Source organism: Cheilinus undulatus, linkage group 6, assembly GCF_018320785.1.
Source record: "Cheilinus undulatus linkage group 6, ASM1832078v1, whole genome shotgun sequence".
Classification (NCBI taxonomy): Eukaryota; Metazoa; Chordata; class Actinopteri; order Labriformes; family Labridae; genus Cheilinus; species Cheilinus undulatus.
The window spans coordinates 4048230-4336587 of NC_054870.1; the positions used below are offsets into that span (position 1 = coordinate 4048230).

Consider the following 288358-nt stretch of genomic DNA (forward strand, 5'->3'; position numbering starts at 1 on the left):
GTGTTGTCTCCTTGGAGCAAGCACATGCTCTTTCTTCCAGGATGCTGCTGTGCTTATGTTGGCATCACATCATCTGCCAAACTGGTTGTTCACAGACCTTTTATTGAGTTGTCTGCTATAAAATTAACAAGTACTTCTCTGTAACTGCAATGGTGTTAATGACTTTAAATAGAAGCGTGCTACACTACTAGTTAATATTTAAAGAAACAGAATTACTGTAACGCTTTACTTAGTAACACACTATTCCCAACACTGGTGATGAGCAATGTGACAACCATCCTGTGAGACAGCCATCCCCGGTCTCCCCTAATATTGGAATAAGACCTTTAAATACCAAGTGTTTCAGAGATTTGAGGAACAGTGATACTAATATGAAGTTCTGTCTGTTCCAGCATGACTGAGGTGAGCCATCAGCAGTGGGGAGAGGTGTCCGGCCTCCCCAGTGTGGACATCTGGGTCCTCCAGTCCCCCCAGCTGAAGGTGGAGGTTCTAACCCTGGGGGCCATCATTCGATCTGTTTGCAGCAAGGGAAAGGATGGTCAGATTAAAGATGTCGTCCTGGGCTTTGATGACCTGCAAGGTAGGAAGGCAAAGACCTTTTTTTCTTCCCAAATAGAACTTAACATCAGCATAAGGATAAAAACACTATAACTATGTTATTCTCATGAGTAGTAACTCTGTTTACTGGAGCACCTGAACAACTTCACCTGAGGAGACTCGTCTGTTAACATTATCAACATACAGTCATGGACGAAAGTATTGGCACCCATAGAATTTTTCCAGAAAATACACAATTCCTCCCAGAAATTGTTGCAATTACAAATGTTTTTGGTATACACATGTTTGTTTCCTTTATGTGCATTGGAACAACACAAAAAAGCAGAAGAAAAAAGCCAAAATTGACATAATTTTACACAAAACTCAAAAAATGGGCCGGACAAAATTATTTGCACCCTTTTAAAACTGTGAGTAAATCTTTTTTTTTTTTTTTTTTTTCAAGCATGTGATGCTCATTTAAACTCACCTGTGGCAGTAACAGGTGCTGGCAATCTAGAAATTACACCTGAAGCCATTTGGAATGTCTAAAAGTTGACTCAGCCTTTGTGTTGTATGCCTGTGTGTGTCACACCAAGCATGGAGAAGAGAAAGAAGAGCCCAGAATTGTCTGAGGACTGAAGAAGCAAAATTGTGGAAAAATATGAACAATCTCAAGTTTACAAGACCATCTCCAGAGATCTTGAAAGTCCTTTGTCCACTGTGTGTAATATAATCAAGAGGTTTATAACCTATGGAGCTGTGGCTAATCTCCTTGGACGTGGATGGAAGAGAAAAATTGACAAAAGAATGCAACGCAGGATAGTTTGAATGGTGGATAAACATCCTCAGTCAACTTCCACACAAATTCAGGCTGTCCTGCAGACTCAAGGACTCAAAGGGACATAAAAAAGCCAGACTGGAGTTTGCAAAAATGTACCTGAGTAAGCCTCAATCCTTCTGGGAGAACATTTTGTGGACAGATGAGACTAAGGTAGAGCTTTTTGGGAAAGCATGTCACTCTACTGTTTACAGTAAATGGAATGAGGCCTACAAAGAAAAGAACACAGTACCTACAGTCAAACATGGTGGAGGTTCAAGCATGTTTTGGGCTTGTTTTGCTGCCTCTGGCACTGGGTGCCTTGACTGTGTGCAAGGAATCATGAAATCTGGAGACTATCAAGAGATTTTGGGCCACAATGTAGGGCCTAGTGTCAGAAAGCTGAATCTGCATCAGAGGTCATGGGTGTTCCAGCAGGACAATGACCCCAAACATACCTCAAAAAGCACCAAGAAATGGTTGGAGACAAAGCTGGAGAGTTCTGAAGTGGCCAGCAATGAGTCTGGATCTAAATCCCATTGAACACCTATGGAGAGATCTTAAAACTGCTGTTGCAAGAAGGCACCCTTCAAATCTGAGAGACCTGGAGCAGTTTGCAAAAGAAGAGTGGTCCAGAATTCCAGTTGAAAGGTGCAAGAAGCTTGTTGATGGTTATAGGAAGCCATTGGTTTCAGTTAATTTTTCTTACGGGTCTGCAACAAAATATTAAGTTGAGGGTTGACGGTCAATTTTGGCTTTTTTCTTCTGTTTTTGTGTTGTTCCAGTGCACATAAAGAAAATAAACCAAAAATACCAAAAACATTTGTAATTGCAACAATTTCTGTGAAAATGGTGTATTTTCTGAGAAAAAAACCAGGGGCACCAATACTTTCGTCCATGACTGTAGCATCTTTACTGGTGATTTGTTCTTCTTCATCAACAAACAAATGCAAAACTTAAAATCAAAATGACCACTGTGGCACAGGGAGTGAGGATCAAATATGTCCTAGCAAAAATAAAGTTTCCATTCCGTCTGTTCAGCAGCTCTTTACACAAACAAACTGGATTTCTCATGTTTCTCTTGTGATGGGCTCCTGGCTTCATTAAAAACACATTCACCTCCCCCGATGCCCCCTCCTATTTTACCTGCCCGTCTATATGCCTTTAACCTGATGCCAGAACTGCCAGTTCTGTCAAAATAAAAGTATTAACTAGCACTCATATGATCCTGATAAAAAAACTAGTATACTTGGTGTATTTGGCTGGTATAGTAAAGGCTTTTAAAGTATTTCCTTCCTCTTTTTTTTTTTCATTTTTCAAGTTTAAGTTTCCAGTTTGGTCTTTTTATTGGTTTTAATGTTAAGTTGTTAAATGATTTAATGAATTAAAACTTTATCAAGAATTTCAACTCACTGTTTATGCCAGAGAGAGATAAAGGATGACAACCGTGAGATGAAGTGAGAGGGCTTCATTCAAAATGTTAAGGGCTCCTCTACGTTGTGGGCTATGTTATTTTTGTAGTGGTGCTCAGAATGGTCTAAAATTGTCCGTGAATAAGGGATACACCAAAAGGAATATGTAGGGGCATGTTGGTAATTTATTGAATGTACCAGGATAACAGTTGCTGCTGTGTTGTGTTGTCAGGTTACCTGTCAGATACCCGGTACCAAGGAGCTGTTGTAGGCCGAGTGGCGAACCGGATCGCACAGGGTCGCTTTGTAGTGGAGGGAAAAGAGTACAAACTTGATATCAACAATGGACCTAACGCTCTGCATGGAGGGCTGCGGGGCTTTAATAAGGTAAGACTGAGAGGAGTTAATTTCTGATCAACTAGAGCAGGGATTCCCAAACTTGTCTGCCTGTGACCCCCCCAAAATACAGCGTCACAGATCCGGGACTCTCATCTTCTCTTGAGGGGGATAAAACCCACAATATTAGACAAAGCATCAAGTACAAAATTTGCATTTTAGGTCTTTTTTTAAATTTTACTTGCATTTAAGCACGGATATTCATCAATAACTATGTTTTGATTTAATTTGAACTTATTTTTACAATTCTTTTTAAAGTAATAGATAAAATTTATGATTTTAATCCATATAAAATCTTACTATTTCATGGAAAGCATCCCAGGACCCCCCTTCACTGTAACATTTGTGATGCAATCACAAATGTTGTAGCTGAAACAAATGTAAAAGAGACTTTAAGTAATTTTTTTTGGTCTGCAGTCTTCTTATTAAACCAAAGAGCTTAAGTATTCACCTGGTTAGATACTCATTGATTTGAGTGAGCTGCTTCACCGACTACCTCACATGCATGAACACACAGTGAAAACATAAAAATACTGTACAGAATAAAAGGACACAGACTTCACACCAGGTTTACACCTGTGTGTGTTTTTGCCATGCATCTTGCTGTGTGGGTTTGTGTCAGATGTCCAGTGGCTTCAGTTTGTTGATTTAACTAAGATGAAGCTGTCTAAAGCAAAACTTCTGCTGCGTGTCTGCAGGACACCAAGAGGTGGAAAAAAATGTTTGAATCATGGTTACACCAATTTCTGGCATTTTCAGTGTTCCCTCCTCCCCTCGTCAGCCCTCTTGATTTTCCCTTCGCTTTGACTTTGTTGATTAAATGTTTAACCTGGGTGATCCCACAGTCCAAAGTCATGCACGTTAACTAGATTGGCCCCCTTGAATTTCAAGAACAAGCGGGGAGAGCTAACGGAACAAGAAGTTGTTAATCCCCTGTAACAAGGAATGCACTTATGCATCGGTTTAATAATACCAGCTAATATTAGCTCTGTTGACAAACATCAGCCATCTGCAAACAGATATCAGTAGCCAATGTTAACTCTCTTGTCGAATCAATTAAACACTGCCATCTGATACACCTAACTACTGATTTAAAAATTAGCTGTTAGACAGACTTGAATCTGTTTTCATGGTCAAATTCAAGAGAAAATGTTGGTGCAGTAGGAGTGTTGCACCAATAGGAGACATGAAAAACCATTGGCCATCATCTAAACTGTATCTGCCGTAATTTTCTCAATATTTGCATCTCTAACTATAACGCTGAATTCATTCTCTTTAGGCAGTCTGGCTTGCTACAGAAATTGACGGAGGTGTACAGCTGAGTCACACAAGTCCAGATGGAGATCAGGGTTATCCTGGTGAGGTTCAAGTCTCCGTCTCCTACACCTTACAGGTAAACAAATCTGCTTTATTACTTCACAGCTCTGCAGCTGATCATCGCCAAAGCAACAAAACATCGTCAAGATCCTCTGGAACCCACACAACTCAGAATCAGAATCAAGTTCTATAGTAGATTTTAACGTACAAGGAATATGACCTGGTGTTTGGTGCAGAAACATAAAACATAGAGGAGGAATAAAAATATAAATAGGCCAATAAAGATATTGAGTGGATAGACATTTGAATATATTGATTTATGATAAAACAGAAAAAATATACTAACAGAATAAACATCACAAATTTGTGTCCAAAGAAGGAGTAATACAGATGGAGTCTAATGCACACAGTGTGCTGTTGTAAACAGAAGAGAAAAGTCTGCTGTGTGCTAATATGATGCACAAAGTCTTGTCTGCTGGCCCTAAGGTTCAGTGAGAGTCTGTTATGTGGGGGGAGTGGGGAGGGCCGGAGTACTGTTCACAAGGCTGATAGCAGGGGGGAAGAAACCTGTGGTGGGATGTTTTGGTCCTGCAGCCTCCTGTCAGAGGGGAATGCCCTAGAAAAGTCAGTTTCTGGGGTTAGAGGGATCAGCTGCAACTTTATTGGCATGCCTCAGAATCAGTGGAGAGATGGTAAGCTGCAGCCAATCACCCTCTCTGCTGAACAGATGATAAATGCAGCCTATTCTTGTCCTTCTCTGCAGCATACCAGACTATGATGGAGGAAGTGAGGATGGCGATGTAGAAGTGCACCATCGTTTTCTTTGTTAGGTTTAATTTCTTCAGCTGCTGCAGGAAGTACATCTTCTGCTGCGCTTTCTTGACGAGGGAGCTGACTTTTATCTCCTGCTTGAGGTCCTGGTGATGAGGGCCCCCAGGAGGTGAAAAGAGTCCACAGTGGAAATTTAGGGGCACAGGGGGTAATGGGGCACATGAGTGTGGGCGGCAGTGTCCTTCCTGCAATCTACATCCATTTCTGCAACCATTTCAAGTGTCTGTAGAGCGTTAAGAGCATTAAGTTTTTCTGTCTGCACCAGGTAAACAGATGGTCCAACTCTCACCTGTAGAGATGAGTCTGATTAGGGTTGTGTCATCTGCAAACTCATGGATCTTGATAGACTGGTGACTGGAGATGCAGCTGTTGGTGTACAGGGAGAAGGGCAGAGGAGAAAGAACACAGCCTTGGGGGAGCCCATCATTCCATCCATCCATGCATGCCAGGTTGCAGTGGTAGCTGGCTAAGCAAGATATCCTCGGTCTTTCCCGAGGCCTCCTCCTAGCCGGATATCCCTGGAGGCGCCAAGGAGGTCTCCTAATCAGATGCCTGACCCACCTCAACTGGCTCCATTCAGTGCAAAAGAACAGCGGCTCTAATCCTTGTTCCTTTTAGACGTCTGAGCTCCTCACCCTACCTCTAAGGCTGAGCCCAGCCACCCTCTGGAGAAAACTCATTTCAGCGCCTTGTATCTGTGATCTCATCCTTTCACTCATGACCGTAGGTGAGGGTTGGGAGGGTAAATGGAGAACTTTGCCTTCTGGCTCAGCTCCCTCTTCACCACAACGGTCTGGCACAACATCTGCAGTACTTCTGACACTGCACCAATCTGCTTGTCAATCTCATGCTCCCTTTTACCCTCACTCATGAACGAGACCCCAAGATACTTGACCCCCTTCTCTTGGGACAGACTAACTCCCCACCTGGAGGGAGCATTCCATGTTTTCCAACAGTGAACCATGGCTTCAGATATGGAGGTGCTGACACTCTCCCAACTGCTTCCCACGCAGCAATCTGTCCCAATGCCTGCTGCTGGTCCCCAGCTGGGGAAGCGTGCACCCGAAGACTATTACTGTTTTTGCAAGATTCTTGCCAAAAAGTTGCACTTATAAGCACCTTGATTTTCCTCTTCAAAAATAGATAATCATTTAAAATCAAAGAAAGCAATGAGCTGTTGTTGCACCCTATCGTTTTTTTTTTTTGTATATTCGTTTTTATATTTATTCTACTTTTTCAGTCATCTGTCTTTTTTACATGTAAATGTGTGGCAGCTCTCTAAGAAATTACCTCCATGTCTAGGGGGGAACACTGACGGCTGAGTACCAAGCTCGATCTACCAAGACCACCCCTATCAACCTCACCAACCACGCCTACTTTAACCTGGCTGGACAGGTAAGGTGATATGATCAGCTGTTTGATTAACAAATGCTTCAGTGTTGTATATGTTTTAGAAAGCTGGAGCTAAGATAACAGGAAAAATAACTACAGGAGGGTCCAGTCTTGAATCATACAACAGATACACAATGAAAAAAAAAGGTGAAACAAAACATTGAGACTCTAATGAAAAGTGAAAAGCTTTCATTGCATTGGCAGTTTCATCGTGGAGCTGTTTAAAACAAAAACATCAGCGGGGTAGCAAACCACATGTAGAGGTGCCGAGAGTCTTCTTCAGGGTGTGGCCCTCAGCACATGATCAGCTTCTTCAACCCGTTTCAGACTGGGAGCGTGACACGCTCATCTCGACCGCGACGCGCCTGGATATTTAGTTTGATTGCATGTTAACAAGTCAGGACTTTCAGACTGCCTGCATGTGTGCATCTGATACGCACCGCTCAGGTGTGGAGAGTTTAGAGATTTGAAGTCTTGCCTATTTTTCCACGTGCAGCTGTGGACCATATTAGACAGGAAAATGATAAATGGAAAGCAATATTCACATTCTTTTCGCACATATGCACATAGAATATGTTTACCTTGTGTTTCTTAATAACCCTGAAGAAGGCTATAGCGTAAATGCGTCTATTTGATAAAGCTGTTCTCTAAAGATCTACTATTAGTGAGACTTTTTGTCTCCACACTACTAGAATATACCACAGGAACGTCAAACACAGTAAGTGCTTTCCTGGTTTGTGCTTTTCAAATTAAAAACCCGGTCTAGCATTTCTGTAGAGAAACTCCTTTCACTTGTACAGAATGCTTTTGTTTTGAATAGTTCCCAACACACTTCCTCTATACACTGAATCAAGATAACCTGACATGCCAGATGGATGTGTGTCACACATCCATCTGGAAAACCACTGATAGGCAGTGTTTGGGAAAGGGCTGAGTCTTTGAAAAAAAAAATCGGAGGGTGATTGGATGAACGTTCTGTCTCTCACATCTTTATGGGCCAATCAGAGCAACAAAACACGTGATGTAGCCGTGACTGAGGTGCGCTTGCACAATTACCGAGGAATAAACAGAACAGCATAAAGTGAACCATGGCAACTGGAGACAAGTCAGTACATGACTTTTGTCATTTTTTAATAGAAAACAATTCACTGCTGTTCTTTGTTCTTCTTTAACAAGGAAATATTGTCCAGTCCTGGTGAAACTGGCACTTAAGCAGCATCCATGTTAATGTCTTCCGTCATAACTGCACCGGCCTCTTGTTGCTGCTTGCTTACTTCACAACCCGAAAGTACTGCCCCTCGTCGCTGATTGGTTCTGTCACTTTCTAACCGGGCCCAAACAGTTCAGATGGGAGCTTTGCAAGATGGATTCGCCAGTGAGAAACACTGGGTATATCTATCTGCTTTGCAAGGTTAGAATCAGGTAGCTTGTAGGGGGGTTTATTCAGGTAAAACTTGTGAGGAAGCACAGGGCTTTGACAGCAGGGAGATGCAGCTGACACGCAGCAAACTCGCACCCTGTGTGAAAGCCGCACCGGCAGGAGCCGGAGCAGATACCACGGCACACGCAAGCAGCAAAACACGCTCCCAGTCTGAAACAGGCTTTTAAGAAATACCAGGTAATTAAAGAGCACCCGTGCAAGAGATGCACAGCAGTATCGGCCAATATTGACATTCAAAACAGAAAAATCAAGTCGGCGTACCAGAAGCTGCTCTGAATCTTGTTTATTATTATCACCATAAATGTGGCGTTTCGGGCCCTAGCCCTTCATCAGACATGAGCAGATACGGGGATACACCTCTATATATGCAAGGCTTGAATCACCTGACACTGACATGTGACACAATTCTGCCAACGCAAGAACAATGCATACAAAAAATATATCGGCTAAGCACCTAGCTTTTAACCCTTTGGGATGTGCATGCTTTTGAACAATTTTTTCAATACATATGCAACCAATACTGATGTTTACATCTGTTTGTCTCTGTGTTTTTAAACGATTGGCCTATTTCACCAACTTCTTATGCTTTTTTCTGAAATGTTCTTCATAAAGTTCCTCAGAAGAACCTGCACTGGATTAATAAGTCAGAGAATAACTGCCTCAGTCCAAAGAGTGTTCCGAACTTTAAAAAGTTTTTTTCTAAAAGCAGATCAAAAAAGATTTAAAGTTGACTCTTGATGTATGAGGTATTCAAGTGTGTCTCTGTGTGTGTGTTCAAACACGTGCAGGGAGCTGTTGATATCTATGACCATCAGGTGTCCATAGATGCTCAGTCCTACCTTCCTGTGGATGACACAACGATCCCCACAGGTAAAAGATCAGCATCCTGATGTTTGAAGCTTGGTTATGTGAAGTAGAGCTTACTATTTGGAATAATGCAATAACTTTGTACTGTAGCAGCAAAATTGTACGCTGAATTTTGAAAGAGGTCTTCTAAGTGTCCAACTGGAGACCCTGGGTTAGACCCAGGACTCGCTGGATGGATTTTATATCTCATCTGGCCTGGGAACGCCTCAGAATCCCCCAGGAAGAGCTGGAAAATGTTGCTGGGAGAGAGATGTCTGAGTGGACACAGATAAGCTGAAGAAAATGGATGGTTGGATGGAGAAACATTATACAGAATCAAGTTAAAGAATAACAGTGGAGTTCTTCAATTAGAACTTTGAACTCTGACAGGGACAGTCAGCTGGTTGTTCTGTATATTGAACAATAAAAACTTGGACACATTTTACAGCTCTGTATGCTTCCTTTGTAATATTTACAATATTTAAAATGCCAGATCAATATTACGGATGCTATTCCAAAATATTTCATGCACAGTATTAGAATACAGCAGTCAGAGCGATGATAACCATAAATAATTAACCCTTTTTATCCATAGGAGAGATCCGGGGGGTGGAGGGCACGCCTTTTGACCTCAGAAAGCCTGTTCTGATTGGCCCTCGGCTGAAGGAAGTTCCAGGCCCAGGGTTTGACCACAACTTCTGTCTGTTATCACCCAGAGACGCCTGGACAGAGCGACATGCTGCAAGGTTGGCACCAAAAACTTTTAACACACATTGAAATAGTATCACCAAACATTATCATACTCTGTCTTTATTATATTTTTTTATTTCTGCCTCTCAGAGTGTGCCACCCAGCCAGTGGGCGTGTCCTAGAGGTTTCTACCAACCAACCAGGGGTCCAGTTCTACACTGCCAACTATCTGGACGGCTCCATGGTAGGAAAAGGTGGATCTCGGTATGGGAAGCACAGCTCCTTCTGTCTTGAGGCTCAGAACTGGCCTGATGCTGTTAACCAGGTATGGTAATAATCAGTAGAAAGTCACTGATAAGGTCTGTCTTTTAATTGACCAATCATAGGGCACAGCACGATTCAGCATCATTTCACACACAACACTAGGAGCTCAGTCTGTAAGGACCGGAGGGTCACCAGTTCAAGTCCTGGTTGGACCAAGTCTGGAAACTGATCTGGTGCAAGTTGACTTCATGAGTAGACTATAGGGATGTACGGTATCAAAATATCATGGTAACAAGTCCACAGTACTGTGTTTTTCGCAGTATTAAGAAAACAGAAAAACAAATGAAGACTTAGGGAAAAAAAGCGACGTCTGCATTTATTAAACAACAGTTGCACTTTAAATATTACAATATGGCAAAAATAAAAATATAAATACTTTGAAACCAGTGTTTACTAACCTTCTTAAACCTTCGTCCACTGAAAATAGAAGTAGGTCTTAGCAGACATATTCACCAATGTACAATCTGTGGAGCCCTGGTGCTGTTATGGGGAAGTGGGATTGTGAACGCCTCCTTAAGAGTCTTCTGGCGTGACTGGATTCTGCTCCTCGATTCTTTGCACATCTTTACGGGTTAGCTCCTGATGTCACTCGTATGGGCTTTATGCATGACGGGGTGTGATGTTTTTCAGGTGAAAAAGTAGGCGGCCCGACCAAAAATACATGCTAAGCCAAAAAGGTACCTACTGTCATCATAAAACCGTCCTATACTTCGTTTATTTGTCCGTTTTTTAGTTTGTTTGTTTTTTATTGTCATTTGCGGTTACTCTTTATCATAATGGCATCCAAACGTGATAAAATTACATTTCAAAGACGGGTTAAAGCACTGCTGGACATCATTGCTCTGTGCTGCAATGTACTAACCCTGTAAAGCAGACGGATATGCCCATTTCCATGTTTCTCACTGGCAAATCCATCTAGCAAAGCTCCCGTCTGAACTGTTTGGGCCTGTTTAGAAAGTGACAGGACCAATCAGTGGCAGAGTCGTGACGTAAGCAAGTAGCAACAAGTTCCATTCCCTTATGGTGTAAGACATTAGCGTGGATGCTGCTAAAGTGTCAGTTTATGAGAACTTGATGACATTTCTTTGCTAAATGAAGAACAAAGAACAGCAGTGAGTTGTTTTCTTTCAAAAATGACAAAAGTCGTGTACTGACATGTCTATGTCGCCATGGTTCGCCTAATTCCTCAGTAGCTGCGCACACGCAGCTCGGTCGCAACTATGTCACGTGTTTTGTTGCTCTGATTGGCCCTTAAAGATGTGACAGATAGAACATTCATCCAATCACACTCCAAGTTTTTTCAAGTCCTCTGCCCTTTCCCAAACACTCAGTATTGTAGGTTTTCTGGATGGATGTGTGAAAAAAATCCATCTGGCGTGTCAGGTTAGCAATGTACATCTTCAGCTAAATTGAATTCTGTTCTCAGTTAACTCCTGCAAACCGCAGGTAAACTACAACGAATCTGCCGTCATACAACGTTGTCTTTTGTGTTCAATCTTCTGACCCGAAGTTTGTGTGCGGCCTAATGTCAAAATGCAGAAGTGATGCATGCATAGAGTCTATTCCTTTTGGGTCTGTCTCCACGGTCTGTCTGCATGTTTTTGTTTGTCTGTCATCTTTTCTCCTTTCTCGACACAGGGAAACCAAAAATGCTTCTGCATGTCAGATTTAAAATTCTCTGGAGCCTCCATAATCTCTGAGTCTAGAACATATGAAAGTATAACTTCTTGTATTAAAACACAGGGGAAAAAATAACTTTTTCACGATATTCTGATTTTGTAGGTGCACCTTTGCAAAACAGATAACTTTATTCAAGTTGAAGGATTAAAAGCTTTTTCTAACCTTTTTCTACAGCCCATCTGTTTTCACTGCTATCTGTCTGTACTGATGTCTGTCCTGCTTGTTTGCTCGTCTGTAGGCCTCATTTCCTGATTGTCTCCTGCGTCCTGGTGAGGTCTACCGACACATCACCCGTTACACTTTCACCACTGCCTGACTGGAGCTCTCAACATCAGCAAAGGAGAAATCTTGGTGCTTTTAAATGGAAAATCAAGTGCATCATGTATTTTACTAAAATGTTTGCCATAATCATTGACCAATCAGTACAGCAGGAGTGCCTGGTAGTGTTGGTTTTTTTCCTGGCTGTGTGCCTCTTTTATTTGAGTATGATGATGATTATTAGGGCTTAGGTTGATTAGAAAATCTTGGTTAAATCACTGTGTTGTGTGTCCTTGTGCAATTTTAAAATCAGGTGCAATATTTCACTGACCTCAAATGTGTGTCAAAATACCATTTTAATAAGAAATTAGCAGGAGTTATGCTCTACACATGCAAACATTTAAGTGTCATTCTTTGTAGAATAGTTTACGGCTTTTGAAAATCCAGTTTCCTTGTTTTTGTCTGTTTTTCTTACTCAAAATGAGAATAATATAAAATGATCATTCCCTTTATACAATTCATCTCCAATCTACAATATGTGTCAAAATAATTGTAATTAGGTATTTTTCATAATGAAGAATGATTTATTGCTTGTGTTGGTTTAAAATTATAAAAGATAAGAAACTTGTTTGACTGATCCTGTGGTGCCGTCCTTAACGCTTCCTTCCATGCTCTTTAACCTCAAACTTTGTGGGATGAGTACAAAAAACAGGCAATACTTGTGCAATACTCAGGAGCTGGTTCTGACCCAGAATAGCATCTCAGCACATCGAACTGTCTACCCCACATCTGTCAGAGTACCACATTCAGTTTACTGTGCCCTCACCAGAACTCCCTCTGGCTCTGCCACAATAGGCTCCTATCACCAAAACATCTGGCTTCTTACACCGACCCAGCTCTCTAATGAGGTCCTGGCTTCTGTGCCTCCTCAGAGGAATTCTACCAAACCTTCTGCAAGTGAGATGCTGTTCTTCACTAACGTGAACAAACTCTGCCCTCTAGTGTCCAAACCTTGTCATAACACCCTCCCTCCAGTCCCTGGCTCTCTGAAATCATCAGAGGGTTAAGGGGCAGGGATCAGGGCAGGGGAGAGAGATGGACATGAATCCAAACAGTTCACTGAAATTAGAAACTATAAGCGACTTCTACTCAAGTTTAAAAACAGCTAAAACCACTCTTAAGTAAGATTTGTGATGCCATAGATGCACGGTAAGCAGATGCACTGAGTTGTCTGTGAGTTTTTAAAGTAAAATGAGACGTTAAGGAGCAGTGAACTCATTTTACATCATTGTGGCTGCAGGGAGATGCTGGATTAACCAAGGTGTGTTCAAAGGGATAATAATCTTCTAATTTTGACTTTATATCTTAGAATTAGGACAAACTGTCCTAATTTTGACTTTTTTCCATAACATGACTAACTTGCTCATAATTTCGAAGATATTTTTAAAGTAATTACCTTTTTTTTTTCTTTACTTTATGAGGCAGGAATTGGACGTCCATAGATTTCCCTCCACTGCCTTTCTATTACACCTCAAATCAAATTCCAAACCTCTCTGCTTACAATAGAGCGACAGAAATGGTTGCTCATCCAGGTTTATACCCACTCCAGCCCGTCTCTCACCTGGCTCTTCCTTCACAACAAGGACCAGAGAAATGAGCTGCACCAGGGTTGGGCAACTGGTTGTCCGAGGGCCACATATGCGGCCCTTTGTTTTTATTTTTGATGTATTTTTAAATTTGTTTTGAGTAAACTTTATTTTCAGTTTTTTATTCAATATATATATTTTTAATCTTCTGACTTCTTTCTTTTGTTTTTATTTCATTGTCTTGGTTGTTATTTTTTAAACTTTATTTTCTTAATTACTTTTTTATTCGTGTATAATTTCTTTGTATTTGTGTTCAGTACTATTAATATTTCTAGTTTTTTTTATTTCACTGAAATTAGAATTTTTTTCATAAAATTCTCAGGTTTATTTATTTTTATTTCTGTTTTATTCAATTCAAAAAATGTGTCACCGAAAAAAGTACAACCCAAGTATAATGTTTATTGTATTGAAAAAGCAGCTTGAAATGGAAATTTTATTCTGTGTGTATCTCATTGATTAAACTATTTCTATTTTCACTTGAGTTAAAAAAAATATAAATGTTGCCATGATAAATTATGAGGAAAGTACCAAATTCTTCCTATAATTTAGCTATTTGTTATCACATGGATTAAAATGAGAATATCCAACAGTCTGTAATATTCGGCCTTTGGCATTGACAATGAAACTAATACGGCCCTCTTGGTAACCAAAGCTGCCCATCCATGAGATAGACTCTTATCGTCTCTAGTCCCCTGGTGGAAGAATAAATTCCCAAACTCAATTTTTATCTGCATACTTCTTACTGTATTTAAAAAATACCATTAGATTTTCTGTGTAGCTTATTAATGGTGAAATAGTCCTTTAACCATAAACAGGCCAATTTTAGCTATATTGAACCTGATCATTCGCAGATCGCTTTGTGTAGAAGCTTCAGTTTTTTTTTTAAACTAAACAATAAAAAGAAAAATGAAGAAGGATTTAGCCCATCTTTTTTCCCTGTTATTTGTTTCAGTTGTTTTTAAGCATCAGAGAGTCCCTGTTCCCTGATTGGTTGTCGCATATCTGCCTTATCTATGGAATAAAAGAACCAGAGAGCTGTCGAGCTGTGCTCATTCTTTATGTAACGCCATCCACATGCCTCTTCAAAATCTCTACATAGGTTTAGTTATTCCTAGAACGTTAGGTGAGGAGGCAAGTTTGGGTGAAAGGGCATCCTACTACTCTGCCAAGAGACATGTGTTGCCACGGCAACCTCTCATCTGCACTCAGAGAGGCTTTACAAAATCTAAGATTTCATAGAACGCAGTAGAAGTCGTGTGCTTTATTGGCCAAGAGCTGCAGAAAAGAGCAGAAAACAAGGCGCTGTGAGAAACTTGCTGTGCAGCTTTCTCACATTTTTGTTGAATTGTGAGACAGAATTTATTTACAGCAGCATGAAGCAGCAGCTGAATTTCACACACTGAACAGTTTCACAGACCCAGACAAAGAGACAAACAGGGATGTGGTGCAGGGTTCATGCATATGCCCACGTACTGCTCAGCCTTCATGGAGCAAAGGTACGTAGTCTCCTCTGAGTCACATCATTCACTAGAGTCCTGCCAGGACTCTAAAGGCATGACCTGCCCTACCCTGCCTACATGGCTAGTATTGTTGTTGTCTTCACTGATTGGGTAGGAATGTCAGGTTCAGCCAATGAAGGGCAGAGCAGGGTGGGTCATACTTTACCTTTGCCATCTCACTCTCAGCCTCGAGTCTGTTCACCTGCACTTTAGAGACAATGTGTTAATAGCAGACTCATTTTAAGGTGAACTAAATCTGCAAGAGCAGTCTGGGGGTGGAAAAATTAAAGTGCTCGTATGTCTGCAGGCAGCATGCATGAACAGCATGTAGCTCAGTTCCTACTGTTAAATCTCCAAACATCAGGTGTTTTATGTACAACGTGAAGACATAGAAGTGCTGTAGACGGCCTGACATGAATCCTAACAGCCTGTAGTGCCCCATCTATCCATGATTGTCTAATGTCTCACTGCTTCCTAGAGAGAGACAGATCAGTTAAAGCCGTCCACATCACTCTAAATGAGGCACTGAATGTATTTTTGGCACCAGTCTTATGAAGCTCATTAGCATCCTCAGTTTCACAACATAACTGATTTTTATTCAAACTTATTTCTCCCTGCCCTAAACCAGTGGTTCTCAACATAGGGGTAGGAACCCCTGTAGAGGTCATGAGACACTAAGAGGGGGTCGCCAGATGCCTTAAAAAACCAAAATAATTTCTTATCTATATCTTAACTCATTTTTATGAAAATGCATGCATTTAATCAGTCAAATGCAAAAAATAAATACCTGGTCATTTGATGAGATTTATGCTGAAATAAAAAAAAAAAGTCTGTAAAAACTGATTCTGCACACAGGCCTGCCTATAGATTTAGCTAGGAGCCTGAAAAACCCACAGAACAGGCTCTCCCTAGTTGTGATTTATTGATGATATCTGCACATGAAGGTTTACCAGTAGCATTCATTTCTTTTCCCACATTCCTGACTTCTTATCTAAATATTTTTACTCCTTACTTTTTCAGATTTCATGACTTAACAAGGATATCTTAAATCATCAAGGATAGTTTCACATTTTATACTTGAGGAAATCTGCAGACCTCAGACTGACGGGCCAGTTAGAACAGAAATATGAGATCATCTTGAAGGCCAGATTTGGCCCCTGGGCTTTACGCAAATTTGGTCACATTTTAATCTATTTTCATCACTTTTTCCACCAATTTTTCCTAATTTTGACACCTTTTTGCTACTTTAAACCCATTTCTGCCACTTTTGATCCCATTTCACCTCCTTTTTTTTTGCCCGTCTTCCACTTATAAGCCTGTTTTTGCCACTTCTAAACCACATCTTGTCACTTTCCATCCCCCTTTTTCACCACTTTTATGCCCATTTACACCAAGTTTCACCATTTTTATGCCCATTTTGCCAGTTTAACCCATTCCTCATTTTAACAAGGCTACGACTGTGGTTCTCAACTGGTGGGTCGGGACCCAAAGTGAGTCACAAAGCTCTTTCAAATGGTTTGCCAATGTGTAGAAGTTGAAGTATCATCTCAAGATTTTTACTCAAGTAAAAGTATAGAGGTACTGGTTTCAAAACTTCTTAAAGTATAAAAGTAAATAAGGTCAGCACTTAAAGCACATGGGGTGCCACTTGGGGCTAGGCCTCCCACACATCCTCTGATAGACTGGATAAACTCTCTTCCCTCCAGTGGCTTTGTATCAAAAGTCTACTACAAGTTATCTGGACAACGAGAAGCTCTATTGATGCTCAGAGCATGGCAGAGAGACTTTGAGGCTGCCGGGGGGGGGGGGCGGTATGCTTATAAAAGTTGTATGGATATCAACAGATGTTGCATCCGCAATGGTTCAATAAAAAAGTTGTTCACAAAAAAAAAAGTATAAAAGTAAAAGAAATGTAAAGTGGAAAAAAATGCCATTAAGGACTAAAGCTTAGGCCACGCCACAGGGGCTAACTCCATTCTACCATTCCCTACCATCTAGCATTCAAATCCATTATACTTTTCCATTCTATTCTACCATTCCATTCAAATCCATTCTCTTCTACCATTCCATTCTACCATTCCATTCCATTCTACCATTCCATTCTCTTCTACCATTCCATTCCATTATACTTTTCATTCCATTCTACCATTCCATTCCATTCTACCATTCCATTATACTTTCATTCTATTCTACCATTCCATTCCATTCTACCATTCCATTCAATTCTACCATTCTATTCCATTCTTCCATTCCATTCCATTCTACCATTTCATTCCATTCCACCATTCCATTCTCTTCTACCATTCCATTCCACCATTCCATTCTGTTCTAACATTCCATTCCATTATACTTTTCATTCCATTCTACCATTCCATTCTGTTCTACCATTCCATTCCATTCTACTTTTCATTCCATTCTACCATTCCATTCCATTCTACCATTCCATTCTATTCTATCATTCTATTCCATTCCATTCCATTTTTCCATTCCATTTTTCCATTCCATTCAATTTTATTCTACCATTCCATTCCATTTTACTTTCATTCTGTTCTACTATTCCATTCCATTCTACCATTCTATTCCATTCTTCCATTCCATTCCATTCCATTATATTCTACCATTTTATGCCATTCTACTATTCCATTCCATTCTACCATTCCATTCTTTTCTACCATTCCATTCCATTCTACCATTCCATTCTATTTCACCATTCCATTCTATTCCATTCTGCCATGTCATTCCATTCTACCATTCCATTCTCTTCTACCATTTCATTCCATTCCACCATTCCATTCTACTATTCCATTCCATTCCATTATACTTTTCATTCCATTCTACATTCCATTCCATTCTACCATTCCAGTCCCTTCTATCATTCCATTTCATTCTACCATTTCATTCCATTCCATTATCCCGATGCATTCTACCATTCCATTCCATTTCATTATACTTTCATTCCATTCTACCATTCTATTCCATTCTACCATTCCATTCCATTCTACCATTCTATTCCATTCTACCATTCCATTCTCTTCTACCATTCCATTCCATTCTACCATCCCATTCTATTCTACCATTCCAATCTATTCCATTCTACCATGTCATTCCATTCTACCATTCCATTCCATTCCATTCTCTTCTACCATTCTGTTCTATTCTACCATTCCATTCCATTCTACCATTCCATTCTCTTCTACTATTCCATTCTTTTCTAACATTCCATTCCATTCTACCATTCCATTCTCTTCTACTATTCCATTCTTTTCTAACATTCCATTCCATATAACCATTCCATAATACTTTCCATTTCATTCTACCATTCTGTTCTATTCTACCATTCCATTCTCTTCTACCATTCCATTCTACCATTCCATTCTCTTCTACCATTCCATTCCATTCTACCATTCCATTCTCTTCTACTATTCCATTCTATTCTAACATTCCATTCCATATAACCATTCCATAATACTTTCCATTCCATTCTACCATTCTATTCCATTCTACCATTCCATTCTATTCTACCATTCCATTCATTCTACCATTCCATTCTTTTCTACAATTCCATTCCATTCTACCATTCCATTCCATTATACTTTTCATTCCATTCTACCATTCCATTCCATTCTACCATTCCATTCCATTATCCCGATGCATTCTACCATTCCATCCCATTCCATTATACTTTCATTCTATTCTACAATTCTATTCCATTCTACCATTCCAATATATTCTACCATTCTATTCCATTTCATTCTACCATTCCATTTCATTCCATTCCATTATATTCTACCATTCTATTCCATTCTACCATTCCATTCCATTACATTATACTTTCCATTCTATTCTACAATTCCATTCCATTCTACCATTACATTATATTCAATTCTACCATTCCATTCTTTTCTACCATTCCATTCTGTTCTACCATTCCATTATATATTACCATTCCATTATACTTTTCATTCCATTCTTCCATTCCATTCCATTCTATTCTACCATTCCATTCCATTCTACCATTCCATGCTCTTCCATTCTATTCTAACATTTCATTCCATATAACCATTCCATAATACTTTCCATTCCATTCTACCATTCTATTCCATTCTACCATTCCATTCTATTCTACCATTCCATTCCATTCTACCATTCCATTCTCTTCTACCTTTCCATTCCATTCAACCATTCCATTCTATTCTACCGTTCCAATCTATTCCATTCTACCATGTCATTCCATTCTACCATTCCATTCTCTTCTACCATTCCATTCTCTTCTACAATTCCATTCCATTCTACCATTCCATTCCATTATACTTTTCATTCCATTCTACATTCCATTCCATTCTACCATTCCATTCCATTCTACCATTCCATTCCATTCTCCCGATCCATTCTACTATTCCATCCCATTCCATTATACTTTCATTATTTACTTTTTCATTATACTTTCATTTCTATTCTACAATTCTATTCCATTCTACAATTCCATTCTCTTCTACCATTCTATTCCATTTCATTCTACCATTCCATTTCATTCCATTCCATTCCATTATATTCTACCATTCTATTCCATTCTACCTTTCCATTCCATTCCATTATACTTTCCATTCTATTCTACAATTCCATTCCATTCTACCATTACATTACATTCAATTCTACCATTCCATTCTTTTCTACCATTCCATTCTATTCTACCATTCCATTCCATATTACCATTCCATTATACTTTTCATTCCATTCTTCCATTCCATTCCATTCTATTCTACCATTTTATTTCATTCTACCATTTCATTCTTTTCTACCGTTCCATTCCATTCTACTATTCCATTCTCTTCTACCATTCCATTCAAATCCATTCTCTTCTACCATTCCATTCCATTCTACCATTCCATCCATTCTACCATTCCATTCTCTTCTACCATTCCATTCCATTATACTTTTCATTCCATTCTACAATTCCATTCCATTCTACCATTCCATTCTCTTCTATCATTCCATTCCATTCTACGATTCCATCCCATTCTACTATTCCATTACATTCTCCCGATCCATTCTAACATTCCATTCCATTCTACCATTCCATTCCATTCCATTATACTCTTATTCTATTCTACCATTCCATTCCATTCTACCATTCCATTGTATTCTACCATTCTATTCCATTCCATTCTTCCCTTCCATTTCATTCTATTCTATGATTCCATTCTCTTCAACCATTCCATTTCATTCTACTATTCCATTCCTTCTCTTCTACCATTCCATTCTCTTCTTCCATTCCATTCTACGATTCCATCCCATTCTACTATTCCATTACATTCTCCCAATCCATTCTAACATTCCATTCCATTCTACCATTCCATTCAATTCCATCATACTTTTCATTCCATTCTACCATTCCCTTCCATTCTACCATTCCATTCTATTCTACCATTCTATTCCATTCCATTCTACCATTCCATTCTTTTCTACAATTCCATTCCATTCTACTGTTCCATTGTCTTTTACCATTCCATTAAATTCCATTCTACCATTCCATTCTCTTTTACCATTCCTTCTCTTCTACCATTCCATTCTATTCTACATTCCTTCTCTTCTACCATTCCATTCCATTCTACTATTCTATTCCATTCTTCCATTCCATTCTATATTACCATTCCATTCTATTCTACCATTCCATTCCATTCTACCATTCCATTCCATTCTACCATTCCATTCCATTCTACCATTCCATTCTATTCTACCATTCCATTCCATTCTACCATTCCATTCCATTCTACCATATTTCACTACCCCACCTCCCCAAAAAACATTTTTCTAAAGACCATAATGACTTTAATGTTGTATTAAAATGTTAATGTTGAAAAATTTGGGATGCACCTGTTTCAGCCGTATTTTTCCCCTTTGAAAATGAATGCATTTTAGTACAATGCAAATACATTCAAGAACCATATACAGTATGTGTACTACCAACCCTCTCGCTGGTGCTTGGTTGGGACATTTAGCTCGAGTTCTATTGAGTCTCTGCCACAGACATCTTCATACCAGGCTTCATACATCTGCTATTTCCTAGCTGGAGTGTGATGTGATTTGTGTCTTGCGCAGGTGCGATGGATCTGGTACAAACCAATAGGGTGTCAGAATGGTATTATGTTTATACTTCTCATCCAACCACAATCATATTCACTCTATCCGGATGCCAGATTTATCTGGATTGGGTTTTTGTTTTTTTATTTGTGTGTTTTTGAATGATGCCAAGCCGGAATGAAAACAAGCTGCAATAAAAAAGGAGTCACAAGGCTATTTTTAAAATGTAAGGAGTAGAAAGTACAGATAATTGTGTAAAGAGTAGAAGTAAACGGTAGGCTGAAAAATAATTGCTACAGTAAAGTAAAGATACCCAAAATTTCTACTTAAGTAAGGTATAGATGTATTTGTACTTAGTTACTTGACACCTCTGGCAAAAAGTCTATTGTATGGAAGCCCTAAGGGCACATACACGCATGAACTCTCTAGGTTTTCCTATGATGATGAGTACATTTCAGTGTTTGTCTCAAGATTTCAACTTATCTCCTGTTTTTTTTTTTGATAACAAGCAGGTTTCATCAAGATACAGATAGAATTCTTTATGAAATTACCAAATTTCAGTGCTGTCTTTGGAAAATGGAGTAAAATTAACTCATGCATGCATTTCCTTCTGTAATGATGTTCTTTAAAAAAAAGTTGATTTTGGCCTGGCTCTTTGATTATGCTTTGTTCCATTTAGGGTCCAAACTGCCGAATACTTTAATAGATAAATTTGAGTGGTTGAAATTTTGGGTCAGGAATTCTCTTAAGGAGGTGGGGGGTCCTGAAGTCCGACTAGTTGAGAACAACTGTACTACAGCACAAATTAATTTTAAAAAGATATTTTTTGCTTTGATAAGAATGGTTATTATTCAGGTAAAAAATAGAATATGGTTATCACATCTTAACTCTTCAATGGACCATGATTTTGCTGACCTCCATGGTCGTCTAGCTTGGCTGGGCCCTAGAAAGCTCTCCCATTAATCCCCACTTATACACATGACTATTCTGGAATATGGATGGCTGTGCTCAACACCTTCAGGTAGAGTGGGGGGACTTGCACCTCTTTTTTGGGGGCCCTGGTCTCCAGTTAGAGAACCCCTGCCCTAAAGCAGGGGGTCTCAACCTTTTTAGCCCGCGACCCCCAAAATAAAGGTACCAGAGACCAACGACAACCACTGTACCTGAAGGTGGTTGAACAACCATGCACAATTCAGAATAGTCACCTGCAGCGAGGCCGTCCATAAGGGGGATAAATGGGAGGGTTTTCTGGCGCCCAGCCAAACTGGGGGACCATGGAGGTCAGCAAAACCATGGTCCATTGTAAAGTTAAGCTGTGATAACCATTTTTTATATTTAACCTGAATAATAACCACTCTTATCAAAGAAAGAAATATCTTTATTTATTCATGTGTGTAGTAAAAAGCCTTCTTAAAAATGTAAATCCTTTTTGTCAAAAAAGAATAAAAATTGTTTAAAAATTGCTTAAATTGGTTAATCATGGAAAAAATGGAATAGGTGGTGAAATTGGATCGTAAAAGTAGCAGAAATGGGCATAAATAGTGGTAAAGAGGAGTTGAAATACAGCTGAGATGGTTGTGAATGGGCAAAAATGGGTGTAAATTTGGTGAAACTGGATGGAAAATTGATATAAACTGGCAAAAAAAAAAGGGTTAAATGGTGGCAGTAATGTGTCAACAAAGGCAACGTCAAGCTTAATCGGCAAGAATTGGTTTAGAAGTGGCAAAAACAGGCAGAAACAAGTGGTGGAAAGAGTTTAAAACTGACAAAAATAGGTGTTAAATGGCAAAAGTGTGTTAAAATTGGTGGGAAAAATGAAAAAGGAGTAAAATAAAAGTGACAAAATTGGTGTAAAGTGGCAACAGTGTAACTGAAAAAATAGTCTCATTTTTTTAGGGCATCTGGAGACACCCTCTCAGTGTCTCGTGACCCCAAAGGGGATCCTAATCCCAAGGCTGAGAACCACTGCCCTAAAGTACTCTTCACACAGGACTAGTATAACCTGTGGACCTCTGATCAGTGATGAATTACTCTCTGCATTCATGAACTCACAGATATTTTCAGGAAAAGATAAGAGTGATGCACGTCTGAATCAATGAAAATGTACACAGAATTTTTATTTTATTCAAACCTTTACAGAAAATGCAATGTTGTGCATATTGCATTCTGCAGATGATGTTTCCTGCAGATTATTTTTTTAGATCAGTAACAGCTGTCCATAACCAACAAACTAGTGAAATATCTCCTCAAACTCCCATTACACATTGGTGCACGCATGCATTTTTGGACAGTAGAGTTTAAATGAGTATGGTAAGTGAAATAAAGCCTTTTTTCCAATCCAATCCAATCCACTTCATTTTTATAGCACATTTTACAAAACATTACATTTACCAAAGTGCTGCACAGTGAGTAAAACTAGTAAAAAACCACAGTGAACATAAAAAACATCATAAAATACATAAAAACTTCACAGGGACAAAAAAACAAGCTTAAAAAGAAACACACACACAGTAGGGCAAATAAAAACACATAAAAGACACACAGTAGATCACACAACTGTCATGCTGAGTTAAAAGCCAAGGAATAAAAATAAGTTTTAAGACATGATTTAAAAGTAGATAAGGTGGGGGACTTTCTGATTTCAAGAGGTAGCTCATTCTACAGTTTAGGTGTGACAACAGAGAAAGCTTGATCACCACAGATTTTTCATCTAGACTTTGGGACAACAAGACGAAGTTGATGGGCTAATTGCAGAGATCTAGATGGGGTATAAACCTCTTTTTTACACATAAGCTGAAATTAACTAAAAGAGAAGCAGTTTTATTAACCTATATGTTACAAAACCTTGTCAACAATCTCCTATGCAAACTCTATTATACAGTATTTCCCTCAGAAAAAGCTGCAGGAAAAAAAAAAAAGACTATAAAAAACATAATTACCATCTAAATTACAGAGATGTCCATTCGCATGGGATTAGTATTACCTGTGCACTTCTGTGTGTGCTGAAATATGATCTGTAATTTTACTCGGATATTTTAATCCTCAATCACATGGTATTGTTGATTCACAGTGGATTTAAAACACAGAGGTCCTGTGCAATTATTACAGATTACCCAAGGCCCTGAGGTAATTCTAGTCCTGTGCGAATACGGCATAAGATCTGTTCCAAATCTGTTTTTTTCTTTTGAGTTTTAAAAAAGGACATACTGGAAGATTGAACATGGTGTCTGCAAAGAAAGGTCAACTCTGTTCCCTCTTTCTCTTCCCTGTAACACACTCGCCTCCTGAATATTTCATGTCCCTTTTGTCTGTTAATGACTGAAACATATTTTAATCTTTATAACTAAGTAAATGTTACAAGGATGCTGTGCACAGAGCGTTTACTTCTACGTGTGATCAGAGTTTCATTCTGAGTCAAACGTGAATCAAACTCATCAGAGGAATTAAATCTGGGTTGTAAAGTTTCATTTGAAAGTCGACATCGATGCATCTACACAGAAAATGTGTCAAGCTTTGGCATAAAAACAAACACACACAGTTTCAGTTTAATTTAAGGACAAACAAATTCGTCACATAAAGCAGACGAGAGTTTCTGTTCTTCATCTCTCCTGTAATAAATGTCCTGTACTGAAGTCCAGCTCTCACCCCGTCTGTTTGTGTCTAATAACGTCCTTCTACTCTCTTCTCTTGACGCAGCTATCCCTCCATCTGTCCTGTATGCTCATACATGATGTGAATAATACATGATTATTGATGTTGAGGTCTGCTATCTTTAAAGCCACCTTAGACTTTCACATGTCCATACAAACCTAACAGAATATTTAGATGATGCCAGAGAACAGCATGTGCCTTTAAACAGGACGTTGAACAGAAGAAACAATGTGTGGAGAGAGCGATGCTGCAGCAGGAACAGAAAAGTGATGAGGTGGTGAGTGGGAGGGAGAACCTGGCTCTTAGCTTCACTCTGGAACAATAAGAGAAAGACATCGGAGCTGAATCATGGCACTGCTCTGGGAACAAACTGCGTTGGAAGTGAGATTTTAGGACATTAAAAAAAAGTGTTATAGATCTACCAATGATCTCACTGGACTGAAGCTTATTCCACCAGCTAAAAAATATTACTAAACAACTATAGCTGTAGTTTGGACTGTAGTGATTGTTAAGGTTCTGATTAAAAGATCAACTGATTTGTTTTTAGATTCATTTGGTTCAAGTTATCCCACATTGGAAGTATTTTTAAAGATTTATTATTTTGGTTAAATAGTACACTGACTGGAGCTTGTATAACCCTTTTTGAGTTGTCTGACTACTGAAAGTGCTTTTTGAACCGCAGGGTCCAACAACCCATTCACACCCTGATGGTGAGGGTTGCTATTTGGCCATGAGTATTAGCTAATCCCGTTCATACACATTCACACTCCACTGAAGGCAACAGTGAGAGCAAATTAGTATCAAATGTCTCAATAATACCCGACTGCAGCCGCAGGTACCATACAAAACACGCTCCCTACAAAACACGCCCACTTATGCTATTCGATTAGTTTAAGGTTAACTTCGATCAGTTTAGATAGGCTTTAAGGAGCTTTGGTTAGGTTTAGCATTGTAATTTCCACTGATTAGGGTTAGAATTCATTTATTGTTTGGATCGATGGGGCGTGTTTTGTACTGAGCGTGGTTTATAGCAGCTGCGGCTGCAGCTAGACCCTTAAGAAATGTCTTGCTTAGGGCCCTCCCACTCATGTAAGAAACGCTAAGGCCCCCCCAGTTGCCCGATTGGAAAGACTAAACATCAATGTTTTTTGTTTTCATGGAAAAATCCCAACATATTAGGCCTACAGACACTTGTTCTTGACAAAAGATCTATGTAGGAGCTGTCCATTATTATGTTGATGTATTAGGGCCAAAAAAAAGAAAAAAGAAAATACAGAGGATCTATAACCTTGCAAAACAGATGGATCCGCCCGTTTCCGTGTTTCTCACTGGTGAATCCATCTTGCAAAGCTCACATCTGAACTGTTTGGGCCCGGTTAGAAAGTGACAGGACCAATCAGCATTGAGGGGCAGTACTTTCAGGTTGTGATGTAGGCATGCAGCAACAAGAGTCCGTTGCAGTTATGGCAGAAGAGATTAGCGTGGATGCTGCTAAAGGAGAGGGACCCAACTGCAGTCAAGATGGCCGACATGGGCGTTGCTATACATCCAATCCATGCCAGAAGTCGCAAGTGGAAGTTTCTTCTTCGTGTTGGACTCCGTGCTGGACTTCGTGTTTGTCAGTCTTTTCACGCTTAAGTCTAACCCTTCGTGCTGGATCTCAAATATATCACCGTCCCCACTGTACGGACTTCCGGTTGAGACTTCCAGTATGGATTGAATGTATGTTGGCCATCTTGTCTGCATCAAGGTACTCTTTTGCCAAAGTGCCAGTTTTATCAGAACTTGACGACATTTCTTCATTAGAAGAAGAACAAAGAACAGCAGTGACCAGTCACCTACAGTCACCATAGTTCATGTCATGCAGCTCTCTTGGTCGCGGCTGTGCTCTGATTGGCCCGTAAAGATGTGACAGACAGAACGTTCATCCATTCAAAGGTTCTGCCTTTTCTCAAACATCCTCTTTAGAAGATTTAACAGATGGATGAGTGGCGTGTCAGGTTAGAGGATCTATTGATTCTCAAGAAAAAAATCTAAATTCTAAAGTTTTTAAAATGGTTAATATACAAGAAAAAAAAAGTTTTTCTTTTTTTTTATTTAAAAGTTGCAAATGTACATGAAACAAAGCTTAGAATTTTTGAGACTATAAACTCAAAATAATCAACCACTGTTTTCAGTTTGTTTTCTTGTAATTTTTTTTTTTACTTTACATCATAAAAATGAACGATTTAAAAAATGTGGCATTTTTGAAAATTTTTGTTTCAAAATGTAAGACTATTTAATCTTGGAAGTTTAAGTTTTTTCTTGTTTATTTCCAACTTTTTGGAAACTCTGAGTTTGACTTTATTAATTACAAAATATTTGGTTTTTCGACCCAAATTTTCAACATCTTTTGCACAAAAATTCGCAGATTTTTTAAACCTTGGAGGTTAGCCCAAGTATGCTTTGTTTCCAATCACAGTTATAAAAAATAAATGTTTACATTTAATTTGGTCCGGCACCCCCCTGAGATCTTTGCTGCCCTCTAGGGGGTACCAGGACCCCAGGCTGGGAACCACTGGTCTAGTGGTCAGGCTGCACCTCATGTTCAGCTGCCTTAAATCCTCCAGGGGGGCGTCTGGATTCAAGTCTGATCTGCAGCTCCTTCTCCTCATGTCATGTCCCACTCTTCGGTGCTGATTCCTACCATCCTCTCTAAATAAAGGCTTTAAGGCACAGAAATCAGTCTCCATTAGAAGAAGGTTATTGTCTATGGAATCTGTGGAGAAGCACTGGCAGGGCAGAGGCTGGTAATCCTCTCTGGTGATAAAATATGAGCGTACACAAGCACAGCTCTGTAGATATGTTTAATTTTCACCCTTTAGAGCTCATTCTATTTCTACTATGAGCTGCCTACCCAGCATCTCTCCAGTAACAGCAGACTGATATTAGAATCAGGCAGATGGTGACTATAAAAGGAGCATCTAGCAGCCAAGCCTGGTAGGGGACAGGAAATCCATGCTATATTGTTTTCTTAGACTGTACCATGGATGTAGCTGCTGTGCTGGATCTCACTGGTTTTATGACTGCTGTTTCAGAGCTGCTGTGTCAACATCTGAGCGGTTATGATGACTCTGATTCACAGTATATGTTCTGCAAAAATGAATCACACTGGGTGTGTTGAATGAAAAATGTCAGCTTGTTTTTTTAGATTTACATTTCTTAAATCCTCCCTGCCTGCTGTCCCAGTAAACCACGCTTTAAGTACCAATTTAGTCTGGGAATTTAGGTTCAGGACCCAGCTGATCATCATGGTCTTCCAAGTTCACTTAAGTCTGGGGACTGAGGTTGCTCCATATTAGATTTTTGCAGATATGCCCTTTTTCCAGTTTAGCTGATTCTGATAGATACACACCAGGCGTCTTCAGTGCAGAGAGGAACAGTCAGGTGAAGCTGAGGGAGGAGTGGGGATGTAGACAACCTGGTTGTTGTTTTATGCTTGGGACTTCATCGAAAATGCTCAGGACTCAAGGTGTTTGTATGGTTCCCTATGCAAATACCTTTCCAAGGTGATACAGGTTTCCAATATTTAAGGCTAACGTGATTTATAGCTGACATGTACGGCCAATAAATCGGCTGAATAATCAGGTCTGATTACAGACTAGACTAATCAGCATCAATGAAAGAGGATGAGGCTGTATATGGATGGAGTTTAGTAGCCAATAGCAACGGCTGCTGCTGGTGTAGTGAATAGCTCAGATGTAGCAAGAGATTAGCAGCGGTTTTTAACAGAACTGGAAGACATTTCTTTATTAAAAAGGATTGTGAGTAGAGTAACTGTGCATCTCTGATATTTACTACTGAATGTTGTGTATTTAATACTTTGTAAACCAGTTTGAGAGGAGAATTGGAAATAAACAATTGCGATGACCCATGGGTTGTCAACTATGTGTACCTGGATGGACGCTTTACAGGCCAGCCTGTTGGATAACCTTAAAATAAAGGGATGCAGACGGTCTACTTGGTAGGTCACGTCTCATGTATGCAGGTAGCCCAGGCTCAAATCGGGCCTGTGGCTCTTTCTCCACTCTCTCACCCCTGTTTCCAGCTCCATCCACTGTCCTATCTCTCTCTACATATATAAATGAACATTTTGGTCTGATAAACATGTTCTTAAAATGTAATATTCATTTATCTTATTCCAAATGTATGCCATTTTAAGCCTTTAAAAGTCAGATTAGTCTCTATACACAGCCACAAGGGGTGGATGAGTTCTTTTATCTGAATATTTCTGTTCTCCATCACTGGGTTAGATGCTATTATACTGTGTCCTGATTGGTGGAAAAAAAAACCATGCAAGAAACAGGTCTGTAATTTGATTCACAGGCAGGAAAACACGAACCTGATCTCATATTTTGACCCTTTAGACTCTTGATTTCGACTTTTATCTCATATTTTGACCTTTTAGACTCTTGATTTCAACTTTTATCTCATATTTTGACCTTTCAGAGCCTTGATTTTGACTTTTATCTCATATTTTGACCTTTCAGACTTGTGATTTTGACTTTTATCTCATATTTTGACCTTTTAGACTCTTGATTTCGACTTTTATCTTATATTTTGACCTTTTAGACTCTTGATTTCGACTTTTATCTCATATTTTGACCTTTTAGACTTGTGATTTTGACTTTTATCTCATATTTTGACCTTTTAGACTCTTGATTTTGACTTTTATCTTATATTTTGACCTTTTAGACTCTTGATTTCGACTTTTATCTCATATTTTGACCTTTTAGACTCTTAATTTCAACTTTTATCTCATATTTTGACCTTTCAGACTTGTGATTTTGACTTTTATCTCATATTTTGACCTTTCAGGCTCTTGATTTTGACTTTTATCTCATATTTTGATCTTTCAGGCTTGTGATTTTGACTTTTATCTCATATTTTGACCTTTTAGACTCTTGATTTGGACTTTTATCTCATATTTTGACCTTTTAGACTCTTGATTTTGACTTTTATCTTATATTTTGACCTTTTAGAGCCTTGATTTTTGACTTTTATCTCATATTTTGACCTTTCAGGCTCTTGATTTAGACTTTTATCTCATATTTTGACCTTTCAGAGCCTTGATTTTTGACTTTTATCTCATATTTTGACCTTTCAGACTTGTGATTTTGACTTTTATCTCATATTTTGACCTTTTAGACTCTTGATTTTGACTTTTATCTTATATTTTGACCTTTTAGACTCTTGATTTTGACTTTTATCTCATATTTTGACCTTTTAGACTCTTGATTTTCACTTTTATCTCATATTTTGACCTTTCAGACTTGTGATTTTGACTTTTATCTCATATTTTGACCTTTTAGACTCTTGATTTTGACTTTTATCTTATATTTTGACCTTTTAGACTCTTGATTTCGACTTTTATCTCATATTTTGACCTTTCAGACTTGTGATTTGGACTTTTATCTCATATTTTGACCTTTTAGACTCTTGATTTTGACTTTTATCTTATATTTTGACCTTAAAGACTCTTGATTTGGACTTTTATCTCATATTTTGACCTTTCAGAGCCTTGATTTTTGACTTTTATCTCATATTTTGACCTTTCAGACTTGTGATTTTGACTTTTATCTCATATTTTGACCTTTCAGGCTCTTGATTTTGACTTTTATCTCATATTTTGATCTTTCAGGCTTGTGATTTTGACTTTTATCTCATATTTTGACCTTTTAGACTCTTGATTTTGACTTTTATCTCATATTTTGACCTTTTAGACTCTTGATTTTGACTTTTATCTCATATTTTGACCTTTTAGACTCTTGATTTCGACTTTTATCTTATATTTTGACCTTTTAGACTCTTGATTTTGACTTTTATCTCATATTTTGACCTTAAAGACTCTTGATTTTGATTTTTATCTTATATTTTGACCTTTCAGACTCTTGATTTTGACTTTTATCTCATATTTTGACTGGGCATAAAACCAGTCTGGATAGAATTGTTCATTCTCAGTTGTTTTGTGGTTATATGGAAGAGGATTAAAGGCACTGGAAAAAAAGTCAGAATTCTGAGTTTATAATTCCGAATTTTAAAAAAAATTGTCTCAATTTTTTTTCAGTGGCCGTAATCCACTTCTGTGTTGTTTTAATAGCTGTAGGGGTTGAAAAAGGATAGCAGATATCCCACAACATTTTTTTCCTCTGCATCTTTTAAAATAATATTCTGGGGGCCAGATGGGAAGACACAGGCGGCCTGATGTGGCCCACGGGCCACCAATTAATAATCACTGCCATAAACACAAATGCCTGTTCCCTGCTGGAAGGAAAAACTCTAGAAAAAAAAACCCTTAACCCTGTCATGCCCTCAACATTGGCCCTCAAAGGTCAACCATTTAGACTGATGGACTGATGACTTGGCCAGGGTTTGTTCGGTTAGTCCCCTGACACCTCCAGAGGCCTGAACAGTAAGCATCTACCAGAGTTAGCCTCATCCATGCCATGTCTCACCTCCCGCCATGTTAACAGCCCCATGTTCTGTATTTTACCTGCCAAACATCACCATCTTTAACAGACCTCTGTAAATGAAAGCTCCTGGTAGTGACAACGCTGATACTACCTACCCTGGCCCATGGCCAGTCACTGCCACAACAAACCATACTGGTCCCAGTGCCAGCATTACGCATGAAAACGAAGGAGGAGCAGAGACAAGACTCCATGTGCAGCACATTCCCTTCATGCTCTGTAATGTTAAACTGCATTTTCCTCATTAAATAATTTATTAACTTTTATTCAAATGCATTTTTGGACATGGTCCCTAGAAGTTCTATGAGCCCCCTGACCCAACACAGCATGCACCAATGCCCCATGGTCATTCCCAGCATGCATTTAGAGAGGCAGTAATAGCATTTACATGCATTTATATTTATGTGCTGTGAATGCCTGATATGAGGCATGTAAACAAACGCACAGACTGGCATCACTTCCCTCTCTGCTCCTCACCCATTACTAATGTGTGTCTGTGTGACTGTGTGTGTGTTTCACACACTTTTTGAAGAAATAAGAAGGGATTACTTTAATAGTCTCATCTTTCAGGTGCAGTCTTGTCCAACAGGCCGAGCTGCCTCAAAGTTGATCTAAATCACAGCGTCCTTGTGAAAACATGCAGCGTGGGAACGGCAGATACAGAGACGAGATTAAGTGTGTCTGAGGGGTTAGACGAGGAGGAACAGGAAATGACTGGGATATTGTATTATTCTGTTAGTGACCTCCCTCTCCGACTGCAAAAGTGTAGCCACAAAAGCACAAACAAACACAAGGAAGTACTCATGCATGTTAAACCATGTACATGCATTTCCCTAGGAACAGGCTTCTTCTTGGTCTGCATGCTTGTCACACTCGGATCAGTGCTGACTCATCGGCTCAGTTTTAAACATGCAAGATTTCAGCAAGGGTTGTGTCAAAGCACTTCTGTAATTCTACACAGCAGTTCACACACACCAGGAGAAATGTTACCCAGCATGCTTTAATATTCAGTCAGAAATGAAATCTACATTTTAAGTTTCACTCAGTAAAGCCTGGCATTGTTCAAGATAGATTTCACTGTTATCAAATCCCAGAAAGAGACGCAATCCACCGGTCCAACTATAAAATTTCCTCACATATGTACTACAGTATACCATACTGATCAACCACCATTTCTCTATGTGAGCTTTTTTGTTTAAAGATTTATTTTTGGCCTTCTTGCCTTTATTAGATAGGACAGTGGACAGAGTCGGAAACAGGGGAGAGACATGCAGGAAATGGTGCCATGGGCCGGATTCGAGCCCGGGTCGCCCGCGCACATGGCATGCGCCCCAACCGCTTGACCGCCGGCGCGCCCTATATGTGAGTTTTAAAGGAATAAAATACTTCAAACAGACTAGACTGTTATTTTTTCATGCCAGTGTTTTTCACAATTTTACCCCAGAAATACTCTTCTTTTAATCTACACTCGTTGGGCAGCCATAGTTCCAACTTCATTTTCTTCCTTTTTCTGTACAATATATTTACCATCAAACTATCAAAACATATATAGAGCTGTGTGCTACATCTCAATACAGCAAGAAACTAGAAAAGCACTCAGAGGTCGTAGACCTCCGCCATCAGCCCTATCTCCCAATAGTGACGAATCCTTTAAAAAATTCCTGGATCTATCCCCATGTGCCCCCCACCACAGCATTCATTGAGTCCACCAACAGTTTCACCCATGGTCTCACTGGACGACTGGAAGTCATGGCAGAGGGTGAATATTCCTCTATTCCACCCAGCATTGTGAGTATTCTTGCTACAGTTCGCTGTCTTTCTCTCTGTTACGCTCCGACTCGTCTCCTTGACCGGGCATGCGTCTTTCAAACTCTATAAACTCCAAAACTTTGAATAGAAACCCACCCAAAATGCTGCTGGGATTGCAGTTACTCATGTCCGCCATCTCCTGGTGTAAAGTGGTAACAGCTCAGACCTCCGCTATTAGCCCTATCTCCCAATAGTACAGAATCCTTAAAGAAATTCCTGAATCCAGACAGTGATCCGGATCACTCCCAAAATCTAATCAGTTCTTACTCATGCCATTTCTGACATTTCCTGAAAATTTCATCAAAATCTGTCCACAACTTTTTGAGTTATGTTGCTAACAAACGAACAAACGAAAAAACGAACAAACAGACCCAATCACATAACCTCCTTGGCGGAGGTAATAAACAACCATGTATAACCCAGTTCCAAAAAAGTTGGGGTGCTGTGTAAAATGTAAATAAAAACAGAACGCAGTGATTTGCAAATCTCATAAGCCCATGTTTTATTCCCAATAGAACATTTAAAATATATAATAGATATTGAAACTGAGACATTTCACCATGTTGTGAAAAACTATTAACTCATTTTTAATTTGATGGCAGCAAAAAATCGGAGACAGGGTCCAGAAAGGATAACACAGCGGCCTTCTCTGGGCCTATGTTCCTTTTGAATGGACTGAGGCAAAATGGAAAACTGCTCTGTGGTCAGATGAATCAACATAACAGTTTTTCTTTCACTGTCTCTGTAGGTTCTTCCTGGACCTATGCCGCTTAGATTCATCTGGATCTTTAGGACAACCTGCAGCTGTGGATCTGCCTGACTCAAACTACTACAAGTCTTCTTCCTCCTCTTCCTCTTATTACTGTCATTACCATAATTATTATCATTATAACGACTATATCTCGTATCTCAAAGTGAATTTTAAAACTGTTCAAATTGCATTTCTATTATCATATTAATATATTTTATACATGGTTCTCTTCACTGCTATTATTTTTTGCTAATGCTAGCATAATGCTAGCATTAAACTGATTATTGCGTCATATTTTAACATCATTCTGACTTCTATAATCATTACTAGAACAGTTTCACTGAATCTAAGAACAATACTACTTCACTGCTATGATAAATTAACACTGGTATTTATCATAATTGGGCATAGTCTTTATGAAAGCATTAATGAGTAATGCAGGTCTTTTTTAACAGTCCACAATGGAGGGTGTGGTCTGGACCTGCCCTCTTTGTAAAGTGTCTTGAGATAACTTTGGTTATGAATTAGTGCTATACATTAGACTTGAATGATTGATTAAAAATTCTTTCTGGAAACCATGGAGCCGTGTCCTGTGCACTTCAAAGGAGAGGGACCGTCTAGTTTATCAGCACAGAGTTCTGAAGCCTGCGTCTCTGATGTATGGGGTTGCATCAGTGCCTGTGGCGTGGGCAGCTTACACCTTTGGAAAGACACTACCAAGGAGAAAAGTACACTGCACACATAAAATCCTTGTCAGAGTTTGTAAAAAAACTCCACATAAAAACCAAGAAGACTGTGATTTGTTTTGCAGTGAGGAAAGGCTTCCATCTATCCACTCTGACATAAAGCCTAGGTCAGTGGAGGGTCGCAGCGATGGTTGTCCTTCTAGAACTTTGTTCCACTTCCACACAGGGTCTCTGGAGCTCAGTCAGAGTGAGCATTAGGTTCTTGCTCAGTTTTCCTGGCGACCAGCTCTGGGAAGAGTCCTGCTTGGTCCAAACTTCTTCTATTTGAGAATTCTGGAGGCTCCCCCGATCTGTGCCTATAAACCTTTTTATTTTGAGTGTAAAAAACACCTTTTTAGCAGGTGTTGTGTACAGGACTTCTGGTGTTCCTGCAGCCTGCCTCAAGAGGACACTCGCGGTATATTGCAGTGTTTTGCACTTCCACATTGGCTTCATTTTTGAGGACCGGAGGTTGCTGCTTAAGTCTAATGCTTAGTGACAATTTGACAAGATTCCACCACAGCTTCTACCTGATTATTTAATAAGACCTCCTCTTAACCTGTCAAAGCAGATGGATACACCCGTTTCCGTGTGTCTCACTGGTGAATCCATCTTGCAAAGTTCCCGTCTGAATCATTTGGGCCCAGTTAGAAAATGACAGGACCAATTAGCGTTGAGGGGCAGTACTTTCTAGCATGGTGGAGTCACGACATAAACAAGCAGCAACAAGAGGCCGGTGCAATTATGGCAGAAGAGCTTAGTGTGGACGCTGCCAACGTGCCAGTTTTATCAGAACTTTTGTTGCCCGTTTTGTTGCTCTGATTGGCCCGTAAAGATGTGACAGACAAAACATTCATCCAATCATCCACCAACTTTTTTTTCAAAGGCTCTGCCCTTTCCCTAACGCTCTGTATGAGGGGTTTTCACACATCCATCTGGTGTGCCAGGTAAACTTCCTCTACCATGATAAGCTGTCTATAGTTCTTGCTGGGAATATCCATGTGAACATTTGCTTATGAGCTGTTTTCACTACATTTAGCGATGACTTTCATTTTGCAAGTATTTAATTATGGGCCAAATATTGGACAAATATCTTGCCCACATAATCTGCCTCTTTAATTGAACATATTCTAGAAAAGGTCTTGTCAGAATTCGTGGCCCTTTCCCTTTGCAGGTCATGTTTTACCCATAGAGCCATCCTGCAGCCATGCTTCTCATTTGGTCTGATGCCAGTGTTGATGCATCCATAAATTTCTTCCCAGCCATACACGCAAAGAACATCATGACTTTTCTGTTTTAGAAATGTATTGCAGTAACAGTCCCATTACTGATAAAATATGACGACTGCTGGTAGATTAAAACTTAGACTTTGCTCTGAAAGTTGTTGAAAAGCTTGAGCACATGCAGGAATATGAACTTTTAAACTGAGGTGGGTCATTTGGGATACTGAAATCTGCATAGATGGTGTATGGATGCATAGAAATTAATATACAATAGCCTCTTTAATTCATTACTTTGCAAGGATTTTCCATCTGTGTGTACTTTTTAAAACTAAAAATGACAAACAGAGGTTAAAATTTTAAATCTTTGTCACAAAATTCTTTAAGGAATCAAAAAAAGTTGCATAAAGGTTTTTTTTTTTTTTTTTTTTTTGCAATAAAACATCACGAAAACATCTAACACGCTGATGCAAAAACGGCCAGAAGAGTTGATATGACTGTAACTCCTGCATTCACTTCTCATTTAGCTCATCACAGCACATTATGCTGCAGAATTATGCTCATTACAGTGTAAGTGCTGCTGCATGACTGCAGAGGAAATATGATACTAACTGCCTGCTGTTGATCTGATACGTATCAGCTTCAGTTTCTGCATCTCACTTGTAACTAACAAACCATCATCATGTTGGTAAAGTTTCATATTTTCTTAATTAAAGCATTTGTCTTCGTTTCTGGTGAAACAAGTGAGTTCATGTGCCTGCTATCCCTGCCCCAATGACACTGGGAACACCCAACCTCCAGGTGCCACCACTTTCCTGATCCCAGTTAAACCAGTTAGAAAGATTATTCAACACCAAAACAAGACACACCAAAGACAGCCTGTCATGAACCTGATTTTTTGATTGTGGGTGTTTCAGAGTTTAATTCATTTCCTGTTTCGTCGTCATCTCCAGTGTCCCCCCTCTCGTGTTTCCTGTTGGTTTCTACGTTATCTTCCTTTTAGTCTAGTGTTTTGGTTTGTTGTCATTTGATCCTCGAGTGTTTCTTTATAATATTTCCTTTGTTTTTTCTCAGTGTTAAACTTGCTCTTTTGACTTCCTTCAGTCCCTGTGTTTTCTTTTCTTTTTAATTAGTATCTTGTGAAGTTTTCCATGTTTCTGTCATGAAATTAAAAACTGAGACCAAATGCAGAAACCAAACTCAAGGAGGATCGAGGTAAAGACTAGGGCAGGAGCACGGAGATGAATACACACAGGGATAACTGGACTCAGGTGAGACTCAAGTAATAATGGAGCACAGGTGAGACGAATGGAGCAATCACAGTGGAGGGAAAACACCAGGAAGTTAAACTTGATATTAAACACAGGGATAACAAAATTAAACAGGAAAGTAGGAGAACTTAACTACAGAACAACAAGGAAACATGTGCACACACAGGGCAGGACAGGGATTAGCAAATAAACTATTCTATACATTTTATTTTCAAACTGTAGGGGGGTCATCGAAACTTAGTAAAGTATTTAAGTCATTTCAATTTTTCTGTAAGTGTACTTTAAGAGGGGAATCGTACTTCACTACAATGTAAAAAGTTTTACATTCAATAGATCTCAGAAAATTAGAATATTCCCCAAAAAAACATAAAAAATATATTTTTAACACAGGAATGTTGGACTACTGAAAAGGATGAACATGTACAGCAACCAATACTTGGTCTGGACTCCTTTTGCATGAATTACTGCAGCGATGCATCTCCATAAAGCTGGTCGGCAGAGGGAGGCAGGGAGTGCTCTAAAACCTCCTGGTAGACGGCTGCGCTGACCTTTGACCTGTTAAGCACAGTGGACCAACACCAGCAGATAACATGGCTCCCCAAACCATCACTGACTGTGGAAACTTTATACTGGACATCTGCTCCTCTCCACTCTTCCTCCAGACTCTTGGACCTCGATTTCCAAATAAAATGCAAAATGTACTTTCCTCTAAAAAGAGGATTTTGGACCACTGAGCAGCAGCCCAGGTAAGGCGCCTCTGATATTGTCTCTGGTTTAAGACTGTCTTAAAGCAAGGAATGGGACAGTTGTAGTCCATGTCCTGGACCCGTCTGTGTGTAGTGGCTCTAAAAGCACTGACTCCAGCTGCAGTCCACTCCTTGTGAAGCGCCTCCAAATTCTTGAAAGGGCTTCGTTTCACGATCCTCTCAAGGCTGCGGTTATCCCTGCTGCTTGTGCACCTCTTTTACTTACATTTTTTCCTCCCATTCAACTTTCCATGAATGTGCTTGGATCCAGCACTCTGTGAACAGCCAGCTTCTTTAGCAATGACCTTCTGTGTCTTACCTTCCTTCCCATCCAGTCTGCAGTCTTCCCCATGATTGTGTGATCCAGACTGAGAGACCGTTTAAAGGCTCAGGAAACATTTGCAGGTGTTTGGAGTTTATCAGCTGATTAGAGTGTGACACCCTGTGTCTCCAACATTGAACTTTTTCACACTATTCTAATTTTCTGAGACTCTGAATTTTGGGTTTTAATCAGCTGTAAGCAATAATCATCAACATTAAAAGAAAAAAAAAACACTTGAAATACATCAGTCTGTGTGTAAAAAATCTATATAAAATATCACTTTCACTTGTTGAACTGAATTACTGAAATAAATCAACTTTTTGCTAATATTCTAGCTGATTGAGATGCACCTGTATGTGGGGGTCCCTGGTATGGTAAACCTCTGGTGTAAGCCAACTCATGAAGACAGAGCTTCAGCCAGGAACTTTCTTGGTTTTCTACAGTTTTAAGACAAAAATAACATGAGACAGAAACCCATACTATTGATGTAGGCATTCAGTGATGCAGCACATCACAACGCTAGCAGACAGGCTCCTCTTTTCCTTAGGTCTGCAGTTTTAAACCTGACTCCCTCTGTTTTAGCTAGCCCACCAATCCCCTCTATTCCCCCTCTCTGCGCACTCCTCTGCAGCGTGTGGAGAGCTGCTTGTTGACGCACCGACAACAACCAATCATACGCCGCCTCTCCAAGCTGCAGGAACATATTGACCAATGAGAGAAGAGTACGGGCGGGATGTGTCCAGGCCAAGCACACTTCCACAAAAAAATCACTGGTATTGAAGAGCGATAAAGAGACAGAGACGGAGTGTGACAAGGACAGGCGAAGAAGAAGACACAGGTACAGGGCTGCGGTTTAACGGGGGGGCTCTCCAGGATAACTTCCGGACATGGACGGGTCCGTTTGACCGGCGCCAGACAACCACTCTCGCGTTCTCCAACAGGTTCACCGCAGCCGCGAGCATGTCGACGGTAGAAGGAGCCAGGCAGCGGGAGGAAGGGGACTACGGAAGGGCGGCAAAGCGGCTGAAAACAGAGGAAAGGGAGACGGAGGAGAGAGAGGAGGGGGAGGAGGAGCTGGAGGAGGGGGAGGACTCGGACACGGGCTCGCTGACCGGTAACGGAGAGTCAGCTGTAGACAACCGGGCCCGGTGGAGTGCCAACCAGTACGGAGCAGGACGGAGGGTAAGGAGCGCAAAAATATTATCTAACGTTACCCTGCAGCAGAGCATCACTGACGGCCGCGTGCGTGTGCGCGCGACCGTGTCATTGTGTCAGTGAGCAAGCATCCCCTCTCTGTCACAGCTACAGGTTCCTTAATGTCAGCAGTAGTCAGCACAGACTGGAGACCAGAGACGAGACCAGAGTGTCTCCAGACAAAACTACATTTTAGATTATAACTAAGATGGCCTCCAGACGTTTAATAATTTATACTCTTGATTTTTAATGCCTTAAAGGAAATGTTGCAACATAATGATGCAATATACTTGTGTTTTTTTCCTTCTGTTTTATTGTTATAGAGGCTTTCTGCATGTGTCACAATATTTCAGCAATACCAAGAGAGGTCTGGACTCAGTTTATGGGGTTAAAGTTGTTCTTGCTCAAAGCAGTAGTAAACAATTTATTAAATTGTTTTGTTTTTCAATCATGAAATCAGGAAATGAAATTAAAAAAGAAGAAATTGTTTTTTCAACATGCACAGCTGGGATGTTGTCCTTAGAAATTGGACGGATGATCCAACGTAGCAGCGTTATGTTTGAGGAAACAGAACCAACAGACCTACCTAGTTTTTTCTTTCATATCCTCATACCTTAGCACTAATGACAATTGACTTAGAGATTTAACACGGTAAAGTGGTAAGTTTAAAGGCTCAAAATCGGAGATAAAAATTCAATCTTATTAGCTCAAAAGGCATTTAAAGTCAAAGTCATGTTTTTAAAAGGCAAATATACAAGAAAGAAAGTTTAAATCATGGTTTTTAATGGTCAAAATGTGAAATAAAAATCTGAAATCATGAGTTTTTAAGGTCTAAAAAAAAATTGTGAGTTTTACAGGTCAAAATACTACATCAAATTTAAAATTGAGGATAAAAAAGGCCAAATTATGAGATAAAAGTCAAAGTAAGGAGCTATAAAGGTCAAAGGTGAGAGAAATAAATAAAAATCATGAGTTTAAAGATCAAAATATTATTTAAAAATTCAAAATTGAGGATCTGAAAAGGTTAAAAACAAAATAAAAAGTCAAAAGTGTGAATTTAAAAGGTGAAAATATGAAATAAAACCCCAAAACCATAACGTTGCATGATAACTGTGAGATGCAAAATCAAAAATATTAAATGAAAACAGAAATTTATTCTCCCATATTCCTGACTCGTTTACTTATTCTTCTTTTTTTTCTCTTTCTTATTTTTGTGACAGAACAAGGACATTTTAAATCATTAGGGTTCAGTTTACATTTTTAAACCGGAGGAAATCTGCAGACCTCAAACCAGTGGGCCAGATGTAATAAAAAAATAAGATGGCGGTCCAGGAATAACTGTACCATGGGCCGGATTTGGCCCCCAGGCCTTGAGTTTGACACCTTTGATCTAACTGAATTTTTGAAGTGTGTTAACTCTGAAGTTTTACGTCTTAACTACAGCTTGTTTAATTATTTTCACTCCATAAGAATTAGGGCTGAACGATTTGCAAAAATTATCTTATTGCAATTCTTTTCCCCCAAATATTGCGATTTAATATGCGATTATTCTTGGGTTAATCTTGTGTATTTTTCGACAAATTCAAGCAATAAATAACTCCATAAATAAGACCATGTGTATTGAAAACAGTGAAGATATTTCTGAAGCAATTAATCCATAGAAGCATGAATCTAGATATGTAGGTGCAACAAGATTTAAGCTATAAAGGAGGCGGCTGGGGTGGAGGAGGTGAGGCTGGCTACCAGCTGATCACAGCTGGGGGTTAAAGGCATTATCTTTTCTATGTCACTCATTTTGATTAAGAAAAATATAAAACACAAAGGAGGATTTCTGTAAACTATTATAAAGAAAATGACACTTGAATGTTTATGTGCATAAAATCTGCTGCTGCATTAAACTGGTATTTTGACACATTTCAAGTTAAAGAAAAATATTGCAGCTTCTGTGATTTGAAAATTGCAGCAGGCCATATTGTGATTTAATCTAATTTGTGATTAATTGCCCTGCCCTAATAAGAATGTATGTCTACAGTGCTTAACAAATAGACCACCTGTCATAAAAACGAGAAAACATAATATTTTAGAAATCTTTCAAAAACTTGTTTGAAACTAAAAATGTTATTGTTGTTTATTTGGCAAATAACAAACTGAAACAACTAAATAGTCCTTTTTCACACATAATAACCAAAAAACTTCATGTTTTGTATGGCCTCCTTTGGCCTTGATAACAGCTATGAACCCACGACCAATCAGCTTCAGTCCAGAAGGGATTCCACACTCACAAAATATTTAGCCTTAATCTTAAGATTTATGTATTTCAATTGCAAATAAAATTTCCATCCATTTGAATTACTTAGGTTTAACATAAACGGGTCAATAGACTTTATGTGCTGCATATTTGTCGCTAAATGTAAATGAAACAACAAAGAATGAAATTTATGTAAAAATACCAATAAACCCAATGTTTTTTTAATAGATAATGACAGATTTATGTATTCATTATTGAGAAATCCAGTTTGTTTCAAATACTTTAGAATGAGTGTATGTATTTAATATGCAGCACATAAAGTTTATTGGCCTGTTTATGTTAAATCTAAGTCATCAACAGTCCAGTGTTTGTGCTCCCTGGTAAATCTGATGTGCTTGTGGATGTTTGCAGGCCTCAATAATGGCTTCTTAGCAGCTGTTCTTCTCTTTAAGCCTTGTTCCCTCAGTCGTCTGCTTGTGGTCATTCTGGAGACTTTCTCAGACTCTGATCTAGAAGCATTCATCTCTGCCTAAAGATCAGCAGTGCTCTTCCTTCTGTCTCTAGTACTTCAAATCTTGAGGTGTCTGACATCTGCTTCAGTTAACTTTGGTTTCCTGCCTCTTCCTTGGCGCATTTTCTAAGTACCAGTCTGGGCAATTGACTCCAAAGCAGACTTGACCACACTGTGAGAACACTTTATGTCTTTCCCTGTTTGTCTCAGAGACCATCCAGCATCATGAAGTGCTTTAATGCGGACTCTTTCATTTTCAGTGATCTCTCCACGTTTTACCATTTTGAACAGGAATGAGGAATTTCAAACTGAATTCACTTTTTTATACCCAAATTTGAGCCGGCTCACGGGGCTTCTCTGAGAAGTCAGAAATGAATCAAGAATAACATTCAACCACTAAAACTCATTTTTCTGTTCAGGAATGCAAGTAAATAACTATAATTTGACATATTAATCAAGAAATATTAATGTGATTTACAATTTTTTCATTTTTTTTAAATCAATATATTTGAAAATTCATGGATAACAATTAGTGTCATTAGTGTCCCAGAGGGCAAATTGGGTTGCAGCGAGAAGCACAAAAAACACATAAGACATGGAGTTACAGTACAAACATACAACATGCTCACAGATAGATGTTACTGAACAATATGCTAGTACACTCAAGTCATCGCTAAAACAATGCTAAAATAGTACTAAAATGAAGTTTTTGTTGTGTGTTTCTTTAAATGCAAATGAGGTCCTTCTTATCCCGCCCTTTTCTACCCGAGGGCGCATTGACACAAGCACAGCTGCACACCTACATGGCTGTGGGTGGTGGCGTTTTGGTCTGTGGAAGAGATGACAACAATGACAGAATACATTTTGGACTTTCTTGTTCATTCTAATAATAATTATGTTTATTTATATAGCACTTATCAAAACCAAGTTACAAAGTGCTTTACAAAAACATCAAAGTTCATCAGTGAAAAACACAATAAATAGAAAAATAATCATTGATTAAAAATAAAAGAATACACCAGATAGAAGACCGCCACTAGATAGAAGAATAAAAAGAAAAGAAAAATTGCATGTAATATTAAAAACCTTGACCAATGGAAAAACAATGACATAAACAAGGGACCATAAGTAAAACACAGTTCACAAGAAAGCTTTCTGATAAAGATGTGTTTTTTTTAAAAGTGATTTAAAAGAAGACACTGATTTAGCTAGTCTGAGATCCTCAGGCAGGTCGTTCCATAGCTGAGGTGCCCTACTAGCAAATGCTCTGTCGCCTTTTGTTTGAAAGTGTGAGGTGGGAACAACACATTCTGCCATGATATGCTCATTTAAGGGGTCATGGGAGTACTGGAGTGGCTGTAAAATCCCATCTCTACTAGCTACTGTATTTAAGGGCAACCAGAAGGTTGTTGGCTCAGTCCCTGGCTGACAGTCACATGTCAGTTTGTCCTTCCATGGGAGCCTTACCCCAGTTTTCTCCAAATGCTGCATCTGTGGAGTTTAAATGTGCTTGCTTGCATTTGACTGGGATGATTAGTGAATGTGGAGTGAATTGGTATGAATAGGTAGGCCTGCAGTGTAAAATGGCTTTGACTACTCAGACAACTGGAAAAGCACTACAAGCTCAAGTCCACTGGACTGGTATCTGAAACAGGGTTTGGACTGGTGCATCCCTGATACTCACCCCTCTAAATGCATTCTGCACACATGAGTCTTTCTCAGGCTGGTTGCACAAGAATGCCAGAAGTTGTCAGATAAAATAACTGCAGAGCTCATTGGCTCTGCTCTTCTCCCAGATGTTCAGTGAGGAGGAGGCAGTGTAATTGTAAGGTTGGATAATCACAAAACTTGGCGTGCTGTCTCTGTTTTTTTGGAAGTTTACTCTTTGATAAAAAAGCATCCTCAGCTGGAGCTGCTAACAATTCTTGTGACTCACATTTATTTATTTTGACTTTAGAACACAGAAGTGTTACAGGACCAGCCCAATGACAAAAGCACAGCAGGTCAAACCACAGGCTCTCTTTGAGGGAACTTTATCTGGGTCATTTTTAATCTCTGATCAGAGGTCGGGGTTTGAATAGGGTAGATAGATTAGACCAGGGAATGGGGAGGGGCTGTAAGTAAAGGGATTCTATTCAGAGGTAGGAATTTACAGTAATTTCAGTACCAAAGTGCTCACTAATATATATTCTACAGGAACGATAAGTCTGACACAGACTGACCCTAAAACTTACCCAGAAATACAGTTATTTAATAAACATCAGTACAGTTTAGCTCAGCATCTCCAAATGGAGAGTTTAAAGAACTTAAAGTATTTTTTAGTTGGTACATGATGGATAAACACATTTAAAAATCTCAAAATGAAACCTGAACTGTAACTTTCTGTTCCACATTACATTTTTGATAAAGGCAAATTGTTTATAGACTGCCTGATAACAGGACCTTACTCAGACCTTCAGCTGCTCAAAACGTCCTTTAGCACAGGGGTTCTCAACCCTTTCAGCCTGCGACCCCCAAAATAAAGGTGCCAGTGACCGAGGACCCCCACTGGACCTGAAGGTGGCTGAACACAGCCATGTACATTCAAGGATAGTCATGTGGAGACAAGGCTGCCCATTAGGGGGGAAAAATGGGTGAGCTTTCTGGAGCCCAGAGAAACTGGGGACCAGCAAAATCCTGGTCCATTGTAAAGTTTGTATATTTAACCTGAATAATAACCACTCTTATCAAAGAAACACATTTTAATTCATTTGTGTAGTAAGTAGCCCTCCTCAGAAAAGTAAATCTTTTACTTAAAAACAGAATTAAAATACATTAAGAATAGCTAAAATGGGTTAATAATGGCAAAAAATGGTGGGAAAGGTGGTGAAATTAGATTTTAAAAGTAGCAGAAATGGGTTAGAAATGCCAAAAATTAGATTAAAGTGACAAAAAATAACCAACAGATGGCAAAAATGTGTTAAAGTGGCAAAATGGGCAAATTCAGTGGTACAAGGGGATTCAAAAGTGGCTGAAATGGTGTTAAAGTGGCAAAAATAGGTGGAAATTTGGTGAAATGGGATGAAAATTGATATAAACTGACAAAAAGGGTTAACTCAGACAGAAATAGTCATAAAACTGGCAAACGTGGGTTTTTCAAGTTGTGAAATGTGGCTTAAAAAGTGGTGAAAGAGGTTAAGAGTGGCAATAATGTGTCAACAGAGCCAACAATAGGCAGAGATGCAAGCTTTGGTTAAGAAGTGGCAAAAACAGGCAAAAAAAGTGGTGGAAAGTGTTAAAAATTGACAAAAAATGGGTTTTAAGTTGCAAAAATATGTCAACATTGGCAACATTGGTGGGAAAAGTGATAAAAATGGGTTAAAATTTGGCAAAATAGGTGTAAAGTGGAAAAAGTGTGAATCATAAACGTTATTCTTTTTTTAAGGCATCTGGACCCCCTCTCAGTGTCTCGCAACCCCATGTGGGGTCCAGACCCCAACGTTGAGAACCCTGCTTTAGCAAGACACTGCACTTACAATATCTCTCACAGACAGAGCATTATGAATGAAAATATGCAAACTAGATAGATACCTTCATAATTCATTTATCCTGAGGGAAATAGAGTGGTGCAGGAATTAGTCTTAAAAACGCTGAAGTGAGTTAGCATTTTAGCACTTCCGGTTCCCTCATCTGAAATACCTGAAATAAAGTCTGTGGTGAACACAAGCTCAAGGGATTTTAATGGTTTTCTACAATATAGAGTTCATGTGAAAGTGCCTCACGTCTTAATAAAGGCGGTTGCTGAAGGTTAGCTAGCTAGGACTACAGCGTTTGTCGGGACCACTGTACATCATCCCCCCGAGCGCGGCAGCTGACCCCGAATTTCTATATACAGCATGCGTGCTGCATACTAAAGCGCCGTGGGTTTGCTCCGACTGAGAGGCGAGCGACCTTGCTCACTGGAAGCGAGTCTAGAGCGCTGCGCCGCGGCGCACAGCCCTGATCAACAGGAAGAGATCAGAGAAGAACTGCGAGTTCACGCAGGAATAGCATGTCAACAACGGACTATTTTACATTAAAGGGTTAATTTATCATCCTTTCCAGTATAAGTCCATGATATTGTTGCTTCCACCATTGGGTGAGTGCATTAGGAAGTTAAAAGGTTAGTATTTGCTGAAAGGATCTGTGGTTTTATGCAAAATTCTTTGGCTAAATGTCCCCAAAAGTTAACTTTTCCTCGTCAATGGCGCCATTGTAGCTCTGTGACCCACTGACCTCTCGGTGCAGGATGAGACATAATGTTGATATAGAGATGATTTACAATCGGGAGTCTGTGCATTGTGTTTTATTTTGAAAGAACCTGATGTTCTACGTTTGTGACTTCCATGGTTGGTGCTTTCTGAACAACAGTGAATTTACAAGCTTTGGCGGTGGCCGGCGCTGAAATAGACCTGCAGCGTATCGGAAACGAAGCAGAGTGGAGTGCAGGCATGCGCCGCTGCCAGTCTGGAGCGCCGGCTATGGAAATGCTCTGATAGACTAGAGAGGGAGCGAAGTGCTCCGCAGTTCGATTCGCTGGCGTTCCACGGCGCGCACGCTGTATATGGAAATTCAGGGTGAGCGTGCCGCTCACTCGTATCTGTGGGTGATGACGTAAATTTAGTCGACTGTGTCGTAGTTTAGTTTGGCATGACAGTATCTTTTTGCTTTAAGTTATATTTACGGACCAACTATGATGCTCATATTTTTAATCTATGACGATTATCTATAGGAACAAAATGTGCTCGATTCATAAACTTTTATTAGACACAGATTTTATTGTCAGCAATGATCTAAAAACTCACTGAACAGTCCTGTAGGCTCGTCGCTGAAGTCACCCATGTGATGCTGAATTCTGGGTTTTGCCTACTATATCCTGACTGCACCCCTCTGTTTAAGACTGTATTTCAAGGAGACCACAGAGCTGGGCGATATGTGAAAAAAATTTAATCTCTGATTTATTTCCCACCAAACTTGATTTACGATTTTAAATGATTCTTTTTGTTTTCAGATGAAAAAAAAATACAGTCATGTTTCTTTTATTTTTAATCAACAACATGTAACCTAATAGAACTGAATTTTTCTTTATACGTTAAAGTGTGAGCTTTAAACTTGTCTTTAAAAGTGAACTGTGCAGGGTTGTTTACATGAACACTCAGGCTCTGAAAGTTATCTGCTTAGGAAACAGACTGAATGTAACGCTGATGTATCTCCATGATCTGTGCAAGTAAACCAGACCACCAGAATAGTGTTGATTATTTCTGTAGTTGTGTTTGATTACTTGTCATCTCTGCCACAGTGTTGGATAAAAATGTTGGCAAGAAGACTAAAAGTATGTTGAATTTCAATTTCTACGAAAAGGATTTAGAGTGAATATGATCATTAAAACTGAACAGGACGTTTTTCTTTGTTTGAGGGGATTTTTTCCTTGAGTTTGAGAACACTGGTTACGAAAGGAAAAAAGTATAATTTTTCTACAGGGTTTCCAGAACTATAAGAATTTAAGCTTTTACTTCAGAATAATTGCGGTTAGTTTTGAGAGAAAATCTAGATTTTCAATTGTTGAAATCTCAGTTTTCCCAAAACCCAATTTATAGATTTAATGAATTTATTGCCCAGCCCTAGGAGACAGGTGTAAAGCTGTCAACAAATTCATCGTTGGATTCTGTTGCATTTATCCTTTTCCCTGTAATGACCATTTCACCTTTTTGTCACTACCTACCGTAATGACATTCAGCTGATTTTACTAACACTCTTAGGTCTCAGTTAGGGCTGACAATTAGCGAAAATAACCAGATTGTGATTTTTTTCCCCCAGTAATGCGATTACAATTTAATATGCCATTATTTGTAGGTTTTTCATCTTATTTGTTGTTCAACAATATAAGCAAGAACTGCTTCTATATTATAAAAAGCACGGTATTAGGTAAGTTAAACTAGGAATAAAATATTTACAAAAATATACAGTGATTAACAAACTCAAACGACTAAATAGTCCTTTTTCACACATAATAACCAAAAAACTTCATATTTTGTGTGGCCTCCTTTGGCCTTGATAACAGCTTGCATTCTTGCTGCCATCGTTTTTATGGACTTTTCCACAGTCTCTTTTGTTATTGAGGTCCAAATAGTTTCTAGCTGTTCTCACAGACTTGCTTTAGATGAAACTTTTGTGCCATCAATCTTTGAATCTACTAAATCCCAAATTTGATCAATAGGATTCAAATCCGGACTTTGACTTGGCCAGTCCATCGGTTCCAGTACTCCGGATTCCTTTTTCTTGGTCAAATAGTCTCTGCACAGCTTTGAAGTATGCTTAGGGTCATTGTCTTGTTGGTATTTGAACCCACGACCAATTAGATTCAGTCCGGAAGGGATTCCATGATGCACCAGATGTTGTGGTAGACGTTCTTGTTCATGATAGCGTGGATTTTCACTCATTTGCCCCCGCCGTATCCACAAATGGAGCCCCATACCATAATGGAATCTCCACCGTGTTTCACTGTGGGTGCAATGCATCTGGCATCAAAACGTTCTCCAGCTTTTCTGTGGACATAAACACGACCATGCTGACCCAAGGGTTCAAACTTGGACTCGTCTGTCCAGAGTACCTTCTTCCAGTCATCAACAGTCCAGTGTTTGTGCTCCCTGGTAAATCTGAGGCATTTCTGGATGTTTGCAGGCCTCAATAATGGCTTCTTAGCAGCTGTTCTTCCCTTTAAGCCTTGTTCCCTCAGTCGTCTGCTTATGGTCACTCTGGAGACTTTCTCAGACTCTGATCTAGAAGCATTCATCTCTGCCTGAAGATCAGCAGTGCTCTTCCTTCTGTCTTGAGTACTTCAAATCTTGAGGTGTCTGACATCTTCTTCAGTTAACTTTGGTTTCCTGCCTCTTCCTTGGCGCATTTTCTAAGTACCAGTCTGGGCAATTGACTCCAAAGCAGACTTGACCACACTGTGAGAACACTTTATGTCTTTCCCTGTTTGTCTCAGAGACCATCCAGCATCATGAAGTGCTTTAATGCGGACTCTTTCATTTTCAGTGATCTCCCCACGTTTTACCATTTTGAACAGGAATGAGGAATAATAATAATAATAATAATAATATCTTGAATTTATATAGCGCCTTTGAAGAAACCCAAGGATGCTTTACAGGAACACATATACATGGACAAACTATGTGAGGGGTAGGATGAGTGTAAGGGGTGGTTTAGTGAAGACTGTAGGCTGTGGTGAACAGGTGGTGCTTGAGACGTTTTTTGAAAATGTCCAGAGATGGAGCGCTACGAATGTCTGCAGGAAGAGTGTTCCAGAGGGTGGGAACTGCAGCACTGAAGGCTCTGTCTCCATAGAATTTCAAACTGAATTCACCTTTTTATACCCAAATTTGAGCCGGCTCACTGGGCTTCTCTGAGCAGTCAGAAATGAATCAAGAATAACATTCAACCACTAAAACTCATTTTTCTGTTCAGGAATGCAAGTAAATAACTATAATTTGACATATTAATCAAGAAATATTTATGTGCTTTACTATTTTTTCAGTTTTCTTGTAAATCAGTAAATTTGAAATTCATGGATAACAATAATGATTATATTTTAGCATTGAAAATATCATTTGGGTTAAAGAGCTTCTACATATTGGTGTATTAACCATTGCAGAAACATAAAAAATGATTTTGGTAATTACCAGTGCTGTTAATTTAGGGCAGCTGTGGCATAAAACTCACTTTGGGTGGTGATGGATGGAAAATGTATTACATTATTGCATAATGCGGCGCTACAGGCTGGAATAGCAAATTTTACATCAATCGCTATATTGAAGGAGATGATCTTTTTTATATTATTTTAATTTTGATGAAGAAAAACAAATACATGAACAAGAAAAGTGTACATTTGCATAGCCTTTAGAGCATAAAATCTATAAAATATTGTATAAAAATGGTATTTTGACACATCTCAGGTTAAAGAAATATTGCACTGTCTGTGATCTGAAAATTGCAGCATGCTAAATTGTGATTTAATCTAATTTGTGATTAATTGCCCAGCCCTAAAACTTCACGTAGTTCTTCAGAATCACTGCTTTTAATGACATTTTCTCTCCTTCTGTGCTTCAACATCTCTCAAGTGGACAAAAAATATTCATCCAGTCTATCTTGTCAATTTGATTCACACCCAGACACACAAACTGGATGTTTGCTGCATGTTGGCTGCGTCTCCCTGCTGTCACAGCTCTGTCTTTCTTCATCAGATCTACCTCAGTAAACCCCCCTTCAAGTGGCTTGATTCATTACATAAATGAGGCGGAAAAAAATTCAGATTGAAACAAATGAGTTGAGTTTCTTCACGGAAATGCTGTATAGCGCTTTTACCTTGAAAAGCACAGACTAGTAGTATAAGTGTCTGCTGATGTGCTCTGCTAAAACAAGGTAAATCTGGCTCTCTGTTGATCATTTTTCCTGCCTTTTTTGGCTGAGAGATGTGTGCTGCAGAAGAAAAAGGTAAGCCCCTTCTGTTCTCAAGATAGTTGGCAGAGTAGGTGTGTATCAGCCGTGGGAGACGCAGCACGTAATCAGGCAGTCAAAATCAAGTGGTGACAGTCGTTATCTGCCAGCAGAGATCCATCCTAAAAGGTGACCTCCTTAGCTGTGAGTTCTACCTGGATATGCACCGACTGAGAAAATTAGGGCTGAGACTGACGCCAGTTTTTGAAATAATCCAGCCAATGCTAAAACCAATACCAGTGCTTTTCCTCTATCACATTTTTAAGACTCAGACTCTGCCGGCATCTTCTCTTGTGTTTGACTATGACAACAAATCAGAGTCTGTCCAAGGGGGAAATTCTTCTGTGCAGTAAAACATCTCTTATTTGACTCAGTAGTAATAGATGAGTATTTCCCAAATGCTGTTCGACACAGCAAGGAATTTTTAACACAGCTTTCACAAACGTCCAAGTTTTGTTTTAGATGCTTACATTAATTTAAACTACCAGGGTCTAAATTATTAGCCCCCATGATGCCAATAGTCAATAGTGTCTCCTTGCTGGATAACAGCCTGCAGTCGTTTGTTGTAATTTTAATCTCAGACTCGTCCTGAGAAATCCAGCCCATTCTTCTTTGGCAAATCTCTCCAGCTCCTCCAGCTTTGATGATCTTCTGGCATGGACCTTAGTCTTCGGTTCACCCCACAGATTTCCAATCTGATTCAAGTCAAGACTTTGGTCAGGCCAGTCAGTAAGGTTTACTTTAGTCCTCTGAAGGTAGTTCTTCACCAGGAGCCACAGATGTTTTGGGTCGTTGTCATGTTTGAAGAGAAAGCGATGACCCAGGCCCAGTTTAGCTGCTGACTGCTTGAGGTTTTCTCTCAAAATCTCCACATATCCTTCTTTCTTCAGGTTTCCTTCCACTTTTACCAGATTTTCAGTTCCAAACACACTGAAGCATCTCCACAGCATAATCCTCCCACCACCATGTTTCACTGTGTGTGTTCTTTGGATGATACGCCTCTCCCTTCTTTCTCCAAACATAAGCAGGCCAAAGAGCTGTAGTTTGGTCTCATTTGATTAAAGGACATGCTTCCAGTATCAGAGACTTTCTCCAAGTTGTCTGGCATACTTCAGTCTGGCTTGAAGGTGTTTTCCTTGGTCTGCAACCTAGCAGTCCGTTCTTGTGCAGGGCTCTTCTTTGAGATCACAATTGCACATCTCTCACTAGTTTTCTTTCCAGAGTCTTTGTTCTCTTCCTCTGCCAGGCTTGTTCTGGACTGTGTGGATGCAGGATCTTCCAGAGGCTCGCTGGTGGGTAAAGCTGTATTTCAGCCATTATTAACCAATGCCCACAAGGAGAAAGGATTGCAGCGGGATCAGAAATATATTTAGAATAAATTTAAACAGTTGGTGGATGGCCACCATGTCCTAACAAAGCTGTAACATCAGCAAGTAGGTGGTGGAGTCATGCTGTGGGCTGCATAACAGGAAATGAGTTGGTAGGCCCCTTAAAGGTGCATAAAGGTGTCAAAATTACCTCAACAAAATGTGCAGAATTCATGACCCCCCATCTCCTGCCATGGTTAAAAAAAAATAACCGTGCCTTCTAGAGCAAAATCTTTTTCATGCAAAACAATGCACCATCCTATGCTGCAAAAAAATGCATTTTTAGTTGTTTTGCACAAAAATGCCATTGTCATTGTTGGTAATTTTGTTGAATAGAACCTATCACAACATGTGGTTGTGGAATTAAAAATCCTATTGACTGCCAATGATATACTAGACTAGAAAAAAATGAACAAAAACAGTATATGCAGAGTAATTTTGAACACAGTGTAATGATGTTCATGCATGTTTTGACAGTGTGAATTTATACTGCACATGTATGTGTAATCTGCAGATTTTATTACCTAACTGAACAAACTGAAGGGCAAGAAGATTTGAAGCTGAAGGATGTAACAACCATGTGGTTATCGCTGACAACTGCAGTGTTATTTCCTTTTTTCTGGGTCTCCACATTACAGAGAGGACTAGATTGCAACATCCACAGCAACACACACTCTGTTACACAAACAGAGAGAGTCACACATGCAAACCTCTAAAAGACACACTTGTTTCACTATAAGTCTGAGGACTAGGGATGCCCCAATCTCTGATAACCGGATTCAGATGGGCTGGTACTGATGTGGATCATATTTAGTGTGTTGTAGGCTGGTAGATAACTTGGATGACTGAAATCACAATCATGCATCGACTAATCATTTGGTCACTGGGGTATGAAAAAATGAAAAATAAACCCTGCACACTCCTCATCCATTTTCTACACTTGTTATCTATTTAGTAGGGGGGAACTGATCGCCGGTCAATCACAGAGCAGACATAGGTACACTCACATTAACACCTACAGCCAATTTAGAGTCACTGATTAGCCTAACTATGAGGAGAAACCCAGGTCCATAAGGACCCAGTTCTGTGTTTTTGGAATACCCGAAAATCAATAACGTTTCAGCTTATCGATACTGCTATCGAGTCTCCCAGGCTCTGTGACGTAACGTCATTTTAAGATATAACTGTTGTAAAAACATACATCGGTTCTTTCAAGGGGAACATAAACTTCATGCACATCAATATTGTGCATCACCAGAATGTACCTTTAACTGTTGGCGTGAGGAAAATAGATGCTGCCTGCGAGACACATGCAATCATATCTGCCTGTGCTCTCATATTCCTCTTTTTAGCAGCTTCAGGACAGTTTTCTTCTTCAGCTGCTCAGATAAATGCTGAAACTGCTCCAAAACTTTGTAGCAATTCCTTCGAGCAAACTTTGTTTGACAGGCTGAAAGACGGAAAATATGATGCGTTCAGGTAACCTTAGTAAATCAGATGACTGTACACTTAATGTTATTATGTGTTCAAGTGTCACATAAAAATTGGAAAATTTAGTTTTTGATGAGAAACCTTAATAAATACAGTTGTGAATATAAAGAATGTGTGCCTATTTGAGGGATATAACATATATGTGATAGACTGAATCATAACTTTTTAATTCAAGCACTACTCAGCTAAGACCACTTCAAGTTTAAATATTTGTCTCCATTTTGTTTTTTCCACCAAACTATAGAAAAGTATCAATGGTGATATCAATAGAGTTAGATCAATAAGCAGTACTGATAAGGGTATAAATATCAATAAAAATTGACGATCCTCATCTCTAATCTTTAGTGGATGAAGCGGGAGTACCTGGCACTGGGTGAACATGCAAACTGCACAGAAGCAAACCGGGAGCCTTCTTACTGTGAGGTAACAGTGCTAACCCCTAGACTGGCGTAGCCCACCTGCACACTTTCAAGATCTATTTAATCATTTTACCCCCCCAGGTAGTCTAAGTTAAGTCAAAAAAGAAACACATAAAGCTTTTTGCAGTATTGGTAAATATTTTGAACTTCAGTATGTTGTACTGCAGTAACAGCTGTCTCAGAGAAGACCAGCATGCACCTGCCTTTATTCATATGATGTCTATGATCACAGAAACATCAATTATTTGGAATTACAAGGCCTCCAAACAAACTTCAGATAATTGTTTTAGTCTTTATTTAACATGATATATATATATATATATATATATATATATATATATATATATATATATATATATGTATATATATATATATATATATATATATATATATATATTTCTTTTTTTAAAGATTTCTTTTAGGGCTTTTTCGTGCCTTTATTAGAGATAGGACAGTGGATAGAGTCGGAAACAGGGAAGAGAGCGGGGAGAGACATGCAGGAAATGGTGCCACGGACAGGATTCGAACCCAGGCCGCCTGTGTACATGGTGCGCGCCTTAACCACTTGACTACCGGCGCGCCTTAACATGATAATTTTTAGGGGTTGGAATCACTAGTTGAGCCACGATACGAAATTATCACAACACTTATGTCACAATGCGATATTATTGTGATTTTAAACATTTTGCAATACACAGAGAATTGCGATGCCGTATATTGCAATATATTGCTTTCAGTACCATTCAACTGTTTAGCTGATTTAGCGTTAACCTTGCCTTCATTTTTATCGTATTACCAGGTATTTTAGTTCGTGTGATGTCCATGTTGTTCGTGCCCTGCTTGCATTCCTAATGTCCTCTCTCTGCCATATTGGTTGTACTAACTTTCTCCTGCTGTATGACCGTCACCTCTGTTGACCTCAGGACAAAGGGCGCAACAGCGAGTGGATGAAAAAGCAACTGATGCTATTTATCCAGTATCATAGACTAAGTTCATGTAAGGGCTGGGCAATTAATTGCAAATGAGATTAAATCACAATATGGTTTGCAGCAATTCTCAAATCACAGAAGGTGCAATACTCCCTGCACCTGATATTTGTGTCAAAACACCAGTTTGGAACTTTTTTCTTTGCAGCAGAGATGTCATGCATTACATATCATGCACTCATTCTACTGCCATATTTTCAAAATAGTGTACAAAAAATCACATTTTCTTCATTACCCATGCCGATGAAATCGGCAGGGGGGTTATGTAAAGGGCTCCGTATCTTTGTTCGTTTGTTCATTTGATTGTTTGTATGTGTACAAGATAACTCAAGAACGGAAAGTCTATCTTCACCAAACTTTCAGGGAATATTGGGATTGTGACAGGGAAGAATCAATTAGATTTTGGTGATGATCCACGCACCTGTTCGGTTTTTCTTGGACTTCAAAATTTTGAACACCATAGTAATCAATGGGAGTGTGAGTTCCTCAGTGGCGCTGCTTAGGCGTGGCCGCCTCAGGCAGCCATTCTAGTTTTTCATGTTTTTCTTTTTAATTTAGAGAATTATATAAAAATATAGTTCCCTTAAATACAACAGTTCATATCAAATTTGCCAAAATGAATTAAAAAAATCATCACTTAGATATTTTAACAAGAAATAGTACAGCCCTAGTGTAATCTAATATTGTGTCAGTTATAGTATAGAAGAATTATTGCTTGTTTTTGTTGTAAAATCTAGAACATGAGGTACTTGAAAAATAATCGCACATTAAATTACAATCGCAATTTTAAAAAAAATCACAATTGGATTATTTTCTCAAACCGTTCAGCACTAGCTCATATTAGCAATTAATTTGAAAAACAATTGATACTTGGCAGAATTTCCAATACTGCGCAAAATATCCAATACTATGCTGTATCGATTTTTTCCCTCACCCTTAATAACAATTAACCTGATCCAGCAAAAATGGTTTAATTGAATAGCATACCAGGTAGCATGCAGCATTTATTTACCACAGACTGGGATTTTTAATAAAGAATATCACTCTCTCTCCTCTGCTCTCTGTTAAAGATACTGATGTAAAGTTTTTTTCAACTAAAATGATAAAGAGACTTAATACAAAGTATTTACCGACCAGTGAATGAAACGGACATCTGGAGGCATGGCAGTTACACTCTTAGTGCCACTTCAGTACAAACATAGTAGGAGATGTGTTTTTTATTAGGAGTCTAACTGCTGTGATACAATAAGAAGAATATAAAATCTCCATCACTGCTGTGTTTGTGTCCTCTCTCTCCATGCAGCAGGCTCCCCTCTCTCTCCCTTCTCTGCACATTTTCCTCTCATTCAATCCACACATCGACCAACCGACTGGAAAGTCTCAGCCCTGGGTTTTTTTGTGTGTTTTGACACAGCAGCTGGTCTAGTGGTTGGTCAGTTTTAGTTTTTGCTCTGAGATATCATATTGGTGGCACCTCAACCTGATAAAAGGAGCAAGGAAAGGTCATCCTTATCCAACCAACATGCTTTTCTTACTCTGTTACACTAAGCAGAAAAAACCCTCCTAAGGAGCGATGCAACAAGAATCATCCTGCAGCTGAATTACACAAATGTGGTAATTTATTTATTTATTACATTTTAATTTATGTGAATTAATCAACACAATTATGAACACACTGAATGAAAATGATTAATTCTATCAGAATGCTAAACAATTTACCAATAAAAGGCGTTTAGTCTCAGGAGATTAACTCAGTCACATTATGTAACCGATGCAAATATTTTATTGTGCATGATTTTAATGACTGGGTTTTAAATAATCATAATCCAACATTATTTCAGCTAACAGACCAACAGCCAGTGGCTAATGTAAGTTAGTTTACTGGCTTTAATCTGCTAATTTCAATACAGATTTCAACATTGGATTCATAACTTTGACCTAAAGGGACTTAAAACAAAATTTGGGGTGTTTTAGCACAGCTAAAGTGGAGTATGGCGTGGCAGCAGGCCAGCAGGAGGCTGTTTTTATGTGGTGCTGCATGTCAGTTTGATTTGATTCAAAAGTCTGATGTATTCAATGCTTTTTCGTTGCTCAAACAGTGGGTTTCTCAGCCACAGAAGAGTTTTCATGGTGATTAGATGAGAGATTCTAAGCTTTATTTTTCAATCACACTTTTTAATAAATATTAGCTGATCTGTTAAAATCAGTCTGGGTAAGAACCCTACTGACATGATGTGTCCCTTCACAACATCCTTTCATAGAAATCTAAGTCTTCTAGATCAGAGACGTGAACAGTTGGTCCTGAGTTTTGATGTTTTGCTCTGAAGCTTAAAATGAATCCATGGTTCTTGTTCTAGTTGTAAATAAAGACTTAAAACCATCTGTAACAGTGCAGAGATGAATCATGCACCTCCTTTAAAGCTTCTGCTGCTTCTCATAAAGTTTTGTGTTCATGTCCAAACCCTTTATTTCCCCACGGGCCACAAACAAGCGTCAAACCCTGTGGTTTAAAAATAAGGCCAATGCAGAAGTGCAAACAGCTGCAGTTCCGATAGTGTCCACTTAAGGCAGGGGAGTCAAATATGGACTCCATATAAAATGTTTTTATTTTAAGCTTACATGTTTACAACCTTGTTCAGAAGATAGTTTTGGTTAGAATAGTTTGTCTTTATGAGTACACACTGTACAAGGGGTGCTTTTTTTTGTTTTAGTTTGTAGTGGGGATGCAACGATTATAAATTTTCGTGTCACGATTATAGTCTAAGAAATAATCTAGGTTTCATTATTGTCCCGATTATTTTGCAATAATTCACAAAACTTTATAGATGGAATCACATGAACATTGTTTACAAATTTAAAGTTTTTTTGTTGCTCCCTTTTATAAATGGAAATAACGATGTTTTTTTGAGATTTATGCTGAAATCAAAATAATGTTTAAAAAATCCTTAAAATGTAAGTCTGCACATGACTGATCTGTGCAGAAATGTGCACGGCTGTGTTCAATTACACTTCAACTACCTTAACTTCTGATATATAGGCTCCTCCACTGTGTTTCGGACAGACCCTCATTCCTTAAACTTTTCTTTGTTCATTCTCAAGCTTTAAAGTTTGTTTAAGGACTGAGGTTTTATGTCTAAATTTATACTGTATATTTCCCTTTTGGTACAGATATTGGTATTGGCAAAAATGAGTATTGAAATATCAGCATATCAGATTTCAGCTGAATCCAGTCTTAGTTGAACCGGCTCTTCTAGCCTTCACTGAGCTGTGGCTGAGAGAGTGTTTAGTGTGTCTGCTTACAGGGCTGCTTGCTGATGCTAGCAGTCCTACAACAAGTTTCCCTCTGCTGTCTCACCAGGTGAGATTTGTCCCGCTGATGTACAGCTTTCATGAAAAAACATAGACAGTCAGATGCTAGAGACATTTTCTGGCCTTCATGTCATAATCCTGTTAATCTCTTTCACATTTAGCCATTGCCTTGTTCATGCTACATTCTTGCAGGTCCAGTGTGCTCCTGTCTTCAATGTTGAAATCAGGAAAGGATCAGTAAATCTTTACAACGCCTCTTAAATCCTCCTGTCCCCCTGATGGAAGCAGCTTCAGAGGAAAAACAATCCCTCAGTTCATTTAGCTGTAGTCTTGAGTGAAGGTGGTATCACCTTGCCGTATGATCAGCATTACATGCATGTAGTCTAGTTTCCACCAACACTCAGGTATGCATGCAAGGACACAGTTACACGCCACCCACACGGCATCTGGTCATTATAGGGTGATTAAGAAGATGGATGGGCGATTTACTGATGTTAATTCTTCCAACCACTTTTAAAAAACATGGAGGCCGTGTAGTCCTGGTTTACAAGTGTGTACATTAAAACGCAAACTCACTGGAGGACAGAAGTCATCCTCTAGGAGTAGGATGATAATACAAGTATTTGAAAAGATATCAAAGATCTTTTACCACTACTTTGAGGACTCACAGAGACCAGATTCCCATTGCAGAGGACTTTTTAGCCTAGTGGAGCCTTGTTGTGTCAGCCATAATTTGATTCAAATGCAGATCTGGTTCAGCTTAAAACAGACTCAAGAAACCTGCTGCTTACTGTTAGCATTTTAACCCCTTAAAGCCTGTTGTATCATACTTGATACATACTTTTATGATACCTCCATCTAATCAGAATGATCATGACTAAAACAAAACCTCCTGAATACAATATAGTATATGATAAAGATGCCCTCAAGTGGATTATCAGCTACCAAAAACAACTTATGTATCAAATTATATATATATATATATATATATATATATATATATATATATGTGTGTGTGTGTGTGTGTTAAATTTTATAGAAATTTAGATTTGTTTTTGGATTTCATTAGAAAAGTTCCAAAAAAGTTAGAATTTTCTGGCTATAATCTGTGTTTTCAGGCTTTCAAGGGTTAAAGTTAACTGATTTCCTAAATGTCATATAGAAAAGGGTATAGATTACACAAACGTGATGGACTAAAGAAGAGATCTGCTTTGGAAAACTATTTGGAGAAGTTCAGCTTTCAGCACCGTCTCTAACCTCTGTCTCCTTAGGAGAAAGTCCTCTGTGGCTCCAGAGTAAGATCAGGGATTTAGGATTAATTCTGATCATAACCTACTGCCTGTTCAGGCAGCTAGTTTTACTCCTTGAACAGACATGTTTGATTGTATTAATCTTAGATTTGTTCTGAATGACATTGCACACTTGTTGAGAAATCAAGGCAGCAAAGGTAAAAGAGCTTAGACCCGTTTGCCTTTGCTGGTTGCTCCAATAGTTAATTTGTACCTGTGAGTTGATGTCATACCACTACAACTACATGACAAGTTGGTCTGCAGCTTCAAGGAATGCATTCCAGTTATATTTGAAAACTGAATCAGGCCAGCTTAAAAATTCTTGGTCCCCATCCAGTCTGCTGTAGGTCTGCTCTTTGCCCCACCCTGCCCATTTTTGTGACAAGGGTTACCTTCACAAGTCAACAGAAGTCGGTTTGTGTTGGAGAAGTAAGCTGAGTTGACGTAGATGGAGAATTGTAGTGATAGCATGAACTGAAGGAAGGCACAGTCTCACCATACACATAAAGGCATACAGGCCTCATAGGTGCTGTAATATAAAGCACTTACTTTCTTTTTGGCTGACCGCTGAGCTCAGCCCTACACATGGGTCTGTATGTGCCTGACTGAGTGAATGACATTACTTTCAGAGCCATACAAACAGAGCATAGTGTAGCATAGCTTTAGCAAAGTGTCAGTTTTACTAGAACTGGACCATGCTTCTACCCTTGCAAAGCAGATGGATACGCCTGTTTCTGTGTTTCTCACAAGCAAATCCATCTTGCAAAGCTCCCATCTGAACCGTTTGGGCCCAGTTAGAAAGTGACAGGACCAGTCAGCGACGAGGGGCAGTACTTTCAGGCTCGGTGGAGTTGTGACGTGAGCAAGCAGCAGCAAGAGGCTGGTGCAATTATGGCGGAAGACATTAGCATGGATGCTTCTAAAGCGCCAGTTTTATCAGAACTTGATGACATTTCTTGGTTAAAAGAAGAACAAAGAACAGCCGTGAGTTGTTTTCTTTTCAGAAACGAGAAAAGTCGTGTACGTACATATCTACATTCGCCATGGTTCGTGTTAGGTAGTTTTAAATGGAGTTGCACACGCACACCTCGGTAGCAGCGACGACGTCACGTGTTTTGTTGCTCTGATTGGCCTTTAAAGATGTGACAGACAGAACATTTATCCAATCACCCTCCAAGTTTTTTTCAAATCCTTTGCCTTTCCCAAACACTGTATATTGAAGGTTTTCCAGATGGATGTGTGAAACAAATCCGTTTGGCGTGTCTGGTTACCATGCTTCTGTATGACATAAAGGATAAAAACAACACTCAAAGCTTTCATGATGTGAAAAGTTTTTCGGCCTGCTTCAGCATGAGTATGTGACAGAGGAGAAAGTGTTACTTGTTGTGTGGGTTTTTGTACAGCTTGAACTTAGCCATGGCAGCAGTTTTGTCAGAGCTGGACCACATTACTTTATTTAAAACAAGGGCAGAGAGCAACACTGAAAGCTTTTCATGATGGAAAAGATGTTTTGGCTCTCCTCCTGGTCTGCCTCTAACCTGGCACGCCAGATGGATTTGTTTCACACATCCATCTGGTTAACCTCTCATAGACAGTGTTTGGGAAAGGGCAGAGCCTTTTAAAGAAAAGGGTGATTGGATGAACTTTCTGTTTGTAACATCTTTACAGTCAATCAGAGCAACAAAACGTGACGACGTAGCCACTACCAAGGTGCGCCACTACTGAGGAGTAAACTCCATGACTGCCAAACACGAACCATGGCGACTGTAGGCATGTAGACGAGTATTTCCACGCTCTCCATTCATTTGTGATCCATGAGATTTGAAACCTCGGTAACCACATTCAAGTAGTGAAATTACACGCACACCTAACTATAATTACAGGCAATGTAGACAAAAGACACTGATCATGCATAAACAAGGGTCTTTATCTTTTTCCCCAAACACATCATTCACCATATACCCTGGTCAAAGATGAGAAAAATAAAGCCTCCCCACTCCCCCTTTTGAAGACCGCTCAAGAAAATCTAAAGGCCAGAATATAAGGCTGACTCAGCATTTGAGAAAGTTTGATTCTTTCTCTCATTTCTGGTCAGGGTAAAAACAAACAGTACCAAATATTGCACAACTAGTAAGCTAATTGAACTATTAATGGGAACCCAGACCTTCAAGTCTAATGATCTGTCCTCATTCTCTTCTGAATCTAAATCATTAACACTTCCTGTTCCAGGGGGATTAAAGTGTGAGCTATTTGTGCTAATGTGAGAGCTGATGACTAAGAGCAAGACTTAAAGTTAGGGTAAGAGCAGTGAGAAGATGGCGCCTATCCAGTCAGTTTTTCTGCAGGCTGCTGCACAACACACACAAACGCACACACACACACACACACACACACACCCACACACACATAGACAGTGTATATTTTCAGACTGCTGACTTAGAACCTAGAGACTCCGAGGGATTTTAGTGGAAAAATATGGAAGAAGATGATTCCATGTGACACAAAACTGCAAATGTAAGGTAAAACCCAAAGCCTCCAAAACAACAAGATCCTCCACAGTACTTCTAGACTCTGAGTGGAAAAGTAGTAGATCCTGGTCTTATCCTTGCTTTATTAAATTAAATTAAACTGCTTTGTTCAGTGAAATTTAATGGAAGTTACTATTAACACTCATAATTCACCTTCATGGATCAGTGTGACAAGTGTGTTGCTATTTTACTTTTATCCTAGAGCTGCACAATTGATCCTATCAAAATCTCAATGCCAGGCCAAGGAATTTCATAACTGCATAAAAGGCTGCAGTTATTTTTGTATTAAGAGGAACTTCAAAGGTTTACAAAAATTCCTGAAAGGCCCTTTAATTTACAGTGGTGCAGTAAGTAAAACACCTTAATTTTGGAAATATAAAGCTGTTTTTACAGCATTGCTGTAAAAGCTTCAGGTTTTGTAATTATTTCATAATTGCAATGGCAGTATTGTCAAACACATTGTTAACACATGCAGCACGACTTGTATCCTACAAGTTGGCTTATAACATTTCTTTACACTTCCTGGACACTGGGTTTGGTAACCTGAGAAACCAGAATGCATGGATATATTTCACATTTATGAGGGAAAGCTCCCATAGAAAGAAGCGTTCTGTCTGTCACATTCATGACGACCCAATCAGAGCTACGCTAAAGTAATGTATGCATTTGCAACTCTGCCGCCGTCGTAGATGGTGGAGTGGTGGTGGAGTTTCTTGTTGAATGAAATTGATTCCAAGCCAGGTCAGGAGATGTGTAAAAACATCTTCTCTGCAGACTCAAGCTTTCAGTGTGGCTCTTTGCTCTTGTTTTAAAAATAAATATGGCCCAGGTCTGATTAAACTGACGCTTTCCTACAAGTATATCCGAGCTAATGGCTACTGCAGCAGCAGCCATCGGATACACCGGTAAACCCCACCTGTAACGATTGCAAACTCATGCAAAAACAGGCCAGGAAAAGGGCAAAGAATCTTTTCTATCATGAAAAGCTTTCAGTGTTTCTCTCTGCCCTTGTTTTAATAAAGAATTGTTGTCCAGTTCTGACAAAACTGCCACTGTGGCCAAGTCAGAGCAAATCACTCCTCTAGCAACCACTCACACAGAAAGTAATTCTTTCCCCCGTAACTCTCATAAACTCACGCTGAAGCAGGTCAGCAGACGAGTGTCAACATCTTTACATCATGAACAGCTTTTAGTGCTGTTTTTATTCTTTATATCAAACAGAAACGTGGTGCAGTTCTAGTAAAACTGACGCTATGCAAAGTTACATCCGAGGTCATCACTGCATTGTAGGCAGCCACTAAAAACAGCTTTGAGTACGGCTAAACCCCGCCCATAGCTACCATTGACCTCCTCCACCAACAATGATCGGTCCGAACGGTGCTCATTGCAGCACAAATGTGTGGATTGGAAGTTTTTCAGGATTTGCCTGATGACAGTGATTGAGTCTGGCAAACTCATCTGCTTTGCAAGGTTAGTGGTTAGAAAAAGGGTGAGGAAGTAAACCACTGGGAGTCTTTAAAAAAGGTCCTCTGTTGGTGGAACACAGGCAGGTTTAAATGCAACATTTGTTCATCGGTGCTTCGTCCTTCATCTCTGCTGTGAATCAGCAGTGTTTTCGATGAGTTTTAATGCCAGGCTTTCCTTTGAAACCTGCACAATGGACATGCTGTGTACCCTGAAATAAATCCAACATATATGAAAGAGAGACGGCAGCAGCCAGAACAAGTGAGGGAAAAGTTAGTGCTGAGCCTTTTTTCCCCTCCAAATACTCAGATGAGCCATGGGTCTCTATAAATAGACGAAAGGAATGTCAATGTGAAAGAGAAGGACAAAAAGAGGGAAGAGGGGGAAGAGGTTGTAGATGGAGGAAGGATTGAAGTTTTAAAGAGAGTGGGATAAACAATACACTGAGAGATTAGAGAGTAGTGTTTGGATTTGACAAGGATGTCCCTTCTCACTCACTCACTCACTCACTCACTCACTCACTCACTCACTCATGTATTCAGCCCGTGTCCTGGTTCTGAGTTCCACATTTATAACTAAGTCAGAAAAAGCCTTATTGTGTTGCAAATTGGCTGGAGCTTTAGAGTGGCCGCTGATCCCTGGCCTTTCATCAGTGACCCACATTTTTAAAAGTAGAAGCATTTTTGAGCCAAATTAAGTTTCTGCTGGTTCATATTCTTGTTTTTTTCTGAAGAAGATTCTTAGCAGTTCTCTACTTAAAAAAATCACATCCACCTCAAACAAGACTGAAGGATTTTCTTTTAAAGTCCCCTGCAAATGTCTTTTTTATGGACAGATATATAGGCCCTTTTTTTCTAAATCAAAGGTTGATGGGGTCAGCACAGTAAGATGAATAAACATTTGCTTCACTTCCTGTTAACAGTAGGGGGCATTTTGATGAAATGTTTAAATGTTGGCATGTTCACTCTGATACTGTTGTTTTACCAGAAAACTTTGAAGAACACGGATTAATCAATCCAAAAGTTATTGCAGTTTAAAGTCATGTAACACCATAAAAAAAGCATTATTTTAAAATTGAGGTGAAACTGGTGGACCTCCTGTTGGGGCTAGGATACAGGTCCAAGAGGCTTTCTTGCAGGTCTAGTTGATTTTTTTTAGCTGATTTTTTTATGTTTAGCCCTGATATTAGCAGTTGATTTGATGGAAGAAAAACAATATTCCCTACAGTTTTAACAGGATCTTTGCTCTGGATCCTAAGAACCAGGATCTCTACAAGACATGCAGTTCAGATCCCCCTGAGTGAGGTTGGATAAAGCCTCTTGTTTAGTTGTTTACTTGCAGAATACAGTAGATCAGGTCAATTGATGGGGCAGTCTTTTCTGCATGCCATTGTGGATTGTTTCTGCACAATCAATCCAATCCAGATGAAGGCATCTCAGGCAACGTCCGTATGCCGTCCCAGTGTTGGAATTTCAGAACGCTTTGAGGTTTGTCCACACAAACTATGAAGGATAACCTCAATGTATTTAAATTTCTAAACTGGATATGATGCTCTGTCTTTGCAGTGTGTAACAGGGGATTAAGGGGAGCACTGAAGTGCTAGATTTGCATAAATAATTGTCATGTTGCTTTTTTAACTGGTTGTAGGATGTAACCATGCTCTGCTGTTAGTTATAATAAAGCTTGAGAGCTCCCACGGTGACGTCTGATTGGTGCAGCCCAGCTAGGAATGTGTGTATTCATACTATTTAATTGGCAATGCAGTGCTCTCACATATGGAATTAGAATTCAAGGGGTTGATAAGTGTCATCGTTTTTGCTCCATTAGCTCTGAAAGCTTGCCAATGCTTGATGCAAACATCTTGGTTGGAACTCTGTCATTAATGCTGACTGTTGTTGACTGTGTGTGCTGCAGGATAACGGTGAGGACTCCCATCGCATCTCTCCAAGTCCCGTAGTCCACGTCAGGGGTCTGTGTGAGGCCGTGGTAGAAGCTGATCTGATAGATGCCCTGGAGAAGTTTGGACCCATATGGTGAGACCAAAGAAACTGTGTCTGTGAGAGCTCTTGAACGTGTGTGTGATTGAGTGAGACAGACGCGAACAGGAAGAGGGGGAGGAAACCGCTTGATTGCTTATCTACCGGTCCACTCTCAACTGTTTCTCTAGTTATGCAGTCAAAGGCCCTGAACCTGAATGTCAGCATGCATTACATATGAGGAGAGGTTATGTATAACATTTGTAGTGCAGAAAGACAGAACAAATTCACACAGGGATGATTCCGTTTTTATTCATGCATTTATCTAAATCCTTCTAACATCTTGAACTAGATCCCTCATTAACAGTGATGCCAAGGTACAGACAATGGAGCAAATGCAAATAAAACAGGCAAATAACAGAATAAAATGAGAGAATTCTTCATATGAAGAGGTGATTTTTACACTCTAGTCATCATTGTCAACATGACTCGTTTCATACAGTATATTCATACATGGAGATATTTCACATTTATCTTGGAAACCTCCTATACAAAGTGTTTGGCAGCCTGTCAACCTATGGCAGGCTGTTCTGTTGTTACACCATGCTGTGTCAGCTGTGCATCCTTAAGCACACGGATCATTCTGGAGATGGCCTGAGTAGAGCATAATGTAGAGAAACAGAGACAGAGCGGCTGCGATGTGGCCCTCTCTGTCTTTGTTATTTTAATATTTAGCAGTAAAACTCACAATAAGTAGCAGGAAAATCAACGTTGAACTGTCACAGAAAGGCTGCACATTAGGAATGGGCATTATATGGTAATACTGTATCCTAAGGTATCTAAAATTTGCCACGTTATTGCTTTAAACCAGTGTTACTCAACGCACATACCACATTTTGTGTCTTAATGTGAAATATTATTACTCCAGAAAACCTTTAAGAAAAGGAAACCTGAACCCGAAATTGTCCATTTCAAGTCACAAGTCAGTTTTTTCCCCACACTTCTACAGTAGGTTTTAAATTGTCAACCATTAATTTCTGTCCATATATTTCCTTTGCCTTTATTTGCATTTTCTGCCACTATTCACCCATTTTGCCAGTTTTTGCTGCTTTTTGCCTGCCTTTTTGCTATTTGCCATTTTTCCCCTATTTGCAATTGTCAGCCAATTTTAAACCCAATGAAGCTGTCTTTTGCCAATTAATGTCACTTTTTGCTGATTACCTCACCTTTTTGCCCATTTTAGTCACCTTTGACTATTTTTTTTGCCACGTTTTTGCAATTTTTGCCACCTGTCACTCATTTTTTTTGTCACTTCTTACCCATTTTTGCCACTTTTTGCCCCATTTTGCCACTTCTCACCAATTTTTACCACATTCTGTGCTTTTTTGCCACTTTTCGCCCCATTTTTGCCACATTTCACCCACTTTTAGCCATTTCATGCCTATTTTGCCCCTTTTCGCCATTTTTTGCCACTTTTTGGCAATGTTTGTAAGCTTTTACTTATTTTTAATGCCACTTTAACAATTTTGCCACTTTTCACCACTTTGATTGTAGCTCTTGCAAAGGTAATTTCCAACAAATTGGCTATTTATTTGAGCGGGGTTAAGTAACACTGCTTTAAACCACCATGAAGACCATGCCATGTAATGAGTGCATGGTAATAACAAAACCTTTTAAATATGTGTCTGTCTCAGCCAGCAGTTCCACTGCCAGTGTGTGAAGATGCTTAGTTTAAACATGTTCGGTTAAATTCTTCTAATGATTTCATGACAATTTGGCAAAGCAATCAGAGCTAACCGGCACATAGAAACTGGCTGGCCCAGTGTGGGGCCTTCTCTAAAGTCAAACTGTTAAACATGCACCACTGGCTGTAATGTGATGCATAGTAATGTGAGTTAAAAACACGATAATTGTTCTTACTGGTTGAAGATCAATGATGAGAAATGTTAACGTTTAGGCTATTAATTAGAGGGGTGAACAATTTGGGAAAACAATCTAATTGCAATTTTTCCCCCAACATTGTGATTCATTTAAAATACAATTATTTTTGAAGTTCCTCGTATTAGTGTTTTTTTGGCAAACACAAGCAATGAATCATTCTATATTATAACCAACGCAATGTTGGATTAATCTAGGGCTTGACAATTCACACCAACTAACTGTCATTATTTTGTGTCCTATTGCAAATTTACTAGGAGTTGACTTATTGGTTGATACCCACTGATCTAGTTTTGGAATCGGAACAAATTACACACACAGAAAGGGTAGGAAATACAGATGGCCAATGTTTCTGCAATGGCTTTGATTGATTTTCCATCTTCTCTCAGCTTCAAAGATCTGAAACTGAGCTTAGACATGCGGTGCTATGTATTGTTTGAATAATTAATGTAATAGGACACACCTGGGTGATAAAACAGACCTGTTAGTCTCATGTTCCAGTAATTTAGCTCACATAAAAAATCTGGTGTTCGTTGCACATGGTGCTATCTTAAGTATCAGATCCAGATGTAAACACCTGGAAATGAAAGCTGAAATGTTGATCTCTTGTCTTATATTCAGAAGAGTCTTTTTCAGGGGAAAAGATGAAACAGCAGCTCTTGTATTTGTGTGTTTTCTCAGTTATGTGATGATGATGCCGTTCAAGCGTCAGGCTTTAGTAGAGTTCTCTGCAGTGGAAAGTGCTGACCGCTGTGTGTCCTGTGGAGCCAAGGAGCCCGTATACATTGCAGGTTGGTTTCATGAATTTTTGATTACAAAGACTTGCTGATGAGAATAACTTGTTACCCAAGCTTGTATTGGGTTAATTAAATGTCCCTCTGTGTGAATGCTCTGTTCATCTGTTCACCAGGCCAACAGGCATACTTCAATTACTCCACATCCAAAAGAATCACCAGGCCGACCAACGCTGATAACCCCAACAGTGGAAACAAAGTCCTTCTGCTGTCCATACAGAATCCACTGTACCCTATAACCACGGTAAGTCCAGACTCAGAGACACTCAGGGTTTCAATAACGACTCATTAATGGTGGAAAGACTAAAACTTAATAATCTTTACCATCCCTAATAAACCAAATAGAACTCATCCAGCTGGCTCTCTTTGTGATGTTTGGTCTGTTTACTTAATACTGGGCAATCATCAAGTTTCAGCTTCAATTATGATTTTGGCTTTTTATGATAATGAAAACAAGATAATCAAGATTAAATGACTGCTGTGCTGCACATGCTTTGGCTGCAGCTTTTGTCATATGTGGAAAATGGAGTACACTCTGCTATGAAAACAGCTCTCACTTAATTTAAGTGAGGAGCAGAGAGAGCCGTGGCATGTATTCTAGTTAGTTTGAGGATATAGAGGATAAGAGAAATGCAGCTGTTTGTCTATAAACATGACTAGGTTAAAACATAGTATATGGCTGACTACAACATTCTGGGATGCCCGTTGTAATACCAGACAGCGGAGAGGTGTAGCTCTGCCTACTCCCTCAAACAAGGTATCCACAGCGCAGAGCATTAACCTGACACACCAGAGAGACTGTTTCATATATCCACTGCATGAATATATTTCACATTCATCTGGGAAGGCTCTCATAGAATTCTCAGAACGTGATTGGAGGAACATTCTGTCTGCTACAGTCATGACAGGCCAATCAGAGGGACAAGACCGTTGACGTTCTGCACATGCGCAGATCTTGAGCTAACAAGCCACCGCTGCTGTAGATTGTTGGTGGCGGATCTTCTCGGTGAAGAAGCTGATGCCAGTCGGGAGATATGCATCAACATGTTCTCTGCCAAGACAACCTTTCGGTGTAGCTCTTGGCTCTTTTTAAAAAAAGAAATGTGGTCCAGTTCCGATTAAACAGCCATTTTCCGACAGCTACATCTGAGCTAACAGCTACTATGAGAGCAGCCATTGGATAACCAGCAAACCCCACCCATAACAATAGCAAACCGGGCTGAGACAGACCAGGAGAAGAGCAAAAACATTTTTCTGTCATGAAAAGCTTTCAGTGTCAGGAGTCTTTGCCATGTGTTTTAATAAAGACATGTGGTCCAGTTCTTACAAAACTGACGCCATGGCTAAGTCTGAGCTAATCACTCCACCAGCAGCCATTTTATACAACCACTCACACAGCAGGTGACCCTTTTCCACTGTAACTATCACATACCTATGCTAAAGCAGGTCGGTGCAAGAGTGGAAGCATCTTTCAAATAACTTGTAGTTTTACTTGTGGTAAAACTGGCGGTATGATAAAGCTACATCTGAGCTAATCACCGCAGTAGAGGCAGACGTTATTGTCGGCTTTGAGTACAACTAAACCCCGCCCATAGTGCGACTCTGTATGTATGCTCTGAAAGTACAGTCAGTCAGTCAGTCAGTCACGTACAGACCCATGTGTAGGGCTGACCTCGGCCTTTTATGAAGGGAAAATTACTTCAGTCATGTTAAACCACTTTAGTTTGAAGAGTTGGACATGGACCCACACCAAATAATCATCAGAATTTGTTCCATGGTCAAAGCTGCCCCTTAAAGCAACATAACAAATTAATGTAATTATCTGAAATTCACATATGAAGTACAGTATTGTCATTTATGAATTTTTAATCTTGGAGAGAAACACCATATTCTCAAACAAATGATCTGATCATGTTTGATTAAAGGAGATTTAGCTAAAGAAGCATTATCTTTACTTAAATGTATATTTTCTATTTTTGTCCAGGATGTTTTGTACACAGTGTGTAACCCTATCGGCAGTGTGCTGAGGATCGTCATCTTTAAACGAAATGGAATCCAGGCCATGGTGGAGTATCCTTTCTGAGTGTGTCACCATGTTTTTCTGCACGCTGTGTGTGTTTTAATGTTCAGTGTCTGCTCCTTGACCTTACTCGTTCAGATTTGAGTCCATTCAGTGTGCTCAGAAGGCCAAAGCTGCTCTGAACGGAGCTGACATCTACGCTGGCTGCTGTACACTCAAGATTGAATATGCAAGGGTAAGAGGCACAAAACACATCCGCTCTCATCAGCGTGGAATCATGCTGCATCCTTTATCACTGACGAAACTGGGATTTTCTCCTAGAAAACACTGTCATAAATTAAAATATGATTTTAAAGGACTCCTAAGAATTCTAAAATAGTGAATATGCAAGAAAAATGCAATGAAATGATTGGAAATTCATCTATTGATCTCCACTAACTAGGGTCTAGGTGGCTTAGCTGGTTAGCCTAGATGTTTCTCTCATCAGCAATGTTTTGCAGCTTTTCTGCAAAGAGCTCCGCAGAGGAAACCTTTATTTTGGCTGCTTGTTTCCTCAATGCCATCCTTTTGGCCACTACTCAAAGCTTAAGGCCGCACGTGACGGTTGGTATCTGTCACACTGACTTAAGTATTCAGATCCTTTTGCAACAACACTGTAAATTTATCTCAGGTTTCTGCTAATTCACATGATCTCTGAGATGTTTCTACACCTTGATTGGACATGATTTGGAAAGGCACACACCTCTCCGTAGAAGGCCTCCTAGCTGATGGTGATTGCAGAGCAAAAGCCAAGCCATGAGGTCAAAGGAGCTGCAGAGCTGCAGAGCTCAGAGACAGGATTGTTGAAGAGGATCTGGCCACAGACCTCTATGGTGGGGCATTTTGGGCTCATCTGTTGCAGATCGCTGCAATGGGGCAACCTCGGTGGTGGGGTGGGAATTGAGGTTCACCTCACCACTAAATAAGGAAAACCCAAAGAGGGTTAGGGTTAGGCACCCCAACCCTTAAGGTTAAGGTTATGGTAAGAGTAAAGGGGAGGGGGATAAGATTAAAAATAAGACAACACAAAATAAGGAAAACCCAATAAGGGTTATACATATAACTTCTCACAGTCCAGGTCACTTCACTGTAGAGGTTTGCGACAGATGAGCCCAAACGCCCCACCATAGAGGTCCCCAGCCAATCCAATTGTGATCGTTGACAGGTGCAGATCTGGAGAAGGCTACAAAAACATTTCTGCTGCACTGAAGGTTCCCAAGAGAACAGTGGCCTCCAGAATTCTCTAATGGAAAAAGTTTGGTGCAGCCAGGACTCTTGTAAGAGATGATCGCCCACGCTGAGGAGTTGGGGACAAAGTCCTGGAAGGACAACCATCGCTGCAGCCCTCCACCGATATGGGCTTATGGCAGAGTGGCTAGACAGAGGCTTCTCCTCAGTGATAAACACATGAAAGCCTTTTTACTCCACGTGAAAGCGAAGCAGGCTTTCATGCAACATAACAAAATTGACTGAAAAAGTGAAGGGAGTCCGAATACTTTTTAATGCTCTGTATTAGGGCTGAGCAATAAATCGATTAAATCGATAAATCGGGTTTTTGGAAAATCAAGATTTTGAAAATTGAATCACACAGTAACCACACAGTGTGGTATAACACAGTAGCTTTTACTGTGTTATACCACAGTAAAAGCTACTGTAAGAAGTTCTGGCAACCCTGCAAACAAAATGATCAATTTTTTCTTACATATTGTTAATGTGTAACCACAGTGTTCTCAAATAGAGAAAAACATCCTGCTCAGTTTTAATAATCACATTCATTCTGAAAACTTTCAGTAAAAATTGAAATTAAAAGTAGTTTTGGTCTGCTTGCTAACATATTTCTTCTTTAATGACACTGGTTCTGTAGCAGAGATGACAAGAAATCAAATACAGAAATAATCAGTATTCCACTGATGCTCTTGTTTACTCGCATACATCAAGGAGAGACTTAAAGAGGACATGAAACAATGAAATGAACCACCCCATAGCGATGTGGGGATTATTATTATTTCTTCCTGTCTGCTTCTTAAGCAGGTAAAAACTTTCACAGTCTTTCACAAATAAACTTATTAAAACATTATTATTATTATTATTATTGTTGTTGCTGATAAAAGTGAAAGAAATCCGTTCGAGTGTTTTTATTTTTCATTTGAAAAGAAAACAAAAAGGAAAAGATTAAAATTGTAAATCGAGTTTGGTGTTAAAAAATCGTAGATTCAATATTTTAACCATATCACCCAGCCCTACTCTGTATAATATTACTGTATGCATCTGAATAAAACTGTAGGATAATCCAAATCTCTGTTGCCAGTCTGTGGAGTCTTAGAGCCAAGTGTCCTAGTGCACTGGTTCCCAACCTGGGATCCAGGACCCAAAGATCTTGAGGGGTATGATAAAAAAAAGCATGCGCGTGCCTTTTTTAGGGTTTTATAAGTAAAATAAGTAAAATCTGTGTAGCAGCATTGTGTCACTTTGTCTTCTCTCTTGGGTCCTGGGGGGGTTCTGCTTTTCTTAAGTACATGTAAGCGGGGGCTCCAAGGAAAAATGGTTGGGAAACACTGTCTTAGTGCATTGTGTAGCTGCAAAAAATATGACTGGGGCTGAGTAGGGCTCAGCGGTGCATGGACTCACTCAACTCCCACTAGTAATTGAGACCTGAAGATTGTAGAAGCTCTTTGCTGCAGTGACTCAGTCCCCAGAATCCAATATTTTGACTAGAGAACTCAGCTTAATGGCACTGACTTGCACACTGACTGCTGTACTCAGCTTCAAGCTGCAACAGTCCCCACTGGGGTTTGGACTCCAATGTTGCCCCAGAAGGTCATTTTTGAAGTTTTTCCTTTGAGAGTACAGTAAAACTTGGGTAACACCTTCTTTAGATATTGGTGGGGGTTTCTATGGATCCATGTAATGAAGGGTGCTGATTTTTTTAGTGCAGTCTTAAAGCAGATCACTCACTTGTCCTTGGTTTTGTTTGATTTTTGGCAGGTAGAAATGTGTGCTTCCTTCCCTACATGCTGCCAAGACATAATGGTCGCCTAAAAGCGACTTTACAGGGAATTTTGAGCGTAATTTTCATAAGCTCACCGACCAGTTGATATACAGAAATGTTGATACTATGGAAGGAGAACTAATGTAAGTTAGAGGAATGGTAGACAGGAACAGGAAATTAAAATCTATATTTTGAACTTTTATCAAATACATTTTGGGATCACTTGCCATAAACCTGGATGAACTAACTTCCCTTTATGCCTGCAGGATGTACATTATGTACTGCTTAATTCTGGCATATCTGAGTATCTGCTTGAATCTTAGCGGTACAGATGCACAGCTGAAAGCCGTGCAGGATGGGAGGATGAAGTGTTGTTGTATCTGTAAACTCTTATGTTGTTTAAACATGTAGGTGTTAGAGAGAAAAAATGCATTTCCACTCCTGATATTAAACTAACAGCAGCTGTTTGATTCAGCAGACAGTATTAAAGTTGAACAACAGTTCCTGATTGATTCCCCTCAGATAACAGCAGTTTGACTCAGGAGAGGATCTCTCACCTCCTCCCTAGTAGTAGTCTGGATTCTTTTAAGTCTACACATCTTAGAGAAGTAGTTGAGTCATCGTTTCATTTGTGACACCCATGGAGAATATCTGCAAGCTTTTTCTGTTTTCACACTTTGTTTTTAGCATTGCATGCTTTTCCCGACTAGTCCTCAGCTGCTTCTAGTCCAAATTGTTGGACTTGCTGAGTGGAATCTTTGGCTTTGCTTTTTTCACAAATGAGTACTCTGGTTAAGTGTAAAACCTTGCCTTTGTGCAGAAAAAAATGCTTTTCTTTGTTTTGTGGGAATGAATTGTTGCTTTCGTCAGTGGTTGACAAATCTCATAACCTCAGGGATGCATTTTATGTAATAATTCCTGCTGGAGGGACTTCAATGTGCTTGAACAGCTTTCCCACTTCAATGCTAAATTCTGCACTGTAGCATAATGACACACAATTGTTCTGTTCATTTTAGCAACAGGAATACAGTCTACAATGCTCCACTGTGTATCAACAGTTTAGTGCAATGTCAATTTTTACAAATCACCATGTGAAAGTGCAAGGACATTTATTTAGTTTACTTCTAGGTCCCACTTCCCACAGTCAGGAAAGTCAAGACTGAATGATTTCTTTCTTTCGTGCCATCTTGTGCTCAAAGGTTTTGTCAGATGTGGTAAATAGAGTCCAGTTTGCCTTTCTTTACAACGCATTGCCCAAAACAGCTCTTCCTTTAATTTAAGTGAGGAGCAGAGAGAGCCACAGAACATTCGCAGGTTAGTTTGCAAAGAAAGAGAGCAAAAGGAGTCAGTGGATTGGTCATTAAGAAAGGTTAAATGACTTCAGTCATACGGGACCACTCTGGTTTTGAGGAGTCAGACCTGGAACATTTAAAACAACATGTAGAATTTGTTACATGGTTGTAGCTGCCCCTCAGGTCAACACAACAAATTAATCATTTGAAATTCATGTATAAAGAGGCAAGTAAAATAATCATGTTCTTAACATCTATTGAAATAATAGTGATTAGGATTTTTGCCCTGATCACACAGCACTACTACAAGTTATTCAGGACTTGGGTGTGGCTACACTTTCAGTCTGTGGGGGTAAACAAAAAGGTAAAAATTCCAAACTGACTAGGGTGAGGTATATAAACACAGGGCAGCAATAACAGAACTAACATATGATTGTAGAGGCTCACTGTTTCCCACAGCCTCACAATACGTGGGGCTACAACATGTATCACAATACAGAGGCAAAAATGCAATAGGTATCACCATACAGAAGCCATGATGCAATACAAATCATAATACAGAAGCCATGATATGATACATATCACCATACAGCAGCACCATGATACTGCCTTGCATCTTTCATGCATGCCCTGTTGTGCTCTTTTTACCCAAAGATTTTGTCAGATGCGGTAAATAGAGTCAACTTTGCCTTTCTTTAAGGCACGGTACCCAAAACAGCTATTCTAATTTAAGTGAGCAGCAGAGGGCCACAGAACATTTGAGCCGGCACCGATATTCCTGCATTTTGTTGAGTTAAGCTCGCCTTCTCCAGTCAAATGTTCATCCACAGAACATTTCCCTCAGCCTCAGGATATGTGAGGCTACGGTACGTATCATTATACAGAAGCCATGAGGCGATACCTATCATGATGCAGAAGCCATGATACGATACGTATTATGATCAAGAGCAAGTGTGCTCTCTGTTATGCAGCATCTGCTGTTGCTTGTTGACTTTATTATGAACTTGACTTTTTTTGACTGCTGACTACTTCCAGGTTTGGTTGCCCTGTCTTGATTGACGCTTTGTTCAATTTCACAGTCCCAAGGGCCCATTTTGGATTTTGATAGCTTCCTTAATCCATCAGTTGTGCTTGGTGCTCTCTAAATAAATAACCCAGGTGTTTTCCCTGTCCATGATGTGGTTCTCCCCTTCGCAGTGGTCTGATATGGCTGATTTTAGGTTTTACTGTTCTGCTTTTTCCGTAATAGGTTGTATGAGCCTCCCGATGTTTTCATCACAGCTTTTGAGGCCATATGAATTCTGTAACATCTGTATTGATGTATGCATTGATACAAATGGTAATTTATTTTAGTGCAGGCTTTATATAATTGTGCAGTAAAAGGAACAATGATCAGGAATACAAGTCCAGTGAGCATATTCTACATTTGACATGATCTTGAATGGTTTCTTATCTTTGTATCGACAGCCTACACGCCTGAATGTGATTAAGAATGACAACGAGAGCTGGGACTACACTAAACCATACCTGGTCAGACGAGGTAAGTCTTACTTTTTTTTATTTTGTTTTATGCACCATTAAAGGTTACTGCAGAGATCCTTTGATGTGGAAGCTAGATTTCTGTTTTTCTGACACAGTTCTCTGTAGTGACCCATTTCCATCCGTCATTTCCATCATTAGATGATATCGTTTTTGTTTTGAAGTCCTTTTGAGAACTTGTGTCTAGATCTTCAGTCGTTATAGGCTAGTCTCTGACTGTGGACTAAGAGTGTAGGCATAAACAGTTTGGACCATAGACCACCATCACACCAAGACTCCTCTGCCTACCGTCTCTTCATCTCCAATCAAAACACTCTCATCTTCGGCCTCTCACAAACCTGCACCTCCGCATACCATGAGGAGAGAGAGAGAGAGAGAGAAACGTTGAGGGACAGAAAGAGAGAGATGGACGTCAGGCTGACCATGCACAGCAGCTTTCTTCCATCTTCACCTCCTGCAACCCAGCAGAAAGAGAGGGAGAAAAAGGGATGGATCTCACTCCTGCTGACCACCATGCAGCTGCTGCTTCAACATGCCCAGGAGGCTTCAGCCCCACCACTTCTGCAGGACTTCCGTTACTCTATCTAGCTACTCCACTCTGTGATGTTGATCTTTTCTTCTTTTGGAGAAGTAGTTGATGTCTGGTCCACACAGGGTATCAAAATTTCATTTCATAGACCCATTTCCATGGGTCTACTTTGTAATCTTTAACATTTTCTTACAAACCAATGAAATATACTACAGTTAATATACTTACATTTTTTTTCCAGCAAATTCTGGTTTAAGGGTATTTTTCATATTTGAATTTCAATGTTGTGGACCAGACATAATAGGTTGACTTGCAAGTGTTACAGTGAAAGTGATACAGTTTTACAGTATATCAGTCTTGCTAAATGTCTAGCCTCCATCCGACAAAGGCTGTCACAATATAGAGTTTTCACGAGATTTATCTTTATGCACAGGACTTTCAAGTAATAAAGATCAAAGTGATCAAACCCCCATCCAAAAAAGTTTGATCACTGTTTTAAAAGTGAATAACAACTGAAGTCAACGATTTGCAAATCTCATAAACCCAGATTTTATTCACAATAGAACATAAACAATATGTCAGATGTTGAAACTGAGACATTTTTATAATTTCACGAAAAATATTTGCATGTTTTGAATATGATGGAAGCAACACATCTTAAAAAGTAGGGACGGGGCAAAAAAAGGCTGGAAAAGTAAGTGGTAAAAGTAAGTGGAATTTTTGCAGCTATTAAGATTAACTGGCAACAGGTCAGTAACATGACTTTGTCTAAAAGGAGCATTTTAGAGAGGCAGAGTCTAACAGAAGAAAAGCCTGGTAGAAGTTTACCGTTGTTCGTGATAAACTGCGTCCAAAAAATGTTCCACAGGGAAAGAATTGGAAGACTTGGAAGATGATTTAGAGAATCTGTATTTTTGGATGCTTGTGATCTTTGGTCCCTCAGGGAACTGAACACAGTTGGTTATGCTATCCACAAATGACGGTTAAAGTTTAATCATGCACAGAAGAATCCATGTGTGAACATGATCCTTAAATGCTGCCGTCTTCTCAGCGCCAAAGCTCATTTAAAGTGAACTAAGGCAAAATGCAAAACTGTTCTGTTGTCAGATTAGTCAAAATTCGAAATTATTTTTGGAAATCACTGACACCATACCCTGCAGACCAAAGAGGAGAGGGACCACCCAGCTTGTTATGCCGTTCTAAAGCCTGCATCTCTGATGATATGGGGTTGCATTAGCGCCTATGGCACGGGCAGCTTACATCTGGAAAGGAACTATCAATGCTGAAAAGTAGAGAGAGGCTTTAGAGCAACATATGCTCCCATCCAGACAACATCTCTTACAGAGAAGGCCTTGTCTACTTCATCAAGACATTGCTAAACCACAACCACATCCATCACAACAGCATGGCTTCACAGTAGAAGAGTACCGGTGCTGATCTGGTCTGTCTGCAGTCCAGACCAACAGAAAACATTTGGAGCATCACATAAGGAACAATCTGGCAAAGAAGACCCAGGAATGTTGAGCAGCTAGAATCCTACATCAGACAAGAATGTGACAACATTCCTCTCCTAAAATACCAGCAACTGGTCCCAGACATTTACAGACTGCTGTTAAAAGAGAAGGGGATGCTACACAATGGTAAACATGACCCTGTCCCTACTTTTTTGAGATGTGTTGCTTCCATCAGATCAAAATGAGCTAATATTTTTCATGAAATGGTAAAATGTCTCAGATTCAACATATAATATGCTGTTTATGTTTTATTATGAATAGCAGTGGTTTATGAGATTTGATATCATTCCCTTTTTCTAATTTACATTGTACACTGTGCCCCAACTTTTTTGGAAATGGGGTTCTATTAAGAACCATAAAGAGACTTTATTGATTATACTTTAACAGGTGAAGTTCCCATCTTCAGTAAAGCAGATCTTAAATCATTTTACCCTGTTATCTTACCAAAATATAGAACTAAACCATTATAGAGAATTTTGTACAGCATTTTGTTGCAATCAGAGCTAAATGAAAAATTTGAAGAAAAATAGAGATCCAGGTGGAGTCAAGTAAAAAAAGGATCTAAAATGCCCCTTATGGTCACTTATTTAAAGATATTTTGGGGTATTTTTGCCTTTATTTGGAGAGTAGGATAGTGGATAGAGTAAGAAACAGGGATAAGAGAGTAGGGGAGAGGCATGTGGGACAAAGGCCGCCCCCGTACATGGGCCACTAGGGCATCTGTGCCCCCGTTTTGGTCACTTTGATAAAGAACAGAATGCTGCAGTGACTAAAGACAAGCTAGAATGATAAAATGTTTATTTCAAGTTAAGCCAGCAGAGTTATGGCTTATGGAAGGCATGACAAGTTTGATTATATAAGCAAGATCTGTTCTCTTTATAAAGTTAGAACTACTCCCATAATGTTGTTTTACTGTTATTCAACTGGCCAGCAGGTTTTTGGCAGTAGAGCCCTGCTACACCCCTGCGCTGCACCCACACCTGATCTGTGGGTAAGGGCAATGTTTAGTTTCTGGAGAACTTTATATTTGAGAAAGTGAAACTGAAATTCAGGAAGTTTTGAAAGCATGTTTACTTTACATTTCTGACAATAATCCATGGTACTATTGTCCCTTTTAAGTGGTAATGACAGAAACACATGTATTGTGACAGCCCTTATCTACTGTAAATCCCCTCAAAGCCCCAGCTGTACCTTCAGACATTTGCATGGATGTGTCTTCACATAACAGCACTACCAATGTGGACATGTATACTATTGATATTAAGAGTTACAGGAGTGTTTCTTTGCCTGGTTTTAGGCACAGCTTAGCAGCATTTTACTGCAACATGATGACATGCTATCTACTGAACGTTATCTTTGCACGGTTGACAACTGTAAATGCACATTCTTTGTCATGTTGGTTTGTATGTGGTTGAGGTTCTCTCAGAAATATTCTGAAGTTGTGATAAAAGATTGGTGTTGGGGTCAGTTCATTCTCAATTCACTCAATGAAGCTATATATATATGCATATATATATATATATATACAGTGCTTAACAAATTTATTAGACCACCTGTCATATTTGTCTCAAAGACCATCCAGCATCATGAAGTGCTTTAATGTGGACTCTTTCATTTCCAGTCAGCTCTCCACATTTTACCATTTTGAACAGGAATGAGGAATTTCAAACTGAATTCAACCAAATTTGAGCCGGCTCACTGGGCTTCTCTGAGAAGTCAGAAATGAATCAAGCATAACATTCAACCACTAAAAGTCATTTTTCTGTTCAGGAATGCAAGTAGATAACTATAATTTGACATATTAATCAAGAAATAATAATGTGCTTTACTATTTCTTCAGTTTTTTGTAAATCAGTATATTTGAAATTTATGGATAACAATAATAATTATATTTTAGCATTAAAAATATCATTTGGGTTAAAGAGCTTCTACATATTGGTGTATTAACCATTGCAGAAACCTAAAAAATGATTTGGTAATTACCAATGCTGTTAATTTAGGGCAGCTGTGGCATAAACCTTTCTTTGGTTAGGGTTAGGATGGTCTAATAAATTTGTTAAGCACTGTACATAAATATAAATATATATATATATATATATAAAACTTATTAGCTTCCTCTAATCCTGTTCCACTGATTTTAATTCCTGCTATTATTGTGGTACTCTAATATTTACCTTAGTACCACGTTCCAGCCAGAGTGTTCATTGTACTTATTGTACACCAGTAATTCATAAGTCATCAGATTTATGGTTTTTACATTTTTACACCTTTTTAGTTCTGCACTCTTTAATTGCTATCTTCAGAAAAAAAACACACCCTGTGGACTTTCCTTGTAAACAAACCAGTAATGTAAAATTCATGAGAACACTGATGAGTGGTGTCCTGGAGGTCTGACGTGTTAAGTGCATGTCTTTCTTTAAAAAAGAGGAGCAGTGACAGGAACACTGTTTGCATCCATGTTTACTAGGTTGCTGTCTTCTTTGTCTCCTTGGCACATTGCTGAATATCACTGCATGTTAACACCAGGTATTTATAATTAAAATAGTTTGGCCCTGTTGATGGGACTGTGTACTGTATTACCTAAAACACAAAAACGTCTCCTTAGCACTACTAGAGGTCTAAAACTCCACAGGGTGCCATGGTTGGGCTGTTGAGGGGTACAATGAACACTGAGACTGAAAGAGCACACAAATGCAGCGACAGGCTGTCATTTTTATCAGAGTTGTTGGATTAGATAAAGAGCATTATGAACTGATCCTAGCACTGTTTTTGTGAAATATTTATGAAGTATTTGTAATTTTGTTTTATTATTTCAAAGGAGGCACACTGAAAAGGCACAGGCATTGATAAATTATGACTGAACGTTCTCTTGTAACACTAAGAATCACACATCAGAAACATTTAATAAGCTTGACTATTTAATATTTATTTTCTATGAAAATAAAACACAGGGTAGTGAAATGAATGTTTCTGAATGCTGCACACAGAACAAAGCAATCAATATATTTAACAACTGTCCTTTTCCTCAGTATCCAAGCACAGGGAGATAATTTATTAATGGAAGTTCATCAAATTCAGCTACGCTGATATGCTCCCTTTTAGTTAGTTACTAATAGACCTTTTTCCATTTGTCCTTTCTAACAATTCAGTGAGCAGCATGAATGGAGAAAACAACAAACTTCAGTGTTGTGCTGTTTTTACATACAGTTGAAACCAGAAGTTTACATACACGGTATAAAAAGACAAAACCATTTTTCTCTCACTGTCTGACATCAAATCAGACTAAAGTTTTCCTGTTTTAGGACAGTTACCATTACCAAAATTATTTTTATTTGTTAAATGCCAGAATAATAAGGGAGAAAATTTTTTCTTTAGTCAGAAGTTTACATATTCTAAGGTTACTATGCCTTTAAATAATTTGGGAAAGCCCACATGATGATGTCATGGCTTTGGAAGCTTCTGATAGGTTAACTGGCAACATCTGAGTTTATTGGAGGCACACCGGTGGGTGTATTTAAAAGGCACACCTAAAAAAAATCTGCCTCTGAGATATCAGGAAGAGAATTGTGGACCTCCACAGGTCTGGTTCATCCTTGGGTACTATTTCCAGATGCCTGAAGGAGCCTTGTTCATCAGTTCAAACAATTATACACCAGTATAAAAACCATGGGAATGTCCAGCCATCATAGCGCTCAGGAAGGAGACAGAGCTGTGTCCCAGAGATGAACGTGCTTTGGTGCCAAATGTGCGTATCAACCCTAGAACAAAGCTAGACCTTGTGAAGATGCTGCTGAAGCTGGTCAGAGAGCGCCATTATCCACAGTGAAACCGGATCTGGACCCACATGGGCTGAAAGGACACTCAGCGAGGAAGAAGCCATTACTCCTAAAGCAACATCACAAAGCCAGATTACAGTTTGCAAATGCACACAGGGACTAAGAGCTTAATGTTTGCAGACATGTCCTGTGGTCTGATGAGAGTAAAACCGAACTGTTGGCCATAATGACCATCGCTACATTTGGAGGCAAAAGGAGGAAGTTTGCAAGCCTGACAAAACCATCCCATCTGTGAAGTAGAGAGGGGTGGCAGCATCATGTTGTGGGTGTGTATGCTGCAGGAGGGACTGGTCCACTTCACTAAATAGATGGCATCATGAGGAAAGAAGATAATGTAGAAATATTGAAGCAGCATCTCAAGACATCATCCAGGAAGTTAAAGCTTGGGCGCAAATGGTTCTTTAAGTAGACAATGACCTAAGCATACCACAACATTAGTTACAAAGTGACTTAAGGACAGCAAAGTCAATGTTCTGGAGTGGCCATCACAAAGCCCTAATCTCAATTCTTGAGAAAATGTGAGGGCAGAGCTGAAGAGGCATTTGCAAGCAAGGTGTCCTTCAAAACTGACTCAGTTTCACCAGTTCTGTCAGGAGGAATGGGCTAAAATTCCAGAAAACTCTGAGAGAAGCTTGTGGAAGGATAGTCAAAATGTTTGACCAAGTCATACAGTTTAAAAGCAATGCTACCAAATACTGAGGAAATGTATGTAAACTTTGGACTTCAAAGGAAGCAAAAAAATTCTCTCTTATTATTCTGGCATTTAGCAAATAAAATTAATAATTTTGGTTATCCTAACTGACCTTAAACAGGAAAAGTTTAGTCTGATGTGATGTCAGACAGTGAGAGAAAAGTTATGTGCCTTTTTATACAGTGTATGCAAACGTCTGGTTTTATCTGTATTTTCTTCTTTTGGTAGCTCCAGCTTATGCAGATGACAGTGGGACTTCTACTTTGCATAGCATTTATGTGGTTGGACTGCAAAGTCAAAGTCAACTGCAAAAACTCTGGAGCATGTGCAGAATGCATACAAGTTTGGGTCCGTTTTAAGTGTAAACATGGAAACATCGTAATGCTATACCCAGTTTACAAGAGGAGTAAAAGACTGTGTGGCTCTTTCAAGTTGTTTTGTCAGATATCGCCCTCAACACTGTGCAGTCATTGAAAATTCTAATGACAGGAACAGTTGAATCTTTTGTACTTCATGTCTTTGGTAGCTGCATCGTACCAAAGCTCACCTCCTCCATTCATGCCAGGGCAAAGGAAGTAAACCCTGCTTGAGCATGGTACAGAGCACTCCCACTATTGTAAAAATGGCCTTTAGAGGTCAAACATGCTCAGCCATGGTACGGATTGCCTAGTGCGAGTGTGCTTTTACTTTGGCTTTGAAAACTCGTCTTTTCTATCATTTTAGTCATGTTAACATGCATTTTAAAGTCCAGTTTTAGTTGATTTAACAGTTTCTAACAGCATGTAAACACACTGAGAGTGTTGAGGAGACATCTGGGAGTGTCAGCAGCAGGGTGAGCCAACCGTTTCTATGGTAGTCATTTTCTCTTAGTATCTTTTGAAGTTTGCCCAGGAACCTCATCTAAGAGGCTTCACTGATGTGCTGTGTTTTTTTTCAGTGCCTGTTTAATCTCCTCATGCACAGCCCACCTGTCCATGCACATCTCATGCCAGTTTGTAATGTTTCCAGCCTCTGAGTTCTTTGTAAAAACTAAGTCTTTGGTCACAGCCTTCATATGACACGTGACTCTTCTCCAATTAGTCTTCAGCTCATCCCCTGTTCCCTCCACTTCCCCTGCTGTTTACCGTCTCATGCTCCTGTAGCTCCTTACATCCTCTTCATTTCTTCACTTTCATCTTGTTTCCACTAATCCTCCAACTTCTCTCTCCCTGTCATTTCATTCTCATCTTTCTTCCCTCTCGCTCCTCCTCTCTCCTTCTCCTTAGCAGTCTGTTTATCCTCTTTGCTCCGTTCACATCCCCTCTCCTGTGTAATTCTTTGTTCTTACACTTCCTCTTCCTGTTTTTGTGCCTTTTTTCTTTTTTGTGCTTATGTCCACCGGTCGTCATGGTTTCTTTCCAAAATTCCGCCCTGTCATTTTCAGTTTTTCGTTTTTTGATCACCCTCTCCTCTACTTAGCATGCTTGTCATGGTTAGTTTTCTGTGGGTTTAAACATCTACAGATGTTCATAATAATAATGGAATATACAGTGGAGTTTACTTTGTTATATTCTGTCTGGAATTGTTTCTGTATAATACGGTTGATGCAGGACTAGCACAAAAGGGCAATAGTCTAATTTCACTATGTAGCCTTCTGACATTGCTTAATTACTCTACTCTTCTTGGTCTGCTGATGCTGCAGGGTTACATGTACGTTTCTGTAGACTTTTTGTCTGTTTCTTTGATACTCAAAGCTCTACAGCAGGTGGAGAATTCAGTTGGTACATAATCGAATCTCCAGGTGAGATGGGTGGGAAAAGGATTTCTTTAATTTTTTCATAGAAAATGTCATTTGATTTTTTTCAACATGCATACAAAACTGAAATAAAAAACGCATTCATGTAAAACAGTGTTAATTATGACAGGAATGTCAAAAAAGATTAGATGTTTCAAAAGCAGATAATTGAGAGTTAAATGTTGTTTCTTAGAGGACGTGTCAGTCGTCTTTTTCTGCTGATCCATCCATACATCTGTCCTTATGTAGATGAGGCTTTTATAGCGCTAGTCATCTGATGACTCAGAGCCCTTTTAACACCTTTTTAACACCTAAACATCCACAGCAATCACACACTGATGGCTGATGCTGCTACATCAGGTGGCTATGAGAGTTAAATAATCCCGTTTATACAAACTCACACATCACTGATGCAGCAGTGGGAGCAGTTTAGGGTTAAGTGTCTTGCCCAAGGAGAAGCTGCTGGAGCGTTTAACCCTTGACCCTCTGGTTAAGAGATGACTGGCTCTATCACTGATCAACAGCCTCCCCTACATTCACCAGTTTGTCAATCAATCAATCTTTGTTTGTAAAATTATCTCAAGGTACTTTACAAAGAGAGTGGATCTAGACTGTATTCACTGATGTGGCCTATAATGGACCACTGTTAATCACTGATATTATAATAAAGATTATACTCTGTTATAATAGACCAGTATTAATCACTGATATTATAATAAAGATTATACACTGTTATAATAGACCAGTGTTAATCACTGATATTATTATAAAGATTATACTCTGTTATAATAGACCAGTGTTAATCACTGATATTATAATAAAGATTATACTCTGTTATAATAGACCAGTATTAATCACTGATATTATAATAAAGATTATACTCTGTTATAATAGACCAGTGTTAATCACTGATAATATAATATAGATTATACTCTATTATAATAGACCAGTGTTAATCACTGATATTATAACATAGATTATACCCTGTTATAATAGACCAGTGTTAATCACTGATATTATAATAAAGATTATACCCTGTTATAATAGACCAGTGTTAATCACTGATATTATAATAAAGATTATACCCTGTTATAATAGACCAGTGTTAATCACTGATATTATGATAAAGATTATACCCTATTATAATAGTCCAGTGTTAATCACCATGCACTAGCACAGTAGCATATGCACTAGCAGTATTTAGCCCATTACAGTGGTGACATAAACCTTTCCTTACTACAGAGTAGGACTGTGGAGCAGACCAGACTCATGTTGAACAGCTCTCGAAGCTGCACTGATGTTGGAAAGGGCCAGAAGGAGGGGAAGGATGGAGAAAAGCCGGAAGAGGAGAGGGACAAGAGAAACAGCGAAACACCAAATGAAAGACAAATTCATGGCATTGTGACCATGATCTTATCTCCCTTTATTGTAGTAAATAGCTACACATTTATGGTAGAAATATGGGAAAAATTAGTATTAAGGGCTATGACTGGTAGAAAACAGATGTGAGACTAGAGAACAGAAAGAGGAAGAATGCAGTACAAGCATTAGCATCAAGGATGGTAATAAAATTGAGAGGACTACTATTAATAGATATAGCAGTACAGTAGTGTGGCTCTTAGATTTGATGAGACTGTTCTAGTAATGATTATAAAAGTAAGAGTGATGTAAACAGAGGAAGTATTGAGCACTATAATACTAGCATTAGGAAAAATAATGTATAAAATATATCAAGGTGATAATAGCAATGCAAGCCAAACAGTTCTTATATATATATATATATATATATATATATATATATATATATATATATATATATATATATATATATATATACACACATATATATATACATATATATATACATACATACATATATATATATATACATATAGGGGCCAGAAAGAACCCAAGGAGACAGCGCTGACAGAACTAGAACATAGAGACTCATAGCATGTAACATGAAGTAATATGATCTGAATGCATACAGAGATAAAGAGAGAAAGGAGGAGAGAGTAAAGCTCAGTGTGCCATGACCCCCGGCAGTCTAAGCCTATAGCAGCATAACTAAAAACTGATCCAGGCCTGAGCCAACCCTAACTATAAGCTTCATCAAATAGGAAAGTTTTAAGCCTACTCTTAAAGGTAGAGAGAGTGTTTGCCTCTTGGACCCTGAGAGGTAGATGAGGGGCCTGATGAAGGACCTACCTCCCATACTACTTTTAGAGACTGAAGCTACCATGAGCAGGCCAGTCCCGTGAATGTGATTTCTGAAGAATGCTGGGGGGATTTTCTTCAAACTTTGCACAAATGTCCACTCTGACTCAAAGAGGGCATGAGTAGATTTTACAGGTCAAAGGTCAAAGGTGTTTGGCCTTACGTTCATCACTGAATGTGATACCTCAAAAACCCTTTGAGGATTTTTTTCCATACTTTGAAAGAATGTCCACTCTGAATTGAGAGTGAACTAATGCAATTTTTTAATTACAAGTTCAAGGTTTACCTCCTCCGCCTGCTCTTTTTCTCAATGGAAAACCGCACACCTGTGGTAGTTTTACATATAGTTTTAGAATAAACATCATAAAGATATGAGTCTTAACCTTGTTAACCCTTATTCTGCCATTCACAGCTCATCCACAGTCCATTTAAATCCTTAATATGTATTTTTTTTTTCTATTATTAAAGAAGGGAAACCTTAAATGACAGCCTGTTCTTGACTGTCAGTTTCACACATCTTCAGATAAAGCTGATATTGGTGGTTGATTGTAAATTAGTTGAGTTCATCTGCTTCTGCAACCATCCGGCCTCTCCTAGCATACCGGAGAAACATGCGGTGTGTGTGCACTGTGTGTGCTGCTAATCTGCGCTGTGAAGGTCAGTGTGGATGCCCCCGCTGTCTGGATTATCCTCAGGCCTTCTCACTTTTCACCGCTGTAGCATCTCTCCTCTAAATGGCTGTGTGTGTGTTTTAAAGTGTGTGTGTTGAATGTGTGTGTCTTTGGGACACAAGACAGCGAGGCATCAGCAATCTGCCACAGAAGTGCTGACGTGATGATGAGCTTGTGGGGGGTGGGGGGGTGTACTCTTTCATCCAATCAGCTGACTTGGGCTCTCAGAAGAAATGTCAGTGTCATTTCAGTGTGCCTCCAATGCAGTGAAGAGATTGTACACGGTGTTCTGCAGCATGTGGAGCTAATGTACTAATGAGAGACGTGTTCAAATGTACCATAGTGATGATGGTGATGTTTTTGTTGTTATGATGATGCTGTAATACAGGTTGATGTTCTTTCGTGCTGAGGGAGAAAAAAGAGAAAGCTTGATGCCTCACAGGTACTGTCTCTTTTTTATCTCTGGTCACATGACCCCTTCTGTATCATCAAACCTTCCTCTCTCTCTCATGTAAAAGTGTTTCTGAATAAAACCAACTTAAAGCTTTTTATTTCTTACTACTCATCTTCATTTTTACTGTATGGGTGTTTTGTTTTCCAAGGACATAAAATCATATCTCATCTCTGTTATTAAATTCTTCAGCATACAAAAAAGACCTGCATTATCCACGGTTCAGGAAAGGCTAGGGAGGGATTGTAAATAAAGAAGTTTGTACTTTTAAAAAATTTAATCTGTGTGTAAAAGAACAGAGCACACAGACAAAACCATCACATGCTCTGTATGACAGTATTTAAGCTCTCAGGATTTATCCTTTGTATTTCTAGTTTTCATGGGTGTGTTTTTTTGAAACCATGTTAAATTTGTTAAAAGTGTATGGTTATAGCCTCGTTTAAGATAAAAAACTTTTAGAAATGGATAGAAATGTATTTATTTGAACATGTAAAAGAAGTGAGTGTAAAGTGCAAAGTGGTCATAAAAAGAAATAAAAAATGCTCTTTAAAAAAAATGCAGTGCAATACAAATGGCACATGCAGCAATTTGATTTACATATCCAAAAAGGAGTGGAAGGAAGTACACACATGTTTCTCCATAATTCACTAATGTGCTATTATCAAAAACAGAAGTTCATTACAGGTTGTATTTCCTTTATCAAATATGCATTTATATAAATTTATACACATACCTATACAAACTGATTTTCATTTTTCTAACTATTAAGTCTATAACAATACTATCATCACAAACTTTACATTTAAATGAAAACATTCAAAATAAATAATAATTATATATATATATGACAGTGCTTAACAAATTTATTAGACCACCCTAACCCTAACCAAAGTAAGGTTTATGCCACAGCTGCCCTAAATGAACAGCATTGGTAATTACCAAAATCATTTTTATGTTTCTGCAATGGTTAATACAATGCTCTTTATCGAAATAATAATATTAATGCTAAAATATAATTATTATTGTTATCCATGAATTTTCAAATTTACTGATTTACAAAAAAAATTTCAAAATAGTAAAGCACATCAATATTTCTTGATTAATATGTCAAATTATAGTTATTTACTTGCATTCCTGAACAGGAAAATGAGTTTTAGTGGTCGAATGTTATGCTTGATTCATTTCTGACTTCTCAGAGAAGCCCAGTGAGCTGGCTCAAATTTGGTTGAATTCAGTTTGAAATTCCTCATTCCTGTTCAAAATGGTAAAATGTGGAGAGCTGACTGGAAATGAAAGAGTCCGTATTAAAGCACTTCATGATGCTGGGTGGTCTCTGAGACAAATATGATGGTCTAATAAATTTGTTAAGCACTGTATAACCCATATTAAAGCAAAATTGCAATGTTGGGGAAAAAAAGTTGCAATCGGAATCGGACAAGTACTTACTGGGCAGCTGGAAACATTTGGACTCAGTGCCTCCAATTGTAGCATAATTCTCACACATCTACTGGCTTTATGAGTTCTTTTTGTGTTTATTTGCAATTAATTTAAGTTTGTGATCATTTGTTCATGCTTTTCAAACATTTTTGCCCACAGCATACAGAAGATAAAGCCAAAATCTCAGGGAACACCATATTTCTGTATGCTAAATAGCTTCTTAAACAGGTGTTGCAGGACCTGTTGTTGTAGTGATAAGGCATAATTAAACAAACAACAAACCTAGACTTGCCTCAAGGCAGACCAGTGTGCCGCAGCAAACATTTGTTAAACACTGCTCTATACTGAGCAGGAAAAGGGAAATTCTCTGATGCTGAGCAATGCATTTGAAGCTTTGTTCACAATAGGGGGCTAGATGGAACACAAGTTCAAAAGGATGGATTAGTGCAGCAGTAATGTGGGCATTAAACTCGACAGCCGTATTAACTTGGGGGCTGAGACTGAAGACAAAGTTTAATTTAGCAGTCAATCTCCATGGCAACCCTCAATTATAGTCTTAATTTGGTCTTAAATTTAGGCTAAGTGACCAAATAAATGGCAGTGTTACCACCAGAGAAGAGAACCTTTCCTCAGCTCTAAGCCCTATTAAAGTTAAACACTGTTCCACTGAAGGGTGCACCCTTCCCCTCTACATCAGGCTGCAACATCAAGGTCCTTTAAAGGTACAGAGTTTCATATTTAGCCTTGTAGCATTTAGCAGAATGAACTTGGTAAAAAATGAAGCATAATATTTATAAGAAGGTCTCTTTAAAGTAGTTTCTCAACACCTTTATGTACAAAACGGTTTTACTTTCATCCACTTAGAATAAGCCTTTTATTCATACAAAGAGAGGGTTCCCTTCAACGACTCCGCCATCTTGGATTTTTGCATCTTCCATGTTTCTTGCACATTACAGAAAGAAACAAATAACAGAAAGGCATTTTTTAAGTTCCACTTGTTGCAACATGGTGAGATGGGACTTTTTGAATGCCAATTATAGCCTAAGTCCTCTGATGTTTTTTTAACATTCATAAAAGAGGAAATTCTATCAAAAAGTAAATTGGTAAGATCTGAGAAAACACACTCACAACATCAAAACTATCAAGCATTTGTGAACAAACTCAGCTGTTTACTTAGCTTAGCTAAAATATTCAATAATATAAAGAACTCTATTTATGAGCTAACAGACACAGATTTATGTTTTAGTGTGGCTTTGAATAATACAATTTACTATTTAGTATTACACTGTGGAGTTTTCAGAAATAGTAAATGCAAAGACTGAGCCTATGAAAGAGGCCTTTTGTTTCTAAGTAAGTTAATTTAGGCTGTGCAGATAATCTGATCATGTGTGTGTTTGTGCTTTTTTGTTTGTGTGTGTTTCAGATCGAGGAAAGGGCAGGCAGAGACAGGCCATTTTAGGAGAACACCCGTCATCCTACAGTGATAACGGCTATGGTAAGACTCTCACAGACACGTACACGAGAGTGACTCTGGTAACTGAATCTGCTGCCTTACACGAGGATTCTTCTTCATCTACAGCCTCATTCAAGTCCTCAGAGGTGAAACCTGACTCCTCTGCAGACACACACTCTCACACAAACACACACACTCACTGAGTTTAGATAACGAGTCATGTGTGACAGCCAGGCGGGCAGGGAAGGTGTGTCTTCACCTACAATCAGAAACTAATCCCTGTTAATTACACACCAGTCTTTGATTTAAACCAGACAGCAAACAAGCTCAGACACACTATAAGGATGAAGACAATCATTATACTAACGTGTGCTGGACCATGACACTTGAGATTAGAGATGCACTGATACCAGTTTATCAGAAAGTAGCCACAATTTGAGATGAGCTCTAAAAAGACAATTCCTAGACAAAATTAGTCTAAAGCATGGTACATGACAATATAGTGGTGCCAATTTTGGGCTCCTCCAACTAAAGTCAGCGGTAACCTGATTATCTGATGGCTCTAAAGAGTATCATGCCAGATTTTCTTGTGTGAAGTAATGTGACATGCCAGATAGACTGTTTCTTATATCTATTGCATGGAAATTTTGCATTCATCTGGGAAAGGTTGCTATTAAGACGTTTGGGATGGACAGGGCTTTAAAAGGATTCTCAGAAGCTGATTGGACAACCTTTCTGTCCTTCACATTCATCACAGGCCAATCACTGGAACCCTACCGGCTTCCGTGTTGAAATTACTGTCTCAACCTAACAGCCCACCCACTAACTTGACTTCCTGTCAGCTAGCTAGCTAGCAAAGACAGAAACGTAGCTTCTGCCTGTTAAGATATCTGTCAGTCAAATGAGTTGCACCAATCAGTGTGCAGTGAGGTTTTTCCTAAATATAATCGAAATGACTGTGCTAAAAAAATCCCCTCCCCCCACCCCCAGTCCAGTGTGAGGACATAAAGATATGAGCTAATGAGACATGTTTGTTTTTCTGAACCAGGCTGTAAACCAGTTTATTTCAAGTTGACATTTGCGATATTGCAATTTTTTTCACTTCTGCATTGGCTTCATTTTTCAGGACTGGTTGCCACTTGATTATGATGTGGATTAAATGCTGTGGCTGGTCAGGAGAAGAGTGAACACAAATACATTACAATACTTTGGTTAGATTGGATGTAGAACTCTACAAGTTAAGATCGACCTTAGGTCTCTCTGGAGAAACCAAACAATGACACGTTACAATTTGACTAGTTTCATCGTAGACTTTAGTTTGGACTTAACACCATAACTTATGACAAAGCTGTTGCAACCATAGACTTATTGACTGTGTTTGCCCGCTGCCGCTATACGTCAACGTGTCTGCCATATTGCCAGAGGCAAGACCGTTCCATAAACAAATGCAAGTATAGGAGGGATGAAGGGTTTTCTGATTAAAAAACACACTTGTTTACATTTAAGTGATGATAATGAGTCGTTTGTATATGAAGTGGTTTACAGGTATATTTTTTTGTTAATTAAATGATTCAAAATGACTATCACAGAGCCAAAATATGTAGATTGTAGCACACAGCAGTGATGTCCAGAAGTGCTATTAACCCGTTTTTCAAACATCATTTTGGCATGTTTAGTACCATTATGATAAAGAGTAAACACAAACAACAATCAAAGCAAACAAACAAAAAAAGATGAATAAATGCAGTATAGGACGGTTTAGATTCTGTTTTGGCTTGGGCGGAAGCTGTAAAGCAGACTTATTTTCCTCCAGAAATATATCACTCCCCTGCCGCGCTCAGTTTCACATCCCTGATGTAGTATATGAACAATATTTCACCCTTGGTGTTTTTTTCCCATTACAGAAAACACGGTTTTACGCACTTTTATGCAATTTTCATCTGATTCAGGAACAAAGTTTGAGTCACAAGTTGCTGATTTCAGTCGGATCGCTGATTGTACTGAACAGCGTCTGGTACACCACAAACATTGTAGACAAGAGCTTTTCAGGATGGATTTAACTGGCAAAATCCAGTGGCTTTGCAAGATTGTGTGTAAAGTGCTTTAAGAGTGGTCCTTCCCTTTCCGATCTGTTTGCAGACCATTGCACTGCCCTGATTAGAAATCACATAACTAATTAAACCAAGGCTGTCAAGCTTGTATTTATCATGCATAATCAAAGTCCACTGGTTTGCTATTTTATTTTTTATGATTAATTACATTTTTATCCCTTTCAGCACTCTTTGGTTAATCCACTGTAGCATCTCTATGCAGCCACGATGCGCCTTAATGTTTCATTTCACTTTAAAACTAATTTCTCTCACTTTCTTTTAATCAACCACAAGTTCCTTTTCACGTGGTTAGCAATCTGTGAGTATCTTGAATGACTTGTAAAGCAGGACTGTGCCAAACAGGAAGCTAGTTACCCTTTGTTTAAGGCAGTAGAAAATCCAGAATGAGACAGAAACTGTTTTAAATGCAAAGTAAAGAAATGTTGGAATGTTATTGAAAAGGATGTGATATATCCTGATTGTAATCAAAATTGTTATCCTTTGATAGCCCTAAATTAAACATGTTCATTAGTTACCATCAGAAATCCTGTTGTGTTGAAGGAACACCAAAGAGAGCGGAGCAGAAGAACAGGATTGTTATGTGAAACCAGATAAAATAAATGTTATTAGATAAAAACTTTGTTCAGTCCACAAAACAGGCACAGTCACATCTAACATCAACAAATAACTCAGACAGGGGTAAGCAGTAAACTTCATGAACTAAAATGAGGTGAAGCTCAGCTCCTTTTCTCTCTGCCTCCTCAGGTCCACCCTGCCCTCTACTGCCTCTGCCCGGCAACAGCAGGTACAAGCTCACCTCAGTGGATGTTCCAGACATGGTGTCCTACCCTCTGCCCCAGTCATCCTCCTCCTACTCTGGCCATGCCCCCAGTTCTGTTGCCATGGTGAGCGGCCTGCATCCGTCCAAGATGAACTGCACGCGTATCTTCAACCTCTTCTGTCTTTACGGCAACATTGAGAAGGTGGGTGTGTGTATTCAGAAAATAAATCTGTCCTTTAGTAATATGTAGTCATTACACTGAAATAACTCCAAGCTGCAAAATCCACTCACACTTGTGGATGGATGGATGGAAAATATTGATACATACATACAATTTTACAGTTAGAGGCTCAAAGGGAAGAACAGCAGTAAGGCTGGCCACACATTAGATGATTTTAAAACCATGGAAGACCACAGACATGAAGACAATTTCAAACAATTTTTCATCTTTAATCCTCTGAATGCACACACTAGACAGCTCAGCCAGACTGTCAGATCACTGGAGACCACACACCTGCTGACCTGACCTCACAAGATCACGTGACTTCATAAAAAACAAACAAACATAGATGTCTCTCCCTCCACACCAGGCAGTCCTGGCAGTGTTACAGGTGCAGCGAAAATCATAAAACAAGGAAAAGACTCAGGATGAAATCTGGCTGGAAAGAAGCTACAGTTGTTTACAGTTGTGAGTGGTGAAAGTACTTATGATCAGGCTGGTGTCGCTACCTCGTCTGCTCTGTCTAATTGGTTGTTGTGGGTACTCCATCAGAGGCACTACAACCTAGAATCACATCAACCATGTTTGATAGTTACGATTCAGGGTCTTGGAGGCTATGACACGATTTTGAGCAGTAAAACAATCAAGTTGATTCCACACACTTGAAGATTATTCAGACAAATTATTGTTTGCGACAAAGCTCCGCTCAGGATACGCCCCCAAGATCGTCGGGGGAGGCAAATCAAGCCTCAAATCGATGACTGGAAGAAGGTACTCAGGATGGATGAGTCCAAGTTTGAACTCTTCAGTCAACACTGTTGTGTCAATGTCAGCAGAAGAGCTGGAAAACATTTTGATACCAGATGCATCCACAGTAAAACATAGAGGAGCTTCCATTATGGTAGGGGGTTCCATATGTGGAAATGATGTGGGCTAATTAGTGAAAATCGATGGTATCATGAAGAAGAAGGTCTGCCACAACACCTTAGTGCATCATGGAATCCCTTCTGGACTGAATCTGATTGTTTGTAGGTTCAAATACCAACAAGACAATGACCCCAAGCATTGTCTTGTTGAAAGCAGAGACTACTGGACCAAGAAAAAGGAATCTGGAAGACTGGAACTGATGGACTGGCCAAGTCAAAGTCTGGATTTAAATCATGTTGAACAAATTTGGGATTTAGTAGATTCAAAGATTGATCGCACAAATGTTTAATCTAAAACAAGTCTGTAGGAACAGCTAGAAACTATTTAGAACTCAAAAGAGACTATGGAAAAATCCTGAAAAATAATGGCAGCGAGAATGACAGTTATCGAGGCAATAGGCAACATAAATATAATGTTTTTTGGTTATTATATGTTAAAAAGGGCCTATTAAGTTGTTTCAGTTTATTATTTGCAAAGTAAATAACAATTTTTTTCATTTTTGAATGATTCTAAAATAATCATTTTTTCTCATTTTTATGATAGGTGGTCTAATAAGTTTAAGCACTGTACATACAGAGGTAAATACTTAATTAACCCAGAGGCCAGAGAAGTGTGCTGTGCCCAAGCGTGGAATAGCGCACTCACACTGTTCAAACAAGCTGGACTTTATGCTCAAACATACCTAGGCATGGTACAGATAGTGCACTCACATAGTGTGAGTGCACCCTTAGTTTAAGATTGACAAAATTGATTGATTAAGACAAAAATGTATTGGTTTGTGATGTTTTAATGGGGATTAAACATTTTGATTATCTGGTGTGTTTCTAGGTTAAGTTCATGAAGAGTGTTCCTGGTACTGCACTGGTTGAGATGGGAGATGAGTATGCTGTAGATAGAGCCATCACACACCTCAACAGCATTAAAGTGTTCGGAAAGAGACTCAATGTTTGGTAAGAAAAACCAGCTGGTACATTAGTTTAACATTCCTTAGTTTCAGATCTTTAACCTCCATAGTCATTTAGACCTGTTCATAGGTTTTTGCTGTTGATTTAAAGTAGATATGACATGCATGACTTTGTTGTGTGCAGTGTATCAAAGCAGCATGCAGTGATCCCCAGTCAGGTGTTTGAGTTGGAGGATGGCAGCAGCAGCTATAAAGACTTCGCCATGACTAGGAACAACCGCTTCAGCAGTGCTGGACAGGCTTCCAAAAACATCATCCAGCCTCCCTCTGCAGTGTTACATTACTACAACGTCCCTCCGTGTGTATCACAGGACCATTTACTGAGGGTGAGATGTCTCTGTCTGTTCATTCTAATGTGTTTTATAAGGTATTAGAAAAAGACAGGAAATACTTAAGAACATTTACATTTCACTTTTATTAAAGGACAAAAAATGTGGATAGAATAACGCCTATACTCTATCCTAGTCCATCCAGTGGACTGGGAGGGTCTTCTTTCTTGTGACATCATGTAAAATATTATGTGATTGTTGATATTTTTCAGCTATATTACAGCATAAAACAGCATAGGTTAATATGCCTTGTTTTTTTTGTTTTTTTTTCAGTGTTAAAAACACAGTTCAGCATTTATCAGAATCCACGTTATATTACATTTTAGATCTGTAATAGTTGGCTAGCTTGGAACTTAAAAGGAATACTTTCTAGGTTTTAGACTCTAGTAGGTGTAAGGTAAGAGAGCAAGTTTAATTTGGCCTAAAGTACTGCAAAGTTCAAGGCGAGGTTGATATTAAGATGAGTCAGTGTTATCCAAACTGGACTGGCTTTGTTTCCTTTAGCCTTTTGTCTTATTCACTAAGCAGTCCATTTTTGAACTCATCAGCTATCAGAGAGTTAAAGTCAGTGTATAATTTAGGGGCAACAGGCAGTTTTTCAAAGTTCCAGTGTCATCACAGGTAAATCCAAGTTGTCTGACTAGTGAGAAGGAGCCAAATCCTCCACAAAGGCATTGTTTGCTGAACTTTGCAGATTGGTACATCATGATTTTTCTTTTTACATATATGTTAGTGTATTGTTTTGCCTTAATAGCCTAAACCTTAAATGGCTGTGTTTGTTTTTATCAGCTGTGTACAGAGAATGATGTGCCTGGCTTTGTCAAATTCAAGATGTTTGATGCCAAACGTAAGTATCACCACACGATGTGACTTTATTCATTTCTTGTGTAAGTTTACAAAACGTGCGTTCTTGTTTTTTACATGTTTGCTCTGGCTGTTATGGCTGGGATGGCAAAATTGTGGACGGTTTTGCATCCATGTAGAATCAGCGCTAATTCTTAAGTGGATTAGTTGCAAAAGAGGAGCTATTTGGGGGCTTAATTCTCGCACTAAGGCAGTGTTAATTTCATGGACTAAAACTGTGACTGAAATTATTTGTCGGCAGCCTTTTTCCATGACAGAAAGTAGACTTAGACTAACAAAAATAGATCTGTGATAACTAAAACTGACAAAAAGTAAGTTTAGTTTTTCGTCAAGATGACGATGAAAAATAGACTAAAATGTAAAAATTAAATCAAAATTAAATCAAAATTCTTGATGTTTCTCTACTGTGAGTAAATCTGTCAAAAAACAATGCATCTGCAGCTATTCCGCCTCTCAGCTGTAGACAGCAGGGACCACAAGTTTGGCAGGGTGCAGAGAACACACTACCATGATTTGGTACCAGATTAAGCAAGAAAATAAATGATTGGACTAAAAGTAAAGACTAAAATGTGAGGACTTTTTATGGACTAAAACTGGACTAAAACTAAAAAGGGTAGAAGTGACTAAAATGTGACTAAAACTAAAAGACATTTCATCTGAAGACCAAGACTAAAATTAAAAATAGCTGCCAAAATTAACAATGCACTAAAGTCCTTGCTATTAGAACAGAGCAAAAAAATCTTAGTGGATCTCCTCCTAAGGGTGTGACATGATTGAAGCAACCAGTGTAAGCCTCCGTTCCCTTTAAGCTTGTAAACAAACAGACAGCATCTTCTTGCTGTCCTGTTTTAAACTCTGTTTAATTTTTAAATGCACTGATATTAAAGTGTGAAGAAGGTAGCTGTTGTGCATCCTGTCTGAGGAACAAGCTCAGAGAAGAGTGTTGCTAACTCATGTCCATCTTTCTAATGCTTCCTCTAAACATCAGGAACACATTGCAGCTCACACTGTAGACCAGGTTTTAGGCTCAGTCATTTTCTGTAGCATGCTAGTTTTAGACCTCACCACTCCTGACTTGAAGGCAAGCCTATCCCGAACGCTAACAGGAGCATCATCAAGAAGACAGACACCTGCACTGAGCTCAGAGATGATTTTTTTCTAGACGTGATTGGGCCTAAACTTTTTTACTTCTTTGTGTGGAATGGGCTGTGTGCACGAACTGCTTCCGCATTTGGCATTAGACTGCTCCCACACTTCCAGTCAGGAGAAGAGAAAGGCGTATGATGGCAAACTCATTGCGGTTTACTCGCTGTTTGCATGAGTTACCTGAGCTGACTGTCAATGACGAGTTAAATTTAGCTGAAGATGTACATTGCAGCACGCAGCAACAATGTCCAGAAGTACATTTAATCTGTTTTTGAAACATCATTTTAGCATGTTTGGATGCCAAGGGATGATGATAGAGTAAACACAAACAACAATTGAAACAAAAAAAAACAAACAAACAACAAAACAGACAAATTAAGGCAGTATAGGAGGGCTCAGATTCCGTTTTGGCTTAGCATGTATCGTTGTGCGGAAGTTGTGAAGCGGCCTTATTTCCCACCGGAAATACGCCACCCCCTGCCGTGCATAGAGCCCTTTATTTTTGAACTTAAGAGTTTATTGTTGTTGTTTTTTTAACTTCTCTTCCTCTCTTTTAACCTCCTATTCTGTCTCTCCTGCAGCCTCTTCTAAGACCATTTCTGGCCTGTTGGAGTTTGATAGTAAGACGGAGGCTGTGGAGGTTCTTACTGTTCTTAATCATTACCAGATCAGGATACCAAGTAAGATTGTCCTTAAGGCACTTCCTGTATTAAAGCATTCCTCTACACCAGTGGTTCTCAACTGGTGGGTCAGACCCAAAAATGGGTCACGCCGCTGTTTCCAGTGGGTCACGAATGTGTGCCAGGAAAAAAATATGCAGCCAAATTGTTTATGATGTTTAAGAGTCCTAAGAGTCCAAACCTATACATTTTTTAGATTTTCTTGTGCTGACAAGAAAATTTTAGTCTTTTTCTCAAGTTTAAACTTATTGATTTCCCTGTCCTGGATAACAAAGTTGTTCTTTTCCAAAACGATTAGGAATTCCCCTGAGAAACTGACAAATTTCTACGCTGTCCTACGGGAAAAATCGCTAACTATAATATGTGCATACTTGTCCTTATGTTGTGCTTTTTGAAGCATGTTTCTTTTGCTCTGTCTTTTTGTTCCATTTATGTGTGGAACTATAACATTTTGGATTAAATTTAAGCAATTGAACATTTTGAATGATTTGGGTTGTGATTTGCCACAAGGAGGTGGTAGTGGGTCCTTATGCCTGGCCAGTTGAGAACCACTACTCTACCCAACATCTGTTCTGCTTCATTATAGGTACCTTCAAATTGAATGTCTATAGCAGCATTATTCAGCCCTGCTCAACCAAAGAGCCAAATTGTAGAAAAATACCTTTGCAAGAGCCACAGTCTAAGTGGTGAAAAGTGGCAAAAATGGGTTAAAGTGGCAATGAAAATAAGTTAAAGGGGGCAAAATAATCAAAAAGGGTGAAAAGGGGGCAAAGTAGGCATAAAAGTTGAAAGGTGGAAAGTGACAAAAATGTGGAGAAAAAGTGGCAGAAAAGGGCAAAAAGTGGTCAAATTTGGGTGAGAAGTAACACAAAAATGAGTTTCAGGTGGCAAAATGATCAAAAAGTGGCAAAAACATGACAAAAAAGTGAGTGAAAGTGATTGAAATGGGGAAAAGGTGGGAGAATGGGCAAAGAAGCAGCAAAGAGTTGCAAAAAAATTGAAAAAAAAGTGGCAAAATGCAGCTAAAATGGGTGAAAAGTGGCAAAAAAGAGCAAAAAACAGGATGAAAGAGTCAAAAACTAGGGGGAAAGTGGCAAAAAAAATGCAAATATTGTCTACAGACAAAAAATAAAGCTTGATAATTAAAGCCTACTGTTCAAGTGTCGGAAACACACTGATTAAAGTGCTTTGCAATGGATAATTTCTGAGGTCATAGTTTCCCCTTTTTTAACGTTTTCTGGGGCCAAAATATTTTAAATCAAGACATAAAAGAGCCACAAATCATCACAATAGAGCCACATGTGGCTCAAGAGCCATACGTTGAGTATCTCTTGTCTATAGTGGCTATATGCAGTTAGTTCCTGTTCTATTATGCATCTTTACTTTCAGTGTTTTTGATCCCATATATTAGCATTTTTTGTAAGTTTTTGCTCAAGTTTATTGATTAAATTAGTTTAGCTTCTCTCTCCCTTTGGTCAAAAATGAAGGACATTTCAAGCATTTTTTTATTCAACTGATATTTTGCTGTTATGGGAATAATTGCAGAAGATAAAATCTTCCTTACAGCCTCCTCCTGAAGTCAATGGCCTCATTCTGTAAAATATTCCTATGGTTTTTCTTAAATTTGTTTTTAAGAAACTTGATAAGAGAAACATATTTGGATCTTTAGCTGCTGATTTTTTTGGATCTGTTTTCTTAAGCTGATAAATGTCCGATGCTAAAAGGCTGAAAGCATGTGCAGATTTCTCCTCATGAGACTGCAGGGCAGTGTGCAAATACAGAAGGAACACAGTAGTGAAAGGAGAAGATGCAAGATGTCAGTAACATCCAAATTAAAATAAACTGTAAAGGCAATCATAATTCTTCAGAAAACACTTGGAAAGATGTAAAGTGAATGTAGTGCTGCTACAACACCAAATTATATTTTTCGCTCCAGTTGTGGATATATCAAATGCTACAAACATTAACAGGATTAAATCTCAGGTTCAGATGGGGCTTCCATCAGAAATGGCATGCATCATGTTGTAAAAAGTAAAAGGATGTGTAAAAAAACAAAAAAGCACATTTATTCTAAAACCTGACTCTTTAAATGATGGAACATAATTTCAACACATTTGCTGATGCATACATACCTGGATGTGAAGGTATTATTTAAAAAAATGTCTGACACTCAAACACATGCTGCATTTATGTATATATTTATAATTTAACATTGCACAATTAAAATCAAACACTCCATGTTTAACTCAGTACTTGACTTTATTTAAGTAATGATTTTTTTAAATATTATTTAATTATTTAAGTGTTGAATTAATAAAAATACAATTCTATAGAATTTAAAATGCTATTTTATTGTGTTGGAGTAAGGTTTCTGTAAACATGTGAAAACACTGAGGTCTACATGTGACTGAATGTTAGATTTATGTCAACCTTTGGAAAGCTTTTTACTCCTTCCTGGCTGGGTTTTATTTGGGCCAATATTTGGACTGATGATGTCATGAGCCCACAGTATGGAATGACCCCGCCTCTCTAACAATACAATATAAAATCACAGAGCAGTTCAGATAGTAGATCGGTCCAGTCTGTTGTTAGCTGATGTCACTGCCTTTATTGAAAGTTAACAGTCAGGTAAATCTGCTCTATTGTTTATCGTGAGGTAAATTTGCCAAATCTACCAGCCACAGTGGTCTATGGGTCATTTAAAGCATCAGAAAAGAGAATTGAGCCTGAAAGCGGACTTCGTCTCTTCTCTGGCACAGAGCCAGGCAGCCGCACTCTGATCATGAGGTCAAGGGGCAGAAAATGGTGTGAGTGCTTTCCTCCATGCAGATTTTAGCATTTTTTTAAATCTGAGAGGATCTCCTGAGTCATATTTCTCCTGAGTGGGCGTGGCTTCAGCTCATTCAACAGATGCGCCCACACCATCCTTGTTTTTTTGTGATTTTGAAGCTTAATTTTATAAACTTAGAGATGTTTTAGTTGACTGAAATTACTACTAATATGTACATGTTGTTTCAGATGGGTCCAATCCATACACCCTGAAACTGTGTTTCTCCACCTCATCTCATCTATAAAAGAGGAAGAGCACTGGAAAATCTGCTGAGCCTGACGACGGCTGACCTCTGATCTGAGAGGGAGCGAGGGACCATGAGAGACAGACACAAAGATGAGTGAAGGTGTAACAAAGAAAAGCAAGTATGAAAGAACTAGTGAAGGAGAAAGATAAGAAGAGTTGTTAAAGAAGAAGAAAGGAGGAGAAAGAAGACTGTATCAGTGTCTCCAAACCGAACATAACACGCACCCTTCATCCCACTCTCCAATCACAACGTACCAGGCTGACAGACTGAAAGCTGAAGAACTGAGACTCTTTGTAATGTGTTTACATTTTCAGGGAGAGGGGTCCACTATTGGTGGAGATTATAATGCGGTGACCTCCCAGAAGTAATCACTGGGGAACCGGTCTTGAGTCTGGAGACAGAGACTCTGATGGACTCGTTTTAGTCTCAGCCACCAGTCAAATCAAATCATTATCTCTGTGCATGGCACAAATAGACAAATCTAATGTGTTGTTTTGAATTTACTGTTAATATGTGTGAGTTTGAACCCTGGTCAAGGCTTTTGGTCTGTAAGAAGTGGGACCTACAAAGACGAGAGTGTCGCTCCGCTCTTTTATGAAGCACTTTAGCTGAGAGTGACATATCCCAGATGCCGTCCGGATCCTTAGTTTGCATTGGATATTTCTGGTTCCTAGAAGGAGACTAAACTTGTTTGCAACCCTCTAACCTAACTGGGTGCTGGCATAAGGTCACATTTTTCAGCCAACGCATCAGTGTGGGAAACTTACATGATTTTGATTTATATGTTGAAGTGTACAAATCCTTTTGTTTGAAAACAAGCAACTGTTTTTATTTCTCATCACCACCACCTATTTTATCCCAGCCAAAAGAACGATCAGACTCAGAAGGGCAGGTTGTCATGACTTTTAATTTGCACATTTGTTGCTCTCAGAGGACAGCCTCTCTTTATTTCATTATCTTGCCTTAAGTGCCAACGTAATACCAAAACATTCATTTTGCATGTATGTTTTAGGTGGTAGATTTTTCTTTACAGCTGCACAGTTTTATTCATGTATCTAAAGAGGACAACGAACGCCACTTCAGAGATTTTTCAGCCCTGCCTAGAACAAGGATAAGCAAGGTTTCTCAGTTATAATGTTAATCTAAAGGGGCTGCTAACTGGATATTTAACTTTGAGGCTTCTTGTTTGACTACAAAAGTACCACATGTTATTTGCAGAATACATACATGCAGTGTAGTGACGGTTATTGAGGGTGAGGTTAAGATAAAAGGGTAATCCTTGCACTAAACTTACTGATAGTTTGAGCATTTCATTCAGCACTATGTTATTTTTAAAAGGTCTATCTTCAAGGTCTTTGGACAAACTTTATTGACTTGAGAATTTAACTGTTTTATCTTCTGTTATTGTCTATATATAGGAATGCTATAGTATATTATAAATATCCAATAGTGTAATGTAACTGGTAAGGTTACTGTGATTTTAACTTATTTAGCATTCCCCTCAGTTTTCATAATGATAAAATCCATGCTGGTTCTCTGTCACTTAGTGTGGTTTAAGTATGTTTCTTTTATTTAATTTAAGGTTCAGGTTATGCTATGCCTGCGATGAGATTTTAAAGGTCACATATTTTACCCTTTTAAGACAAGTTTATATCGATCTCAGAGGTCCCCCAAAATATGCCTGTGAAGTCTGTTGCTGAAAAACCACTCCAGTATTGGATTTTTAAAATGATTTTTGCGTAATATGTGACCTTTAAGATTTGTCCAAATTTTCAGAACGGTCAGCAGAATATCAAAAACACAGCCTCTCAACATGATGCCAACAGATTTGTGTCACTTTAGCGTTTCACTGATAAAAAATATGGAGCTGCTGAGTAACCAGCCGATGTTCCAGTCCACACAGGCACGCTCAAACTTCATTTTTAAAGACAGGTGCATTAGGAGATATATTGCAGTAGTTTAAAACAACAACAGCGGTTCATGTGGGGGCGTAGAGGTTTCCTCTGCATCATTCTGCTCTTTGCTAATTCCAGGTTTTCACTTTGTATGGCTGACCAGCTGCAACCTGTCTGCATGATTCTTCCCCCAGTCAGTGGACATCATTATTTGTTGTTGATGGAATAGAAATATACCATTTGCTGAATCAGATTACTTCCTGTCATTACTGTTAAGATACTGCTTGTTGATTTGTTTAGATCAAAAACAGAGCCATCTATCCGTGACAAGTCAAGCACCTGAATATGAGCTTGGGCTCAGCATGATTTAATGGCGTCTGTCTGTGAAAACAGTCAGTGTGCCAGAAGCTTTGGCTAAACAGGTGGATCTGACTCATCAGCTTTGCAGCATTGCTTTTAGATCTTGTAAGGTGGATTTTTTTATCCTAGCTTCCTTGATATCATGTTATTTTTTTCACAGTTTGGACGGTACATGATGAGGGAAGCAGTGAGCTTTGTTTGCACATTTACTGCAAATTAAGTATAGATATGAGACAGTTTTAAACTAAATCTATGATAGAATGCACATATACTCTCTGACTAGTATGTCAACAGAAGAACGAGGAGGTAGAACAGATACATTTTTGGTCCTTTAATAAAGTCGATGTCATTTCTGCCCGAGAATTTTATTTAAATATAAATAAATACCTATTTGCACTGCGCATGAAAACCACTGAAATTGCATTCTCCTTGAGGACATTTTGGTTTGTCATATAAAAAACATATTCATTTTTTTCCTACAATATACAGCTCTTGTACTTATTACTCCTATGGGACTTTTTTGTGACTTTGCAGAAAAAAAAAAAAGTATGACTAGATACCTTAACAGAAGCTTAACAGGCTTCTTTAAGGTCATTGCTTTAGTGAAGTGCAGTGACTTGCATATTGTCTCTGTTTAATGTATTTCATGTAGGATTTACATGTTTTTGCCTTTTTGTTTTTATTCCAGGATTCATCACACTTGTGAATTAAGGCATGCCTTTTTGTAAATAATCTGTTAATATAGGATGTGAAGTGTTTGGACTAATGAATCTCATGTAGTGAAGTTAAATTAATGCTTACCTTGATGTTGTTTTGTACATCTCTTACATCGCTGGAATCGTATTGTATTTCTAAAAAAGGTTTAAGTTTTATTTATTGTTTTTTTAAAGTTTTTTTTTTTTTTTTGAGAATCAATCAGGTTGATAAATGAGCTCTGATGTAATTCTGAAGCTGACATGAGTTTTCTATTTGTAGGACTGGTTACTGTATGATAAAGATTTATGAATATCCTATGATTTAAGATTGTTAAGATTTAATGTTGTTAATAGTAATCAATGAGAGAACATACAAAGAAGTATATTGTCCATTCATTTAAGAATCTTTGTGGTTGTAACTTAAATGTACATGTTCAAATGAATAAATTCAGGTTTGGGGCTGTAAAGGCAGCTACACACAAATCAACAAACACATGTGCTTGTTTATTTCACCATTTTGAATGGCACGTTTATTTAAAAAAATATTTAGGACTACATGAAGCAGGAGTTTTCCTGTTGTCGCTGGACTTAACATAATTACTAACATTGTGAGCCAGGAAAAGAGGAGAGTTGTCCTGCAACTGAGCCGACATCATTATTATAGTATCAAAAATACTAATATAAAGCGTGCTGTTAAAATTGGAGAAATGGAAAGTGGGGTGAAACAGGGCTGCAGTCTCAGCCCCATCCTGTTTGATATTTACATCGATGACTTAGCTAACTCTCTGGAACTATCAGACACACCTGTGTCACCCTCTCTGACTCGGACATTAAATTTCTCCTGTTTGCGGATGATCTGATCCTGCTGGCTCCATCCAAGGAGGCGTTAACAGCTACTTAATCATCTGCAAAACTTCTGCCAGACCTGGGCCAATCTGCCGGAGCAGATTTTACTGCCTCATTTTTTTGTGATTTTGAAGCTTAATTTTATAAACTTAGAGATGTTTTAGTTGACTGAAATTTGACCTGGGGGTTCACAGCACAGTGACCTATAATAAAATAAACTAAATGCAGACTTATTATCAATTTACTGGGCCTTTAATGTTTCACGTTTGAGTGCAAAAGTAAGCTTTTTTTCCTCCTCTCATTCAAATCTTCATAGGAGTTCTCTGGAGGGTTTTTTAGATTTTACGTTAGTTTTTTTTTTTTTTTTTGATCACAGAGAATAAAACTTTGATGAATGTCATAATCTGCTCTCAACTGTATTAGAGGCTCTTATAAACAAACGGGTTCTTAAGAACTGTTGATGAATGAGGTCCAATGAATTTTTGGACATGAGCCAGAGTAAAGGGAGGAGTTTGCAAATGGCCTGCCAGTTTTAGGGTGTCTTGTTGTGTTTCATTGTTGTTGTACAAGCACAAGTACAAACAAGATGTTCACAAATGTTCAATTACCAAACAGAATCTTGCTCCAAATCATTAGATCAATAATCGAACCAATGTTACTCTATGTTTGTGAAGTGTGGGGTCCTCTTGCAAATCTAAATGGTGACAGATGGGACAAACACCCCATAAAGGCCCTGCATACAGACATCTGTATGAGTTTTCTCAGGGTTCACAGAAACACCATGAACAATGGGTGCAGAGCAGAGTTAGACCAATTTCCACTTTTAATCCCCGTCCAAAAAAGAGCCATCACATTTTACAAACCCCTAAAAACCAGTGAGCCCAGCTCCGACCATCACAAAGTTCTACTTTACTTTTACTGGAGAAGACCCCCCTCAGCCAGCTGATCCTGAGGCTCAGCTTACCTCACAGTACCAGGCCTCAGGACCGCCCTGACACCATCCCAACCAATCAGATTCAGAGAGAGAAAAGAAAATTACATTAACATGCACAGCAAGGACTCAAAGTAAACTCCAGACAGTACACTGTAGCAGTGAGTACAGACTCAGTGATCACCATCTGAACATTGAGACAGGTAGACACAGACACACCTGAGAGAGAGGGCAGATTGTGTCAGGTCTGTACACAGAAGCAGGTAGAGACAGAAACACACAGAACACAGAAAAAAATCCTGAGTACAGCTGCTTGGTCTTAACACACCTCAACTGTGTGAACTTTTACCTACCGTATATAACAGGGATGTCATAACTTTTTCCACTGAGGGCCACATCCAGAAATATATAAGAATGGCGGGGCCACTTGGCACCATGGGTCTTGAATAAGCCTGTCTGTTGACCCTAGTAGGCAGTTATGCTGGGCAATTAATATAGTTTCAATAAAAGTTTAAACTTCCTACAATTATGAAAAGAAGATATTGGTGATTAAGTGATCTTTGACATGTTCCTGGCAGAGCTAAAAAATATGCAGACAGCCATTGGTTATCAAAGATAGGCATAAAGACCTCAAAAAGTGCTTTTGTTGTGGTTTCAGCTGGATTTATACAGTTGTACATTCTAACAGGTTCATATAAATACAGACAGAATTTGAGTCAGTTATTGTTTTTAAAAAAGTTAAGTAAAAATACTCAATTTTGAGATGTGACAGAAAAAGACAAATGACTTTACTTTTGTCATATTATTTATTTCAATCCTTTGATTCCGTTTTATCCATCCAATTTATTCTGTTCTTCATTATACAAGTCGAATTTCTTCTCATTTTGGTTCAATTTGATCCTTGTTCGAACTAAATTGTAAAATGAACAGTTTTGAATGTCATTTCCCTCCGCAACATATATATTTTTTAACTGTTAACAGAACAGATGGAGAGTACTGTACATAATATGTGTACCTAGAAGACAAAACTCAGGGTGAATAATCGCTATACTGCGCCGGCGCGTTCGCTCCCGCCCAACCAACATGGCAGCCTCCTGCTTTCTTATTGGAGGTTTTAAAAAACATAGCACGAGCTCATTGGTCTGTTTTAAACTGTTGCTGTACTGTGGACAATTCAAATGAGTTTGTCAGCATTCCAGCGGCAGTCCTTGAACACAGAGCCCAACGAAACAGCACAAGGGACAGTCAGGTACTGTTTATTCTATTTTACACACTTTGTAATATGAATTATTTTATCAGTCAGGTAAGGTAATGGTTTTACCAGCCAGAGGAAAATGGTTCAACGGCTAATTTTTAGGCACTAAAAAAGACTGATTCAAAAAGTAGCTCGCTTAAGCTAACGTTGCTGACCTTAACGTGATAGCTGTACTTCAAGATATCGGAAAACTTGCACGATATATCTTTACTATTAATTCTCTTTTACGTTGCTAACAGCTGTAGGAAATAAAACCTTGATGCTAAAACGTTTAAAGTGATCTTGCGTCTGTCTTGCAGTGTAAAAAAACCCCCGCACCGTTATAACGTCAGCGTTAGATTTTCACAAGGTTAAACGGCTCTGTGCTGACATTTGAATAACAGGATCAAACGGAAGTTACACGATGGGTACACTTGAAACTTTAAAGGTTTTTAACTTTCACAGTTTTGAGACCACATTGTGGATCGTAAGTAAGAGAGAAACTTTTTTCTCCAAACGTTAATGTTCTATTTATTAAACGGGATGCTAAGTTGAATTGATTCTGAAGAATAAACAGCTTCTGTTGTTGAATTGTTAACTTAATGTATTTTTTCTTTTCAGGCTATAATGGAAGACTATTTGAAAATAGAAAAAATTGGAGAAGGTTTGTAATGTTCCTTTATAATTGTGCTACATTTCTACCAGTGTGATGCAGCCCATGTAGTGGGATATACTGCCTTTATTGTAACATAGTTACATCAGAATGTCCTTAGGATCCTTACATTGTCAGCTGTGGTACTTTAATTTGCAGCATAATGGTTAAGAAGTTAGATTTCTGTTTATTTCTGAAAAACATGATTATATTTACTCTGGTACCTTGTTTTTACAGGTACCTATGGCGTGGTCTATAAAGGCAGGCACAAGGCCACAGGACAGGTTGTGGCTATGAAGAAGATCCGTCTGGAGAGTGAGGAGGAGGGGGTCCCCAGCACTGCTGTTAGAGAGGTGTCTCTGCTTCAGGAGCTAAAGCACCCAAATGTTGTACGGTACGATTGGTTTGTGCAGAGTTTTTTATGTCATCAGCAACATTTTTCAGCTGAAATGGGTCTGGAACAGAATGCTTATGAAATTTACAGACTAGTGGAGGTAACACATCCCGGTGAAATGGCCTGTGCCAAAATTGGAAAGTGGCCGGAGGCGTTCCACTTTGGGTCTATGGGCAAAACTTGAATGAGCTTTATGTCGCTTTAAGCCACTGCTGTAAATCTACCTTACAGATCTTAGCATTGATCAAAAATAAAACAACCAATTGATTTTAAAATAGACCTGAGCTTACAAATCACATTAGGCCTTACCATACTGTTAGTTATAGCTTGTTTCAACCAGTTCGGTGCAGCACGGCATGCATTTTTTTGTGTTTCCATAGGGCAAAAATTGGAAAGGCTCCCAAAAAACCAACCCATACCGTCCCACTTTTTGGCATCGTTCCGTAGGGGTACCAATCTTACCTATCCGTACCAAAAAGGTGGAGCTACACACACAACAATAGGGGGTTGCACTGACATCACGTCAGTTCTCGACACAGCTGCTCGGCTGTTCGCCTCCGGCTGGAAAACACGGAAGTCTGCTCTGTGAGGAGCAGGCGAAAACGGGAGAAAAATGGACTGATATCTGCTTAAATCGGAAATATTTGGACTCAACGGAGATCCAAACTGTTTCTTAGTCTATGGATATTGATATCTGGCACAAATCAAGTGTCCTGACGTTAATCTGGACCTGAATCTTCAGGCTGCAGCCTATTCTGAAACGAGATCAGTGCAACCCAGATTTCTGACTTAATCTAGCTTGATTTTAACACCAGCTGAACTTTTACCGTATTTTTAATGTGGCGAATTCTCATAGTACAGCTCTAGGCCAGGCCCTGTGTGAAAAAGAAAAAGCCCCCTAAAAAGCAGGGTAATGATCCAAAACATTCTAGCAAGTCCACCCATAAATAACCTGAAAAATCAGTGAGGTTTTGGAGTAGCCTTGTCAAAGTTCAGACTTTAATTTGATTGAGATGCCATGGCACTACCTTAATCAAGCTGTTCATGCTGGAAAACCCACCAATGTGGTGGAAATAACACATTTCTGCAAAGAACAGTGGGCCAGATTCCTCCACAGGGGCGTAAAAGACTTGTTGCTAGTGCCGCCACAGGTGGAACAACCAGTTATTATGTTTAGGAGGCATTTACTTTTTCACAAAGGGCCAGATAGGTTTGGAGGGCTTTTCTCTCTTAATAGATGAAATCATCATTTAAAAGCTGCATTTTGTGGTTTCTGTGGTTATCTTTGTCAAATATTTAAATTTGTTTGAAGATCTGAAACATCTAAGTGTGGTAAATATGCAACAAAAGAAGTCAGGCTCTGTATTTGAAGCCAGCCGGTTCATTGACAAAAAAGTGTTAATGGTTGTATACATGTCTTCTTTATGTGGTTTATTTAGTTTGAAAATTAAACATCAACAGCAGTTTGCAGATCCCAGGCTGGAGCATGTTTTCATTCCACATACAGTGTGAACATCAATCTGATCTCTTCACTTACATTGTGTCTGTTAAGGGGAATAATGAGTGTCATGAGGATTGTATGCATTAATTTCTTGTAAACTTACTCAGTTACTTGTGTTTATCCCAGACTCTTAGATGTCCTGATGCAGGAATCTCGTCTTTACCTGATTTTTGAATTCCTTTCCATGGACCTGAAGAAGTACTTAGATACGATTCCCAATGGACAGTTCATGGATCCAATGCTGGTCAAGGTAAATATGTGTGAAAAATAGAGGTGTAAAATCACCTGTTTCATTATGGTAGCTACATATATCAGTATTTTGGACATCATCAGAAAATCTGCCACGATACGATCCAATTTGATATGGGGCCTACAATAAATATCGGGCTTTTTTAATGGACAAATTTCACACAGTTATAGAAAAAATGTTTCTGCCATTTAATTACTGACAGGTCTCTGTATTTAATTCAAAAATTCTTTAACAAAAAGAAAAAAGACCTGGGTTTTAATACAGATACATTTTTAAATGTAGAAAATGTTGTTTAATTACTTAAAATTGAGGGCCCTGATTACCTTTGTATTATGGACATTTGTGTTAGAACATGTTGATTTTAAAACAGCACTTTTCAAGTACTGGACATCTACTCTGAAAGGCGTATCACACCTTTAAATAGTCTGAATTGTTACATAAAGTGGAAGCAGTCAACTCTTACTTGACCCCCTGGAGTGATTGACAGAGGTGGGCTTCAGTACAGGATGGCCCCTGGTGCAAAGGCATGGTTCTGCAACGTGGACATCATGTGCGATCAATGCAAATTGAATCTTTTTGCATGACAGACAAATCTAGGGGTGTTAGAGGTCTGTATTTGACTAAAATGACTTAAAATATGACACAAAGTTAGTAAAATTAGTCTTGTTTTTCATTGTGCTGACTCTGAGGCTGCACTTTTTGTAAACTCAATGTGTGTTATATTGTGAGGTGATGATGTATGTACAAGAGGTTACCATTCTCCAGTTGTACCAGGAATAATGTGAGTGGAGGACTGGGGAGTAGGGATGTATGATATTGGATATTTTTGCCGATATGCTGATATTTACAGATTAATTTATCGGTATTCAGATATTTATTTTAGACCAAAAACTGCATTCATTTAAACATAAAATGTATAAAGATAAAAAAGAAATAAACTTAAGCACTTGAAACACACTTTGAAGTTAACAGACAGAGAATGGACAAAGAAAAAGACCTCAACTAACATAGGCCTGTTGGTCCAGACTAAAACTTTACAAACTTAGAGGTACAAATGGCAAAAATTCACAGTCAATATATGTAGATATTCACAGCCAAAATAACGGTTTTAAATATCGGCAGAAATTTTGATATCTGTCAATACCAGTAACTGCCTTCTTAAGCTATTATCTACTGATATCGATATCAGGGTGATAGAATTGTGCATCCCTACTGGAGAGATGCACAGTATAGATAAGCCTAATATGAGTACGCCCTAGAACAGTGGTTCTAAACGGGTTCCAATGGGTGCCAGGAAAAAATCGTCTGTGTTTGGAAGCCCTGAGTGGATGTATGGTACATTCATAGATATATTTTTTAGGGTTTCCTATGATAAGTAAATTTTATTATTTGTTGAAAGTTCTTTTCACTTATCTCCTTTTTTTAGGATAAAAAAGCTGGTTTTCCCAAAGATAATGTGGAAATTCCTTGAGAAATGACCAGAATTTCATGCTGTCTTGGAAAAATTGAGTAAAATAAGATACTTGCATGCCCTTTTGCAATAATGGGCTTTTTAAATATGCTGGTTTTGTCCATTTTCAATTATATTTTGTTCCATTTAGGGTCCAAACTGCAACATTTTTCATTAAATAAATTCAAACAGTTGGAGATTTTTTAAAAAATTGGGTGATGATTTCTCTTGAGAAGGTGGTAGTTGGTCCTGATGTCCAACCAGATGAGAACCACTGCCTTAAAATGTCTTCATGTCCTGTAGAATTAGGAAGGCCATTCAGCTGAAGTCCTAGCCCAAACCCTTGAGAGTAACCCAAGACCAGTGTCCCTGAATGTAATATTGGGCAAAACTTGATAAGCCCTTTATAATATTTTTAATAGATCACGGTGAATAATGTTCAAGGTGCTTTGGATAGAAGGGGGGATATTTTTGAGTACTGTTAACACTCTCTTTCTAAAGCCCAGCATGCAATGAAATCTATCGCACTGATCAAAATTTAACTGAAATGCAAACTATGGCAAAGTACAACTTCTGTCCCTTTCTTTGTGAGTCTTCTAAAATTAAAAGGTTTTCATGAAATTAAAAGTTATTTAGGAAAAGAGCATGAATCTTTCGTTAGATTCACGCTCTGTTTACTTTAAGCTGTCCATTGAAAATTTCACATTTGTTTATTGATCTCCACTGTCCACCTCCTTTCAGAGCTACCTGTACCAGATCTTGGAGGGCATCTACTTTTGTCACTGTCGTCGAGTCCTCCACCGGGACCTGAAACCCCAGAACCTCCTGATTGACAATAAAGGAGTCATCAAACTGGCTGACTTTGGTCTGGCACGGGCCTTTGGTGTTCCTGTCAGGGTCTACACCCATGAGGTGAGAGTCTATTTACACTCCATGGAGACTGATGGACCAAAACGACTGCATTGACAGGAGTCTCAGATGTAGAATATGGCCAACCAAAGTGACATGTAAAAGAGAGACAACAACAGAAAGCTTTTATAAAGACCACAGGGCTGAACGAGTTCTGCTGTGTCCTCAGGTTGTAACTCTTTGGTACCGGGCTCCAGAAGTCCTCCTGGGGTCACCGAGATACTCAACCCCTGTCGATGTGTGGAGCACAGGGACCATCTTTGCTGAGATGGCCACAAAGAAGCCTCTGTTCCATGGGGACTCAGAGATAGACCAGCTCTTCAGGATCTTCAGGTGACTGCCGAATCCATAGTTAAATTTTAATGCATCTAGTGGGATACTCTACACATGTATTCTTTCTTTCTAACCTTTATTTAACCAGATGAAAAACCCATTGAGATCGAGATCTCTTTTACAAGGGCGACCTGGCCAAGAGGTCAGCAGCACACGTCATAATAAATACATTTCAATGACAGATTACAAAAACAAGTTAAATTAGACAATACATTGGAAAGTGCATAGGTAAATTGCAGATAAAGTGCTGGGAGAATAACTCACAGTAACAAATTTATAAACACAGGCACTGTTCCATGGTCTCGTGTTGTCTGCCATTTAAGACAGAACGAAAAGTCCCAAGTGAAATGAGTTCAGACAATTTCAACTCAGACTGGAGAGTATTCCATTCAGAGGGAGCAGCAAAACAGAATGCTCTTTTCCCTATTTTAGTTCTTACATGAGGAACAAGCAGGTGAACAATATTGCGAAAACGCAAGGCATAATGGCTTTCAGATCTCTGAAGGAGAGTAGATAAATAGAAAGGAACCAAGCCGAGAAGAGCCTTATAAATCAGAGTCATCCGGTGAGTGTACCTGCGAGCACTCAGAGAAGGCCATCCAGATTTGGCATAGAGCTCGCAGTGATGAGTGAGACGACTACACCCAGTGACAAACCTTAGAGCACAGTGGTAAACAGTATTCAAGGACACAGGTATGACTGTGAATTAGTGATATAATTTATTTAGAGAAGGTAACTGCATTTAAAGAGTAACCAAACCCTCAGTGCCTTTCATCAGCTGAAACGTATGTGTTTTCAGAGGTGTTGTTGATCATTGACGGCCCAAATCAGGACATATGAGTACAAAGTATTGAAATTCAACATGTTTTGTTGAAATATGCATAATGTGACTGATGTTTTCTATCAGCTGCTCTAGAGGTAGGTGATGTATGTGGTGCCAGCTTTCAGCACCAACTCCCTTATGGACGTTTGCTGTCTCAGCACTCGCTGTCTGTGCCAACAGTTCAAACTGATATGACTCCTGGCACCAGAATTATGGCCACAGGAGACTTTGGAGGAGAGGAGTTCTCTGCTTCAAACAATATATCTGTCACTCAAACGCACAGTATGTAAAATTCTGTTACCACGGGCTCTCAGCCAAAACAATAAAACACCTTGGCGAGTATAAATAATAATAATTGTTTTGTATTGAGGACTCTGTTCAATAAAATTGGCGCCTCATTAATAGGGCTGAGGGTGGGTGTATCTATTCGCCTTGTCTGTGTTGATATGTTGACTCTCTAAAGGCATTATTGAAATTCCAGAGTAGATCCACTTCTGACAAAACTCTGCAGTTTAGTCACTTTGCTACCTTCATGTCTCCTGTGTGTGTGGGTGGGTGTGGGTGGGTGGGTGTGTGTGTGCTTAGTAGTGCAAAGTTCTTTGCAGTGAACCCGTTTGAATCATCTCTGTGTTTCTGCTTTTACTAGGACCCTCGGGACCCCAAACAATGACGTGTGGCCTGATGTTGAAAGTCTGCCCGACTACAAAAACACATTCCCTAAATGGAAATGTGGCAACCTGTCATCAATGGTGAAAAACCTAGATAAGAACGGCCTGGATCTCCTGGCGGTAAGAACTAGGACAGCTAATTTTTCAACACCATAGGTCCTACTAGGGATGTTCCTAGGCGAATAATTTCCCATCCAATTAGACACAAATTCTAATTCTGTTTAGCTTACTAGTCTAAAATCAAGTACATTATGTAAATCAACTTAACATTGTACCAGTGAACCACCTCCACGCCTTAGCGATGCAAAGTTAGTCTACAGAATGTAGCTAACATTGGCAGTGATAGGAGCTTCAACCCTCTTTGCAGGTTATTGTCCACATTCCTGTTCTAAATATCGTCACTCAGTGCTGAGTATAACCCGACAGCCTCTTGACAACTATATTTGTGTCATGTAGATCAAAATAGTGCTTATCAGTGCAGTTCCCACATGATGCTGTCTGTGCTAACAGTTAGTGGTTGTTTGTATTGGAGTGAAGAGCTTTGTGACAGTGAGACAGCAGTCATTAAGAATAAATACTAGTGGTGTGTGGCTTTTACTGTTTATTTGGAGCATTTGGCGAGGATTATGGGCCTGAACTGATAAAAAATGTTAATAATTAGTTTAAGTGATTTGTTATTCTGGTACAACTACAAAGAAATCCAACTTAGGCCATTAAGCTAATCGAATCATAGATTCTTACATTTCTGAGACTGGTCCGCAGACTGGTCTGCCCTAATAACATTTGCCCAAATGTTATTAGGGCAATAACATTTGTTTATGGATAAAGCCAAGGGGTTAGGCTTTCTGAAGTCTTTTTATTTCACGTCTACCTGCTGCTGAGGCTAAGAAATAAGGATATCAGTAAATGTTGAACTTCTGTACTCTTTTGTAGGAAACCCTGTAGTTTTTGGATGCCATTATCAATCAGTACTTAGGTGTGAGAAGTTTTATAGGCAGCTGAAGTCAGTATAAACACATCCATTTCTAGTTTATTCAGATTTTACCTCAGCAGTAAATTGTAATCATTGACAGTTGGCTCTTTTGTGAAGAATTAACTTATTTAAAGTGTATTTATATATCCTACCTGTATGATGTATTAGACCTGATAAGCAAGTCTAAATATCGATTCTGCCTGGATGCACTGATGCTGATACCCCCTTTTCTTAGACCAAGTTTAAGTACAAGTTGTTCTTAAACTTGGTCTGAGACTCGCCAATACAGAGTACCGATGTTTGTACTTGGTTAAACAGGAATATCTAGTAAAAATAAAACAAACTTTCTCAATAGTTCTAAGAACTCTAACCCATTCTCTTGATAACAAAGCAGTGCATAGTCTGGGGTCTCCTCCATGTTTGCATCCTCATTTGTGTTAAAATATTTTCAAACTGCAGGCAATGCTTTAACATGCCAATAGTAGGAGGCTAACGGCGTGCTGTAAAACTATCGAGTGCAGAATCTGCAATGTTTTTAGACTACAAATACTTAGGGTTGACACCAGCATGGATACTTGATACTGGTACCAGTATTGGTTCCTCCTTATTAGACACTGGGCATTCAGCCAGCTCCATATTTTACTGGTTCAGAGTATGGAACATTTAAACTCAGGTTAGATGAAAAGGGTCCTTAAGCATAATCCCCACATAATCTTACACACAGCCTCCTCACCCAACTGTAGTTTTTGTGTATTGCTCATGTTGGTTAGAGACTTCAGGCTGTCACTTACTGTTAAACAAAGATGCTAAAAACTGGTGTTCTGCATTTAAGACCTAATTTCCTTCCCTTCTTTCTCTGCTGTAGAAAATGTTGACCTACAATCCTCCCAAAAGGGTGTCTGCGCGTGAGGCCATGACGCACCCTTACTTTGACGACTTGGACAAATCCACACTTCCTGCTGCTAATATCAACAAAATCTAAGAAAACTGACTTTACAGACAAATCCGTTCATACCCATTGTGAATTACCATTCTGTAAATACTTGTGTGTGTAAAAATGTATACATCTAGTAATAATCTATCAACATTGTCTTTTCAATAAACCCGCACTTTCTGTCTCAGAAATATCAGCCCTTTGTTTTTTCTTTTTTCTCTAAATCTTTTACAGAAAAGGACTTGTCATTGCAGTCCCTGCTTTACTGAGAAATCTATTACTACTGTACCTGCTGAATATAATTGAATTTTTTTAACATAAAATCCAGCCTCTGATCCGAGATCGTGTATGGAGTTTAGCAGTTTCAGTGTTTAATGCATGTTGGACCTGCTTTTAAGAAAATGTTCTAAGTGCCGGTCTACAATCAGACAAAATATTTTTCTGTCTTTAAAGGCATGAAAAAAGGAGGGCACATAGAACCCCAGAAAAATGTCTGATGCACAAAGGACTTTGCTATTTGGTTTAATAAGGATTACAAAATTGAAATGAACACAGAAGGAAATATTTTAAATGAAGGTAACATTATAAACTTAATGAAAAACATGGAATGTAGTCTGATTTTTTTTTCTGACATGATCTTTTCATGATGATATGCCAGCTTTTTCCCTGCTTTATAAAGGTGCATATCAGTAAATTAGAATACCATCAGAAAGTTGATTTATTTGGGTCTGGATCTGTCTGTACATGGTGGTGCTTGAAGCACTGACTCCAGCCTCAGTCCACTCTTTGTGAAGCTCCCCCACATTCTTGAATGGGCTTCGTTTCACAATCCTCTCAAGGCTGCAGTTATCCCTGCTGTTGGTGCACCTTTTTTAACCACATTTTTTCCTTCCATTCACCTTTCCATCAGCATACTTGGATACAGCACTCTGAACAGCCAGCCTCTTTAGCAGTGACCTTCTGTGTCTTCCCCTCCTTGTGCAGGATGTCAGTGATCGTCTTCTGGACATCTGTCAAGTCTGCAGTCTTCCCATGATTGTGTAGCCACTGACCCAGACTGAGAGACCATTTAAAGGCTCAGGAAACCTTTGCAGGTGTTTGGAGTTGATCAGCTGATTAGAGTGTGACACCATGAGTCTCCAATATTGAACTTTTTTGCAATATTCTAATTTTCTGAGACACTGAATTTTGTGTTTTTATTGCTCTCATTTATTGAGATGCACTTGTACATTAGCTATCATTTTTTTTTTTACCATCCTCTGAATTCCAAAACCAAATAAAGAAATAATGGAAACAGTGGTGGGTTAAAACTCCTACATGAACATGGAATTTTATAATGATGCTTTAATCAGATGAGCTTGTAAGTGTAGAGTGGCACATGCGCTGCCATGTTTCTAGTGAAGCTGTGGCTTATTTAATGATAGAGTATCTTACTGCAAGGAATCATTATTTGTTTAGCATCTTTATTAAAAGTTGTACATAGGTAGACAGAATTTTACACGTGGAGGTAAAGACTGGGTTTCATGTCTGACTGGAGACTTCACTTCCTCTAATCTCCATCATCACCGTCGTCCAGCAGGAACTCCCCGATCTCCTCTCTCATTTGAGACCTAGAACACAACAAAACAGGTTAAACACTATGGGACTATGGGACTTCATCAAAGTTACTGGTCTAATAGTCCATGAAATATGGTTTACTTCACCCATCTGGTACAAAAGACCAATAACTGACCACTGAGCTGACATGGTTTTCCTTTATGGAGCTTCTGCTTATCTGATAGTTCAGTGGCTTTGCACCAGACTTTTAGTAAAGTAGACGCAGTAGTTCTATTTGGCCTTAGTAACAGAAAGTTTCCTCAATAATGAACAAACTATACTGCACCTCCTCTGCCTCCTCTGAGCATCTGACAGGATGTAGAGAGGAAGATGATCCAGTGATGACTGGAGACCAGGATAGGCCAAGAAAACAACAAAAAACAGATTTAGATTGTAAATTAAAAGGTTAACAGCATGCTCTTGTTATCATGACACCCAGTTTGTTCAGGGTTTACTCACCATGTCTTTGACGGTCAGCCGACAGCTGTAACACAAAAGGCTCTTCAGAATGGGGGTCTCTTTTACTCTAAAAGATCAAAACGCAGAAAACTGAATCACAAAGACAGAATAATGTTTAGGACAGACCGTAAAGTCCTGGAACCCTTTCGCAACCCACATTTATCATCGTCTCCTAAACACTTCCACTATCCAAAACCACTCTACCGAACACCTCCTTTCAGCTCCGAGCTGCTGCTCCGGTTAAATATGGAACACTGAAAAAGGACTGAAACAGCTGCTAATGTCTCAAACTCCCTGAGCCAGGACTACATACTCCTGCTCACTATGCTCTAATATTCAACGGTGTAGGGTCCTACATCACATCTACAGGTGAGATGAATAATTAAACTCCATTTCATCTGAGAGTCCCCTACTACCTTTAATCTCCTAAGACCTGCATGCACATATAAAACAGTAGTAATTTCAAGTATCATAATTTCTTTTAACGAAGAAATGTTGTCAAGTTCTGATAAAACTGGCGCTTTAGCAGCATCCACGCTAATCTCTTCCTCCATAACTGCACCAGCTCTTGCTGCTGCTTGTTTACGTCATGACTCTGCCGCGCCTGAAAGTACTGCCCCTTGTCGCTGATTGGTCCTGTCACTTTCTAACCGGGCCCAAACGGTTCAGATGGGAGCTCTGCAAGATGGATTCGCCAGTGAAAAACAAAGAAACGGGTGTATCCATCTGCTTTGCAAGGTTAATATTTTTGAGAGTTTTATTGAAATTTATGAAGTATGTAAGAGTAATTTCATGGGAAAATATTTTGTATTGTTGGGTGACTTTCAATTTTTTTGTGTAAATTTGGGAAACGTATTTGTAAGTTGGGGACTTTTATTTGATTTTTGGGGGACAATCTGCTTAGTAATTTTAAGGTATTCTCAAGGAAACTTATGAAACTCTGTATTTTTTAATTTTAGGAATTTGAATGGGAATTGGAAATGGGATGTCCCATGGAATGGAATCTTCGTTCATTTGCTTTTGAGATATCAGGAGGAATCGCTTTCAAATATATTTGGAATTTTCTTTGAAATTTAAGGAGAATTTTTTTATGAAAATTCTGGCAACTAGAAAATTTTCAGGACTTTTCGTGGAAGTATTTTAGAATGATTCACTGTAAGTTTTTGGGGATGTTTGGGGGAATTTGAGAGACATTTTCAGGGATTTTGTGATAATTTGGGAAATGTTTTTGTAATTTGGGGGAATTTTATTTGATTTTTTTTGGAAAGCATATGACTTAGATTTTTAGGTATTGCCACTGAGACTTGGGAAATTAATTTTTTTTATAATTTGGGCAATTTGATTGGGAATTTGGAGATGGGGTGTCCTTTGAATGAAATGAATTCTAAGGAAATTTCACAACATTTGTCTGGATGTTTGGGGGAATTTGTTATTTTCTTGGAATATCTGTACATTTTGGGGAATTTGCTTTAGATTTTTTTAATTTTCAGGAATTTATATGGAGTTTCTGAGGATATCTTTTTAAAATGTAGGCTTCATGATTGAGTTTCACTGAAAGGTTTGAGGAATATTCGTAGACATTTTAAAGTACTTTTTTGGGGAAATTTTAAAAATATTTTAAAGAAAATCTGTGTTGAAATTGAACATTATTTTTTTATTAAAATGAATTCCTGTTCAAAGGCTAGGCTGAGCTTTTGAACTTCCTACACTTCCCTAATAAATGTGAGAAACTAAAAACGCATTCCAAACAAAAGCTCAGGTCTCTGAGATTAAGTTAAAGCTAAAGACTACACTCTCTGATGAACAGCTGAGTCAAACTAAAGCAAACTCGTCAGACTGACTTCATTTGATGCAGGGCCTCTGGAAAATACCTGCATTTTATACCTGGGAGTTTGTTATCAGCTGGTGTCCTACAGGTGGGAAATGTGATGCAGTAATAGAGTCTGATGGTTTAGACTGAGCATGTTACTGAACCTGGAGGTCTTTAGGCCAAGTGAATTTTGAGTCTGATGACAGCAGTAAGTCAGTAACAGCAATATTTTAATACTGAAATACAGTTAAAGACCTACGTAAATAAGGACAGAGCCTGGGCTCTACTTTATAGTAAAATAAGCCGGCACAAATTCACAACGTGGGTAAAACCTAAAGATGGGTTTGGAATTTGCATACAGACATGAATGTGCATAGTGAGTGTCCATTAAATGTCATAAACTGAACTCTTACTTGGCAGAAGAACAGCAGCCAACACCACTCGCTGCTCTCCCACAATCCTCTCCTCCTCCAGAAGAAGAAGAACAGCACTGTCCACTGGGAGGATTTAATTCAGGCTTTACCTGAGCTTTAAAGGAAACAGGAGATAATTTTATTAACACCTGGAAAGTGACTGCACAATTCAGTTGTAAGTCTGGTGTACTGCCTCAGATTCAAGGTATTTCAAAGACCCAGATACAGATTTACATAAGTACTGCGTGTTTGAGTAATCTTTATTTATCACTGAACATTTAACAAACCAAACAGCATTAAAGGATTTCAGTCTTGTCTCTTTCAGTGTCCTGATGACAGTTGTTTGTATATTTTAATTTTCTTACAGTATTTTCTAATGGTTTCAACACATTTCCAGAAATTGTGGCCAATTTTTTCAAAACTCTTAAGTTTGAAAACAAACCCTTAAACACTCTGTCAGAAATAAACGGCCCTCCAAATCATGTTCTCTACTCAAAACTAATTCCTTCAAAAAACACAGACAGCCATTATGATTTTATATCTGATAAATAAAAGCTGCTGTGATAGTTTGAAGCTCTACCACCAGAAGAGTTCATGGATGTTTTACCTTCATGTTTTATGAATTTCATATGAAAATCCATTTAACACATAGGGGACAGTGGACCATACTGTACAGGGCTGGCTCCGGTCATTTTTCAACATATTTTTTTTAAATACAAAAGTTTTTAAAAATCAATTATCTGGGGGTGTTGTGATTTTGGAGGTCCAATATCTAATACAGTAAGTTAAACTAAAAAAAAAATCATTAAGTTGAGGTAGTGCAGAAGAAAAAAATGATACCAAACATGAGCATGGTCTGTATTTTCTGAGTGGTTTATATTGTGAAAATAAAAGTATTGACAAAATGGCAAAACAGCCGTGGACCTCTAAGGGTTAAACATGCTCAAGGTTTCTGCTTCAGTGCTGAGTTTATGCTTGAGGAATGCTGGGTACATAAAGAGCATGGTCTAGATCAGCTATCTTTATTAAATTACTAGGGATGGCATTGGTCATGAATTGGTGCTATAAAATAAAGATTGGTAGGCAGTATTACATGTACTTTTTCCACTTTGTTATGCTACAGCCAGATGCTACCGTCAACAAAAATATTCCCATTAATCTACACTCTGTACCCAATCATGACAGTGAAAAGGTACTTTTAGATTTTTTGCAAATCTGAAACTGAAATATCACACTGACATAGGTATTCAGATTGTTCACAAAACACTAAATTTATCTCAGGTTACTTCCATTTTTCTGATCTTTGCTAAGTAGTTTCTATATCTTGATTGGAGCCACCTGTGGTAAATTAAACTGATTGGGCATGATTTAAAAAGGCACACACCTCTCTATAGAAGGCCTCACAGCTACAATGCAAATCAGAGCAAAAACCGAGCCATGAGGTCGAAGGAGCTGCAGAGACGGGATTGTTGACAGGCACAGATCTGGGGAAGGCTACAAAAGATTCTGCTGCACTGAAGGATCCCAAGAGCAGAGTGGCCTCCATCATTCTCGAATAGAAGAAGTTTAGACCAACCAGGACTCTGGTCACCCAGCCAAACTGAGCCATCAGTGGGGAAGGGCCTTAGAGTAAGAGCGGATAATCAGTCTGACTGAGCTCCAGAGATCTTGAGTGGTGATGTGACAAAGTTCAAGAAGAACAACCATCACTGCAGTCCTCCACTGATCTGAGCTTATGGCAGGGTGGGTAGACAGAAGCCCACTTGGCATTCATCTGGAGTTTTTTGCATACTCCAAGTGGGGTCTCATGCACATCTCAGCAACGATCAATAGAAATGGGAAGCACCTGAGCTAAATTCAAGTGTTGTTGTAAAGGATCTGAATACTCATGTCAGTTTTTTTATTTTTTATACATTTCCAAAAAAATTCAGTTTTCACTTGATCCATTGAATTATGTTCCGAGTTTAAAAGTTAGAACGGTAACATCCTGAATGAAAACAAGTAACTGGGTAAACAAAATAATCCAAGTCAAAATGATCATACTGTGGTCAAATAATGACTATAACAAATTCTTGAGGCATTACTGGAGGCAAAATTATGAACTGATTGAGACTGTACGGAACCTGGGTTCTGTCTTTGGATCTCAGTGTTGGTGTTTCCTGAAGATTTAATCTGGGAGAGCTGCTCGGAGATCAGCGTCATATTAAAGGCTGAAGCATCGTCTGAAAAAAGGAGATTAAAATATCCATTAAACATTTCAATACATGGGTCTTAGAGAGGTGTAAATCATTTACCCGTGCAAGCAAGTGATAGGGAAGTTCTGCACTTTTAGGATTTTTCAAGTCCTGATAAAAGATTATTTTTATTTGTGGTTACATGTACATTTGGACATGTATGTCACAGTATCTTTAGCTTTATCTCTTCAGTTTCTGTGCCTTCCGACAAAAAGACAGAAGAGAGACAAGTCAAAGCTGAGGTGAACATCCTTCCTCCAAAATGCTTCTAAAATGTCACTGATTATCTTAACTGTTGAATAAAACACTTACCAACAGCAGTATCTAGAGCGCACATGCAGAGCAAACATCTGTCACAGTGGTCAGTGGTGGACGAGCTCTTACATGCTGTCTGCAGCTTCTCACCTGTCCTATAAGACACATGGCAGGGTTTGATTCTTTACAAAGGCTTCCAAATCTGGTAAAGCTCGCATATTATGCAAAAATCCCTTTTTCAGGCTTTTTTTTTTTTTAATATGTGCTCCTGGCCTGTCCACAATCTCCCCAAGAATAAGAAGGTCCCAAATGTGTGTGGAAACAAACCGTTCTCAGATTTTCCCCTCATGATGAAAAATGCCCAAATAGTCACCCATAATTTATCAGCTCTTTGAAAAGAATCTCAGAGCTCAAACTCAGCATATTTTAACATTTTAACATTTTAAGTCAAAGACTTCAGAACAGGTGGAACTCATAAATAAAAAATATATAAATATATTATATATTTATTATATATTAAACATAAACTTGCTTAGACTGGCTGTTAAAAGATACAGGAAGACCTCCTGAAGGCTCAGGCAGAGGATGCTCAGAAGAGAGCAGGGAAAGATGATGGGTCTGGATAATCCCTCGACAACTAATGATAACTGAATTGATAAAGCTTTTTCAGGTGTGATATGAAAAAAAGAAGAAAATTCTGCATGTGCACTATCTGCAACCCTTGGGACTAAGCCCCCTGTCTTTCAACCCTAGTGACGCCCGTGGGCTGGAGGCATTATGTTTTCAAGTTGTCTGTCTGTTAGGGCCATTTTATTACACAAACTCTAACTCAAGGATGCACTGGTTTAACTTTAGAGATCATAGGTCAAAGGCAAGGTGATCAGGGTCAAATTTGTCCGCGAATGTTCAATCCAACAAAAAATACATTTTGGAGTTAAAAGGCAAAAAAACACAAGCCCCTTTTAACCCTTTCACTACTCTTGTACTGTCCAACCATGTGAAGACCTGAACAGAAATATAACAGTACCGGTTTTTATGATTACCTAAAATAGAAACACAGATTTCACTGTATCCGCTGTTTATTAATGTTTACAAAGAAAAGCACATGTTTACATTTTTAATGTAAATCCTAACAGAAAAAAGCCAGAAAAAATGAAAATGTGAAGGAGTCAGAGGTTTAAATCCTTCTGTTTGATCAGTAGATGAAGCTACCTTCTACTGCCCTTTTGCCTGCTACTAAAACATTTCCTTTCAATGCATTCTCAACCTGCACACATCCCAAAAAGAGCGCATCTCTCTGCTGTTGCTCAGATTCCCTCTGTATCCTAACCTCCTACTGTAATGCTAACATGTTATGTGGCTTTCTTGTTTCCATTAAGGTGCATAATGTGTTGATACTGCCATCTTGTGGCACCTGTATGTCATCAGAATACAGTTTGGTTTTAAAACAAAAAAAAACAAGTTCACTTGAAATAGTAAACTGACTCTTCAAGTAAACACCAACTCAGGTTGTGTATAACGCTCACCAGGACCATATTCAGTCTTGTTTTGTATCTTAAGCATGTATTTGTGACTAGTCTCTATTTATTTGTTTTAAACTTAACCTGAAACAGTTCATGAGAGTGATTTCTACTTTCTACTGACCTATAGATGATGCTGACAGTAGAGGGGAAGTCTGCCTGCAGTTTAGTGATGAAGCCCTCGGTCAGACGCTGGATGCTGGCCTTTTCCGGTGTCTATGGAGCAGATACAAACACAAGCTGAAAGCAAATTCACACAATAATGGGGGCATATTTTGTTTGTTCAAGAATGTCGAAAGGCTCAAATGAATCTGCAGTAAAATACACCATTTATCATTGTTAAAATCATAAAAAAGCTTTTTACTCAAGCACATTAGGTTACTTTAATAAATCATTTTCTGGACCAGAGTTTCAGAGAATCAGAACGAGTGGAAGCAGCTGACAGGTCGGCATCCTGTCTAACATAGCAGACAGGATCCTGACGCATGTAAGCATGCAATGCTGCAGGAAAATACTGGACTACAGTGGAAAAAACACACTCAGAAATCAGTTTTATAAAAACAAGCTCGTGAAGAGCTGCAGGGATGTTCTTTTTCTGTAATCAAACAATCAAATTCATAAAGCACACTTAAAAGAGCAACAGATGACCAAAGAACTGCACATGAAAACCAGAATAATTTCAAAAAGCAGTAAAGACAAATAACAGAAGAACAAAACACACAGAGAAGTCACACACACAATTGCAATCCAATCTAGAGCAGCACCCTGGTGCATGTTTCTGGTATATTGCAAACGCGGGTATGCGGGAAGAGTGTGGTGTAAGTAAACCTGTGAACAGCCAATCAGCATAGGCACATATACTTCCTTTGACTTACCTTAGTCTCCAGGCTTGGAACGAAAACAGACGGGACTTTGAACATGTGGTTGTAGAAAGCTATTTCTTTAGCTGAGTAGTCCCTCATTGGCCTCACTAATATGATGTCTCCATATCTGGAGTCTGAGAAACCCTGTAGACACATACACACACAGAGGTCAGAAAAATTAATTCTTTGCACGTCTGGAACCAACAAAAAACAGGCAGGGAATAGCAGTCTGGATCTGCTTTCATTAACACTGTGTTGTTGTTGTTGTTCCCTCAGTATAAAGCCTTCCCCTCACATACCCTCTTAGACTCACCGTGTCCTGAGCCAGCTGTGCTCCTCTGCCCAGTGACACACTAGTGAGCAGCTTCACAGCCAGTCTAGTGCAGCTGTCTCCCAGCATCACTTTACTGTAGCCTTCAGTCCGAGCCGTGTGCACAAGCAGATGATGCCTTCAAGAAGAACACACAGGAGTCAGGCTTTATTGTTAAGAGGTAAAGACCATACGCTTTTATTCCAGTAAGGATCTTACTTATTATCAACCAAACTACCCATCCTTGTATGGCGCCAATTCATAACCAGTGATATCTAAAGACACTTTACAACAAAAAGCATGTCTACACCAGAGTTGGAAAGAGTGAAAGAATATTTATTGAAGTAAACATTCACTTACTTCAGTTAAAATTTACTTAAGCAGAATGAAATTATAGCACTACACATCTACTCAAGTAAAATTATTTAATTTGAAGTTTACCCAAAGTCCTGAGTAGTTACTTTTAAAACTTAATGGGGTTGCACAGTAAAGTGTTATCTTTCCATAACCCAGGGGTGTCAAACTCAATCACAGCAGGGGCCGGATTCTGGATTCAGGACTAACCTGAGGGCCTAACAGGGTCCCCTTTTTAACCATAAACTGTCAACCTCATTTTACCAGTAAAAAAATAAAAAAAATAAAAACTTAGTACTGATGAGAAATAATTCTGACATTTAAAAAGTTAAAAATAAAAGTTTAAAGCCTCACAATCTGGGAAAAGTAAATTTATTAGTTAAAAAAAACATGAAATTGAAATAGAAAAATAATATTTTTAATGGCAAATATATTAGAAAGAAGTCAAAATCATGAGTTTAAAAGGTCAAATATGAAAATAAATTTGTAATCATGAAATGAAAAGTCAAAATATGATCCAAATTTTAAATTGTGAGTCTAAAAGGTCAAACTATGGGATTATAAAGTCAAAGACTGGAGTTGAAAATATGAGATAAAATACAAAATAATTGGTTAAAAGGTCAAAATATCACTTAAAAATCTGTCAAAATTATGAGTTGAAATGGTCAAAGTATGAAATTAAAAGTCAAAATCTTAAGTTTGAGTCCTAATTGTGAGATGCTGTATTGAAAATATGAAATTAAAACACAAATGTATTTCTTTTCCCACATTCCTGACTTCTTATCTAAATATTTTTACTCCTTACTTTTTCAGATTTGTAAATTAACAAGGATACCGTAAATCATGGACTGAGAGGACTGAGATTTGAAGACCGATGAGCAGAGACACATGACAGCAGGCTTCCCAGAACTCTTTTACTCAACAACACGCCCCCTTATTGGGTATCACTCTCTGATTGGACACTGCTACATGATGGACCTCCATGCAACTTCACAGCACCAGCAGAGATAAATAATGGAGGAGAAACTGAGTTTATAATAGATGATAAACCGACCCTTCAAACAACAGAATCACGAGGAGTTAAAAGAGTCAATAACTGATGGGCTAGGATTAAAAAGTGTTTGGAATAAGTATTTATAATGAAATATTGAAAATAGATTTAATTAAATAAATATGAAAGAGTGAATCAGTATGGAGTTTTATACTTGATTTTTACCTGATTCATCTTCAATCAAATCAAAAGAAATCAAAAGATTCAGAGATAATTTTTACATTTAGAAGTCAGTTATTTCTGTTTATTAGATTATGAGGAGGAAACAACAAATTTTAAGGACACAAATTTTAAATCCATCGTGGGGTCGTTAAAGTTTTTATCAGTCTGATCGTCAGTGAGCGTCAGGTTTGATCATCAGCCTTCACATTGAATAATAAGGCTAATAAATAATTTCATAATAAAGCATCTGCTGCCAAAAATAATCTGCAGGTTTCTCTTATTTTTCAGGTGTTTGTGATCCCACACTGAGACCAAACACTGTTAATGTGGAGCTTTGATTAGAATAAATACAGTTCAAATTTAAGCCAACAATTTCAACTGATTGATTATCAGCTGATTGATGATCAGCCTGCAGCATCATCATAAACTGAGGTTGCTTCATATGACGCTGCAGAAGAAAGGATGTCCCATGGACCATTAAACATGGGTCTTTTGGCTTCAGACCTCTGCTTGGATTCCTTCAGTCTCTCCATGATTCTCTAGTGGGACGGACTAAGACTTCAGGAAAAGACTCACGCCATACAGAAAGAAAAGTGAGACGCAGCCACTGTGTTCTTCTGTGCCGTTTCTCAAGCTGAGTTAAGGCTATATTGTGTTTTTTTGGTCATTTTATTGATCAAGCAATTGAACTTTTGTTGAATTAGGTTCATTTTGAAATAATAATAAATGCATATCAGTCCCAAACATCAGTTGTCTGTGTCATGTACTGCTAATAATCAATATTGTACTGGCCCTAAAAAAAAACAATATCAGTCGATATCAATATCTGATATGGTTGTTTAGGTATAGTCACTTCTTTGTAATAACATGAAATGCAACATCTGTTTTTTTTGCATGTCATTCATTCAGTCATTGGGATCATTCATTCACTATCTGCTACACACAGTTGGATACTTTTGTGAATACAGTCTCTGGTTTAACTAGAAAACAGAGGCACCATCGAGACAGATGGGAGTCTAGTTCTGTAGACTAGTGACACTGGGAGCAGGCGCTCTTCTGCCTTACCTCAGTGTGTTCAGCAGGTCTTCTTTAGCTGTTAGAGTTGAAGCAGAGCCAATCAGCTGCTGCAGTAGCTGTGTGCGGGACCCTTCAACCTCAGGCAGAGAGGTTTCCTTCTGTTCTGCTGTTGACAAACAGTTACTGCTGTCGCTCTGAATGAAGTGACCCACGGCTGCTTTGTATGTGCTGGCCGGTCGCTCCAAAGCTGGGGGGCCTGTAGCCAAGACTGAACTGGGAAGATCTAGAACCTGAAAAGGTAGGTGGATAAACTCAGAATATTTGATCTGCTGGTGTGATTCATGTAGATTGAGTCATCTTATCAGTTGGTCACAACAGACTAACTGATAACTTAGTGGATCTGATGCTAAACATTCAGCGGCTGCTGTTTTCCACACTGACCTGCTCCAAAGGCACGATGTGAAAAGGGAGACAGGTTGCTTTGAAAACAGTATGAAGCTCTGCCACAGTCCTCTGTCTCTCCTCTATAGACTGGCCTAGAGCGCCCCCCTCTGCCAAAACAAACACAACCAGTAGGAAAGGTTTTGATGAGATCCATGGGGAAATAATTAAACCCAATTAAAAAGGGACATTTTTAATATCATTACCATCGATGTAGACAATGCCAGGTAAGAATCTCAGCTTGTTGTGAGCATTTTTACTCAAACCCTGGAATGAAGAAAAGGTCATGAGTGCCTTAAAACTACAACAACATTTCACTGTAGCTACAGCTTTAACTATAATCTTACATTTTTATGAAAATACAGTGGAGATTTAAGGTGCACTTCTTCATCTATCATTAAATTCTAAAGACAGATGCAGGTTTTTGGTGTCTTTTATATGTAACAGAAAACAAGCCATATGATTTTTTTGTTGGCTACAATTTAAAAATATTATCCTGTTATCTACATCAGTGGTTCTCAACCTAGACGTCGAGACCCCCTTTGGGGTCACGAGACACTGAAAGGGGGTCTCCAGATGCCCTAAAAAACCTAAGACTATTTTTTAAATTACACTGTTGCCACTTTACACCAATTTTGTCATAATTTTTTAACCCCTTTATCATTTTGTCCCCACCAATTTTAACAGTTTTTTTTTGCCATTTAACACCTATTTTTATCTATTTTAAACTCTTTCCACTGCTTTTTTCTGCCTGTTTTGCCACTTCTAAACCAATTCTTGCCCCTTAAGCTTAACGCTGCCTCTGTTGACCCATTACTACCACTATTAAACCCTCTTTACACCCAATTTTTCACATTTTAACCACATTTCACCATTTGATATGTCCAATTTGGGAGTTTAACCAGTTTCTGCAAATATCTGCCTATTTTTTTCTTTCTCAGTTAACCCTTTTTTGCCAACTAATATCAATTTTCCATCCAATTTCACCAAATTTCCACCAAATTTTGCCAATTTAAAGCCACTTCAGCCAAATTTTAACTCCCTTTTACCACTATCTATGCCCATTTTTGCCACTTTAACCCATTTGACATTTTTATCTAATTGTTGCCCCTTCTAACCCATTTCTGCTACTTTCAAAATCCAATTTCACCATATTTTCCGACATTTCTTTGCCATGATTAACCCATTTTAGCAATTTTTAAACCATTTTCATTCTTTTTTTCAAAAAAGGATTAACATTTTTAAGAAGGCTTTTTACTACACACATGAATAAATAAAGATATTTCTTTCCTTGAAAAGAGAGATTATTATTCAGGTTTAATATAAAATATGGATATCACAGCTTAACTTTACAATAGACCATGGTTTTGCTGACCTCCATGGGCCCCCAGTTTGGCTGGGCGCCAGAAAACTCTCCCATTTATCCCCCTTTATGGACCGCCTTGTTTGCACATGACTAATCTTGAATATTCATGGTCATGTTCAACCACCTTCAGGTACAGTGGGGGTCCCTGGCCTCTTGCATCTTTATTTTGGGGGCCGTGGGTTGAAAAGGCTGAGAGCCACTGATCTACATAACAATAAATAAATACATAAACCCAGACATGTAATTTCTGTGTATTCTTTAAGTCGTGCACTCTCTCTGTAGATGACTAAAAATAGACAAATAGACTGTGAGACAAAGAGACTGACCTCTTCAACTTGTCTGAGCATTGAGCAGGAAGAGGGACCTCCAGAAACAGCCAGGAGAACCTACAACCAGACAACAGACTCACAAATATGGCACTACTGTGAATACAGAAAAAAATTACTTTAATTCAAGAGTGCTGTGGTGAGAAAAGTCAGACCTTTTTTGTAATACAAACACAACACACAGCTTACTTTCTCTCCAGGGAAAATGATCCTGTTCTTTCCTAGCATGGCTCTGAACTTATGGACGAAGTATTCCTTAAAACATCCCCTAAAACAAGAAAGAAGTAAGTAAAGTAAAGGAAGTGTAAAAAGTAAGTCTTTTAAATGAATGAAAACAACGTAGTAGATCTTTTCCCATGCACCTTCAACTGAAAACACTCGTATTACAACATCAAATATAACATATCAGACAACTGAAAGGTGCCAACTAGACAAAACTATAAAGAAAGACTGCAAAAAGCCCCAAAACTCTTTTTATTTACCTTAACTAAAGTACAACACCCCTACAGCAGACCCAGATTCACTGCACACAAAGTGAAATTGTGCCTTTTTGGTGTAAAATGTAGTCTAACCAACCACTTCATTAGTCATAGCGGTTCAACTGCTTGTTAACACAGATATTTAAACAGCCAATCACAGGGTGGAAACCAGTTATTTGAGCATACCTGTGATAATGTGCCTAAGTCATTTTTTGGCCAAATTGTGATATCTGCTTAACTTTACTCTAACACTTCTGATTCATTGTGCCTTATTGCCTTTATCCTCAGCCAATCAGAGTGCTTGTCCATCCATCCATCTTCTTCTGCTTATCGAGGGTCAGGTTGCGGTGGCAGCAGGTGAAGCAAGTCAACCCTGACATCCCTCTCCCCGCAACACTTTCCAGTTCCTCCTGAGGGACTCCAAGTTGCTCCTAGGCCAGATGGGATAGATAATCCCTCCAGCAAGTTCTGGGTCTGCCTCGGGTCTCCTCCCAGATAGGACATTCCCGGATCTTCACAGGAAGGCACCAAGGAGGCATCCCGACCAGATGCCCGAACCACCTCAACTGGCTCCTTTCGGCGTGAAGGAGCAGCGGTTCTACTATGAGATCCTTCCGGATGTCTGACGTCCTCACCCTATCTCTAAGGCTAAGCCCGGCCGCCCTCCTAATCTCATTTTGACTGCTTGTACCTGTGATCTCATTCTTCCGGTCATCACCCAGAGCTCATAGTTCATGACCACAGGTGAGGGTTGGGACATAGATCGCCCGGTAAATTCAAAGCTTTGCCTTTTGACTCACCTCCGTCTTTACCACAAGGACACGGTACAGCACCTGAAAAACTGCTGACACTTTACCAATCCACCTATCAATCTGACGGTCCATTCTACCCTCACTCGTGGACAAGACCCCGAAATACTTAAACTCCTTCACTTGGGGCAAAGACTCACTCCCCGCCCGGAGAGAGAGTGCTTGTTGAAATCCATAACCACTACATGCCTAAGTCATCTATCAATTATCATCAATTTAGTCACTTTTATTTGTTATGTAGTCCTTGCTGTGACTTTTCTATTTTAAGACACATGTTCACAGATCTGACAGAACTTAATGCTCTAGTGTAATCCTATGTGTTTGCCAAAAAATTTATTCTTTCCTTTTTTCTGAAAACCTTAAAGTATGACTTTGGGAATTATGCTATGAGGCTAACAATGTGTACGGCTTATACAGGCCAATATTATAAATATACATACTGGTTGTAAATATTGTCAGAAATGTTCATCTCTGCCAGTGCTGACATCATGCTGACATGGTTGTACATCCCCTGTAGATACCAATAAATCATGGCAGAGGGTTGCATGTCTTACCTGCAGTATGTATCTCCAGCTCTGATGGCCACAGATGCAGTCGTCTCTTTGCATTTGACACATTTTTTGGAAACACTTAGACAAGAAAAACAAAAGACATCTTAAAAAGAGCTCAGCAGAGAATTATTTTAAGGTATATTTGCAGATGCATCTTGAAAATTAGAATATCACAGAACGGTTCATTGTTTCACAATTCAGTTTCTTTTATAAAGTCTAGGCTCTGGATCACTGAAATGAAATGAAAGTAAATAAAACATTTCATTGGGAAATCAAGGTTCCAGAGTCTGAAGGAAGAATTGAGAGGAAGAGAATTAAATGAAGTCCAGTGTTTTCAGTTTTACAGTCAGTGATGGTTTAGGGTGCCCTGTGATCTGCTGCTGTTGGTCAGCTATAACTTTATTAAGTCTACAGTGTTCCCCATACACTGACAAAACTTGGGTGGACTGTACATGAGCCACCCCGATTTATCTTCCGCCATTTTTGTTTCTTTAAAAAGATAAGCAGTAAATTTTTGATTTTCATGAGCTGTAAACTGTAATCAACACGGTTAAAAACATTATAATGTTTTAACATTGTGCATGATGAATGTAGAACATATGTTGGTTTGTTTTTTAAAGAAATATCTGGGGGAAATAAGAGCTTTTTCATAATATTTTAATGTTTGAGATGCATTAGTAGGTACTGGATGGTTGTTTATTAAGGATCACTGGTAAAATCCCTCAGTTTTGGTGGGAGTATGCATGGAAATTCCAAATGAGATGCTTCATGACACCTATTCAAGAAGTAAAATTTCAACAGTCAGTGACTTCATCTTTCTGGAGAGAGTGTGGAGAAAACCATGCAAACTACAGCCACATTTCCTGGTTCTGACAATATACTGGACACTTATTTGTAATGAAATTAGGAATATTTTAAAAATTGACTCGATAATTAACCAAGAGTTTATTCTCTTAAGCAGATAACCTGACGGGACAATGAATTCTGATGGTAAATACCTCATTAGTATAATGAGAGTATCTGTGCATAAACGTAAAACCAAAAACTGGCTTCAGAAAGTCAGTCCAAGGGTAGCTAAATGGAGAGAACTGATGGAACAAATTAAAGAAAACATAGTAATGTCAATCATTCTTACAGCGAACAGAGTAATATGTAACACTGGTAAAACATAAGTCAACAACCAAAAAAGGGGAGCACTTTGTCCCTCATTTTTTTCCCTAATTGTTCCACTTTTTGTTTTACTGTATATGTGGTTTATTTATTGTCAATGTATTATTATTTTTTATTATCTTTATTGTATTCATGTCAATGTATTTTCATCTGTTAGCTTGGTCCTGTTGCTTTTTGATCTGCTGTATATATAAGTTGTGTTTCACAGTGGTGACTCGCATTCTGAAAAAATAAAGCTATAAAAAAAATAAAAATAATAAAATCCCACAGTGAACTGTTCTTTGGGAGCTGAATCCAGCTCAGACTGTAGTCTCTACTAACAGTCACATCAGGATTTGTGGTCACGTTTGCCTCTTCTGCAGCATCATACCCCAGAATTATGTCTATTATTTTGTGTCTGGGTAATGACTATGAGGGTGATGACTATTAACTATGACAGGTGTAAAAAGGCACTGTGTAACTTACCTGGGCACGGCCACGCGCTCCAGCTGATCACGGAAGTCTTCATCCACCTGGCACATTCTTCCTCTACTTTGTCGATAATTACAGTTTAAAAGGCCTGAAAAAGAACTTAAAGGGTGTCAATATCTATTCCTTAACCTCCTATCAAACACTGACGATTCTTTTTCATAAATGCAGGTAAAACTTTCTTATTTCAGGACACTTTCTATTAAAAAGAATACATAAAGGATCGCGTTTCTATAAAACGCCACTGGTTATTTGTTTCACTATAACGTCACAAAAATATAAACTTTATTTTACTTGTTTCAGGATCAACCGATGGCCAGTCTCGTGTCTGGTGCAATCACAGCCACAGTTCTAAACACAGGCGCAGTTTGATGACGTATGAAATCAGCTGACATCTGAAGGTGGTTGACAAACTAAAAAAATGCGCCACCGCCATCTAGCGGTGGGAAGTTGAAGTCAAAATGCAGAGTCTGATATTCAAATGCATAATAGGCTTGGTAATTAGAAGTCAAAGAGAAAAACAACGTTCACATTGTAAAATTAAGTTATTGTATTAATGAATATTTTCTCCTATTTTCTGACCCTCTCAGGAAATTAGGAAATCTCTCTTAAAGGTGGAAAGACTTCAAGACAATTGAGTTCCAGTTTCAGTCACAATTTTATCATCCAACAATGACATGACAAGTTCATTTTGTCCATAGGTTTTGTCATTTGATAAATGTTTCAGTGTTTTAAAGCAATATTTAATAATATATAATGTAATTATTTGTTTCTTAACCCTTTGAAGCCTGAAAACACAAATTATAGCCAGAAAATTCTCATTTTTTGGAACTGAAATGTTTATTTCACTTTCTAATGAAATCCAAAAAAATCTAAATTTCCATAAAATTTAACATAAATTTCATTTTTTTTATCTCATTTGATACATTAGGTGTTTTTGGTAACTGATAATCCAGTTGAGGGCATTTTTATTATTTATCAGATTGTAGTCAGATGGTTTTTTTTTCATCATTTATGATTATTTTGATTAGATAATCTTATCTAACCTTAACCTTAACCTAATATTTATTTTAGGTTATTTTTATCATATATTATTTTTATATGCTTATTTTCTTACTCATTGTTTTCAATCATTGCTTGTTTTCAAACGTTTGTTAAAATCATGTGATGCACATGCAGTTAAACCACTGTGTTATGGAGTATAATGATTGTGATCTAATTTCTGATCAAAATAATTCTGATTATGATTTTTGCTGATTATGATGTTCCATTTATTCCAAGTTTGTTATACTAACTAAATGTTACTCTTTGTACCTTTAATGTGCAGTCATATGTACAGGTAATATTAATCTCAGCCACGTTGTTTTGGTAAACATAAGCCTTTATAACCAAGTCAAATACAACACCTGTTTTTGGATTTAATGTTGAATCTATGATTCACAATATTATATAAATCATATATTTATAGAAAATACAGTTTATTTATTAAAATTAAGAACATAGTTTATTTTACAAATGTATAAAAAAAAAGCTTTTTTTCCCCCTAAGAAATACAAAAACGTTTCGGTTCCATTTTGGATTTTTTATATTTTACCAACCAAATCCATTCAAAAACAGTCCAGATATATTTATGGCTTAATATATTTGTGTCATATTCACTATAAATTTGGTAAAATAACGGCCATAAACAATGACTTGGTTTTGCTGTTCTTCAAATGAGAAGGTAAAAATAGATATCAAAGTTCACACAGATATCAACATTTTATTTCCCAAAGCTTTAATGCTGCTATAACATGACCAAGTTTACTTTTTGCTCATTTTTTAAGTGTGTTTACCTCTTAAACTTTTAAACTGTCAGGCCATAGGATGGTGCAGGAGAAAGGGTTAAATTTTGTGTTAAGGCGGCCCACCTCTGGTTGGGGCCCCAGGTAATTGCCTACCTTTGTCTAATAGTAAAATCCACCTCTGCTGGCCATCTTTGTTTAACAATTTTGTCCTCATATTTCTTTTAATCCACAAAATCATCCCCTCAGTCTGTGACTATCAGTACTTTTGGCATCATTCCTTCAGTTTGAATGCGATAACATTTACTGGCAGGCTACTGCTTTAACTATAAATCATTATTGTAGTTGTTGAAGTGAACATAGTTACTTACTTTTATGAGTTTCTGTTCAGTAGAAAATGCTGTTAGAATATGGTTGTAGATGTCTTTTTTTTCTCCTTAGAATGGTTGTAATATTTCATGGTGTGGAGATATCTGTTCACACACTCACAATCTGCTGTCAAAAGTAAATAACATAATAATAGTCTTTGAACCACATTTAATAAATAAAATTTATTTAACTATACTTAAGAGTGCACTTAATAAAACATTTTTATGATAAGAATGTTTCCAAAATGCGTTTTTGTGAATTTTATTTACTTGTAAGTAATGAGGACAAAACACAGAATTAGAAGATGAAACGTTAAAAGAGTTTAAAGCCATGACAGCACCAAAAGTATTGATTCTGACTATTCCAATATGTCCCTGCAGGACCTCTGGCCTCAACAGTAAGGTCCATGACCCTCATAGATGTCTAAAATATGTCTTCATATCAAGAAAAACCCAGATTTATTGAATTTGAATATATATAGCCTAGTTTTTTATTAGTTATGTAGATGTATGTTGCAACAACTATACTAGTATCAGTGTGTGGTAAATGACTATTTATACACTTATTTTACTTTACCTGGTCCAAACACATGTTTAGATATTATGATGTGGTGTTTTAATAATAATGTTATTTAAGCAGTGCTGAGCATGCAGGCTTTAGATGGGGAAGAGTCTCATGTTGTTCTATGCTTGGTGCCTCCAAATAAAAATTAAAAAATGAACAGTCCTGGACATAATTTTAACTTTAAATTAAACTAAGGGCTCCAAACAAGAGGAAATGATCATGGCGAATGGAATTCCTGGACGATTTTTTTTGTAGGAAATGGGAAAAGGTTATGAGACACGACGTTATAACAAAGTTAGATGACGCAAGGTTTGCTTTTTTTAATTTGGGACTTTTGGCCATGTCCGCTTACTGTACACCTCCGAACTGGCGTCTGGGATTGCAGTTCAGCAGGAAAACAGAGTACAGCGGTGAAAGGAGACGCAGGACTTCATCCTCCAGGAAGCAGAGCGCGTGGAGGGCTTTTGTTGTAGCTGTTCGTGTCCTCTGCGAGCGTTCGCGAGCGCTCACTGGCTGTCGCCTAGCAGCGCAGATCTGATAATAAAGTGGACCCAGCGTTATCAGTCTGTTTGTAGCTTATACATCCGTGATTTTTATTCAGGTCATCCTCTTAGCAACGCTCTGACTCTCATCAACGAGCGCTGCTCCCAATGTTTACTTCTCCAGCATGTCTTCTGAAGCCAGAAAAAGTCATGTTGTGCTTTGTTGAGGATAATTGTACAGTACGTAGATTGAAGAGCAACCATGTTTACATGGCATATATTCAAATTGCTGTACGGATAAGACAATAGGCATTCCAGTTGAACACTTGGACAGCTTCTTCTCTCGGGCAGCGAGCTGTTGTCGACAATTTCAGATCCTCTCCGGCTCCATGATGGCGATGTTTCGGAGCTTTGTCTCAGCGAGCACCCAGCTCCGCCAGCAGCAGCATCCCAGCAGCGGAGCAGGATCCCTGGCTGCCCCGGCGGAGGGGATCGAGAGCCAGTTCTCTTGTCCTATCTGCCTGGAGGTCTACCATAAGCCCGTCAGCATCGCCAGCTGTACTCACACGTAAAGCAGCTACTTATTGTTTGGATTTGTGTTATTGTGTGTGGACATGTAGAAAGTTAAGGGGAGCAGACAGCGGCGGTAGGATGTTGTGTTGAACAGGAACAGCTGATAGGAGCTCTGCAGGTTAACGCTGCTTTCTACTGGATGTATTTTATAACATCGCCTTACATCTTTGACTGAAATACTGACACTAAAATCAAGACAGACCCTTCCTAGGAATAGACGGTATGGACGTAAGACAGCCATCAACATATTTAGCTAAATTGTGATCGACGATCCACAATGTGTTTGCCATAGAAAATAAGTGGTTGTATCCAGTGTTAATTTCGACTAAAACTGTGACTAAAAATGTTGTCGACAGCCTTTTTTTTAACGACAAAATCAAGATTAAGTCTAACAAAAATAGATCTGTGATGACTAAAACTGACAGAAACAAAGTTTAGTTTCCATCAGGATGACTAAAACTAGACTAAAATGTAATGTAGTTTTCATTGGACATTCAAAATCCATGATATTTCTCCACTATGGGTAAATCTGTCAGAAACAATGCATCTGTATCTACTCTGCCTCTCAGCTGTAGAAAGCAGGGACCCCAGGTTTAGCAGGGTGCAGAGAACACACTACCATGATTTGGTCCCAGATTTAGGCAAGAAAATAAATGCTTGGACTAAAAGTAAAGACTAAAATGTGAGGACTTTTTATGGACTAAAACTAGACTAAAACTAAAAAGGATAGAAATGACTAAAATGTGACTAAAACTAAAATGCATTTCATTTAAAGACTAAACCTAAGACTAAAATTAAAAATAGCTGCCAAAATTAACACTGGTTGTATTAGAGGTGGGATTTATGGCTCTTTGGAGGGAGCCGGATCATGTGGATCCGTTCCGTTCAAAGAGCTGTTAAAAAAAATGGCTCATTTTATATTGTGTTATTGAAGAACCTAGCCTGGGGTTCACTCATTTTATCTGGGATATAATCAGTGGAAGAAATGATAAGGTAAGATTTGGGTCAGAATCATTCAAACATAGACATCCCACAAATATATTTTCTATTGTTGATAAAATCACTGAAAGCATATTTAATAAATCTAGTAAACAAGAGAAAAATAAACATACTACATACTGCAGTAGTTCCATACTGTTAGTATTGCATAGGCCTACATGTATGTAGCACACCTGAGTGATTTTAGTGCAAAATTTAGAGAAAACATTTCACTCAAGAATATTCTGATAGAAAAACTCAATGCTTTTATAAAAATATATATTTTAAGTATTAGAAAAATAGATAAAACTATAATAAATGAGAGAAAAATGTACATACAGCCTACTAGTACTACTAGTATTAGCACTGGTGACCTGGTGGAGTGCATATAGCTGCTTTATAAAAAAGTTAAACCCTGCAGAGGACTCCTGAACTGTCCTTGGGTGTATAGTCTTCTCATTCTGTGGAATAGCAAAGGAGGAGCTTGTGTGTGCAGCTGTGTGAATAAAAAAAACATCCGGCTCACAACTGTGACTCGGTTCCCGGCGTTTGTGTTTAAGAGCCGTTCAGAAGATTCAGATCTTTCATGAACGTCACGTCTCTAGGCTGTTTCAGAATTATCACCTCTGAAATAATTCTACTGATATGAGTGCAACAGTCATGAAAGTCCTCCTTCAGCAACAAATATGGGTCTATTTTTGGTTTTAATATCAAAATTTAGACAGACTCCTACACAGTCTAAATTAGGTGAAATAAGAGGCAGCATATCTGTATATGGAGATAGTAAAGGCTTTCCACACCCTTAAATACCATATATAAGAAAAATAAATCTCCATAATATTTAAATATCTTTAGATATAAAAACTACAGAAATTTAAAGATCTTCAGTCACATTTTAAAACAAAACCGAGGAAGTATTCTCAGTTTTGACAGTGTGCAGGAGTTTTCCTTCAGTCTTTAATGATTATAAACAATAATTCACCCATTATTGGGTGTCTGGTTGATCACTTTTGTTGCTGTGGTATTAAACAGATAAATATATAATCTGACTTTAACGTGACTTGTCTAATAATATAATTGCTACATAAAACAAAGTTTTAAAAATGATATTTACTGATTTTAAACCCTTTGAAAATGATTATCCTGATGTCAATTTGCACATTACTATTATTCTCACTGTGAACAATCATTTACTGAGAATTAGACCTGGAATGTTCTTTATTTAAATCAACATAAGATTTATAGATGAAAATGTCATTGTCTTGCACAATATCTTGTTTTAAAATACATCTTAAAAACTTAAACTATTTCCATTCCCTATAGTTTTAAAATACTGCATAAAACTATATTTTTACCCAAAATCATTACAGTCCTGCAGCAAAATTAATGCATGCACTGGTTCTCAGCTGGTGGGTTGGGACCCAGAAATGGGTCGCAAAGCCATTTTCAGTGGGTTGTGGATGCATTCCTGGAGGCAAAATATCTATGATGTGCTTTTATTTTGAAGGATATGTCTCAGTCCCTTGGTTTCATCACATCTTTTGTGCTATCTCTAATCTCAGCTGTACCATTAAAACACTTATGTTTGATTGCAAAATGTAAGAACTTTGGGCTGCTATTTGGCTTTAAAGATACGGTGGTGGGTTCTAACACTTGACCAGCTGAGAACCTCGGGTGTAGAGCATTGTAGAGTATTTGTTTCACCACAGACCAAGTCTTTAAGTTGTCATTATTTGTGTCACATTTATCCCCTAGCGATCTAGTCTCTGTCTGTCTGTCACGTCTTTACGGGCCAATCAGAGCAACAAAACACACAACGTAGCCATGACTGTGGAGTAAACTCTGTACAGAGCTGCATAACGCGGGCCATGGCGACTGTAGACATGTCGTTTTTGAAAAGTAAACAACTCACTGCTGTTCTTTGTTCTTCTTTTAACGAAGAATTGTTGTCAAGTTCTGATAAAACTGGCGGTTTAGCAGCATCCACGCCTATCTCTTCTGCCATAATTGCACCAGCCTCTTGCTGCTGCTTGCTTACGTCACGACTCTGTCACGCCTGAAAGTACTGCCCCTCGTCCCTGATTGATCCTGTCATTTTCTAATGGGGCCCAAACAGTTCAGATGGGAGCTTTGCAAGATGGATTCACCAGTGAAAAAAACAAGGAAACTGGCGTATCCATCTGCTTTGCAAGGTTACCCAACAAATGGATTTTTAAAAATGATTTAAAACAGTATGTAGTCATTTGAAGCAGAAATTATAAAATGCTGAAACTATGAAAAAATAACAGTCTGTACGGTATGGTCCACTGTCCCTTATATGTAAAATACATTTTTATATGAAATTCAAATGATCATATTTTCTGTTTTACTTGGTCTAATGACATCAAACAAAATTGTAAAGAGAGCTTAAAAATCACACTTACCACTCTAAGTGATTGCTATACAAAATGAGGCTTTGTTTTCATGCTATGATGAAATCACACCAGTGTGATCATTGACCCCTAATGGTTAACAGCTAATACAGGCTGAAATTCACCACCAAAATATTAGCAGTAATGTTCATATCTGCAGATGCCCATGTCAAGCTGATTATAGCGACCATGCTTTTATTTAAAACTGTATTATTCCCTTTTCTTTAACACCACCTCAAACTAGAGTTTCCTCAGCTGCGTCTGTGTCAGTCTTGTGTCTGATATGCTGGAGCAGTTGTGAATCTGCCTTCATGTGTTGTTTTTAATGAACCAGTGTGGTTTTGCACTACTTGGAGGGAAATTGCCTCTCCCCTCCACAGAGACGCTGGTTTGAGCCCCGAGGCCTGCTGGTGCATTCCAGTTAGCTGGAAGCTCCTTCCTGAAAAGCCACTTCGTGTGACACAGCCCTGTAGTCTGTCTGCAGCCTTACACACGTCTCTCTGGACTGAAATTATTCAGCAGAAGAATGAAACAAGCTGTCAGTCATTACGGAGGAAAAGAATTCCTTCTGACACCCTAACTCGACTGAAGATTGTACTTTGATAAGAAATAAGAGCTTCGATGGCATCAGGCTGCAAGACCAAAGACATTTTGAACAACAAAGAGCAGACTAGACATCAGTTCTATTTCTAGTCAGAAATAGTTATTTTTACTCCTCTGCTGCTGATGGGAATGGATGAAACATGAGGAAATGCTAACACTATCCTGCTTTTCACTGCCTCATGCATACAAACATAACCATACAAAGAATCAGCTGGCCAGCTGTAGACTTTAGACTGAAGAATGATCCTTCCAGCTCTTATTTAATGGATTCATCCACCCAGAACACGTATTTGACTTTCTTTTCAAAGCAAAACCCTTGATTTTGTTATTTTAAAATTAAGATAAATTATGTTGCAGCCTCTATTCTAGATACTATAAAAATCAGAACATTCTGGCTGCAGCTGGAGGTGAACCCACTGCTGAGCCTAACATGAACTCTGGTATTTATCAGGCACCATGGAGCAAATTGGTATGACAGGAACAAAGTTAGTACAAACAGTAGCCATAGCCATTAGTAACTGCAAGAAATAAAAAAAAAAGACAATTTATTAACCAAAATATACAAGACAAAAACAACAACAGCTTTAAAATATGAAGGCTTTCTTATTTCTGTGTTTAATTTAGATGTAGATAACCATTTAGGGCTCTGTATGATGGAAACATGCCCTTATTTTCTAACTCAGTAGGCTGGCTGATTAATGGGAAATTAAAATAAACAGTGTTAAAAATAATTATTTTTTTATTTGTCCAGAATATTTGATTGACTGTGCTGTGAGACATCGGAGTCACAATAATAGAATACTTTCAAATGCAAATTTACAGTAGATTAATCTAAGCAACAGCTTACTTCTACTCTGAGAGTAGTGCTGAGCAAACACACCCAGGTAGAGCTTAAGAAGACTCCTATTCTTGCAGATTATCAGTGTAACTGAGGGGAAGAGAGGGGCTCTCTGGACAAGAGGGATAAATCAGAGATGCAGAGGAGAGACTGGAGTGTGCATTACCATCACTGTGGTTCATGAGCTTAACCTTTGCTCTTCTGCTGGCCGTTTTTGTTGCTGCAGGTTCTGTGGAGAGTGTCTGCAGCCATGTCTTCAAGTGACCTCGCCCCTCTGCCCGCTCTGCCGTGTTCCCTTTGACCCGAAGAAAGTGGAGCGCTCTTCCAGTGTGGAAAAGCAGCTGGCCTCTTACAAAGCACCCTGCAGGGGTTGTAGCAAGAAGGTGCACTCTCACATTTACTCCTCATGTTAAAAATATGGGCCCAGATAGGCATCATGCACCTAGAAGTATTAGGTCTTATAGTTTTTTATAAGACCGGTATTTCAGGGACTGACATTTTTAACTTGCATGCAGAAGAGCCGGTCTGATTCTTTATGATAATGGCAGCAGTTCACACTTAATTGGCTGTTTTTAAAAATGACATGCATGCCTAACAAAGTGATATTGTTGTAGAATTATAACAGCCCATGTGTGTGTCTGTTTTCAGGTGGCTCTGGTGAAGATGAGGTCTCACATTTCTTCCTGTTCTAAAGTACAAGAGCAGCTAGCCAACTGTCCCAAGTTTGTTCCCGTTGTACCCACCTCCCAACCTATACCAAGGTAACCACACTACCTACGTGTTCCTGCTCTGCTTGCTTAAACCAGTTCGTATGCACATTTTCTGATTGTTTTCAAAAACTCTTGTCGGACTTTAAAGTCTAAGGCTGGGGATAGACCTGCTGTTTCACCCATCTTAGTCTGGCTGTGTCCTGAGTAAACATTCATGCATTTACACAGTGGAATCACAGAGGGCACACAGCAGAGCTCAGGCCATGGACAACTACCTGATGTGTGGGATGTAAACTACAAACACGGAGACACTTCAGGAGGTTGACCAATGAACTGATAATCACAGGCAATCCAAAGATGAAACTGGAGCACAGGAATCAGTTTTTGCAGTTTAATAAGGTGCAAAGGATTGACATTTGACGTGCACTGCGCCTAACCTGACATGTCAGATGGAATTGTTTCACACATCCATCTGGAAAACCTTCCATAGACAGTGTTTGGGAAAGTGCAGAGCCTTTGGGAAAAAAAAAAACTCGTAGGGTGATTGAGCGTTCTGTCTGTCACATTTCTATGGGCCAGTACTGCCTCTTACCACTGATTGGTCCTGTCACTTTCCTACAGGGCCCAATCTGTTCAGATAGGAGCTATGCAAGATAGATTCGCCAGTGAGTAACACGGAAACAGGCAAATCCAGCTACTTTGCAAGGTTGCACTGTACCTCTGTCAGAGTCAAACAGCAGAGGTGTGATTGAAATAAAGTTAAATACCTTCCCCCTTACAGAGCGTTCACACTGATTGGTCACTCAGGGTGGAAATTCAGCATGGAATAAGCCAATACTAAATTCTCAACATTTTTTCAGTGATTTACCTCCTGTCAAATATTTTTTCAGCCAAGTACCCTCTAAATACCACAAAGCCTTTCGGCTGAAAAAAGACATAAAACACAGCGCTGTGACATCGGCATCTTGTTTATTAAACCTTGTAATTCATAAACACTTTAAATTTCAAAGATTTGAAAAAAATCTGAACCTTTTAAATGTTAATAATGACGACTAAATTAACGGCAAATCTTCTCATCACTAAATTGTTTGTTTACAAATTGATGAAGTGAAAATGGTGACTGGACAGGCACAGAACCATTTAAAACTTTATCAGTGTGCAGAAACTTGTTTAAAAAAAAAAAACTTTATTATGAATAAAAGTTTTTGCACATAACACACTTAACAGTCTAGTGCCCTCTTTTTGGATCATATATAAATTAGATATCAGATATAAATCTTTCCTTTTGCTGTCAGTTATTTCTGTTTATGAGATTATGAAGAGAATTAAAGTCTGATAGAGCAGCAGCAGTCTGTGTGTCAGAAAAAATATACATTTTACATCCATCAATAGAGTTTAGATCAGTCTGATCATAGCCTTCACACTGGATAATTAGGCTAATAAATGATTTTATAAAGAAGAATTTTTCTGGTAGAAAGAGTCTGCATGTTTTTTTAGTAGTCTGCAGGTTCCTCTTCATGCAGGTGTTTGTGATCCCACACTGAAACCAAATACTGTAAATATGAATATTTGATTAGAATAAATACAGACAATTTCAACTGATTGGTGAGCAGCTGGCTCTGTCATCATAAAGTGCAGCGCTTCACGTGACGCTGCAGAGAGGTGTTGTCAAACTCAATCACAGCAGGGGCCCGATTCTGAATTAAGGTCTAACCTGAGGGCCTAGCAGGATCCACATTTAACCAGACTGTCAACCTCATTTTTTGCCAGAAATAAATTATGGGGAAAAAAAATAAGCAATGATGATAGATGATTTTGAGATTTAAAAAGTCCAAATGATAAGGTAAAAGGCTCAAAATCTGAGATAAAAAAGTCAAACTTATTTGTTCAAAAGGTCAAAACACAAATTAGACATTAAAATAATGCTTTTAAAAGGCAAATATGTAAAAAAGAAAGTCACAATCATGTTTTTAAGCTAAAAATGTCACTTAAATTTAAAACTGTTAACCTCAAAGTTCAAAATATGAGATAAAAGTCCAAATAATAAATTGAAAAGGTCAAAATGTAAGAAAACAAGTCAAACTTATTTGTTCAAAAGGTCAAAACACAAAATAAGATATTAAAATAATGCCTTTAAAAGGCAAATGTATAAAAAAGTCACAATCGTGTTTTTAGGCAAAAATATGGCTTCAGATTGAAAATGGTGCATTTTAAAGGTCAAAATATTATGTGAAGGTCGAAATATTAAATTGAAAAGGTCAAGATATTAGATTAAAAGTCAAAATAATCCATTGAAAATGTCAAAATTTGAAATAAAAGTGAAAATAGTAAACTGACAAAGCCAAAATATGAGATAAAATGTCGAAATTATAAATTAGAAATGTGAAAATGAGACAAAGTCAAAATTATAGGTTGAAAAGGTCAAAATATGAGACAAAAAGTCAAAATAATCATTTGAAAATTGTCAAAACATTAAATAAAAGTCTAAATAATAGATTGAATTCATAATTTTGCAGTGCAAAAATGAAATTAGAACACAGAAAACATTTTTTTAAATCTAGTTATTTTTACTCTTTTTTTCACTTTTTTTATGTCTAAAGGATATTTCATATTATCAAGGTTAAGTTTACATTTTTATACTGTAGGACATCTTCAGACCTGATGTTTTAGGGCCAGTTATAATAAGAATATGATATGACCTTGCAGGACACAGATATCATAAAGATTTGGAGAATTGAAAAACTGGTTCACCAGTTTTTCTTCACCCATCGTTGTCTCTGCTGTCCTGTTGACAAATTTTGCTATAATCTTTCTTTGTGCTACAGGCATTGCTGTTCTTTTATTTTAATCACTGTGTTTTCCATAAAATAATTATAATGAGAGGTTTGGTCACTGCTTAGTGGGCTTTCAGTCCAAACGTATCTGAAAGTGTTCTCAAATTTTGATCAGTGTTCTTTTTAAATATTTCATTGAAGTTTTTTATACTGTGCTTCACATTATATGTAACACATGCAATATGCTTAAAATTCTGCTCTTTTACTCATGTCTGGATCATTTTTAAACAGGGCAATTCAGAGAACTTGAAATGTAGGAAACTGTGGGTTGTTCTCTAATTTTGATCTCTAGTGTACATCTGCATTTGTTGTTATTAACATCAGATAAGTCTTCTTTGGATGCAACAGATATGTTAACAAAAACATTTTCACAGTCAGGACTGTAACAGAGCTCATATTAATTCCACTATTACACCTCTGTGAAGGTGATATGTCATAAGAGTCTCAGTGTTACACCTTAAAGTGACACGAGTTAGTGATTTGCCATGGAGGCTCTATTCAAGCCTCATTGATACTCTACAATTAAAACACAAACACAGATGACTTGTATGCTAAATACTTCTAATAGAGACAGAAAACCTCTGTCACATGTCTGTAGTTAGAAAACACATCAGTCAATGTAACTGTAACCTCAGCTGGAGTGGATTTAACATTTCATAACACTCTAATTTTATTCAGATGTCCCTTTAGTCAAAGGCAAATCTCAGTAGACCCCTAAAAATATTCATGTGCTCACAGTGTATATTGTGAGTCATAGGCCTGCAACTATAAATTGCCAGAACCAGTTGAAATGATTGAATCAGCTGATCCAGGCCTGTAAGAATTCATGTCTTCTCTTTGTGTCTTTATGTTTTTACTCTTACATACAGCAATATTCCCAATCGGTCAACGTTTGTGTGTCCATTCTGCGGGGCTAGAAACCTGGACCAGCAGGAACTGGTGAAACACTGTATGGAAAACCACCGCAATGACCCCAATAAAGTGGTAAGATGCTACTCTGTACCAGTATGCACGTACACTTGTAGAAGACTCACCTGTCTGTCTCCAGCTAACTGAAAAAGGTTCAAGATTTATAAAGGCAAAGAAAGGTCAGGGTTCACACATGTCCTGGAAAACTTGGAGGATTACTGACCGTTTCCAGTCATGGAAAACACATGGAAAATGAGAGAAAGAGCTTAATTAACACCAGGAAAATCTGAATGCTGCCCCAGACATTATGAAGGCATTCATTTGATTAGGGTTTCCTTGAACAGCTGATACCAGGGTTGGATGTCGGCACCCCCCACCAGCCAGACTTCTCAGTCGAAGTTTAGTTCCATTTCAATCTGCGTTTGTGGGCCTGGCTAAATCGGTTTAACATTAGATCAGTAAAATATGTAAAATATAGTATCATATTTGTTATAATAATTATTTTTTGTATTATTAATGTATATTTTTTTCAATTTCTGATTTAATTTTCAGTCTTATTAGCCCTCCTCATTATAAAATTATTTTATTTTATTTTATTTCATATTATTTGATTTTATTTTGAGGACAACTGTACCTGTTCCTTTATTGCCCTCTCCTTTCCCCTTAACCTACAAGACTGGAATAATATAAACTGTATAAACCAGGACACCTTACCACACCACAGACTATCCAACACCAACACCATTATAATGTCTGTTTTTATTTTTTTAATGAAGTGATTTTGTGTGTTTGTTTGTTTGTTTTTTTGTGTGTTTTTTGTGTTTCCTTGTTACTGTTCTGTGTATGTATTTTCACTTTATCACCAGTAAAGATGAATGAATAAAAGATGGCCTGAGAGTAACAAGGAGGGGTGGATGACAGCTCTGATTCTCCGCTCTTGGCCAATCAGCTCTCACCAAAAAAAAAGAGATCTTATAATGCATGACCAGTAATAAAACTGAAAGCATGGCATTCCTTTCCCTCCCAGCCTTTTTGACCATTGTATATAAACTTTCCTGATTTTTGTGTTTTTTTTTCATTCTGAATTTGATGGGATATTTATGATTCTAGCTTTTATAAAAAATATGAATTGATAAGTATAGGGACACTGAAATATAAATACATATCTGGGACAAATATTCATTCTGACAGTATATACAACTTTCATTTTTTCAGGTTTTGTTCTATTTTTTGATACATTTTTAAAGTTTTGTTTAAAAAGGTTGTAAAATTCCTGCCTAACATTGATCATTGAAGATATTTAAACTGATTTAAAATTGCAAATGGATAAAAACGGTGAAATAACGTTTACTTCGCTTTGATTTGCTTTGGATTTGATGCAGAAGAATATGCTCTTAGATTAAATTCATATCCCGACATCAATCCAAAATTTTTTAGGAGTATGATTATAACTGCAGAATCTCCTTTTTCACTTTCAGTCTCTTGCTTAGGTTTGGCAGTTTGACTAAAGATAAATACTCACCCCATCATGTTATTATCTTATATCATCAATCCAGCTCAGCATTGATCATCCAGGGCCCCTAAGAGGAGCCTTCTCCCTCATTGGAGGATATCTCTCTTAACTTGTGTTTGTATTTCCAGGTGTGTCCAGTTTGTTCAGCCATGCCATGGGGAGACCCCAGCTATAAGAGCTCAAACTTCCTCCAGCACCTCCTCCACAGACACAAGTTTTCTTATGACACCTTTGTTGTAAGTCCAATGTTGATATTTTTCTTAAAAATTAAAAAAAACAACTGCTGAAAGTGGAAGGTTATAGGATTTGAAACAGATTTTTTGATTCAAACCAACTCGACTTTATTTTCATAGTAGCTTTCATGCATAAAAACATGCAGCATGAAACGTTTCACAGAAAAGAGAAGGACAGGATAGAACTATAGAAACTGAAAATGATTAACGAGTCTAAAAAAAGATGCTAATAGAATAGTTTTAAATGTACAGAAGGTACTCAGAGTACTTTCAGTCCCCCATTCATACCTTATTCACATACAGATTGCAAAAGCTGCCATTTAGGGTGGCCATCAGTTTTAACTTGCATTCACACACATTCACTGACGCAGCAGTGGGAGCAAACTGGAGTTATGTGTCTTGCTTAAGGAGACATCAACACATGTCCGTGGCACCTGGGAATCAAACTGACCAATAGTGTTAATGTTGGAAACTATTTTAAATTTAGTCTTATGCCTTTTAGTTTGATCTTAGTTATTTTACCTAGACTAGTTTTAGTCTATTTCCAGTAGACAAAAGCCCATAAATGTTATAGTCAATAAGAAGTCAGTCATGCTATAAAATAAATATAAATGTAAAACACTTAAACTAACTCACTATCAATACTTTAATTGATTTGCAATACAGTAATGGAAATAATGATATACCTTATGTGCAAACTGAATTAATAGCATGGCTTTTGCAATTGTCCAGTAGTCCAGCACTAACATCTTAGCCTCATTTAAGTCTCCTTGACAAAACTAAACATTATTTTGTCAGTTTCTGTCAAGAATCTATTTCCAGCTTGTCTTAACCTGGTATTAATACTTAATGAGCCATTGCTGCTCCATCGGTAAAAGCAGAATAGGAATAAATAAGTACCTAATAGATAAAATAGTTGTGAAAACAATAATACAGCATTGAACATAGCAGCAAAATTTCTCAGTCAGAGTCATTTTAAAAGCGATATTCCTCAATAAACCGTGAGGCAGATGGCCTAGATTCAGAACTAACCTGAGACTGTCCGGTTTCCTGCACTGTCTGCTATCCTGTTCCTCTAATAGAGGCATAAAAAGGCCAAAAATTGTTATTTAAAAAAAAAAGAGAAGATGAGTCTTAAGTTTGTTTTTAAAACCAGAGAGCTTGTCATGTTAATGTTCAGAAGTGGTTAGTTCCACAGTTTAGGAGCATAAAAACTAGAAATTCACTGTTGACCATGTTTGAAATAACAATTTAGCCAATCGCCAACACTGATACAGATGTTCATTTCAAAACTTCTTTTGGTATAAGACTCCCACAATTTTATTGGACACAACAAGTGAACATCTTCAACTAGCATCTGTTTATACCACATTTTTGTTGGCCATTATTCCATGGTCTTGGTGAATGCTCTATTCTGAGTGGCTCTGGAAGCTCCATTGGTGTCAATTAACTTCTGATTTATGGAAACCTATCGAACTTTACAAGTAGTTCCACTCAAAAATTCTTAACACTGTTCCAAATTAATACACAGCAGCCGTTAGATGATGGGAGTAACCATAGCAACCTGAGGTGGTCATATTTTGTGAGCAGGGAGTACAGTGTTGCCAGCCTAAGGAGCCAGCGGGCCGGCATCAACCGTCACCTAACTGACATAAATGTAATGTCAGACTCCAGGTTTAAAACCACCTTTAAGATCACCTTAAACTGAAAGGTGAGTGTTGCAAAACTAGAAAAAACTCACTTCCCACTTTTTCTAACTTCTATAAACTTATGTCAGAAGATTTAAATGACCTATAACTAAAGTAAAGAGGCCATTGTTTCTTTGTAGAGCCGAAGGAAATGCTTCTGATAAACCAGCATGATATTATCTGATAAATATTGACATTTCTCTAACGGAGAATCAGCACCTGAATACCTCAGATGTCCAGTGCAGGCAACCAGTTGACACATGTTGGACAGTTCAGGCTCCCACGTCATCCATTAAGTATTAAGATAGTTGGACACCCCGTCTTGCATTTACCCTTACATAGCTGATGTTATTCAGCATGGCTGCTATTGGCCAATACTAATGTTAAATTAATACATCATTGCAGCATTAATAAAATTTAAGCTCTCTCCCTTTTGCTTACATGGGACACATGAGCCACAATTACAACTGTTAATTTTACTATGTATAATACTTTAACATAATAATACTACTACAACTACTACTAATACTAATTATGATAAGAATACTAGTAATTAACTCAAATTATATAGCATTTCTTAGAACATGCAGTTACAAAGTGCATCAAAAATCCCAGTAGGGACAGAAAGACAAGCAAGCACAAAGAACAAACACACCCATATAAATCACACACACCAGCATACTGTTACTATTGATTAACGGTAAAAGGACCTGAGCTTGTTTAGCACTTTTCTAGTCATCTGACTGCTCAAACTGCACCTCACACTTACCCATTCACTCTACGCTGATGCTGCAGACAGAAAGGCCCTGCAGCGGGTGGTTAAGTCTGCACAGAAAATCACGGGTGGCAGCTTCACAGCAGTCAGCGATACCTACATCAGCAGATGCAGAGGTAGGGATGTTAGTATTATAAAGGACCCCACCCATCCTGCATATGGATTGTTTGCTCCCCTCCCTTCTGGTAGGAAGCTGCGCAGCATCAGATCAAAAACAGCCAGGCTGAAGAACAGCTTCTTCCCAACTGCTGATAGACTCAGTAACTCTGCCACGGCCCTAAAATGAAAATGCAGTATGCTATAACTATGTGCAATAGTTACACTTAAACTCACTGACTTTGTTTTACTTACACAACTGCTGCTCTCACTAAGGTTACTGCTGCTCTCAAGTTTTTAAGAGTGCGTATCTGTGCAATAAGGGGGGGTGGCTTACCTACTTATCTATTTATCTGTACTCTTTGTTCTTTTTATTATTATTACTTATTATGTTTTTTTAATCTATGTATTACCTAGTTTTTATCCTAGTCATGTGAACGCTGACAATTGGACCTCAGTAACTGTGTTTCGTTCCTCCTCATGTATTTCATGTTTTAGAATGACAATAAATAAATCTTTAATCTTTAATCTTAATCTTATTTTAAGTGTGCATCAGTGTCAGCTAATCCCTGCATACATATTCACATGCCACACAGTGTTAGGAGAAAACAGGGGTTAAGAGTTGTATCCAAGGACACTTGCAGGGCATTGGACCCCTTTCATTGGTTGAAAGACTTTACCAGACACAGCCACTCCTGTTAGTATAAGTAGGGCTAAACAATTTGTAAAAATAATCTAATTGTAATTTTTTTCCCCAATATTGCGATTTAATGATCACTTTTCATTAGGTTCCTCAGTTTATGTATTTTTAATTAAGCAGCTTCTTTGACTTTCCAGGGAGCACATAGCTAGAAAACCCTATATGTATAGATACATTTACACCATATTGCCAAAAGTATTCGCTCACCTGCCTTGAGTCGCATATGAATTTAAGTGACATCCCATTCTCAATCCATAGGGTTTAATATGACGTTGGTCCACCCTTTGCAGCTATAACATCTTCAACTCTTCTGAGAAGGATTTCCACGAGGTTTAGGAGTGTGTTTATGGGAATTTTTGACCATTCTTCCAGAAGCACATTTGTGAGGTCACACACTGATGTTGGACGAGAAGGTCTGGCTCTCAGTCTCTGCTCTAATTCATCCCAAAGGTGTTCTATGGGGTTGAGGTCAGAACTCTGTGCAGGCCAGTCAAGTTCATAGTCAAGTCATCCATGTCTTTATGGACCTTGCTTTGTGCACTGGTGCACAGTCATGTTGGAACAGGAAGGGGCCATCCCCAAACTGTTCCCACAAAGTTGGGAGCATGGAATTGTCCAAAATCTCTTGGTATGCTGAAGCATTCAGAGTTCCTTTGACTGGAACTAAGGGGCCAAGCCCAGCTCCTGAAAAACAAGCCCACATCATAATCCCCCCTCCACCAAACTTTACACTTGGCACAATGCAGTCAGACAAGTACCGTTCTCCTGGCAACCGCCAAACCCAGACTCATCCATCAGATTGCCAGATGGAGAAGCGTGATTCGTCACTCCAGAGAACGCATCTCCACTGCTCTAGAGTCCAGTGGTGGTGTGCTTTACACCACTGCATCCAACGCTTTGCATTGCACTTGGTGATGTATGGCTTGGATGCAGCTGCTTGGCCATGGAAACCCATTTCCATGAAGCTCTCTACGCACTGTTCTTGAGCTAATCTGAAAGCCACATGAAGTTTGGAGATCTGAAGCGACTGACTCTGCAGAAAGTTGTCGACCTCTGCGCACTATATGCCTCAGCATCCGCTGACCCTGCTCCGTCATTTTACCACTTGGTGGTTGAGTTGCTGTCATTCCCAGTCGCTTCCACTTTGTTATAATACCACTGACAATTGACTGTGGAGTATTTAGGAGCAAGGAAATTTCACCACTGGACTTGTTGCACAGGTGGCATCCTATCACAGTACCGCGCTGGAATTCACTGAGCTCCTGAGAGCAAGCCATTCTTTCACAAATGTTTGTAGAGACAGTCTGCATGCCTAGGTGTTTGATTTTACACACCTGTGGCCATGGAAGTGGTTGGAACACCTGACTTGAATTATTTGGATGGGTGAGTGAATACTTTTGGCAATATAGTGTATATTGAAAACAATTAAATGATTTCAGAAGCAATTAATCCATAGCATGAATCTGAATATAAGGGTGCAGCTATATGCTATAAAGGAGGCAGTTGGGGTGGAGGAGGGGAAGCTTTGCCAGCAGCAAAATGTTGCATTAGCATTGATGCAAGCAGGGCAGGGTAAGCATTAAGTCATATTTAAATGGACCACTGTGCTGCAAGAAAGAGCTGTGATTGGCTGTGGGAGCTGGGAGGCAAAAATTGGTGTCAGGTGGCTATCAGGTGATCATGGTTGGTGGTATGGCTTTTGTGAACTAACACTAAGTTTCTTCAATATTAGATCAAAACATAAGAAAAACACTTGAATGTTTGCATAATGTGCATAAAATCTCTGCTGCAGCAAAACATGAACATTAAAATGGTATTTTGACACATTTCAAGTCAAAGAAATATTGCAACTTCTGCAATTTGAAAATTGCAGCAGGCTATTGCGATTTGCAATTAATTACCCAGCCCTAACTATAACTATTGCTGGTCCATGGACAGTGACCTAGCTCACATGGTCCACACTCTGTTATAATCTCACAAACATCTTTCATGGATGATTGTAACGGTTTTGATAAGGAGGAGGGCTTCATTGTGTAGTTCATTTTAACCCTCTAGTTTCCCTACAAACTGCTGTCTCATTTTCCTCCTAGTGTGCAAAAAATGCACAGGAGGGTTATTACTGTAAATAAAAAAGTTTTATTAGTTTATTTTTAATTGTTTTATTTTTTCCTTGTTTCATCAACTTGTGCCATTAACAAAAATACCAAATACTCAAAAGTTGTCATATCTTTTAACCCTTTAATTGCCATGTTTGTAATCTAAACAAACAAAATTTTTGATGAAAAAAGAAATTTGATTTTTTTCAAGACACTACACTGTAAGTGAATACTTATTTATGGATGATTGCAGCCTGGCATATGTCATTGATTAGTAGCAACATTGGTTAAAATGCACTATTAGTTTTTTGTGAGCTCAATCATTCTAAAATACTCACGTTTTTCACCCTTCTGTGCAAAAATGCACACCTTTAAATCATGTTATAAATATCATACATTTCAAAATTGTTTTACTGTTGTTTACTGTGAATTATATTTTTCTCATTTAAGGTCAGCCCTAATCATAAATGTCAAATACTCATTCATTTTGATTTTTTAACCCTTTAAATGCCATGTTTCATTGATGATGTCACTGCATTTTTAGATGCAAAATACACAAAAAACGATTTTTTTTGCAAGTTACTACATGAAAATGAGATAACTTATTTATTGATTATTGCACAGACTCACACACTGATCTGCACTTAAACAAAACCTCAGAGAGTCAGTGAGAAGGGGAGCAGAGGGCAGTATAAGACTGAAATCTAGTGGAAAAAAAACATGTATTTCCTGCCCTCGCCCATGTGTTGTAAAAGTGACGTCACAGGGTAAAAAATGGTCCAGGTGCAAATGTAAAGCCCCAACTCTCAAATGAAGCCCAGAAACCAGAAAATGCATGATTCATGCCTTAATGGTGTATAGATCAAAAGATGTGGTTTGAATGGGTTTCAGTGGAGATTTTTTTTTTTGCACACCAGGGGTATTAACGCTATAAAAAAGGTTTTCTTTATTTATGTTGGGCTGATTTTTGTGGCTGGGACAGAATTTTGAAAATTGTGCAAAAATGAACAAAAAATACAATACATGATAATAATAATTGTGAAAGAGGACATAGTGCTTAAAAAAATATCAACTAAGTGTGTATTTTTGACACAAGGGGTACCAGAGGGTTTAGTAATATTTTTTTTGTGTGTTTTTCAGGACTACAGCATCGATGAGGAGGCAGCACTGCAGGCAGCTCTGGCACTATCACTGGCTGAAAACTGACAACAGTCAGCCCACCACCATCTTCTCACCATTTACCCCAAATCCACTGTTACTACACTGCTGCTACACCACTATGGTTCAGAAGGTATCATGCAGCCAACAGACTTATCTGACCCAACCGGGTCCACACACTCTTCAGAAAACTACGGCACCATGTTCCAGCTTCAGATTTGATGATAACCTCACTTCTTTTTCACATGAAGTTGTCCTGGTGAAGCAGAAGAGCTAGTTTTCTGAGCTTCAACACAAAAGCAGTCTGACAATACCGTCTCTGCTCTTTTGGATTTGAGGAAAGAAAACTTTGGCTTAGAAGGGATAAAGGGACCATATCATGATAAGTTGTTAGGACTAACCCCAGCATAACCCATCACATGCTGACTTTGAAAACCCCAGCTTCAAATCGTTCATTCACTCACAGCTTCCACCAGGACCCCCACTGCATGAAGGGCTACCTCCACGGTACTACTGTCTCATCCGGAGTACAAACGTTTCACAGCCTGCTGAGTCAAAAACCCACGTCAGTGATTTGAGGTCTCTGACCACTAGTCACACTGACCTCTGGTTCACCATCAGTAACGTTGTAGAAGTTTAGTCAGAGTGATGATGAGTGGAGAAATGCGCTTCTTCTACTGAGAGGACTGCTGAGATCAAGCTTGAACAGGCAGATTAACTCCGTACAGTAGTACAGTAAGAGCAACTGAGAATGCTTTCCACAGAAATATACAAAAAAGTCAAAATTAAACCCAGGAAATCAATAGATGCAGTCGGCGGGGCATCCCGGTGGTGAAAAGAATCCTACCCCCAGTCTGGAGGGCTGTGAACATGCAGATTTTACACTGATACTAATGCTAACAATCCGTTATACCCTAAACTGAGGCATTACTCTGCTTAAACACAAACAATACTTAGGTAAATTAAACAGTATAGGATTCTGTGTCATGCTCTAATAGACTGGACAAGTGATCACCCTCAGTGGACCGCTGTGTCATTCCCAAAAATCTTTTCCTACCTGGTTAAATCACCAGTTCAGATAAAATGTGACATTCGCTGTTGATAAGACGTATAAAGCTTCATCTCAGTTAATCCAACGTTCATGGAACCCCTCACCAATCCAACACTGCTAGGATAAGGTGAAAATAAAGTTAAAGTTACATGTAATGAGGTGCTGAATACACATGTGAACTTTGGTCTTCTTGTTGGATCACTTGATCTCCTAATTGGCTCTGTGCTTCAGTCGGGTTAAAATTCAAAGATCTTAATTCAAGGTTTATTTAAAGGGCAGAAGAGCACGCAGCAGCTCCTTGACATTGGAGTGTTCCCCTCAATGCCGGCTGTATCTATAGCCTCTCTGCATCTGTCTGCATTTTTTACTAACCAAAACAAACTGGAACGGTAGTTCTGTTAGTTGGAAAATTAGCACACGGTTGTTTGACAAAGTACGGGAGGATTTCTCCTGTTGCTTTGACCGAAGAGAGTGAAAACTTTCAGGATGTTTGTTGACTGAGCGGACGGTTCTAGTCAGTGAATAAAAGGAAAGCATCTCCCCATAGATGGCGCCAAAACATGATGTAGAGCGAGGCTTATATTCTACAGATTTTCATGTCTCAAAAGAAAACCAGGAAGAGAAATCAACTGACCAGTGAACATGCAGGCTGTTTTTCAGTAAAATTCAGTCTTAAATTAGGAGACAAATGTGAAAAGGATGTGAATTTTACAAAAGTAAAGAAATGTTTTAATAAATTACTAAAGCAGGTTTTGATAATACTAGCTTCAGTGATCTAAAGGAAAATACAAATATAATGTAGATTCCTTATTTTGATTTGACTTTTATTTGTTTATTTTGACTTATTGGTCATTACTATGGATTAAAAACTAAATTTGTTCAGCAGAGAAACCTCATTTAAGGATGATAACACTCCAATCTTAGTATTCTTAATCTCCTCATCTCTCCACTCCTATTACTGCTGGCTTTCTACACTTTTTGAGACAGAAGGCATTTTGCTGTCTTTTTCCAAAATAAGTAATGTTTCTGTTTTCCTCTGCATAATACCAGCCAAGTAAACTACTCAGAGAAGTTTATCTTCGGCCCACTTACAGGATGGTCTGTGTGAACTGTTTAGAAAAAACGATTTAAATAGCCTCAAAATGCAATATTGCTGTTTGGCAAGAATGCCAGTTAATGCATAGATTCAGTGCAGTTATTTATTAACACTCCAAAAATCAATCTACATCTTTGGTCCACAGAACAGTTGTCTAAATATCAGTGATTTTGGTATTATGGCCGCCCTGAGTGAATAATCAGTTTGTTTACTAAAGTTGAGGTCAGTTAGAAAATCTAATCTTGTCCCTTTAAACATGCACACAGGATAAAAGCATGCCAGCCTCCATGGGGGTAGGTAGCAATACACCCCTTTGAGCTAGCTACTATAGACTTGTTTCCTGTTAGCCTTGCTAACAAGATAGCAAGCACTGCACTGTCAGATTTCATGACTCTGAGTGTTTTATTAGGTTTTTTACCCACTTTTGGCTATCTAAAACGTAGTAGTTTACAGAGATATCCCAAGGCAGACAGAACAGCAACACCACTATTCTCAGTGTCTTTGGTCAAACGTGATTTACAACTGCATTATCTTAGGAAAAATAAATTAAAGATTTAAAAGACTGGATTCAGTGAAATTTCAGTCCAGCTTACAAGTTTACATGCATTTTAAAAATGCTAATTAACACAATAATTTGACTTTTTTATTGCATGTAAATGTACTGAATATTGCAGATCAGTAAACAGATTTATGTTGTAATAAAGATTTTCTCTGAAAACCCTGATGCTGCACTGATGCTAACGTTAACATGAGCATAAAGCATATGCTTTAGGTGCAGACCATGTTTTTGGGATATGATTTCCAGGGGTGGAAAGTAACTATGTACATTTACTCAGATTACTGTAATTGAGTAACTTTTTTTCTGTACCTGTACTTCTTTGAGTAGTTTTTAAAACCACTACTTTTACTAAAGTATATTTTGAGTGAAGTATTGTACCTAATTACATTTTAAAAAGCATCGAGTACTGAGTAAAAAAATAAACACTAAAAGCCACAACAAGGAGGTCCAAGCTTTCTGCTAAGAACATGGAAACGACCAATCATTTGGCTTTTATGACACATGACAGTCAGTACATGCACATAGCAGAGAATGAATTCATGTTTCTTCCCAACACAGCTGTTATATCATGCTTTAGGTTAGGTCACACCTCATAATTAATGACCTGGTTGGAGGTCCATATTTTCTTGTTGTTATTGCACATAGAGGACAGGTCATAATTCACTGTGAAAGCCTCTTGGGTATCAAATGCAGCTACTCCGTACTTTGAGTAAATTTTAAATGACTTACTTTTTACTTTTACTTGAGTAGATTTTTAGACCAGTATTTTCACTTTTACTCAAGTACATTTTAACCAGAGTACCTGCACTTTTACTTGAGTAAAATAGTCTGGTACTTTTTCCACCTCTCACCCTAACCTTAACCCATTTCTTCATTGGACCGTGAGGCTTTCAAAGTTGGGGAAAGTACACGACTATTGTACTCAAGTAAAAGTCCAGTTACTCTCAGTAACTCTGGGAAAGCTGTGTTGAAGTGAGTCTTCTCTGACAAGGCAATGCAGGCAGATAAGGAATACACACGATGAGTCCTTTGGACTCTAACTCAGTTGATAACTTCACTCATGGTGCAAATGTGTCTCACATCAAAAACAACAATCCACTAAAACACGACCAAGAGAACCCTGACGGGACTCACTGTACAACAGGCAACATCCAAACAAAACTAAACACACAGATACTCTCTGCCCAAGGGCATGATGGGAAACTCAGCCCAAATATCCTTCCAGATTTAAAATCCAATGTAGTCAACAGAGGTGAAAAAAAGTACAGCTGTATAGTACTCAAGTAAAAGAACAGTTTCTCTTAAGTAGAAGTAAAAGTGCTGCGTAGCTTTCCACCCCTGGAGGTTATTCAACAGGGTCAGAATCCAGCTGTTAAATGATTATAACAAGGCCGTTTTTAATCCTCCTTTTATTGAGGAGGTCGTCTCATGTTAAAGTCTCGGTATTTAAACTGTGTTTAGAGGGAAAAAACGGTACAGGGATATCTCTAGTTGGTACTGTCAGTAGTGTTGAGTTTACACCTTGTCCTGACCTTCAGCCTGCCCCTCGCCTCCTCCTCTCTCCGTCTTTAACCTCACCCTGAATGTTCGCACTGTAGAGCTCAGTGGGAAGCCGTATGTGTGACTGATTCTGTTTGCTGGGACGCTAAAGTTCTTTGAAATGCTTGGATGAAAACTTCTTTTATCTCTTATAAATCTGACATGGAAAGATCAAAAGAATGATTCACAGTACAACATCTGATACAAATCCTGGAAGCTCAGCCGTAACTGTCCATCCTCCGAGAGCTTCACAGGAGCAACCTAAAGATGCAAAAGATCAAACAGCACTAATAATAGAACCACAGCAGACATCCCATCCACTCACTCCTACAGCCAGACAGCTCCTATTTTTTATCTATGTGAATATTTGCACTTATAATCGTTCTTTTCTACCAGACTGATCTGTAGATATCATTTGGAAATAATTCATTTGCGTTTTCTTAAGCGTTTAGCTTTGTCAGTTTAACTTTTAGGGATATTTTTATGAGCTATCTGCCGAGCAGAATTAAAAACACATCTATTTTTGGCAAAGTGTCTCCACTTAAACCACCAGTCTACTGTCAGATACTAGTCAGATCTTTGTCTGCAGCTCTGTGAATGCAGAAACTTGAGCAGTATGACCACTAGGTGGCAGTCTTCTCACACAGAGGCTACTGAAACCAACCATTTACACAGGAGATCATGTCAGAGCCTCTAAATACATTCAGCAGCTGCACTTTTATTCATTTGCTTCTTTAAAAAGTGTAAATTTAGTTTGTGTTATCTTTAATCTTGTTTAATATTTTTTCATTGTCTCGATGTCTTAAAAAGAAAGGGAACAAACTCAGTGTTAATCGTAAAGGTGTTAGGGGTTGACGGAGTTCAGAAGTTTTTATTTGTGCTGGAAAACATTCAAATCTTTGTCGACTTGTTTCTTTTTAATGGGCAGCATGTGCCATTTGTTTCTTCTAACAATATTTCTGTTGTCAAACCAAGTAGAGATGACTGATGATGTTTTTAACGCAGAGCCAATATGCACCAGGAGAAAAAAACAGGCCGGGTGGCGGAAAGACGGCATTGTTAGCATCATTGGTTCAAGGTAGGACGGGAACATTCACATGTGCTGGTGGTTGCAGGCAGTGGTAAGATCCAACATTTTTAGGGTCCAAAACGCTTACAAGAAAGCTGCTCTTAAAATCATTTTATGGAAATAACAAATGTGATTATGCTAGCTTAAAACTGGCTAGAATTAAAGGATGAAAGCAAAATTCAAGGACTGTTTGTAGAGCGCACATGAAGCTTTTTCAGCTCATCTTCAGCTGGCTGCTCCTAGTCTTCACTAAACCATCTGCTTGTACTTTAAACACAGGAAGAGAAAGAAGGAGAATTCCCAAATTCTTCTGAGCTGTGTGTCAGAATTCCTCCTTTCTGTAAATTTCATTACTTTCTAAAAATGTAAAAATAGAAATCCTTTGCATAACAGAAGTATGATTTTATACAAAGTAGATCTCAATCTGCTTTCCCCCTCAAACATGTAATTATTTATTTTTTATTTCAATTTCTTTTATAAAAGATGTTCACCTTTTTACCTCTGTAGCAGAATTCTTAGCTTCATGTTTTATTACAGTTTGTGTATTCATGCTTGTTTTTGCTTTTCCCCACAAATGTAAATAATGTTTGTTTATTTGTATGTTTATTCTTTGTTTTTCTAGTGGTACATTTAATATTTTATTAAACGGTTCGTCACTGGTTAAAGGCAGCAGTTAAACAGTTGGTAAATGGTCCAGTATGAAAACATGAGTGAAGGCCACCAGTAGTGTTAGATGGTAGGACACTTTAAAGTGGGGCTGTCAGCATTCACACGTTTATCATGATGATCATAAAGGCTGAAATGTGTGCATTATATTTTCTCAGTTGTATTAATTGTGCTGCTCCTTTGAATATTTAATTTCTCTTTAAGAATAAAGTCACAGGCAGCTCAGTGGACAGATCTGAAGAAATCTGCACCTTATATCAAACATTTCAGTTTTTCCCTTCTGATATTTTACTTTTCTATTCAAGGCAGGTTCTTTTAAAAAGGGCTATTTCAGGATTTTTGAAGTTGGGTGGTATGAGGTACTTGGCTATAGTAGTGGCATTAGCCTCCAATTATCTCTGTGAAAGTTGATCCGGTGGTTATTATGAGTGGCTGTAGAAGGGAATGTTTTATCCTTCTATGTCAGGCACTAATTTACGATGCAGCTTTTGGCATTTTGTGTCCTTCCACCTCCGTGCACTGATCCTCTGATCAGCTGTGTGGGTCTGCAGGCTTCTACAGGGATAATAACACCACAACAAGCTAAAACAAAGATAATATGAGTGGTTTTGATTCAAGTTATGATGATGTGCTGTTTACTGTTGATACGAGAGGATATGTGCATGAACCGGAGTACACCGAAGAAGAACATATACGGATGGAGAGTCAGCGGGCTGAAAGAGAGAGCAGAGAAACGTCATTTGAAAGTTTTAAGCAGGAGAGATCCCGAGTTAGTGCAGGTGTGGAAAATGCACACCCATGCTCTGGATCATAGACTGTAGAAGGAATTGCCTGTGTGACGTCAGCTGTCTGCTTACAATAGGCAGAGTCAAACAGCTCCTGAAGCCAGTTCGTGGTGGGCTCCATATTGAAATCTTGGTCTCAACCGAACTTTGGATCAACCTAACGGCCCACTCACTAAGCTTGACTTCCCGTCAGCTAGCTAGCTAGCATTCTGGTTGACAGAAGCATAGCTTCTGCCTGTCAAACTACCTGTCAATCATGAGACGCACCAATCAGTGTGCAGTGAGGTTTTTCCTAACTAAAGTATAATCTAAACAATTGTGGTGCAAAAAAAATCACTCCCTGTACAGTGAGATCACATGAAGACACTAGCTAATGAGACACGTTTGGTTTTCTGAACCAGGCTGTAATTCAGTTTATTTCTAGTGTAAAAAAAACAGCTTTTTAACAGGTGTTCAGACGGGACTTCTGGTGCCTCAAGCAGCCTCAAGTGGACACTCACAGTATTGCAATTTTCACTTCCGCATTGGCTTCATTTTTCATGACCGGAGGTTGTGGCTTGCTCAGGATCAGCTAATGCCACTACTATAGCCAAGTACCTCATACAACCCAACTTCAAAAATCCCGAAATATCCCTTTAAGTCCAATGTCGTAACCTCCTGGATTCTCTTTACAAATTAAAGCAATTTAAAAAAAAAAAATCCAAACAGGAAGTATAGTACCCCAGCTTAAGACAGTACCAATTGCATAGTAAAAGTATAATAAAGAACATTTTATTGGGAAAATCTCCTAGCATAATCTGTAAGTCTTAACTGGGCTACTTACACAGAGAAAACAACTGAACATGAACTCCTGATGATTGTAAATATTGTCACATTCACAAGGGTCACTGGATGACAGAGTCATTTTGTACATGCATTACTGTGTTACTAGTGTTAATGTTTCTGACAGAATAAGCACTTTGAAGTGGTCTCCTACCTCTAAGTCAGCACAGCACTCGTTAAAAAATCAATGTATAAAATAAATTTCATTCATTTTATTGCAAAAATAAGCAAATAGTAAAAATTCCTCTACATTTTCAAGCTAGAATAAAAAAGGGTTCTGAAATGCAAAACATAACCATCATTAATCGTGACTAATGATTGAATTCAAAGATTAACTGTATTTTTTTTAACAAACACAAGATACTTGTGCTTGTAGGCACTACAAGGCACTGAAAATTTAATAATTTGACAGCCCTACTGTAAAGGCTTTGTGCATGGGTAACCAACACTTTCAAACATGGTGAAGCTGACATGGAGGTGTAGGAGATCTGTCTTTCTTAAAATGATTTAAAAGACTGCTTCAGATTTTTCATTCACATGATCTAAAACAGTGGTTCCCAACCTTTTTTCCTTAGCAGTGGTCTAATAAATTTGTTAAGCAATGTATATCTAAATTTGACAACCTCAAAGTAGGGTCAGGACCTGCCCCCCCCCCCCCCCTTTTGGTGCCCCCTCTAGGGGTGCCCGGACCCCAGGTTGGGAACCACTGATCTAAAACTAATACCCACATGCACTAGAGTGCATTTCTGCAGAGAACAAGGTCTGCTCTGTTAAATGTGAACACCAGCAAGTAAACTGGTTTGTTGTGGTGTGTTTGGTCTAAACTGAGCTGAATTGATCTTAAGATTGAAAGACAGAACTCATTTTCAAGGCAAGACTTATTTTAAACTGGACTTTGTTTTTTGCTTCTTTATCAAAATCCCAGATGAAACCTGAATTGTCCAAGCAGGCCTTTGACACGTTTTAGAGACTATAATCTTCATGTTTTTGCGTGAGCGTGGACTTGAAGAAAAACTAATGTACAGCAGACCTGAGAGACGAAAACGGATGAAGTTCAGAAAGGTGACCGTAGTTATTGAATAACCAGACAAGAAGGGAAGCATTAAAAGTCAGGATGTCTCAGCTGTGGTGCATATCTGTTTTTGTTTTTTTTTGTTTTTTTATGCTGTCTGTCATAAATCCCTCTACTCAATAAAAGCGCACTTTCACTGTTAAAACTTCAGAGGACACCTGTCAAGGAAGCCTTCTAATTCAATAACCAGCATAACATTTAAATATAAGAGTTGGCACTAAACTTTTTAGAAGGTGCAAAAAACTGTGGCAAAAAGGTGAACCCCTCCAACAGTGGGTTAAAAGTGAAAAAAGGAAATATGTGGGTGACATTTTCACTTTTCAGCAGAATACTGAAAAAGAAGAACAATCTGAAGTGCATCTATTCAGCACAATGGCTTGACGTAAAGTTTTTGCTGAAACAGACCGTGATGAGGACAGATTAGTGTTGGTAGGACTTGTTCAGTCTGATTCTGTGTTCAGTGTGAATAAATATGCATCTTTCTAGACAGTAATAACACCTAGAAGGTTTGCAGGAATGATGAGGATTTTGATGTCTGGGGTTCTCCAGTTGTTGCACTGCTTGAGGTTTTATCACAACACTATAAGGATGTTTTGTAGCATTTTTCTGTTTCCCCTTAAATAAAAGGATAAACATTGAATGCATTGTTGTCACATTTTTTTCTGGTCTAAAATGAGCTGCTGCGTGGTTTATCACAAAGAAGTCATTACCATCCACATAATTGTACGAAGAGCGATGGCCGGCCACATGCTGGACGATTTTTCAATCTGAAGCTGTTTTAAAAATGTGGGAGAACACAGACATGAGGACAAATTTAAACAATTTAACACCATATACAGGGTTCCCCAATTAGTTTTTCCTGGGGGCCAAAATTTTTCAAGGACAGAAAGCCGAGGGCCAGACATATTTCTTGGATGTTCACATATATAAACAGGTGCATCTAAAAAAATAGAAATATCATGAAAAAGTTCAAGATTTTTTGTCTCTCTTTTCTGAAAGTGAAACCCATATATTGTATAGACTTGTTACACAAGTCACACATACAATTCAGTGTCTCAAAAAATTAGAATATTACATAGGATCAATAAAAAAGGATGTTTTAAACAGAAATGTCAGGCTTCTGAAAAGTATGTTCATTTCTATGCCTGCTATACTCAGTTGGGTCTCCTTTTGCATGAATCATTGCATCAATGCGGCGTGGCATGGAGGCGATCAGCCTGTGGCACTGCTCAGGTGTAATGGAAGCCCAGGTTGCTTTGATAGTGGCCTTCAGATCATCTGCATTGTTGGGTCTGGTGTCTCTCATCTTCCATAGATTTTCTATGGGGTTCAGGTCAGAATCAAGCACAGTAACACCATGGTCATTGAACCAGCTTTTGGTACCTTTGGCAGTGTGGGCAGGTGCCAAGTCCTGCTGGAAAATGAAATCAGCATCTCCATAAAGCTTGTCAGCAGAAGGAAGCATGAAGGTCTCTAAAATGTCCTGGTAGATGGCTACGTTGACTGTGGACTTCAGAAAACAAAGTGGACCAAAACCAGCAGATGCCATGGCAGCTCAAATCATCAGTGACTGTGGAAACTTCACACTGGACTTCAAGCAACGTGGATTCTGTGCCTCTCAACTCTTCTAGGTCCCAGAGTCTGGAGGAGGAGTGCATGCGTCATGAACTGACCCATCTCCGTGCATAATTTTGGATGCCTTCCAGCACTGCACCAAGTCATAGTACAGCCTGGATACAGATTAGGATTAAATTTTTAGTTATAAAGAATTTGTTTTTACCGTTATGAAAGGAATTTTTACCATTTGATGAGACCTTTAGTTAAATACACCACAGGAGTTATAAACTGTGTCCTGTTTAACGTAAGTAATCAAGACCATAATTTCACTTCTTACTGACATATAATTGAATCTTAGGTTACTACATTTAGTTGATATTAGTTTGACATTACATATTTTTATAATGAGGGATTAGATCTGGCTGACATTGAACCGAATCACTCACGTAAGATACGATGTCTGCGTTTGGGGCTGATGGACTATTACACAGAGAAAGTATTTCCTGTCATGAGAGCAGCAGTTTTAGTCCTCCACAGAGATAGAAGTTTGGTTTTAAAAGGCAAAAACCTCTGATATTGTTAAGGCCTGAGGCAGAAAAATAGTCAAATGTGACGATAGGACTGGACTCTTTGAAAGAGCGAAGTGCAGCTGTGCACGATGGTTAAATTCTTCATCTTAAAAAAAAACAAAAAAAAAACAGCAAAAGTAGACAAAACAAATCTCCTTAATAATCTCCTTTGGTCTTAAAAACCATGCAGTCTGTATCAGCCTATTTTTCGACCGAATGTTTGCAGAGCTGAGGTGATGCTGCAGTTGCGCTGGTGTGCGCTCTGCTGTGCTTCTTTTTATGATGTTCCTCTCGGCTCTGAAGAGGGTTCAATGTACCATATTTAACTCATTTATTGCATCGTAAAACGACCTTCCTTGCTATTATTATAGCGAGATTATGATAAGTGAGTGGAAATATGTATTTGAAATACATAAATATTGAAAAAAAGTATTAAATAATATCCATCTTTTTCCCCAAATGTCTCGCAGGCCAGATGACACCTGCTGGCACCGGACCTGGCCCACTGGCCGTTATTTGGGGATGGCTAGTGTAAGTCAGGCGGTTTGTTTACAGGTGCAGAAGAAGAATTTCTTTGTAACCAATTTATGATACTTTCTGCCTCTTTAACCAGTTTTTTGCCACATTTTCACAGCTTTTCATCATTTTATCTGGTCATTTTTGCAGCACGTCTGCCAACCTTAACCCTATTCTTAATTATCTACTAATCATGACAGTAAATTTCTTTAAAACAGATCAAATGTTAAGTCATTCTCAAGCTATTTCAATATTGTTTGTGGGATGGATTTAACTGCTGCAGACATTTAACACCAAAGGATACTCTTAAAACCACAGCATATTCTTTTCCTTCTTTTCTGTATTTAATGATCTTTTGGGGGCTGGACAGAAAACTTTGGGGGGGGGCTGATACTCAATTCAGTTTAATTCAATTCAATTCAAAAGACTTCATATGTCCTCAAGGGGCAATTTAAGGCACTTTAGAGCAGCAGCATTCCAAAAAAGAACAATGGTTAGAAACAAAGTGTCACTTGACAGAACAATAAAGGTAAGACAAAGGTATGTACAAATCTAAACTTAAGAGTATTACTAAAGGAGCAGAAAAAAGAAATAATAATAATAATAATTTACAAGTAATAAATACATAAAAATAAAAATGTACAGTGTCTAATAAATAAACAAAGCTAACTGGTATGGATGGAGTGAAAAGTGTAGTAGTGCAGGAAGATCAGTTACAGCAGTGATGAATATCAGATAGAGCCACAGTCATGGACAAAAGTATTGGCACCCCATACTTTGACAAGTCCTCATATGCTAATTTTAACAAACTGGTTTAATTGCTGACCTTCTAGCCGAATGTGGGCTAGAAACAGTTAACAGCTACACAAACAGCCTATTGTTTTATTGGCAGAAACTGATTGAAGGTCAAACTGTAGGCCGTTAGCCTACTTTAACTTTAGCCTATTTTGTGTTGGCTAATGCTAGCATGGTTGATGCAGTACTTTCCAGGTGGCTATGGGGGGGGGGGGGGCTGGGGGTGGCTTCATTTGAACAAAGTAGCAACCTCCGGTCCTGAAAAATGAAGTCAATGCGGAAGTGCAAAAAATTGCTATACCGCGAGTGTCCACTTGAGGCTGGCTGCAGGAACACCAGAAGTCCCATCTGGACACATGTTAAACAGCCGATTTTGACACTAGGAATAAACTAGTTTACAGCCTGGTTCAAAAAACCAAACGTGTCTCATTAGCTAGTGTCTTATTGTGCTCCCACTGTAGGGGGGGTTAATTTTTTTGTACCAGGATGAAAGCTGATTGGCGCGTCTCATTTGGTTGAGCTCGGCAGGCAGAGGCTCCATTTTTGTCAACCAGAATGCTAGCTAGCAGGCTGACAGGAAGTCGTGCTTAGTGGGCGGGCCGTAAGGTTGATTCAAAGTTCGGTTGACCGTGATTTCAGTATGGAAGCCTCCACGGATTGGCTTCAGGAGCCATTTGAGTCCACGTATTGTAAGCAGACGACTGACGTCGCGTGGGGTTTGTCCAATTTTTTTCTACAGTCTATGGGTAAAATATAAAATTAGTGGTTAAAAAGATCAAAATATGACTTAAGAATTTGAATTATGAATCTCAAAGCTCAAAATATTACATGAGAAGTCAAAATTAGTAGTTGAAATGTTCAAAGTATGAAATTAAAAGTCAAACTCCTAAGTTTGAGTCCTAATTGTAAGATGCTAAATTGAAATTGTGAAATTAAAACACAAATTAACCTCTTTTCCCACATTCCTGACTTCTTATCTAAATATTTTTACTCCTTACTTTTTCAGATTTTGTAACTTAACAAGGATATCTTAAATCCTGAGGATAAGTTCACATTTTTATACTTGAGGAAATCTGCAGACCTCGGACTGATGGGCCAGTTAGAAATATGACATCATCTTGGGGGCTGGACTTAACTGTTCCAAGGGCCAGATGTGGCCCCCAGGCCTTGAGTTTGACACCCGTGCTTTACACTCTCCAAAGAGTCGCTGTCACCTAATAAGGAATACAGTAACAAGCATGATTGCCATCAAGAGAGCTGCAGGGGATGACTTCCACTATCCATGCAACAGTGAGCTAACTGTGATGGCAAAGCGTCTCACTGAGTACTACCCAATGCTGCGGGACAGATCTGCAGGCAGTCGAGCTGAGTGGGTAGGAGGATATGCTTTATTCAGGATTGTTGCTTTTACAATGTTACAATTTCATTTCATTTTTTTATGGCTTAATTTCATTTTGATCAGGAATCGGTGAAGAAGCAGCTTCTGAAAAGGGTCCAAAATGTGACAACACCCAAAAAGAAGCAGGGAGCAACTCCTTCAAGAAAGAGGCGATGGGCCATCAGCTTTGAGAGTAGCAGCCAGGAGTCATCCACTGATGACAGCGGGTCCATTGCTTCAACTTTGATCTTGGAAACATCACCGCTATCTGGAGGCAGTTCCCCAGAGGCTGAACAAGTGGATGGTAAGAGCACATATTGAGATTGTGTTTTTGTATTTAAACTTTTACAGGTATTGACATGGGGAAATGCCTTTATTTATATATTTTATTTTATTTAGTAAATGTAACAGTATCAACATCACTTTAAAACTACAAGGTTTACAATAAGGATGCTAGTTTAGACATTTGTCAATAGATCATTAAACGTTCACTGACAAGATTAAAATTTACTATTTAAAAATGGGCTAATGTCTGTGACCCACTAACATAAGGACTGCTAGTATCCTACTTTACCTGTAATCTTTATGAATATTAATCATTAGGATTATTTTGTCATGGTAACAGCTTCAGCCCGGTCTGGTTCTGGTGGCTCAGCGAGAAAGAGCAGAGAGAGAACGCTCCTGCTGATTTGAGACTTCAGACTCATTGTAACTATTACTATACTGGAGTAAGCTAAAGAAATGTATTTTATTATTGATAAACATCTACTCCATGTGCAGTTGAGTTGTGAGAAAGTGAAATGAGTGGTGCGGATGTACTGTCACATTTCATTTTAGAAGTAATTTATATTTATACAAGGTTTAGTTTTAGATAAAAAAGTGAAATGATTGCCAATATAATCATTCATCTAAAAGTAAGTAACTTTGAATATGTGTATGTTTCTTCAAACTGTAATGGTAAAAACCGAAACAATGGTTGTAATTTCATGTCAACAATAGGGCCTGAAACTACTGACAGCCTACAGAACCAGGCAAGACACTACAAAGTTCTGCAGGAGCTATACAAATCCAGGCCCAGACCCAACAAGAAGGATGTTGCCCAGCTGTTGGACCTTGAATTCCAAGCAAGACGGGCTTACATTGACTCTGATGTTATGAAGGAGCAAGACAGACCTACCAAGACTCTTTAATATTTCCCTGCTTCAGAGAAGTGGAGCATGTGTGGTGCAATCCATGTTTTCTTTTTGTTTCCTCTGATCAAAACTGTTTCACAACTCCAGGAAACAGAGGAACATTACTCTGTTTGGTTTTACGACCCATTCCCGTCTTTAAAGGTACAGTGTGTAATATTTAGCCTAGTAGCATTTAGCGGAACTAACCAGACAAAAATGAAACACAATATTCATAAGTAGGGCTATCTAAATTATTATTTAATAACCTAAATACATTTTTTAATTTTACTCAGAATAAGCCTTTTATTCATTCATTTCTTCAAGGACTCCACAGATTCAGAACGAGCATGACAAATGCATTACAATGATATTTTTTCCTCTTTGATTACTTCTCTCAAAGCGGAGATTCAAAATTCCCAGTCTGAAAATCTTTCATGGACCTACAGCGACATCTAGTGGTCGATTTCGAGAAAAGTGATTTCAGGAAAAGATTTTATTCATGTTTTATTGATGTTTTTCTTTTTACTGTCTTTTTTATTAATTTCCTGATTTGATGGTTTATGTCCAAGATAACCTATTGTTACTACATTGTGTTTAGGTAGAATGTTATATCTATCATGTCTACCTCATATGGGCTCACGGCAGGGGGTGGCGTATTTCTGGTGGAAAATAAGACCGGTTCTCAACTTCCGCCTAACGATAAGTGCTAGGCCAAAACGGAATCTAAACCCTCCTATACTGCCTTAATTTGTCCGTTTCGTTGTTTTTTTTTGTTTCGATTGTTGTTTGTGTTTACTCTACCATCATCGCTTGGCATCCAAACATGCTAATATGATGTTTCAAAAACAGGTTAAAAGCACTTCTGGACATCATTACTGTGTGCTGCAATGTACATCTTCAGCTAAACTTAACTCGTCATTGGCAGTCAGCTCAGGTAACTCATGCACACAGCGAGTAAACCACAACAATTTTGCCATCATACCCCATTCTCTTCTCCCGACTGGAAGTGTGGGAGCGGTTTAATGCCAAATGCAGAAGCAGTTCGTGCATAGAGCCCATAGTAATGCTTAGTTAGTTAGTGTGATTATTTAGTTCATTAGCCGTTAAAGTTAGTTAACAAAGACGACAGGAAATAAGCTAAAACCTTGAGCTATTGTTGATATCGTTATTTCTCTTCATTGATGTACAGGATGTCTTCTTCCTTTATTTTTGTAGTTTAAATTAGTCAACATTGATGGAGAAATGAGTGTAATCTGATATTTTTTCTCAAACGGGGAGAAACGGAACTCCACCTCTTCCCCTTTTCAAGCAGCGTCCCGACGCATGCTCGCTCTCTTGTTGCTTCTACATCATCTCTTCATGCAAGCTTTGACCACGTGCGTTTCAACTAGTTCAGTGCTGCTGGTAATTTCAATTTTCACTCTGTCGGCCTTCAGTCTTTTTACCCTTTTGGCAGAGTTTTGCTATTTTTAAGCATTGACTGCCTAGAGTTTGCCCCGCCGTACCTGATCCAGATTTTTCTTTATTTAGTTGTGACTTTCTGCTGAGATTTGTTCAGTCTAGTAAACTGGACACCCACCGGAGAATTCACACCGGCAAGAAACCTTATTGGTATGAACAATGTGGAAAGATGTTCCTCATACCCAGCCAGCTGACTGTTCACCAGTGGAGTGTGGACTTGAAGAGACACCAGGATGTCCACACCAGCTGTCCAGAACAGCTACAACAGCAATCTCTCTCCAAAATTGGTAATAAATGATTTATGAAATACATAAATAATTAAATAAATGTTTAAATTATTATTTTAAATGTTCATTCATTCTGTGTAAAAAACATCTAATTTCACTATTTAATTATTTCACTGTTTATTTAATTATTTCATGGTTCCTGCTCCAGCCTTAACTCTATTCTTAATTTTGTGATAGTATCATATCCTGTGGCCACTAGTAATTTCAAGCCCTAATATCCTCTGAGAAAAACCTGAATATTGGCACATAAATTCCCCCAAATATCCTAATAGCAAAAAGTCTTCACATTTTGCTATTGGAAGATTACCTTAACTTTGGTTGACATTCTGCACAATTATATCAAAAAATCAAACATCAGAAATTATCACTACGCTGTAGGAAAGCCAAACTGTAAATTGCTTGAAAACATGGAGGCTCGATCCGCTTCCAAACGAACCCTGGTTCGTCTGAGGTGTGAAAGCAAAGCAGACCAACTTGTGAACCAAAGGCAGAAAATGGCATAAAGCATCATGATATACGGATTTATATGTGATTTAATATGCTCAAATACATGTCTGTACCTCGCTTGGTGTCTGTGTAGCCATAGCAACACATTGTGTAGTTGGTGCTGATTTATTGGTCTCATGTAAAGAACGACATGCGGGACATCTCACCGCCTCGCTGCCTGCTCGTAATCCCCCATTGCAAAAGCAGAAACCCCAAGACAGCGTAAATTCTGTGTTTTTTCATTGTTAATGTGGAAGAAAAGACCAGCAGAAAGAGACGGATTTCCGGTATCGTCTTCTTCTGCGCCACTGTTACTCAATCGGCTCAACCAAAGAGCCAAATTGTTGAAAAATTCCTTTGCAAGAGCTGCAATCTAAGTGGTGAAAAGTGACAAAAAAAAGCTTGAAGTAGCAGTAGAAGGAAGTTAAAGGTGGCAAAAATGGTCAAAAACAGGCAAAAATGTGGCAAAAAATAAAAGAAACATGACTAAAACAGGGATAAAAAGCAGATAAGAGTGGCAAAATGGGGCAAAAAAATTAGGAAAGAAGTGGTATTTAATGGCAAAAGGTAGCCTTAATGGGCAAAAAATTGTGGAAAAAAGGCAAAAATGGCAAAACATTTTTTTTTCTATTTTTCAGGAATACAACCTGAGAGATGAACACAGCAGCGTTTGGTACATACAATTTGCCACATTCTACGAATTTTCGCAGTCAAGGCAAATACAAACACACCCAACTCAGTGCAAGGTCAAAGTGTGTGACATTTCTTCAGATTACGACTCCTGTGAAGCAGACAAAAAGGTGCACAGCTCTTTGTGCAGACTTTAAACATGTTACCAGCAATGATCATCAAACTACAACATCTTGACCTCAAAAATATCCGTGATATCTTGAATGGCGTAGTTCATAGTTGCTTGCTCGAAGACGGGTTGCGCTTCACCGTCATGGCATAAAAATGACAGGGACAAAATGAGGACTTGAAACAAAAAAATGAGGTGTTACAAAAAAAGTTGCTCAATGCAGAAACTGCAATGGAAGCATCAAGGACTGAAAGTCAAAACCTCTCTGTAGAAATGACAAACTTGGGAAAGAGAAATGAAAGCTTGTGCTCCGAAAAAGAAAATTTGGAGCAAGAAATTAAAGCCCTGTCCCAACAAAATAAAGAGACAGTGGAGAAATTTTTCAGGAATACAAACTGCTAAATAACTGCTGAATTATTAACAGTGTACTTTCATAAACAGTCAGCCCCTTTACCAGGCAGATGTGTGTGTTCTGGGCATATGAGTGACAAAATAGAGCGCACTCACACTGGGCATTCGTACCGTATTAAAGCCATTTGACCCCCCTTTGGCCTGCACTCACACTGTTTGACACACGTCCAATTCTAACTGCCAGCAGCTCTGCGAGAAAGTGCTATTTTATCTGTCTTTTATCCTTTTTTAGAGCCTGGTGTTTTTAAAAACTTTTTTAAGGCATTTCTATTGTTTATTGGTTGCACCAGGCGACAGTTTTTAGTTTAGAGGAACAACTGTAGGGCTCATATGAGTTCAAAAGTCAGGTATAATAATAATCCCGATGCCAGATCAGATATCTTATAAACTGGCTGCTATTTTACAGTCTATAAAACAGTATTTAGTATATACTGAGCAGAGGTTGCGCTGGACGTTTTTGTGGTCCGTCATTTTGACAGAGGGTGGTAAGAATTCCGTCATACCATTTTTACAATCTGTCATCCACAGATGATTATTACCATGCACTTTGGCTTTGTCCGTACATTCAGAATTTTTGGTCAGGAGTAATGTGTAGGTTGTCTGAAATCGTTGGCTTTAGCATCCCAGTCTGCCCAAGGATAGCACTGCTTGGGGACTCTTCTACATTGAAGACATCACATCATACTAAACAGTTTGTTCTCATTTCAATTACTTTAGCAAAAAAATATATATATTATTCAATTGGAAAGAAAGACAAAACCTCTCAGTTTATTCATGGCTTACCCTTCACACAGAACACTCAAACGTGGAAAAAACTCAAAGCTTCCTTAAAAAAAAACAAAACTCAAATCTATGAAAAAGTTTGGCTCCCTTTATTTAAGCAACGTCAACTGAAAACATTGTTTAAGGGATGAAAATGAGGACCCAAAACAAAAAAATGAGGTGTTACAACAAAAGTTGCTCAATGCAGAAACTGCAATGGGAGCATCAAGGATTGAAAGTCAAAACCTCTCTGTAGAAATGACAGGCTTGGGGAAAAGAAATGAAAGCTTGTGCTCTGAAAAAGACATTTTGGAGAAAGAAATTAAAGCCCTGTCCCAACAAAATGAAGAGACAGTGGAGAAATTGTTGGAAGAATTTGAAAAAGAAAGGTTGAGCTTGCAAGAAGGCTTAAGCAAGCAACTATGAATTGCGCCATTTAAGATATCACACACATTTTTAAAGATATTTCTAATATCAAGTTGTTGTAGTTTGACGACAATAGCTGTTAACAAGTTGTTTAAAGGCTGCATTGTGGAGCTGTGTGCATTTGTCTGTTCCACAGGAGTTGTAATCCGAAAAACGTCACACACTCAGACCTTGCACTCTGAGTCCGTTGCATTTGTATTTGCCTTGACTGCTAAAAATTTGTAGAATGGGGCAGTTTTTGGTCCTGTGAGTTTGTGTCTCTGTCACTCATTTACAATCTCGCTGGATCTTTCCTGACACAGAGCTTCATACAGCAAACGCTCATGCGTCATAGCGCTGAAACAAGTTGGAGAGATGGAGAACAAATTTTTAATTCTGTCTCTGTTATGACCTGTGAGTAGGCTACAAACATATGCCTTTATCTGTTATATTTCCATGGTTAATATCCACATTATACATGGGCTAACTACAGTGGATAAAGTGAGGTTTCGGGGGGGGCGTCGGGCTGTGGTGAGCGAGCAAGAGAGAATGAAGCAACAGGCGCTGATCTGAATCATCATTCACCCATCTCTCTGTTATATTTCCATGGTTGATATCCACATGATAAATGAGCAAACTTTGGTGTTTAAAGTGAGGTTTCGGTGGTGAGCAAGCGAGGTGGAAGCAGCAGGTGCACTGAGACACCTGCAGCAGATACTGACGCGCTTTCATTAATTTAACATGTTGAGGTTAGTGAGAGAGCCCGCTAGGTACAAGATTTTTAATAGATTAAATAACCTCCTTGATAGTCCATGTGTGCAAAATGGTAAGGTCTACGCATCTGTCTGTGTGTGTGCGCTGAAATGCAGGCTCATCCTCATCATTCCAGCCCGTCAAAATGATGGACAGCCTTCAAAATTCTCCGTCATCCTTCGAAAAACCCGTCAGTGATGGAGGATATTCGGTTGACGCTACCTCTGTCCCCGCATGATGTGGGTATTGACAGCAGAATTGGCAGTTCATTGAATTCGTCTCCCTGAAATACCTCAGCCAGGTGAACTGGCATGGCCACTCATCCCGAAAACAGAATTTCCTGCCTTTTTTGGCCATGACAGTTTCCTCACAAAACAAGTCGGACTCATTATTAGGATTAGTCTCCTCTGGCACACTAGTTTTAGTGGGGAGAAAGTAAGGTTAGGGTAAACACATTACAAATTACATACTGTGAGTACAGAAATTATTTTGAGTAGCGGTGTTGTACGTAACTTAGCGCCCTTTCCCTTTCCCAAACGCTGTCTATGGGAGGTTTTCCAGGTTTTCCTATACAATAACAGACAGACCATTCTAATAATAGCATTAATAACTATACATGATTTTATATTTACAGCGGTTACAGTGGAGCAGCTCATGGGATCACTCTACACACGTCTGCAGTCGCCACGGTTCGCGTAAATCCTCGGTAGCTGCGCACATGCACCCTGATTGCGGCTGTGTCGTGTTTTGTTGCTCTGATTGGCCTGTAAAGATGTGACAGACAGAACGTTCATCCAATCACACTCCTAAGTTTTGTTTTTTCAAATCTTCTGCCCTTTCCCAAACACCAAGTCTTGAAGTTTTCCCAGATGGATGTGTGAAACACATCCATCTGGCATGTCAGGTTAGTATATTTTAAGGTGATTTAGCAATAGACGGTAACACTGAAGCAGAAACTTAAAAAAGGCCATAGAGAGGAAGAGAAAGAAGCAAAACGGATGAGCTATGTGTGAGGGAAGGGGAGGGGTGCAGGGGTGTGTGTGAGGGGGTGTAAGGGGGGCAAGATCAGCTGGTCTATATTAGTTTAATTTTGAGGAGAACACCCCGATATACCAAATAGCTAGTAAACTGGGATTAATGTTATGATGCAAATAATCAACCCGTAGTGACCACTTTTGTTTAAGACAGATGGAAATTTAAAATATCCTTATTATTGCAACAAGGACTATGATCATTAAAATCAATGATAATTTTACAAACTAAGAACAGTGTATTCTACATGCGACTAACTTGGGCTCAACTAAAAAGACTTTGTATTTATTATTTATTAGTAATATGTCCTTTAGTTATTTGAGTTATTTATGATACTTTTGAGTATTGTGAAGTGATTATGTTTGGGCGATAGTGGCAGCAGTGTTTGGGGACTCATATCAGAGTCTACTTAGGGCCTCACTTTGGTCAGGGGTGGTCCTGGAACCCTGGAACCGTGTCATTGAACCCCCATTTATTCATTAATAAATATTTATCTGTTCATTTGTGCTAATTAACAGTAATGGAATTAAAGCTCCACCGGAGGATTAACACCTTCACTGGCTGGCTCATGTCTGGATTTCTTCACTCTTGTTTTTTGTTAATGTCATTCATGTTTTTACTTATTTCTGTGATTTGTTTTAAATGTTTGCATCTTTGCATCAAGTCATAGTGCTGTATATATCATTATAATTCCATATTCTTCCACTAGATGGCACTACAACACTTGTGAATTTCTGCTCCCTGTCTAGCGTGATTCTGGGTTCTATGTATTTATCTTCCTAGTAGATCCTGAGCTCTCTGGTCCCTGATCTGGATCATCAGTGTGGACTACTGTGGCCCCTCTTGACCTTAACTAGAACTGTGAGAATCAGCCTTATATGATCATTATGTCACATGTTAAAGTGATCCCTGAGCTGCTCCACTGTAACTGCTGTAAATAGAAAACTATGTATAGTTACTAATGCTATTATTAGAATGGTCTGTCTGTTATTGTATAGGAAAACCTCCCATAGACCGTGTTTGGGAAAGGGTAGAGTCTTTGAAGAAACTTGGAGGGTGATTGGATGAACTGTCTGTCACATCTTTAAGGGCCAATCAGAGCAACAAAACAAATGACGTAGCTGCTTAACGAGCAGTAAAGTCCATAGAGAAAGTGAATCATGACGACTGTAGACATGTCAGTACACGACTTTTGTTGTTTTTGAAAAGTAAACAACTCACCGCTGTTCTTTGTTCTTCTTTTAACGAAGAAATGTCCTCAAGTTCCGATAAACTGGCACTTCAACAGCATCCATGCTAATATCTTCCACCATAATTGCACCGGCCTCTTGTTGCTGCTTGCTTACATCACTCCGCCGCGCCTGAAAGTACTGCCCCTCATTGCTTATTGGTCTTATCACTTTCTAACCGGGCCCAAACGGTTCAGATGGGAGCTTTGCAAGATGGATTAACCATTGAGAAACATGGAAACGGGCGTATCCATCTGCTTTGCAAGGTTAGACAATGTGTTACACTTCACAAACAAACCAGGTTACAGTCATGATAACCTCCCATACCAAAATTAAACATCTTAAGTAGAGACACTAAAGCAAAATAACTGATAAAAAATCAGAGTAAGAGGAAAACAACAATTCTCTGTATGTCAATAAAACATAGATATTGTGTGTTTTTAAAAGATGTTCACTTTAAATTTTGAAGCAAGAACACAACTCAGGCTTTTACAGCACAGCCCAGTCACATGTAACATGTTAATTTTATTCTAGCCAACTTTCATGAAGAAAACACTAAAGCTGGGTTTATGAGCGTGCAGATCCTATCCAGCTAACTAGCATTTAATTGAGATGAGGTGGAACTTTCAGCTCTGGGGTCCCCTAGTGGCTTGTGGGGTCTTATGCCTTTGCATATTCCACATACAGCAACAGCCCTGTCCTTAGCACTGTAACTGTGCTGCATGAATCTTAGCACTGAGCTCAGGGTGGCTCTTTGTAGACAGTTGGACAAAGATCACAGCCTGGACCTGTTCTTTTTTGGACCTGATCTCGAGATCACAGCTGTTATTAATGCAAATACAGATTTGATTATTTTGTCATGAAACTGTCCTTTGTTATCATTGATGCTATCATTTACTTTCATTATCAGACACTAGTTTTGTTGTGGCCTAATCATCAGTTTTAAAGTTTGAATGATGAAGTTGAAGTTCTTTAAATATCCCACACTGATTTATGATCCTTCATCCTGATGGTGTGGTGGTGCCTGGAGAAATGAGTAAACTCCTCCACATTTTAAGCGGCCCATTATTACCCCATTATGTTATAAACAAAGACAAGTAAGACCGTTATTCATATTTAGTTTACATATAAAGAGCCTTTAATATTATTTATGTTCTGGTGCTTGTCTTCAGAGACGAAGTATCATTCTGATAAAAATAAAATAATTTACAGCCAAACAAATGTTATGATCACTACTGGCCAGCAGAGGAAACTACACAACTTTTAGTGAACTTTTCCATGTTCCTCTGCAGAGCTGTGGGTATGCTGTGCACCATTGTAATCAGATTACTTTTATGATGCTTTTGGCCTCATAGGAGAGAGGATTTAGAAGTGGCTGTACTCCATATACCTGCGTATACCCTGTACTATACCACTATTAACCACCACCCTCCTTCTGTATCTACTCCAGTGGTTCTCAACTGGTGGGTCAGGACCCAAAAGTGGGTCATGAAGTCGTTTAATTGGGTCGCAAATGTGTGTTTGGAAATATTGGTGGCAAAAGCATGCATTCATAACTATTATTTTACAAACAAACAGAATATAAAGAACGGATCGTGGGACAAGTAGGGGCCAGGACTTATCGAAGGCTCCAGGTAAACGCTAAAGGGAGGGAGAAATGCAAGCAAACATTAAACACACAGCTGCTTAACCCTTTACCTACTGAGCTAGCGCCGGCGCTGTGTTTTTTATGTCCAGAGTATTACTGTATTACCATAACTCTGTCAAAGTTTGTCCGATCAGAAAAATTCTGTGTTGTGTTGGAAAGCTAAGAATTGTGGGCATGTGCACATATATGGTTCATTACGGTACTCACAACCATATGACGTGGGCATTCATAGCAAAACACCAGAAGTATCGCGTGACCGCTACACAGATTCTCAACACTGTAACTCCTCGAAAGTTTGCTCAATCTAAAAAATTCCGACGCTGACAGAGAGCTGAGCTGAGAACAATAATTATTAACCAGGTGCTGAAAAGTCAAGTTCAAGTACTCCTGGGAAAAGGGACCAAAGCTTTCAGACTTATGGCATTTCCTGACTATTTTATAATAATAACAAAATATGTCCAAATCGCCATTTTTAGACTCAATTAATTACTACTCAAAACACTTTTAAACCCCCAAATCACACATTAATTCACTAATGGCATAGATTTCTGTGGAGAACTGGCCATCAGTATTAGCTAATCCCATTCAGCTGCATTCAATAAATCAATAAAGTGAACTGGAGTCTTGCCCAAGACATTAGACTGTAAGAGCTTGGGATCAAACCCATGACCGTCTGGTTGCAAGACAACCATCACTACCTGCTGAACCACAGTCTTCAGTTGGAGCTAAGAATGAGCTTTTTAAACAATACTGGACTAAAGAGAATTACAGAAGTCAAGATGGGAACAAATGAAGGCATGCAGCCATTTCTCCATATTGATTTTAATTTTACACACAAATGAAATAATTTCTAAGTAACTTTATCGATGTATATATATGTAAATAAATCTATTATGTTGCTCTGAAAAAACACCACTCTAGTACTCATCCTTTGCCTCACATTGGCAGATGTCTTGGTACCAGGTTTAATCCAGTGTCATTTGTGGGCATCAGAGTCAGTGGTTAGAGACTTTATGGAAACACTCAGGCTCACTGTGGAAAATACCAGCGTAATCTGATTGTCAATGTGTCTATTAGGACCAGCTATCACAGAGACACAAATAGACCCACACCCACAGATAAATGCTCACCAGTTTCTACTGTATCTGCTGGCCTAATATTGTAACCTAAAAATAGCCTTCATGTCTTGACAGCAGCTAAATTGGTCAGTGCTGTCTTGTATTACTGACACACAGTAAGATGGAGAGCTGCCCTCCAGCCTAATAATACAGCTTTCCATGTATTTATAGGCCTGCAGAGAGTCAGAATAGCTTCTGTATGTGTTGAAAATGAACCTGGCTGACTGGTCAGGAATATTTAGACCTTGTTCCACAGACAGTTACTATTCATAGCATTCCATTACATCACCACAGAACCGTTCTGGTGGGCAAACAACAGGTGCTCAGACTCATGCTACAGGTGCAGGGCAGGGCAAGTGTTTGCAGCCTTGTGACAACTGGGCAAGAATCTCTGCTGCTGATGGAAAACTGCGATCATCATTTCATTAAACTCCACACAGTAACCCACCAGAATATAATCTACAGTTCTGGCCTACACTGTGCTAATAAATAAATAATCTATATCAGTGTTCATCAAGTACATCTGCACAAGGGCCAGTCTCAACAAAAACTCTGGGGGCCAGACTTTCAAATACACAAAAATTAAACAAATATTTTGGTCTGATTGAAGTATTATTGCAGTAGTATTTGTATTTTCCTTTAAACTACAGGGCAGTTTGAGTCATTACCAGTGAGATCTATCCCTATTATCTATAATGCAGCAGGCCACAAATAAGACAGACCTGACAACAGGATTGGCTTGACCCCTGAAAATCCAAGACAATGGGCCCTCCCTTATTGTCTTATAGCACCAATATTAACCCATTTTGACACTTTTAACCCCTTTTTGATACTTTTTGCCTCTTAAACCCAATTTTTGCATAATTTTAACCCCTTTTAAACCACATTTCCTGCATGTTTTATCCCCTTTGTGCCACTCTTTTATCCATTTTTGCCACTTTTCTTCTATTTTTGCCACTATTTAACCCCTCTTTATTACTTTTTTCAACAATTTTTGCAACTCTAAAACATTTTTTTCCACTTTTAACCCTTTGTTGATACTTTTTTTGCCTCATTAACCCAATTTTTGAAAGATTTTAACCCCCTTTAAACCACTTTGCCCATTTTCCTCCTTTGCAACTTTTTGACACATTTTAACCTCTTTTCACGTTTTCTGCCAATTTTGGCAGGACTTCTGCCAACCTTAACCATTTTTAAAATATCGACTAATTTTGACAGTAAATTTCTGTAAAAACAGATCAAATGGTTAGTCATTCTAAAACTATTTCAATATTAATTGTTTGTGGGATGGATTTAACAGCTGCAGACATTTAAAGCAAAAGGATACTCTTAAAATCTTCTTTTCTTCCTTTTCTGAATTTAATGATCTTTTGGGGGCCGGACAGGAAGCTTTGGGGGGCCTGATGTGGCCCCCTGGCCGCCAGTTGATGATCAGTGATCTATATGTTGCTGTCTTATGATTCAGCAAGGATGGGAATTATCACCAGGCAACAGCCAATGCTGGTGTTTTTGTTTGTTGTTTAAATTTGCTCATTCTAGCAGCTACAGTGGAGCAAAATAAAAGTACATAACAGAGTTTGTTGCTTCCCACTCAGGGAAAATAAAACTTCTTTAATGTGTATTAGGGCTGAATGATTTGCAAAATAATCTAATTTCAATTTTTTTTCCCCAATATTGCAATTTAATAGGTGATTAACTATTAGGTTTCTCATCTTGTGTATTTTTCAACAAATTCAATAAATCATTCTATTTCATACCTTACAATCAGCTAAGAACACTTATCATACATTAAACCATTTTATTAAAAAATTGATACACAGTTTTTCTTGGCAGAGAAGGTTCTGCTTAAAATATGTTCCCTTCCAGAGAGTGCATAGCTAGAAACCCCCAAATGGATGGATACCTTTATGACAATGCACACTGAAAGCAAAGAAATTATTTCAGAGGTATTTTATCCATAGCAACATGAAACTGAATGTGAGGGTGCAACAAGCTATAAGCTATAAAGGAGGTGGCTGGGGTGGAGGAGGTAAAGCATTGCCAGCAGCAGCATGGTGCATCAGCATTACCGCAAGCAAGGATGAGTGAGGAGTATGTCATATTTAGATACACTGCTGTGTTGGGAGAAAGAGCTGTGATTGGCTGTGAAAGCTGGGAGGTGATAATTGGTATCAGCTGGTGAACTAACACTAAGCTTAATCAATTATTTTTGCTCATATTTCAGATTTGTTATCAGTTACTTTATTGTAGGGCAGGGTTCCCCAATTAGTTTTCCCAAGGGCCTAAATATCTTAAGGAATGGAAACCAAGGGCCAGAGGTCAGATTTTTTTCCCACCCATGATGCCATTCAACTTTTTTGGTATGCACAGATTTTGTTTCTTCTAAAATCACAAGTGAATATAAATTATTACTGATGTTAAGTTACAAACCAGAAAAATGCGCAATATTAGCCCACAATACAACAGTTTAATGTAAAGTTGCATGTGGATTTTACATTTGCAATTCACAGCAAACTGGGATTAAACCGGAAGTATGTAGGGTGCTTTAAAAATCTGCTCAGTCCAGTCAGATTTAAATGGACAGTTTTCCCTGGTCAGCTTTAAGCCTATTCAAGCTGGCCGTGTTGTTTTTGGCTAAGAACGGCTGCAGAACATCTGTGACTTAAATTTTTTGCTAGCTGGTCTGTTTGGCTGGTCTGGGAGCAAAGAGCACGTAAACACATAAAAGGGTTAAGTGTCAAGAGGAAGTATCAAGAGCATGGTGTAGCATAAGCTCAAAATAGGAGTCAGCAAGTGTGGTTCATATTGAGGCCTTTATTTCATGCTTTTTCCTCTTTGTTTAATGTTTTAAAGTGACTCAGTGTGGGCCAGGGTATTTGGTCTGGCAGGCCGGATCTGGCCCAGGGGCCACCATTTGGGGACGGCTGTTGTAGGGGGTTATGATTTTTACATGACTTGTTCTGATTAAGGTATTTTGACATATATCAAGTTAAAGAAATATTGCAACTTCTGCGATTTGTAAATTGCAGCAGGCCATATTGCAGTTTAATCTAATTTGCAATTAATTGTCCAGCCCTCCTTTTTATCTAAATTCCATCCATCCATTTCTATACCGCTTATCCCATTGGGGGTTGCAGGGGGGCTGGAGCCTATCCCAGCTGTCATTGAGAGGTGGGGTACCCCCTGGACTGGTCAATTGCAGGGCTTACATATAGAGACAGACAACCAGGCACACTCACATTCACACCCACGGCCAATTTAGAGTCACCAGTTAGCCTAATGAGCATGTTTTTGGTGGTGGTAGGAAGCCAGAATACGCAGCCAGAGCCCACGCATGCACGGGGAGAACATGCAAACTCTGCACAGAAAGGTCCTGACCAGGAAGCAAACCAGGGACCTTGTTGCTGTGAGGCAACAGCGCTAATGAATTTTATGTGAAAGGTCAACTTGCGCTTACATTTACTAATTAAATTAACACGTAACCTTTATCAGCAAAGTTGGCATAACTCTAATTCAATAAAATATGACCCAAATTACCTCATTCTTTCAAGCTCTTCCAACAAGGTTTCAAGCATTCCTTTAATGTAGCATTTCACCTTAAACTAATGCGATAAAATACATGGAAAATTTACATGTAATTTAATTATTTTAAGTCCAGGTTTTTGTCATAAAACATTTTCTGCCAAGACAAGCTTTCAGTGTGGCTCTTCAGTTATTTTAGACATCCAGTTGCATTGTGGGTAGTCCCAGTCAGGGTTCAAACTGATTATCTTCAGGGGCAACTGCCCTTACCCTCCTGCTTACAGCTCTTCCTGAAACTTCCTGTTGAAAGATTTCTGTGAATTAAAGAAATAAAAGAACCACTAAAAGTTTTATAAATTTTTTTTTAGTCAGGGCTCAAAGAAGACGAGAGAAAACCAAATATTTTGCTCAATTGTTGGAAACTTGAAGATTCTCAGTTTACAAATGAGTAAAGGGACCATTAGCATTTCTGCTAACAATAATTGGAAAAACATTGCTTATCCATTGCTAGAGCAGTCTGATTTATTATTTTTGTTCTGTGGGAATGTGCATTAACTGGTATACATTTCTTCCTCTGAAACAGTGTTTTATATCTTCTAATGCTGTGACCCTCAGGACACACCACTGCCTCTAAAATGTGAACTGGTAAACAAAATTTCTGAAAATGTTAAAACTCCCAAATTTATTCAGAGAAAAACATAACAGTTTGGACTTTAGCTGGAGCAAAACATACACCGGACAAAACAGACATGTTTATACATGCTAACAGAGGCCCTGAAGGACATACATGGTGCATCTCCCTGTAAGAACTGGTTTCCTGTGATTTCATGGATGTTTTTACTAGAGATCTTGAGAAATTGACCTATCATTAAGCTCCATCCTCCAACCCTGTGAGCCAATCACATCACGCCCATAGACCTACACAGAAAAGTGTTGACTTTCTTGCTGTTTTAATGACATCTATACCGTTATATCCTAGAAAAATGGTCAAATGATGTGCACAGGGTAAAGGTTACACTGCTATGAGGTATCCTGTGACTCTAGAGAAGGAAGTGTTTTTATCCTGCTCTTTTAACCTCACATAAAAACAACAAAGTGTCTCTTTTGGATTGAGCTATTTGATAGACACAGTCAGCTCATAGTAAAGAAAACCAACAAGAATGTCCACATTTGCTCTAAAGTAAGGAAACAAAGTCACAGGTATATATAACCTAATTTATGATGTTGCCAACATGTAAAACTTCACTTTGCAGCAAACTCTGAAATGCAATGTTACTGTAAGTTAGCTTGTTGCTAACATTATGGACGATTTAATCTGCAGAGCGTTGGCTCATCATATCATCTTATCAACATGAGCCCAAAACACACTGGCAGCTTTCGATGTGCCTACAAACAAAGCAGCAACCTCTGGTCCTCAAAAATGAAGCCAATGTGGAAGTGCAAAAAATTGCAATACAGCGAGTTTCCACTTGAGGCTGGCTGCAGGAATACTGGAAGTCACACAACACGTGTTAAAAAAAGCTGTTTTTTACACCTGAAATAAACTGGTGTCTCATTAGCTAATGTCTTCATGTCCTCCTACTGTACAGGGGGGTGATTTTATTTTTTTACCACAATGGCTTAGATTATATTTAGGAAAAACCTCACTGTGCACTGATTGGCCAGTCTCATATGGTTGACAGATAGCTTGACAGGCAGACGCTACCTTTCTGTCAACCATAATGCTAGCTAGCCAGCTGAAGTCGAGTTAGTGGACGGGCACGGGTGATCCAAAGTTCTGCTAAAACAGCAATATCAATATGGAGGCTGCTTCAAAAGCAGTTTGAGTCCGCTTACTGTAATCAGATGGTTGACGTCACACAGGCTTAGTCCAATTCTTTTTACAGTCTATGCTCCAAATGATCAGCCCCGTTACTTTCCATGCACAAACCTACACTGTGGCAGCCATGTGATCCAATCCGCCATGCCACAGCAATTCACGCCACTGTTCTGTTCCTTGCATGTGCTTTTATGAGAGAACTGCTGTTTTATCTGAGTGGCAGCTGTTTGAGAGCACAGGAGAAGTTGTTTTTGCGCCATCTATTGTTTTACGTGTGGTATAAGAGGGAGGTCATGCCTGCTGATGAAGTACCATGGCTCTCGACTTGGATCAAGCGCCTGGCCTGGCAGTGGCTGGTGGAAAGTTTCACCGTTGATGCACTGCTGCGCTTATGTGTGCAAAGGACGATTGAGTTACTTCGTCGAATGCTACACGATGCTACAGCACCAGTGTGTTTTTGGCTTTAGTCCTCATATTTTTGTTCTTTGGCCAACAGACAACTGCAGCCCAAGTTGTTCATTAAACTGTAAACTATTTATGTTAACCAAGGTAATGTGCGATTATTTGGAGTGAGCTAAGGCTAAGGTTAGGATTAAGGACACATGAATTAGCACATCATCATGGAAGAACTTCTTTGTTATTCCAAGATAACGAGATAAGTCAAAATCTTGGCCAAAATTATTGGCTATTTCTGCAAAACTGGGTAAAATAAAATGCACATGTGTATGTCTGCTCAGGGCTTCTGTACACCAAAGAGTTTTTGCAGCACACATTCTCTACCAACTGAAAAACAGCTCTGTGACCATTTCTGGGTCCAGACCTGCCAACTGAGAACTACTTTTCTAGAGTCTGTGGGCATTCCTGTGTTCACATGAAAATGAGCAGGTTCTTGAAGGAAATTAAAGATTTTAAAGCACACTTCCAGGTGCCTTTGTGAAACCAAAAATAAAAGACTGTCGTCAAATCTCATCTCAGAAGCAGTGATCCACACACCATATTATGCATGTTTTCTGACTACCCAAATACGTTGTTCAGCAAACACAGAGATGTTTGATTTCACAGGATGTTAGCACAGTGGGCAGCCAGCCTCTTGGTGCTTGGCTAACAGTGAGATCCTGGAGAATGTCTTGAAGCAGCTTGAGCACTGGTACTTTTTTACTTCGGAGTGTGTTTGGAGGTGAGCTCGCAGGTTGGATCGGTCGGCAAAAGCCCTGCTGCAGCGGAAGCATGAGAATGGTTTCTCCCCTGCAGAAAGAGCACAGAGATTCAGGTCAGTCTGGTGCTAGGGGGCTATGCAATGGGTGATATGCACCATGAAGTGAACTGTTTGGCTTAGCTGGAATGGCTCATTTTACTTCAGATGCATACTGGTTCCAAATATCTGTTATCGATCACCTTAGTAATAAGCATACAGACTCCCATATCTGTTTTTATCACATTTAGGTCTCCTGAAAACACCCCAGGTATTGTTATCCTTTATGAAATTCTGCTTCATATGTTGGCTTCATTGTCTTTATTTGGTTGTTCTGTCTGTAAATGCCCTTGATGAAGATGTTTTTATTTCTCTTATTGTGTCTAAATGCAGTTTCTCCTAAATTTTACTGCACTGAGGTTCCCCTGACCACCATAGCCACAGCCAAAATAAGATTAAAAGTTTTTAAAAAGTGTTAATGTGTGTATTTTACTGACCTGTGTGTGTTCTGATGTGCCCCTGAAGCAGCCAGGGTCTGGAGAACGCCTTTCCACAGAGTTTACACACACACGGCAGCGTGTGTGTCCTGATATGCATCTTGAGTGCTCCCAGACTGACGTACTCCTTCTCACAATACTTACAGCTGAAGGACTTCTTACTGCTCCAATCACAGTGAAGCTGTTTGTGTCTGTCCAGGCCTGAGAAGCTCAAGTGCCCCTCATGACAGTCCAAACACTCAAAGTTTTCCTGGCTGCTGCTCGGAGGGACGACTGGAAAGAGGGCCAGGAGAGGGAGGGATGGAGGGAGGATGCTCTCTCTCCTTCTGTAGTCTCCTATGACACGCTGGATTTCCAGGCCCACCTTGGAACAGGGTTCGACCTGTTTGCAGGCTTCTGCAGCGCTTCTTCTGTTAGCTTCAGAAGAGTAGCCTGAGAAGGAGAGGGGGGAGGCTTCTTTCAAGGATGAAGGCTGCAATCGTTCTGCTTCATGAGGAGAGGAGGGGAGAAACTGGGATCTCTGTTGTAGGCAGGGGCTTGAAGCTGGACGATAATGCTGTGTGAGGTTGTAATTCTGCTGTTGAGGGTCTTTGTGCATGTCCCTGGAGCTCTCTGTGAATTCAGCACACATTTGGCATTTTAGTTTCTGAGGTGCTGCTGTTGGAGGTTATGATCATTCGTCTAGAGATCCACATGAAGAACATTTGCACTTTTCTAAAATTGATTCTTCTTTTGGCAAGAAGATGATGGTGAATCAGTTACACATTTGGCCCTTAAGGTAGGGTGACCATATATCCCAATTTACAAGGGACAGTCCCGTTTTCAGGCTCTGGTTCCTGACAAAAATAAATAAAATGCCAATATGTCCTTTTTTTTTTTTTTAACAAAGCCTGTCCCAATGGAAACAGAGAAAATAGCCAAAACATGCCACTTAAAAAGGCTGCTCAGTAGGGCACCTGTCAAAGAACCTCAAGTTATACATCCATAAAGAATGGATTGATTATACCTTGTTCAAAACAGCTTTTTTAAGTAAAAACAGCTTTTTTGGGGGTGGGTTGTTGTAGTTTAAGTTAAAATGGCCATAGTGTATTTTCAGGCCCAATTTGTTTTTGTAAAATGGCACCCCTGCTGCTGCTGCTGCTGCTGCTACTACTACTACTACTACTACTACTACTACTGTTACTAATATTACTATCGTTACTATTATTATTACAGTAATGGTATTCATATTAAATTTTTAAAAGCTGATAGGCCTGAAGAATGGTCAGTGGTCAGTGCAGGTCTCCAAACTCTCCAACAAAAGCCTTTTTTGTTTACTGTTGTTGATTAATTGCATTTTTTAAAGTTTGAGTTGATGTTGGAAGATGCTATCACACTTCTATAGTGAAAAAAAAATCACTTACTATGAGCTCATACGTGTGGGTTTGACAAAATTTAAGTGTCCCTATTTGGAGGATTGAAAATATACTTTTTGAGGGTAGTACGTGGTAACCTGGATAACATCAGTCCTCTTTTAGCTCTGGTTTCAGTCTCTACAAACTTAAGATACTGCTTTATGTGCTGCCATGTTCACCAACTGGGCCTTCACTTGGTCTTTTCGTTGTTGATCTCCAGAGCCGTGGTTTTAAACTGGTGGGTCAGGACTGAAAGGTAGGAATTCATGATATGGGATTGATGCTGATAACAGATCAGCTGAAAGTTTTTAGCCAAGATAGAGCCCGATATTTAAATGTAGTTAAAACCTAAATCTTCAGCCCTTTTAAACACACACTTTAAAGTTTCAGGATCAACAAATTCACACATTTTAGTCCCTAAAACACACTAGAGCAGTGTTACTCCACCCTGCCCAACAAAACAGCCAAACTCTTGGAAGTTACCTTTGCAAGAGCCACAATCTAAGTGGTAAAAAGTGGCAGAAATGGGTTAAAGTGGCAAAAAAGAAAAAAAAAAGTTAAAGGTCACATATTTTAACCTTTTAAGACAAGTTTTTATTGGTCTCAGAGGTCCCCAAAACATGCCTGTGAAGTCTGTTGCTGAAAAAACTCTAGTATTGTATTTTTGCATGTCTAAAAATCCCTCTGTTTCAGCCCTGCTCAGAACGTGCTGTCTGACTCTGCCCAACTCAGGAAACGGATGTGGCTTAATGGTTGTGGCTCTCTTGATACTCTTCTCAGCTGAGGAGGGTGGAACTTTCCCCGTTTTCTTTCAAGCAGGGGGGCCAATAAACCCTGGGGGGCAGTGCTTACTCCCCACATGACATCATGAGGGGAAAATCTGAGAACGTTGTTTCAACACACATTTCCTGAAAAGTGGGGGGGGGTTCCTGTTACCTGATGGGAGTGTGGGCACATATTTTTGTTAGAAAAGCCTTATAAAGTGATTTTTGTATAATATGTCCCCTTTAAAAGTGGCAAAGATTGCCAAAAGCAGCAAAAACTGGTTGAAAAGTGGAAAGATGGGGAGAAAAAGCAGTACAAAAAGGGCAGAAAGTGGTGAAAATTGGTGAAAAGTGACAAATAATTGAGCTAGAAGTGGAAAAAAATGATCAAAAAATGAGTGAAAAGTGACTAAAATGGGCTAAAAGCAGCAAATGGTGGAGAAATCAGCAAAAAGAGGTACTTTAATAGCAAAAGGCAGCTTAAATGTGTGACAATTGGAAGAAAATGGCAATGAGGGAAAAAATTGCAAATAGCAAAAAGGAGGGCAAAAACGGGTAAAGACAGGATAAAAATGACAAAAATGGGCAAAAAGTGGCAGAAATTGATTAAAATTGGCAAAAAAAAAAATTTCAAAAGGGGCAAAATATTGCAAATTAGGGCTATAAAACATATACAGACAGAAAATAAAGTTTAACAATTAAGTTTTACAATTAAAGCCTACTGGATAATTGTGGGAAATAAACTGAATTGTGACTTGCAATGGATAACTCCTGAGGTCAAAGGTTTCCTTTTTAAAGGATTTCTGGGGGAATAATATTTAAATTAGGAAACAAAAGAGCCATGTGTTTAGTTAACACTGTACTAGAGTATATAAGCAATGAAGATGAATAGAGAGATGAACAGAAGTCTGTTGGTCCAGCCTACAACTCTGTAAACTTGTTTGCATATTTACAGCTGGTAAATGGGCGAATTTTCATAGTCAGAATATATACATGCAAATATCTGCAGATATTTTCACATCTGCCAAAACCAATTATTCACTTTTAAAGCTAATATCTGCCGATATCGATACAGTGCTAATACGGTTGGTGGATCACGGATGTGTGTCTTGAAAAATACAGTTGAAACCAGAAGTTGACATACACTGTATAAAAAGACACATAACCTTTTTGTTTCCCTGTTGGACATTAAATCAGACTCATTTTTTTCCTGTTTTAGCTCAGTTAGGAATACCAAAATTATTTCTATTTTCTAAATGCCAGAATAATGATTGGGATAATTTCATGACTTTCTCCAAAGTCAGAAATTTACATCCATGTCATTAGTATTTGGTAGCATTGCCTTAAAACTGTATGACTTGGGTCAAACATTTTGTGTTTCCACAAGCTTCTCTCAGAGTTGTTGGAATTTAGTTCCATTCCTCCTGACAGAACTGATCCGAGTCAGGTTTGTAGTAGGGCTGCAACAATTAGTCGCCATAATCGATTACGTCGACTATGAAAATTTGTCGACACGGAAATTCAAGGGTCGACTAATCGTATTGTTGTTTTTGATATTGGTAAAATCAAATACCGACCGGTAAAAACTCTTCTGTACTTGCAGTTCACTACTCAAAGAAGAGAGCCAGCCTCACACCAGAACATGTTGACATGCTGTTCCTGCACTGTAATTTAGGGAAATTCTAATCTATTGTTCAGTCACTTGGGCTGGAAGTTTAATTTGTTTACATTAAGCTTTATGTGTACTGTTGGACTTTGGATGGGCAATTTGCTTTATTTACTTTTATGGACATACCAGTCACTTTAAAGAAAGCCATCCTTTAGTTATTTGTAACCTGCAAGGCAGGTGAACTGCTACTATTTCAATAGCTACTATTTACGTAAAATGGGGATCCAAAATAGTATGCCAAATAACCGTGATCAGTTGACTAATCAGAAATTTATTGATAGATTAGTCGACATAAAAAATGATGATTAGTTGCAGCCCTAGTTTGTAGGATGCCTTGCTTGCACACGCCTCTTCATCTCTGCCACAAGTTTTCTCAGGATTGAGATCAGGACTTTGTGATGGCCACCCAGAACACTGACTTTGTTTTCCTTTTGTTGCCACTCTGTAACTATTGTGGTGGTATGCTAAGGGTCCTGGTCTATTCTGAAGACCCACTGGAGCCCAAGCTTTAACTTCCTGGCTGATGTCTTGAGATGTTGCTTCAATTTTTCTACATAATGTTCTTTCCTCATGATGCCATCTATTTTGTAAAGTGCACCTGTCCCTTCTGCAGCAAAAAACAACAAATAAACAAAAAAGGGTTATGTGTCATATACAGTGTATGCAAACTTCAACTGTTTCAACTGACAAAACGTCTATGGTGTGCTTTTGTTTTAAAATAAAAATCTTCATCTCTTTATATTACATCTTTAGTTCCATCTCCTCTAAACTGTTCCTTTTTCCATTAGAAACATTTGAGTATGATTAAAAGAAGTAGACACTATGGTCTGGATTTGTCATTAGGAGGTGTCACTGGGTCCTAGAGCTAGACCAGTCGAGAACCTCTGTTGTAGAGGGTAATGTACTCTGTAAACAACAGAGTCGCTAAATACCCATAGACTCTAGAGGCAATTATGGATGAGGCCTGAAGGCATTCAAAAGCCCTAGTAACCCACAACCATGTCATCACATAACTAACATATAAAAGATTTGTTATTTAAAGGGGACGTATTATGCAAAATTACTGGCCTGTCCACAATCCCCTCAAGTACCAGAAAAATCCATTCCCTCCCCCGCCCCCTTTCTCCACCTTTCAGAAAATGTGTGCTGAAACAATCCGTTCTCAGATTTTCCCCTCATGATGCCATGTGGGGAGTTAGCCCCGCCTCCAGGTTCTGTTGGCCCTCCCCGTTTGGAGGAAAGTTCTGCCCTCCTCTCCTGATCCTCCTCTCAGCTGAGAGGAAGATAAGGGCCACATTCCAGAGTGGGCGGAGTCAGGGGTGGAGTCAGACAGCTCAGGAACATTTAAAGTCATAGACACAGATACAGCTTGTTCTAACCGGGCCGAAACAGAGGGGTTTTTAGACATGCAAAAGTACAATACAAGACTGTTTTTTCAGCAACAAACTTCACAGACATGTTCTGGGATCTCTGAGACCAATATAAACTAGTCTTTAAAGGGTAAAATATAAATGACCTTTAAAGCTTATTTGAAGACAGAAGAGCACATGGCAGCTTTTCAGCTTTAGTGTTAATGGTCTGCTTTCCCCCTCAGCATGAGATTCGTCTAACATTTTCAGGTCCTCTACCGACTAAATTCTTTACAAATTTAAGACTTTATCGTTTGAATACAATTTTGATTTGAGTTTGTCAATTAAAAACTGAGAAGAAATGCGAAACAATTGTTTTTGCTTATTTAGTGGTATTTTCTGATAAGCTAACGCACAAACAAGGTGTGTATTTGTCTTAAAACAACTTTAGTATCAGTGTCTTTGTCCTAGGTGTTTTTTGGCAAAACTCAGAACAGATGACTTTGAATCAGAAGGGGTCTTTTTACCACTTTAAGAGGAAATGGATTAGTGGCAGGTTTACAGGATAATAAATTACAGAGTTTTTTTGTTGTTCAAATATGAGTCTAAAACCTGCTTTAAATACACATTATTCCTTTCAATGATATTGTAAAGGCCATCCCCATCTTGTGCACTTTTCAGCCTAGAAAGTAAATCAGTTTGTCCAAGTTTTCAAACATTACATCACTGTATATGTTCTGGAGCCTGAGTATGATTCAGTCTTATTACCATCTCTCCTTTCATGGTCCCATTCTGATGTTAATGGAAGTTCATCAATACAGTGGGATGGGGAGGGTGGACGGCTCAAGCTCGCTTTAAGGGCTGTATTGGAACAAATACAAAGGTCGAAGGAGGGATTTGTCAGGAGGAGCCTGGAAGGCCGCTACATAGGCTCTTGAGGCTGTTAAATGGGGCCCTTCTAGTCTCTCAAGGACCTCGGGACAAAGCTGCAACTCTTTGGGGACGGATTTTGCACCTGCTAAACACAAAACCGCATTTTTGTTTGTGGTCAGACCACACTCTCCTTTTGCTTTTTGCAGTGTTATTTTTATTAAACAGTTTTCAGAGGCAGTTTAAACATTTAACAGCTTTAATCCAAATCAAATAGCTTCAAATATTATTAAAAAACATCCTGGTATACCAAATGTATGGTTGAAACATCGATGAAGAGGTTGATTTAAAACATTTGTTGATGTGGCTAAAGTATTTTAAACCACGGTCTGCTTCAGGGCTGAACTATTTTATTTAAGTCTTAACTATTTTAAAAGAATACGGAGGAAGTGATGATAATAAATGTGAAACTCAGTAAAAAGCACACTAACTGTTCCCTGCTGTAATTCTTTAAATATCTGTCTGACTGATCCAAAGGCCTTTCTTTTAATGTGCTCAGTACCCAAAAGACATCAGCACCAATCTGACATCCATGAGGATGTTAGGTGGGTGCACTGAGTTCAGAGTCAGCTCTGATGTTTTTAGCCAAGGGAAATATTTCTGGCAAATATAGAAAGCCTCCACAGAGACAACAGAACAGCATTTACAGGTTATTTGTGTTAGCACCCTGATAAACTTAACTTTCCCCAATGATAAAATACACGTGGTACTTTTCTAGTCAGCTAAAAGATATGACGGCAAATAGGCACATTAGAATGATCTTATTTTAGGCCTTATATCTAAAATAAACCCAGACTTATAATTTAAACAGCTTTTTAATTTCTATAAACAATAGCTTTGAAAATTGAACATACTGAACTATAAAAAATAAGTCAGATAAAAGTACATTCTTGGTTTTTATGCAGCAAAGGGCCCAAAAAATGAAAACTTCAGAGGCTTTACCTGTTTTACTAATAAACTGTGAGCACATGTGTCTATAGAAGGATGAACAAGAGTAAATTATCAGGGTCTGTATTATGGCAGTGCAGTCTCTATGTGAAAGAACTTTAATATTTCTGAATGCCTCGTCTCTTTTTCCTCTAAACAATGCTGGAGTAAAAGTCCTCTCTCTGCCCGGTTGTTAGCTTCCTGTTCTCCTCTGTGTCAGTGATGTGCTCGGTGGAGAGTCTTACCCTGAGCCTTGGAGTTCAGTCCTCCATAGCTGCCTTTCTTACTGCTCTGATGTTTCTTCACCAGGAAAGACCGCGGCATGTTGTCGCCTGTTCCCGGGACTTGGTCTGGAGTCACACCGAACTTAACGGAAGCAGCTGTCGCTGAAGGACCGTGCTGGACTCACGGCGGCGGGCTGCTGGGCGTCTGTCCCCCTGAGGCCTCGCGCATTTTCCCGCTGACTAGCGATGGTCAGGTGTGAGCCAAGGGTCGCGCGAGGGAATTTCCATAGACATTAGAGTCGGACCAATTACAATAAAAGGACAAGTGCAGGGGGCGGGGTCTGTGTGTCAATCAGCATACCCCAACAAAACAGGTGTATGAATGGTGACAGGCGTTCAATAGACACTTCAAACTGTCCCACTGCTGGAGCTGGAGCTGGGGGCAGGGGCGCTTTCAGGAACTATGAGGTCCAAGGCAAAGACCAAGATGAGGTCTTTCCTCATTTATCTGAAAGAAAACAAGGCCGGTTTTGAAGCTCTTTTCAGGAAACAAAATCCAGAGAACAACAGATAAGGACATACCCAAACTTAAGGTATAAATACCCATGGGTGTAGCACGGGGGGGGGGGGGGGGGGGTGTAGCACAGGGGGTGTAGCACAGGGGGGTGAAAGGGTGCTGATTACCGGGGCCCACAGTAGGGAGGGGTCCTTGAGAAGCCTGCAATGAAAAGTGTGTTTTTATTTACTATTTCTTAGTAATTTGTGCCAATATTAAATCAAAAGCAACTAATCTAATTAGCCAACATACTGACATTTTTATGAAATAGAATAAAATAAAATACTGCTACTATTGATGTAGTCGCTGTGAAATAATGCAAGTATATTTAATATAACCACTGTAAAAATGTTGCTCATAAATGGGGAAATTCTGGTTCAAAAATACATTAAAATGCAGAGATATTTGTAAAAATGAAGCAACATTTGTTGCTTGCCTAGCTGGTTAAGGGGGCCCCTTTGTAATATTTTTTCTGGGGGCCCTAAATCCAGAACTATGCCCCTGTAAATACCCATCAGGACTTATCATCATCTTTTCGATGATCATCATAACTTAAATGGACCTCATTTGAGGCAGTTTTATGTCTCCCAGGTGTAGCTTGATAAGAAATAAGAAAATTAACTTCACTTTTCTGATGCCTGCAGTGACAAAGCGTGCTTCGCTTGGGTCATGCACCATTTTGATGGAGGTGCAAACAAACCGCAACACCTCCTGGAAAGATCTGGAGCTGAATGCAATGTCATGCAGTTCTGAGGATGATGCAGGTACCTGGAAGGATTACTATTCTATGAAAGTTGAAGACAGGACCTCTAGATATTTGTTTTTCAAATTCCCAAGTCATGAAAAGGAACATATGAGAAGGTCAGAGACTGGTTCACTGAGACGCTGGGTAACATTCAAGCTAGAGCACAGACTGAAGACAGACAGCTGCTGTTTTCAGGGGTGCTGAGATTGAATTTAGGGGCACTTCAGCATCCCTGAAAAGGTCTGAAATCACTGATGATACAAAGATTAAATAATACTGCTATGTTCCTCTAGAGTGCACTGGATGCCTCTCTGATAAATAGTTTAGTCCATGCTGGCTTTACATTTCATATCATTCCAGTAAAGCCATCACAGATATGACACACAGGTATTCATAAACTTTTCTCTGTTTTTGATGTTTTTAATGTTACTGTATGTTCAGAATTATTTAACTTTGAGTTTCTTTGATTTTGTGCGATGTGTTCATTTTTAAAATTGCATTTAAGTGGAGGCTTCAGATGAGCTTCATGAGTTTTCTGCCTCTTCCTGCCCTGAATATCTATCTATTTCTGTCATTTTAGGTATTTTTTAACTGTGCAAAATAAAATAAATCAGTGAAAGTCACTACAGAAATGAGCTGCTGAAATATATCATTGTTGTATTTTCATCAAAATGAAAAGAATTTCATGGTTTGACATTTCCATGTTTGACATAGGGTTAGATAAAATATAAATAAATAATAAATCAGTAAAAATACAAGATTCTAAAGTCTGAAAAAATATATATTAGGTGTTGTCAGTGGTAGGGCAATTTCACAGAGAAAAGTTTGTAAAATGTTTTTATATTACCCTCTAAATTTTTCACTGAGTTTGATTTCCAAGAAGTCTACGGGTCGGTGAATGGGACAAACAAACAACCGTGAAATAGTCCCATTTATCTGTAATCTTCCTGATCACAGGGAAATGGTAATAAATAATTTCAAGTAAATAATTATTCACAGTAATTCTAATTATTGGTGTTATACATTGATATCATTGCATTTTTTAAAAATTGTGATACATGATACATAGCAAATTCATTTCTAGTTTGTCATCATAACATTGTTAAGGCTATCAAATTATTATTGTCAGCATTATTATTTTTGTTGTTGTTGTTGTTGTTGTTATTATTATTAGTATAATAATAATAATAATTTTTATTATTTTATTATCAGTATTACAATTGTTTTATTATTATTATTATTATTTTTATTATTATCATTATCATAACAACTATGGTTATTACAGGCATTTCTATTTTTGTCATGCTTCTTTTCAAGTCTACTGTCATTATCATTTACATCTTTAATTATCCATTATGGCATTTACAACAATGGCATATTAACTCAATTGCCTTTTTTTGCTCTGTTTATTATTTTTACACAACTTTCCTCATTATAAAGCAAAATACATTTTTCTCTTATTTTCCTAAATATTAATGCAAATGACAGTCAGATTATTTTTCAAGTCATCAGCCATTAGAGCATAATTCAAATGTTTTTGAACAAACTTCATAATGATAGCCATTATATTTTTTAAAAACAAAACCTCAAAATGCACTGTTCCGTATTATTATGCAAAACAGAGTTTTAAAAGATTTTATAGGTTGTAAAGAACTGAAAATGGTCATTTGTTGAATTTGCAGCATTAGGAGGTGTGTGTGTGTGTGTGTGGGGGTGTGTGTGTGTGTGTGTGTGTGTATGTGTGCTGTTGTTCAGTGTTGTTGCAGTCCTAAGTTTTTATGCTTTGTTCACATTCACTGATTAAAAAAAAACAAAAAAACACTTTTAACTGTTGTGAAATTAAAGATATTGTGGCTCAGTGTTAACTGAATTGACTAAAAACTGTTTCAACTACGTTTTTTTCCGTGAGGAAAGCCAGACTAAGATGTCTGATGATACAGTCTGTTAAAAAGTAAGTTTAGGTTTTGTCAGGAAGAATCAAATGTTCATGTTTGACTGTTGAACATTGAAAATCCATGATATTTCTCCACAGTGCAAATAATCAGTGAACACCAGCAGAGATGGGTAGAACTCAGTCACAGTGTGTCGGTATATTTTTTACTATATTTTAGAGTGATAACTGTACTGATCATGCATACAAGTGTTTGAATATATGATGATTTTACATTTTAGCTAACGACAGTTTAAAAAGTCATAGTTATGACTAAAAGTGAATATTTAAACATGAGGACTTTTTATTGATTAATTCTGGAAATAAATGTTTCTGAGGTTATATGACTAGGCTGTGACTTTGGAGGGGGAAAATAACAAAAATATGACTAAAGCTAAAATTTTAATCCAAAGAACAAAATGATAACTTACTGAGAATATTTTCTGCTAAGTGAATACATTCTTTTTTATAATAGCAGGAATATATGAGCAACACTGCAGTACAAGCCAACAAATATGAATGTTTATTTGTTAGGATCCCCTTCAGCTGTGGTCCAGAGTCCAGCTCTCCCTGGATCCACATTAGAAAGAAGCATACTGACAGACACAGTAAATGTACATTAAAAACATAATTAAGCACCACAGTCTGCACAAAACATCACATTTAGGAGAGAATTCGAATTACACTTTACACAAATCAGGATTTTTTCAAATATACATTAAACTTTACAAACATTTCTGTCACACATAACACCATCAACCACAAAACATTTAAGGCAGAAAACTACAAACAGATATGTGCATGGTGTGTTTTAAATACGATGCTCCAGAGTGTTTTTAAATTTAATTTTCAAAACTAGATTTGTGTTTTGATTTTTAAACCTCCTGTGCACATATTTATGTCCACTTCAACGCTCCAGACTCAATCTTAAGATGTTTGAGGGCTGAAAAAAGCCCCACAGACTTTCTGGGTTTGTAGAGGACGAGGTGCCATTTCAACATGGCTGGCTCTTGACCCTCTCCCAGCCTGGTCTGAGTGTGGCGTTCACCTTGTACTTGGCTGGCTGGAGGACCACACCAAACTTGCCCTCTAGACTGGGCAGGGGGTAGCCTGCTGGGACGGAGAGGGTGAAGCGCTGTAAGATGCAGGACAGGAAAAGGAAGAGCTCCATCTTAGCCAAGGCCTCGCCCAGGCACACCCTGATCCCAGCACCGAACGGCAGGTAGCTGGGTGACGGGATGATCGGGCCTGTGCCGTCACTGTTCAGGAACCGACCTGCAAGGGAAGGAAAACAGGGAAATACAACTCAAAATAATGATAATAAAACGGACCCACATGGTAGGGCCAACACTCTTTAGTACACAAACTTATGATTACACATTAAAACCTCACACTGGAAACACAGTTAGAGTCTGCAGCAAACCCCCTCCTGAAGGTTTTATTTTTCAGCCACAAAGACCAAATCCAGGTGACTCATGTTTTTCATAATCCCACATCTACAGAATCTTTATCTGTAATAGAACAGTTGTCATAAATTTATGAAATTAAGAGCTCCTGTGCAAATCACAGAAAATAAGAAATCAAAAGGAACTACATGGAACCTCACATAAAACCACTCTCTATGTTAGGTTAGAGCAGTAATTCCCAACCTTTTTTCCTTAGGGCCCCCCTACTAATCTAAGAAAAGCTAAGCCCCCCAGGGCCCACTTAGAAAAATTAAACATTAATTTTAACAGTTTTCATTGACAAAATCCTAACATAAATAAATACATGCACATCTTTTTGACTGGAGATCTACGAATAAAGTATCCATTATTATGACTGTGTTTAAGGGCTACTCTTAAAAGTAATAATACAAAAAACATCAAAATAAAAAAATAAAATTAATAATAACAATAATAACAATGATAATACTATTATTAATATTAGAATAATAAAGACAAAAAGGAGAATGATAATAATAATAATAAAACTAATAATAATAATAATAATAATAATAATAATAATTTTTGATACTATGAAGACAAAATGCCTAAAATCCAAACACAGTTTTAAGTCTGGTGTCTTGTAAATATTTGACTCTGCACTGTTGTTAATTTACGATTTTTAAAACTTGATAGTTTTTGAGTGTCTTGTGTCAAAACTTAAGACTTTTAAACTGTGAAATTTCAAGCTTTTCTTGCAAATTTTGGACTATCAAAACTCTGACATTTGGAGCTCAAATTTCAACATTTTTAATTGTTTTCCCCCCAAAATTGTTAATAATTTGTTAATAAACAGATTCTGTTTTTTTAATATCTTTTAGGTTGGCTCTAGTACACTGTTGTACACTATATTTTTAATCATGATTAAAAAAAAAATTCATGCACTTCTCATTTGGCAGTGTCAGAGCAAACAGGGTCATACGGCCCCCCGAGATCTTTCAAACAGGGTCCTGCGGCCCATCTGAGATCTTTGGTGCCCCCCCAGGGGTGCCTGGATCCCAGCTTTGGAACCACTGGGTAAGCATACAGCTCTGCATTGGCTCAGGTAGGTAATAACACTAAAACAGCTAATGTCCCCATTCTTTATATGATGCAGTAAATAAAGCTAGAGATGGATTTGTCCCTCTTACGATGAGTTATCTCGCTCTCTATCGAGTTTCCTTAATGTTTGACTTATTTGGTCTGAGCAGCCACTTGCAAGGTTGCAACATTTTCAGCATCAGATCCTGAAGTTGTAAACTTTTATTTCCTCTCACCTGGGTCAAAGAGCTCTGGGTTTTTCCATTCCTTCTCATCATGATGCAGAGACCACAAGTTGATGATGACTCGAGTTCCCCTCCTCACCGTGAAATCCCCGATGCTAGAGAGAGGCCGAGAGACATTAAGAGGAAGTTAAAGAAAGTAAGTGATCTGTGAATGAACCTTAAATCGTTGCATGGATTAATCAAGTATTGGATTTTTGCATGTCTACAAACCCCTCTGTTTCAGCCCTGCTCAGAACGAACTGTTTCTGTGTCTTTCGGGTTCTTGAGGAGATTGTGGACAGGCCAGGGGCATATATTTTTGTTAGAAAAGCCTGAAAAAGTGAGTTTTGCATAATATGTCCCCATTAAGGATTATCTAGTCCCATCTTTTTTATGACTCTACAGACAACATAAACCCAAATATTAAACGTAGCTGGATTCATAGACAGATTAGTGTAAAAAGCTTTTTATTTTATCTGGTGTCAGCTACAAAGAGTGCCACCTTAGCTCTGAGAGTACAGATGTGCTGCTGCAGTTTCTGGCTTGTGAGTTTGCAGATCTTTTACCTCTTCTCTGCAGAACTGTTCATGAGTTTCCACAGAGCAATAGTTCAAACACAAGGGAAGTTACAGGTGCCTGGATATGTTACTGGTTTTGGATCATGGGGGTCGTAATCCCGTCCCGTATCTATTGTTTATCGCTCTCATTTCTCTCTGTTTATTTTTGTTTAACACAAGCGATTTAAGACCCTTTAAAAGAGGGGCGACAACACCCTAAATCCCATCTCAGCACCCCTAGAATAATAATGAGGGCATTTCCCAACCAGATATTTGAATCTGACAGGTATCTGGTAAATATCTTCTTATTCTTTTGCTGTTTTTAAGTAAAATGTAGTTATATTTAGCACTTTATCAGAAATATATGCCATGTATCATGTCTGAAAAGGCTGAATGTGGAAAGAAAGCAGCCTGATGCTATCAGATTAACATCAGACTGATGACGGGGATAAAAAAGTGGCAAAAACATGGACTAAATACTGAATTACATAATTTTAATTTAAAAATTAACTGCCAGAATGTAGGTGTTTGCCTGTTATTCACTTTCCCCACATGGAAGCTTCTAAAAAATCTGTACTGGTGATGTGACAGGTTCACATGCATAATGATGACAACTATATATGATAATGATGATGAACCACAGCGTATTCTATCAAAAAACACTCACATTTTGTAAGGCGAAACAGCATGTTGTTGTTACTTTAATAAATGATGCACATGGTAAAATACCACTTGTTCACTGATATCTCTGTGAACTGAAGACTTGTCTGCATGTCATAATAAATGCTTAAATGACCCCTGGTTTCACACTTGCATTCAGTTTAACTGATTGAGTCCTTTTTCTTTTTTCCTCTGTCTCTCTATTTCTTAACTTTAAAATGTTAATCATTCAAACATAAAAAAAGGTATTCCTCTTATTACAATAATAAAATCAATAAAAACAAAATAAAGATGCTTTTTTGTGTGTTTTAACAGGTATTTTTGATGCTATAATATTGTTTTAAAACTTGCAATGTCACATGATATCAAAATAGAAAAAAACTTGAATTACCTCTTTGAAAACTTTTTTCTGGTATTTTCTAACTGTGCTTTTGTGTCATAAGTGCATATTTTGTTTAATGATGTTTTTAATGTGCTAAAGTAGAATGCTTGAATTAGCATCTGTGAATAAGGCTGACACAGCTGAAATGTATGCTGACAAAAACAAACATTTTAGCATGTATTGTTTAAATTGGTTGTTTTCAAATAGTGTAGCTATGCATGTCTATTGTATGAATTTGATCAACCATGCATTATTGGCCTGGTAGCTGGAGAGGTGCTGAAGTGCCCTTGAGCAAGGCACTGAACCCCCAAGAGCAGCAAGGCTATCACTCTGACATCTCTCCATTAGTGCATGTCCATGGGGATCCTGTTTGCACATGCGTGTTTGCATGTAATTCAGCCTCTGTGAGTTCAACAACAGAGTGTAAACTGTAAATTTTCCTTCAGGGATTAATAAAGTAAGACTTAACTATTGCTACAACTAAACGTCAAGATGGCTTGGATAAATTTAAACGCGGTGTGCTTGAGATTTTGGTTTGGTCTTAGGTGTGCCTTAAGCTAAAAAAAAGTTTGAAAATCGCAGCTCTAAAGATCACAATCCAGTGCATCACTCACATTCTCTATACTGTCATTGACTTTATTGACCCATAACTGATGAGCTGAGGTATATCTAGATGTTTCACTCCTTGTGGAGGTAGTTGGCAGTGAATAGTTATGAATATGATTGCAGGGTTGTGAGTACCTGCTGTCACTCAGAGCCACATGGGGGATGAGCAGAGGGGCCACGGGGCGGATCCTCAGGACCTCCCTGATGGTGGCCTCCAGGTACGGCAGACTGCCTCTGTCACTGAGCTGGGGGGATCGGTCTCCTCCTACTTTACTGTCCAGCTCCTCCTGGATGTGTCTCTGAACCTGAAAACACACAAACACAGCAAAAATCAATATCCACCAGGAATAAACAGTCTGTTAAAATGGATACTGTTTGTCTTTTCCATCAGAATTATTGAAGAGTAAGAAACCCCTGATTCAGTCTGTGGAGATTAACACAATTTATAGTTTTTAAGAGATATCTTACAGAAATTGTCTTTAATTATATCAAAATAAACACATATATGTGTGATATTTAGCTGTAGTGAACAGGAGACTCTGACTGTACTTACTGAGGTATTTGAGTAAGACAGAACGTCAGACTGCTGTTTATCATGTAGATCTTTGACTAGTGAGCTTGAAGCACCATGACCATCAATATAACAGTTTTGTTTGCTGGATTATTATTTTTATTTTAGCTTTTATTTTGTGAAAATGCTTACTTTAAGTTTAGTTTTTTTTTAGTTTTAGTGTTAGAGTCATGAATCCTGATTTTTGAGTCATTCTGTTTCTGAATTTCTTTGGTGTTTCCTGTGTTTTTGTGTGTTTCCATGTTGTAGTTTATTCTTGCCCATGTAGTTCTAGTGTTTTCTGTTGTTTAAACCTCCTGTGTTTGAGTTTTTTTATTTAGTCTGTTTTATTTTGCAATCCTTGCCCCCTGTGTTTCATGTCAAGTTTAACTCCCTGGTGTTTTCCCTCCATTGTGAGTCCTGAAAACCAAAAAGGGACTTTAAAGAAAACCTCCATAACTGATGAAATGTAAGACAATCAAACTAACTGGGATGTAAGCAAACCTCTCTTTAACCTTTTAACCTAAATCCTGATTTGTGGAATAAACGTTTCCTTTCAAAACAGTTTTAATGTTGTTCAGTGGGGTCAGAGTGACATCTAGTGGTCGTTAGAGGAACAACAGTTTATTGCAAATAAGATTGGTTTTTCTATGTTCAGTGCCCCTGTTTCACTTCCCCCTCCCATGTTTTTACATGGGAGGGGGAAAGAACCAGAGGGCTCACGCTTCCAAGGAGAATGATCCTCAGACTCACCTGATTAGTGTAACTCTTCACAGGTGTGCAAGCCAGTGCTGACAAAGATAAAGACCTGAATAGGTTGCAACATGTCGGCTCTTAAAAAAATGTGTTTTTCCATGTAAAAAAAAGGAATTTAATTTCAAACAAAAACTACAGTGTGCCTTGGATGGCTTTTTGAAGGACAGTTGCAGTTTGTCTATTGTTTTTATTTTAATTTTTGGGATTAAACCCATTTTTTTAGTCACTCATGCAACCACCCCTTCACCAATAGAACTGAGCAAATCAAGCCCAAAGTTTCCAAAGAGCACCTGCATGTGAAACAACAGACCCAGCAGCACTTCTTTTTGTCTTTACATTCAGCTGGCTTTTTTGTGCATATGAAAAGCATAAAAACAGCAAAAATCTAGACTCCATATTAGATGCTAAGCCAAACTCTTACTGAATTGGGCTAGAGTGAAACAAAACCTTCACAGCTTTTAAGTATAGACAAATACAGCTGAAGAAATGTGTACCATAAAAACATTCCTTCATCCAGATAGGCCCACCAATGACCATTTGAACAGAACTACTGTAGAACCCAGGACACCCCGGACCCAGAGTTTTACCTGTGGGTAATGGATGAGGTAAGTCACAGCCCATTTGAGCACGGTGCTGGTGGTTTCCACGCCAGCTCCAAAGATGTCTCCCACAGTCATGAGGAGGTGGTCTTCACTGAGGCCCACAGAGTCTGCACTGATCTCTGCTGTGTTGTTGTTCTCTGCGCTGCGCTTGGCCCTCAGCAGAGCATCCAGCAGGTCTCGCTGCACGTGGTCGCTGTAGTCGGCCTGAGGAGGAGTCAGCATGGCCGATCAGTGTGTATTTGCAATGAAGAGTATGGTTCTAGTCTGGTCTATACCCAGGACCCACCACCACGTTCTTAACAAGAAATCTTGACGCAAATTTTTAAAAATATTCAATCACTCAAATTTATTTATGAATTGAACAAAGAGACAGGACAAAAAAGTCCAAAAGTGCATCATAATAAAAGCCTGCATGCATTTGTATTAAATTTTACTCAGTTCATGGGAAACCAGATTTTTTATCCTCCTAGATAACAGGATGAATAATTTGAGATCTCAAGAGAGAAGTGCTACATGTGCAACCAGTGTGCATACAAGCTTCGCTAAGTTGGAGTAAAAGACCCTACATTTGCCATCACTGTAACTCAAATAGTGAATCGTGTAGCCTAGCTTAGAAGGCTATTATTGTTAGGCCTATTTGTTTTGTTTTTAATGTTGCCATAGGTCTATAGGCTGTGTTTATGTGTTTCTCACTGGTGAATCCATCTCGCAAAGCTCCCATCTGAAGGGTGTGGGCCCGGTTAGAAAGTGACAGGACCAATCAGTGCCACTCACTTCATTAAAAGAAGAACAAAGAACAGCGGTGAGTTGTTTTCTTTTCAAAAATGACAAAAGTCGTGTACTGACATGTCTACAGTCGCCATGGTTCATGTTATGCAGTTCTCTATGGACTTTACTCCTCAGTAGCGGCTACATCTCGTGTTTTGTTGCTCTGATTGGTCCATAAAGATGTGACAGACAGAACCTTCATCCAATCACCCTCTGAGTTTTTTTTCAAAGCCTCTGCCCTTCCCCAAACGCTGTGTATGAGAGGTTTTCCAGATGGATGTGTGCCAGGTTGCAAGCATAAGGGACACCAAAATGTTTTTTTAATGATGGGACATGTTTAACTTTTAGATAAAATTTCTGTAGTCAGGTGGTTATGTCTCACTCTCCCTTCCCCAGCCTAAGACTCTATCCACTGTCCTATCAACAACAAAGGTACAAAAGCCCCAAAATACATTTGAAGCCTTACCTTGTGCTGATCATATTGCTTCTGCAGTAGTTGGTCTCTGACTGCAACACATTGCTTGAGGAGCCGCAGGTCAGCGTTGGGAAAAATCTGTGACAAAGGGACAGACATCATGGATTTGTGTTTTTAACACAGGGCTGTAGTAATAACATACAGAAGACATCTGAGTAGAATATATTGACTGACTGGGGTTTCCTGATTAAATAAATAAAGGTCTAACAAATATTCTTCTCTGTAATCCTGTATCAGTTCAGAGCTGGATTTGATGTTCATATGAGGTTTAGATCTACCAATCAAATAACTGTTTAAGATGTTTAAAAGTTTATATAATTTAGTATCACTGCTGAGAAGAAAGTCACCAGAAACAGACTAAAGATATAAGATATGCACCATACAGATGTTGCTCTTCACATTTCTGTGTTCTCTTCTCCTTAGGGTTTTGCCTTCTGTACCACTCTTACTTGTGACGATGAATGACGAGCCAGCTGAAGCACCCAGATACCAAATGACTGTACTTCAGTTTGTACATCTATGTTATACATAATCAGTACACCTTCAGTGATGACCTGATGTTAGAACTCGTTTGCCTTCCTCTCATGCAAAAAACAGCCGGCGCATCTTTTTATCATTAAGCAAATGAATCTTTAGGGTCACAGGTTAGACTGAAATGACATCTCAATTCAAGACAGTTATGAGGGCATACCAGCTTCAGTCTGACAGTTTCTTTTGTTCGTTTGTAATGTTTTTTTAAACATATAAATGGATGTAAACAAAGCATTAAGAATTACCACTAGGTATCTAAATGCCCCAAATGGATATAAACAAGTGTTGGGGTTTTGTCTAAAAGAGTTAGGAGTGCTAATCTCGTCTACCTGTAGCCAGGGGAAGATGTCCACCAGGCTGTCCTTGGCCACCGTATCCACGATACCCTGGCTGTAGGAAAGCATGGCCTCAAACTCCGGGTCTCCTCGGCGGTAGGAGGACTTGAAGCAGAGAGCACAGATCACATTGGTGACAGCCCGGGTCAGCTCAGGGGACAGATCCAGAGCCAGACCAGCAGCTGCAGCCCCAGACAGGACAGTGCAGAGAGACTGAGCCTCTGCAGAGACTGAACAGGACACAGGAGACATACAATCTTTACTTACAAACATGTTTTTAATGCTTAATCCCTGGAAATCCCTGACACTTTTACATCCTCCTGCTGCCTCCAGAACACACTGCATAGAGTGTCCCCTCCATTTAACTGATAGTGAAACCACTCATTTAGGGAGCTAACCCTTCACATGATTGCATGTGTTAATGCCTGAACAGATGCATCATTCAAACTGTGCAGTCTTGGTTTAGCAGTGTCAAAAACCATCTAGACTTTGCACTCACTAATCTTTACGATGGCTGCAGAGCCTTCTCCAAACATGCACAGAGCTCCATGCACTATTTTTCTGTGAAATCTCCAGGTAGCACTGTAGTCTCCAAATGCAATGTCCTTCCCATCTCTGGTCAGAATATCTGTGGTTACCTTCATCACACATGGGACAAGGAGGGAGAGGGTACAAATATGAAAGACTGCAGCTGATAAGGAGAAAAAAAAACAGTGAAGCAGGAGTATACGCACAGTTCTGGGTCTGCCTGCAAAGATCTTCCCCTTCTTCATTAACACTTCTTTGGCATGAGTGTGATGGTTGACGATGATGACACGATGGGAGCCCATCATCAGAGAGTACATCTGTCCATATTTCTGCTGAAGCTCTTTGAAAAGCACATGAGGAGCATGTGGGCTCTGCAAACTCAGAAGACTGCCGATGAGCGGTAGGGATGGAAGGCAAGGTGGCTCCCGAGGACCGTGCGAAGACACCCTGAGCTTCACCAGCAGCGCTAACAAAGTCAGACTCACGGCCAAAAACAAACACAGACACAGAAACACAGCCATCTCTGCAGCTGAGGGCCCTGACACAGGGGTCTGGCTCAGTGGATGAAGAGCATTACAGAAGGAGCTGAGTAGCAGGGCCCTGAGCTGCTGCAGGGCCACGCTTTTATGTGGCTCTTTCAATGCCAAATCCTTGACTCTGTGTGTGAGGCTGTGCCATTTTCAACAAGATAAGAAAACACTTGATTCATTGAATCCTTGCATAAACCATGATGCAGCAACTCAAGTGTATCAAAGAGTCAGCTACAAAATCTGAGACATAATGTTGCATAGATGCTCCAGTTCTGAGGCTAATACACTTCACCGTAGGGTTTCTATAGCATGTTTTCTTATTGAATTTAAGATGGATAAGCTTGAGTGAAGTATCTGTTCAACTGTTCCACTGCATTATTAATCTAAATATATTTGAGTATTTGAACACTGAGAGTTCATTGGTTGAACACAGACTAATTTTATGATCTATTGATACATTTCAGACAAGCTATCCCGGCTGTCATTGGGCAAGAGGCGGGGCACACCCTGGACTGGTCGCTAGTCAATTGCAGGGCTGACATACACCACTTTCCAAATTACTATGCAGATTGGACTTTAGTGTCATAAACATTCAGTTTTTGTTTTTCTAGTAAACGAAGGTGGTATTGTGTCTCAGGGCTCTTTGGATCACTGAAATCAATCTCAGACAACTGTGATCATTAGTTTGCCAGGTGAGCCCAATTAAAGGAAAACTACTTAAGAAGGACGTTCCACATTATTAAGCAGGCCACAGGTTTCAGTGATGGGAAAGAGTAAGGATCTCTCTGCTGCTGAAAAGCATTAAATAGTGTAATGCCTTGGACAAGGTATGAAAACATTAGATATTTCAGGAAAACTTAAGCATGATCTAACCTTGCAAAGCAGATGGATTTGACCATTTCCTTGTTCTTCACTGGTGAATCCATCTTGCAAAGCTCCCATCTGAACTGTTTGGGCCCGGTTAGAAAGTGACAGGACCAATCAGCTAGGAGGGGCAGTACTTTCAGGTGCAGCAGAGTCGTGACGTAAACAAGCAGCAGCAAGAGCTGGTGCAGTTATGGAGGAAGAGATTAGTGTGGATGCTGCTAAAGCGCCAGTTTTATCAGAACTTGACATTTCTTCGTTAAAAGAACAAAGAACAGCAGTGAGTTGTTTTCTCTTCAAAAACGACAAAAGTCGGTACTTACATGTCTGTAGACCCCATGTTTCGCCTTATTGCTCAGTAGCTGCGCACGTGCAGCTTGCTAGCAGCTACGTCACGTGCTTTGTTGCTCTGATTGGCCCATAGAGATGTGACAGACAGACAGCCTTTTCTCAAACGTTTCTTATTAAAGCTTTCCCAGATGGATGTGTGAAACACATCCTTCTGGCATGTCAGGTTAAGCATGATCATCGTACTGTGAAGAAATTTGTGGCTGATTCAGAATAGACAAGTTTGTGCAGATAAAGGCACAATGAGGAAGGTTTCTGATTAGCTGCTAAAATGTCATTACAAAGCAGCAAACAGGTATTTGAAGCTGCTGGTGCCTCTGGAGTCCCACCAACCTCAAGGTGTAGGATCCTCCAGAGGCTTGCAGTCGTGTATAAACCTACTATTCAGCCACTCCTAACCAATGCTCACAAGCAGAAACGGTTGCAGTGGGCCCAGAAATACATGAAGACTCATTTACAAACAGTCTTGTTTACTGATGAGTGCCGTGCAACCCTGGATGGTCCAGATGGAGGAGTAGTGGATGGTTAGCTGCAACGTCAGCAAGGAGGGGGCGGAGTCATGTTTTGGGCCGGAATCATGGGGAGAGAGCTGGTAGGACCCTTAGGGTCCCTGTGTGAAAGTGTGAAAATGACCTCGGCAAAGCATATAGAGTTTCTGACTGACCACTTTCTTTCTTGGTACAAAAAAAAGAACTGTGCCTTCCGTAGCAAAATTATCTTCATGCATGACAATGCACCATCTCATGCTGCAAAGAATCCCTCTGTGTCATTGGCTGCTATGGGCATAAAAGGAGAGAAACTCATGGTGTGGCCCCCATCCTCCCCTGAACTCAACCCTACTGAGAACCTTTGGAGCATCCTCAAGCTAAAGATCTATGAGGGTGGGAGGCAGTTCACATCAAAACAGCAGCTCTGAGAGGATATTCTGACATCCTGCAAAGAAATTCAAAGCAGAAACTCTCCAAAAACTCAAAAGTTCAATGGATGCAAGAATAGTGAAGGTGATATCAAAGAAAGACTCCTATGTTAACATGGGACTTGGCCTGTTAAGATGTTTTTGATTGAAATAGCTTTTGATTTCAGTAAATATGACCTCCTAATGCTGCAAATTTAACCAATTTCTTCAATAAAATTTGAATTATGCTCTAACAGTTGATGACTTGAAAATTATAATGTCATTTGCATCGACTATTTATGAAAATAAGAGAAAAAAAATCATTTACATAATAATTTGGAATGTGGTGTACAACCACGTTTTCCAAACTCCTAGGGGCGTTCATGTGTTTTCCACTGAAGAAAGGATTCCATCTGTCCACTCTGCCATAAAGCACAGATCAGTGGAGGACTGCAGTGTTGGTTATCCTTCTGGACCTTTGTCCCATCTCCACACAGGATCTCTGGAGCTCAGTCAGAGTGACCATCAGGTTCTTAGTCACCTCTCTCACTAAGGCCCTTCTCCCCCAGTGGCTCAGTTTGGCCAGGCAACCAGCTCTTGGAAGTGTCCTGGTTGTGCAAAACTTCTTCCATTTGAGAATCATGGAGGCCACTGTGCTCTTGGAAAACCCTCAGTGCAGCAGTATTTTTTTTGTAGCCTTCTCCAGATCTGTGCCAGTCAACAATCCTGTCTCTGAGCTCTGCAGGCAGTTCCTTTGACCTCATGGCTTGGTTTTGCTCTGATATTCATTGTTAGCTGTGAGGCCTTATTTAGAGAGGCGTGTACCTTTCCAGACTACGACCAACCAATTTAATGTACCACAGGTGGACTCCAGTCAAGGTGTAGAAACATCTCAGCATAGATCCAGAGAAATGGGAGGAACACGGCTGTCAGTTCAAGTACCTGCGTGACATTTGACCAACGTGGATTTGACTTAGAGCTTACTATTTATTTACTGGAAAAAATCTCAAGATACAAGCAGTCTATCGTCATTTAACCAAAACACACCAAGAGTTGAGCATGTCGCCCTGCCCTATTTTATCGCACAAATCCTTTCAAACTAAAGTCGACCAGCTTCCACGGGCTTTTTGACTTGATACATACGAACAAGAGGCAGAGAGAGAAAGCTACACTTACGTACATAAACAAACAATCAGAAGACATAACTCCCCAAACAAGGCGAGACAGTGAGACCCAGATGTTGCTAAACGCGCTGCTTGCTATTTTGGTCTTGCACAGCCACCGTAGTAAGCCAAAACAAAAATATGGCTTCAACTGAGTCCCAGCCGAGATTCGGTCAGTCTGTAAAAGGTTTATTATCCGACAAAGTTGGCTCCTGTAGCGGGGATGTCATCGCTTTGACCCGCCAAGTGTTGAAAGGATCCCGCAGTCAGGAGGTAAAACGATACGAAGCATTTTAGCTGCAGAATTATAGCTAATGCTAACAGCTACATCTGAATGCAGCTACAAGCTAACGCACAGAGAACGAGCACATAAGATTACAACTAAAACATTATTATTATAGCTTGATTTCTGTTGCCTCAGTGCATTTTTATTAAATTGACTGTAACATATTTAGTTAAACAGGGGTAGCATGGCTCAGTTATATTCTGAATGCTGTAAAGAGGAGGGTTGGATTCTTCTTATTTTTGATTTATTATCAGCGTCCGTCCTTAACGTGATGTTATTGTCATGTTTTCTCCAGCTTCTTGGTCAGGCAGCAAGAAATATGGTGATTCAGGAAGACGCCATCCTGCACTCTGAAGATGTAAGTGTATTTATAGCAGGGCTGATCCATTATGGCGGTGGTTCTCAACCTTGGGGTCGGGACCCCCTTTGGGGTCGCGAGACACTGAGAGGAGGTCTCCAGATGCCCAAAAAGAAGAATATTTAAGTTACACTATTGCCTCTTTATACCAGTTTTGCTCAATTTTAATGAGTTTTGATACATTTTTCCTATCAATTTTGTCAGTTTCAACACAGTTTGGCCATGTAAAACCCATGTTGTCCATTTGAAACCCTTACCACCACTTTCTTTTTCTGCCTGTTTTTGCCAATTCTAAACCAATTCTTGCCACTTTCGGTCTATTGTTGCCTCTGTTGACGCCATACTGCCATGATTAACCACTTTTGATGCCAATTTTTGCTCATTTTAACCACATTTCATTATTCGATATGCATATTTTTGCCAGTTCAACCAATTTCTGCCAAATTCTGCCCTTTTTTTCTGCCTTAGTTAACCCTTTATTGCTAATTTTTTTTAAATCACTTTTTCATCCCATTTCACCAAATTTCCGCCCATTTTTATCACTTTACGGCCATCGCAGCCACTTGTTAATCCCATTTTACCACTGTTTATGTCCATTTTTGCCACTTTTACCAATTTTTTTGGTAATTTTTTGACATTTATACATAATTTATGCCACTTCTAACCCATTTCTGCTACTTTTAAAATCCAATTTCACCACTTTTTCCACCAATTTTTGTCATTATTGACCAATTTGAGCTATTTTTAACCCATTTTATTCTGTTTTAAGGGATTTGCATTTTTAAGAAGGGTATTTACTACACAAATGAATGAAAAGGATATTTGTTTCTTTGAAAGGATTGGTTATTATTCGGGTTGAATAAAAAATCTGTATATTACAGCTTAACTTTACAATGGACCATGATTTTGCTGACCTCCATGGTCTCCCAGTTTGTCTTGGCCCCGGAAGGCTTTCCCATTTATCCCCCTTTATGGGCAGCCTTGTCTGCACATGACTATTCTTGATTATGCATGGCTGTGTTCAACCACATTTAGGTCTAGTGGGGGTCCCGGTCTCTGACACCTTTATTTTGGGGTCGCAGGCTGAAAAGGTTAAGAACCACTGCGTTATGGCAACAGTTTTAATCACAGTTGATGTCATGGAGGCTGAGATTAAAGTTAAAAACATGATTACTCATTGATTTGACCCTATCAATTTCTCTGTGGCAGATCATATGATTAGATGTATTTGTTGTGGTGCTGAGGCAGAGGTCATCAGTTTCTACAAAGTCAGGTTTGACAGAAATTTCCCCAAGTGAAGGTTGGAAATATCTTTCTATTTAAATTATGATACAAATGAGTTCATAATAAACACCGGAAAACATTATATGAACTGGAGGTAATGATACAGTTATCTTAATAAAACAACATTCATGAAATGGCAAAGATATATTTTATCCTTGCAAGCAAAAGAAACTTCTTTAAAAACCCATAGAAAGCTCGTCAAAAGGGCCAATGCCACAAATAAAGCTTTAATTGTAGTCAAATTAAAGTAAAGCTGAAGGGCTGGTTTCCCACTCCTTTTTAAGATGTTAATTTTCTATGCCAACTTTCAAAAAAATATGGAGACTTTAATTATTGACCGCTATCCCTGTTTTCAGTCTCACACTTTTCAGTTCATCTCAGTGAGCTTTACTGGCATAAAAACATGTATTAGCATTGCCAAATCACTGTAGAATTAATATGTACGAATGGATTTATAAATGATTTATTTTTTCAATAACAAAAAAAAAAAAGATGTCAGTATGATTATTGGTATTACACTTCTGCTCAAAAGTTTGGGATCACTTGGATTTTTTCTTGTTTTTCATCTAAATTAGTCTGATTCCTGGAGCATCTCCCACACGATGGATTGGTTTGATGGAGTCTTCCTTTGTACTGCATGGTTAAGCTGCTCCCACAACAGCTCAACAGGGTTCAGATCTGAAGACTGTGCTGGCTGCTCCATTACAGTCAGAACTCTGGTGGCTGCTTATTCTTTAAATATTTCGTAGAAATTTTGGAGGTTTGTATTGGGTCATTAACCTGTTGTAGGATGAAATTGGCTCCAAGCAAGTGCTGTCCACAGGGTATCATGGCATTACAAAGTCTTGTGATAGCTTTCCTTCCCCAAGGTCCCTTCCATTCTATACAAATCTCCTACCATCTCCAAGCCCCCCAGACCATCACACTGCCTCTACCTCTCTGACTGATGGTTTTAAGCACTGTTCTCGCATCTTCTCATTTGTTCTGTGTCTCACAAATGTTCCTCTGTTTGCTCCAAAGACCTCAAATTTGGACTCATCCATGCACAACACCTTCTTCCGGTCTTCCAGTGTCCAGTCTTTTTGCTCCCTAATTAGTAAAATGGTTTTTAGCCATGCAACATGATTAACTTGGATTAGCAGCCATGCTGGGAGATTGATGCAGAGGATTGACAGTTGCTGATAACTGTTTGTGAACTGCATGAGAATGTTTTTCTGTAGAAAACAAAGAAATTTGCTGGTGATCCCAAACTTTTGAGTGGTAGTGTATATAATGTATTCATATTTATAAATATGTGGGCATTCTATAAGAAACATGTAAATTTTTCACACTTAACTTCCATTTAGTGATTCAAATGGTCTTAAACTTGTCCTGTTAATATTCTAAATCTGAGTTAAAATAACGCCTTTATCAGACAGTCTCTGTGTAGACTAAGTTAAGGGGTGTACCTGTCAACTACAAACCAAAACTTTAAGGAAACATTGTTAGAGAAATAATTAGTTACATCATTGAGTGGAGTTTGAAGTTCATTTATTTTCAGATCAGATTTAGTATAGTCGCTCAAAGACGTGCGCTTTGACTCATTATGTTTAACAATACTCCAGTTAAAGATTACAAGCGTAATAAAACATACACAGCATGCCGGTTTAAACCACCTTTGAGAAGAATGAACATATAAAAGTGCACCCATTCTTGATTTAAATGTCTCTTTATTTTGTTGTCATCTTTTCTTATTGAAAAGCACAGCATCTCTACTTTCCCCTTACCCACTTTTTGTTCTGTGTTTCTTAGACTTCTCAAAAGTCTCTCTGCAGCAGAACAGGGGCCTGCTAATTAGTGACCTCAGTCATTTAATAAATCATGCAACTTTTTTTTTTGTTGTTCTTGGTCCAACTCCTCAAAACTAGACTGGTTCCACATGACTAAGGTTGTTTACCTCTTTTATCAGCCTCTGGTTGCTTTTCTGTCACCTTTTTAGCTCTCAGAAATTCAAACTAACCAGAGTATGCGCTGTGACTCCTTCCGATCCTCACTTAAATAAAAGTCACATGACAACAACTAAAACTGGGCTGCTGCAAAGTAATGGTTTAGTCTTGTTGTCATGTTCGCGGGACGCTAAAAATTGAAAATTGAAATTAAAATCGATTTATTGCCCAGCACTTCTTCCTGTCAAGTCAGTAACGACAAGTGCTGCAATTAATCTCAATGCACTTGCAATGTGAGGCTGTGCTATTACATAATTGCATAAAATGCAGCAGTTATTTTTGTATTCAGTATTACTTGAAAGGTTTGCAAAAAGGCCTGTAAGTTTAGTGGCACTACTGCACTTTGGAAAGGTATCTTTATTTTCAAAAAATGAAAAACTTTGTTTGTTATTTTTTTGCTATGAAGTTATTATGAAAGCAGCACTGTAAAAACATCAGGGTGTGATTGATTTTTTTTTTTTTTTGCTACTTAATATTTGTATGTTTTGACTTCAGCTCTGTCATCATCGCTGCGTTTTCCTTGAGTAGACTCACGGTACCTAGTGTTGTACTCAAGACCACACAATCCAAGACCAAGACTTGCCTGAGACCAGAGTGCACTGAGACCAAGACAAGACCAAGACTTTTGGGGGCCGAGACCAAGTCAAGACCAAGACCGTAAAAATCGATTTAAAAAAAAAAAACATGACAGGGTTGAACAGTTAAAGAGCATTCTCTCTCTATTTTTATAGAGGAGACATGCAGGGAACGGCCACAGGCCAGATTGGAACCCCGGCTGCTTACATGGGGCGCACCTTAAACCACTAGGCCATGTGCTCCCCAACTAACTTCTTGTAAAAATAAATCCCTGTATGTATTTAAAAGCCACTGACAAGTCCAGAATTATTTGAATATCTGAAAGTTAGATGTTTATCTAGATTTGTCAGGTGAATTAGGCCTAAAGTAAGTGTTGAGGTATTTCTGACTAGAAATAAGGTGTCCGACTTTTTGCAGGTGTAGCTATTTTCTGTTTTACCAGTGCTTCTCCTTATTTTCACATTAATGAAGTCAAAGAATAGCAGATCAGTGCTGGTCTCGACCAGTCTTGATGGAAAATCCCGAGTCCAGTCAGTCCAAAAATGAGACAAGACCGAGTAAAATTGCTCTCAAGTCTGAGACAAGACCAAGACATTCAAAATGTGCTCCTGAGACCTGTCTCAAGACCAAGACCGTTCTTGAGTACCACAACAATAGGTACCATTGATGTATTATATTGTATTTGTAATTGCAGTATATTAAGTATGATTGCAATCACACATTACCAAATCATGCAGCACTGTTAGCAACAGAGTCACAAGGTATGTCCAGAAACAAGAGGCTTTATAATAAGCTTTTTTTTTATTTTTGAGTTCTTTTATTTAACCTTTATTTAACCAGGTTAGTCTCACTGAGATCAAACATCTTTTTTTTTTAGGGGAGCTGTGGCCAAGAATGGCAGAAGTACATTTTCAAAAATCAAACACACTCAAACTCACATGGTTCACAGTAACCAGTAGGTACAGTAATAATAATACTGGTTATAATTAAAGAGGTCTTGTCTTGAGGTGTTCCCGGTTTAAGTTTTATCGTTTGTCTTTCAGAGCCTGAGAAAAATGTCTATAATCACCACACATTTACAATACCAGTGAGTATCAATCATCCGTGTTTAGAGGTCCTGATATCTTTGTTGTCACAGGGAATGAATATTCAAACATTATCTCTCTCTGTCTGTCTCTCAGGCAGGAGGCCATCCAGAAGAAGTAAGTCTAAACACAAGCATCACTTTAACCTTTAGTAGAAACAGTGACATCACTGTCTGAACAGGAAGCCACAACACAAACTCTTGACGCGCTCTGACTCTGCTGTGTTTGCTCATTTTTACTCTGCAGTGTGGAGCATTCGAAAAACCTGCAAGACCAGCTGAGACACTTACTGAAGTGATGGAGAACACGGCCTCCATGACTGCTGGTTACAAGCGTGTCTCTGCAGAGCCGAAGCGTCTCTGAGGTTTAGAGGTGGAACATGGAATTAATCTGCCATGTTCATCTGCTGGCTGATGAAGAGGGGGGCTGTTATCTCTCACCCCTGCTTTGGGGGTGATTCTTCACTCAGTTTTAAAACATAAGGGTTGCTCTATAAAGCAGAGACTACGGGAATTTTTTTCTTCAGTTTGTAAAAATTATTTTGTATTCAATTAACTTACAAAAAAATAACTTTTATTTTGGCTTCTCATAGAAGCAGTTGAATTGCATTTTACTATGCGAAGGATGAAATGTACAGTCGCACTAAACTGAGTAAAATGTGGAAGTACACAGAGTTATGGACTGAAATTTGTAAACTAGAATTCTGTTGATTGCATTTTAATTTTGATTTCTCTGTAAATCAGTAAAATATTCCAACCTTCAGAAATATTTGACAGATAATTAGTTGAAAAAAGTTCTGGCGAGGACGGAGAGTCCGCAGCCTTAGTGGTTCAAGGATGGAGCAGTTCTTGGCAGCACACAATGATAATACGTAGAAGCACATGTTTAACCACCTGTGTCTGTGTTCTAACTTTTGTTTGCTGTTTGGCAAGATCTGATCCACTCAATGTCGTTTAGTTTACACTGAATTAATGATTAAAGAGTTTTCACTTTTAAAGATTCAACTTTGTTTTGATGGGAGACTGAAAAAGACAAATAAGCATGAATAAGACCATAGTGAGACTGCAAAAAGAGCTCTGGTTTCTAAAAGGTTCAAGAATATTCATTGTAATTAAAGCTGGGTTGGGACCTAAAGTGGGCTGTAAATGTATGCCTTAAAAGAAAAATATGTGGCATAAAGTCTCTGATGCTCTGAGTGGACATACAGTGCTGTGAAAAAGTATTTCCCCCTTTTCTGATTCCTAATTGTTTTGCTTATTTATCACACTGAAATGTTTCAGATCATCAAACCAATTTTAAAATCACACAAAGAAAACCCAAGTAAATAGAAAAGGCAGTTTGTAAATGATAATTTTATTTAAGGGGAAAAAATCCAAACCTATCTGGCCATATGTGAAAAAGTAATTGCCAGTCAAACATGGTGGTGTCAGTGTGATGGTCTAGGGCTGCTTTGCTGCTTCAGGACCTGGACCACTTGCTGTGATTGATGGAAATCCTGAAGCTAAACGTCTGGCCATCAGTTCATGCCCTCAAGATCAAGCGCTCTTGGGTTATGCAGCAGGACAATGACCCAAAACACACCAGCAAGTCCACCTCTGAATGACTCAGAAAAACAAAATGAAGGTTTTGAAATGTGGCCAAGTCAAAGTCTGGACCTTAATCCAACTGAGATGCTGTGGTGTGACCTTAATCAGCAGTTCATGCTGGAAAACCCTCCAATATGGCTGATTTAAAACAATTCTGTGAAGAAGAGTGGGCCAAAATTCCTCCACAGCGATGAGAAGGACTCATCACCAGTTATCACAAACGCTTGATTTCAGTTATTGCTGCCAAGGATGGAACAACAAGTTATTCGGTTCAGGGGGAAACTGCTTTTTCACACAGGGCCAGATAGGTTTGGATGTTTTTTTCCCCTTAATAACTATAATTATCATAAGAATCTGCATTTTGTATTTACTTGGATTGTATTTGTGAGATATTAAATTTGGTTTGATGATCCGAAATATTTGAGTGTGATAAATATGCAAAAAACTCAGGAATCAGAAAGGGGGCAAATACTTTTTCACAGCACTGTACATCAGTGTATTTTATTTCAATTTGGAGAGACTTAACACAAATTTAACAATTTATTTTACAAATTTAATGAAAGAGAAATATGCAACATCCTTGGCGATTCGACTCCATTGTGATGGCTGCATGAATTTGAAGGGGGAGTGAGGCAGACAGCAGAAATTGGATACCCCCCTATGGAGTCTAGACACTGATGGTGGTGTTGAGAGATGCAGGATCTGATGAGGAGTAGACCTCTGAGAAGCTGCCCAGGAACCAATGAGGTGGCATAATGGAGACTGAGGTATGCAGGATGAGATCAGAAGGAGACCTGTGAGGATCTGAGCTAGATGCTGATGAACTGGATGGAGGTGGCTGGGGGGAGGAGGGTTGCAGCATCTGCACAGAACGACTGACTCTGAAAGAGAGAATGAAAGATCTAAAATCTGACAGGTGCATGATGATTGGTCAAAGGTTTTGGCAGAATCTGATTAGCTGAGGACTAAAGAGGGTGAATGCCCACAATCAGCTGATCACCAGAGTGGGATGAGAGAAAGAATAGAAAAGGGAGAGATGTGAAGGAGTGGTGACGAAAGAATGAGAACAAACAGTCTTCCTTCTTGAACTTTTGCTGAGCTTCATTTTATCGTATATTGCTGCGATGAGTAAATTTGTTTTGTTTTCTCAAGATCTCTCTCATTTATCTTGTCTTTGGATAACAAAGCTAGTCCTCCCATAATTATTTTTGTTCATTTCAAAGAAAACAACACAAACTGACATGTAATCATGGACAATGGAGATAAAATAAAAGGTCTTTGGGCTTCTATAAGGATGTGTTTCTGAATGTTTGTCCTGTCTCTTTGTTCAGTCTTTTACACTATATTGCCAAAAGTATTCGCTCACCTCCCATTCTTAATCCATAGGGTTTCATATGACGTGGGTCCACCCTTTGCAGCTATAACATCTTCAACTCTTCTGGGAAGGGTTTCCACAAGGTTTAGGAGTGTGTTTATGGGAATTTTTGACCATTCTTCAACAAGCACATTTGTGAGGTCACACGCTGATGTTGGAAAGAAGGCCTGGCTCTCAGTCTCCACTCTAATTCATCCCAAAGGTGTTCTATGGGGTTGAGGTCAGGACTCTGTGCAGGCCAGTCAAGTTGATCCACACCAAACTCTCTCATCCATGTCTTTATGGACCTTGCTTTGTGCACTGGTGCACAGTCATGTTGGAACAGGAAGGGGCCATCCCCAAACTGTTCCCACAAAGTTGGGAGCATGGAATTGTCCAAAATGTCCTTGTATGCTGAAGCATTCAGAGTTCCTTTGACTGGAACTAAGGGGCCAAGCCCAGCTCCTGAAAAACAAGCCCACACCATAATCCCCCCTCCACCAAACTTTACACTTGGCACAATGGAGTCAGACAAGTACCGTTCTCCTGACAACCGCCAAACCCAGACTCGGCCATCAGATTGCCAGATGGAGAAGCACGATTCATCACTCCAGAGAAAATGTCTCCACTGCTCTAGAGTCCAGTGGCGGCGTGCTTTACACCACTGCATCTGATGCTTTGCATTGCTCTTGGTGATGTATGGCTTGGATGCAGCTGCTCGGCCATGGAAACCCATTCCACGAAGCTCTCTACCACTGTTCTTGAGCTAATCTGAAGGCCACATGAAGTTTGGAGGTCTGATTGACTCTGCAGCGACCTCTGTGCACTATGCGCCTCAGCATCCGCTGACCCTGCTCCGTCATTTTACGTGGCCTAACACTTGGTGGCTGAGTTGCTGTCGTTCCCAATCACTTCCACTTTGTTCTAATACCACTGACAGTTGACTGTGGAATATTTAGGAGCCAGGAAATTTCCTGACTAGACTTGTTGCCCAGGTGGCTTCCTATCATAGTACCATATTGGAGTTTACTGAGCTCCTGAGAGCGAGCCATTTTTCCACAAATGTTTGTAGAAACAGTCTGCATGCCTAGGTGCTTGATTTTATACACCTGTGGCCATGGAAGTGATTGGAACACCTTATTTCAATTATTTGGATGAGTGAGTGAATACTTTTGGCAATATAGTGTGTTTTGTTTTATCTACAGTCCAAATTACAAAAATTTGTATTAAATAACTGCATGGTTGAACATTATGGACTTTCAGGTTGGTCCTGATGGGCCCTAAGGATAGAGCCCCCTGCTGTAGACCACATCAGGCCTCACTGTGCTGGTGTAGAACAGATGAAAAGTTGTAGGAAGAATTCCCTGAACTCCATGACACTCAGAAACCTATCCAAGAGTCCGTTATTGGCTACATCATCAGCTCCAACATGTGATAAAGAGAAATGGGACAAAGTTATCAGCAGCCAGAAAGACAAACAGCAGCTGCTTGACCCTGACGCTGTCCCTGAGGCCACGCTGCTGAGTCTTGTTAGAGAATCCTGCACGTGTTTCACTCTGTGTTGAGGGTTTGCTGCTGTTAAGCTGACTCAGGATGTGTTGTAAGGCTGGACTAACACAGGGAGCATACTGGCCTTCAGTACAGCCAGTCAGCAGAACACATGTCTGTAGAAGCATCATCAGATTCATATCAGACTGCTTAAGGATGCTCTAAGGGTTTATGCAAACAGATATTTTACATTTTTAAAGAGATTTTACATTTTTCCACACCAAAATACATCCAACTATTTATACTAGTTAAATATAGTGTGTCCAGTACTCTTTTAAATGTCGCCAAAGTCTACCATCAATATTAAACCTTTAAGAGTTTTATAAATGTATTCTTTTTAGTTGTTTTTTTCTCCTGCAAATGTTATAGTGTTATCTTAAAATGCTCTTCATTTCTATCTGAACTACACTGTAAAAAAAATTCCGTTAAATTTACGGTAAAACGCTGGCAGCTGTGGTTACCAGAGATTTACTGTAAAAATTACGGTGAGAATGTATGAGAAAAAACGGTGTTTTCATTCTACAACTGTAAATATTACAGTTCAAACCTGTTTTTTTTTAACTGTAAATTTCTGTTAAAAAAATACAATATTGTAACCGTTTATACAAGGATTTGCTGTAAAAATAACAGTTATACTGTAACCATATTTACGGTAATTTGCTGTACAACTTACTGTAATTTGATGTAGAAGTTACAGCTCTATTACAACATTTTCTACAGGGATTGGCTGTAAAAATACGATAATGAAACAAACCTGTTTACGGTAAATTACTGTAAAAACACCAGAAATCCTGTAAACCTAAATACAATCTATCTCAGTAATAAAAACAGTAGACCCGTATAATGTTAAACGGTATTTTATTATAACTACTTAAATTTTACAGTAAATTACTGGCAGCTGTGGTTACCAGAAATTTACCGTAAAAAATACAGTACAAAACATGAGAAATTACAGCTGATATTTGCAGATTTTACGGTAGTAGCAAAATACTGCCCAACTTTAAATTTTACAGTAAATTACTGGCAGCTGTGGTTACCAGAAATTTACTGAAAAAAATACAGGACAAAACATGAGAAATTACAGCTGATGTTTGCAGATTTTACAGTAGTAGCTTAATACTGCCTTACTTTAAATTTTACAGTAAATTACCAGCAGCTGTGGTTGCCAGAAATTTACTGTAAAAAATACAGTACAAAACATGTGAAATTTCAGTTAATTTGCTAGATTTTTGCAGTAGTGCCCTAATACTCCTACTTTTAACAAAAGATTCAAGCTCTCTGATAAACAATAAGAAACTCTGCAGTTATATGTTTGCTATAAAAAACCTTTCAACACATCTGATAACTTGTCTGTTTACTCACAAAGCAGTTTAGATCTTGGAAAAAAAAGCTTGTGTCCATATGTATGACAGGTAGTCCTTGGTGTAATGCATGAAGATGAAACAAAGTCACTTGCCCCTAAATGATTCAAGAGTAATGAGTCCAGTCTTGACTGAAGAAGGCCTTCCACTTGGGAAGCTTCACATGGCCAAGAAACTTCATCTTCTTGAAGACTCGAGCACAGTTCATCAGGTGTTCTACTTTGGACTGGCTCCATCCTCTCTGCAGGAAGTACATATACAAAACAAAGTTAGAGTGATTCAGTGCTTCAGTTTAATGCCTACACAGATGTAAATTTGAAAAACTAGGCTCTAATAAGCCATGCTTACAATCAGCACAACAGAATAAAATAAACAGTGTGTACAGTACATACAGATCATTTCTATAATAGAATATGGTGAAGAAACGCAAATGTACCCACAAGTGACAGCTATTAAGTCAGCAATCACCTAACAACAGCCAATTACTTTTTCCGTTATTGATTATAATGAGACAGTTATGACATATTAATTGCAATTTGCTTTTCCTTTATAGTTTAGAGCTGTGGTGCCCAGGCTTGTATCCACTGAGCTCCCCCCTCCTTCACATATCCAAGAAGATATGGACCCACACAAAAAAGTGACATAGCTATTGCTGTAAAAACTAAACATAAATTTGAATTGATGTCATTGTTTAAAGAAGTTTTAATTTTGGCAGATATTTTTAATTTTAGTCTTAGTTTTAGTCTTTAAGTGAAATGAATTTTAGTTTCAGTCACATTTTAGTAATTTCTGTCCATTTAGTTTTAGTCCATAAAAAGTCCTCACATTTTAGGTTTTACTTTTAGTCCAAGCATTTATTGTCTTGCTTAAATCTGGTACCAAGTCATAGTGGGATGTTCTCTGCACCCTGCCAAACCTGGGGTCCCTGCTTTCTACAGCTGAGAGACAGAAGAGCTACAGCTGCATTGTTTTTTGACATAATTACCCACAGTGGAGAGATATCATGGATTTTGAATGTCTGACGAAAACTACATTACATTCTAGTCAAAAACTAAACTTAGTTTTTTTCAGTTTTAGTCATCACAGATCTATTTTTGTTAGTCTTAGTCTAGTTTTTGTCATGGAAAACAAAGCTGTCGATGAACATTTTTAGTCATAGTTTTAGTCGACGAAATTAACACTGGTTTAAAGCTACACACCATAGCCCAAACCACAAGTGTTAGCAAAAGACCTTGGTATGAACCATTCATAAGGGTTATATTGTGATTTTAGGTAGATGAACCACAAGATAAATATTTGCAAACTATGCTCTTTATTTATATATTTACTTGTAAGACCACCCAAATAAATATAGAATTTGCTTTTACATGTAAATATAATATATAATTTTATATATAATTTCTATATAATTTTCTTCGGGGATGAATAAAGTTATTATTGTATTGTATTAGGGTGAGCCTACCCATTAAGCCCAGGCACCATTTAAGCCCACTTGCGACTTTGAAGTCAATTTAAAAAAAAAAAAAGAAGAGGGGCCTTTCTTATGCTATACATTATTTTGTCCAATCACACAATTTCTTAATTATATGTCAGTTTTTGTTTGACACCAATCACATTTGTAGATATTGAAAAAGGCCCGCCTACATTTGTGCAGTCTCAAGGAGGCTCAGATAAAGTCGCCTCAAAACTTTGGTGTTTTGGGACCCCTCAGAAAGAACCTCTTTTCAACCATTTTCAGCCACTGACTTGTTAAGTACTTTCATATTATGTAATTTGAGAGATTATTGATTTGTTTTTTTGTGTATAAACAGGTAGTTTTTTGTAATTTCTTACTATTTAGTTTTATGTGAAAAGATGAGTCATGCTAGCTAGCGTAGCAAGCTAATCACTAGTCAATACATGTAGCCCTACTGATAGATACACTGCTTAATGATTAAAAATGATAAGTACACAAACTAAGTGTTTTCTGATTCATTTTACATAAATCTTACATAAAACTTTGAACAAGAATTCCTTGATAATTCAGAAAGTTTGGCAGAAGAGGAATAACTGTGATGGCAAGTTTTGCAGCATATTTAGCCTACAGGCATTTCTTTAAACATTTGTTTAATTTTGGTGAGAACATATTATCTTCATTTCCCTGGTAGTCACTGTAGTACCATTTAAGCCCAGTGTGTTCCATTTAAGCCCATCTGATGTGTTTCAATAGAAAAAAATGAAATTTTGAGGTTTGATAGCTTTTCGCTGTAATCCTGTGTTGGATGTTGTTATACTAACTTCATTAACACGAGTACATCACAGATCACACACTGACCAGAAGAATTGTTATGTCAGTTAATTTTGCATAATTATTTGTTTATAGTGAGAAAAATGCCAACAAAAAAGAGGAATTACAGCAACTGTCCTAAAATCATCATTGTTACAGCCAAACATTAAATCCAAGTTCAATAAGATATTGTTGATTCACTGTAATGTCATTTAATACTTTTAAAAACAAACACATTTTTTTTATTTTGTCAATATTGAATCAAATTTTGTCAATATTAAATAAAATGTTCAATGAAATGTTAAATACTGAAGCCAATGAAAATTAGGTTTAGGCCTACTTAGTCATGTTTGTGGTGGTCCATTGTTACAAGCCAAACATTAAAGCCAAGTTCAAAAAATAAATTGTGTTTAACATGTATAACATGTTACTGAATTAATATATGTTTACTACTTGAAAAATGTAATAATTTTTTAAATTTCTGTCAATAAACGTGGTTGTGGGCTTATTTGGAACACACGTGGGCTTAAATGGTACTTAGGTACCAATTAAGCCCATGCCAGACTTTTGACTTTATTCATAACATTTCTTTAATTTGTTCTCTAAAATATGCATAAGTAAATAAATATACCTTCAAATGAGGGATTAATCCTTCATTCTAACAAATGATCATGTTTATAAACCATCTTAGTATCTATGAAAAATACGTGAACTTAGATTTTGGTGGGCCTAATGGGTACACTTATCCTAAATGCTTTGGGCTACAAAAGGATTTTGCTGTAACAAAGATGATGGGTGCTGAATTTTAAATCAATCATAATGAAAACATATGACTCACACAGAAAACTGTATTGGCCCCCATATGGTGTGATCATCAGAACACTGAGAACAAGCTGGACAAAGCAGTGGCATGGCAGTATTCTGGGTATTTCTACATGACCAGATTAATGCAGTGCTTGGTGTAAACTACATAAAATAAACATAAAATGGCTTCATGTTGCTTAAAGAAAGATTAATCTAAAGAATTTATTGAGGTATGTACAAATACTGTGCAAGGCTTACCATTATTTTTCCTTGATAACTGGCGTCTTTTTAGAAGAGTGGAATACCGGAGACAGTATAAAGTAATGGAGTCCTAGTCACTACTAGCAGAAGAAACAGGACCTTAAAAAAGAGTAAGGAAAAATAGAAAGACAAGGTAAAGCACCAAATCATGTCAACTTAGAAGTTTTGAACACTTATGTATGCACTGATTGCAAAGTACTATCCAATTTTTGAATTCACTCAAAAAAGGAGGGGACCCAATCTCTTCTTGTCCCGTGAGCTGAATGTCTTGTCACATCCCTTGTGTTTTGTGGCAGAAGCTACAGCAGACACAAAATGCAGACATACATGTAGAGTGATCCAGCTGTTAAGCAGTTATCAGACGGGTGTTGCTGTGTTTATATGTTCTTCTAAAATCAACACTAAGCTGTGACTGGTGCTACCCTCTCCACTTAGAGTGTGTGTTGATCCCACAGCTCTGTAAGTCATCTTGCTTGCCCTTGCGCTTTTTCTGCTCACAACAGTTTTGGTTTAGAAAAAAATGCTGCACATCTATTTCTTTTTTGTTTTTTAAATTTGAAAATTTGGATACTATCAAACCTAAAAATCTGAACCAGAATCTTTATTGTCATTGTACACAAGTACAACGAAATTTTGCACAGTTCCATTCAGTGCAATTATTATTACCTCTGCCAAGGAGGTTATGTGATCGCAGGATTTGTTAGTTTGTTTGTTGGCAACATAACCCAAAAAGTTATGGATAGATTCTGATGAAATTTCCAGGGAATGTCAGAAATGGCAAAAGGAAGAACTGATTTGATTTTGGGACTGATCCAGATCATCGTCTGGATCTAGGAATTTTTAAAGGACTTTTCACTATTGGGAGATAGGGCTAATGGCGGAGGTCTGCGCTCTCTGAGTGCTTTTCTAGTTTATTATTGCAACTGCTCTGGGATATGTGCTGTTTTTCAGTCTGTTAGTTTTGGCTCTTATTGTCCTGAACCGTCTTCCTCAGGATAGCAGTTGTTACAGGTGACGATAACACAGTTATAAAAATAACTGATATTGTATCATATGATGCACACAGCTGGAAGGAAATAAAACATTTTGCCAGCATTACACTATACCATATAACTACCTCTAAAGAGGAAAAATTATTACCTCTGTAGGAACTCCTGAGTGGATCCCAATGCTGGTCAATGCATAGCATGAGCTGCCTTGAAGCCTAGCAAGAGGCTCCTGGGAGGATGATAAAAGTAGAAAAGAATTACAAGCAAATCATCCATTACCATCCAAATGAGTCCTTAAAGTGTTTCTGAGATCCACTTACTACAAAAAACAATACATGGGGCAGGCTTTCCACTGGTACCCCATCTGGCAAGAATGTTTCAACAAGGCAAAAGAGGTTGTCTTCTTTTTTGTCGAAACAGGAGAGAAGCCCTTTATGTCCTCTGAGCAGCCCTCCAACTGTCCTCTCTGAATCTTGAGCTTTGTGGCATCCTGCAAAAATCAAGTGAGCTATTAAATCTTTAGTGCCATGACACTGACGTGCACATATCCCCATTGTGCATTTAGGAGGTGCTGGAGCCAACAGGTAGTGCCCAGGACCACCACAGTCCACCACCACACTATCCACCTTATTCCTGGGGCCGCTACTGTAAATGTGAATATGGGTGAAACCTCCGGTGCCAAAACAGAAGTAGGCTACATTAAATACATGTATTCTAGTACAGCAACTAACTATGGATGCTAACAAAGAACGACAGTTGTTTCAATAGGAATTCTTCTGGAATTTGTAAATATTTATATTTTTGTTATCAGATGTTCACATTGTTTGTATTATAAGCTGTAGATAAGTAAATAAGGTGGATACCACATTATTCCTGGGGGTCTACTGTAGCTATGAATGGAAGTGGAACTTCCAGTACAGTAACAATAATAGCAAAAACATGATTTTTCCAAAGGCTTACTAAAGTGATTTAGTGTCAACAGTGGTTGTTCTGAAATAAATAAATATTTGCTGTAATAAATACTGCTTCGTTTTTGTTAAATCAATGAGCTGAAATGTTTTAATCATATTTTCTGTAATGCTCAGTACCTGTTGCTATGTTCATGGTACTAATATTATGACAAAGTTAAATATGTCTCTCACAACATGCTGTCCACTGTCTAAGTGCATCGGGGATGTGATTCTTTTAGTATTAATTTATCATTAATTCTTAATACAAAACTTGACATTTACCAAACTGAAGAGCTGGCAACTTGAGTCATGGATAATTTTATAAATATAATTCCCATATTTAAGAGGGATTAGTTTGTAAAATGAGAATTTCAGCAACTCCACAAACTAGAAATGTATCTTTTTATACCGATATAAAGCTACTAAAGTTAGCTAAATATGCCCTTGTAGGTTATCTAAAGTAATGTCATCAATTTGAACTCTCCAGTAGAGGCTAGAGAAATAATAATAATATTATCCCGTCTGAGGTGAAGCAGTCTAACTTTATGTAGTTTGGTATTAAAATTGCTTTAATAGTCACGTTTAGCATCTCGTTTCTATGCAAAGTCCCATTTAGATAGAACGGAGCGGAAGTAGCGCCCATATTCATGGAGGGGTAGGAATAAGCTGGAAAGCCTGCCTCAGGGGACTCTGAACACAGATATGAATGTGACTCTGAACACAGATATGAATGTGACTCTGAACACAGATATGAATGTGACTCTGAACACAGATATGAATATGACTCTGAACACAGATATGAATATGACTCTGAACACAGATATGAATATGACTCTGAACACAGATATGAATGTGACTCTGAAGGGGAAAAATCCTTCACCTTAGGTCGCTCTGAAGCATCAGTGCTGCGGCGGGACTCTCACTTTTTGGCTAGGGGACATCACGGTCCTCACGGTCACTCCCACCTCATCTGGAAAACTCCGTCCTTTTTCTTTCCCTCTTCCCAGTGTTCCCAGTATCCAACCGCCCATTTTTTGTGCATTTTTCAAAAGTCTGAAGTGGGCGGAGTTAGCTCTGAGCTTGGGGTTCACTTATGGACCCCAACACAGCAAGTGTTAAACGTTCTCCACGCTAAAATGACAGCAAAAAATACAAATCATACAGCAATGTTGGCTGGTCTAGAATTGAAACAAAATGCCTCCTGACCCATTTAACTTCTACCTATAAACACGTGGTGTTACTGAATGAAAAGAACTCAAGAAATATTTGACACTACGACAAAAGAAGTTCTACATACCTTACCAATAGCTCGTAGGCTGATGCTCCGGGTGACGTCGAATTAATACACGCCAATGTCCTGCTTTGTATTCCATCTTCGTTTGCAGCCCGTTCTGCGAGCAGACAGCAACTTTATGAAATATTTCCGCGCACACGAGACCACAGAAGACACGAAAACGCTGTAGTTTACCAGGCAGCCGTTGGCGGTTTGATTTTCCAACGAACCACACACGCATGCGTATAAGGTCCTTCTTTCCCCGCGCCTGCGCGAAACCGTATTCGCGCATGGCAATTGACTGCAACCACAGTGCGCAAACGCATTTCGAGAAAGCAGCACTGTTTGTGTACATGGAGGGAGGTGACTGAAAACTGTTCACTCTGGAGCTCGTTTCCAAATTGTTCCATTTTTAAACACCCAAACCGCTGTTCTAGTACAGACAGAATAGAAAACGTTCCTGTGTAGACAGGGTTGAATGGCGACGGGAAACAGTTTTTCAAAATTATTTTTATATATTTATTTTTTATATTGATACAACTTTATTGAACAGATTCCAATAGTTAATACAGCATTGGCACATGAAACAAAACGTATTTACTAGACATAAATAACCCCACATACAGGTAAAGAGAAGTTTAGATTAAATTACATAAGGTATGAGAAGTAAATTAAAATTTCAGAAACTAAACCATGGTTTCATATTGTTTTTTTTTTTAAGAAAATTTTTTTTCCCTTAGAAATCAATTTGATAGACTATATGTACAGTTCCCATTCATTTTTAAAACTGATTATGGAGGGTTTCTTGTCATTCTATTTGCATTCATGTTTAAGTTGTTTAACCAGTAAAAATAACTATTGTATTTATATAATGTATATACTATATATTCAACTGTGTTATATACATATTATATATACAGTATGTATCTCTCTCTCTCTCTCTTTATGTATATATAAAATAGTTCTTTCCAATTACCTTGTTATATTTCCTATCGGTAATATGTGTCATCCAATTTCAGTTCTGAAAGATTGACTGAAACATTAAAGTACATCAATGTATTTTGTGTTAGATGCATTAAAGGAAGTGGAATGGCTTTACAAATGCAATGGCATTCTTTGTGAGAGCAATTAACATCATTCTTTTCCAATAAATCAGTTAAACTAAAATAATTGACCACTTTCATCCATCAAATTAAGAACAAACAAAATGATTTTTGGTACCATTCTTGGTTTCAATAAGGTTTTCATATTAACTGTAACTGTCCGTTTATTTCACAAGGCAGCATCATGTGGTGTAGCACTGAGAAACAAATGTGAACATAACAACAAATTGGTGCTTGTTCACAGGTTTTGCAGGTTGACAGGTTTTTACTGTATTTTCTACAGAACTTTCCTGATCATGCAGTATTTTTAACCTCTTGTCCCTGCTAAAATTACGGTATGTGATTGCAATTTTTTTCACAGATTTTTACTGTGAATTTAAATGTACATGAGAGAAAAGTCTGTAATTTTAACAAAATACTACTGTAATTTTTAGAGTAATTGCCCGTCTTGAAGATTACAGTATTTTTCCTTTATTTTCACAATCTTCTTTCGTTTAAACGGTACAATTTTGTAATTATTACGTACTTTAATTGTAAAAATTTATGTTTCATACCGTTGCTTGATTTACAGCAATTCTGTGTATTTTATACAGTAATATATGTTTATTTGTTTTACGGTCTTTTACTGTTGCTATTTGACAGTCTTTTGCTGTATTTTCTACGGACATTTTTTACAGTGTAGTCATTTTAAACAAATCAAAGAAAGGTGCAATGGTCTGCATAATGCACATTTACATGCTAAAAAATGTACCCTCTGTCTTTGGACATTAAATCCACATTTTTATGCAATAATGTGCATTAAAGTCATAGTGCAGAGGTGTCCAAACTTTTTCCACTGAGGGCCACATACAGAAATATATAAGAATGTTGGGGCCACTTTAATATCCACAAGGTGAGGTATATGAAAGTCTTATAAAACCATTTAACTTATGCTTAGTGAGTATGCCTAAATGGATAGTTCAGTGAGGAAACACAGATGATTTGCAACTATAAATATTTCTTTATCAGCAGTTATTAATTAGGACTTAGTGCTGTTATTTATGTTTGCCAATTTGGCTGCCCTGGGATCCCCCCTGCCATTCTACAAGCCTACATGGAAAGTTTCAGGCAGGAACAGCGCACGTTCCTGGTCTTCCTATGCCGAAAAGCAAACTCTAAGGCAGGGAGAGAAGCTTCAAAAACACAAGAGCAGAGCAGGCATCAATGACAACAGAACAACACTAACAGAGTCAGAGGCAGTATGAAGGAGGAGCTGGGGTGGAGGAGGGTTGCAAAAGCAGCCTTGCATTAGATCAGCTGATCGGGGAAGAGCTTGACTCCATGCCCTGCCTGAACTAAAGCTAAATGCTCGATGTAATGGCTGACAAGGCAAATAGACAACCATTTCCAGGTTTTTTGGGGGCCCTAGCTGCCACTGGCTCAGCCCCTGAAATATTATTTGTACTGGTATTTGCTGCTAAATCCGGGGGTGATAGTATTCCGGCACTGTGCCGGCTTTCCGGCGTGGCGGCGTTTGACTGCTGGGAAAAAAAAAAAAACTACTTTTGTGAGCTTGTTTATGCGGGACAGCCTGATGTCAAGTCCCGAGTCAATAAAGATGACTGACAGTGTCCATCAACCACACCAGGCTTACTAGCCAATCAGAAGTACAGCGGAGGCGGGTCTTGCGGAAGACAAAGCTGAGGTTGATTTCCTGCTCTGCCGTTCAGTGAATCTACCGCTGATGAATCCCTATCAGGGCTTAAGCAGTACAGGTGTCATTATGTTTAAGTGGAGCCGCTGCTATAACCCAAAGTCTGAGTTTAAGGCACGTAGTCTCAACGATGTGAAAAACGTGTTTCTACTAGCTGACTTCTCCGTTAGCCTCGTCCTCTCCAGTTACGCACAGAGTGAGAGGACAGAGCGCTCAGTCTGCGCTGACCTCTGATCAAAGATTCATGTATAAAAAAGGCATTTTCTCTCCGCTAATATCGTAGCTGCTTCTTTTATGTTAACACGCTAATACGCGTCTGAGTGTAGCATACAGGTCTGATATGACATTCATTTAGATTAGCTCTATAAACATCAGAACCCAGTGTGATACGACAATATGGATCAAACTCTTAACAGGGCTTAATGGGTGTTTAATAACGTTAGGAATAGTTTCCTATTACTCCCAGTATCAGTAAATATATAAGGGGTGTCCAAACTGTGGCCTGTGGGCCAACTGTGACCCTTGGTCCTTTTGAATTGGCTTGTAAGGAATCCATTAGAAATACCCACATAAGAACATAAAACTTAACTATATTTCTTAGTTTGACTAGGGATGCACAATATTGGGGTTTATATAATACAGGGATATTTACAAATTAAATTTAGCTGATATCAATACCAATATATAAATGTAGTTTAGACCTAACACTTCAGTCCTTGAAACACAGTCTAAGGATGAACAAAGAAACAAACTTCAGTCTCTAGAACACTAAAGTTGAAGTTATAAGGATGAACACAGAAAAAGACTTCAGCTGTCCGTTGTTGGCGCCAAAAGTAGAAAAAAAATTGATGAATACAAACAAAAGGATTCCAGCAGCAAATAGCAGCACAAACTGAGCTCATTTGCTCCTCTGTCTGATCTCCAGGTCTGATTTCTAAATCACACTGCTCTGATCATCTTCAAGCACCAACACTTCTATAAAGTCAGTCAGCTTCCAGCTGTTTGCTCTTGTTTTGTGTCTGAATGTGGAGATGAACCATCAGCGTCTCTCTTCTCTGTGATTGGCTGTTTGCTTTGGTAGACATTAATGAGAGCTGTATTTTAGTCTGTGGTTTTGTATTTCAAGTACATTCACTTACTAAGCATGTATTTTGGTCACATGTTGGTTTTAGAGCTGTAACAAACATTTTATATATTGTGCTACAGGTTTTTGTTCTGTGCTACAAGATTGTCAACCTCTGTAGCACCAGCGCTACGGGCAGAAAAAGTTTACGTGCAGCCCTGCTTTAATGGATGGTTGCTAATCAAATTTTATTGAACAACCGCTAGAAGAAGCCTCACATGCCCCCATAACATTGTGACCATTAACTTTTATTATATTTCAGTCAGATCCAGTACTTTTGTTGCTATTGGCCTTCCTATGTATACGTCCCCCACCCGGGAAAAAGTTCAGGCTCAGGATTTTTTTTCACTATCGGCCATGTAAATCTCCTCAGGGAGTTTGAAATCCAGATATTTTTATTTTGTTGCCAGTATTTTACCGTGTACAGCGTTGTCTCAGTTTAGTCACATCCATCAGTTCTTCTTGTTGAGATGTTTGTCTACAGAATTAGCATGATAGCTTCCTGTTTAAATGTGGCCATATTTCATTTTATTTCTAGAATTTGATGTGGGACCATCAAACTTGGACTGTGGACTACATTTCGCCCCTGGCCCGCAGTTATAGGTATAGCATGTGAAATTGGGAATACTGGCAAACATCTAATGGTCAGATTCTTGATGTCAACACTGGTTCTGGTGGTGAATGTGGCCGTCAGTGGGAATTAAAAAATGTTTAACTGCTCAGTGTTTCTTTCTGTGGATGATGGAGGAGTCTATGGACAGGGATCCTCCTTATGTACGAATAAAATACTTGAGTTAATTTACTTAAAATCAAATAAATCTGATTAAATGCAGCTGTATTTTACATTTAATCAGATATAAAACTATATGCCTAGGAAGATCACAGGTCCAAACCTTAGTTATGATCATTCTGTACAACCCATTCATCTTCTGTCTACAGTGATTATGCCATGTAGGCTGCAGGGGCCCGGAGACAATCAGAGCCGTCATTAGGCGAGGGTACACCATGGACCGGCTGGCAGCCAATGACAGGGGTCTCTGTAAACCTTTAAACCTTTATCTCCCTCAGCTGGGAGCTGTTGATAGATGTCCTTCTCATTGTTATTATGAATCAGCTGACTCCGAATAAATGCTATAGATTGATTGACTGGCTGAATATGAAGTACATTACAGTGCACTATGTAAAGCAGGGTTGGAAATTAGCAACCACCACCAGCCAAATGCAGGAATTTTTGAGCAGTGTCTGGTGCATTTGTCCATCCTACCAACAGTCTGATTTTGTGACAGTAAAAAGCATAAACTGAGTCCTAGCTTTCAGGGTGTTTACGATCCAAACCGAGTGGACCTAATCACTAACTGACCAAAGAACCCTGCCTCCTTGTCCCAGAGCTGCTGTCACTGTTTACAGTCTGTGTGATTTGACTTTCTATCATATGAATCGTGCTGCAGCTGGAGCTGCTTAAGATCTTTAAACTGATGTTTCATTTGTCTTAAGTCCAAGATAGTTAAATAAGGTTTGAATTCTGGTGAGGAATTGTGCACAACATATCTAAACTTAAAACAAAAAATAAGGCAGTTTGTGTTTGGTACATTATTTCTTTGTTGTAACAATGCTTCTTGGTAGTAAATCTTACACCGTTGGAAAGCCTGTTTATTACCCTTTTAAATGATGCCATATTTGTAAGGATCATGCATTTGTGGGATGAGCAGCAGAGCTGAGTATGTGGAAAAATGTGCCAAATCTTCTCTGCCAATGCTAAACAGCTGATTTTGCTGTTGACTTTTTCGGTGTTTGGTGGATTGGATGATTGAAGTTTGAAGAAACAAGACATTTTGACAATTCAACAGTTTATTTATTTAACAAACAGGAGCCTCAGTAGCGTGTGGAAGGACCATGCACAACAACAACAGCCTGGCTCCTCCTCCTCATGCTGGTCACCAGCCTGGTCACACACTGCTGTGGGATGGCATCCCATTCTTCAACCAGCATTTGTCGCAAGTCAGCCAACGTGGTCGTGTTGGTCACTCCGGCACGAACAGCACGCCTAAGCTGATCCCACAAGTGTTCAATGGGGTTAAGGTCAGGACTGCTGGTAGGCCATTCCATCCTCTCCACTCTCAAACTCTGGAGGTAGTCTCTGATAAACCCCACTCTGTGGGGGCGAGTGTTGTCATCTTGGAGGATAGAGTTCTTGCTGACAGGGTGAAAAAAAACAGTATTCTTGGGGTGTTGTCTTCTTAGGACGCCAAATTCGCAGTCTGTCTCTGACATCCCCCGTTACATGGAACTTGGCCTTCAGTTTGGAGATGGTACTAGGGTTCACTCCAAACAAAGCTGCAACTTATTTTTGCGGAACACCAGCTTGAAGTTGCGCAACCGATGGGCCCTATCCAGATCAGTCAAACGTTCCTGGGGGTACCAGAAGCTCAAAACAAGAGTCAATAGTAACAGCAAAATAAGCTGTTTGGCATTGGCAGAGAAGATTTGGCACATTTTTCATGGGCAAACCGAAATACTCAGCTCTGCTGCTCATCCCATAAATTCATGATCCTTACAAATATGGCATCATTTAAAAGGGTAATAAACAGGCTTTCCAACGGTGTAAGATTTATTACCAAGAAGCATTGTTAAAACAAAGAAATAATGTATGCAACACAAAATGCCTTACTTTTTGTTTTAAGTTTAATAACCACAAGTCTGAAACTCAAAATGCAGAATCAACTTCCAGTGTCCCCGTATGTCACGCAGCAAACGTTTACACAACCAAAAACAAACATGGTCGAAATTGGTTTAAAATGAGCACGACCTTAATGATTGTGATAACTCTCCTAATAAGTCATGTCGAGGTTTTTTTAGTAGATCTGATGATCCATCTGCAGATTAAAAAATCATAAAGAAAGAGGAGGAAATGATCAGTTAGCAGAAAGGGGCGATTTGGCATAGTGATGAAATTGATTAAATGTATTCAGAGTTAAAGTGTGACCACCCCTGTTAAGTTTGGTGATGATTGACATAAGCACTGTAGAGTTATAGAATCAAAATAGTTGGCACACTTTAAAAAATATGGAAAAAAGGTTTTACAACTTTGGGTCCTGTCCACAGCTCTGCCTTATGGTGAAAACTCCCAGTTTGCACAATGTTAAATCTCTATCTTGTATACAATAAGCACAAAGAAACTGGAGAGATTCTGATGAAATCTGTAGGTGGAGATCCCTCAGATGTGACAACAGTGATGCAGCCCAGAGCAGCCAATGGCCAAAATATGACCTTTAACTGTTTGTAGTGTGTTTGCAAATATTAAAGCCTTGGTTCCCAACCTGTGGTCTGGGACACCCTTGTGGGGGTGTGAGGGTCTGTCTGCTTTAAGGTTGGTAAAAGTAGGATTGTGGGTAAAATCAAGATAAAACACATGAATGGTTCATACAAAGTCTTTTGGTAGTAACACTTGTGTTTTGGGCTGTTTTGTTTGACTTTAAATGATGAAAACAGTTCAAACTGATGTGTATTTTTGACAGCAATAAGTCACTTGTTTGTGTGTGTGTGTGTGTGTGGGGAGGGGGGGCACAGCTCTTCTTAGATATGAAAGGGGGGGCTCAGTGGAAAAAGGTTGTGAAACACTGTATTAGAGGATGGTCCAAGATGACTTTTTATTTTGTCTAGATTTGATACACAAGTGTACCGACTTGATCGTTGGACTTGCACAATTCCACGTAAACACAACAATCTTCCCCTGGGACCAATTTTCTGGAAGGTTTTTAGGACTTTTTAGCCATGTCTAGCCCCTCAAACAAGTCACAAAGTGTCGGAAAATTATATCTAAGAACACAGATACAACAAAGTCCTCAATCCAAGGTCAGTTCTCAGGCCCTAAATATGGACCTCCAACTGGGTTGTTTATTGTAAGGTGTGACCAAACAGCTGTTTGGGGAGGAAATATGGAATCAATCTCTCACTATCTGCATAAACTGTCATTTTCATGTTGCTAGCAGAAAGCTTAGTCTTCCTTGTCATTGAGTTTGGTGTTTATTTTTTTTTAGCTCAGTACTCGATGCAATACTTCACCAAAAATATACTCAAGTAAAAGTAAAAATAGTCTCTTTTAAAACTACTCAAAATAGCACAAGTACATAAAAAAATCTACTCAGTTACAGTCATTTGAGTAAATATAGTTACTTTCCACCCCTGCTCGTACCAAGCTGTTCATCTTGTCTTTCAGTTTCGGCTTATTTACAGTTAAATCTGAATTTTTTTTGACATGGCTGCAGTGGAGACTCAAACAAGACAGATGACATGCCAGTGTGTTCTTAAATAGTTGAAACATTTCCTTTTGTCAAATAGCCTATAATTTGAATACCAGAATTCTTATTTTTTTTAATAATATACCTCATCTCATTATGCTTATGTTAAAAAAAGTGTGGTAGATTTTTTAATCCTCCAGTCAAAGTGGAAGGTAGGTAAAAAAGCTGTGCCAAGTAAGAACCCCAGTTAGTCCCTCGACACCTCAGGGAGGCGGGTCTGTGAGTTCTGCTGTTCCTGAGACCTCCCTCCTTTTATCATAAGGTAACATCTCTAGATTTATGACAGGTGATGGCATGCTACATCCCTGCTGATTCACAGTTAACACTGACGCTTACTAAAGCAGTTACCAGCTAAAATAAATTTTAAAGACGAAAACAGAATTTTAAGAGTAACTTGTGCTTTAAAGAAACGACACCAAACATCAGATCAGAGAATTTATTGCAAACATGAAACTGATCAAAACCGTTTTAACAGCAGCATCTGCGCTCTTCAACATTCTTCAAAACAAAAGCAACATTTCAGGTAAACAGAAAAAATAAGCATGCATTCAATAATGCAGGTAAAAATTAAAACCATCCATTTGAGTTTCTGAGTTTTGATTCTCAAAGTCAATGCAAAGTCTTTGAAGTAGCAGTCAGATTAAAACCAGCATTTTCAATGGTTCTCTCATGTGATTCTGATATAAAAGCATGACAAATGTACATGTCTACTCAAACATGGCCCTCTCTGTAAGCAGCAGAGTAACACATATTGCTCCCTTTCTCAAATATTTCAGATAAATATCCCAAGGTGCAACAAGGCCGATGAAGGTCATACACCTCCCTGACAAAGGGACATTTAAAGGGGACATATCATGTCCACCAAACCAAATTTGTTATGGGTGTTTTGGGTATCAAAATATGAAATAAACTAGCCCAGGCATTTCTGTGGTACACTTATGTACGTCTGAAGACATGAAACTGAACAGTCTGTTCAGAATCTGCTCTCCATGTGACATCAGAATGGGAGTTGTTACAATAAAACCCACCCGTTACCTGGCATCTCCATCTGTAGTTCTCCACCCACAGCCATGAAAGCACTCAGCTTTATTCCTGTTGAAACTACCACAGAAAGATGAAGGTAGAGTGAGATGGAGCTCATATGCGTCTTTAAATAGACACCAAGCATTCCATAAAAGCCGTGTAGAGCTGGTTTAAACAGGGTCAAATCCTCCTCTGGTGCTTCTTGATCTATATATTTTGACTAAAGTACCGGAGAAGGTTTCATTTAGACCACATGGGACTGTGCTCAAAGGCTGAAAAGGGGGTTGATATGTCACCTTTAAACAATCTGAAACCCTGTAGAGAGACCCTAGTTCAAAAAGGAAAAGGTGGCTTTGACACTTTAAATCGCTAAAGCAGAACAATCATCGAGTCAGAAGAGCAGGCTGGATGGCCTTTCATGGATCAGAGAGATTAAATACAGCTTCATTCAGTCTGAGATCACTACAGCAGATGAAACAGGTCCTCCTGTTAAACCAAAGGTCCTTAAAAATCAGAGCAAAGATATAAATACAGAAAAATTAAATCAGCAGTAAAATAAACCGAATGACACCTCATCATGTCAACAGCATCGGTGTTGACATCAGTGCATTGGAGAAAGGTCCACAGTTGCATTCAATGACAGCTGAGTCTACCTCTCATATTACAGTAACAACATGTTTACAGCAGACCGAACCGAGGCCAGTCCTGCAGCAGCAGCAGGCTCACCTCTGCATGACAGACCACTGCTGTCAGGAACCAAGCATGCACAACAAGCACGACACAAATACTCATGAGTAATAAAAATAATAAGTTCTGATAGAGTCAGGAAGGAAAGAAAGACTTGATTTGACTTGACCTGAAGTCATTTCTCCACATGAAATCAAAATTTTGACTAATCATAGTATACATTCAACCTGTACACTCTGGTCACTTTATTAGGGATACCTGTTACACTGCTGAAGTGATGATCTGCTGAAGTTCAAGCTGAGCATCAGAAAGGAGAGGAAAGGGCTTTAAATGTGCTAATATTGGTGATGTTGGTCTGAGTATTTCACACACACCTATCTACTGGGATTTCCAAACAAAACCACGTCTAAGTTTACAGCACTATTTTCTGGTGACCCTCTTTTTAGGAGGTACAAGCCATCATGACCCAATCCAAAATGGACCTGATCTATACATCATTCAGAAAGTTAATTCTTTACTAAAAAGTTTTTGACAAAAGCATGACAACTTCATTTTACATGTTATTGCTTGTCGAGCGTGCTCTCTGTGCCGTCCTGGGCTGGCTGGTTCTAACCTGGCTAACGTTAGCACTGGAGTCACTCTGGTCCTGACCTGAAGCTTTCTGTTGTACGGGCCCTTTACGTCCGTCACATTAGCGTTTTTTTTTTTGCCTTCCGTAGCATGCATGACTGTGACTTGAGCTCTCCTGCCATCCAGTGGCTGGTAGAGCCTTGTTTTATGTTTTATTAAGGTGGAGAACACGAGTGTAGGGCGGAAAACTCATTTGGCAACCCAAAAAAGATCTCCCATGATCCACCTGTGGGTCAGGACTCAGAGAGAGTGGGTTACAGAGAAAAAGAAAATCTCCAGTGAGCAACAGCTCTGTGAAGTTACTGCTGATGGCAGATAAGGCTGAACTATTTTGGAAAATAATATAATTGCGAATTTTTCAAAAATGAAAAAAAAAAAAAAAAAATTACAGACTATTCTAAAAATGGCATCTAAATGATTGCATATGTCATACATAACATCTCTGCAGCAAAAAAAAAAAAACAAAACTTTAAAACTGGTATTTGGAAGTAAATTTCAGGTCAAAAAAATATTGTACATTTCTGTGATTTTTTTCTCATATTCGATTAATTGCCCAGCCCTAATGGCAAAGGTTAGAATGACCAGACTGGTTTGATCAGAAAAAGGCAGCAATAACTCAAATAACCGCTCAGTATAAACAAGGTATGCAGAAGAGCATCACTAAATGCACAACATGCCAAAAATTGAAGCAGATGGGCTTCAGCAGCAGAGGAAGACCGCACCAGATGACACTTCTGTCAGCAAGAACAGCAAACTGAGACTACAGTTCACATGAACCCACCAATATTGGACAAGGATGACTGCAAAAAGTTGCCTGGTCTGATGAGTCTCTGTTTCTGCTGCCATATTTAATTTGGTTGTAAAAGTATGCCAGACCACTAACTACTGAGGCACATCCAAAGTAGAGCTGGGAAATCAATCAAAAAGTAGATTAAATTGCAATATGGCCTGCTGCCATTTTCAAATCGCACAAGGTACAATATTTCTTTAACCTGAAATTCATGTTGAAATACCAGCTCAAAACTTTTTTTGAAGCAGAGAAGTTATGCATTGCATGACCATGCAATAATTCAAGTGCCATTTTCTTTAGAATAGTCTACAAAAATCCTGCTTTCTTCATTTTTGTACTTTTTTCTTGTTGAATATGAGAATGACATAAAAATGATCACTCCCTTCAAAGCAACAATTCATATCCAATTTGCAATATGGGTTAAAATCATCACATTTAGGCTTTTTTTTTCAAAATTGTTCATCCCTTGTGTAGTCTTGTGTTGGTTATAATATAGATTGCTTTATTGCCTGTGTTTGTTGGGAAATACATAAGATGAGGAACTTCAGGAATAATCGCATTTCAAATCACACTTGCAATACTGGGTAAAAAAAAAAATCGCAATTATATTATTTTCCCTTATTGTTCAGCCCAAGTTCAAAGTCACTTGAACCACCTTTCTGATGATCGGTTTGAACTTCAGTCCACTGTCTTCACCTTAATCCACACGACTGAATCCATTAAGTGATTATATGATTAGGTGTATGAGATCATGAGCAGTTTGCAGGTGTACCTAATAAAGTGATCAGTGAGTTTATTTAAATCAACACTAAACTTTAGTTTTAATTTTAAGTTATCAACTACTTTACAAAACAAATAACCCCTGTCTGTTTCAAAATGCATATAAAAAGCTTAAATGACTGACTCATTAATGTGAACATTTTAACTAACCTTGTTATTCATTCTTTTACGGCTGAAAACAAAACAACATTTATGTTAAAATAAACTTTTAACAAGACTTCTTACTCATAACTACTGTAACAAACTCAAAGTGGGACGACTGAGACAGTAACCGTTCATTAATACTAAGCTACCTCTGACGTTTTCACTTCCTATGCTGCAACTTTTAAAACAGGAAGTGTAAGCAGACTCTGGGGTAGCGATCTGATTTTGTAGTTTATGGGAGACGTGGTCCCGTTGTGGAACACCTGACAAATTTAAAAGGTTAATGTCTGATGCTGGCTTCACGAGCCGACAGGAAGTGACACAGCTGTTGACTTCAAGTAACCACAGCAGCCACCGAAAATTCAGACACGAACCGTCTAATGACTGAGTCCAGCAGCAAAAAAACAATTCATTTCCTTCAAGTAATATCCTCCCTTATACGCTGTTATTTTTCATTTCCCAGACTTCAACATTACTTTTCATAAAAATCCTAAAGAGGGGGATGAAAGCTTCTTCCTTTTTGAGGCAAGATGATCCTAGCATCTTTTGTTTCTGCATTGCTTTGTGCATCGTTGAGGCTACTCGAGGTCAAAGAACGTATTCCACACCAACACATATTTGTGTGGTTATATTAAACTGCTTGAAGCATTTCTACGTATATCCATTTTCTGAATTCCCTCCAGGGACTATCATATCTTTTCTTTTAGCTATTTGTCTTTGGAGGAGGAAATAAATTACACCTTAAAAATGGTCCCAAAAGGCAAAAAAAGTATGTGACTAATGTAGCTGAGCACTTCAAGGTTGGTTTAGTCCTGTAAGTTGGGTAAAGCTAAGGGTAAAACTGGTATGAGGCAGCATGGCGGTGAAATGTACAGTGCAAAAAAATAAATGCATACTGGACTCTGGATCCTGCTGACTTGCCCTATTGACAAAAATCCCCCTTAAACAAACCAAGAGGAACCACAGGGATCTGGAGCTGCTCTACCAGAGTCCAGACGTTTTCTCTTAATTGATACAGCTTTTTCAGTTCCATACCTTTTTTTTTAAATCCCACCCTTTATAATCCTAAAATACTTGAGAATAATCTGAGGACATGCTCTGAGAGATGTAGGAGACTGGTTAGAACTAAAATCAAACATATGGTCCAAGGCTAGAAGAGAGAGAGTACCTGTGCTTCTTATTGTAACAACAAAAGTCAGCAGAACGTGTCAGCTCAGCAAGCAGCTCTGAAAACTTCTCCAGCCCTGTTTGTTAACACCTAAAGAAAAGATCAACTGAAAATATAAAAACAGCCTCTTCTGGTCTTCTGCCTCCATCTATTCCTCCTCCTCCTCCTCCTCCTCCTCCTCCTCCTCCTCGTCATCATCCTCGTCATGGCAGTGGGTGATCTCCTGGGGAGCCTGGGGGAAGAAGTGGGGGGGCTGGATCTCGCTGATGGAGCGGGTAAGCTGGTGCCGTTTGCACTCAATCTCCTTTAGGTCCACATCGTGCCGGTTTCGTGTAGCTAGCGGCGACTCTGTGTCGATGATGTTGACGTGGGTGTGCTCCACCGTTGACTCATGAGGCATCTATTGAAAGACATTTTTTGATATTATGTAGACAAGACTAGGCTAAAACCTAGTACATGGCTGACTGCAACTATTTGGGATGCCTGTTAAAATGCTTGACTGGATCATGAGTATTTATGGGTTGTGTAATTGTGCTGTCCCTAATGTCTGTGGGTTGAAAATTAAAGGACTCCCTAAAAGATTAAAACACAAATCCCTGTCAGCAGTAAACAGCTAACCTGACACGCCAGATCAACTCATATATACATTGCATGAATATATTTGACATTCATCTGGGAAAGCTCTAATAAAAGACGTTTGGGAAGGGCAGGACTTTTCAGAAACTCTTCAGAAGGTGATCTCATGTGCAGGCTACCGGTGCCTTAGATGATTAATGGCGGAGCTTCATCTAAAATTGATGCCAAGGCTGGTCAGGAGGCGTGCAAAAACATCTCTGTCTGCCAAGACAAGCTTTTGGTGTGACTCTCTGCTCTGATTTTAAAGAAAAAGAAATTTGTTGGTCCAGTTCTGATTAAACTGCTGATTTCCTTTTTTGAAAGCAGTAAAGGCGAGCCTTCTATTCTCTAGATTCTCTGCATGCGAGACGTGTGTAGCAGTTATGTGCAATGCAGCGCTCATGCAGGCAGCCTGAAAGTCCTTGTTAACATGCAAAACCAAAATGAAAATCAAGCCATGCTGTGTCCCAGCTCATGTAGCCAGTCTGAAACAGGCTCTAGACTTGGAGCTGACTCTATTCTGAACTGTTTCACACTTAACTGCAAACTGCCTCAATAGCTGATTAAACTGCTGCTTTCCTTTTTTGAAACCTTCTTTTTATGCAAGTTTTCTTTTTTACAACACTAAAGGACAAACAAGAAAGTATAAAAACAGACAAAAATAGAAAATATCAGTGAACAGACAGGTTGACAAGGTTGACACAGGCCATACATTAGTGCAAAGTGGAGTGATCATTCACACATACAATGAGTTACATGTTAAAGAATATAATGTCCACCTTTCCCAGTATTTAGTATACTGTTCAGCCCGCTGTCTTAGGGTGAAGGTTAGTTTCTCCATACATTGTATCTCGTTAACAATGGTAATCCAGTCATTCATTGATGGCAAATTTATCTGCAGCCATTTCCATGTAATGGCCTTCTTACTTGCAGCTGGGAGCACTTTATAAAGATAAATATCCTGGGCCATAAGTCCAACCGGGATTTTACCCAAATACAATGTAATAAAAGAAAAGTCGACTTCTAAACCAAAAACTGACCGAATTTCTCCAGCAAAAATATCACAAAAAATCTTATGTTCTTCCAGCAGAATTCCTGCCAGGCTCTGGAGTTGGTGGTCTTAGCTTTAAACTGCTGCTTCCCTACAGCTACATCGGAGCTAATAGCTACCGTGCAGCAGCCCCTGGATATACCGGAAAACCCCACCGTAATGATCGCAAACCCATTTTGAAGCAGATTGGGAGAAGAAGAAAACATCTTTTCTGCCACGGAAAGCTTTCAGTGTTGCTCTCTGTACTTGTTTTAATAAAAATAAAAATAATAAAAATAAAGATACCTTGCCCAGTTCAGAAAAAAGGGACGCTGTGGCTTAGTCCGAGCTAATCACTCCACTAGCAGGCATTGTATCCAAGCACTCACACAAGTAACGCTTTCTCTCATAACTATCACATACTCATGCTGAAGCAGATTGGCAGAACAGCAATAACATCTTTTACAACATGAAAAGCTTTTAGGGTTGTTTATATTCTTTATTTCAAACAGAAATGTGGTCCAGTTCTAGAAAAACAGACGCAATGCTCAAGCTTTATCCAAGGTATTTACTGCAGTGGAGGAAGCCATTACCGATGGCTTTCAGTACAACTAAACCCTGGCCATAGTGCAGCTCTGTATGCATGACTCTGAAAGTAGAGTCATTCACTCAGGCACTCACAGTGGTCAGCCAAAAACGTAAGCACAGAACACAAAAGACTGAAGGCTGCATAAATTCACCCTACGTAAGAATATAAAGTAAATCTCACCAGCACGTGTGCAGCTCTGAACAGGTAGCTGAACGGGTAGTACAGCAGGTTGATGAAGGAGGCGGCGTACAGGTCAGCATAGCGCATCACTTGGGAGGCAAACAGTGTCTGTCGAGATCCGCTTCGAAACAGACTTCCCATCATGCCATAGCACATGTCCATGTCATGGGTCACTTTCTGAAAAACAATAAGACAAACATATTTTACATTCCACGTCTCTCTACCCTCATCAGTAAACAAGACTTGAGATACCTGAACTCACTCACCTGGTGCTAAACCAGACTTTGAAAAGCAAAACCCAGAAGTGTAATCTTACTGTGTTTACACTGCCTGTGATGTATTCTACCAGTGTGGAAACAGCATACTTTACTAAAAGTTGAAATTTAGAGCAAAACGTTAAAGCCAGAAGGCTTGTGTCCTTCATCAGGGCCATCAAAAACACACTGCAAACTTATTCCACTGATGTGGACCTATCTGTAAAAACAAGGGGAACAGGGCTCTCTATTTAGCATTTTCCTATCTGTCTGGGCCAGGCAGTAAAGGCGAGCCTTCTATTCTCTAGATTTTCTGCATGCGAGACGTGTGTAGCAGTTATGTGCAATGCAGCGCTCATGCAGGCAGCCTGAAAGTCCTTGTTAACATGCAAAACCAAAATGAAAATCAAGCCATGCTGTGTCCCAGCTCATGTAGCCAGTCTGGAACAGGCTCTAGACTTGGAGCTGACTCCAATCTGAACTGTTTCACACTTAACTGCAAACTGCCTCAATAGCTGCTGGTCCCAGCCTTATTAAGCCAACTGAACCACATCATTTGCAAAAGTGGCAATGTGATTTTGAGGCTCCTCAACTGGAAACTTTCCTTGATCTGGCTGCGCCTTAAATCCAGTCACAAACAGAATCAGTGACAAAGGACAACCCTGGCAAAGGCCAACATGCACTGGGAATATGTTTAACTGCAGACACAATTCAGTTTGGTCATGCAAGGACTGAATGGCTCGTAGCGACTGACCCTGTGCCCTATATTCATGCAGTATTCCCCTAAGACTCCTAAAGGGATGCAACTGTAGGCCCTCTCCAAGTTCACAAAACACATGTAGACAGAATGAGAAAACTCCCAATCCCTCTAAAAGCATACTGCAAGGATTTTACCCAGACTTTCTGGGGACTTTTCAGAAAGTAAGATTTACATTTCTCACACCAAGAACAAAAGCACTCACAACAATTAAGACAGCATATCAACACTAAGCAATCTAGCTTAAGTTAATATAATATTTTAGAAGATCTGATTATTCAACAGATTAGTAAAGCCCTTTTTATTGTGAAATATAGGAGGAAGTGTGCATCGGAGTTTTACCTTAATCCTTCTCTGCAGTGAGCTGATGTCCGGCCTCTCATTGCTGCTGCTGTCCAGATGTCTGAGAACAAAACACACAAATATTCTGTGATCTGTGACTCCTGGTCTGGTTTCATGTTCCCCATCATTTCACCAGGAGATTTTAGAGCTGTATAAAGCTGTTTCTGTCTGCTGGCAAGCTTTATAGATGGAGATTCTGATTTTTATTTCCAGCAGGACTTTGCACCTCCACAAAATGAAGCCAAAACTACTAACTGGTTTGCTGACCAGTATTACTGTGCTTAATTGGCTAGGTGACTGGCCTTAGCTGAAGCCTGTAGAGGAGAATTTATGGAGCTTTACTGAGAAGAAGAGAGACAGAAGATCCAATGATACAGACGAGCTGAATGCCATGATCAAAGCAACCTGAGCAGCAACCTACTGCGATGCCATGTCACATTTACGCAAGGATTTGTTCACATGGATCCCAGAAATATTTCATTGTATGTGTAAAAAATGTGGGGTGACTGTGCATAAGTGGTAGAATCAGTCATCTCTTAACTGGAAGGCTGAGAGGTTTGATCCCAAGCTCCTAAGACACTTGAGGCCAATCCCATTTCTACCCTTTGACCTTCCCCTTCCTCCTCAAAACAGAGTGGTAAGGGGTAGGGGTACCGTCTGCTTTCATAGCGTTAGCTTTGCAGCTGGTATATTGGTTCCCCCAGATCTAAAAACAGCTTGCAACAAAAACTAAAGGAAACAAACCTATTACTAAGAATATAGGAATTATGGCAATGGGCGAATTTGCCAAAATGTTGAAGTATCCCTTTAAGAAACGAGATACCACCTGATTGCTGTTCATCATCACACTTTGCAGATAAACTGCTGCTTCTTCGGAAGTGACAAGCTTCGACCACCTTGTTCATAATATGGATCCTCATGTTAGTCTTCTCCATATATTCATACAGTTAAAAGCCCTCGTTTACACGTGTACATAATGAAAATACAAAAAACTCCCATCCCTACTAGGTAAAATTGAATATATAAGACAAGACAACTGTTGTATTTTCTACAATCATTTATAAATGCTGAGAATTACATTAACACGTCTCCTTCATAGTCCGTTGTGCCATTTCACAAGTAAAAGCAGTGCGTGGTGGAAAATTCATCATACCCTTGGTTTCGAGTTGGGTCCTGAAAAGTCTTCGTTACAAGGGCTATGCTGCCCTAGGCCTCGGGTCAAAAGAGAATTGGGACACCCCATCACCCTGACATGAACACGCAAAACCAAGGGTAAGGCTAAGATAAGAGCTAAGGGGGAGAAATGGGATTGACCCTTAACCTCAAACAACCCTCCCTGCTGCGTTAGTGATGTGTGAATGCGGATAAATGGACTTTGTTAATTCTAATAGCCACTATACAAAGCAGCCTTTGCCATCAATGTGAATGTGGAGTGAATGGGTGTAAAAACTGCTGAGCGATCAGACGACTACAACAGCCCTATACAAGCTCCAGTCTGGTTACAGAATGCATTAAATAATCTAGAATAGTCCTGCATTTGTCTATAATGTGTGATTGTGGTTATACTAGACAATACTGTGAATACTATATAATACACAAGTGCCGTCATGATTCTACTTGCCTATCAGGGAAAAAGCAGAGAATAAATTTTCAAATCAAAAATCTAAATATTAAGTAACTTAAAGATAAAAAACCTTAAGTTTTTACAGGACTGCTTTCAAAATAACTTCATAATTTCCAAAAATAAAATATATTTTTTAAGGTTCTTCAATAAGTTGGAATGGAGGCGCTGTTAGGGTTAGCACTGATCCAGAATACATAAATGTTTCCATTTTGAGTAGAAAAATGGAAAAATTATGCTACACTCAAATTTTTGTAGATGTATCTGTATTTGCCACACAGCTGCTGGAGGCAACAGAAGACCTTTATGCCAAGGCTGTATATACAACATGCTGCCAATTTATACATGCTGTGTCTCAAAACAGACCCATCACATTGTGTAAATCAGGATTATTTATTTATTGAATGTAGGGGACACTCTTTTATTATAGCTGATCTGTTCAGATGCACCTGTCTATTAAGAGGGAATTTCATTTGAGTGATGTAGTGCAAAGAGAGTAGTAGGTATTTACCCCCATGTCTAACTGTGGGGACTGCTGGGAAGCACAGAGCCTGCAGTAAGCCCCATGGCAATGGATACCTCTGACCTTTCAGGCATCACCTTTCAAAGCTATTTATTATGCAGTGTTAACCCCAATGAGTGTTTGCTGTCATCTATACGTGATGGACCATTTTAACTTAAGTTATTCGCACTAATGTTTATTTTCACCATTCCCTCAAAACAGTCTAAAAATGCATAGAGAAGTTTTTCAGGGACACTTTACAACTGGAGAAAGAGCTGCCTTCACAATGAGAAACTCACTTGTAAAGCTCTGCCAGGAAGCAGTCCAGAGACTGAAGCTCCTCAAATATGGCTGAAAAACAACAGCAGGTGTTAGGTTATTTGGCTGTATCTAGTTCATCTTAAATCAATGAAAATCAAAAGAAATTTGAGGCTGAGCCACCTTTGCTGTCATGCATGTTGTTCTCTGAGTATCCTACAAATAAAACTCACTGAAAGACTATAAAGCTACTGTGAAATATTTCTCCTGCTGCCTGACTAGGCTCGCGCTCATATGTCAATTAACTGTTTTTATAATTACTACAGTTGTCTTTAAGCTCTGTGTACATCTATGATGTATATGTGGAAAGCCTCACAGCTCTTGTCAGTCCACACATGCAGCTCCTGGGCCAGCTCAGGTATCACCAGAAATGTCCTCCAGCCTTGGCGCTTTTTGGATTTTAGAATGTCGCCAAAAATATGGTCTCCAATGTAGATGATGTCCTTTCCTTTCGCACCCAGCAGGTCACACACGATGTCTGAAGAACCTGAGAGCACAAATATGATGTTTTCAGAACCTAACTTTGAGGATTTTGTCCTCTACTTAAAATAATAAAAAAAAAAGGATTGTGGTATTCTATATGGACAGCCTGCAGTATATTCTTTTGGACCATAATATGAGGCCACACATGGAAACACAAAGTTTAAAATTATAGGGTGTTGGTACTAATGCTGTCCACACCTCCATTTAACGAGTGAGCACCCAATGCCCGTTTTTACCACTGGTGCACAAAGCAGTTGCTAATGGCAAGTAGATTTGTCACTTTTATTTCTGATCTCAGCACAGTATCGTGACTTAGGCTTAAAACTATGGAGCTTTTATTGTTGCAAAACTACTTGCAAATGCTTACAGAAATCTGTGCACAAATCTGCAAATGCTTAGATAGATTTGCAAAAGCTTGCACAAATCCACAAAAGCATATGCAAACTGCTGCCTTCCACGTGATGGCTGTGCTATGAGGAAGGCAGCCTTGCCTGTGAACCTTCGCTGAGGGCAGCAAAACCCAGTAAAACTCCATATAAAACCACATGCCATGCTATTCCACATGTTGAATAGTGAATAAGTTATACAACACAGAAATCTAAAACTGCAGCATTTCTGTGAAGTGAGAGAGTAAGTCATGCATGTGCAATGAGCAAACATTGCTTTCAGTCACACTTGTGTTATTCTTTAAAGAAATATTTCAAAAGTAAAAGAAAATGAATCCAATAAACAAACCAACAGTGCTAAGACTCTTTAATTACCTCCAGAGTAAACGATACCATGCTGTAGAGGTCCGGTGTAAGTGCCAATCTTTAATCGACCTGTGGTCTGAAAAGAAAAAAAAAAAAAAGATTAATTTATCATTAAAATATCAAAATCATACACAATAGGGCTGTCAGCATTAACATGGTGATGGCATTCAGACCTATGTACATAGTTAACGCATTTCTTTTTTCCTCTTTTATGTATTGCATACAAATATGTGCATCCTAATTTAGCTACCGTGGCAGGACAGTGGCTGGTAGCTAATCACACAGACCATGTAAAGCAAAAATAAATCTGTGTTTAGGTTTGTTGTATGACAGGTCACTGTGTAATGAACGTCTAGTTCAAATTTCAGCCAAATAAAACATCTACGAGTTTATAAAATCAAACTTCAAAATCAAGGATGGTGTGGGCGTGTCTGTTGAAGGAGCTGATGCCATGCCCACTCAGGAGAAATACAATCTTCTCAAATAAAAAAAAAAAAAAAGTCTGAATGGAGGAAAGCACTCACACCTTTAGTGTGACCCTTGACCTTGCATTGACCTTATGATCAGAGTGCAGCTGCCAGGCTCTGTGCCAGTACGTATTCTGGCTCAAATCTCTGTTATGGTGCATGAAATGATACATAGACCACTGTTGCTGATAGATTTGGCAAATTTACCTCACAATGAACAAAAAGCAGAATTTGACTGACTGTAACTTTAAATAAAGGCAGTGACATCAGCCAACAACAGACTGGACTGAGATGAACTGCTCTGTGATTTTTTATATTGTAGTGTTAGAGGGGCGGGGCCATTACCCACTGTGGGCTCATGACATCATAGCCCCGCTCACATTCAACCCAGCCAAGAAAGATGTAAAAAACTTTCTAACAGTCTGAATCCAAAATTCAGTCACAGGTTGATCCCAGTGTTTTCACACATTTACAGCAACCGTATTCCAACATATCTAGTAAATTAGGACATAAATTTTGGATTTCACTTTACAGGGTCTTTAAGGTTTCCCTGCAGCCACAGTGATATGAAATTAAGGACACCACCACTTTGAATGTCTCATTTCAGTTCCAAAAACTCACAGATGGCTCGGTGAACAAGTCAAAGCAACTTTGACATTGTGATACAAGACACTTCCCCCTTCCCAGTAATATACCCTTGAGCAAATTTTATTGACTCGATCCATAACAAGTTCTTCTTTTCATGGTTAAGCTAATGTCCCCCTTACCTATCACAAGATCATTATTCTTTGAAAATAAAAGCTGGCTTTTGACCAAAGGCAGTACAATAAAGTAAAAGTGAGCGCAAGGAAACTGGGACTTCTGAAAAGTGCAGCTGATGGGGATCACTGGACATCAGTGAGTCATTTTGTACATGCACTCCTACGAAATGCATTGAGAAGTTTGTCTCTTCATAAATAGCAGTGTCAAACACTTTATTTCACAGAATAAGAAGTTTGAGGTATCTCCTATATCTAAGGCATGGTTTTGGACCACACTAGTGCAGCAATGCAGCACTCTTTAAATAATAATGTCATCATCATAAACCACATATTTGAATTAATTTAATTCACAGACCAAGACTCTGGTTAGAATATCTACCCAGTGTCATTCTGTTCTGATATGTGAACAAGTGATTAAAACTTTCTGAATCATATTTAACTATACAAATTCAGCGACTAATACCCATTTAAAAATATGATTCCTTGACAGCCCTAATACACAGATTTTAATTTGTGTACCACGTAAAGATGTGGCTGACCCAACAATAAAGTTGCAATGAAAATGACTGTATGCACAAAAAAGCAGAGCAGGGCGTTTTTTTTTCCATGCAGGTCTTTACAAAACACACTCACAGTGTCGACTTGCCGCAGCACTGTCCCCTCTCCAAAGAACACGGGTTTGCGGGCGTCGACCAGGATCAGGTCAAAGTAAGACTGCCAGGGCCGATGTGGTGTACCAGGCTGCCATAAACACACAAAAACATGAATTATATGATATCCATCCAGTCCAGCCTCTGTCTAAAACAAGTCAGGCCTTCTGGAGCCAAGACGCCGACTTCTTGGAAGTCTGCTGAGAAGCAACAGTGTTAACCACCAGCCTGATGAAACTAAAGATGGGTGAATGCACTTTGTGTGCTCAAAGCAGCTGATGGTATAAATGCAGCAAGATGAAATGATAGAAAAAAACACTGGAGCTGTTGGGAGCCTTAGCTTCAGAAGCTACATGGATTACTTTTACAAGAATACTGAATATCTGAAATGTTGGGCACCAACAACAGATACGTGACAGGAAGTAAGGAACATTTTTAGGCCCCCTTTCAACAACATTGCCCACTATCATACACTGAAAGCTCATTTTATTTTTTTATAATAAAAGTTATATATTTTCTGATTGTTCTCTCTATAAAGATGCACAATTTTCAACCAAGACTGTTAAACTGAACCAAGTGAGATCCTTACAATTAAAAACATTGTTTAGTTGTTTGAGTTACCTTTGGGCCGTGAGGAAAGTCAAACAGGTAGGTCATAATTTTCTGTAAAATAACAGGAAATTCTATTTTAAAAATCATGAGCACAGGACTCAAACACTTTAAATAACAAATACACAAACAGTCAGGCATGCACTTGGTTATACACACACTCACAGGCAGAATTCTGCTTTTGGAGAGGCAGAGATCAAACAACACAGAGATTTTAGGGAACTTTGCACTAAACTTTAAGCCAAAACTAAACTTTACTTAATCATTAACATCACTTGGATGGCAAACAGCAAACGTTCAGCCAAAAAGGGATCTGTTTTGTACATGAACAATAAATAAAAGGACAGTACGTTTTCCAAACATTCATTAACACATCTAAATGTGAACTGTTATCTCACCTCTGTGTATTTATAGTCACTGTTGGTAGCCAGAAACACTTTGGCTACTTCGTTCATACGACTGAGCAGAAGAGGAAGCTTTGGCTTTGTGGAGGAAAAAAGAAGCAGACTTTAACAATGCAGAAAAACTCCAGTGCAATGAGACGGTGTTATTTTATTTCTCTGGAGTGATTCGGTATTTGCCACCCCAGCTAGAGTTAAGAACCAGGCTGGTATTTTGTTTATGTAAATGCATGAGCAGTAGTCCTTACAATGCTAGTCTACTCACATCTTTAACCACGTACTTCTCCAGGTTTTCAACAGTCTTTTCTTTCAAGGACCCCTGAGAAAATAAATCAAACATTAACTCAGAGCTGTGGATGAACTGACCGCTGGGAATGGCTTACAGCTGCCAAGAAACAGATATCGTTTTAAAAAAAGAGTCAATGAGCGTACCTTGAAGTGAACCCAGTCCACACCATCCCGGACATCCTGGAACATGCTCTTGTAGGACATGAAAAGGTCTCCATCTTTGAAGCCAGTCTCACAGCTGTAACAGCAGGTAAATTAAACTAGCTTCACTTACTAGAGACAAACATAAATCTGAGGTAAACGGTGAGTATGCAGTACCTTGTGTATCTGGAGCAGTTACTGAAAAAATCGACCAGGCAAGCAAAGAGGTATGTTTCTAAGGAGCAAAAAAGAAGAGTGAATCATTAAGACTGATGATAACCTGGTCATGATAAACTAAAGCTCTAAGCAGACATAAATCATTTCATTTTATTCCATTTACACAGTAATGAATACATCTGGATGTTTCTTGAGAGCTTGACTTGTATAGTGTGGTAATTTATCAAGATGCCAAGAAAACAACCAAAATTGTAATGCTATCACAGAAGGAAAATTAAATATACAGATGGGATTCTGTCATAATGAACTTTTTAAACATGTTCTGTCTTTTTGTTCAATCTTATCTTTTGTTCCATCTAGGTCAGGGGTCAGCGACTACATTTTTACAAGGGCCAGGTTTTCCTTGATGGATGCTTTGGGGCCGGACTTTCAAATAAATTTCAATTAAGACTCATTTTGGTCTAGTTAACAAATTTTAAAATATTTTATACCATTCGAAATGTATGCCATTTTTAGCCTCTAAAACTAAGATCAGTTCCTCTAATGTAGCTAGCCACAATAGGGCGATTGAGATATTATAGCTGAATGCATGGGGGCTGTTATGCTCTCCATTGCTGAGTTTGGTGCTAATATTGTGTACCCTGCTTGGAGAAAAACATGGTAAGAAAAGTTCTATTTAAAAATAATTTTGCTTTATCCTATTCGGTAATCTTTTAAATTACAACATCTAATTTGAAAGCTAAATCCAGGGATGTCCTGATCCTGATCACATGTATCGGATCGGGGCCGATACTAAGCATTTTTAATTGATCGTCGATCTGCAATTTGATCCGATCAACCCAGCCGATCATTTACGTCAGTTGCCGTAAATGGAGCACAATCTACGACAGGCAGTAAACGCGCCAGTAACAACAAAGCAGTGGTAGCATCATTAGCTTTCATATGTTAAAAATGTCAGCGGTGTGGAAGAACTTCAAACTTGAGAGCAAAAACAGTCCAACGGCTGCTTGCAGCATCTATAACATGACCGTTTCACGAGGTGGTAGCAGCAGATCTGCGTTTAACTCTACAAATTTGATCCGTCATCTCCGATCAAAACATGCAGCGGAATACGGAGACTTTACAAGAGCAACAGGCAGCTTCACCGAAGATACACACTCTGGACTTTAAGAGGAAAGACATGTACCCTCAAGAGAGCGATAAGGCAAAAAAGATAACAGAAAAGGTGGTCGAATTCATCACTTTGGACAACCAGCCCATCTCCGTGGTGGAGAATTTGGACCCATGCTATGCCATGCCGTCTCGACATTACATTACTGACTCTGCTTTACTGGAGCTTTACAACAAAGTACATGATAGCATACTATAGAAAAGTAACTTCACTGCCGTTAGCTTCACCACAGACATTTGGAGCTCAGATGTTTGCCCCATGTCACTGCTGAGTCTCTGAGAAATAAAAGTGAAGGGGGAGAGGGAGTGATGTAGCAGCTCTAGTCCCACTTCAAAAATTGCGCTGACATTAAAAGAGTGTCTTTTATTTGATATTTGGGTTTTATTCATTTTTGGTTCATGTATCTGATTAAGCTGCTACATTTTAAAAGATTGTTGAGTCTGTATGGTTCATACGTTTTTTTGATCCTATTCAAGTTAAACTGTTTACACCACTTTAAAGTGGAGTTGGGATGTTTTTAATTCATTTTTGAGTTCAGTTTATGTTGTGACAAATAGAGTCAAATTAACTTCTAAGCAGAACTATAATATTTAAAATTAATTTACTGAATTCATATTTTATTGTGATTATTGATTCTGTTACACCACCTCTAAGTGAAACTGAGGTTGAGTTCACTTTGTTGACTGCTCAGGTCATTCAGCTGACCACTTCACTTCAAGTGGATTTTGATTGTCTGATTGAATACTAAACACTGCACTAAGTGAATATGTAAATTTATTTTTTGACAGATAATTAAAGCGAAATAGAGCTATTACACCATTCTGAGCAGAAAATGTAATTTTGTGTTTTTAACAACAATATTGGCTGTACTGAGTTAAATGGAGTAAGTTTGAGATATCTAGTAATAACAATTGAAAGTCTAATCTAGGTAGCTAATTATGAGTATATTCAATGTTTAAAAATCACATTGGGATCAGAGGCCAAAAATGTTGATCGGGACAACCCTTGCTAAATCTATAACTAAAAGTCTCAGAGTTTTTCTGTGTGACTTAAATTGCTTTAATTTAATATCTTTAATTTAACTGGGTAAAGTTTAGGTATATCAGGCTCACATAAGTTTAATCATATTTGACATGTTAAACAAAGTCAATATCAGCTTTATCCTCACCATAAGGCCGGTTTTGAACAAAAATATTTTTTCACCAACATCCTGTTTAGTTTATTTATTACTCCAGTAAGATTTACTGATGTAAAGGTAACAACCCCCATCACACTATGCTCTGACAAAATCAGTCATGTTTGGTTAAAACATTATGTTTTATGTGGCATGTTTATATCTGCAGAAAAAACACAGATTTTTCAATAGAATAAATGTGAAATGAACCTGATATGGACAAGAATGAATGAAAGAACACGGAAATTAAATTGTTTTCAATCACTCAGAGGGAGGAGACGGAAAGAAACTCAAGGTTCACTGAAGAAAACCTGCTCCTGACCAGTCTAGCTTCACAGACTCAGCTAACATGGTAACTGACTCAGAGCTGAAGTTTCCTGTCTTTCTTAAACAGGCTTGACTTAGCCCTCATTCTCAGGTTAGAGTTTCCTTTATTTGAAGGTTAACATACTCAGGGTTCACACATAACCAAGTTTTTAAAATGGACCTCTGTGGCCTTCACCATTAAGACTAAATGTACTACTTAAAAGACACTAAAAATCGTCTGTTTTTTGTGTTTTTTTTTCTTACCAGGTAGATTGAAGAGTGTGTTGAGGATGTAGAAGCGGTCGGTGTCTCCTCGTTGAATAAATTTGTTTGGGTACATCTCTCTGATTTCAGGCCTGTGCACACAGATTTAATTTATAAGCAAAGAAGAGAAAACTTATCTAGGTGAGACGTAGAATGAATTAAATGCAGTTGTAAATCCTCCACTTGTGTATGTAATGGACTATGTTGACAAATCTCACCCTCTCAAGAAGTTAAATCCGTGCACACACACCAGGATGTTCCCATAGGCGTCGACTTTGAGCAGGTTGCCATACATTGTGTCAAACACCAGACCTCTGAGAAGAACAGACAGATGAGAGGGCAGAAAGTCAGAAACCGAAAGCACATGTTTGAAGGGGAAAAATGGTGTCAAATTAGGTATTCATCAATGAAATCTGGAGCCAACCTGGTAGGGAAGGAGGGGTCGTAGACAAAGTTGAGCAGCTCTTGTGGATATCCAATGGACACCAGACGCTCCACCGTCAAGTCGAAGCCCAGCGACTCATACTCAGGAGATTTATACACTAAAGAAGAGACAAGATCATGTGTGCAAAACAGAAACTAAGACCAAAACAATGCACCAAAAAGACTCTTAAAACAACCCATTGTATGTTTGGTGCTTCATAAAGTAGGGGTGGGACTATTAGCTTATCTTTAGATTTAGTACTAAAAACATATTTGCCTTGAGATAGGAAAGGTTTTGTCTTTTATTCAGAGTAAATCATCATTTCTGATGATGTGATATCACATCAAACTGCACTCACCTGCCAGAGTGTAATCCATATCAAAACCAAAACACTTGATCTTCTCCATGGCCAAGCTTCTGTTGACAAAAACTCTGGAGGAATACAACAAGGAACGATTACACAATGCATGTTCAAACAATTAACTGGAGGGCTGCTTAAATTTCAACTACACACATCTGAATAGCAGAGGAATCACACAGGAGTTACGTTTTCATTCTTAGTTTCTGCTTTGTGAATTTTCAGGCTGTTTGAGGAATCTACCATCAGAGTCTAGAATGAATCTTGACAATCACAACATCAATACTCATGCAGCCCTGCTGGTTATTTACACAGTGATCAGTGCATCTGCAGTCAGTCCTCCTATTCAGTGACTTACTGCTTTCCTTTAAGTTCTAAGTTCCTTAAAGACTGAGTTTAAAATATTCTAAGATTTGAAAAAGTTGTAGAAATCAAACTAAAGGTCAAATCAAACTAGATTTGTGAAAATCAGAGCTGATACTGATGTCTGAAATAGGATTTCTGCTGATTGCTAACACTGATGCTTTTTCAGTGCCTTATTTTGGTAATAAAACTCCCAAATATGCCGACATTGTGTGTCATGTTGGACCACAAAAAAAAGATCAAATTTCATCCAAGCGGTCACTTTTTCTGCCAGGAGAAAAAAAAATCCCTAAATTAATTGCAAATTAGATAAAATCGCAATATGGCCTGCTGCAATTTACAAATTGCAGAGTACAATATATCTATAAATTAAAATGTGCTAAAATAACAGTATAATACATTCATTTTTTGCAGCAGCAGAGATGTTATGCACATTATGCAGTCATTCAAGTTTATTTTTTTTTCTCACTAAACCCTGTTTGCATTACTGCTGATGCACCACACTGCTGCTGCTGGCAAAGCTTCACCGTCGCCACCCCAGCTGCCTCTTTTATAGCTAAAAGCTTGTTGCACCTTTATATTCAGATTCATGCTACTATGGATTAATTGCTTCTGAAATAATTTCATTGTTTTAAATATACATTGTAGTAAATGTATCTGTCCATATGGGTGTTTCTAGCTATGCACTCTCAGGAAAGTCAAAGCAGCTGCTTGACCAACCCAGGGAGCATCTGTAGAGCAGACACCGTAGCATGAACAGATATCAGGAGGCAAAGCTTATCTGTTGTGTCATGCTGGGCAAAGGAAGCCACCAGTTGAAAAACTCTGCACATGAGAAAAATATAGGCATAGTGGGAGTCTTACACCAAGAGAAGAGTGGCTGTCTGAGCAACTGAATTAGTTTCCATTTTCACAAGTGGTGCACCTCTAAACGACACTGAAAAATATGAAAAATTACACCTTTTAAAGAATTAGCTGGTTCTTCTTTTGATCTCAAAATAGCCTCCTGATTATAGCTTGCATACTTTCACAGAAACAAAATTTAAATGCTGAACATTTACCTATTACAGAGTATTTTTACCAGAGTGGTACAGGTACTTTCACTTGTTCTGGGGTCTCAATACTATGTTTGACATGGCTATGCAAACAATCAAACTAGTCTTGATTTTACCATCAGAATTTTAAAAATTGGATTATAAACAAATACACAGCAAAGCAAGGAAGTGATTTCTGCAGAACTAGTCAGAAAGAATAAAGTTGAGATATTTGAGTAGCTGCAGATTTTTTTTAGTCTTTTTATCTTCAGTCTTTCTATTTGCTTTTCTTATTTCACTGTCTGCCTACACACAGAAATACAGATTATACATCTCTGACATATAATCTGTGACTCTGCTTGGACTGCACACTGGTCAGATGAGATGAGAGGTGATCAGATCGACTGTAACAGATGGAGATTAAGAAAAAGATGAGGGACCAAAGGAAATGCAGAAGAACGAGTTCACACAAAAATTAAACCACAATGACAAACCACCTGCAGTTCCAAAAGGGAGAAAGCCAATTCACGGTCAGAGTCAGTATGAATGGAGCTCCATGAGAGTTGGATGGAGAATCAGTTCACATGGACATCAAACTGAAGACTCACTTAGTCAGTAGTCACAGTTTGTTTCAACAACAAAAGGATGTCATACCTCATCGCAGGATGGTTTTGAGCCAGATCCTTTGGCAAGCTTTGTAATAGAGAATACACGTAGTATTACCACTGCACTCATGACTGCTGGTCTTAACACTGATACTCTAAGGTGGTTCCACTGTATTGTTTTGGTCAGTTTAACAATCTACTCAAGACTGTTCAGTCTGAAAAAGACCAGTAACACCGGCCTCAAATCTCTAACACCTACTTTAAAGTTTTAAACAAACAGAACATAGACACGCTTAACTATTAAATGTATTTTTAATTTGGCTCTCTATGGGACCAGGGGGGCATAAGCTTGGTCTGTTAAGCCTAAAGTCAGAGTTTGTTGTGTCATGAAGCCAGCCCACTTTTAACCTAGCTTTACTTTCCTCTTTTTTGCACTTAAATGTTTCAGATCATCAAAAAAAATTTAATACTGGACAGAAAACTAGAGTCAGTACAAAATGCAGTTTAAACGATGGTTTAATCTATTAAGGGAACATCCATCCAAACCTACCTGGCCCTATGTGTGAAAAAGTCATTCCCCTTAAACCTAATAACTGGTTGTACCAACCTTGGTGGCAACAACAGCAAACAAGCACAGGATGCACACCTTTCAAAAAGTTCAACTTTTGTCTTGTCAGCCTTTAAACTATTTTCCCAACACTTAACTGAGTCAGGTGAGACCTGCAAGCCTTAAGATGTTGTTCTGGGTGCTTTCTGACCTCCTGGGTGAGTTGTTGATGCGCTCTTGGACTAATTTTGCTACGCTGGGGCACGCAGATAGAAAAGCAGTCTAAGGTGCGACCCATGTACTCAGGCAGCCCAGATTCTAATCCAGCCTGTGGCCCTTTGCTACATGTCTCTCCTCACTCTCGTCCCATTTCTGACTCTATCCACTGACCTACTCTGTCAAATAAAGGCATGAAAAGGCCAAAATAAATCTCTAAATCTTGAGTTTTGGTGGGCTGGCTCCTCCTGGGAAGGTTCACCACTGTTATTGTAAATTAGATTAAATCACATTATGGTCTGCTGCAATTAACAAATTGCAGAAGTTGCAAAATTTAACTTGAAATGTGTCAAACTACCACTTTAATAGATCCATATTTTGCAGCAGCACACTATGCAACCATTCAAGTGTCTTTTTTAAAATGGTTTACAAAAATTCCCCTTTTCGTGTTTTATGTATGTTTTTCTTAAACAAAAATGAGATTAAAAATAACATTAAAACAATAATCCCCTTAAATAAACTAATCGGTATTGCAACAAATTTGCAATATATGAGCAAAAATAATTGCAATTACATTTTTTAAACTGTTCTGCCTTAGTTCATATCAGCCATGACCAGCTGATAGCCAGCTGACACCAATCAATCATTTCCTAAAAGCTCCCTTTAAGAAAAAAAATCAAACACTCTTTAACCCATGTTTTTAACATTGAAAGATAATGTTTGCTCAAAAAAATTAAATTTAAATTCTTTATGATCACATGTCTCTACATCTGTTTTTCTAACCTCCCACACATTTTTCTAACTCTCATAGATTAGTCAGTAAATCCATCTACTGTCAGCACACAGAGGGCAGAGGAGAAAGCCCTAACAAAGTAGGAAGTAAAAGTTCTGTTTGCCTTTTCATTAGCGCAGCAGTTTTACAGAGGAAAAACTTTGTGTCTAACATCAGCAGTTAAAGGATCTAGTTCTAGGTCAGACAGCATCCAATATACACATTTAGTAACTATAATGATAATTGCCCAAACTGTTAAAAGTTAGCCAAATAACCCCATTTCAAGAAACCCCAACATAATCTCTTATAATAAACAGCAAACAAATAACAGTATTCAACATAAAAGACACAGCAACATTGAAAAAATGGGAGCATAACACTCTAAGTGAGCTGAAATGGGTGAAATAACTACAAACAAGACATGGAAACATGCTTGCATCCTGTGAGACACAAAGGCTGGCTTAATAAAGCAACACAGAGTGAAACACTTAAAGAGAGAACATAAATAAGTCCTGGAATAGTTAAACAAATGGCTTTAAATAAGCATATCAAAACTGTAAAGAGGCTTTTGTCAGAGTAGAATGATTTCCCCTCATGTTAAAGAAAGCGAAGTACTAGATTAGGAGCGCTAAAGGGGAATAAAAAAGTGTTAAGAATGTTTTTTAAAACTGGCTGGAGTCTTACATTGTACCTTAATATCATTTACATGGAAAAACTAACTCATGTAATTTGTACACCTCGTACACCAACCATTATTTTTTTTATTATTACAGTTTTTCTCAATCTCTTTGGTACATTTCTTGAATCATCCTCGACATTTGCAAAACAGTAAGTGCATTTCTCAAAACAAGTTGTACAAATAGCAAAACACCATGGATTACCTGCAAAAGCCAGTCTCCTGCTCAGAATCCTTAGTTCATCTCTCAAAAGTAAATATCTGTGTCAATGAACATGTCAGTGCCATCAGAATGACAAGTCCTTGTGTCATTGTGTACGGATAAGACAGTCAAATTGCTTAGTCATGTTGTCAATATAACAGTGTACTCTGGAGGAATGTTCTGATGTAAACTATGGCTAAAGTTTTGATGATAATTACTGTAAGTTACACCTTAGTGTATGTGGGAGATTGCAAGAGACTGGACAAGATTCACATTTACGCTTTTACTGTAATTTGTTGACAGACTGTCATTGCGATACAGAAAGGAAAAGACAGCACTGCATAGCACAAAGAAAAAAACATGGGACATAGGACAGTCTTCTTAGGGAAAACTGTACATGCAGTGCTGTAGGAATTACAGTGCAGTCTTCTTACACCTCCTGACGTTCCTGTCTGTTGCACCACAAATTCTCATCAACATCAAAACCAACATCTTCGCTTGCAATGCAGCATGGAAAGAATCTTTTAAAGTGTCTTATCCAGCCTCTGCTTCACACATTTCCCTTTGTAAGAGAAAGTCAAGATCCACCTGGGAGCAATTTACCAATTCAGGACAGATTTAGAAAAAAAAGTCTAATGGAAATGTATAGAAATATGCTTGACATATTATTACAACATGTTCAACCATTTTGCATGTAAAGACTTATGCAGTGAACTAATGCCTAAATGTTGTGAGGGGTGAGACTATTCAGCAAAGACCCATTATAATACATTTTGATCAACATGACAGAAGCAGCTGATAATAGGAAACAACAGAGAATTGTACATAATCATTTGCATGGATGAACCAAAGCATTTGCAACTTGCTGAAAGAAATGAGAAACTGATTTTTTGATGTGCACAAGTGACACAATGATGTGAAGATTGAACAAGTAGTTTTGAGAATTTTAATTCTGATCTGACAAATGTACCAAAGTGACTGAGAAAAACTGTGAGCAACACTTGATTTCATGAAAACCACAGTCATGATACTGTCATATCAGAGCTTGTTTTCATGGTCGAGATAAACTCGAAAAGGCTGAGCCACAATTTTGCAAGTTTTTCTATACTTTTCTAAATGAAAATAAAGGTTCACAACTTATCAAAAATACTCATATATCAATGAACTAGCCTGACTTTCATGTGATTCTACAAGATCCTCATGCTGCACTCTCACTCTTAAGTTGCTACATGTATGTGTTTTCTGTTATTGCTATGAATATGTATAAAACAACAAAACACACACGTATGCACACACTCATCAGCGCGTTTGTCTACAACACTATGGTAGCCAGCCAAGACAGTGAGTCAAAAGCAGGACTGGTCCAGGTTTAAGATTTTAGTAGTCCCTTTACTGCAGAGTGAAACATACCTATGATGAGCTTCACGGCGATACTTCTTCATGGCCACGCCGTCCATGTTAGCCGGGAGGTCAGCATAGTTCTGCAGACGGTCACTCCATGAAGTCGTCATCTTTAACCGTTTAGACTGTTTCTAAATAAAAAGAAGCCTCTGGTTAAACTCAATCAGAATCAGACACAGATAGCACTTAGATCATAGTAAAACTCAAGCAGAGCTAACAAAGTCAGACCAGGAACTGTTACCAGTCACACACACATTTACAGCAATAAAGAGTTTTCGTCTTAAAGCAGGACCACTGATATTTCCGTAATGCATCATAGTGGTGGAAGATGGTACTGGTGTGACAGACCAGTGGTCTATAGCCTTGGGTCCCAACCTGGAATACCAGACTCCTTTAGTGGGGAGCTCTGGCTCTGTTGAGTATGATGCTACAAGCTCGTCTTGTCTATTTTTGGGCAGTTTCTCCCATTCTTCATTGAAGAGCCGCTCAAGCTCCATCAGGTTGGATGGGGAGCGTCAGTGCACAGCCATTTTCATCTCTCCAGAGATCTAAAAATCAGGTTCAAGTCTGGGCTCTGGCTGGGCCCCTCTAGGACACTCACAGAGTTGTCCCGAAGTCACTCCTTTGTTATTATGGCCATGTGATTAGGGTTGTTGTTTGGCTGGAAGATGAACCTTTGGCACAGTCCAAGGTCAAGAGCACTCAGGTGCAGGTTATCATCAGGGAGGTCTCTGTACATTGCTGCATTCATCTTACGCATAACCCTGACAAGGCTCACTGTTCCTGCTGCCAAAAAGCACCCCCACAGCATGATGCTGCCCCCACCATTCTCCACTGTAGGGATGGTATTGGCCAGGTGATGAGTGATGCCTGGTTTCTTCCAAACATGATGTTTGGCATTCAGGCCAAGGTTCTCCTCTCTCCACAGAGCAACGCTGGAGCTCTGTCAGAGTGACTATCGGGTTCTTGATCACCTCCCTGACTGAGGCCCTTCTACCCCAATCGCTCAGATTGGCCAGGTGGCCAGCTCTAGGAAGGGTCCTGGTGGATCCGAACTTCTTCTGTTTACAGATGATGGAGGCCACTGTGCTCTTGGGAACCTCAATGCTTCAGAGTTTGTTCTGTACCCTTCCCCAGATCTGTGCCTCGACACAATCCTGTCCTGGAGGTATACAGGCAAATCCTTCGACTTCATGGCTTGGTTTGAGCTCTGACATGCACTGTCAACTATGGGACATTATATAGACAGGTGTGTGCCTTTCCAAATCATGTCCAATCAACTGAATTCACCACAAGTGAACTCCAATCAAGGTGTGGAAACATTTGAATGATGATCAGTGGAGACAGGATGCATCTGAGCTCAATTTTGAGTTTCATGGCAAAGGTAGAATTTTGAGGTAAAAATGAATTTAATCTATTTTGGAATAAGGCTGTAACAGCAAAACGTGGAAAAAGTGAAGCACTGTGAATACTTTGCAGATGCACTGTACATTGTTAACGCATATAGCAGTCGGCTGGTAGTTCTGGTTGTGGTAACTCTCATGTACAACTAACTTGTTTTGTTATTTCTTTAGAGAAAAAATACAGTATATCACCATATGAGTCTGGTCTAGATTTTCCCAGCTCTATTAATAGAGAAAGGCTCCAGATTTGTACCCAATCTGAACAGAGTGGGATGATAAGATAACATATTGACCAAAACAAACCCTAACGATGAGAATGTAAAGACTGGGATTTATCAGCAGGCATTCTGACATGAGAGGTAAATAATACATCAAGGTTATCACAAACTGCTGTTAATGAGCTGTTCAATATGCAGTAAACTCTAAACCACGGTATCAATGGACTCAGATACCAGTATGATGTTGTGTTTGAAGATCTACAGCACATTCTGTCCTCTCTGTAAACAGTCACGTCCAACGTCTGCGTCAGAACTTCTTCCAAACATCGAGGCTATGCTAAAGTTAGCTCGGTAGCCGGTGAAGGTGTTCAGTGGTCTGATATTTGTGACTGATAAGTAAAAATTAGTCAGAAAACGAACCGTTAGGGTTAGAGTATCGCAGAGACAGGTGGGACAAGCCAGCTCCAGATGTCAACTACCCAGCGAACAAATCAAAAAGGCAGTTAGATAGGAGATTTATTTAACATTCAGGAAAAACACATGATATTTAGCTGATGCAGCCGAGGCCAACTTTAAATTTTAGACAAAACCCACAGAGCATTAGTCGTTAAAAATACGGAAATATAGTCGACCGACATACAGCAACACTCACCACCGTCTTCCTCTGTTTTTCTTTATTCTTCCTCTTCTTCGAGGTTACAGCATTCAGTATCCTTAACGTGACGATACTGCCCCCTTCAGACAGAGATGCTCATAGCTCATTCAAATATACATATATAGCACAAAGATTCTTATTGCTGATACAGCACAGTGATATTTATAACTCATAAATATATACAGCATAGAGATGCTTATAGCTCATATTAAGATACAAGCACATTCAGAAAGTATTCAGAACCCCCTTCACTTTTTTTGTTCTTATATTGCTGCCATATGCTACAGCTGAAATAAACCCATTTTTTTCCTCTTTCATACCCTCAAATGACAAAGTGAAAATTGAATTTTGGCGGTTTATGAAAATTCATAAAAACAGAAACATCCCATTGGCACAAGTATTCAGACCCATTACACCAACACTGTAAACTTATCTCATGTTACTCCCGTTTCTCTGGAGCTTTCCTGAGAGGTTCCAAACTGCACAGAGAAGACAAAAATTCTCCTGTGGAGGAATTATGGCCTGCTTGGAGTTTGCGAAACACTCCATGTAAAGGCCAAGTGTGCTTTTGTAATGATGAAAGGCCTCTGCTGGCCACTCTGCCGTAAGCCCGGATCAGAGGAGGGCTGCAGTGATGCTTGTCCTTCCAGAACTGTGTCCCATCTCCACACAGGACCTCTGGAGCTCAGTCAGAGTGACATCAGGTTCTTGGTCACCTCTCTTTTCCTCAGATTGCTTAGTTAGGCTAGGTGGCCGGCTCTTGAAAGAGTCCTGGTTGTACCAAACAACTTCCACAAGAAAATATTTGTTGCCACTGTGCTCCACTGTGTGTCAGTTTACCACAGGCAGACTCCAGCCAAGGTGCAGAAACATCTCAGCAAATACAGGGAGCAATGGGAGGAACCTAAGCAAAATTTAAAGTTTTTTTGTAAAGGTCTTGAATACTTGTGTAATTTTTCACTCTTAATAATTTTGCAAACATTCTAAAATTCTCTTTATTTTTCCCGATATAAACACATAAACAGTGCTTAACAAATTTATTAGACCACCTGTCATAAAAACGGGAAAAAAATATTTGAGAAATCTTTCAAAAACTTGTTTAAAACTAAAAATGTTATTGTTATCTATTTGGCAGATAACAAACTCAAACAACTAAATAGTCCTTTTTCACACATAATAACCAAAAAACTTCATATTTTGTGTGGCCTCCTTTGGCCTTGATAACAGCTTGCATTCTTGCTGCCATCGTTTTTATGGACTCTTCCACAGTCTCTTTTGTTATTGAGGTCCAAATAGTTTCTAGCTGTTCTCACAGACTTGCTTTAGATGAAACTTTTGTGCCATCAATCTTTGAATCTACTAAATCCCAAATTTGTTCAATCGGATTCAAATCCGGACTTTGACTTGGCCAGTCCATCGGTTCCAGTACTCCGGATTCCTCTTTCTTGGTCAAATAGTCTCTGCACAGCTTTGAAGTACGCTTGGGGTCGTTGTCTTGTTGGTATATGAACCCACGACCAATCAGATTCAGTCCGGAAGGGATTCCATGATGCACTAAGATGTTGTGGTAGACGTTCTTGTTCATGATACCATGGATTTTCACTCATTTGCCCCCGCCGTATCCACAAATAGAGCCCCGAACCATAATGGAATCTCCACCGTGTTTCACTGTGTTTGCATCTGGCATCAAAACGTTCTCCAGCTTTTACTGCAGACATAAACACGACCATGCTGACCCAAGAGTTCAAACTTAGACTCGTTCATCCAGAGTACCTTCTTCCAGTCATCAACAGTCCAGTGTTTGTGCTCCCTGGTAAATCTGAGGCGTTTCTGGATGTTTGCAGGCCTCAATAATGGCTTCTTAGCAGCTGTTCTTCTCTTTAAGCCTTGTTCCCTCAGTCGTCTGCTTATGGTCACTCTGGAGACTTTCTCAGACTCTGATCTAGAAGCATTCATCTCTGCCTGAAGATCAGCAATGCTCTTCCTTCTGTCTCTAGTACTTCAGACCTTGAGGTGTCTGACATCTGCTTCAGTTAACTCAAGTACCAGTCTCAGCAATTGACTCCAGCATACTTGACCACACTGTGAGAACACTTTATGTCTTTCCCTGTTTGTCTCAGAGACCATCCAGCATCATGAAGTGCTTTAATGTGGATTCTTTCATTTTCAATGAGCTCTCCATGTTTTACCGTTTTGAACAGGAATGAGGAATTTCAAACTGAATTCACCTTTTTATACCCAAATTTGAGCCGGCTCACTGGGCTTCTCTGAGCAGTCAGAAATTAATCAAGCATAACATTTACGCATTAAAACTCATTTTTCTGTTCAGGAATGCAAGTAAATAACTATAATTTGACATATTAATCAAGAAATATTAATGTGCTTTACTATTTTTTCGGTTTTCTGCAAATCAGTAAATATGAAAATTCATGGATAACAATAATAATTATATTTTAGCATTAAAAATATCATTTGGGTTAAAGAGCTTCTACATATTGGTGTATTAACCATTGCAGAAACATAAAAATGATTTTGGCAATTACCAATGCTGTTAATTTAGGGCAGCTGCGGCATAAACCTTTGTTAAGCACTGTATATGTTTACATGTTATTTACATTTTAAATACTACCTATTTGTCAAACCCTCTAATGACTTGGATAGCTCTGTCTGCTAGTGAGGGATTTCTGCGAAATGACGTTGCTGTCACAATTAGAGAAAGTGGAACAAGAAAGGACCCAAATGCAGTGCACAAACAAAAAAATTACTATTTAAACACAAAGCGAAAACACAACTGAAACTTCTACTGATAATGCTATCAATGTGGAGGGAAAAACACAAGGGCAACTAGAAATCAAATGCAAGGGGTGTGTCTGTCTGTCAGTCCCATATCTCCACAGTCTGGGGCAGACCTCTATCCTTCAAGAGGACTCCCACAGAGCGGGGTTTTATCAGACTCTACCTACAGAATTTGGAGTGGAGAGGAAGGAATGGCCTGCCTGCAGTCCTGACCTCAACCCCACTGAACACCTGTGGGATCAGCTTGGATGTATTATTCATTTTAGAGTGACCAACACAGCCACACTGGCTAACTTGAGGCCAAATGCTGGTTGAAGAATGGGAGGCCGTCCTATGGCAGTGTGTGACCAGGCTGGTGACCAGCATGAGGAGGAGGAGCCAGGCTGTGTACAGTTCTTCCACACACTGCTGAGGCTCCCACTTGTTAAATGAAAAAAACAGTTAAATTGCCATTATGCTATAACCTGACACACCCGATGAATGTGTTTCATACATCCATCTGGAAAACCTTCAATACTAAGTGTTTGGGAAAGGGCAGAGGCTTTAAAAAAATTTACAGTGTGATTGGTTGAACGTTCTGTCTGTCACATCTATACGGGCCAATCAGAGCAACAAAACATGTGACGTAGCCACGACCGAGGTGTGCGTGCACAGCTACAGAGGAAAATGCTAATGTCTTTCACTATAACAACACTGGCCTCCTGTTGCTGCTTGCTGAAAGTACTGCCCCTCGTCTCTGATTGGTCCTGTCACTTTCTAACCGGGCCCAAATGGTTCAGACGGGAGCTTTGCAAGATGGATTGTCAGTGAGGAACACGAAAACGGGTATATCCATCTGCTTTGCAAGGTTAAACATATCTAGTTTCTATAAACTTTAATCATCCAATTCACCAAACAAGAGTCAGTGGCAGAATAAGCTGCAGGGAAGATTTGGAAAAAAATTCATGGGCTCCACCCACATACTCAGCTCTGCTGCTCATCCCACAGATGCATGCTCCTCACATATGTGGCACCACTGAAAAGGGAAATAAACAGGCCTTCCTGTTGGAATTAATCTACCAAACACAAATGCCCTTATTTTTTCATGCTAGGCTTAGAAAGTACCCTAATATTCATAATAGGCCACAGTAGTGCTGACCAGCAGACCTCTGATTAAGAGTTATCTGCTTTTTAGCGCCTCTCAGCTGCTCTCAGAATATCTTCAGATTTTTTGTCCTGCCCTGTTCCCAGTCCTTCAACATCTATTTTCATTGTCACCCATCCATGGTCAGCTTTGGCATTCCAGATATGAGAAACAGTCTTCAGCAAGGCCGGGGTTGATGCTGAAGGCTCTGCTGCTCAGTGTTTCTCAAGGCGAAGCACAGAGGTGCTCAAATAACTTTGCTGACAGGGAGTGTACACACTGAACGGGTTAGGGAGTGTATTTAAATAAAATCGTGCTACACTGTGCAGTGATATGACTTATTTCATGTCAAGTTTTCCTCTCTTGTTTCTCTCTCGGATCTCCTCTCATCAGGGCCGGCCCTTTGAACCTTTCAGCCTAGTTTGAGGGAACAAAAGCAAACAAATCACATTGTCCTTTGAGGAATTTTGGCTTGTTCACTGCCTTTCATGACCTCTTTTTTTAGGCACCTCTCTGCCTCTCCTCATTCATGGTCCCCAAGAAAGTCAATGGTGCCTTACATCCCAGTTTGACAAGTCAGGAGGATACATGCTAATCCCTTTAATCTGGCCTTTCTCCCGCGCGCAGCCACAGGGAGAGAGGGACCACAGAGAGTAATCCTGTCGGAGAAACAATAGGATTAAGGGCCCAACCCGTGAGTGACAATCAGGTATCCACTGACTGATCTGCAAAGCAGGAGCCCCGGCCACTCTCTCTTCAATGTGACTTTATTTTTGTTTGGCGGGCCTGAGAGGGATGGGGGTGAGGTAGGGTGGGCTGTGACGGGAGGAAGGATATTTTCTTTGAGGGGCTGCTGGAGGTCTGACAGGCCTGTGGTCCCCTGAACACCAGGGTCCCAGGAATGACTGACAGGTGAGGGGCAGGAGCTGGGAGGGTTTGGTACGGGGAGGCTGGGAAATCTGGATCAGAGGTTGTGGGGGTTGATTTCTCCTCATAATTCTACAGATATTTTAGATTTTGTGCTCATGCCTGACTGATGCAGAGACACGGGCTGCTCAGTAGAAACACGTGTGCTCATTTCCACTATATGACGCTGTTATGTTTTTATATATTTCCCTATAAAGGACAGGGCTGTCACTAGTGAACACTTCTGAACATTACCGCTTGCTCTTTGGCAACGGCCTAAGATTTAAAATGACTGGAAACAAATTCACATTATAGATTATAGATACGACAACAGACATTTTTGATTTTTCTCCTATGTTTTGGGTGATCTGTCTGTAGTGCAAAGCTGTGATTGTGCAGAACTGATTTAGACTTTCATAATGGTGGCTAGAAAGTTTTTATTAAGGAGCTGGAGGAAGAGAGAAGCTCCTTCATATGGGGAGTGGTTCAGAAAACTCTAGTAGACAAACTAATAGAAGGAAAGGCCATCAGTCAAAATGGGGAGAAGAGCAGATCTTTATTTCTAATGATTACTTTAATTTAATTGCTGTTTATGAAACACTAACACAATTTATGAATCTGTAAGTGCCGATGGTGTTCTCTTATTTTTGCTCTCAAAGTTAAATGGTTCATATTCTATAATGTTTGTCACGTTATCATGGAATCATGATGTGAAAACATCAGATGAACTGTGATTTTCTGGCAAAATTCTGCAAAGTTGGTAATGGACAACTGGACCTGGCAATAATAACCTTACAGGTAAAATGTATAAAATGCAAAAAGGATTTCATCATGTAACTTGGATGCATGAGTACTTGACTATTTTTGTTGTTCTTAAAAATATATTTGTCTCTATGTTCGTTGTTGTTTATGCCTAAAGCTTTAATATTGTAAGATGTGCATATGTCTGATTGTTAACATTTTAAAAAGCAATAAAAAATGTGAATAAAAGTGAACACACATCCATACATTTAATTTTACTCCATTTCTGAATGAAAACAAGTACATTTTGGTTGTTTTCTGAGTATTACGACGCAGTTATCCCCTTATTTGAGAAGATAAAGCTGATTTCCACACGGTAACTCCTCAGGAACAAAATTTTTACCTTTCTCAGAAAAGTGGAGTAAAATAAAATACATGTGCATGTATGCCCTCCCAGGGTTTCTTAATGCTGTGCTTTTACAGCATGCTTGTAATGTCTTTTCTTTGTTTGACTGTATTTTTTATTATTGAAAGTTCAGTCTGCAACATTTTCACTCTAAACATTTGTTAGAGGTACTGGTGAGTCTAGAGGCTCAACCAGTTTAGAACCAGTGCATCAGACAGACACAACATTCAACCCTTTATCACTCTGACATATTTTAATCCACAGTTTAGGTAGAAAACGCTGATCTGAGCAGGGTTTAAATGCTCATTAATGTTTTATTACTTTTGAGGTAAAGCACAGTTGTTTCCTAGAGGACATTTTAGTTATGATTGTATTTTGAATCTTTTGACCTGGTTATGGTTACTTTTTCATATCAAACTAAGAATACAAAAAATAATTTTGAACAAACAGAACCAAGTAAAACATGTTAGATTTCATACATGAATACCAAAGGCTGCCATGAGGTCCTGTAAGCTGGGGCAAAACTTCACAAACTCAAAATGCATGCACATATCTTGTGTTGGCTTATTCCTTTACAGTTGTTAATTTAAAAAAATCACTCCTAGAGTGCAATGTTTTATATCTACAAATGTGATGATGTGTGCTTTATTTAAAATTTTCTTTTTATTTCTTTTCTTTTCTTTAATTTTATTTTCATTTACTTTTTAAAATTTATATCTTTATTTTTATATTTATATTTTTTATTTTTATTTTAAATCTTTATTTTTATCTTTATCTTTATTTGTATCTTTATTTGTATTTTTATTTTTATCTTTATTTGTATCTTTACTTTTATTTTTATCTTTATTTGTATTTGTATTTTTATTTGTATTTTTTTATTTTTATCTTTATTTGTATCTTTATCTTTATTTTTATCTTTATCTTTATTTGTATTTGTTTTTTATCTTTATTTTATTTTTTATCTTTATTTGTATCTTTATTTTTATTTTTATCTTTATTTGTATTTGTATTTGTATTTTTAATTTTTAATTTTTAATTTTAATTTTAATTTTAATTTTAATTTTTATCTTTTTTTAAAATTTTAATTTAAATTCAATTTAATTTAATTATTTTTTTAAAAAACTGTGCACAATGACATTGATCAGGGACGCCCCCAGGATTGAAAGACAGGGGGACTTAACCCCAAAGGTTGCGGATACTGTGCTTGTGTTGCAGGTAACACACACACGCAGCATGCCCTGTGTTTTGTTATTATCACACCTCAAAAGACCCTGCTTTCTCTGGAAGACCCTATGCTGATCTTTTTAACAGCCAGTCTAAGTGAGTTTTTGGAGTTAGCGTTTCAAAGTCTGTATGTTTGGGTGAGTTCATGGAGAAGATGTTGTAAAACAGATCCATTAATGAATTAGTGAAGTAAAAATGTGATATATAATATCTAAAAATAAAGAGTTGCATAACTTTTCTCTTCTTCTTCCAGGCTTTTCAAATAAAACTGGTTGATTTCTGCCTGACACAGATATTCTCTGTGTCTGAAACAGTTGAAAAGTAACATAATGGTGAGGTGTGTTCTTGAATGAATTCAGTCACTGTTTTTACAGTAATTATTGTTGGGGGCGGGGCTTAGGAACATTTCAGGGTGGCTTCAGCCCCCCAAAAAGGCCTAAAAATGTCCATGATTTCCATCTGCAGTCCCACATAAACCTGATCCATACGTAAAAACCCTCGTAGCAAAGAAAATACCTGACATGACCACAGCTGACAACTTTAAATACACAGTTGATCATTAATAGAGGACAGTAAATAAGTCCATCCCCATAAAAATTGTTAAAAAGTAAAAAAAGAAAAAAAAAAAACTTAAACCAAAATTTTCACAGATATATTTTAAATAGATAGGTTGCTTCCAGATACTGAGATCTAACACAGAGAGAGAAATCAAACCGCAGATAAACTCTGTTCTATGAAATCTGTGAAGTGCAAGCAACATTATGAAGTGTGCAGGATGGCCATAGTTATGGCACGATCAATACAGAACAGAAGTGCCTAAAATGCAACAATTAGATAAAAAAGTCACTAAAATTCATCAGAGAATTATGAGCCATTAAGCTTTAGTAGCTACGTTAAAAAACAGCTGAGGAGTTATTATTCTGAATGGTGCAGGTCTGTTGGGACAGAAACAAGATAAAACAGAAGAATATCATAAACTAAGAGAAAAATAATCAGCCTAGTATCAGAGGAAAATGTAACCAGATCTGTGTCCTTCAATAGCTTGTCCTCCAGTGCTATGATAAATAAATAAGTTCATATTACAACCACTAGATGGCCCTATTGGCACAGCTATAACACCAACGAGCTGAGCTGAGGCCCTGCAGGCCAGGGGGAAAAGACCGTCTGCTTTTTGCACCTCCACAATAATCAGCCGGTGAGGCAGTGAGGTGCTTCTGATATTCAATCCTCTGTTTCTGCCCCGGCTGCAGCCAGGAGCCGGTCCTGGACCCAGAGCTGAAGGAAACAAGCCTCACATCCAGTGAAAAGAGAAGCTGTATGCTCCATTCAGCTCCAGTGAACTTGGCCAAAGAAAACAGCGGTCAATTCTTCACATGTGCTCATGTTACAGTGTTGGTCTTGTTAAGTGCTGGGGGTAAATTACAGGTTAGCCATTGTGTGAAATGGAATGAGTCACAGGATGGAGGATTTCCATGTGTGACAGGTGCCTGAGTTTGTTTAGGCAGGAGAAATCCACTCTGATGCAGTGGAAATTCCCACTCAATGTTCATCCTCACAGTTTAGAGGTTTCACTCTTTTTATTGATCTCGTGTATGTGAGGTGAAGAGCTCAAGTCAGGAAGTAGTTAAATAAAATTACCAGAAATATGCTGAAACACTTCACCTGAAAAAAACTTCTAACAATGTCAGAAATGCTCTCCTGAATGCAAAAACAAATGCCCAAAATCTGTCTTATTTTTTCAAGGCTGCATTGATGTCAAAGGCCAAATGTCATTACATTTCTAATATTGAGTCTGAAACACCTGACTGTGTGTAGGCTTGCTTTAGCAAGACATAGGCTCATGTTTAAAAATGTCCTCAGATTTAAAACATATTTCTGGATTTTTGGTCGACTTTTGGAAATCATTTTACATTTCTAACTCTTGATATAAAGGATGATGGAAAAAAGCTGTCAAAGTTAAACAGGTCATGCTTCTGAGAAAGGCAAATGCACTTCAGCTGCAAAACATATTACAAGGAGAAAAAATGCTGCAGCTTAACAATTAGAGAATGAAATAAAGGGAGAGAACCAACAAAATAAAACCCTGGAAATGTGTTATCAATAAAAACCACATGGTTTAGAGCAGGGGATTTCAAAGTGTGTGAGAGTGAGCCTCCCCTAAGAGAAAATAATTTATTCGGTGGACCCCCACCCACATAAAGATTCAGATTTTAAAAAACTTAACCATATTTTCAAACATTTATGTCTAATTTTCAAAATTTTTAACATTTTTGTATCTTTGATATTTTGGTCTGCAAATGTTCTTAAACATCTGTCTTTACCAGGCAATCAGTTATTTGGTTTCAGTAATGAATTTATTACCAATACTACCTGATCATTCTGCTCTGATAATCTTTAAAGCAGCGTTACTCAACCAAAGAGACAAGCTGCTGAAAAATACCTCTGCAAGAGCCACAATCTAAGTGGTGGAAAAACAGCTCAAAGTAGCAATAACAATAAGTTAAAGATGGCAAAAATGGTCAAAAAGCTGAAAAAAAAAAAAAAAATGGGGATAAAAAGTGAATAAAAGATGGGTGAGAAGTGACATAGAATGAGTAACAGGTGGCAAAAAATATGGTCCAAAGGTGACAAAAACAAGGCAAAAAATGAGTGAATGAATTCATTCAAGAGTGGAAAAAATGGGCAAAAAAGTAGGAAAAAGTGGTATTTTGTGACAAAAGGATGCTTAAATGGGTGAAAAATTACAAAAAAAAAAGAAGTGAAAAATTGCAAAAAAAGGAAAAAAAGTGGCAAAAAGAAGTGGCAAAAATGGTCAAAAAGTAGGAAAAAAAGTGGTATTAAATGACAAAAGGATGTTTAAATGGATGAAAAGTGTCAAAAATGGTATAAAGGGGCAAAAAAGTTTCCCTTCTTTAAGGTTTTCTTGGGAATAAAATTTAAAATAAAGATATAAAAGAGCCACTAATAATCATTAATCACACGTTGAGTATCACCGCCTTAAAGTAACTATAAGTCTATTCATTTTGCTCCATGCAGAAGTGAGCAAAGAAAATCACTTTTTTTTCTGGTTTATGGTTCTGTGCCTCCCCTGAAGTTCTGTGGCGCCCCCCAGGGGAGGCCCGCCTCACACTTTGAAAACCGCTGATTTAGAAAAACTGCACCAAATACCTAAACAGTGATGTAGATATTGGCACAGTCACCATGTATCAGGTGCCATTCATCCATGTGGTCATGTCAATCCATCTTCTTTGCAAGGTTACCCCCTACCAGTATCTAAGAAAATTGGAACCCCCAGTGACCAACACAAAAAATGATGTAATAATTTCTGACCAAAATGTACATATATTTGAACTATTTTTTTGTGTAAATCCTTTACTCAACAACTATTGTATGAATTATTTATTTTATTTTATCTTTGGGTTGGGGTGGGCTGGGGTGTGGTGGGGTGTATGCCTGGGGTTTGCATGTGTGTAGTATGCTGTATTTGTGTGTGTGTGAGTGTGTGAGAGCGTGTGACGGGACGGGGGATTGGGGGTGTATGTCTTTTAATGTAAAGCACTTTGTGTTGCATTTCTTTTACGTATGAAAGGTGCTATATAAATAAAGTTTGATTTGATCATACACCATGATTCCTGTTAATATATGCAAATCTAATTTTAACAATTTTAGGGCAGACAGAGTCCCCCCCCACCCCCCACCCCCACCCTGAGATCTCTGGCGCCCCCTAGTGGGGTCCTAGACCCCAGGTTGGGAACCAGGGCTTTAAACTGACAAATCTGACGAAGAACCTTCTTTGGTGCCCTCTCAGGCCGGCACATGAATTCAGCCAGAATTGCAGCATCGTAGCTCAGCGTCAAACCTCGGGACCAACTTTGCCGTTCTGGAATAACAAACTGTCTTATAGTGGACATAATTATAGAAGTAGTGAACACTTTAACATTTTTGTCCAGCTGTTCACTGATGTATCTGATAAAACACATCAATGCTGCTGTTATTTCTGACATTTGCCTTAAACTGATAAAAATCTGCATTTTTTTTTATATCTTTTAATTAGCTCAAACAGAGATCTGCTTTGAAAAATCTTTTCTGATAAAGTGGGGCTTATGTGACCAAACTCTATATAAAGGGTAGAACATTACTGCCTTTAACTGACCTTACCATTGGAGACCTCTCCCATCCTCTCCTGCACTGCCTCGTCTCCGAGAGCTCCGGCTTCAGTAATGCCACTGCTGGAGCACACAGCCTGAACAGGTAGTGCTGAGGACCACCACGGTCCTCCACCACTCCAAATCCTGCTTCACAGGCCTCTGGAGGGGAAAATCCTCTACCTCTAAAGATCGCTCTGAGGCAGCAGTGCTGCGGGACTCTGTGTCACTTTCTGGCAAGGGGAGTCATGGTGACTCCTAACCTGACACGCCAGATGGATGTGTTTCACACATCCATCTGGGAAAGCTTCAGTAGGAAATGTTTGGGAAAAGGCAGAGGCTTTGAAAAAAGCTTGGAGTGTGATTGGGTAAACGTCCTGTCTGTCACATCTCTACGGGCCAATCAGAGCAACAAAACACGTGACGTAGCCGCTATCGAGCTGTGCATGCGTAGCTACCGAGGCTTGCTTGCCTGCTTGTTTACGCCGCAACTCCACTGTGCCTGAAAGTACTGCCCCTCGTAGCTGATTGGTCCTGTCACTTTCTAACTGGGCCCAAATGGTTGAGATGGGAGCTTTGCAAGATGGATTCACCAGTGAGAAACAAGGAAACAGGCGAATCCATCTGCTTTGCAAGGTTAGGTGACTCACGCTTCATCTGGAAAACACCGTCCTAAAAAAAAAGAAAAAAAAGAAAAACAAACAAAAAAAATGTCCTTTCCCCGCCCTCCTCTCAGTACCAAACTGCTCACCTTCTGTGCATTTTTTGAAATGCTGAAGTGGACGGAGTTAGCTTTGAGCTGGAGGTTCACTTTAAATCCAAGACGCCCTGGGACCATGACTCTACAAGACCAGCGTATCAGATTTTTTCTTGCATCGTCATCTCGTTTGTCACCCTGACCTGGTGTCAACCATGTGAACCCTGACGTCTACCAACAGGAGAGCATCTGCTCCTTATCTTTGCATCAACATTTACAAGAGGCCCTACTTTCTCTCTGTCCATGGGACTAATGTGCCCATTTTATCTATTTATTCATTTTTTATGTTATTACAAGCATACTTTAAGTTCTATCTGAGGGAGTGACTGTCCATTTCGTCCTCTTGATATATCCATAATTGTTTGTTTCTTCGATCACATGGAACGCTTCTGTTGTAGCTATGATTGACACTCTTTGACCCCACCCCCATGGTCAGGATCTCTTTTGTAGTGTGGCCAGGCTGTCGGCCAAGACGGGACAAGAGTCTGGTTGGGTAATCTGACATGGATCCGTCATGAACTATCAAGGACACAGTGTAGTCTGAGCGTGCTTTTAAATCTACAAAGCGTGACTAGGATGCCTGACACAGTCAGCACTCTGCTAATGGTCATCCTCGGTTGTGTTTCTTTGTAGAATAGATGCTTTAATAGTTAATATGTTATCTGTTTTATTTCAGTGCTTCAGTAGCTTTAATAACAACAAAACACATTTAATCTTAACCAAGGTTTTTAGCTTCACTATAAATCTATGACGTTTTTTGTATCCCCTTGAACAACCTGGGTCTGCCACTGCTGTGTTCTTGCTGGTATTTAGCTCTGTTAGTCTGGTTCTGAGGCCAGCCAAGTCCAACACCCTCCCCAGGAACCACATGGCTAAGAGTAAAATCATCAAATTCAGTAGCTGGTCTCTCTCTAGTCTTTAATATTCAGCTCTTTAACCTAGCACACCCCCATGAGAACCTTGGAGATCTACCTTTGTGATATGGGAATATGGGAGGTTTTTGTCCCTCTCTTGCACATTTTAATTATTAAGTAGGACATATAGTATTTTCATATTTTTCATCTTGGCCATCCTAACAGTCTATGCCCAGGAAAAGCCTATTTATCAACCAAATTCTCATCTTAAGGATCAAAAGGATTTTACAGCTAAGATGCCAAACTGGCACAGGTACAGTATCACTGCCATTATTGGCTGAACAGTTAAAAAAATGATACAAATCAGAGGTTAAATTTAAATAAGACTTTTTTCATCTCATGATTTGGCTCACCTGCCTCAATGAGCAGCATGAGTGAGTGTCTTCATACCACGGTTCCCCATTTAAAAGTGAAGGGAAACTAGAACTGCAGGTGGTGGTACCTTTCTGCATAAATGGGTTGAAAATGGCAAAACTTGGCAAAAATGGGCAGTTAACCTGTTAAAAGGCATGAAAAAGTGGGAAAAATGGGTTTAAAGTGGCAAAAGCTTAAAGAAATAAATGGTAAAAAGTGGTTAAAAAGTAGCAAAAATTGGCAAATAGAAGTAGTAAAAAAAGGTTAAAGGTGGAAAAAAAAGAGATAAGCAGCAAATGAGGGTAAGGAAAGAAAGGAGTGGCAATAATGGGTGGTTAAAATGTTGAAATGCTGTTAAAAAGTAGCAAAAATCAGTTGAAAGAGGCAAAAATGTGTTAAGAGGGGCAAAAAACAAGCAGTTAAAATGGTGAAAAGCTGTTAAAAAGTGGCAGAATGGGTTTAAAGGGAAAAATTGGCTGAGAGTTGCAGAAATTGGTGGTTAAAATGGTTAAAAGCTGTTACAAAATGGCAAAAGTCGATTGAAAGTGGCAGAATTCTGCCCAGAGGGTCAAAAGGGGTGTGTTAAAATGGTTAAAATCTTTAAAAAAAGTTTCAAAAATAGGCTAAAAGGGGGAAAAATTGGCTGAGAGTGGCAAAAATGGGCGGTTAAAATGGTGAAAAGCTTTTAAAATCAATTGAAAGTGTCAAACATTTGCTTAAATTTGTTTAGAGGGACAAAGACAGGTGGTTAAAATGGTGAAAAGTGGTTAAAAGTGGCAAAAATGGGTTAAAAGAGCAAAAAGGGGCAAAAGTGGTTTAACTGTGGAAAGAAATGTTGTAAAATAGACAGAAAAGTTGATAAAAAAGGGGCTAAAAACTGGCTCAAATAAATAATTTGAACATCAGAATCCAGTAATAGCTTGACACACTTTTCAGCCAGTCCATCTGTTAGCCAGAACCCTAGCACCAATTAACCTTGCAAAGCAGATGGATATGCCCGAATCCATCTTGTTAAGCTCCCATCTGAACCGTGTGAGCTCGGTTAGAAAGTAACAGGAGCAATCAGCAATGAGGGGCAGTACTTTCAGGCTCAGCAGAGTCGTAATGTAAACAAGCAGCAGCAAGAGCTGGTGCAGTTATGGAGGAAGAGATTAGCATGGATGCTGCTAAAGCGCCAGTTTTATCAGAACTTTTAATCAGAAGGACAGCAGTGAGTTGTTTTCTTTTCAAAAATGACAAAAGTCGAGTACTTACATGTCTATAGTCGCCATGTTTCGCATTATTCCTCACTAGCTGCGCACGCGCAGCTTGATAGTGGCTACGTCACATTTTTGTTGCTCTGATTGGCCCATAGAGATGTGACAGACAGAATGTTCATCCAATCACACTCCGAGTTTTTTTCAAAGCCTCTGCCTTTTCTCAAACGTTTCCTATTGAAGAAATCCATCTGGCGTGTCAGGTTAAGCACCAGTGATACTGATCCAACACACATTTATTGAAACTATCAACTAATCACAACTGAAGAGGGTCCCTTCACTGGGTTTTTAGGAGGCCTAGCAAAGTTTTAATTTAAGGGATGTCTGATGAGCTAGTTTTAATAGTGCAGTGAAGCTCATGATCACAGAGGCAGTTGGGAGAGCTCTCGTTTGTCTTAAAGTCTGTTGTGGAAAAGGCAACCACAAAAGCAGGTAGCTAAAGGTCACCATTTAATATGGTCACTCTTTAAACCGTAACACCAATTAGCAGTGTGACCAGAGGAGATCTGACTGCAGGATGTAAAAGTAGAGAGCAGCTATGTGATGCACCAGTTATAAGATCCTGGATTCCCAGTATGCCAAGCTGGATCAGGACTGAGAAAGCACGCCAGACACCTGCAGAAGCACAGCCGGCGGTATCCACCTGAGCACATCAGCATTAGACACATGGTCTAACAGGTACCCAACAGAAGTTGTCAGTCAGCACCCAGGCCTCACAGGAGTACAGTTAGACCAGGGGGACCAAGGGCTGAAAGACTCTGACTGTCGTCCACATTCTCAGATACTGGGAATGCATCACCACCTTACCCAGCAACCCCTTTACCCCACTGCCAGTCCAGGTCTGTGGTTGATCTCGGCCTCGCAGTTATAGATCGGCTTACACATGTAAAGACTGGGTTGAGAAAGATCTTCATGAACATTAGTTTACTGTTACCAAAACTACCTTGCAGCTCTATCACTGCTGCTGCTGTGCTTCTGCTGTGTTCACATTTGTCTTACCCAAAGGAGACTGCTCCCTTCTTAAACGATCCCGGTGTGAAAGCACCCAAAGCGGTGATGCTCGGTAGAAGCTCCATGCTTCATGATGTAACCCCCTCTGAAATGGATGAAGTCACTGAGACGTGGGTAAGAGGGATGAGAGGGCAGGACAGAAACCTTTTTTCTCTTCGGTGATCTAAGCTCCCAAACCCTGAGTGACACTACAGAGGAGGAGGAGGGACGTGTACGAACACGAAAATCATTGCTCACTTCCAGGCTCATTTATCCGCTGTCTCATACTGGACATGAACATTTATCTACAGCATTCTGGACCGGAAAGAATTTGTTGTCTGGGTACGAGGTTAAAAATAAATGTATGGAATTAGTGTCTTTGGGGAATAAAATAAACAGTATTTGATTGGTTTATTGAATATGAAAAGGAAGCTATTGCAGAAAAATGAAACTCAATTTATGTGGTCCTGAAAAGACTTAAAAAAGACCTCCATAAAGGTGACAGAGTTGGTGTCTATTGTGTTATTTATCACAGAGCTGTGTTTAAGCATGATGCTTAATGAAGCTTCAAAGTTCGCCATTAAAAAACAAGAATTCCTGAGCAATTTCCAGTCTTTATTATGGCTCAATCCATCCATCCATCCATCCATCCATTCATCCATCCATCCACAATTGTTGTGAATGTGATATCTCAACAATGTGTTGGGTTGTTTTCTTCACATTACAACTCAGAACTCAGAGATGAACTGGTTAGATTCTGTTGGTCATAGGTCAGTGGTCATGGTAGCTGGACCCTGGTCCATTACTTGCTTGTAAGTGCAACATAAAAAAGCAAATGTGCTCTCTGTCTCAGCATGAACTGATCAGATGAAGATGGAAATACACTGCAAATTTCATCAGATTCAGCCACGAATTTCAAATTGCATGACTCACTCGGGAGTGTTACCAACTCTCGGGTTTGTCGTGCTATGTAAATCCGTGTATCATTCGTTCATTTAATATTTTATTAATAATTGAATAACAAATAATGAAAAAAAAAAGTTTTTTCTTGTTTTCATTTACAAAACGAAAACAAACAAGAAATGGTGCGTCTCTGACTTTTGCTATTAATGTTGGGATCAGAGAATGTAATATGAAAAAACGGGTGTAAGCAGTTGGTATGATTTCAATACTATTTTGCATAACCTGGTGCAGGTGTTGTGCTGAGAAAAGCATCCTGAGAATCATATGCCCATCGCTGAGGAGTTTCCTTTTTCAAAAGTCTCACACGCAGAGAGTGAAGTGTTTCCAGTCATATTCTCTCTCTCTCCCCCGCTACCTCTCTCTGTCTCACACACACAAACAGCATCACCTCTGTGCCAGCTGCAGGTCCGTGCGTAAGAAAATTTCCTGCCCGTTTATTTCCTTTATCATTGCAGTGATGCATCAGAATGTCATTCTAGCCATTGTCATGGTAATTTAGGACACTGTCTGACAATTAACAAAGGAAAACAATCCCCCAATGTTGTTTATTCTGCTCGCATTTCTGCTCTCACTATGAAGTGTCTGGAGTCGTATGACCAAAATATAAAACATGCCAGAAATCTTCCCGACCAGTCGGGAGCAGGTCGTCAGGTCGTAGTTGGGCTGTGGTCAGCCGTCGTACCCCCCTGTACACAGCACGACAAACAATGCCCGATCTGATTTCAGAGTGAGTCGTGCAACTCTAAATTTGTGGCTGAATCGCAGGAAAATCCCGTAGTGTACACCCTGGCTTTAATAATGAGCAATGCATGTGTGGTTCAGTGACAAACATGAGCAACCTTGCAAAGCAGATAGATTCGCCCTTATCTTTGGTTCTCACTGGCGAATCCATTTTGCAAAGCTCCCATCTGAACCATTTGGGCCTGGTTAGAAAGTGACAGGACCAATCAGGGATGAGGGGCAGTACTTTTGGGTGCAGCGGAGTTGTGACGTAAGCAAGCAGCAACAAGAGGTGCAATTATGGCAGGGGACATTAGCATGGATGCTGCTAAAGCGCCAGTTTTATCAGAACTTGACGACATTTCTTCATCAAAGGAAGAACAAGGAACAGCAGTGAGTTGTTTTCTTTTCAAAAACGACAAAAGTCGTGTACTGACATGTCCACAGTCACCATGGTTCGCGTTATGCAGTTCTATATTGAGTTTATTCCTCGGTAGCTGCACATGCGCACCCCGGTAGCACTGACGACGTCATGTGTTTTGTTGCTCTGATTGGCATGTAAAAATGTGACAGGCAGAATGTTCATCCGATCACCCTCTGAGTTTTTTTCAAAGGCTCTGCCCTTTCCCAAACGCTGTATATCAAAGGTTTTCCAGATGCCATCTGGTGTGTCAGGTTAAAACCTGAGTGCATTGGCATGCATCTTAGCAAACCTGCGTACAGTGTTGCTTTTAACATTTTATACAAATCTTCTGTCTCATCCCAAAGTTTTTTGTTCTTATGTGTCTCATGTTGCTGGATCTAAAGTAGATTCAGACATCATCTTTGAAAACATAGATTAAAAGCTCTGGTTAAAGAGCTACTACCTGAGTGTGTTGAACAGTATATTCCACCCATATTATCTGGTGTCTGATGTTGAGGAGACTGGCCGATCCCCAGCCTCTATGATTAATTCAGTCATCAGGAGTCCCTGGGGGCCGCATCTCCTGCATGGGTGTGCAATGTCTGTACGCACCCTGGCCACTCCTCTTAAGTGGCCCTGGTATATTAGCTAATGGAGAGCTTATGATCTAATATATGCCATTAATGGCCAGCAGGGAGGGTCACTGCTGAGACCCACACTGGACAGCCTGGGCCAGTTTCATGGTTGCATTACCGTAAGTCACTCCCTCTTAACCCTACGTACTGTTCAGGTTAGATCTGACCCTCTTTGACAGCAGTAAAACCATTCAGTCTCATTGTGTTAGACCGCAATTTGATGGCTTTCTTACAAAAAACAAAACAACCCCCCCCCTTTAAAGTTCTGATACAACTCCAAGCAGCTAGAGGAAGGGGTCTAGAGTTTGGGGACCTCATCTCTGCTCCCTTGGCTTCTTCAGGCTGGGACCCCCAGCAGGTGATCAGGATGAGGGTCAACATCTCCAAGGCTGGTTCTCTGCCAGAAAAAAGTGGACTCCTCCTTTTGAGTGGGGAGCCCCGCCTCAAGTGAAGGAGTTCAAGTGTCTCGGGTCTTCTTCATGAGTGAGGGGTGAATGGAGAGAAGGTGTAGCGTCAGCAGTGTGTTGTACCAGAGCGTTGTAGTGAAGACAGAGCTGAGCCATAAGGCAAATTTACCAGAACATTTATGTTCTAACACTCATCTGTGGTTGTCAGCCTTGGGTGGTAGCTGAAGGAATGGGTTGGCAGGTATAAACAGATAAAATGAGTTTCCTCTGAGGAGTCTGGGATCAGCTTTAAAAGCTAGGACAGAGATGCTCCTCCTTTGCAATGAAAGGATCCAGTTGAGGTGGTTTGGATGTCAGATCAGGATCTCCTGGTCACCTTCTCCTTGGAGGTCATCTGGGCACATTCAGCTGGGAGGAGACCCCCAGGGTTGACCCTGGACTCACTTGCCTTCTGGCATGGGGTTGCCTGGGGATCCCTGAGGAGGACTTGGAAAATGTTCCTGAGGGATGTCTGGGTATTTGCTTAGCCCGCTGCCACCATGACTGTAATGATACATCTCATTTCAGGACAATCAAAAGGGTCATTTTGTTGCCCTAGCAGAGTTTATTTACTCACTGTTGATCTGATCTTCCAAAGCCAGGATTTTATTTAGTCTATTTAACCTTTATTTAACCAAGATTATTCCGAATGAGATACAAAAATCTCATTTACAAGGGAGTCCTGGCCAAGACAGCAGAAGGATAAGATTCACACATGGGACATTTAACATTAAACATTAAATGGGACATAAAACAAAGGTTACATCAATCAGCAAATAAAATCGGATTGTCCTTTATCAGTCTTCAGGTTTAATATTGATACATTTTATTGCCAAAAGTATTCACTCACCCATTCAAATAATTAAATCATGTGTTCCAATCACTTCCATGGCCACAGGTGTATAAAATCAAGCACCTAGGCATGCAGACTGTTTCTACAAACATTTGTGAAAGAATGGGTCGCTCTCAGGAGCTCAGTGAATTCCAGCGTGGTACTGTGATAGGATGCCACCTGTGCAACAAGTCCAGTGGTGAAATTTCCTCAATCCTAAATATTCCACAGTCAACTGTCAGTGGTATTATAACAAAGTGAAAGCGATTGGGAACGACAGCAACTCAGCCACCAAGTGGTCGGCCACGTAAAATGATGGAGCGGGGTCAGTGGACGCTGAGGCGCATGGTGAGCAGAGGTCGCCAACTTTCTGCAGAGTCAATCGCTACAGACCTCCAAACTTCATGTGGCCTTCAGATTAGCTCAAGAACAGTGGTAGAGAGCTTCATGGAATGGGTTTCTATGGCTGAGCAGCTGCATCCAAGCCATACATCACCAAGTGCAATGCAAAGCATCAAATGCAGTGGTGTAAAGCACGCCACCACTGGACTCTAAAATAGTGGAAATGCGTTCTCTGGAGTGATGAATCGCACTTCTCCATCTGGCAATCTGATGGACGGGTCTGGGTTTGGTGGTTGCCAGGAGAACGGTACTTGTCTGACTGAGTTGTACCAAGTGTGAAGTTTGGTGGAGGGGGGATTATGGTGTGGGCTTGTTTTTCAGAAGCTGGGCTTGGCCCCTTAGTTCCAGTCAAAGGAACTCTGAATCCTTCAGCATACCAAGAGATTTTGGACAATTCCATGCTCCCAACTTTGTGGGAACAGTTTGGGGATGGCCCCTTCCTGTTCCAACATGACTGTGCACCAGTGCACAAAGCAAGGTCCATAAAGACATGGATGAGAGAGTTTGGTGTGGATCAACTTGACTGGCCTGCACAGAGTCCTGACCTCAACCCGACAGAACACCTTTGGGATGAATTAGAGCGGAGACTGAGAGCCAGGCCTTCTTGTCCAACATCAGAAGGCGACCTCACAAATGGAAGAATGCTCAAAAAATTTCCATATATGCACTCCTAAACCTTGTAGAAATCCTTCCCAGAAGAGATGAAGCTGTTATAGCTGCAAAGGGTGGACCTGACGTCATATTAAACCCTATGGATTAAGAATGAGATGTCACTTAAGTTCATATATGAGACAAGGCAGGTGAGCGAATACTTTTGGCAATATAGTGTATGACATTAACGGTGAATATAACAGTAATATGGTTATTTCCCATTAGGAATAGTTCATAGTTGCAGGTAGGTATCATGAGTTGCTTTTTGTGATACTATTTCAGTCAGGACAATACTTAAAGCTCATCCTTCAGCTTGTTTAGAGCTTTTCTAGTCGTCTGACTTCTCAAAGTGCTTTTACACTGCAGGCCACACTTAACAACTCACATCCATCCACTCCACATTCATACACTGATGGCAGAGATTGCCTGTCAGTATTAACTAAGGCCACTCAGACACATTTACACAGCACTGACGCAGCAGTGGTTTTCCTGGTTAACCAAAGGCTTCATATAATCAGTGAAACACCGAAAGGCTGCTACACACTACCACTACTGACTTTAATTTGTACTTAAAAAAGTAAAAGTACACCAAAGAACTACTCAATCACATTAATTTGAGTAAATGTAATCAGTTACTTTCCACCCCTGGTTCTGGATAATTAGTCCTCATACGTGAGAAAGAAATATGAACTGTGCATGCAAAGACAATAAAAAAATCATAAATAAATAATGTTTGGACTCGGGTACACTCTGCTCACTCTTCCTTAGACATTAAATTCAGTCGTTGTACAAGCATCTTTACCCACTAGGATCTCTGAATGTCTGTTTTTATAATCCAGATGTGAGATCATGTAGGTCTGATCTTTGTCCATCAAGTGGATCCTCACATTGTACTGAGTGGATTTAATGGGGGGGGTCAAACACTCCAATCCCCTCCGGTGTGTGATGTCAGGTGCAAGGGTCAAACAAATGTAAACCCAAACAGTGTGTTACCAAAGGGATGAGAGTGATGAGGTTTGTCAAGAAGCTAATGTTCCTTAATCCCTTCAAAGGCTTCAGCTGGATCACGGCCGCCACTCCAAAGTGTTGAGGAGGAAAGGCCGACTAGCTCTGTCTTCACCAGGACTTATTCCCCGGCTCAGCAGCATCGCACCCTCGCGATTTTTATGTGTTGAGCATTTGTGCTCGTAGTGCCTCCAGCTATCGGATTAACCCTTTAAGGACAGGCTCCAGCATGCTTCTCATGTCAAACAATCTGTTACGTCAGGCGTTTTCTCAGTGTTGATCTCCAGAGACTATTACAGTTTCTCTTTGTCCACAGTCATCGTCACTGTCGCACATGAAGATGCTTATTCAAGAAATGATGATGCAGATGGTCATGGAAGCTTTTAAATGGAGATTTAAACTATTAAGATCACAAAAGACATTTTCTTCAACTTTACACATTATTTTTAAAGAACCCTTAAAATAAAGAGGGAAGTTACCATCCAAATGTGTCAAAAACCTTTACATTTTTTTTATTTAGTCAATAGAAGGAGGATTTCCTCAAAAGAAATACAACAAACATTAAATTCCTTTTTTTCTAAACCTATGCACTCCTGAAAGACTTCTAGTATCATCCAGAGGCCTGCACTCTGACGTGCTTTTTTTTTTAAATTTGCAACATTAAAATCTAAATAGAAAATGATCAATATAACTACCTGAATGGATATTCACTCATCATGTCTCTTTATGAAAAGGCCACAAAGAAGAACCACAAAGACAAACATAACACATCTTGTAACATTGTTTCCCAACCATTTTTCCTTGGAGACCCCCTAACACAGTGGTGGGTAGAGCACACAGTTACAGTACTCTAGTAAAAGTACTGTTACTTAACAATAATAATGACTTAAGTGAAGTAAAAGTACTCATAAAAATAAGTACTTGAGTAAGAGTAAATAAGTACCTTGTTAACAGACTACTCAAGTAGTGAGTAACTTCATTTTGTGCAATTTGTTCAAACTTATTGCATTACAACATATTATTCAGGGGTAGTAATGTAAACTGCATATTGTCATAAATAAAGTAGCATAACTTGCCAAAAGTAAAAGAAATAAAAAACTTAACTGAATACATAAAGCAGCAGTAAAATTATGTTTGTTAATCACAATTATAGGATGAAAAATTCAATATAATGAGA

At 38.9% G+C, this 288358-nt stretch overlaps 9 protein-coding genes across 16 annotated transcripts in view; 5 read left to right on the forward strand and 4 right to left on the reverse strand.

Moving 5' to 3' along the window:
• Window positions 1–14504, forward strand: part of galm (galactose mutarotase) — a 16883-nt gene extending 2379 nt beyond the window's left edge. For all 3 annotated transcript variants that reach the window (XM_041790306.1, XM_041790307.1, XM_041790305.1), the window contains 8 exons: window positions 393–580; window positions 2999–3153; window positions 4442–4555; window positions 6613–6705; window positions 8932–9013; window positions 9585–9735; window positions 9830–10004; window positions 11922–14504. In XM_041790306.1, coding sequence (XP_041646240.1) covers window positions 394–580; window positions 2999–3153; window positions 4442–4555; window positions 6613–6705; window positions 8932–9013; window positions 9585–9735; window positions 9830–10004; window positions 11922–11999 — 1035 coding nt within the window. In that variant the 5' untranslated portion in view covers window position 393 and the 3' untranslated portion in view covers window positions 12000–14504. The remainder of the gene's footprint in view (window positions 1–392; window positions 581–2998; window positions 3154–4441; window positions 4556–6612; window positions 6706–8931; window positions 9014–9584; window positions 9736–9829; window positions 10005–11921) is intronic.
• Window positions 14505–38958: 24454 nt separating this feature from the next.
• Window positions 38959–105158, forward strand: LOC121511039 (heterogeneous nuclear ribonucleoprotein L-like). Its single transcript, XM_041789532.1, has 15 exons — window positions 38959–39009; window positions 39113–39353; window positions 65409–65527; window positions 68090–68199; window positions 68319–68446; window positions 70187–70272; window positions 70361–70457; window positions 76010–76082; window positions 90625–90696; window positions 93510–93727; window positions 95501–95622; window positions 95761–95962; window positions 96755–96812; window positions 98557–98655; window positions 101674–105158. The coding sequence occupies exons 2-15, from the start codon at window positions 39132–39134 to the stop codon at window positions 101727–101729; spliced, it is 1662 nt and encodes a 553-aa protein (XP_041645466.1). The 5' UTR covers window positions 38959–39009; window positions 39113–39131; the 3' UTR covers window positions 101730–105158.
• Window positions 105159–107632: 2474 nt separating this feature from the next.
• cdk1 (cyclin-dependent kinase 1) lies at window positions 107633–116771 on the forward strand. The gene is made up of 8 exons (XM_041789584.1): window positions 107633–107708; window positions 108315–108357; window positions 108583–108739; window positions 110367–110490; window positions 112682–112852; window positions 113019–113182; window positions 114652–114793; window positions 116512–116771. The coding sequence occupies exons 2-8, from the start codon at window positions 108321–108323 to the stop codon at window positions 116626–116628; spliced, it is 912 nt and encodes a 303-aa protein (XP_041645518.1). The 5' UTR covers window positions 107633–107708; window positions 108315–108320; the 3' UTR covers window positions 116629–116771.
• A 1252-nt stretch (window positions 116772–118023) lies between these two features.
• On the reverse strand, window positions 118024–134605 carry ctu2 (cytosolic thiouridylase subunit 2 homolog (S. pombe)). Of its 2 annotated transcripts, none has more exons than XM_041788899.1 (17): window positions 134529–134605; window positions 134232–134325; window positions 132600–132674; window positions 130947–131025; window positions 130758–130817; window positions 129272–129332; window positions 129066–129175; window positions 128673–128914; window positions 126044–126179; window positions 125743–125874; window positions 124992–125083; window positions 123405–123502; window positions 122982–123080; window positions 120859–120973; window positions 118636–118702; window positions 118463–118521; window positions 118024–118190 (listed from the first exon to the last, which is right to left on the reverse strand). In XM_041788899.1, the coding sequence occupies exons 2-17, from the start codon at window positions 134285–134287 to the stop codon at window positions 118130–118132; spliced, it is 1542 nt and encodes a 513-aa protein (XP_041644833.1). In that variant the 5' UTR covers window positions 134288–134325; window positions 134529–134605; the 3' UTR covers window positions 118024–118129. The 2 variants fall into 2 exon arrangements, with proteins under 2 accessions (XP_041644833.1, XP_041644834.1); XM_041788900.1 differs by having other exon boundaries at window positions 134232–134336; window positions 134529–134601.
• Window positions 134606–137536: 2931 nt separating this feature from the next.
• LOC121510999 (E3 ubiquitin-protein ligase RNF166) lies at window positions 137537–164798 on the forward strand. The gene is made up of 6 exons (XM_041789458.1): window positions 137537–138001; window positions 143063–143219; window positions 143485–143597; window positions 147250–147364; window positions 148931–149038; window positions 155531–164798. The coding sequence occupies exons 1-6, from the start codon at window positions 137823–137825 to the stop codon at window positions 155594–155596; spliced, it is 738 nt and encodes a 245-aa protein (XP_041645392.1). The 5' UTR covers window positions 137537–137822; the 3' UTR covers window positions 155597–164798.
• Window positions 164799–184567: 19769 nt separating this feature from the next.
• On the reverse strand, window positions 184568–195120 carry LOC121510916 (protein snail homolog Sna-like). The gene is made up of 3 exons (XM_041789290.1): window positions 194894–195120; window positions 187616–188227; window positions 184568–187171 (listed from the first exon to the last, which is right to left on the reverse strand). The coding sequence occupies exons 1-3, from the start codon at window positions 194970–194972 to the stop codon at window positions 186993–186995; spliced, it is 870 nt and encodes a 289-aa protein (XP_041645224.1). The 5' UTR covers window positions 194973–195120; the 3' UTR covers window positions 184568–186992.
• A 3483-nt stretch (window positions 195121–198603) lies between these two features.
• Window positions 198604–208316, reverse strand: LOC121510915 (steroid 17-alpha-hydroxylase/17,20 lyase). Its single transcript, XM_041789289.1, has 8 exons — window positions 207788–208316; window positions 207553–207691; window positions 207048–207283; window positions 206179–206265; window positions 204930–205148; window positions 203172–203341; window positions 200844–200947; window positions 198604–199378 (listed from the first exon to the last, which is right to left on the reverse strand). Exons 1-8 carry the CDS (start codon window positions 208100–208102, stop codon window positions 199098–199100), a joined length of 1551 nt encoding a protein of 516 aa, XP_041645223.1. The 5' UTR covers window positions 208103–208316; the 3' UTR covers window positions 198604–199097.
• A 3061-nt stretch (window positions 208317–211377) lies between these two features.
• borcs7 (BLOC-1 related complex subunit 7) lies at window positions 211378–217952 on the forward strand. Its single transcript, XM_041788937.1, has 5 exons — window positions 211378–211654; window positions 211963–212025; window positions 216914–216957; window positions 217052–217072; window positions 217202–217952. Exons 1-5 carry the CDS (start codon window positions 211523–211525, stop codon window positions 217251–217253), a joined length of 312 nt encoding a protein of 103 aa, XP_041644871.1. The 5' UTR covers window positions 211378–211522; the 3' UTR covers window positions 217254–217952.
• Window positions 217953–218996: 1044 nt separating this feature from the next.
• On the reverse strand, window positions 218997–265560 carry nt5c2a (5'-nucleotidase, cytosolic IIa). 5 transcript variants are annotated; one of them, XM_041789278.1, is made up of 18 exons: window positions 265278–265491; window positions 263246–263367; window positions 257421–257494; window positions 257063–257180; window positions 256857–256952; window positions 256639–256730; window positions 253724–253781; window positions 253550–253643; window positions 253383–253436; window positions 253115–253198; window positions 252729–252770; window positions 252091–252198; window positions 250239–250305; window positions 249311–249481; window positions 248976–249027; window positions 246554–246614; window positions 245201–245377; window positions 218997–219422 (listed from the first exon to the last, which is right to left on the reverse strand). In XM_041789278.1, the coding sequence occupies exons 2-18, from the start codon at window positions 263344–263346 to the stop codon at window positions 219351–219353; spliced, it is 1521 nt and encodes a 506-aa protein (XP_041645212.1). In that variant the 5' UTR covers window positions 263347–263367; window positions 265278–265491; the 3' UTR covers window positions 218997–219350. The 5 variants fall into 5 exon arrangements, with proteins under 5 accessions (XP_041645212.1, XP_041645209.1, XP_041645210.1 ...); XM_041789275.1 differs by lacking the exons at window positions 218997–219422; window positions 265278–265491 and adding exons at window positions 241176–243186; window positions 265510–265560; XM_041789276.1 differs by lacking the exons at window positions 218997–219422; window positions 265278–265491 and adding exons at window positions 241176–243186; window positions 265498–265525.
• Window positions 265561–288358: the final 22798 nt, after the last annotated feature.

Coding starts and splice junctions, on each gene's coding strand:
- LOC121511039 (XM_041789532.1), top strand. CDS start 39,132: ATGTCGACGGTAGAAGGAGCCAGGCAGCGGGAGGAAGGGGACTACGGA. Junction 68,447..70,186: donor CACTGTACCCTATAACCACG/GTAAGTCCAGAC, acceptor ATTTTTGTCCAG/GATGTTTTGTACACAGTGTG. Junction 76,083..90,624: donor ACCATACCTGGTCAGACGAG/GTAAGTCTTACT, acceptor TGTGTGTTTCAG/ATCGAGGAAAGGGCAGGCAG.
- cdk1 (XM_041789584.1), top strand. CDS start 108,321: ATGGAAGACTATTTGAAAATAGAAAAAATTGGAGAAG. Junction 112,853..113,018: donor TCAGGGTCTACACCCATGAG/GTGAGAGTCTAT, acceptor CTGTGTCCTCAG/GTTGTAACTCTTTGGTACCG. Junction 113,183..114,651: donor CAGCTCTTCAGGATCTTCAG/GTGACTGCCGAA, acceptor TGCTTTTACTAG/GACCCTCGGGACCCCAAACA.
- ctu2 (XM_041788899.1), bottom strand. CDS start 134,287: ATGTGCCAGGTGGATGAAGACTTCCGTGATCAGCTGGAGCGCGTGGCC. Junction 128,915..129,065: donor ACATCGTGCCTTTGGAGCAG/GTCAGTGTGGAA, acceptor CTACCTTTTCAG/GTTCTAGATCTTCCCAGTTC. Junction 123,503..124,991: donor ACTGTCAGCATCATCTATAG/GTCAGTAGAAAG, acceptor TGTGTCTTATAG/GACAGGTGAGAAGCTGCAGA.
- LOC121510999 (XM_041789458.1), top strand. CDS start 137,823: ATGATGGCGATGTTTCGGAGCTTTGTCTCAGCGAGCACCCAGCTCCGC. Junction 138,002..143,062: donor ATCGCCAGCTGTACTCACAC/GTAAAGCAGCTA, acceptor TTGTTGCTGCAG/GTTCTGTGGAGAGTGTCTGC. Junction 143,220..143,484: donor GCAGGGGTTGTAGCAAGAAG/GTGCACTCTCAC, acceptor GTCTGTTTTCAG/GTGGCTCTGGTGAAGATGAG.
- LOC121510916 (XM_041789290.1), bottom strand. CDS start 194,972: ATGCCGCGGTCTTTCCTGGTGAAGAAACATCAGAGCAGTAAGAAAGGC. Junction 188,228..194,893: donor ACTGAACTCCAAGGCTCAGG/GTAAGACTCTCC, acceptor CTGAATTCACAG/AGAGCTCCAGGGACATGCAC. Junction 187,172..187,615: donor GCACATCAGAACACACACAG/GTCAGTAAAATA, acceptor CTCTTTCTGCAG/GGGAGAAACCATTCTCATGC.
- LOC121510915 (XM_041789289.1), bottom strand. CDS start 208,102: ATGGCTGTGTTTCTGTGTCTGTGTTTGTTTTTGGCCGTGAGTCTGACT. Junction 207,284..207,552: donor TGCAGCCATCGTAAAGATTA/GTGAGTGCAAAG, acceptor TGTCCTGTTCAG/TCTCTGCAGAGGCTCAGTCT. Junction 203,342..204,929: donor ACCTCATCCATTACCCACAG/GTAAAACTCTGG, acceptor GTGTGTTTTCAG/GTTCAGAGACACATCCAGGA.
- borcs7 (XM_041788937.1), top strand. CDS start 211,523: ATGGCTTCAACTGAGTCCCAGCCGAGATTCGGTCAGTCTGTAAAAGGT. Junction 211,655..211,962: donor AAGGATCCCGCAGTCAGGAG/GTAAAACGATAC, acceptor TGTTTTCTCCAG/CTTCTTGGTCAGGCAGCAAG. Junction 216,958..217,051: donor ACCACACATTTACAATACCA/GTGAGTATCAAT, acceptor TCTGTCTCTCAG/GCAGGAGGCCATCCAGAAGA.
- nt5c2a (XM_041789275.1), bottom strand. CDS start 263,346: ATGACGACTTCATGGAGTGACCGTCTGCAGAACTATGCTGACCTCCCG. Junction 252,199..252,728: donor ACTTTCCTCACGGCCCAAAG/GTAACTCAAACA, acceptor TGTTTATGGCAG/CCTGGTACACCACATCGGCC. Junction 249,028..249,310: donor TGTGTGGACTGACAAGAGCT/GTGAGGCTTTCC, acceptor GTTGTTTTTCAG/CCATATTTGAGGAGCTTCAG.